The sequence below is a fragment of the Hippocampus guttulatus genome, chromosome 4, assembly GCF_054856545.1.
Source record: "Hippocampus guttulatus isolate MCC_2025c chromosome 4, RoL_Hgut_1.0, whole genome shotgun sequence".
Taxonomy (NCBI): domain Eukaryota; kingdom Metazoa; phylum Chordata; class Actinopteri; order Syngnathiformes; family Syngnathidae; genus Hippocampus; species Hippocampus guttulatus.
Genome location: NC_141264.1, coordinates 25,690,512 through 25,929,817, shown reverse-complemented (window position 1 = coordinate 25,929,817; position 239,306 = coordinate 25,690,512). Strand labels below are relative to the sequence as shown.

Here is a 239,306-nt window from a genome sequence, read left to right as displayed (position 1 = left end):
CGTTGACGTGAACTGACGGCTCGCTGTGTCAACACCTCGCGCGGTGACGGCCTTGAAAAGTTGTGGAACAGGAAGAGACTTGACCCTCCCTCCCGTTGAGAAAAAAAAAAATCCAATTGCGAGAGACAAAATAACATCAGTGAGTCATCGTCGCCTTCAGGCCAAGTTGATTTTTTTACTGTCTCGACTTGCAGGTTCGTCCGCTCGCCGGTGAGTTGAATCAAAACCGGGGTAGGAAATAATTGAGGCTTATTTAATCGTATTGTGCAAAGCAATCGAGACCCGTACAGTTTAGAAACCTTAAATGATGCATTTCAAGGCACACGGTCATTTTCTAAAGTTACGGTGCTACCTCTACTTACGAACGTCTCTTCGCATGAAATGTTCAAGTTATGAAACGCCTCAACAGGAAAATATTTCCTTTTGTTAAGAAATACATTTCAAGATACGAAAGGTAAAAATACGATATGGGCCGCTATCGCCATTCCGAGTTTCCTGAACGCAACGTAGTTACAGCTGCTCTGCCATTGGCTGTTACCGAGCATCTTCCTGGCATCCCATTGGCTAAGAGAAATTTCTACCCTATGCGTCCTCGTCATTCGCCCATGAGGCGTTCCGATAGTTTGACGTCAATGTGAATCACCCAGAAAAAGCGTTCACCGGTCGGATGTTTGCTCGCTATGCTGATGTTTGCCTTGAACGTTTCAGAAGGATTGTTAAAAGCCGACAAAAGCAAACGTTCTTTACGGCAAAAAACACTCCTTAGAGAGAACATGAACTAAAGAGGGCAAAAAAAACGGCGAGGACGCAGTTAAAAGTTGAATGATTTTTATTCTTTATTATTTATTTTTTACATGATGCGCAACTGTCATTTATTGTGCAATAATATGTATTTATTACATATTTTTATGCATTTTTATGCTTTATAAAACATTGATGTCTGAATCTTTGGGGGGCTTGGAACGGATTAGGCCCTTTACATGGGACATGCGATTCTACTTACATTTTCTAGTGAACAAGTTTCTTCCAGAACCAATTAATTTCGTAAGTCGAAGTACTGCGCCACTGTATTGAAGTGCCGAAGCATTTTGGGCAGCAAAACCACTTCTAAGAGAGAACATGAACCAAAGAGGACCAAAAAACGATGAGGACGTAGTTAAACGGTAAATGACCATCATTTTTATTCGTTACTCTCTTCTTTATTTTTATTTTTTTACATAATGCACGACTCTCATTTATGCATCTCATTTGATGCTTTATAAAACATTTATTCGGGGGGGCTCGGAACGGATTAGAGCATTTACATGGAACATGCGATTCTACTTTTCTAGTAAAGAAATTTCTTCCAGAACCAATTAATTTCATAAGTAGAGGTACCACTGTATGTGCGATCGTGGCTTTTTTTTTTCCTCCCAATTTCCTTGCGATGTTGATGGTTTCTGACCTGTCCCTTTCAAGTGGAAGCGTTTCAACTCGCCGCTTCACAACTGAGCACCGCTGCCGGATCCAAACATCCGAGTGCGTTATTGGGCACAGCGAAAGTTGTCGTTTTAAAAAAAAAAAAATTCCTTTCTGTTCTATGAATGCAAATAGAAATGAGGTTAATCCGCAATGCAAATCTCATTCGCATCAGGCTTTTGTCATTTGTCAGTCAAATGAAGCCTCTTTATTTGTTTTTCGGTCTCAATATGAACCTCAACCATCTTCTACGACGTGATTTCATATTCAATTCCGAACGTGGAGGCGGCGATGACCACCCGACACCCGCTTGAGCTGCGGCGCACGACGAATCTCCTTCTCCAACCGCGGGGCTCCTTTCGCTGCGACTCCCAAGATGTGTTTTTTCGACCTGCTGGCTTCCTCATTCATTTTAATGAGACCGCTGCCGCCCCCCTTGGAAGAAAAAAAAGAGCGGCACAGTCAGTCAGAAATGGCCTCTGGCAACAAACGCTTAACAGCTCCATTTGAATGTTGGTTTCGGCTCCCCGTTTTTTTTTTGTTTTTTTGCCGTCCTGCGAAATTCAGCGCTGCCGCGGCAGGATGAAAATAGCAGGTCACGTATCTCACTTACGGAGAGGTTCTGCTTCTTGTGCCTCTCTTTAGTTCAGGCTCACCAATTTGAGTGTTAATTTTTTTTTCTTTCTTTTTTCCGCATCTTCGCTTTGAATCGTGCAGCCACACCAAAGTCGGTTAAAAACAACTGTCATCAATCGATAGCGTTCGAGGTACATCAAATGCCAACTGCAATATTTGTTCTCATCCGCAGCCTGAAAACGAGGCCCAAATCTTTGATGATGAAATGAAAATGGGCGCTTTGTGGCAGGACTCGGGCGAGAGAACGCATACACTTTTGGCTGCTATTTCCAGATGGCGAGCACATGTTCGTTGTCTTTCCAGCTCTGATGGATGTTTTTTTTTTTTTTCCTCTTCTTTTTTTTTTTCTTTTCCAAGAGTAAGGTGAGCTTCACTCGTTTTCCCCTCGCTGTATCTTAGCAGCAGATTCCACGGCCGGCACTCGCGAGCCTAATTCGCTCATCGTATGTTGACGTGGGGACGATTCGAATACGAAACTAAAATTCATTTTATTTGTCTTAAAATACGGCCAACTTTGGAAAGTGCAAGCTGGGACGCAACCAGGGTGCCGGTTGCCCTCCGATTTGTGTCGATTTCAAAGAGTCCAACCGTTACCTGCGATCTGCTGTATGGATCTCAAATCCTGCGTATGTGCAAGTGGGAGTCGCGGCTTGGAATTGAAGCGGATTTACACGGGACGAGAGATGTGAGCCAATCTCTTTTTTTCCGTCAATGGACGCTACAGCTTCTTCTTTGCTTTCAAACTTAGCTTGACGCGTGTACGTTTTCAGCCTGACGTCTGTGATCCCACTGGTCAAAGGACACTTTGATCCTCTCCTCTTTCATCTATAAACTGCAAGAATATGCAGAAAAGTGGTTACGATTGAATGAGCGTCTGTGTCTTATGTGTTGTGGAGGCAACCAAGTGGCCAGTGCTGATTGGACTCGGTGGCGCTCGCTGTTCTTCGGTTGCAAAACGGTCGGGAGACCTCCGGTCATGCTTTGTCAAGCGCCGCCAGCAACGGCAGGAAAAGCCTCAACTCGGCCGGCTCTTTCGACGAAATACTTCCTACTTTCTTTGCCCGTAACACTCCGGGCTATCGGTTTAACCGTTTCCCCGCGGCGACCGGCTAATCCCACGTAAAATGTCATTTTGAGATGCCGGCGGATCGGTCGCCCTCGCCGGCGCCGCTCGTGTGACAATCTTGTGCGGCACACCGGCATGAATTCTTCAAGACATTTCCAATTGGGGAGAAACTGGTTGCGAGGAATTTTTGGAAGTCTCTCTCTCTCTCTGTGGTCGCAATATTTCTGCCTCTCCTAATCCTCGACACAAAGCCCGGATGAGCGTCCTCGTCAGCGCGTGTCAAAATGGCAGGCTTAGGAAGCAGGCCTCGGCTTGCGCGTTGCCTTTTGCTGCCTTCGATGGAAACTTGGCAGACAATTACGGTTTACGTACTGACGGTAACACGGAGGAGGAGGAGGAGGAGCGCCGCTCGGTTCCGCGCGGCGGCTTGTCTCAAACGAAGAAAAATATCCATTCTCGGGTGCTTCCAAACGTCTGACTGTTCGAATTTCAGACGAATGTCGTGCTTCGGAGGTGAGACGTAGCTCACTTTACATTTTCTACTAGGATTGCCGACTTACTCGTGTTGTCCTGAGAAGCCAGGACAAAGACGTACTCCATTGATTCATTTCATTCAACCACTGTTTATAGCCGGCGAAGGCCACCGAGAAGAGATTCTCGTTTGCGATGGCGAGTCGGCAGCAGACGGCGCAAAGGACGATAATGAGCAAATGCAAATCAATAGAAAGCAAAGTGGACGGCGTGATATCGTCACACGGTGCAATGCCTTGCAGCCTAAGTGTATGATTTGTTGCCGAGCGTTCCGGTCGTACGCGGCAGAAAAATGGACGAGAACAAAAGAATCGCGCTGCAGACTTTAGGAACGGCGAAGCTCATAAAACCGCTGAAACGGAGAGTGCGGGTAGTGGTATGCGTGGTGAGCAGAGAGGGGGGGGGGTCTTGACAATTCTTCCTTTGTAGAAATTTCATTCTGTGATAAGTCGATGTGTTTTCCCACAAGTTGTGCTCACACGCGACTGAAAGATTTCTTTGTATGGTTCAAAACATGACCGGTGACGGCGCCCAAAATGCTTTTCGCAATGCTTTGGCACTTCAGTACAGTGGTACTTCGACTTATGAAATGAATTGGTTCTGGAAGAAATTTCTTAAATAGAAAATGTTGTAAGTAGAGACGCGTTTTCCATGTAAATGCCCTAATTCGTTCCAGGCCCATGAAAATTCAGACATAAATGTTTTAGGAAGCATTAAAATCAAAATGGATGGATGGAACAAATACATGTTACAATTTGATTTTTGCACAATTAATGAGAGTTGTGCAAAATGTAAAATAAAAATGATGGTCATTTAACTTTTAACTGCGTCCTCATCGTTTTTTTTTTGCCCGCTTTAGTTCATGTTCTCTCTCAGAAGTGGTTTTTGCCGTAAGAACCGATCCAAGGACGTTTGCTTTTGTTGGGTTTTAGCAATCCGTCAAAAATGTCCAAGGCAAACATCAGCATAGTGAGCGGTCGCCCGACTGGTGAACGCTTTTTCTGGGTGATTCACATTGACGTCAAACTATCGCAACGCCTCATGGCCTGACGAGGACGCTGCGAAGACACACGCGGTAGAGGTCCCTCTTAGCCAATGGGATGCCAGGAAAATGCTGGGTAACAGCCAATGGCAGAGCAGCTGTAACTATGTTGCGTTCGGGAAACTCTTGATTTTTACCTTTCGTATCTTGACATTTCTTTCGTAACAAGAGGCAATATTTTCCCGTTGAGGCGCTTCGTAACTTGGAAATTTCGTATGAAGAGACGTTCGTGAGTTGAGGTACCACCGTACAAATCTGCATTTGCACTGAAATTGCTTTTTTACACTTTCTTTAAGACCTTAAGAGGTGAAGATTTGGTCTCAAAATGGTCAGGGTGGTGGGGGGGGGGGGGCACTCATAACATTTCCAATCCGGTCAGCCGAAAATGAAACATCCACCCCAACATTTCAGCGGCACCTTCTTTATTTCCCTTTGACGTCGGATACGATTTGGCGTGCGACACATTCACAAGCTGCCATTTTCATTCACTCGGCCGCGTTTCTACCGGAGCTCCCAAAGGCAAACTAATTCTGGCAGCACGGTGCCGGATCAGTCCAAGCACCTGTCATCTTACTTCTGCTCATGGCCTCTTCTGTCAAACACTCGCTCACCCCACACGCAGCACCTGCGATCGGCTCCCTCGCTGCCATCACAGCTGTCAAGCTCAGCCGCCGTGTTAATTAAAGCGAGAGACCTCCCAAAAAGCTGTTTATTTCAACAGCTCAGTGTTGTAGTTAAACACGCCGTGGCCAAAAATCGCACGTGCGCGGATCCCGAGTGTCCAACACATTGAGATGTATTCATGGCTTAAAAAAAAAAAAAAAAAAAAAAAAAAAGAACTCGGCGTCCCGTAGTGTACCCATAATGGACCCTTTGAAGTGTTAAACCTTCATTTGTAGCTTGTTAAAAGGTTTCTGGTTACTTGACACGCCTCGCTTTTAGATCCTACGTGACATTCCAACGACGTGTCAAAGCGCCACTTGCGCAGGCGGACCGAGTGAGACACAAATGTGCGGTGTTTGCGCCCGATTGGATTTTTGTCAACTTCACCCTCCCTGGGGGGACTTTAGTTCCCTGAAAGCTGGGATGCGTCTCCTGCAGCACATTGATCCGATCCATCCAGGCACTAGAAGCTTGTTGGGATTTAAAATAAAACAAACAAACTCAGGCACGCCTTTTTTGTGCAGATCGATTTCGGAAATATGATTTGCACAGTTTGTAAAGCCTCCCAGTCACCCCCCCAAATAACGCCAAATGCTTCTTATCCTGCTACTCGGCCCCGGTTTGTCTTTCACGTGATCTGCGTTTCTGCATTTCCATCATTGCGATCATATGCGGGATTTTGCCTGGCTCAAATTGAGGCGGAGGTGGCGCCATCCTGACCGCGCGCCACGACGCGCATGCCTTCTGTAAATTCGAGCGATTCGCTTTCTTTGACGGCAAACGTACTTTAAGTTCAGGGTTCCCAAAAGAAAATGACTGTTATCATGTTCAACACTTTCATTGAAGAGCATACGTTATGTTACGTAGAATCACGTTACATAATTTGATGCATTTTTTATGTTTTAGAAAACATTTATGTCTGAATTTCGGGGCACTTGGAACGGATTAGAGCATTTCCATGGAAAACACGTCTCTACTTACGACAATTTCTAGTTAAGAAATTTCTTCCGGAACATATTTATTTCGTAAGTAGACGTCCCACTGTATTATTTATCAAGAACCTTTTGAGAAAAAAGACTTCAATGTCCGTTGTTCTCGTGAATATCTTCCCCAGATTCAACTCTGCGCGACTTTTTGGGTGTTGCCCAAAAAGTCTAATGGCGTTCGTTGGCTGGTTATCGTCTTGGCTCCAACTTCGCTTTTCATGTTCAAACACAAGGAGCTAAGTCGAGCCTTGACTTTGGATGGAACATCTGATCCCGAGTCAGGCCTCCACCGGATTCGCCGACGGGGTTCTGACACTCTTTCAAATCAAGCAGCAATGAAGCGCTTTTTCCTCTTGAATAGTCTTTGTCCGTCTGACTGAAGGAGTTCCCGCAAAAGAAAGAAAGAAAGAAAACGTCCGGTTCTTGAAATGCCCCCATTGAGGCCCAACGAAAAGATTTTTCCCATGCCCGGTGTTCTCACACTGGTGCTGGCAACCCAAATGAACCTCCTATGGATTCCAAACTTAAGAGAATGGGCTTGGAGGGAGGGCAGCGGCAGGCTGAAGGACCAAAGAGAGGGCAGAAAAAAAAAAGGGGGGGGGGGGTGATTGTGTGCCAAATAGAGCGTTTTATAGAGATGCTGATTTCTCATTCACTGACCCTCTTTAAGGACGGAAACCCAATGGAATGCACATTGAGTGCTACGATTCTCATTCGGGGGGGGGGGGGGGCCTTAATGCATCAGTGTATGAATTGAAAGAGATTTTCCCCCGGGTGGGAACACGGTGACCCGAAGAACTTGATAGCAAAAAAAAATAATAATAATTGCTGCGGCTCTGTGATTGGGGTGTATTGTGGAAGGAACTCTGCTTGTCACCTGCACGGAAAAACAGGTCAAGCCCTCTTGAGGTGTTTACACGAAGCCCTCTTCTTCCTTTTGCAGTGGAGCAAAGAAATAACAACATGAACGGTGCCCCCAAGTGCGGAAATGTGGCGTACAATCGAGATCGTAATCGGGCCCGTTCACTAGAAAGACGGATGCCGTATCGCATATGTTTTCCCTTTCATCCGCTTTTTTTTTTTTTTTTTAATCTGCCATAGATCACAACGAACACACTGTTAGTTTGAGGATTGTCACAACACAACTGATAAACACGCTAAAACCACCAACCGGTTCCATGAAATTGAGATGATGAAGGTTGGGATCGAGCCAATCCAGTGAGGAGTCGTCCCCCACCCCAAAAAAAGAAAAAAAAGACGTCACTCAAAAGTACGGAAGCTGCCAGTGTGGAGTAAAAATATTTGGACTGGCATATACATGTTTGCAGGTCCGTTCAAACCCGATTTAAATAGCTTCGAACGTACGCACATACACCTTCGAATGTACTTGAAGTCTAAATGCTACAAATGGAGCATTTTTCCCCTTTGTGTCCCGGGGCGATCATTATTTAAAAAAAAAGATAAAGGCTTATTTGGGGGTGGCTGAGTTCATCGGACATCTTTCTTTATTTTATTGGGATCGTGCACATTGATCAACACGACAGTGTAAATGCGCCCGACTTAGCATCAATGCTCATTTTCTGCCAAGGCAGGTTTCTTCACATAAACGGTAAACATAAAATAACAACATAATTTAACACAACACATTATATATATGTATACATACATACACACACGATGCGCGATCGTATGCTTTTATCATGGCATTATGGGAAATGAAACGGAAACGGAACCCCCCATATATTCGCTAGCTATATAGGCAAACATTTTTCGTAATTTGATGCTTTTATCATGATGTCTGCCAGGCATTTTTCCGTTTGGAATTATGACTGCAGAAGAAACTCGTCAATTGGGGCCATCTTAAGTCAAGGTACAAAAAAAGCTTGTAACGTAGCTCGAATGTTTTTCTTTCGGGTCTCTGAAAGCAGCCAAAAAACCTACCCCCCCCCCCACCCCTTCCAGTCGCAATCTTTACTTTTCATCTCCCAGATTGGTCGCTACAACAAGCCTCGTCTTTCCCCCCCCCCCCCTCGACTGACTCGTGCAAGTTCTGAAAGAGTCGAGACTGTGCAACACATGTTGAATTGAAGACATTGCATATTCACAGAGAAGGACGCGCCAAAAATAACAAGCGGGTTGAAAGAAAGCGGGTGGCCTTACGGGCGCGTGACATTCGGGTTTAGTCTACGCCAGCCGCAATGGGGAAAATGCGGCGCGCGCCTTTTTACGTCCGGCCAACGCATCGTTGAGGCTCGCCGGAGAGGGCCGCCAGTGACGGCTCACTGGCCGGTGCTCGCGGCGGAAGGGGGTTTCCCGGGTGACGGGGGGCCATCGGTGCCGCTTTGCGTGGGGCGTTCACATTAGCCATGCTCTTTATAGAAAGTTCAATGAGTCGGCAGGCTGGGGGGGGGGGGGGGCTTTGTCGACAGACAAAGGTGAGGCTTTCTCTTCCGCCCCCGTACCCCCAACTCATCTCGCCGAGTCCTTGTGGTCCACTTGGCTCTGCATCATTTAAGACTCGATGTATTTTAGCGGGGCCGTTTTGGTTGTGCTCGCAGATTGTCTTTTAAATTGGATCGCGAGGTGTATTTAAATGGGTCGAGCCAGATTAAAGAACATTCGATCAAGTGCGCAGAATGTCTTTAAAAACTGCGCGGCGCCGGTTTAACTGGCCCCCGCTGAGGTAGGAATCGTATTTTACACTTGGCCAGACGATTTTGTTGCTGGAGCTCAACGCAAGGAGACGCGGGCTTTCCTGACAGCAGCTCACTTCGCCTCAGTCGGCTCGACGAAGCCGATGGCGCGGGAGGCGGCGGCGGCGGCGGCGGCCGTCCGGAGGCGCCGGCCTCAGGTGCCAACGGGTGTTTGGGTTCACTGCCGTGTCGGAATGGGACCCGTTCCAGGTGCGCAGCTGCAGGGTGCGGCTCTGGCGCATGTGCTCCAAGCACTCGCGGCCTTGTGTTGAAACGCTGTAACTGAGACGGCGGAAGAAGCGCGCCGGGCGAAGTATCGTCTTGCGTTGTCAGCATTTAAAACAAGGGCGGGGAACCCGCTGCGCTTAGGGAGCATCCGCGAGAAATATCCAGCTTTCTTGGATTGGCCAATCATATTCACCCGCATTCCCAAAAAAAGCTCGTATGGTCACAAAGGGGTCATGTTCTAATCCACGCTGAGTTCAAACATGGATGATATGGAATTTATTTGCAGTGCTGATATTAGAAAGTCAACCTTCATGCGTGGAGTTTGCATATTCCCCCCGCGCCCGCGTGGGTTTTCTCCGGGTACTCCGGTTTCCTCCCACATTCCAAAAACATGCACGGCGGGTTAATGGAACACTCCAAATTGTCCCGAGGTGTGATTGTGTGCGCGAATGGTTGTTCGTCGATACACGTCCAAACACGCACATTCAAGTACCGAAATTTGTTGCTGTACCAGTACAGATTCTTCAGTACCAGAAATCGGTACTGAAGCGGTTCAAAGGTGAACGGTCGCCATTCCTAGAACCGCTCTTGTCGGACGCTCTCCTCGAACTCGCTGCGGGTCAGTTTGCTTGAGAGCAAGTCTGCCGGTAGACGATCCGGAAGTCTGAATCGGAGGTCGAGTGCGGAAGCGACATTGCGTCTGCGAAATGGAAATGGGGGGAGGCCGTCACAAATTGGACACGTGGATTTTAAATTCTGTCGTAGTCGCTCACAGTCGCTACGCGCTGTGGTCCCGGCGGCCCAATTGGCTGCACGACGGGATGCCCGACGGAGCCGCCTGACCTTTTCGTGTCCTCGCGAGAGTTGACGCCGTGTCATGTATTCTGCAGTTGATTCGCGTTTTTCTTTTTATTTCCATCCCGATGAATTTTAACACCGTGCAAGGGCAGCGTTTCAAGGTGTGTTCTTGCTCCGTTGATATCCTCCCCCCCCCCCCCCCCATCACCACATGTCCTGTTGAGAAACAAAGCTCCGAGGCGCTGTCGGAGTTGAAATAGGCACAGGGAATGTCAATTTCCACTGGGGGGGGGGGGGGGGGGGGATTAGACCAATGTCAAATCTCCGTCGCGGTGTGCTGGGGACAAACTGTAATTTCGCGAATCGTCATAGTAGATATCACAAATGCCAATGCAGTCCTCCCTAGGCTGACATTATTCCGTCGGTCGTGCGAGGTGTGTTCCTCTCCGGACCAAATCAGGTTAAATCAAAGCCAAAAGATGGCAGCATCGAAATACATCAGTTGCCGGCTACCAAGTGACTCCAAGGTTGACGAAACGGCGGCACCGCGCGGCAGCGCACCTCATCATGCTAATAGCAACTCATCTGCGGAGGCGGCGCGAGGGCAGCGGCAAGTATGCGGGGAGGACGTTGCGCGGCGGTCGGGCGCGCTCAACTAAATTGGCCTCCCAAGGCGGCATGTCGTTACGAGGCGATGGCGGCGGCGAGATTCCAATCGTGTTTATCTTGTTCACACACTGCTGGGTTTCTTCCTTGACTTTATTTCCTCTTGCTCATTAGCATATATATATATATATATATATATTTTTTTTTTTTGTCCACCTCGCCCCACGGCGCATCAAATAACTCTCTGCTCGGGCGAGATAAGGCACGTTGGCGGTTGAGAAAAGGGCTGTTCGCCACCTGATCAAGCCACAAGAATACTTTGACACAATGTTTACAGGCGCAAAAAAAAAAAGCAAGCGCCCCGAGGGGCTGCCCGAGCGGCGACGGTCAAACGGCCGGCGACATTCCTCCCCATCCAAAAATATTTTTACCTTTCGTATCTTGAACATTTCTTTCGGCAATATTTTCCTGTCGAGGCGTTTCGTAACTTGAACATTTCCCACCAAGAGACGCCCGTAAGTTGAGGTAGCGCCTTACTTGACCGTAACTATTCCAGTGTCGCCGTCTCCTTTGTGTGAAAAAGAGCAAAGGGGGGGCTTTCCCGGAGGTTCAGCCACCAGCGCACCCCCGTAAAGGCCTTGAGCACCTGTCGAAGGCCAACGCCACCTCTGCATCCAATAAGCAGCCCAAACTTTGATCCTCTCGCATGGCGCGGAGGTCACTTTTCATCCTGCACATCTGTGCCCCCCCCCCCCCCCCCTGAACATTTCCCCAAAGTGATCTTCCTCAGCTGTCGGCACGCCCTCGGGCCAGGGCAGCCGGGCCGTGCGCTCCAGCTGCAGGCTTTGCGATGGCCCCGGGGCCCCACTGAAGGCCACTATTGTCCATTCATGGGGGCTCACTGTGTGAGAGGTCAAATTTGGGGAGAGGCTGCGCTGGGGGGCTGACAGGAAATGAAGTTTGAGTTGCGGCGCGGGCAATCGCCTGTCAGATTTAAGCCTCGACAATGAAGATATGCCATGTGAAGATCTTGAGTAGGTCCCCCCCCCCCCCCCCCCCACCCATCCCAATACTTCAAGGAACCGTCTGAAACCGAACGCAGCGATGACACCATCCTTATAACGTTTCCAAATCCGCCTTAGTTAGCATAAGCTGATCTGGTTTGCCGCGGGAACTTAAGACGCAGTGTGACTGGGAACGCGGAACGCCTCACAGATGTGGAGATAAATCTTCATTTCTCAGCCCGTCGAACGGTTCACTCGGCTTCAGAGGCAGCATTTCAGCCGAAGGCACCTTCCGGGATCCCGTGAAGCTGCGGAACAAATTGGAGAACAAACAGGCTCCCCGGGCCATTCCCATGATCCTTTGGCAGAACTCTCGGACCTCGGAGATGGTTCTGCCTCACTATCAGAAGTTGCCATGCTGACATTTGTCAAATTGTTTTTTTTTTGGTTTTTTTTTTGTATTTAGTAACCTCCAGTTAAATGGCAGTACCACCTGAAAGCCTTTGTTAAGCCGCGGTTAAGATCGTTGCCTGCCACCGGGGTGGGGGGGGGGGGGGCGGGGGGGACCCTGGTTCAAAAACCAACCTTCCCCAACATCCCACAGAATGCGTGTCCTTGAGCAAGACACCGATACCCAAAACTGCTCCCCCGGCGCCGAAGCAGCACCCTGCTCCGGTGTGGCTTTGCGGTCTCCGCTCCTGTGATGGCTGAAGCGCAAAGGTCACATTTCGTGGCGAGGCGCGTGCATGTGACAAAAAAAAAAAAAAAAGATGAGGATGATTCTTTTCTTGAAATGAGCCTGAGGAAGATTCCATGGCAAAATGAGACTTTTGAGCCATTCTTAACTTGTACTCGAATTGAGAAACATGCAGCAACAACATGCGGCTTTCCCGTGTGGAGTTTGCATGTTCTCCCCGGGCCTGCGCGGGTTTTCTCCGGGTACTCCGGTTTCCGCCCACATTCCAAAAACTTGCGTGGCAGGTTAATGGAAGACTCCAAATTGTTGTGATTGTGAGCACAGATGGTCGTTGGTCTCTGTGTGCCCTGCGATTGGCTGGCAACCGGTTCAGGGTGTCCCCCGCCTACTGCCCGGAGACGGCTGGGATAGGCTCCAGCACCCCCCCCCCCCCCTCCCCGCCCCACCCCGTGAGGATAAGCGGATCGGAAAATGAATGGATGGATTCTCCTGATATGGTCAACATCCAATTAAGGTGGATAATTGAGCTCTATCTTTTATTAATTTTTTGTATTTCCCTAAGGAAATCCTCACACGTCATACATTTAATTACTCTCCTTTTCGGCTTCCAAACAAAAGCTTGAATTAAGAAAAACAAAACACTGAAGCTTGAGGGAATTTTTCAAAAGCGCTTACAAAGCTTACCGAGAATAAGAAAGGCGGAAAGCAGCAGTTGCTTTTAAGCGGGAATCCATTCATGATTTTTTTTCTTCTTCTTTTTTTTTTTTTTTTTTTTGACTGGTGTCAGACAAAGTCACTTTCTTTCTGACGAAGACACAGAAGATCGCGTTGGGACAATGCGGCCGCGTTTCTTTGCCACTGATCGTTCTCAGGAAAAGACTCACAATTAAGATTGAGACAATAACGTTCAACGGCAGTCGTGGGGGTGGGGGTGGGCGTAGGAGGGGGGGGTTGACTGCACAGACGCTAGCTATTGAGGGTTTAATTGGCCCCAAAAAAAAGGTTCTGAATGGCAGACAAAGTGACCTTTCTCTCCGCAGTGCAGGCAACTGATAATCAGGTCCAATTAAAGGGGAGTCTTGGACACTAATCCCGCTGCTGTGAGTGAGCGAGCTCGCCAGCTCGCCAGCCAAATGTCACACTGATGTTCGACCATCGTGCCAAGAGCGGCGGCAAACTGCCGTTAGTGCCCGGCTTTTGCTCGGACACGCCCTCATATGGCCAGAAACCGAGAACCACGCGTTTATATCCCCCGACACCCAATCGGGATGCTTCAAGTATTAGCATTACGTAGCAGTGACCCTGTGCCGTGATTGGAACAGGCCATTCAAATCCACGAACGCCATCTTTTGTTAGCGAAACACTATTCCAAGCAGGAACATTCATTTCAAAAATATCGGGCGTGCTGACAAAAGGATTTCCCTTTCATTCCCATCCACGTTAAATGGTGACGGAGCATCATGCTATTTTTTGTTCATTTCACACGTTTGACTCATTCCATCGCAGCCATTTTCACTGGTGCAACCCCCTCAGTCGCAGCGTTTTACTGGATTTTGACTGATCTTGCAAGGCCCGCAGAATATTTGGTTCGAATGCTGTATAAACACGGAGCCTACCAAAATAAAGTATGGACGCTCTTCTTTCAGCAGAAAAAAAACCACTGCCACCTACTGGTCGCTTTTTTACACGATTTACAATGCAAACGGCTTATTCTCATTCACAGATTGCATCAGACCTTCTCCTCTCTATGACGCAAAAAAAAACAAAAAACAAAAGACTTGGACGTACAAGTATGTCCTTGGTAGGCATGGCCTAATTTAAAAAAGACGTACAAGTACGTCTTGTGGAATGAAAGAGTGAATGAAATTCGTCGGTTAAATGTCGCCAATCTAGGTTTGGACTGTTGGGTTACTGTAACGCACTTGACGTTGGAGTCGGCCGATCCTCCATGAAGCGTCTCCAGTTGGTCCGCAATGCTGCCGCTCGCCTCTTGACTGGTACTCGTAAGAGGGGAGCGCACAACTTCTACTCTGGCATCCCTTCACTGGCTCATTTGAGGTGATGGTTCCTTTTCAACTCTTTTAAATGGCCAACAAAAGTCATCGGGCATTCAGCCAGAAGTTGTTCTGCCTCGCAACAGTATTAATGAGATTTTGGAACTGTTATTTGAAGGCAGAATTACGACATATTGGTGATTTCCCAAGACATCTGTTTTTGAGGAAGCTGTAGATTCTCGCTCTCCTTGTCAAAATGACTCCGGGGCTGTTCCGGCGATGGCAACCCGACCCACTGCGCAAGTATCCTTGACGCTTTGCGTTTTCCCCTCTTGAGCACGTTCCAAAAACGGTGTTGTTGGAATCTTTTCATGAATTTACGTGTAGAATTCCAACAATAAAATCGGGGGCAGCCATACCTTGGGGAAAATCCCTTTATTGATTTATGCACTTGTACTTTCTCGCTCTTGAAAAGGATTTCCGATGAACTGAATGCAAGCGCTGAGGTTATCAGATGACGGCGGCGGCGGCGGCCCTGTGAGAATTTCCAGTCAACTGGCTCCTAATGAGAAAGAGCAGCCATGCACAAAAGTTGCAAAGCGTGCCGCTCGGATTCACTGTATCGTTTTCAGCACCTCATTCTTAACCTCTTCGGTCAAACGTCACGCACTGTTGTATTCATAATTTCAAAGGTTTTTTTTTTTTGCGACAGTATTTGGTTTTGTCGAAAAAGCAAGCGGAAATTACGTTGAGATGAAGTATTTCAAGCGGCGCTGCGACCTGTACGAAGGTCAAGGCCTTCTTTCGTTGCGGTCGCACAAAGGCGGCGACCTCAAGTGAAGGAAGCGCTCCCTCGATATTTGTTGACGTTTGTCGGAAGGTGCGAGCAAGGAGAGTTTCTCCAAAAGCCTGCACTTTGCAGGAGGCCGACAGACCGCGGAGTGATGCTTTAGCTTTTTTAGGAGAGACCCCACAGTGCTTGAAGAGAGAGCGGTCGGAGAGGAGCTGCATGCCGAATACGCCACGGCAAATCCAGACGAACAAACCGGGGCGGGGAACAAAAGAGTAATGGCGAGCTGAGGCTTACGAGACAAAATTTAATGGGCGCAAATACGAGGAGATAAGAACCATACCCCCCCCCCCCCCCCGCCCCCCTGTTTATGCAGCTATGCACATTGTTAGGGCTGAATATAAACGCACGAGGTGATAAATTCAGCCATGTTTTGGCATGAAATTCATTGGCTGCGGAAACAAAGGCTGTGAAGATTTAATAATGAAAAGGTCACATCTGGTCATAAAACAAAGCCAATGCAAATGAAGAGCGACAGGAAAAAAGCCCCCCCCTCATTGTTCGTGTCAAGGTTGTTTTAACTCTGGTGTTGACTGATGGATCTTTGTCAGCGTTGTGAAGCGCCAAAGCGTGCCTTTGCTCACAAAATAATGTCAGACCTCCACAGCCTTCGCATTTCAAATTCGAGCTTAGCAAAGAGCGCGCGAGCGACATATGGATTGCTCCCATTTCCAATCTTAGATTCTGTTGCGGGCTGCGCCACTTCAAGCATGTTTGCAATCCATCCACGGAGCCAAATGAAAAGATCGGAGCTGTACTTTGGATCCCTTTTCACAAATTGTTGTCGATTGGATCCGGATCTCTGCGCGTGACACCGTCCGGGCGAGCGTCTTTCTCTCTCGCCGCCGAAACCCGGGACGAAATCAATACAACACGCCAAACAATAGAACGCATTGATTTGAGTCGATTGCCCTCCACCCGAGAATTGCTCATGTTGCCGTCGCAGACGATCGATAGCGAGACCCGAGCGTCTTGAACTGAAAGACGGCGGTCGGAGTCGCGAGGAAACGAAAGCGCATCGAGCGCCGCTCCGCGCTCTGTGACGGCCGCGTTTACTCAAACCGCGCAGCCTGTCAACCTGCTGATGTGACATCATGAGCGTTTGATCTATCCCCGATCCAGGCGGTTGTGATGTGAAAGGAGAATAAATCAAAACAGGCCCGTGAAACCTCACCGAATTTGGTTTTACTATCTCAGCCGCGGTGATCTGGTGGTTAGCAGGTCGACCTCACGGTACAGAGGTACCGGGTTCAATTCCAGCTCCGGCCTCCCTGTGTGGAGTTTGCATGTTCTCCCCGGGCCTGCGTGGCTTTTCTCCGGGTACTCCGGTTTCTTCCCGCATTCCAAAAACATGCACGGCAGGTTGAGTGAACACTCTGAATTGTCCCGAGGTGTGAGTGGGAGCGCTGACGGTTGTTCGTCTCTTTGTGCCGTGCGATTGGCTGGCAACCGGTTCAGGGTGTCCCTCGCCTACTGCCCAAAGACGGCCGGGAGAGGCTCCGGCAACCCCCCCCCCCCCCCCCCCCCGCGACCCTTGTGAGGATAAAGCGGATCGGAAAATGGATGGATGGATATCTCTCATCCGTTTGGTTAACCAAAGTACGTCTCGGCAAGATTTTTGAGCTCAATGGATCGCTAGCGGGCTTCGCAGAGTTCGCCGATTGATGAGCTGCTCGTTTAAAATCAGGTGCGTTGGAGGAGGGAGACGTCTAAAAAGGGATGAGGAAGGCTCGTTGTGTATTTGTAGCCAATGTAGTCATTTTGCTAGTAGGCTAATATAGCTAACGAAGATACATTCAGCGTGCGTTGCTTTCATTGTAAGGCTCAAGCAGGCTTTTGCGGCTCCAGACGTTTTTGTTGTTTTTTGGTCCAATATCGACTCTTTCAACATTTTGGGTTGCCGACCCCCGGGCTAAACATTCCGATCGCTTGCAGGCTGAAACGGAAATGTTTTCCTCGACGGGTCACCGAAAGGCTAATATTTGATTTGGTCCGCGCCCCCGTCGGAAGAGGAAACGGGTCGAGTTTGATTGAAAAACGGACCCGAGCATGCTTTTAAAGAGACTGAGCGAGCGCTCGAATCATCTGACTAATATGTTGACTTTCATAATGCCTCAAGGAGAGCCCCTCGGAAGAAGACGTCTGACAGTTTGAAACGCGCGGGGCGCCGTCTTTCCGTTTGTTCTGAGTTTCCTAATTCTTTCAGATGAATCCAGCTGAACACGGCGCTAATGTGGAAAAGTCTGCTCGGGGACTGCAGTGTAGCAGCCAGCACGCAATTAATTAACCATGTCCTCGGGGTAAAAAAAAAATAAATAAATGACAGCCGCATTTTGGAGCTTCTATTACAGGGTGTTGAGTTGCAGGCCTTGAGGGGACCTGGCAAATGTCTCCAACCTCAAATCAGACACTTGATAAATATTCAATGACGCAGGGGCTTATGGGCGACACCGGGCTCCGTTTCCTCAAACGCGATGGTAGAATGGCGCGAAGAAGCAACCTAAGACGGCAGCTCCGACCAAAGCGCGAGTCTGCATCAAGACCCCCTCGGGATTCTCCCTCTGATCTCCCGGGGCGACAGAACACGCCTCCGCTCACAGCGCAAAAGTGGCCGCATTTGAAATCTCAACTCGGAAGGGTGAACCCGCCAAAGGAAATACGATGAGGCACCCGTCCCGTTTTGGACTCGTCCCCTTTTGGTGTCCTAGCTGCCTCCCTGGCCTGACAGTAAAATGGCAATTTTGCCAGTTTGCAGACACTCAACCCCCCCCCGACCTGATGACAGGATCAACAGACTTACTTGACAACATCTGCTCTCGTCTTTCTCGAAAACTGCTGCGATGAGAAACCTGAATGCAACATACTGTACTCGTAGCCGCTCTGCCATTGGCTATTACCGAACATCATCCCGGCATCCCATTGGCGGGAGATTAGAGGGATTTCTACCGTATGCGTTTACGTGTGTAGATGGACAAATACTGTCGATAGATACGCGTCTATGCGGCGTGCTCGCCATTCGCCCCTCGGGCCGTGAGGCGTTCGGTTTTACGTAAACGTGAATCGCCCAGAAAAAATGTTCACCAGTCGGGCGATCGCGCACGATGCTGATGTTTGCCTTGGACATTTTCAAAGGATTGTTAAAAGCCAACAAAAGCAAACTTTGCTCAGTTCTTTCCAAAATGCCAGGCAAAAAAAAAACCCACTTCTGAGAGGGAACATGAAGTAAAAAAGGGCAAAAAACGATGCAGTTAAAGTTAAATAACCATCATTTTTAGTCTTTTTACATGATGTACAACTCTCATTTATTGTGCAATAATCTAATTGTAGCATGTATTTGTTACATATTTTGATGCATTTTTAATGCTTCATAAAACATCCGTGTCTGAATTTTTGCGGGCCTTGGAACGGATTAGGGCATTTACATGGAAAACGCGTCTCTACTTACAACATTTTCTAGTTAAGAAACTTCTTCCGGAACCAATTAATTTTGTAAGAAGAGGTGCCACTGTATTACGATTTTGACCCTCTCGATTGTCATTGCACATTAGCATTAAAAAAAAGAAAAGCAACATAGCAATATAACAACATAAATCTTCTCAAAACTTTCATGAGCTAAGATCTAACATTGCTGCTTTCATCAAGCAATTACTTGTTTTTTTTGGGGGGGGGGGTGTGGGGGGTTCTCCCAATGTTGAGCACAACACAGCGCTTCCTGGTGAATCGGTGACTTGGCGGCGGCCCGCGTGGATGAAGCTTCCCTTGCCAAAGCTAACATCGTGTTGTTCTTGTTCTGAGCGACTTGAGAGTGAATCAACAGTGTCTCTGCCGATTGGGGCAAGTTAAACATTCCATTTAGCCCCAATCGCCCCGAGGCGCGAGTAACTCCACATCCACACACACTCGACAGAATAACGCCTCGGGTGTGTTGTTGCCTTGCAAAGCCTTTGCTGCTTGAATTCGGAGTCTCCCGTTGTGCAATCCTTCCACTTCTCGACTCCGTCTCCGATGAGATGTGTTTAAACAGAACCGTACGCTATTGCGAGCTTTTCGAATTGGCTGGCCTCTCACTTTTTCTGTCGCGTCACGTCTTTTCATACAGCCCTCGTCCCCGTCGTCGATGGATGTGGTTGACACCCCCCGGCCGGCGGCACCGGTTCTTTTCACGACTTGTCCCGGGCACTCGTTGGGGAAAAGTGGTCCTCCCCCGAGCTTGTCCCGGTTGGTCGAAGCAGATACCTTGCAGGAACGGCCTCGCTTCGCTATTGCCATCGAGCCCATTCTTCAAACGGGGAAGGAAGTTGGAGGCGCGGCGAGAAGCGGCACTAAAACAGGCCAAAAAAAATTTATCACATCAGTCAGGTGAGGTAGCCGACGAGGAAACTGAATCCTCCTAAAATTGCAACCATAAGATTCAAACAAAGAGCCGAGGAGTAACGCACCGCGTCGACGTCCGAACTGCCGCATTGTGACACCGTCCGTGGCCCTCGTCCGCTCGGCTGCCATTTTAATTCCTAGCGGGAGAGTGATGCTTTCGAGCTGCGGCGTTGAATTGTTTTCATGAGTTCAACCTCCTCCTCCGCAAGGGACGTCGCCACTTGATTTCATTTTTTTCAATTGAAGAAGGCAGATAGGAGCCGCGGCACTTGGACTTTTTTAATAAAACAATGTCGTAAGGCCACCGGAACGCATGCGAGCGCAACGCACCCGTTCTTTCTTAACCGGTTGTCGCGGTGAATTTGAGGCCCTGTCACCGAACTATGCCGCCGAGTAGATCATTTCACGCTTAATTGAATGCGCCTCCCACAACCGCGGCGTTCCACTTTCATATGCGCGGAGAGTATTAGCCCCGTAAGCTACGTCGGACGGGGGCCTTGTTCACACGGAACATGAGTCTTATGTGGAAATGCTGCCGATGGGGAAGATTACTTTTGTAACTCTGACGTTCGCTTCGGAAGCGTGTTAAGGCACATTTACGACTGAAAGCGGCATCCGTTCCTCCGCATCGATCGACACTTCCTGCCAGAAAGATGTTGAATGTTTATCACACAGAAATCAAACGACACGTATGAGAAGAGCAACACTCTGAAAAGTTTGGTCGGGTTCCGACGCGAGGGCCCCATCGGCGCCTATTTTATGCCAAACCAAAAGCCGAGCAGAGCGGCACTGTGGTTGGATGCGCCGATTAGCACGCGCTGGCGGCTTTAGCAACGTGAACTTGTGATAATCGGCACATTGACCCACTGTGTTGAAGTGACATGGTAGCAGTGCCTATGATTACCCCCCCCCCCCCCCCCATAACCTTCCAAAATAACCACAAAATGACCAAGTTCATGCAGCCACGAACCATTTTGTAAGATCATGTCACATCCGCGCGTCTTGTCGTGGGCCAGACTCCTTTTTCAAAACGATCTGGCTCACCTGCTGTACGTTCTCCATTTGGCCCCGTTTCCCCCAACATTGAGTCTCGGCCGTCGCCATGGAAACGCAAAGCCATAGGCCGGTTGTCGTCGAGGAAGGCCGGGCGTGCGCTGCCTTATTTCCGTCCCTCACGGAGACTCGATTGTATCTCTTATGTAAATATGGACGTGCCGCGCCCTCCGCAAGCTTACCGTGAAATCTGTTCGGAGGTCGAAAGCGCGTCGCAGTTCTCGAAACCCAAGTTCGGATTTATTCGTCTTCTGACGTACACGCGTGGCGTCGCATTCTTCGTTTCCCCCTTCATATGTCAAACCCCGACGCGGCGTGAGAAAGTACTTCCCCCCCCGTCTGCGATTGTCGAACGCCGCGAAAGTAAACACGGGAAAGCGGGGCGAGTCTCTGCAGCTGTTCCGCACCTTATGCGGAAGGTTCATCCATCATCCCAAATGTAAATCCAGATCGGAGCACGTTTCACGCCTTCCAAATGCTCCCTATCAATCCCGACTCTTCTGCAACTGTCATGAGCAAATAGCCAGTCTGCCCTTGGTTTCAATAAGGACTGCTGAGAAAGCTCCCAAACCGAATTTACTTTGCAAATCTTCCAACGGCGAGTACGTGAATTAGTCTCTCGCTGGTGCTTACGCTTAGCGAGGAGGAAGACGAAGGCTCTTGCCACACGAACAATACTTGCACTGTTTCGGCAGACCGAGGTGGGATCCATTCACTGTCCTGCCGTAAATTTTCGCTCAATAGCCCGTCTTATCTGCAAGCCTTTCCGATGAAGATAAATGGCTGCGTTTCCAAAAAGGTAATTAGCCAAGCCAGAGTCTGTGTTTATATCTTGAATATCGAAGCCTCCACGACGGCGGCGGCAGGCAAACCTGCATTCGGGTTCTCCTTTTCACAATCGATCGTTAGCGTGAATAGCCGGCGCGGACGATGAGAGCGAGTCGTTGCCGGATTGGAAACCAATCGGGCGCGAGCGAGCGACCCCGAAAGCGCGAACGGGCGTTTTTGCAAGTGACACACTGACAGAACGTGTTCGACAGAGTCGTAGCGGGCCTTTGAAAACCGCAGGCGGATTTATTGGCAAGGAGTATCAAAAGGAAGCTTTGGAGATAAATACGCCTGAGCGCTCTCCGACCGATAAGAAATTTCAAAAATGGAGCCGCGTCTCGCAGCTCAGCCTTTCCGGCATTTCATTTGCGCTTTTCCAATCTCCCCCCCCCCCCCCCTTTTTATCCCCATTTTGCTTTCGTTCAAGCGATTAAGATCACCGATTTGAACACGATCACCGTGAGCCACCGGCACGACTTCAATCCTGCAAATCTCTTTGAAAAGATCCTAACAAGGTTTGGAGAAAATTTCCCACTCGTGCTCGGTTTTGTGAATTGGCTAAATTATTCTGATCCACGGCGGGGGGGGGGGGGGGGGGGGGTTGCTTTTGCCCAGCCGAACGAACCTGTCAATTCGAATGACTTCCTAGTCAGAAAGAAAATTGGGCGATACACACGAGAGAGTGACACGCAAGTGAATTTTCACTCCCACGGAAAAAAAAATCCCGTCCCGTCACAGAGTCGCAGCTCAGTGAAAAAAAAAAAAAAACGATCCTGTCCCGTCCTGTTGAAAACGATTCCTAATCCCGTCCTGCTGCCATTTTGGAGGTCAGCTACATTTTTATTTTTTCCTGACTGGAAACTTGAGAATTTGGACTGTCACAGTTGATGACATCATAAGCAGTGTCAGCATTCGGTCCATGACCTCACAAGCCATAAATTTAGCGAGCATCAAGCGAAGAACAGAGTGCATTCCGTGTCTCTTTTTTGTTTTCGGTTTAAAAAAAATAAAATAAATGTTGGCTTGTTCCCCAAATTGCAAACATTGATTGTCCATGATTTAAAATCCCTTCATAATCCAAACAGATTTGAGGATCAACCAGCATGCCGGACTGATTATGTTCCACCTTCGAGGTTCCGCTGTGTTTGAATGAGTTCAACAAATGCAGCCTTTTTTTTTTTTCTTTTTTTAAATAACATTCACAGATGATTCATCAGATACGTTACAACCCCCCCACCCCCTCTCCCACATCTGTTTTTCCACGTCTTACGTTCCTTTTCCATCATGGATGATCCCCCCCCCCCCCCCCCCCCCCCCGCAAAACATCCTGCGGCTTTTTCACCTAAGATGAGATTCATGGCAGGAAATTGATTCCTTTTGGACGTTATTCTCGCGCAGAGTCTGAGGCGGGGCGTCGCTCTCATTTGTCAGGTGTCTACGGCGGCCGGACGCTTCGCGAAGCCTTCTGGCTCGTCGCATCCGGGCCGGCCGCCGAGGAGGAGATAGGCTGCTGAACAAATGCTTGCTGTCACGCGAGAGGCGGCGGCGGCGGCGGCGTTTAATGAGCCTGTCGGCAGAATTGCAGCGGCGCACTTCAAACCGGGGGGGGGGGGCAAAAAGTGGAGCCAAAGCTCTTTTCATTTTTTTTTTCCTCCAAGGAATCTTTGGATCTCCAGTTTGTCTGCTGAATCAATATTCATGACTAGAATATCAGATGGAGAATTTTGGCCTTGCGGTAAACTTCCTTGTTTTTTTTTTTTTTTTAGGATGTCGAGCATTTAGAATATCAAGTCCACAAAAAATGAATACACGTTTTTCGAGCAATACTTTTCCACTTCATATTAAGGATTTTTTGGGGGGGTGGTGTTCGTTTTATCTTGCGTATGCTTCATTCAGGCTTGTACGCTGCGTGTATTTCACGTGATTGCAAGGCCGTCTCCCTGCGGCTGTATCGAGTGTCTTCGGTTCAGGATGCGGCGCAACAATTAATCCTCGGATTGATTCACTTCCTACCGAAGTGCCCCCCCCCCCCCAAACTCCAGATGTAATTCGACCGCTCCTCGCTAAGCCGAGGCCTCCCTTCGCTCACCCGATTTGAAAAAGGATTGCGGCGTCTCTTTGTCCGTGCTTTTCGGGACGTACTTTGAATGGGGCTGCGTGTAGAAATTGCTCGGTGATGCTGAAGAATTCCGCTTGATTGTGCGGAAGTGATTATTGAATCATCTCAGTGAAGAGGAAAAACTCGATCGTTGCTGGTGATGTCACCGGGAAGTATCGGCAGCTCCGATGAAGGCTGAAGCAACAGCCGAAACTGTCGGCTCTCTCGGAGTTTTTCTCTAAGCCAAAAAAACAAAAACACCCGAATTTCACCATAAGTAGACAAGATGATGATCCTTTAATAAGGAAAATACCCGTGACATAATCACATCCTATCTCAACCAACATACAGAGGGACCTGCTTTTGTATGCCCCGATTTTTGTCAAATGAGGTATTTGACCCATTTTTTTGGGAGGCGGGGCATACTTTTGACCTTGTTGCATAAAGACGACAAGAACATTTGGAGCAAAGTATGGAAACGGTGGCCTACCCTCTCAGTCGGCTGGACCCGGTTTCATTTTGGAAAAAATTGCTCTCAGCTGCCACAAAAACTTGAATTCAAAAGGTTCGCGTTTCAGAGTAGCTTGTCGTGATCGAAACATATCCCGAAGGTCTTTGCAGAACTCTCGTGAAGGTGATCGGTTTTAGTTTGCTTTTTGCCGGTCACTTTTGCAGCCTATCTTTCACCTTGCGGCTTGTCTTGGAGACATATTGCCGGCGTCGCGCTGCTCTCTCCTTTGATTGGCAGTCTTGATCCTGATACCGCCGTTGACCTTGGCTGCTGTTTTTCTGCCGCAACCCAAAACGGCTCGGCCTTAGTTGCCTCTTTTGCGCTTTTATAAAAGTTCCCCCCCCACTAACCTACCGCCATAGTTACTTCACCTCGGGTTCCCTTGTGGAGACCCAAGCAAACACGATAATCATCGAGGTGAAAGGGAAGGGGAAAAAAAAAATCACTTGGCTGATATTTCTGCCGGTTTTAAATGTTGCTACAGATCGCATTTATTGATATAGCGCAGAGAGTTGTGCTGGCTAAAGTCAAGCCTCGGCCAATCCTCCATAAAGCTTCTCCAGGTGGTCCAGAATGCTGCCGCTCGCCTCTTGACTGCTACTCGTAAGAGGGAGCACAGAACTTCTACTTTGGCATCCCTTCACTGGCTTCCTATTCAGTTCTTCTTAAGGTCCGATGATTTCTTTTCCAATCTTGAAATGCCCCCCCCCCCTGCGGACCAGACACTATTAGCGGTACCGAGAACTAAACGGAGGCTCGGGAGCCTTTTCCATTGCCGCTCCCTCTCCCATGAGATTTCATACCTTGAGGGATAATGGACATATTTCAAAGCTTCTCGATGCAATCGTTCTTTCCTCAAGGGCATGAAGAAGACCCCCCCCCCCCCCCCCCGAGCTCAATGTTGTCAGCGGGAGCTTTTTCTGGCCACCGAGTCCCGTTGGTCGTAACTCGACTTTGCATTGCGGGCCTTTGAAAGCGAAAGCATTGGATGCTTTGACGCAGTCTAAAGCCCTCGGTTGTGTGGGCGGTGCGTTTGGACCATCCTTGTGAAACATGAGCGGCGCAACAGCGCCCGGCGGCTTCAAAGGCGCCGCACTTGTCGCAAGCGCCTTTACAAGCTCGCCTTCTCGGTGAGAAAGTGCCAAAGGGACAGGCTGGAGGAGGCGCTTTGATCTGGCCGCGACTGTCACTTTGGATGAAAAGAAAAAGAATCAAATTGCCACTCAAGAAGACAACTCGACTTTCATGGCAGCCACCGGAGCAAAGTCTTACCCTGGAGAGTGCGCCGATCCAGCCCAGCTATTTTCTGTCGGCTGTAGTTTTTGGTGTCAACGGCGTTTCCTTCTGTCCCCCGTGAGACTTTGCGCAGCAACTTTTCATCGACTTTTAATTCGAGACACGGCATTTGAATGAGGTCCACTCCAAGACGAGTATCAAAAACGGCGATGTCGACGACGATCTGATTTTGATTTTTGAAATTTCGTTTTTATCCGGGTGTGCCCTGCGATTGACTCGCCAGCAGTCCAGACTCGCTCACCCGTCGTCAACGGCGATAGGCTCCGCCTTCAGTCGCAAGCCTTCGGCCGGAACCATTTCTACCGATGCTTTCCACCTCGTCGGAGGAGGGGGAGGTCGGCATTCTTCTGGTTTGGTTTTGACTGCGATTCTACAGTTCCGCGCGAGCAAAATGATTCGGCCGGAGCAGTCAAGTATAAGAAAGAGCACTTGGGCCAAATGTTTGCAAATGCCAACCTAAGACTTGAAGAAACTGCTCTCTTGCCCTTTTTCACCTCCAACCGTTCCAGTCGAGTGTCTTCCTTGTGGCACGGAGACGTTGGGAGTTCTGCTGTGTCACCCTGCGGAAGCTTCGGGGCAAACAAAATTCAACCACCGGCGCTGTTCTATCTTGTTAGGCACTGAGGCCAAGGGGGGGGAAATCACTGCTGTGGACGGATGTGAGCGGAAACCCAAAAATGTGCGACTCTTCACTATAAGTCATCTTCCTACAAATATTTAAAAGTGTGTCTAATATTTTATTAATGGCGATTTTTAAAAAAAAACGTGTCGGGAGGGGGATATAAGCAGTTTTCAGATATTTTCCAGAGGAGTCGACACCCCCCCCCCCCCTTCCCACTCCGTGGGACAATTTACAACGTGACTGAAATGTGACAAAGTGCGCATTGTCTGACAACTGGATTGGAAATTGGAATCAAAGGCCAACAGAAGTGGGACCAGTTCAATATTTATTCTTCATCATGTTTGACAATAACGCTTGACTACATTTAGAATGTCATACCTAGCGGTGGCTAAAAAGCAAAGCATGGAGACTCTCTGTTGCCATCATGCACAATCGCAGCGAGTGAATGGGGGCTACCGTTGCGGGCGGGGTTCGCCAAATGTAAATAGCAAATATTCGACAGCCGATCAAATAGCGAAAATTACAGCGGCAGCGGCGGACTTGATTTGACCTTCAAACGACCTTCAAAAGTTGCGGCAAGAACGGCGCGTCGAAGCGGATGCTGCACTCCATGTAAGAATGATTCGCAAGGAACTGCGAACATGAGACGCGTTGCTCTCGCCGATCAATAACGTGCCTCTGACAGTGATGGACTGCAATAAACAAGGAGAAATTGGAGAGACAAAATATTCCAGAGCTGGTGATACGGCGCTTGTTTCAAGGTCAGCTGGGATAGGCTCCGGCATGCCCCGCGACCCTCGCGTGAACTGAAGTGGATCAGAAAATGGATGGATGGACGGATGTCTGACATGCTATTTCCTGTTTGGGAGCAATTCTTGACAATATTTGTCATTCGGAATCATTTTCGCTTCAACGTAATTGTGGATGGCCCGGGCAATGTTTGGTCCTTTCGCCGGCTCTCTTCCCGCTCCTGTGCGGTGGCTGGTAAATGATCCAACGAATTAGCAGGCTGGAGGCGCCATTACGGGGGCAAGCCAGGGCCCCGACGGCCACGTTCAGTCTTTTTTTCGCGACCTCCCTGAAAATGACAGCCCTTTGAAAATGGGGATCAAGGCCATTTTGCTTTTAGGTCCTTCCCCGCTCGGGCGCTCCTCCATTAGCCAGGATACTCCGCGCAAAGAACATTGTCGCTGATTTCAACTGCAATTTGGAAAAATTGTCAACCGGTGGCACCTGAAAGTTCAGCCAAAGAAACTTTCAAGGTCTTCGGCATTATGGCGCGCTCATTAGCCAACATCTGACCGCGTGGCTAACTCGAAGAAGGCTAATGACCGCCTGCTGTTTGGTGTGAAGGACGATGTCACGTTAGCTAGCAGACAATGAACGAAGACCACGTGAGCGCAATACGATGCCGGCAATAGGATCGACCATCGATCAATCAAGCGACAGCTGGTAACATTAAAAAAAAAAAAAACAGTTGGGGCACTCATTCAAAAGATGGAAATCTGAGTAGCTTCGACATGCCGTGGACTTAGTCAAACAAAATAACGTTTTCAAGGAGCTACCAGCACATGGGCATTTTCGTCGTCGCCTTCCTCTTTGGATGTTTTTATCTAAAATGTCTTTTTAAGGCCGGATAAATACAACAAAATAATATGATATGACCCGGCATGAAAACTGTGGTGTCGTCTAAACAAAATTACAAACACGAATCATGGCACAAGGACCGTCCTATCTGGCTACAACGCTCTCTGGTCGCGATAGTAACGTTTAAACGTGCCTTCAAAGTAAGATAAAGATGTGCATGAAAACTACGACTCGCCATCGCCGCGTATTACGCAGAGTGGGCTCGGTGCGCGGGAATCCCCCGTTGAGATCGGTCCGTATTTGAAGTAGGACTCCTGATCCTGTCTATTAAATGCCGCCTTCTTTTTCTCTCCTGGCTTTTCCCCTTTCCCAAAGACGTTTGGTTGTTTTTTTTTGTCAGTTTGCTAGCTTCTGGGGTTCATTTTAGCTATCACGTGACCGACAAGCGCGCAAGCACTCGTGATATACCGGAGACGGATAGCACAGAGAATCCGGTAAGGTTTCAAAATAACTCATCTTTCACATTCCCGAAATGAATAAAAACGGAAGTACTGTAAGTTATTTCTTCTTTCTGTGTACCAAATGACCCGCGGACCGGTACCGAGTGATTTTCATTTGTCGTGCCTCCAAGCCACAGGAAAGCGACAACACTGGCTTCAGAAGGAAAATACAAGAACGGTCGCGTAGGAAATCAATACCGAGCATGGTACCGTCACGGCGCAGAATGTTGTTTTAATGTTCAGTCGGGCTTGCTCCTCAAGTCGTTCAAACCGAGCCGCGTACGGAATGAAACGTGCGATTGATTCTCGGAGGGAGGCTCTCCTCGTGCTCGAGATGATGTTTACGACTTGAGCGAAAACGTTTTTCCTTCTCGCCTCCGCGGCCCTGAAAGCCGTGAGCCGTATTCATGGCATGTTGGATTTCAAGTGCGCCTTCGGGTCTTAAATCCAGATGAGAACCAAAAACGAAATCCGTACAAGCATCTGAAAGGGGGGGGGGGGGGGGGGGGAAGCTCGGCGTGACTCCATGAAATCTCTCTGCTTGGCGACAATCGCTCTGATGTGTGTTGACGCCAGGAGCACGAGTTGTTACCAAAGAATCGCAGAGTCAAAGATTGCATCAGAAAGACATGTTGAGGCTTTCTTTCAGCTCGGTGGGCGATCGCGCGTTGTGAACGGTTGACGGGGGCGCTTTTTTTTTTTTTTCAGATTGCGCAAACGGATCCAAATGTGAGTCCCCGCCACACACGGCGAGCTCCTCTGATTTCCCCCACCAAACGCAAACTATTCCAGCTCTGCCGCAGTTTGGCACCCAGTTGGGTGGGGGTGGGGGGGGGTGGAAAAAAAAAGTTGAAAACAGCCACTGTCACGCTTTTTTTTTTTTCTCCAAAATAACGCGTGCTGCTCCGTCATCGCGGAGCGTCTAGCCTGCGAGGAGTCACAAATCTACCGCACACATGTGAAGTGCGCCACATTGCAGTTGTCTTCACCAACGCGGCGGCACATGACCGTGCGCTGAGTCACGGCCTCGTGCCATTTGTTGCGATAATCCAACAGCAATTTTACTCGACGCCAGGGGTCCCCAACCCCCGGGCCGCGGACCGGTGGCGGTCCGCGGAGCGTTTGTTGCCGGGGCCGCACAGAAAGAATAAATAACCGAATCTGAAAGATGTTTTATTTTCAACAATTACCCGATTCCACGTCACATCCATCTACAGCACGGATGTCAAACCCACGGCCCGGGGCTTGCTAAAAGTCGGACCAAAATTTCTAATTCTCATCTGTAATATATAAGAGAGCGAATGTACGTTTTCTTGGTACCACAACCCTCATAACAGTAACTTAAACTATAGTTGAATAAAACATTATTCTTGACTTCTTGATATGGTTTCACAGTCATAACGGCCCTCCAAGTGAAACGGTAACTAAAATGTGGCCCGTACCATCAATGAATTTGACACCCCTGATGCAGGTCAAGGCGCGCTTCTCGGTCGCGCTTCTCGGTACCGCTGAAATGAAACCCGGGAGCGAGCAAAATGAGTAAAAAAAAAAAAAAACAAACGTCTTTGGGAAGGAGAAAAGGGCCATCCACGAGACAGAAAAGGAGCCTACGACTTCCAAGAAAAAGAAAGCTACATTTAATTGAGCCCTATTGAAAATACGGATTGATCTGAACGGGAGATTCCCACGCTGCATAATATGCGGCGATGGTGAGTCGTATTTTTCATGCACTTTGTATCTTATTTTGAAGGCAGGTTTAAACGTTACCATTGCGACCAGAGAGTGTTGAGCCCAGAACGGACGTTCCTTCCTCATGATTCGTGTTTATTATTATGTTTTGAAAATACCATAGCTTTCATACAGGTCATATCATTTTTTAAATTTTTTTTTTTATTATCTGCTAAGCGGGCTAACCCGGAAGAATAAAAGTGCAGATTTTAGAACGGCCTTTTATTGAGGGCAGCCTCCGGCGCACCTTTGGAATAAACGTGCTGGCTTACTAACGAGCATCTTGACATGCCACACGGCGCTGGACAGCAACGAATATCGACAAAGTCAACAAACCCTCCGCACGGCTTGTTTCCTTGGAAACAAGCCCCCACCCCCTTTTTTTTTTTGGTTTTGTCTTGTTTTTTTTTGGTCCAGCCTCATCTTTGAATCTCTTCCCAAGCTGCATTACCGCTCCTGTTGTGGTGCACAGTAAACTGGAGTCTATTAAGAAAAAAAAAAAAAGCCCAGTATGTTTCCTCATTTCCCGTTGCGATCGATCTCGGTGTTTGTTTTGAAGAAGACAAGAAGGCTTCTGAATGTTTCCTCTTTTGCCCCTTTCCAATTACACATAAAACTGGAGCAGTGGCTTTGTTTGGAATCACACGGTCACTTGCAAATCACGTGGCAAATGGAGTCAACACACACCTGCCACCATTCGTGGTGAACCCTAAATTCGCCCGTTCTCCGAGCTTTTCATACCTTTCGCACTCACAAATATCTTTGAAAGTCGTCACAAATACGGGTACCGACTTTCACATGTGGATACCCTGGCCGGGCATGATGAGTAAAAAAAAAAAAAAAAAACCCCTCCAAGAAATCCCATCAGTAAATCATGCACTGCAGACATCGTAAATCAATAAAATGAAAAAGAAACAATGTTTACTTCATTTTCAAACATCTTGGTATAATGGACACCAAATGCTAAAAAAAAAAATAGCGTGTGTTGTCGTGCATATGGAGTAAGTCAATAACCGCATGTCATTATAGAGAGGGGGGAAAAAAAATCAACGTTTGTAGCATTTAGCCTACAAGTGCTACCTTCGAAAGTATTTCAATAACGTTCTTGCAAGTCAGGTGGCAGTTGGGCGCTTTGTTGTCAAGTACCTTAAGATTGACATTGAATTGTATTTGTTACATATTTTGGTTCATTTTTATGCTTTAGGAAACATTAAGGTCTGAATTTTTTTGGGGGGGCGGGGCTTAGAACGAATTAGGGCGTTTATATAGAAAACGTGTCTCTACTTACAAAATTTTCTAGTTAAGAAATTTCTTCTAGAACATATTCAGTTCGTAAGTAGTCTGTGCAAGATTGTGTCGAAGCAAGCAGAGTTGATCCTTTGACGCCGAACGGGACCGGACTTGTGTAGCGGACCCAAGTCTCGGGCCACGTGCTAGCATATCAACGTAAAACTATCAACGAAATCGCCGGTTGCTATTGTTGTTGTTGTTGTTGTACGTGATCGCCAGTGTGCTACAATCTGACTTCATGCCAAACATGCATCGGGTGAACGTTTGCAATTCTGGTGCGCCGCTAACTGCTCGAGCTGTTTATGACGACGTCAGCGCCGTCATAACAAAAGCCAGATGTCTTCTCGGCCTGCATTTGGAACAGCGCAACACCTCTTCAGCGTGTACCCCCCCTTTTTTTAATGCTTCTTCCTGGGGGGGGGGGGGGTGTTGGAATAGAATAACAGCACACCCACTCTTTCAAACGGTAGAGTGTACCAGTCCAATAAATCATTACTTTCTAAATGAAAGTGCGCTCCTGCTTTGACTCCTCAGATTTGGATGTGACCCAAGCAAGAGTTATTTTTTTTTGGGGGGGGGGGCAGGGAGTTTCCCCAGATCAGATCAATGTGTTTGTGCTTCTCTTCAATAGTGCTACACTGGTTGTTGATGTTGAGAACTGCTCATGCGTTCCCTGCGCTTGCTCACGTGACGTTTGCAATCTGCGCCGCTGCCGGCACCGCGACGTTAATTTCCGTCCACAGCGGGCGTCCGTAGAGGACAAAATGGCAGCCCCCCCCCCCCCCCTGAGAAGGATGAAACCCCAAGGATTTTTCCACTTGAAACACAAGTGCTGCGTTTGGATTCGCGCACCGAACGCGTTGTTGCAAAGAAAACCTTGAATTTGACGGTAATCCTCAACGGAGCGAGGCCATAAGCCACTTTGAGAAATTGTTCTCTCTGTCTGCCAAACGGCTGCTTGTTGTGACCCGAGTTGACTTGAGATCCCTGCCACAGACGATCTCAAAAAAAATTTTCCCCATGAGTCAAAGAAAAACAAAATGGCAGAACTGGGGGGAAAAAAAACCCTTCGGTTCTGCGGAATCTCAAGAGACTGCCGGACAACTGAACTTTTTTAAAAGTTGGGCCCCCTTCGCAACATTATGCGCAGTTTCAATGTTGAATGAGGTGATCCTTTTGTGTACCACTAGAGGGAGCATGCACATTATATTCTATTAGAATCTAAAACAGGGATGTCAAACTCATTTTTGTCGCGGGGCCACTTTGAAGTTACGTCTTCCCTCAGAGGGCCGAATTCATGTTTAATCATCACGTAGTATTGTTATTTGTACACAACAAATTGATGGATTACTAGTTTTGAAATCAGTCAATTATATATCAAGTGAGTGTAAACAGGGTCAGAAAATTATCGCAAAATCTCAATGTAATTTATTACACCTGACAATTTGACATTTCGGTACAAATTGAAGAAATGATCACGGAAGTTGACGCGCATGATCTGCTTTCTCCGGCCACATAAAATGACGTTGCGGGCCAGATCTGGCCCCCGGGCCTTGAGTTTGACACCGGTGATCTAAAAGAATACATTTTGTTCCTGGAATAAAGATCCTGCACAACTTTTTAAGAGAAAATGCGCTTGGCGTGTGTACTTTTCGAAAACAATTGGGTACAAAATTTCAAGCTTACGAATTTTCACGGGAAGCCCAAAGTCAACCGGCTCACCCCGATTCGAACGAGGACAAGCGGCGTCGACAAACAGAAGGATGTTGGCGCCGACGCGCACGTCGGAGCCGCTTCAATTCGAGAGTCGCCGTATTCTCGTCGACACGAGCGCAACCGCTGTTAAGTTAGCTGTGTCGAGAGGCATCTGGAACGCAAGACGAGATGAGCGCCCCCGCCCGTGCGGCTCGATGGCCCACCTAATTGTATCAGCGGGGCCGAGGCGCCGTAATTGCAAAGCGGCGTAATGAGCCATTAGAGAACTCGGTGGAGATCGGCGCTCGGCGAAGCACCTTTTGGCTTTGCTCGCCGCTCCGCTCGTAAACACATAATAGCTTAATGGCCGGACCATTTGGGAGCAGCTGGAGGCCAAGCGGCAGAGGCAGCTGTTTTAGTCCCGAGCCCGAACACCCGCGGCCCGAAACGTCAAATTAGCTTAAAAGGCATCTGGGTGAGCGTACGTGCTCACGCATCCCTCATGAAAACCGTCACGAGGTTATTCGAGTTAACGACAACTAAGGAAAACTACGCTTACGTCCACGATGTAAAAATAAAAACGAAAACGCTGAAGAAAAAAAAACCTAAACAAAAAAACAACAACAACAATAATGAACATGCGCTGAAATCTGCGGCACTAATGTTGACACGGGTTGAAGGATGAGCGCGCTGAAAGCTACCTCAGTGTAGCGCCCTCTACTGGCAGCAAGCTTTCCATGGGTCTGTGGTTCCTCAAGCCCCCCCAAAAAAGCCTCTCCTCCCATTACCTCGCCCGCAAGCCCACCAACTGTAATTTTGTGGCTTGGCCAAAGTGTGCAGCTTGCATAGGTCGACCCGCTCGGCTGGTTGTCGGCTCCTCCGCCACCTTCCGTCGTCTTTGTCGGCTTTTTTTCCGTAAGGCAAGAATGTTATTTAGTACTTGACTCGCGGCGCGAAGCGTTTGTGTGTGTTTGCTCACTTGTGGCTTCTGACGATGACAACTTTGTGAGCTTTGATTCGAAGCTGCCCCCCCCCCCCTTCCCCCCACCTTTTTTTTTTTTTTTTTGTCCGAGCGGGTGGCGATAAACGACTGCGCTGGCGCTCAAGTGAAGCAACTAGCCTGGCCGCGGCGCGCGGGTTGAACGGGAACCCGATGTCTTTTTCTTCTGGCCACCTGTGCAAACACGGGCGCTTCGGACAAAAGGGGAGGGGGGGGGTCGCTGTCAGGCTGAAGGGAAGCCGGGCGAGAGACTTGAGTGACTTGTTGGACAATTCGACCTTCCGCTGAAGGCTCAATGCACTCATGAGCCACAACTGGCCTCATGCAGAAATTATTCGGGTTTTTAAGTTAAATTCCTGCAACTCCTTCGTTGCTTTCACTGTAGTTTGGCGTTTATTTTTTTTGAAGTGTTTGTCTCGTTCGCGGGCCGACGCTCGTTATTTTCATTGCGACTTTGACACCTCGACAAAACGGAAACGATCGCGAGGAACCGAGACGTTGCAAAGACGTCGCGTTGGGTGCGAAATTGGATCGTTTCCCGCCGCAAAAGTGTCAGTCAGGAACAGTGATGTCGATACAAAAAAAGTACACCTTAGAATCAGGATGAGAATCATTTTTAAGCTTTCATTACAGTAAATGTTTACATTTCCTCGGCTTTTGTGCATTCAGTTTGTTTTGATTCATTTTTGGAGCAAGATGTTCATCAGTTTTTATTTTTATTATTATAATTTTTTTTTTAGATGCTTCATTTTAATTGTGTTTTTGTTTGCTTTAGTTTTAGTTTTAGTTTTTTTTTTTGGTGTGTGTAATAGGGAGTATTTGTCGAGTGCAAGATTAAGAAAACAAACTTGTGTAATAAAGCAAACCGAACTTGCTTCTTCTGTCGGCATGCGCGGCAGTACCGAAAGAACGACTTTTAAAAAAAACGAACCTCCAACGCAGACCAAAGGATATTTTTGCTGCACATTCGAGTCGGACTTTTAGTTTGATAAAGTTATGATGGTCCAAGACGCTCTCGCAGTATTTTCCTTTTGCGGTGCTGCCTCCCCTCTCGCTGTGAATCACATTTGTTAGACCCCCCCATCCCCCATCCCCCCACCCCCCCTTGAGAATTGGCAACGCGTCTGTTTGAGCAGCGTTAACCACAAACTGCGAGACACCAGAGATATTGTAGATTAAAAAAAATAGATATATTTACCGTCTTCAGCTCCAACAGATAAATGCTGGCGAGACCGCAACAAGGCACAGCGATTAAACAAATCGGTGAGGCACAGGGAGGCAAAAGAAGCGCGAGTGGACGCGCACTCCGGCTGCCTGCCTGCCGGGCCCGCGCTCCGTTTTACAAGGCCTTTGGAAAACAAACAAACAAAAAATTTAATTGCAATGCAAATTCCCGACAGGGGAAGGTGACAAATCAGAAGCAGACGTTGCTCGCGGCTGTGACCAATTTCAAAGAGTGAAAGGAATTTCTCCGCGGATGCCCTCCGGAATGTGCGTCGCCGACCGCCCTTTGTCCTCTGAACAAATTGGGGAAGGACGACTCCTCGGGAGGGAGCCACTAAAGAGTTGCTGCATGTTAATGAGTTTCTCATAGCTTATCTCCAACATCGCGACTCCTCAGGAAATTAAAATAAAATAAAAACGCCCTCATGCTTGAGTTACCAAACCGCTTTTTGATGACTTTGTCATCAATTTTAACCAATTTTGCTCACGCCAGCACCCCTACCGAAAGAAAAACAAATAACAGAAAAAGCCTCCACAAAAGCAAACGACTGTGCGGACAAGACGAGAGTCGCGAGTGATGAGGAGCCACAATTTGCTGACTCGGCGCTAAGCGCTGTCATGGCGGAAATTCATTTGGATGCGACGTCATTTACCTTTGCGTTAGCTATCCATTTTTAACAATGCAGGCTGACTCAAATGTATCTGACCTAACTGTCGGGGAGAGGGCGATAGCGTCCCCTCCCCCCCCCAAAATAACATCCCAACCTTAAATCTTGAGGCGACATAATGCAGTGCCATTCCCACAAATAAATGGGAGAGGTCAGGCATCAAAAAAAAAAATAAATATATATATATATATATATATATATATATATATTTTTTTTTTTAATTAAAGGACAAAAAATGCAGCCAAGCAATGCAGCATTCATTGTGAAGTGAAAAGCAAAACAAAAAAGAAAAAAAAAGTCATAGGGAAAGAAACTGAATCCATAGCATTCACGCTACATTTCAGAAGGAATCAATAACGGTTTTTTTTGTTTTGTTTGGGGTTTTTTTCCCCAAAAGTAAGCCCGCTCGTCCGATATGGCGCCATCAACAGGCACGCATTGCTTCCTTGCAAAACGACATTTCTATGAACGATGCCTGAAGAACAACAACAACAACGTCGAAACAAAAGGCCACAATAATATGTCATGTTGTCTTTCCGTCAGCAAAAAACGGGCTTCCTCCGCAAAAAATGTCCGACAAAGGCAAGGCTCTTATTTCATTTCAAGACTTGTTGTCCCTTCTTGAGGATCACTTTTCAGCGGGCCCGAAGGGCCGAGGTTGCTAAGCAATGGCGGCTCTCTCCCCCTCCCCGCCGACGTGATCCAAAACAACCTCCCGGGCCTGATTTTCACTCGTCAGCTCCACACAGACAGACGCAGCCACCCCACCCCCGCGCACACGCGCGCAGACACAGGTGCCGAAACCCACCCCGAAGGTCCTCTTCCATCCGGGGGGGGGGGGTCTTTGGATCTTATCTCGGAGACGGCTGTTGTCACTCACCGCTTGACGTGCGGCAATAGTTTTGACCCGATGAGGCTGGCGAGTCTCTCGGGAGAAACGAGCGGTGACAACGACGCGGGCGGCGTAATGTCGGCGGCTGTTGATCGATAATAGCGTTGACGGCCGTTTCGGGTTGTCCGCGGCGGCTCAGAAGGACGTTTGCTTGCCTGTCGCAAAGCTTGGGCTCGTCCTCGCAAGAATACGGGCAACGCGATAGGATTGATCAACTGAAGAAAAGATAAGAAAGCCACAGCTGCGGGCTTAAACGGATCTTTGGACTTTAACTCTTGGCCCATATGAAAATACTTGGATTGTGAAAACATTTTCAGCCACGTGGCCCAGCTGAGAGGATGAGGATTACCGAAATTCAGTCCCTTTTTCTTCGGGCTCGTATTTTCAAGAGTTAAAAAATAAAATAAAAAATCAATATATCTCGATATCGGTCCGGTGAGCCAGTGGTTAGCACGTCGAACTCACAGTGCAGAGGTGCCGGGTTCAATTCCAGCTCCGGCCTGTGTGGAGTTTGCATGTTCTCCTCGGGCCTGCGTGGCTTTTCTCCGGGTGCTCCGGTTTCCTCCCACAGTCCAAAAACATGCATTGCATGGCGGGCTGATTGAACATCCAAAAATTGTCGTGAGGTGCGAGTGTGAGCACGAATGGCTGTTTGTCTCTGTGTGCCCTGCGATTGGCTGGCAACCGGTTCAGGGTGTCCCCCGCCTACTGCCCGAAAACGGCTGGGAAAGGCTCCCTCCGCTAAATTTGCGTCGTAGAGTTCTGTTGTAGCGAACGTCGAAGCGCAACACAATGATTTAATATCGCTCGCAAGGGGTTGTTTGCAGACCTTTCTTTCATGTCACCTTTACTTTTTCAAACAGCGTTCTTGTTCTCGTCCATCTTCCAGCTGTCGCCTTTTGAATCCGTCCGAATTTTAAAAATAGCTCTGGAAAAAGAAAAAAAAGAGCTCGGCCTCGCTGACTGACACGGGAGCGCCAGCTGGAGCTCAGAGCCAAAAGTAGACGGCCACGACCGACTGCTTTAAAAAAACGCCTTATGGCAATGTCATCACTTGGAGACACACACACACACACACACGTGCGCACGCACTGAGAATGTGTGCATTGCACCGGGCGCATGCAAAGCAATCCTGTCGGACATTCCCCCACCCCACTGCGTGTGCGCTGCAGCTGTATCCATGGAAGCACAAATCAGGTCACAGCATGAGACCAGGCACGTCATCATCATCATCATCATCACTTCTCACCTACGTTCACCACGGTCGATTGCAATTGAGTTTCATTTTGGAGACGGCCATTTTATTTTATTTTTTTTTCCAAAAGCACGTCAGGGGAGAGATGAAGCCGACCTCGGTTGACTATGGGGGAAAGGCGGCGTACACCCTGGGCTGGTTGCCAGCCAATTGTATATTCCGTGTAGACAAACATGGTATTCGCACTCAAATGGAATATATCCAGTCGTACACGCATGTTTTTGGAATGTGGGAGGAAACCGGAGTACCCGGAGAAAAGACACGCAAGCCCGCATGCAAACTCCACACGGGGAGGCCAGAGCTGGACTTGAACCCGGTACCTCTGTACTGTGAGGTCGATGCGCAAACCACCGGGCCGCCCCCATCCCGATCCAAATATTTTGTTTTTTATTTATTTTTGGTGGGGTAGATTTTTTTTTTTTTGGGATGTATGGGGAGTGGGGGTGTGGGGCGCCCTGTTTCGTGTAAAAACACATTGAATGTTTATCAGCGTTTCTTGAACAATGTCTTCGGTTTTAATAATATTTCATATGTGGATTTTAGCTATTTGTGGGCCAGGCCGGTCCATTTCCTCGGCGAGCAGCGGGAGTCCACTGTACATTATTTTAGCAAGGAAATAAGAATGTTTGGATAGAGTGAAATTGGATCATTTCCAGCGGCAAAATTGTCAGTCGGGGGAGGGAGGGTATATCTTGGGAAGCGGGGTTTTCATCATTTTTAAATTTTCATGACAGTAAATTTATATTTTGTTTTGACTTTTGTTTTTAAATTCTGTTCATTTTGAATTCATTTTTAGAGCTAGTTGATCTTTTTTATCAGTTTAGATTTGAGGGAAAAACGCCTCATTTTAGTTTAGTTTTTATGAGATTTAGTTTTAGTTTTTTGTCAAATGTGGATTATTTGTAGAGTGCAAGATTTAAAATAGAAAGTCATAAACTATTGTGTCTGAAAGTAAACCACAATTCTCAAACCACTGCTTGACCTTCCTCCTTCTGTACGGTAATAAAAAATTCTTTTCAAACGAAAATAAATAGTATTTTCGTTTTTTTTAAATTTGATTTAAAAAAAAAAAGAAAAAAGAAAAGCTTGGGAAAAACTTCACAAGCAAAAAATAAAAAAATAAATGAAAAAATGTCCTCCGCTTGGATTCATTTTTAGCCAAGTTGAGTGCCGTGAAAGGACGACAAACGGCGGCCAAGAAGGCTTCGCCGGCTGCATGTTCCAAAAAAAAAAAAAGAGCCGGCGTGTTCTTTTTGTCAATTTGTCGTGGACATGCTGCCTTGTTTGGTGATTGAGAGTATCTCCGTCGAGTCTTGTCGTTTTTTTTTTTTTTACACTCCAGTACATGCGATTGAGACGGTTCCGCTACTTAGGCTACGTTGGACCGTCGGTGAGCTCATTTATCTCCGATGTTTCTTTTTGTACGACGTTAGCCGTTGCTGGTTTCATGGCGCGGGTGCTTCGCTCATTTGGCCCAAAGTGCCTCCATTTGAACGGAGCGCCGTGAAATGCAGCACAGATACTTTTAGTTTCTGGCAATGTGCTTCTTTTGAACTGAAACAATCCGTGTGATTTAATACGGCGGACAAAGTAAGCAACCTACTTTTGCATTCTGACCCGAGGCCTTCGAAACAGACCTCCGTCGTACTTTTTATTTACTGTCCAAACTGCCTCTTGGTCGTGGCAAGTGTGTGTGTGTGTGTTTTTTTAACTATTTGCTGGGAGGTCGCATGACCTCATCCAACTTCTTAACTCAACGGCCCGACTGATTTGATTGAGTCGGACGATTTTAGGTCTTTTAAAATTGGCCAATTTGATTTTTTTTTTGTGCCGATTGTCTATTTTTGGGCTGTACGTCACTTATCGCTGATGTCGTCTGTAGTCAGGCTCACCTGGGGAAGGTGAAGATTATCCGCATGGAAATGTTTGTTTAAAAAAAAAAAAAAAAATCCCATCTGAGACCGCAAAAAAATAAATCAATTAAACCGGGCGCTGCATCCCAATGGGCTCTGCGTCTGCAATCAAATGACCTTCCTGTTCAGATGCAGAAATGCCAGCCCCCCCCCTCCCCCCCCACAAAAAAACTGTCTTACGGCAATCATTCCAGAATCGAGTGGAAAGCGACGATAGGCGGGGAAATACTTTGGACAGCCATTGAGAGGATGCGGAGAAGGAGAAAATGGAGCCAATCAAATTTTGAAGCGGAAGATCGTGAGCGGGGGCCATCTTGTTTGTGGCGAGCAGGTGGCGGGCTGACATTTGGAGCCGCACGTCCAAGCCATTCTCTTCTCTTTCGCCACGCCCGTCGTCCCGCATTCTTTCCTCCTGCCAACACTTTCCATTGTCCATTTGGCCAGAACGGCAAGTCGGCTCCCCCGCCGCCGTCCCCTCGGCGATGCGCTCGGCGCAAACCGCCGGCGGGGATGGAGAATGTCGGGAAATGGCGACCGAGTTCAGAAGAAAGATTCTTGAGCATATTTCGATTGATTTGGGAAGGAAGAAGACCATTGAGGAAAAAAGTGACGTGATCTTCCGCTTCAACAAAACATTAGCTTGGGGATTTAAAAAAAAAAAAATCGTAGAAAATATAGACAATTTTTGGGGGGGGGGAGAGATTTTTGAGAAAGCGTCGGGAAGAATGGAGGATACTTTTTGTCGATTTTTTTTCTGAAAAATTGGACACAATTATGTCTGCACTCGCCGACAACCTTTTTAAGCAGTTCTAAGATTTTTTTTTCACATATCTTTAAATCTAGCAACTATTTGTGGGAAAGAAAGTCGAAAAATTTCATGGGACACATTTGCAAAAATAAAAGAAAAATTGAGGTATTTGCAAGACAAGCGGAAATATCAAGCATTTGTACCATTTCGAAGTTAAATATAATATATAATATAATATATAATATAAATAATGAACTGATTTACTGATTAATTTGACTATCGATTAGTTGTTGATTGATCGTTGCACTTATAATCGAGGGAAATTTGGGGAAAACATTTTTTGGAAAGCCACTCTTCAGGAAATCGTTTATCAGTTGCAAGTAACTCGGTTTAAAAATAACGGCCGAACAGTTGAAAATGTTACAGATCATTTGAGAAAGCTTTTGAAAACTTACGACAAGACTTTTAAAGATGTTTTTGAAAACATGTTTTTTTTTTGTGCAAATGCACAGAACGTTAAAAAAAAACGTAGGGAACTGTTTAAAAAAAAGGGGGGGGGGTGTCAAACTCATTTTTGTCGCGGGCCACTTAGGAGTTACATCTTCACTCGGAGGGTCGTTAAGACTGTGACACAGAAATAAATGTTTCATCATCACATCGTATTATTTATTGCGCGCACACACACACGCAAAATTGATGGCTCACTAGTGTCGAAATCAGTATTGCTCAAGTGAGTATCAACAGGGTAACAAAATTATTGCAAAATATCCCCGTTATTTATTACGTATGACAATTTGAGATTTCGGTATAGATTGAAACAAGGATCATGCAAGTTGACGCCGATGATTTCCTTTCGCTGGCCAGATAAAATGACGTGGCGGACCAGTTCAGGCCCCCGAGCCTTGATTTTGACGCCAGCGGTTTAACATTCAAAGTAAACGTTTGAGAACATCGACGCAGATGCTCCAGTTTCTCGAAATCCATTTGAAGGCAAGTTTTATTTTCGAGCGGCGAATTTGAACTGTTTGACGAACGGAGGGGAGCACGGCCGGCGGAAGCCGATTGTTTGGGGTTGAAGCCCCGCCCCGTCGACCTCTTGCCGGAATGTCCAACAGGTGCGGCGCAAGGGTTGGAAAGTCACTCGGGGCGCTTCCCCTTGCCTCTCTGGAGAACGCAATTTCTATTCTCTCTCTCGTGGTCGACAGTTTCTTCGTTTTTTTTACAGAGCGCTGATACTTAAGACAAACAAAGAAAAGACTCTTGGATTCTTCTGCTGACACCTCGTGAGTTGGCTGACTGAGCGCTGCTGCAACATCTGGCACGCATTTGACCGGCTGAACTCTGGCTTGGGATTCAAAGCCTTTTGGAGTTTTTTTTAAAAAAAATCAAAACCACTCCAAAGTCTGCGAGACTGAAACGTGCTCGGGCCAGAATCCTCATGTTGCTTACGTGACCTCTGACACAGATTGTAATGCTTTATTATTATTATTTTTTAATCTCCGCGTTAATCGCGGCCACCGACTTGGTCGTCTTTCAAAACTCTCAAGAGCGGTTTGCACGTGTGGCTCGCAGTTGTGAGGTTTGTTTCCTTCAAAATGTACGCAAGGTTGAAAGAAATGTAACGTTCTGCAAAGTTGAAACATTTAGTTTTACACTTCCCACGTGCACTTTCAGAACCTAAATGAAAAGCTATATTGTCCGTCCGTAGGTGTGAGTGGGAATGGTTGCTCGTCTGTGTGCGCCGTGCGATTGGCCGCGGCTCACCCGCGACCCTTCGAAAGACGAGCGCCGGAGGAAGTTCATCTGCCCGGCAGTTGCGATCGTAAATATTGAACCTGCTTAACTTTTACGATTATCGGCCCTGACTGTTTTCTGAGCCGTTTGTGTGGGGTCGGAGGGGGGGGGGGGGGGGGGGGGTGTAACCCTGAACACATCCGACACCGCAGGATCATCACTCCGATTTCATCTTTTCGAGATTTCCAAGATGACTTTGACTGGAAAGGAGTAAAAATGTCCAAATTCTGACAGTATGTGCGTGTCCGGCTTTAGTGGCGACTTCGGTGAAAAGACGACCAATTTATACTTTAAAAAAAAATGAACGCGCAAGCGGCACATAACGCTGCAACGACATCTCATGTACACACACACACACACCTGCGTGTGTAGCAAATGACTTCTCTCATTCCCCGCCACGCCCTGCCTCCAATCTCAGCCACCTGCAAAACAAAAGTGAGCTGGAAATTTCACTACAAATTACCCTGTGTCTGCCAAACCCCCCCCCCTCGGGAGCCGAGGAAATCAAAACCCTGGATCTCCCTGCAACTCCCCCCCCCCCCCCCGCCTCAACAGCCCCAACAGCCCAGGGCCTCGGTCTCACTCACACAGAAAATGTCTTCATTGGCTCTCATGCTAACAGCGACGCGTCGGAATCAAGCATATTGTGTTGCCTCGGCTTTGAAAGCAACAGCAGGGGTGGCAAAAAGCACCCGCGCTGTGTACTGAAGTCAAAGTAAACAACAAATTCAACCGCTGAACTTTAGTGAAAGTACAAGAGGACACATCAAAATGTACTTGAGTACAAGAGTGAAAAGGATTTTTTTTTAACTGTTAATTTTATACAGCGGATATAGAAAATTCACACACCACAGTTCAAATTCCAGATTTTTTGTGTTGTTAAAAAATATATAACTCCATTAATATGACGTTTAAGCAGGATTGAAAAATATGTTTCGATCTTTTTGAAAGGGGTGATAAAAATAAACAGGGAAAAATATACTCGCTAACTTATAACTTGGGATGCACGTTACCATCGCCATTGTCAGACCAATACCAGTACAAGGATTTGCTCTTTGAGTACTCATCAGTACGGCGTACATATACCTCGAGGACTTTGGATATCTAAATTGTCATTGGACGCAGTGACAAAAAACATTGCAAATGAAGACAGATTAATTTTTTTGAATGGATGGCTGTATCTGCAGCTCCCGCTTGATACCTTAAAATAAGGAGGCTATTGGCCCGATAAGATGGGGTACTTGCCCACCCCTACTTATAGCTGAATCAACCGATTGCACACACCGTCCACTATTCCAAGTGTCTGATCAAACCCATATAAAGTTCAGCTGTTCTTGTATGGTTTTCCAACCATTTTTAATGCTTTCTAGCCTAAGCCTGAAGGTCCTGTGCTCGCACTGACAGCTATTTGGAACTGTAAATAAGTGCATTGACACAGGCCCCAGTTTCACTTGAAGGAAAACAGCACAAGCACTTTTTTGTGCTTGGGAGAATTTGTTATAGTCCCAAGTAAGGAGTAGAAAATCCAGAAATCATTAGTAGTGTGTGAAAAATCACTGCTCGAGTAAAATTGCTGGAAAAATGAAGCATCTTGCATAACAGCAACTCACGAAATGAAAATATTTGAAACCCCAACGCTGATATGAATCAGAACCTTTTCCGGGCGCAAACCAGAAAGTACAAATAGAAGTCCTGAAAGAGCAGTTTTCCTCATCTTACGTCGAACGGAGGCTCCGGGTCAACGTGACACCGAGCGTGCATTCCTGCAAAGAAAGCGAGAAAACCGAGACCTGTTTCGCTTCAGGGGGGGGGAAATCAAAGGCAAGCACATCGTTGAGCAGTGAAGAAAGATCGCGGCTGCGCCCGCCGGCTCCTAGGCGGCACACCGCCTCCTGCTGGCGACTCCCAAAAAGGCAGGCAGGGGGCGTCGCATAGCCTAGCTAGCATAAGCTATCGCGTAGCACTGGCTGGATGTGCCACCGAGGTGAGTGTTGAAAGCTGCTTGGGGGGAAAAAAAAAGGATTAGTACAAGTGTACGTTGGGCAGGCGGACGCTTGCCAGCCGCTCGATGGGGAAAACGTCTGCAAGCTGCGCGGCTTCAAACCCGTCGTGAATCTTTTCGCTCCTCCGCCCAGCCAGCGGTGAGGCTGGAGGCCGTTTTCGACCCCCCCATCCCACCCCACCCTCATCCCCTGACCTCCCTCGCATTCAGACAATCTTTCTCCCGTCCAAAATAAGCATGGGGGGTGGGCTTGGGCGATAATATTCCGCTTAATAAATGCATGCAGCCATGACATCTTTCAACAAAATGTCAACAATTCAACCTTTTTCTTTGTTTTACTTCAATTGAATGGACATTGTGTTGCCCTTTCTGATCTGCGTATCGTACACACACAAAAAATTTTTTTTTTTGAAGAGTCTGAAATCAGGTTTTGGACGATTTGAAGTTAAACAATGTCTCCAAACGATTTCTCAATTGTTAAAATAGTTTTTTATTACTTTTATTATTCGTGATTTGTTGATTGTTTAATTTTGCGACCTCTAGTCATGTTCATCTTGCTGCTGCCCCTTCCTTAAATATCGTCAATGTTTTTGAATTGTTTTAAAGACCTTTCAAAATAAGTGCTATAAATGCTATAAAAACATGCCTCGGGAGTATTTCACCAGGGTTGTTTTTTTTGTTTGTTTTTTTTTTGTAATGTTTTTTTTTAAATTGTGGATTTCACTGATTGCGTGGGTGGTCTGGAATGTAACCCCTGTGATTAGAAATATATTTTTCTGCGTCATTGCAGATGCTCCCGGGAGCACGTCCAGCTCACCGTCCCGAGGTTGGGGGTTTGAGTCCGCTCTTTCGGTAAGTGTGACTTTTCCTTTTGTCCATACGACGGGATATATTGGTGAGACCCAAAGCCTGAGTTGCGATGTGATGCCAGAGCTCTGCTGCGACCCGGAGCGAATGAAAATTTGTGGAGGAAGGGGGGGGGGGGGGGTGAAATGGGGAATTCTGAAATCATAGAACAGAAAAATGGCAAAGTAGCACAGTAGCAATCGGGCCAATCTAAATGGAGATGATGTGCTCGCAGTCTCAACTTCACAGCTGATATAACAAGTCGCACTTAGATTTTGGTTTCTTTTTGTGGTTTGCAGTGGTGTGGAAACAGCTGTCCGTCTGATGCAATGCACTTGGATTCGATATCCTCGGAATGGCTCGTAAAGCTGAAGAAATGCAAACAATGCAAATACCGTCTTATTTTTCGGTGACGCTTTGGTGTGCTTTCACTGATAGGGACGAGTATGGCATGGACACGTTGATCGAAAACAACTGACTTCGCTAATTTCATTCCAAAAACGAAATCCCCGCTCAATGTGGACTGCAGCTTTGAAAACACGTCCATTTGCTTATGCTGCCACCTCTTGGTAAAAAATAGACATTGCATTTACGTTTTCATGGAAGGCTCCCCCCATTTTTTTAATTAAAAGTGACGCGTGGAAAAACTCGTGACTTTTTGTCGCGCTATTCGAGACTTCTGTAGAGTTAGACTGTTTTTTTCCCAAGTTCAAAATGTTGTATGAAAATATCGCTCCTTTAAAAAAATAGATACTGTAAATAACTGAGTCTCACAACCTATTTTTCTTAAAGTAAATTAAATGTGTGTGTGTATTCACCGTAGGGAAAACAGATATTTTAATTTGCAAAATGTGGTCTTTCTGAAGCACCGTTGTGTGCGTGTTTTTCGAGCTCGGGTTTTATAAATTTACCACTAGATGCTGCTAAATTCACACACTGTACCTTTCAGGATTAAATGCAAATACTGCAGATTGAATTTTTAAATCCAACTGAACTGTACTTGGGCAGTAGTTGTTTCGCAGACCACTAGAGGAAGGCCCGTGCACCTCTACACCTTGAGAATTATTGGGGTAAAATGCTAATTATTTATTTATTTATATTACACCGGGCGGCCCGCTAGTCCAGTGGTTAGCACGTCGGCTTCGCAGTGCAGAGGTACCGGGTTCGATTCCAGCTCCGGCCTCCCTGTGTGGAGTTTGCATGTTCTCCCCGGGCCTGCGTGGCTTTTCTCCGGGTGCTCCGGTTTCCTCGCACATTCCAAAAACATGCATGGCAGGCTGATTGGACGCTCTAAATTGTCCCTAGGTGTGAGTGTGGGCGTGGATGGTTGTTCGTCTCTGTGTGCCCTGCGATTGGCTGGTAACTGATTCAGGGTGTCCCCCGCCTACTGCCCGGAGACGGCTGGGATAGGCTCCGGCACCCCCCGCGACCCTAGTGAGGATCAAGCGGTTCGGAAAATGGATGGATGGATATTACACTGATCAACACATTTTTACTCTTTCGTTTATTTTAAAATTTTCAACTTTTCTAGATGATTCCAAATCTTTACTCCGTTTTTTTCTCAAGCACATCAGATTTTCATTTTTAATAATATTTAGGAAGTACGTGTGAGTTAGGTTCACTAATAGGTGGACTTTATTTCGGAAATGTCAAAGCCATGAATGACTTTGAGTGCATGGTCAAAGACGGCTTTTATCCGTCAAACTTCAAAAAAAAGAAAACATCGCAAAAACCTGATGTGCGAGGAAAAAAAAGAGTAAGACATTTTTTAAATGAGCGTCAAAATATCTTGAGGGACACATGAGGCCATCTATGATTAAAATGCGCCGTTGAGCAACGTTGCTTCATGTCGACGTCTTGTGAAAAGAATGCTTCGGTGATCGTGCCAATCAAAAGTGAGGGTTATCATCCTTGTGATTGTTTTTCTGCTGTCTCGGTCTTTGATGGGACGAAATTGCGGTTATGAAGACGAATTGTCAGCCCCGATTGTGCAGGCAGCTTGCATAACGCCGTGACTTTTCACTAAAAGAGGAACCCGAGTTAAATCTTCACCGGCTGTCGATGACCCCGCTCTGCTTTTGTGCGGCCTTCCCTAACGACGATGACTCGGTATTTCCAATATCGCTCCGAGTGGTAAATGGGAGCCGGCTTTTCACTTGTGATAGCGCGTATTTCTGGCGAGACTGGCACACTGATAAACCGCCACAAATGTTTATTAGTATTATTTTAAGAGGCCTGGATTGAGTCCAGTGAAAACGTGAGTGCTGCCTGGAAGACTTAGTTTGGGTTTCTTGGTGTTCTTAATATACGCGCAGGCCGGCCGGCCGGCCAAAGTACACTCGAGACGGAGAACGGCTTCTTGGAAGACTTCCCGAAGCTTGTTAGCATTTTTTTTTCCCCGGTTGACCAGACCGGCTTTTAAAAGACTGCCCGGTGGGAGACAGACAAGACTTTGAACGATGGCTTTCTCCTAAAATGGACTCTGAATCAGGCTTGTTGTTCTCAGAGCTGACGATCAAAATGAAAAGCGGGAACATTTTGAGACCCGCAAGAAAAGATGTCCCCCACCCCAAAGACTAAAAACCAGACACTTGGATTAGCAAAGAGAGAGTTTTTTTCTCAAATAATTGCCATATAAAAGGACTGAGAACACCTAAACTCAGCTAAGCTAACCGGTGGTTTGCAAATCCGCCTCGCAGTTCCATTCCTCACACATTTCCACCCATGCTAGGTTAGACTCTAAATTAGGGATGGGCAACTGGCGGCCCACGGGCTGCATGCGCCCATGACCACAATCTAATGGGGGGGGGGGGGGGGGTTCCTTGATTAATTAGAAAGAAAAAAAAATTGTATTTTACAACCACACATACATTTACGTTTATCCATGGAATACGGGGGAGGAAATCTGGAAGAAAAACAAACAAAAGAAAGTATTGTTGTTCTCAGAGCCCCCCCCCCCAGGCCATGAAGTGGCATTTTCTTTCCCTTCCCAGTGTGGGACCACACACACACACACAGCTCAGATTTACACCCAGCGCTGCCACAATATATTGCGCTTAATATTAAAGCAAGTTGCGGCTGGGAATGAAGAGCGTTGCACTTTGCCAGCGTCCAAAAGAGAGAAAAGGAGAAGGTCACAGGTGTTTTATGGTGCGCCTCCCCCGGCGCCGCCACAAAAGCTTGGCCAAGAGTGGGCGGGGCCACACGCTCCCAAACTCGACTCTGCAAATTTTCTACAGGAGTTTATTCTCACTCACCCAAAAGAAATGGAATGTAATAGCCGGTTTGCGGTACAAACAGTGGATTCTGCAATCTGCGCGTCCTGTTTGCACAATAGACTTGCATCTGTTTTGACATGGGCGCCAGATGGGATCTTATGTCACCATTGTTCCAAGTCTACCCGAAAGCTCTGATGCGGTTGTCCGACGCCGTTTATATTTTTGTTGCTCTAAATCTCGTGCTATCCTTCCTGTGCATTTCATTTGTTTTCAAATAAAATTCTGATGGATGCTTATTGAAATCCAGTCCAACAGTCTATTCTTTTCATTTTGTAAGATTTCTCTTTGCTGGACTAGTCGTGGATGCTCCATACTTTTGCCCAATCAGATTCCAGCCTCTGTGTTGCCATGTCAGTGTAATCTGCCCCGAGGCCTTCAGAATCAGCTGGTCCACGTAACACGTAATATGACTGCTGAAGGGACATTTTGTGGAACGCATTTGATTTCAAATTGAATTATACAACCAAGTCAATGGTTTGTTGTTTGTTTGGCTAGTTTACGTCATACTGCCTCCTACAGGTGTAAATGTGTCAATGGTTGTCTTTATAGGGAGACAGATGATATCGAAAGTCAACACACCACTGTTCAAATGCCACATTATGCGATGTAATATCGCAAGCACTTATTTCAGGCTTCTGCCAGAAAGCACAAAAATGTGAGAAAGAGCCTACTAGAACAGCTGAGCTTTATTTGGGATGAACCTAAAATGGTGGCAGTTGCGTGCTGACTCCCATTTAACGCGAGCGCGCATGTGATCGAGCCATTGTGAACTTCAACACAGCCACGTCTAAGTTATAGAAAAAGAGGGTGTGCACACTTCCGCAATGGCATTATATCGGTTTATTTTTAACCTTCCGTGCTGGGATTTTTTTGCCGAACAATTGAGTTGGAGAGCACATAATTGATATTAATGGTAGGAATGTTTTTGAAAGTTGTTTGTTTTCGGAAAAATGGACTTTCAATTGATTGATTGACTTACCCTGCGACTGATGAGTGAACCGTCGTAAAGTCAGCTGGGATACACTTCAGCTCCCTTCTGGGAAACGGATGGATGGATGATTGTGAGCAAAACATAGTCACAAAGTCCTTCCGGCAACAGCTACGATCCAGGTTGATATGTCAACAACTGGTGATGCGTTTTGGAAAAAAGGATCAAGCGAGTTTGCTGGCAGCCAAAGTCGCGGTCGCGGTAGCCGACAGCTGCCGCGACCGAAGCGGACGAGCTGCAAATTTACGGGAGCTCCTCTCTGCCCGCCGGCGGGATCCCATTTAGCTTTTAAATCCGGGAACGTTGGCGTGCGCTCTGTCCATTCAAATCATTTGACATTCCGACACGTTAAGAGAAGACTTTAAAAGCATTGAGAGTATTTGAAAGCCAAATAACGAAATACAAGGTTTCTGAAATTGCCCAAAGATCGTCGAGTGAACTTGGTTGCAAAATATTTCAAAAGATCCGGTAAAAGCTTGGTTTTTACATTCAGGGTTGACTTCACTTCCAGTTGACTCCATTTGCAGCATAACAGCTTTGTGCCGCTTCACCATGTTTGGTAAAAATGAGCAAATGGAATTGATTTCTTTATCTGTTGTTGTTGCTGCTGTCAAATGTCAAAACGAGTCCAATTTGAATCGAATACTGTGTCAGGGTGAAAGGTGCACGGTGGCCCACGAGGCCCCCCCCCCCCCACACCCCACTCCACGGGCCCCTTCTTCATCAAAATACATGTCGGCTTTACAAGATACTTTGAAATGGTTGCTGAACTCTCAATGCAAATGCCTCCGAAAGTGCTTGTATAAGTCTGACATAAAAAAACAAAAAATTAAAAACAGCCTTCATATGCTCCAGCATCACCTTGCAAACGAAGAATAGTTGTTGGTTGTTTTTGGTGTGGATCACAAGTGAGTCTTCGCCGGCGTGTGAAGTCACGCTGTGTTGTGCTGGGAAGTTTCTCTGAGAACGAGCTGACCGATTGGGACCGCTACAACACCCGTGGGATTCAAGCTACCCCCTCCCCCTTCACCCCTCCCCCTTAATCTCCCCACCGTCCGTCTTCCATTGCTGCATGTCTTCTTCTTAGAACAAAACGTTTGGTTTTCGTCAAATCTACTTGGACTGTTTTTTTTTTGGGGGGGGGGGGGGGGGTTGTGCACGGATTTGCAATTTCATATTCAGTGCAGCGTGCAAGAGAGCAATTTGGGTTCAAAACTAGTCTCGTCGTAACCCTGGAGTCTATTTGGGGTGCCCCCTCTTTGCTAATTTTGGAATAACGGACAGCGTGACCTCGGGCGGTGTGTCGGACGGATGGACCCCCCCCCCCCCCCCCCCCCCCCCCCCGCCGGGCCAAGTCTCAACACCTGCCGCTCACTAACGTGACACGTCATCAGGCCACGTTGAGGAAAAGGTGCATTGCAAACGTGCTAACCGATTCACATTTGGGAGAAAATCTCATCCGACATCGTCACTCAATCGAAACGGAGCCTTGTCACCTTTTGTCAAATCAGACTCGTGTGAACGACCTTCTGACTGGACTTTGCTCATTGATTGACAAGCGATAGTAAAAGTTGTTTTGCATACTTCCCGCTCTACAAGTTTATAAACAACTCGCGTCTCTCTGTGGTGTCTTCTTACTGGGGGGGGGGGGGGGGGGGGGGGCGGTACGGGAAAGCCAATGAATCTCAGGAGACGACCGTCTATTTGTTTCCACCAAAACTGCCGTAGCAGCATTTCCAAGCAGAAGTGACACCGCTCAAATTTGCTACATTATCCAGCAAATCTTATGAAACGTCATCGATGGGGTGGCAAAAGTATGGCCCCCGGGCCACGCAAGGCCCGCTCCGTTCTTTGACTTTTTAAAACCGTGATAGACTGTCAGACTGGTAATTGGTCCGCGCCTAGTTGTGAATACACAGTCAGTAAAATGATTTCGATTTTGTTTTCTTTTTAAAAAAAAAAAAAAAGAAAAGAGGAAAACGACCAAAAACAACTACCAGCATCCAAACGCAGTCCGTTTTTGTCATCATTTTCAATTCGAGTCAACCTGAAGCACTCGCTTTCTGCCACCTGGAAGTACTCTGGTGCCTTTTGCTTACAAACCAAAAAAGGTCCAAAAGGCCAAGATTCAAACTCTGAACGTGTGAGCCAAAGTTGCTATCCACTAACCCGCCGCGCTTTGATGAAATATGGAATTGCTAACAAGCGTGCAGCGAGGTTCCCAAGATTTGCGACTTCCTGACTCGGGTCCCCTCCCTCCCCTCGCGTCTCCCCGCCTTCCTCTTGACATTTTGGTTACCGTGGCGACGGAGGTGTCCCCATGCATGCTGGGTACATTGTGCTCCGCTGTGGGGAATGTGGCCTGTGGTGCCGTTTCTCACCTAGCGCCCCAGCAAGCCTGCATCCAAGCTTTTTTCAAGGCCGAAGGAAGCGGGATTACCACAAAAATCCCGAAACATGTTTGCGGTGAACATACTATGTACTTGCCTTCCCTTTTTTTTGGGGGGGGGGTGTGGATTTGCTAACTGTATTTAGCTCGCTGCAGTGTCTAATCCATGCCGATAATGTGCCCTGTGTAAATGTGTCCTTGCGCTGTAATTCAACACCGTGGCCTATGGACACACACGCACACGCACACGCAGCAATGCACGCACATAACATCAAGGGGAGAACATCTCTCACTTGCACTCTTAAACCTTTGGGTGCCCTTGTTTCATAACCGTCACTCCTGTGGTCACTTGATGAAATGCTTCCACGACTGCGACATCAAAAACAAACAGAGAATTAGGGAGGCGCCTCGGTTTACGAGCGACACGACTTCACAGTTTGTTGGCACTCAGCTGATTTCATGTTTCGTCAAAGTCAGCAGCTAGCTATGGTGTGAGTTAACTTAGCAGGCGTTTTGCAGCTAGTGAAGTAATCTGGTTGTTGCCACTCTCAGTTGACGTTTCCTGTCAAATCATACAACATCATACCAAGAGAATCGAATGCACACTTCACCAGAGTCCATTAACTTTGTCTCGTGAAAGTCCTCTAGCTACTGCACAAGTGCAAAATGCTATTGGACTGGCTAACGAAACCGGCATTGATATTGCAGTCATTCTAAACCTTGAAACGAGTTATATTTGAACGCAAACAGGAGTAGCGTGCAAACGGAGCGTACAATACTCACAGTCACAGGCATATATTCTTTATCCTCCGCGACAGATGACTATTATTGCAGCCTCGTGGCGACAGTTTTCATCGTCAAATCAACATTTCCTGTTGGATGTGTGTTTGTGTTGTACCGACCAGGACATATCACAACGGGGCAAGACGATTTCAGATATCAGCATGGTCATGAAACAAATCAACATGACTGAAACATGATAAACTCTGAATTGGCATGCATTGTGTCGAGGCTCGAGTCATTGTGTCCAGATGATTTTTTTTTTTTTAATGCCTTCACACTTGGCTTATTAAAGTTAAAAAAAAAAAAACATTCCACCCCCCTCTGGATAACCCAAATTGATTTATTGCTTTTCACAACTGATCTCGTCCCATCCAAGATTGCAAATGATAAACGCGCTCAAAAAATGTCATGTGATGTCACATGACTTGGCAGCTGCTGCAACCTTGGATGGACTTAAAATAGATGGAGGCCGTATTAATGTGTGTGTGTGAAAGAGAGACAAGATGCAAGATGCTGTCATGCCATCCTTGTGCTACTAGTGATGTTAAAGCCATCGTGTCATTCCCAAAGACCGTGACGGAGCATGAGGTCATCCGTCGAATCTCACCTAAGTGACTGTCCACTGTCCAGCGATTTTCATCATGGGATGGTGTGGGGCAAATGAATTTTTGCTTGTGTCTTTATTGGGCATGGCGGGGCTCGTATGAGCAAATATGTTGCCGTTTGACTGGATGACGGAATTGCAATTCCACATTTAAAATGTATTCTTTTGAAATGTCGAAGTGCCTCGAACGCAGATGCTCCAAGCAGACCGCAAATGCTGATTGACTTGAGTCCAGAGTTCAAAGCAAACATGGCGAAGCAGCATTTCGCTGTTAGGCTGCACGCAAATGGAATAAGCTGCCGACAGAGGTGAAGTCAGCTCCGAGGGTAAATGCTTTTAAATCCGGGTTAAAACGTTTTCCCTTATACATTTGATGGTCTTCTAATACATTTTGAAATCAATTTCACAGTTGGTCTTTTTTGTCGTTTTTGAAACCGAGTAATGGGTGATGCACTCGTATCTGTAAGATCATATTTTGTATGAAATATTTCCTCCTCGATGAGCCGCATTTAAAAGCCGTGGGACCTCTGCTAAAAATGACCAAAAGATTCGACTTTTTTGACAAGTCGTTGGCTTCCCCGACTCCTCGCACCAACGATGGGCTGCGGCCATCGGGAGGAAAAATAAACCAATCAAGTGAAATATAGCTATACTTACATATAAAGTTCAGTAAGCAAGTGTTTATACTTCATTGCATCCCGCCACTGTTATTTTGAGATGGGTGACTGAACCTTACAGAGGCGGAATCATGAGCAGTCAGGATGCCGGGGTGGGCGGGGCATAAGTAGGCCGGACCGGTCCAGTATCAAATATGGAGAGCGGGAGAGGAAGGGGGCGGGCTGACGTGATAAAAGCCAGAGTTGGAGCCGCGGGCTGCAAGATTTCAGCACGGAAGGAAAAACGAGCAGGAGCATCAGAGCCGCCCGAGACTGACTTGCGTTGTTGCTCTTCCGTGCGCTGCGCTTTCAAGACTTTTTCAAAGCGGATTGCCTGCTCGCTTTTTCTGCTTCTGAGGAAAAAGAACCCAGAAGAAAATCTAAAGTTCGCTCTTGTCACCGATGGCTGCCGCGCGTCCCGTGTCGGCGGAGGCGTCCGGTTTCCACGTCCTCCCGGCCCACCTGATGGCCTCGGCCATGGAGGAGTTCCCTCAACAGCTGCCCGTCCCTAAGGGCCCGTCCCGGGGCAAGAGCCGCTCCCGGCGACCCCGCGAGGCCCGCTTCAAAACCCAGCCGGTCACCTTCGCCGAAATCGCCGAGGTGGTGGAGGAAGAGGGCTCGTCGCCTCTGGAAGAGGAGAGGGCGCGACGCTCCTTCTTGCAGTCTCTGGAGAACCTGAGGAGGAGCACGCAGACCCTGCACTGCTCGCCGGGCGCCCGCCGTCAACGCGCCCCGTCGCCCACGCAGGCCAGCATGGACTCCAGCGACTCTGACTCCACCCAGTGAAGGTTTCGGGGAGTCAACAAACCCCCGCGCGGTCCGTCTCCATGGAGTGCGGTTGAAGTGAACCAAACTGCGGCAAAGTCTGCTTTTAAGATCCACTAACATATGGATGCGAGGCGCGTGGCGTGCCAATGCATCGCGCGGCAGGTGGCGCTGTTTTTTATTTGTTATTTTTTAAACATGTTCAAATGTATGCTGTTTAAGTTCCTGGCAACGTGGCGAGAATTTAGTTTACCTTCCATCAGTGTAGCTCATCAGTGCAGGATGTGGGCGCCCTCTTGTGGTTCCCTAAAGAATCACTGAATGAAAGTGCAGCATGTTACAGTGACTTCAATTATTATTATTATTATTTTTTTTTTAAATCCAGCTTTGTTTGTTTAGTTAAGTACAGTTCCGTTGTCTCTAACAATACATTTGGATTTAACCAACACTTTTTGGGTACTAATCAAGTGCCGTAGAGTCATATACAAAGAAACCTAAATAGCATACTTCCAACAAAGACAGTATAAGCTTTGCTTTATGCTTTCAAATATATTCCTTTTCTACTGTAGACTTGCGAGATGGTACATTGAGCTTTTTTTTTTTTTTTTTTTTTAAGGCTCACCGTTGATTTTTTTTTTCTTCTCTACTGTTAGAAGAACAAAAATCAACATCTCGTAGCCATGCCACTAATTTTGTAAATAGCACGACGAAGCGACACTGTGGCCTGGTTCGCCACTGAAGCTTTCTTCTGAGTTCACGCTCCTCACCAAAACGTATGAAGAAAAAGATTCCTTCGTAAAAAGAAAAAAAAAGTATTTATTTTCTTCATTTGCTTATAACCAAATGTGGACTTTTGACTGCGCTTCTGACTTGTAAAGTCGCCTCGACTTTCAGAGAAAACCGCAAACCTTTCCACTGTGCTTTGTATCGAATGTACTTTATATTAAATACCGTGTTTGTCATAAGTATTTTAATAAATATTTTCAAGTATTTTCAGGTATCGGACTTGTTTCTTGAATGATGGGGGGTGGTGACAAGTGTGGGGGACAAAAACCCTCTCGCAATCTATGTTGAGTGAATCACATATTTGTACATCACAAAATTGAGCATTTCATTGTTCTGCCTGTCACTATACGTCGCTGACATACAATAGATAGTGAACAAAAATGATCAAACTGACCTACTGCTTATCCTCTTCACTGTCCACGGTACGCCACGATAAATGAGACATTTGCAACCTGACCCCGACACGAATAAATGGAAAATATGTTTGACCCAGTTTAACGTGTACGACTGCTACAATGATGTCGACTGTTCGATAAATGCGTATGTCTCGTTCCGAAATCGGACGTTTTCTGTCTCACACACGGCGCTTCACCGTGCAACTCCAAATAATTCATGCATAAAACACGGAAACATGCACTTGTTATTGTAGTTGGATGCCTCGAGACAAAATCGAACTGTAGCGAGAGTCATAGTCATTTCTAAGTACGGTTTTACTTCAAATAGCAAATAGCAGCCTCTAAAATGACTTCCCCCCCCCCCCTCTTGTCCTGTATGACCAATTCATCTGCCAGGCAAAATGTGTTAAATCAGCTTTGTTTGTTGATATTTTGCTGACATCGCCTTGTTATTCTTAAAACGTTGTTTTGTTGCGGATGCAATAGAAATCGTTGTAACCAACATAAAAACGCAACACAAACATTTTAGCCATCTAGAGGTAGAAGGGAACAAAGTGAGGTCCGTGACGCAGTTCTGACCGAGGACAGACCAAAAGTTAGTCCACTCGTCTATTTTTTTCTTTTTTTGTGGTACCAGTATGTTTGTTTTTGACCTGTTAGAAATAACAGCTAACTCCCGGCACACACCCGGGGAGGAAGTTGTCAAACAGAGCGGTGAAAGTTCATGTGCCGACAGTACACGCGCGAGGTTGTCGTGATCGTCAACTGCCGCGCGATGCGTCTGTCGACGTCGACCTCGTTGACCGGCGGTGCCTCAGCCAAGACTGCTGACGCACCGGCCGTCATTTCAGGAAGGTGGCGCCAGAAGCGGACCGCTTACAGACAACGCTGCGTTTTGTCGATAAGGTTAGGGGGTTAGATTTAGGGGTTAGGGTTGGGGGGGGGGTCACGCTAGGTTGTGTTACGGGGGACAAGCGAACGCATGGCCTCTTCTCTCCTCGTTCGGATGAAGGATGGAAATTGCGAACCTATTTTGTCATGAGAAGTATATTTGAAATGTGACTTGTTATGATGAAGTCTCAACGTACTTCTGAACCTCTTTTTGAAACTTGCTCCCATGGCCTCATTACAGCACAAAGTAAGCAAAAAAAAAAAAAAAACGGAAGGAAGTGCGTTCCATGCCTTGTTCTGTTAGCCCATGTCATGTTTGTACGAAGGACATTCTGCTCCAGCCAGGAATTTATTTTTGGTCCATCATCATAACAGACGTCACTTGCCTGTTCATTTTCATCCCATTACTGAGTTTGACGCACCATGTAAAGAATAATATCCCCGTGTGCAAGGTTTGCTTTGAAAGGGGATGTGAAATGAGATGCTTAGCGATTCTACTTGCCGAGTGGAGAACAAAAAGGGGACACACTTACTTCCTGATTGCATTTTAATGACGGCTTCATAGTCGTTTGCTTGCCTGATGAGTGACCATTAGGATGCGCATAAAGGCTCGATATCAACCCCATGTAGGCACCTACGCACGATTTTATATGCCGACAAACACCTGGAACACAAATTATAGGTGGTGTTGGTAAAAACGGCTAAATTGCTCACCCAATTTACATGCCTCGCAAATTTAAAACAAATCAGACATACAATATGAATTCCCTACCCACAAAATCAAGACCCTTTAAAGAAGTAATGATGATGATAATAGTAATAATAACAGAGCTATGAATGTGAAAATCAGTATCAACTTATAACAACAATAAAAAACACAGTTTTGACCACAATAACTACATACATTGCTGCATTTACACTTTCTAATAACTACACTAGTCTATGGTATACAGTAAATGTAAAAAACACAAATGAATAGTTACTTACGATGAAAAATAATTCAACAGTTTTTGTCACACTTTCTCGTTCAGTTTAACGCACATTGTGCTGCTCATTGTGGTGTGTGTGCTTTGGCCACCTGGGGGCAGTATAATGGCCAGTTTATACTTTTGCACTTGTTTCCCTGCCTAGATGCAGCAGAGTCGTGTTCTTAGAGGATAAAGAATACAGTCACTCTATATGTGACTTTGAGAACTGTTTTATTGTTGACCAACATAACAAATAAAAATAACAACGAAAATGCTTTTAAAATATAAAAACTAACTGAAAAGACATTTAAAAACAAACTAAAGCTAACTATAGCAAAACCTGCTCAGCAGACTCGGCTCACTGTTCTCAACTCAGCAGGAAAACGTCGCTCTGGGTCATGAATTATTTTCACGTCATGTTTACACCCAGATACAAACATACAGTGACTGCGTGTGTTGTGTTGTTGCTGCCTTGAAAACATCGCTGACCTACATCCTGTTGTCATGTTTTCAGGGAAAAGCCTGGTGAGAATCAGCAAGCTTAGACAAACATTGGACGCACTCGTCCTTCGACCACTCGCTGATGTCTATTCTTTCCTCAGCTTTTCATCCGCCCCTGCTGCTGAAGGGAAAAAAATTATTAGGATGAAAATCGGTGGTTGATCCACGTGCTTGGGATGCTCTGACTCCTTCTCGTGCGGCTTTTTCAAAAATAGGCTGATAAAAGATTTACTTGGTTGCTCAAGTTCACACTTGATGAGTGGTAAGCACTCCCGAGACACAACTCTCTGTTTACAAGCCAATTAAAATTACAATGCGCCATTTTTTGGCACCTTGCGCTGTTGCGTTTTCGTTTTGAGGAAAGTGTGTCATGGTGCATTCGGGGAAGGTGGGAAGTTGGGCTTCTCCGACTTGCGACTAGAAAAAGTGCACTACAACTTCAACAACATTGATTGTGTTGACAGAAAGGAAACCCACAACATATAGGCTATCACGGATTTTTCTTAATAGTATGAATCATTTTGAGCGTAGTCTGTAATGTTACGTCATAGCGTTCAGGATTTAAAAGTTAAAAACGGGTAGATACCATTTGCTAGTGTCATTTGGCCACACAGCGTCACTAAGCGTGACGAAGGGTAGATGCAACCAATTAGATTTTGGAAGCTGGCATCTGGCGAATCGCGACATAGTAACCTCTAAAGTTTGGGCCAATGAGTTTGTTGTTGTTAAGAGATCTGACCAATCACCGTCGAGGAGGCGGTTTCTCGTTCAAGGAGCGCGAACGGTTAAGAATCTCCGAGGACGACAAAATGGCGAACATCGAGTGACTTTGAAAAGTTTTACTTTATGCCAGGAATGTAAACAAAAATCCACTATTATTTCCGAACTTTGTTTGTTTGTAAGGACGATAGAGTTGGAGCATATGAACCCGTAAAAGACGAAAATAAGTATCGTTATGTCAAAGTGAGTCGCGGTCACGAAGATGCTATCCGGCTAGCATGAAATGTCAACATTAGTTTATCTAAAAATGTCTTTAACATGAAATGGCAGACGATGGATGGATTAAGTTGAGCGGGGACGGCTTGCAGGGTACACTTGATGTAATGGCGTGTCGTCGAAGATAATAGCCAGTCACTGCTTGACGGAATGGCTTTACACAACCTAGCTTTTGTCATCGACGTGGATTCCGGAGATCAACAATCAAGCGATCGGCTAGAAGTCAGGAATCGTCAATTGAAATGTGGAATTTTGCACATCTTGCTGCACTTCGGCTACAAGTATGGCTTCGACAAAGTACGCTGGGGTTATAAATTCTTCCAATCCGCGACTGGCCCAGGTGCCAGCCTGATAACGAGGGGCTCGGACTTCAAGGAGCTTCGCCACAAAACATTTGAGGACTTCAGCGTGGAATTCGATGCCAAGTTTGACGGGAGAGAGAAACAATGCGCGTCCCAGCAGCATTGCAGCCAATCTGCCTCTGTGCAAAACGCCCTGAAAGAAATCCTGCTAGACTTCCAATGGGACCGACCAGACCTCACCTCTCCCACCAAACTGTCCCTAAGGCCCAGGAAGACGAGGCGAGCTGCACCTTTACCAGAGGAGGACCTTCTTATAAACCAGGCGAAAAACGTGGTGTTTATTGTGGCAGACTGTCCACGAACTTGGACACAACTGGTGGACTACCTCAGCTTGACGAACCTTGACACGAGTGCGGAGGTGTCGGAGCACATTCTATCCAAAAGTATCCAGGACATGCTGGTTCAGAGGCAGGTTGTCCTGCACTGGGTGGACAGCACATCGCATGGGAATGTAAGTAACCAGCTTAGAGTGCATATAGAATAGGGTGCGCAAACGCTTTCTTCCAACGGCCGTATCCAGAAGAAATAAAGTATATTTGAGCATCAGCTTCCCACAAGATAGACTTAAGTTCACCCGTGACCCTTGTGAGGACATGCATGTATCCTCATTCGATTGTGATTGGCTGCTTGCCAGTTGAAGCCTTAAGGCCGAAGCCGCTTCTTGTGATCCAGTCAACAATGTCATTGTCATTTCTTCTTTACAGGAGGTGCAATGTGGGGACCACTTGGGCTTTGACAAGTTAGCCCAGGCCTTGGCACAAGTACGTGGCAAAGTGCTCCCCGCGGTTGCACTCCTGAACCGCCGCTGGACTGAGAAGACACACTCCAACGTCGGGAATGACAGTTTCCTTTTCCGGTCCAGTCTTGGATATTTGCTGTCTTCCGAAAGGCAGTACCGCCTTGCTTTTCCTGTCACGGAGGGCACTCTGAAACTGGACACAGGTAAATGAGATTTGTGACCCTGACTCTAATTAAGGAATGTTGTCATTGTTTAATGCGGTGGGGATAGAATGCCAATTTATGCAAACCACATTGGCACACAGTAGATTGCAGACCTCTACTTTGGCCAACAACAAGCCCAAACAACATTCCATAATTTGGTACGGCACCAAAATTGTACACTTTAATTGAAAGCCATTCCCTTCATAAATTTAACATGAAAGACGTACTAAATACATTTCACTTGACTAGACCTTGCCTAATATAAGGAAGAAACTGTCAGGATATACTTCCAGAGCTTGTGTGGATGAAAGCGCAGTGGTGTCGCTGCTCTACCAAGACAAGGGGGAGATGAATTGCAGTATCCAAGTTAAAAAAAAAAAAAAAAAAAACACTCTGACAAGATGAGTGATTCCATTCCACGTGTTTCTGCGCCCCCTTTTCAGGTGACGTTGCACACAGCTGTGCTGTCAATCTAGAACCGGTGTCCCGCAGACAGGCACCTCTCGCCGAGGGCGTGGAGGTGTGTCTGAAGGGTGTGCTGCAGGGCTGGGAGGCTTCGTCACTGTCGCACGCCTCCGCAGAGTCATGGCTGCTCCGGTGCTCCAACACCAGCGAGCAAGGTGCTGCTTCCTTCCAGCGCGCACTCGTGGAGTTGTCGACTCGTTCGCTGCACATGGTGAGCGGTCAAATTGCTTGATTTACACAGATTGAACACAATAGAGACTAAATTGTGTGTCCACGCTAACAGGTCGCCCGTGCAAAATCAAGTTTGAGGTGATGGAATAGGTAGCTTTTATGGAGGAGGCAAACCAACATTTTGGTGAATTACAAATTAAAAAGAAAAGCATCTCTCTGATCCAGAATGTGTGAGGATTGGATGTGGCTTCCCATTCTGCCTGACACTGTTTAACAGTTGCTATGGCACAGCTAAACGTTTGCTCTGTTAGTACCGATTGCCACATTTCGAATCTACTAAAATGACTCGCAGGTAAAGAAATGCAAAGGAGTTTTTGCCTTATGGCATGACTCCTTCTTGTGACTGACTGCCACACCTCAAGTAAACAAGGCCACGTTTGAGTTTGACTTTCTATCTCATCGGCCAATCATTTCTGCCCCCCACCCCCAACCCCACCCCCAGTTTGCTGAGGTGTGCCACAGCGGCCAGTCGTCCTCGGCCGTCCTCTCCCCTTGGTCCGACTTTACCGCTCTGCTCACCGTCCCCCGACCCGCCGACACTCGGCACCATCACCTCGGCAACATCGACATCATTTCCAACAGCGGCACCGATGTAATCTCAGCTGACCTTCCGGAAGTTGTCAACAGTGTGCTGGGCATCGTATATGAAATGATGGAGCAAGACGGTGACGGCGCCGATGGTAAGGATCGGACACTTTATTCTCTTGCTGACAGATTTTTGAGCAGCCTGTCGGGCTGAAGTGCGCCACATGCTACATAGAGATTGAATGTATTCAAAACGCGCTGGTGATTTCACGTTTCCCCATTTGTGTTCTCCCTCAGAGCAGCCAGATGTTCCATACGTGGTTCCCGAGTGGGCCCGGCAGGAACTCGGTCATTCCTCACCCAGAGTCGGTTTGTGCGAGACTTGGTTTCCGCATTCAGATCACTCGGGAGTGACTTCCCATCTGATGGAGTCTTTCAGGTCAGGAGAACAAGAGCACAAGTTCACTGCATTCAAAGTTCCGACTCAGCCTAACGTTACAGCGGCTTGAACTTTTTGCTGCATAACTTCCGCTCTTTGTCAGGTTGCTTCATGCAGCGCCTGACCAAAGAGAGGAAGAGGAGCTTCTCTTCCAGACGGAGCTGATCAGTGATCTGGCAGATCTGTATCAGTCATCAAAGGGTACCGAGAGCAAAAAGGGCAAGAAACGTAAGATTCATTCGCGCAATTGATTCGGCTCACATGTACATAAGCATGGCGAAATGTGACTTGTCTTTTTACTTATTTTTTTTTTTCTCTCTTCACAGGAGGCTCACAGCGCACTCCGATGAAGCAGAAGATGAAGAGCATGAGCCGCTCGTTGCAGATGCTCAACGTGGCGCGGCTCAACGCAAAGGCTCAGAAGTGGCGGGCTGACGAAGAGCCGGCCGCGCCGGAGGGAAAAGGGGCAGAGAGACCGGCCAAGAGACGCTCGAGTGACAAGAACAAAGCCGAAGGAGTCGACGTCATCCGTAAGTATCCCCATCAATACGAAACACCGTCACCGTCCAAGTCTCCCGTTCTTTCTCTCGTTTGGACTCGAGCGGTGGCTGGCAAACATTTTACACCAAGTGACACCAAAGAAAAAGCGAGAAAAAGTACTGGGCTCTCCAAGTACTGCCATTATGACCACCATTAAAATACAGACGCGAAATGGGCCGAAACGTTATTTCTAAAAAGTATATCTCACGTTATTCTACATCCCTGTAACATTCAGCAGAGTTTGAACATTAACACCCTGTTCAAATACACCGCACTGTCGGAAAAATAAAATCAGTCCTTATTCATGATATTTGTTTTTGTTTTGTGGCGATAAGCCCCAAGTCATCGACAACTCCTAAAAAGGTTTCGAATTGTCTGTGGATGCGACAAGGTGGCAGCAAAGTACTGCATAGAGTCAATCCACTCACCTAACATAGTTGCTTGGCACCAAGATGTTTAACTGGCCGTTTGGACTGAGCACAGAACGAAAAAGTAAAGACGTTTAAAGTGTAGGTGATCATTTTTAAGGCCTAATAGCCCAGCTCCAGTTGAGGCATTCTTTAGGATCGTGCAAGGCAAAGGCAAAACATTTGGACTATGCAACTCATGTCATGTGTTGAATTCCCTCATCAGTCTTTACCAGTCAAGCCGAGCTGCTGTCCCACGTGCGGTCCGTCTATGAGAAAAGCAATGCGGAGAGAGCCTCATCTGTCCTGGATGCTGCTCAGCAGATCTCGGCTGCTGTAAAAAGTTTCCTCGTGGCAAAATCCCGACTGCGGGTGAGACGTCTTTTTATTGCTCGCACACCGTTTTGACAACGGTTGTGAGCGACGTGTCTCTTTGGTTACTCTCGCCTAATCGATTCTCACGTGCAGGTCAACGCCGTTCCGTTTTGCCAGCAGCACCTTTTGCAGAGCAGCAGATCCATCAGGCAGGCCTACGGCTCCGATGCCGATGCGGAGACCAAAGTGCGAGAGTGAGTTTGTGTGTGGATTTGTCCACTCAAGCAAGTGAACCCAAGTGGCCCTCTGCGGCATTCTAGAAATTGAGAAAAATCCAGGAAAGGTTCATCCTCAAATGGCTGTAATGCATATTGTCCCCACTAGGTGTCAGCTCCAGGCGCTGCTCAGGTTGGAGTTATGCAAACTTTTCTCCCCGGAGGAGGTTGATGGGCTGGATGCTGAACAGATGGCAGAGGAGGTAGACGGAATCCATCACATAAACGTGCAGCTGTGACTTCAAAGATTCACAGCTTGGCCCTTTTTTTCCCCCCCTCCCTCAAATAAAGTCATGGCTACCATATGGAAAATAAGCCAATATTCTTTTCTCGTCGATATCCCTCAATCCATTATTCATACAGAGGCTGTTTGCTCCTCAGGTGGCTGAAATGCTCCGAATTATATCCCTAACAAAAGACCCAGCATGCCTCGCAAGGTTCCTTCAGGATGAAGTCCTCCCAGCGTAAGTGTTTCAAGAATCTCGTGATTGTCTTTTCCTCCACAAACGTCGACAATTCGATCGGACTTGAATGCCCTTTGGCACCAGGGGGCTGCATTATACCGATTTGATTTCATTTTCGCAGAGGACAAAGAATAGATTTGCCCGTAGTCCATATAATCCTGACGAATCGAACAACATATACACATTGACGTACGTACACTCCTATATTCGTTTAAGAAAAAATCGGATGCGTGCTCTTTTATTCTGAATGCGCTGCCGAGATATCGGATCGGGTCTCGGTATCAGCAGTTGCTTAAAACCAAAGACTGGGACTTGAGTATGATCGAGACATCCCTACTTTACGTGCATGACTGCATGTTTTTGTCTTCAAATATCAAACGTTGCTCAAAGGATTGTGACGTCCGCCCGTCGGCTTAACCCGTCGACGCCGTTTTGCGTTGTGGGCGAGCATTAAGCATGAAGTGCTTTGATGAAGTACTTGATGAATGCAATCTTTTTTTTTATTTTTATTGCAGGTTCTTGACAGCCATCCCGAGGCTCCTTGCCGAAATTTATCACAGTCTGGGCACGCAGCTTCCCGAGGCCTTGCTGGCCGTCCTACCGGCGGACTTCTTCAGCGACGAGTCGCTCGCCAAGGACGGCGTTTCTCCGTCGACCTCCTCGCCCCGCCCCTCTGCACATGACTCGCTTTCCAACTGTAGCGATCGCCTGCACGATCTGCGTCATCGCTCTGCTAACAAGAGGAGGTGAGAAGGAGTTTGCCTGGGTCCCCGTGGAGTGTCCTTTTTTTTTTTTCTTTCTTGTTCTTTCCCATGCTAAAATAGCCACAGTGTAAAAACTACCAATAAGGTGTCTGTAGCGGGGAGGCCTTTGACCCATTCAATGCATTTTAGGAATATTTTCCTTCCAACTTCAGTTATCTTTGCCAACAGAACAAATGTTTTACATACCGTAAGATTTGAACCGCTGTGGTATTTATTTACTTTAAGGAGCGGGATGCTGACGCGTCATCGCAGTATGACCGAATCCTCACAGAGTCTACGCCAGATAGAGATGCCAAAAAAGACAACACGGGCTGTAAGACCAACCCAGACGATTACCGTAGTCATCAATGACTGCGAGCTCATTTGTGTTGTAATCAAACCTTCATGTGTCAAATCTACTCCGAGGGGGTTTCTTTTTACTCTGTTTTCACTCGCCTCCCTTTTATTCTGTTTTTTTTTTTATCAGTCCAGATCAAAAGTTTGTACAGCTCCGGAGAAACCAGTCACAGTACCGCAACCCCAAAAGCAACAAAGCCACGGTACAATTTGCCTTCCAATTTGGAGGGACAAGTGTCTTCCTGTCTTAGAATTCTTGGCCATAGTTTGTATTCTAAATAAGGGCAGTTGTTCCATTGCTCAAAGTGCAGCCTGTTTCCGATTTGTCTCAGAGGTTACCAAAGTAAGAAGAAACCTGTTCAGTCCAGAGGCTGTGTCTCTGTCCAAGAAGAGCAAACTTTCCCGCAGCCAGTCTGTCCCCGCGGTGGAAGGCCCGAAGCGCAAGCGATCGCACAAGTCTGAGGGTAAAAATCCTGAGCAAAATGCAACCGATTTTGTGCAATAACCAAATCAATATTATCGTTGCTCCTTCTTCAGAGAGGCACAGACTCATCACCAACAAAGTATGTGAGACGCCCCACCACAAGCAGGTGTCAAATCGGCTCCTTTACCAACAAAAAATGGGGCGGTACGTGTCGTTCAACAGTTGACCGGTTGCCTAGTTAGTCTGTTACATTCATTCTCATTTTCTTTTCGTCGCGTCCATAGAAGCTCCGTCCTGAATGAGGATTGTATTGTGGAAGAGTCGCCGCTCAAACCCGCCGAAGGTACGAATTGAAGCGTTTGTATTTCGTTGCTATTGCGTTGAAATTGACACTTTGACTGTTCCCGGTTTTTGCCAGAGGTCAGAAGGAGCCCGAGGATAAAGGAGTTTGCCAGGAGACACTCCAACACTTTTTATTCGCGTTCCCAACGGCGGTCCCGCAACCTGGAGAGGGCGCTCTCCGCCTCCCGGCTTCCGCTCGGCGAAGGCAGGACCGGTGATGTGAACGTTGAAAAAGTCCGCTCTCCCGTGAGGCTTCTCTTTAGCGCCGCCCAGTCTCCCGCTCGTCCTTCCACTTCGACGGGCTCGACGCGGAGCAGCGGGACTCGGCTGTCTGCGGACTCCAGTGTCTTTGAGGTAAATATCTCCCATTGGCTCGTCCCTCCCAAAAACTCCTTCGACCCGAGGTACCACTCTATAGGCAAAATGCTTTGGCGACACACTCTGAATTCTAACGCTGTACGCCAATGTCTAGAGTCCCAGCAAGACACCGGAAAAGACCCCCAAAAGATGCGGAGGAGCCCATTTTGGCAGCACGACGCCGAGAACACCGGCAAGCCCCAAAACTGTGCCGTCTTCCAGGCCCCGGGCTCTCCCTGCCGCGGAGAGCCCCGTTGGACAACTTGGTATGGCCCTTCGGGGCAGTCCTTTCAGATCTCCCGCCAGAAAGACTTTGGTGGTGGAGACGCCCGCCAAGCAAAGTCCTCTGACGAGCCCACTGAAGGGAATTCTCAGGACTCCTGTCAAGTCTTTGGAAGCTGCCGCTTTTTCCTTCACATTACATTCAGCGTCCGGGACTCCCAAAAAGATGGTCTCTTGGTCTCCGTCGCCACGGAAGAAATGTAGCGCGCCGGACGATGCCGTCGCTGCGAAGACGCCCGAATCGGCTCGCGTCGCGTCCCGTCGTTCACCCGGATTGTTGAAGACTCCGAACCGGTTCAGCGGCCCGCCGAAAAGCCCCGGCGACAAGGCGGGGACTTTCAAGACCCCCGACAAGTCGTGTCAAACCTCGCATACCTTTCCCGGTCAGGTGATGTCGCCAGATACAACAAGTGAAAGGAGACCAGAGGTGGCGCCTTTCCAGTTTTCACCACCTCAAGTACACACCGCCTTACCTGAAGCCACCACGAGACCTCACGCCGGGATGCCCAGCCCGGTTCAACCGACGGCCGCTCGGTCCAGACGAACATCTGCTTCGAGTCCCAAAATGGGTTCCCCCTGGAAGCGAGCTTTGGCAGCTTCAGTGGACCATACGGTTGCGTCTCCGGAAACGTCACTGGCAAACGCAGTTGCTCGAATCACCCATTCGAAGTCAAGATCCCGGAGGGAGGACGGCGTAACTCGCGTGCCGAATAAAGAAGCCGCTTTCATTCTGGAAAGCACCGTGCAATTAACAGAAGAGACAAAGGCCCAAAGTGTTGAATCATCCGCGAATGAGATGAGTTCTCAATCGGATTCGCAGCCGTTGGACTCCTCGCAACTCAACCGCACCACAGACGACGGTCATGACATTGTGGACGCGTCGGTGGTCAAGACGCAGCTTAGCGGAGGCCTCAAGATGAATATTTCCTTTTCCCGCAAGCCTTCAAAATCCACCGAAGACGTTTTGACTGAGGCCGCCTCCACCAAGGACCCAGTTCAGGCCCAAGGTACGCCCGGTTGCAGCTACGGCTTCCGACAGACGCCCGACCGCCAGCGGCGTGAGGCGGACGCACGTTTGGGCTACACCGGTGAATTCCCAAGGTTCTCAACCCCCCGAGGCCCACCCCGGCATCGGCAGCAAAAAGGGACGCCTTCGCCAAAATCCACTTCCTATCAAGTTGAAATGGAAATGCAAACGTCCGGGCTTCCCAAACTCAAATTCAAACGTACGGACTCCGCGAATGGCAACGAAGTTCTCACCGAGAACGCTCCTCGCTTGGGAGCTCCGAGTCCTTTCGTCGCTGTGAGGCCATCTCAGCTGGACAGCCCCTTGGCGTCGGTCCCCAAGCATCGAGATCCCGGTCGCGTCTCGCCGTCCGTCTGTAGCCACGCCACGCCCGCAAAAGGCGGAGTGGTTCAGACCCACATCTGCCAGTCCTACACGCCCACACGCCACCCCGCCGGGACCACGTCGCCCAGGGCCGTTGCGGACATATTCTCCCCGTCGCCTTCCCCGCAGAGCGTGGGGAAATTGACCCCGGACAACCTGAACAGGTGGCCCCGGAGGAAAAGAGCCCGCACGGGTGCCGTCGGAGGCAAAGACCGCTCCCGGAAGGGCGATCTGACAGACGAGGTGGAACTGGGAGTGAGCAGGTTGTCAGACGCGGAGGACCCCGACGACCTCGGCGGTAAAGCGGCGGGCGGAATTTTGGCGTGGAAACAAGCGCGCTCGCCCGTTGGGGACGCCTCTCCTCGACATCCCGAGGACAGCTGGATGGCACCTGAGCCTCACCGAGATGAAGAAGAAATGATGTGGACTACCGCTGGTGGAGACGTCCCGTCCAGTAAGTCGATGATGAACCCTCGCATATTCATTAACGACTCCACACTTTCATTGGCTTGCACCCACTTCACTCAGGCCCCCGCCTTTCAAAGGCATGCACACCCAACCCCCGCTCGATGCCCGAAGACGGCTTGGATAAATAAGCCTGGTGTGTCGGTCAAATTTAAAAACAAGAAATGCAGATTTTGCAAAAACTTGGATGTGCTCGGACAAAAAGTGATGACGATTTTCAAAGTGGCGTCAAAAATACAATTTGGGATACTTAAAGCCACGTGTGATGAAAATTTGCTGTTCACACGAAAGTCTGTAAAATACGGGATTCTGGCAAGGCAGGAGAAGAGTAGTAGTTGGTATGTAAGTTTTCCATTTTGTTTTTCTAGATTTGCAAAGAAACAATTTCCAACTTGTGAAACAAGTTTCTGGTGACGAATCGGTGGCGTTTGCATTTTTCTGAAGAAAACGTGCACACGCGCGCCTTCTTCTGGCAGCCACGGGCAAATACAAACATTTTCGGGGGATTTGGTAGCTCGGTCCCTAGCCTTTGCAAATGCCCGGACTTCACCGTATAGCATCCGTCATGTCCGTGGAATCATCAAACAAGAGAAATGCTAAGCGACTGTTGTTTTGTTTCATCAGTAGCCAGCCCTCCAGGCTCAGTGGTGACGAAGCCGGTAACAGCCGGCGGGATTTTGGCCCTCACTCAGTCTCCCTTGCTCTTCAAGGAAAAGCCGGCTTCCGCGAGCAGGAGAACGCCTCGCTTGAAAGGTAAGAGCCGCTACGTTGTACGCAAAGCGTCAAGCGGCAGTCGTGCGTCTTGACGTGAACACGCTGCTACCTGCGCTTGAGCCGAAAGGAACGTTGGAACTGCGTTGCACAACAATCATCGGCCGATTTTTTTCCGACAGAAAACTGTCGCTTCCGAATGCGCTCCGGTGCCGTACTTAACGGAATAAAAGCAGGCTCGAACGCAAATAGCAAAGGTGTCACTACATCACAATGCGCGACACAAGTCCACAGAATTCGCCGGAAGTTGGTGAAAATGTAAACCCAGAGCTTCACTATTTCCTCCATGAGTACATATGTAACCGGAGATATGGTGAAGTATTGTTGTAAAACAACAGTACGTGAGTCCTATATATACCTGTACTGTGCTTTTGTCTTGGCGGGGCGGGGGGGGCTGACTGTCTCTCGCTTAAACCTGTTAGGGCGATTAGTTGAGGATTTTGAGGGTAGCCACCGCTACACCATCAGCGGCATATCTCCACATTCAGAACCAAAAAGAAAAAGAACAAACTGTAGGTTTTTTTTTTGTTGTTTTTTTGTCATGTCGCGGGCCGCTGAAAAAATGGATGGCAAGGCCACAAGTGGCCCCGAGGTCATAGTTTAGACACCACTGGTATAACCAGTGGGCTAGACTCACCTCTCGTGAAATCTTCTGACAGAACCCGGCACACTGCGAAGTGCGAGCTCGCTGCGCCGTGGAGGCCTGCGCATGCGAATTTTTAAAGTGGCCGACACAAAGGTTGTGCTTGTTGCCATTGTGCTTTTCTCCTCCACTCGACGACTGGACTTGAATCTTGTCTGTGTCGGATGTTGCAGACAAACTCGCAGTCGAGAGGAGGATGGAAGCGGACGAGGACGTCTCGGCCTTCAGCCAGCCCACCCGACGCTCGGGGAGCAGGAAGAGGCTCCTGCGCTGATGCGACCCGCAGGTCAAACTCATCACACACTTCCCCCTTTGTTCATTTGAGGATTTTTTTTTAAGCCAACACTTCAAACGTGCTATGAACAAATGGCCCTTTTCTCCACCGTTTAGTTTTCTTCGGATCCTTTTTATATATTTATGTATGAATGTGTTCATGGACCAATTGGGTTCATTTTTCAAACGTGTCGTTAAAAATCTGGAACGATTTTACTCAACCTCATATTGTCTCAGTGTGTCGTATACTGTACGTGTTTATTTATTGGATGCTACTGTTTTTTTGTTTTTTTTCTCAAATGACAAAACACATTTTAAGTCAAAGGGAATGATTGAAGCTTTTATTGGTCATGTAAATATTCTACAGTCTTGTAAATAAATGCGAGTTTTCACAACCCGTTGGCTGAGAATGTTTGTCTATCGGCTTGTCAAATGCGCATCTCGTTATCTTGTGTCCTATTTTTCACCAGACATTCTGAGCTGACCCATTGATGATTCAGTATATACTCGTTTAATGACAGGTGTAACCAAATACATCACTTGTTTCCCCACCACCACCATGAAGAGCAGTTTCAGTGAAGTTACGCAATACGGCATTTTAAAATCCTAGCCCTAATCACGGACTTTGGTCTGGGTACAGATTCCTTGGATCGTTTGTGTACATTCGACCGTTTTTTTTTTTGTTTTGTTTTGTTTTAACACTTGCTCTGTGTAACCGTCTCTTGCCAGTGCTTTAGTCTCATGTAGTGCTTGCAACTAATCGCGCCCACGTAGACGTGTTCTCTCCCTGCAGAAGAACAAAGTTGAACCTTGATCCCGAGCCCCGATGGCTTGATAAGGAGCTCACGTCCTGAATGGGAAGGAGTGGCCTGGCCTTATTAGCACCCTTGTGACCGGAGCCAGCATAAATCCACGCATTTGATGACTGTGCTGACATGCTTGTCATGAACTCCAAATTGATGGTTTCTTACCAATCGTTACAAGCATAATGGCATCATTGGCAAGATCTTTTTGAAACCGCCGTCACCATGTCAATTTAAAAAAGCCAAGCATGACATTTTTTTAAAAACACGTTTTTTTTTTCTTTTTAGATTCTCAATCACCCAGGACATGGTATTCTACAAAGGTTGAAATGAGACACATTGGACTCTTCATCTTTTTTCCTTCAAAGACAATCATGCTATTAGACATGACATTGGACCCAGTTGTCCATGAATCATTATGTAAGTCATTCATGTAAGGACGTTGCAACACTGCAAATCTGGTAAGCATATTTAAAAGGATTACTATTATTAATAGAGGGCGCTAACGCAAATGAATATCCAGCCGATGCGTTGAATTTGAAGCGTCACGCTTTACTGCAGCATGTGCAGCCGATGCCCTTCACAATTCGCACCACGTACTTCTGTTATCAAGTTCGCGATGATCAGAAAAAAGTTTCCGGTAGCAAGACTCTTCACAATAAAACCGTTTGACCATTCGTCACCGTAAGCCTCTACAAGCGACACGAATCGATTGCTATTGATCAATTGCCGATTGATTGACGCAGAAATCCAAGTATACACGTCGTAGCCATTTTGTAGCCCACGCGATGAAAGGAAAGGCTGTAGAGCTGTCCCTTGAGAAGGTGCATCTTGTTTTGAAAGCCCACATCCGGTCACGCTCTCGCGCCTCCACTAGCTTGACGTAGTGATTTTTTTTTCTCCTCTCCTACTTTTCGCCGTTCCTTCACAGGCTCCATCAGCACCATCGCGCGCTCACATCCACCTGCCCTTTTCGTCCCTTCTCCTCCTAGTCCGTCGGTGTGTTGACGACTCAACTCGAAGTTGATCGATTCCGTCAATTCGAAAGATGGCCAGCAGCTTCTCGAGGGTTCTGTCCTCCAAACGCAACGTGGGGATCCTGTCGGTGGTCGGCGGCTCTCTGACGGCCGGATTTCTACTGCACCGGCAGCACGTCAAAGCAGGAGCACCCGGGCGCAGGCTCTACCCCGCCAGGTAGCTGCATTGACGGGCCTCTTTCGCTTTATTAAATACAAAAAAGAAAAACAACTTAGTAAGTGTTTGTTTGCGTTTTTAAAAAATTCTTTTCCTCCCAATTCGAAGTCAGCTCATGTGTGAATACGTGAAAAGGGCGCTAAAAGGCAGGGTGTGACGTGTCCTATTTCAACTGTAATTAGCATTTCCATTTTAAATAGGGTTTTTAAATACTAAATACAAAAAATGTGTATGAAATGTACATTTTCATTTAACAAACTCTAAATCCTTAATTGACTTCAAATGACTGGAAAAGGCTATTTTTAGCCATCCTAATTAGTCGCGGGCTAACATTAGCATACAGACATGAAAGCCTACTGAGAGTAAAAGACATTTCTGCTGCTTGTTTTATGTGTTGAATTCGTTTGTTGTTGCTTTTTTTTTCTTTTACTGATGAAGAAATGAATTGGACATTTTAATCCTCATTTTTGCCCCGTTTCATGATGTTGCCACTCTTGCTCATGTTTTTGCTTATTAGCTTTCATTAAGCTTCTGTACATCAATCTCTCTCCAATCATAGTTCTTGAACTCAAACTCAAGGCTTAGGGGCCAGATTCGGCCTGCTGCCTCATTTTAAGTGTCACTTGCTAAAATACCAAGATTGCAAATTTTCTTCACTTTTCATGACACTGAGATATGGCAAGCATTTTGCTTCACTACTTTCCCTTTTAAAATAACAAAAAAAAAAAAGATTAGATTTCTTTTTACTGGCTTCTGAGTGCAAAAATAGTTATCCATTAATTTGTTGTATACTGCATATGTGATAATATGAGTCATAAAATACAGTTATATGGGTTCGCAGTCCTAATAGCCCTCAAAGGAAAACCATAGCGACGATGTGGAGCCTGACAAAAATGAGTTTGCCATTCCTGCAGTAGGCTGTAAATTGGCTTAAGTGTTCAAAAAAAAACATTTTTAAGACATTGACACTTTGCATAAATCTAGTAAAATGTTTAAAAAAAGAAATTGCACAAAAATAATGATCTGCTTGGGAATGTTTACTGTGTCATTCATCCGAGTCATTTCATTCTCGTGTCATTGAACTGATCACAACTGGTCAAAATAAAAATTGTACCTCACTCAATGTTTCAAAACAAACGGTTCTTAGCGATGAAATGCAAAGTTTCAGCTAAGACGTTCATGACAACTGAACTGTATCTTTCTATTTATTGCGGTCTAGCTCCCTCAATATAAATGAAATCACTTCCCCTGCGTTATCACCGTGGCCTGACCTTTGGCTGGCACCGTATTGATAAATGTGCGCGCGCCCCGAGGCACGTCTCCATGTGTTACAATGCTGCACGTAGGAAGAGATTAGGCAAGCATTATCTCTCAGCTCAGATATAAAACGCGGCTGCATGAGTACAACTCGCATTCGAGCCTTCCATGGTGTGGTCGTGATGCACAAACCGAAAGGGGAGCGATCACACTTTACATGTGTGTTTCGGATCGTTCATATGCCACCACGTGGGCCAAGGACGCGTGCTACCTGGAGACCAAAGACGTTAGGAAATCAATCGCCCTCAGGCAAATATCGCACGTACTTGACCGGAAGCCCAGTAAGACTGTAAAATATGTCTTAAAATACACTTTGAACGGATCGAGTTGACTTTCTCTTCTCGAATGCAAGTAATAAATCCAATTAGCAAGAAACATGGCGTCGATGCACTTGATTTGCTTTTTTAGTGGGCCCCATAAAATAACGCGGCGGGCCGCATCCGGTCCCCGGGCCTTGAGTTTGACACATGCTGTCGAGGACAAGCTTGATGTGAGGTGAACGGCTGTATCAGCTCTGCCTACCGCCTCGCGGTGGCGGAGAGCCGTAAGCCGCTCATTCAAAGCCGCTTTCACATTTCTCCAGACGATCCTCGCGCTGCCCGAGAAAATACCCGCATCAATAATTGTCATAATGCATGAATCAATGTTGAAACCGCCGTCGCTGTATCAAGAAGGAGGTCTTATTTTCTTTACTGAAGGAGATAAAAAGTTGACCAAGCGCTGGTTGCGGAACGCCGGCCTCTCTCGGAGGAAATACGATCAGTGAGAGCAGGTAACGTAAAATTGTGTTTTTCCGGGAAACAGACAAAAGCTGCCATTCATTTGAAGCGAGGCATTTATCCGTTCAATTGGACGCCATGCCACGTGATCAATTGAGGCACAGGCTCGTATATTTGAGGAAAGCAACTGAAAGTAGGTGATACTGACCTACTTTTTGTGGAGGGAAAGGAAAGGGCACTTTACTGGTGGTGAGGCTTTTATTGGAATTCCGAATCTTGCACCTGCTGATTAATTGGGTGTGCGGGCTTGTGTGAACAATTTGAGGGAATACAGTAATTGAAGCTAGGTGATCTAGGTATGATAATTGACACTGGGGGCACGTGGGGGGGGGGGGGGGCATTTACTGAAGGTGAGGTGTTTATTTGCTAATGTGGATCTTGCACTTGGTTATTAATTGAGGTGCAAAGGCCTCTCGTTGAACAAATGTGTCCAATATGATTTGGTTAATTGCATTTTGTATCCTGTTATTCCCGGAGGCCTCTATTTAACTCATTCACTCCCAAAGACGTTTTTAAACGTCTTTTCAGACTTGGTCCAAAATTGGCTGGTACTGAATGAGTTAAGGAACTACTTAGGGTACCGGTAATTGAAATTTGACGCAAACGTCCAATGTTTCCTGAAGGCTGGTTAATGTGAATCTTGGATCGAGTCATAGCTTGAGGCGCAAAACCCGCTATTTGAGAAAATATGAATACAAATATCCATCCATCCATCCATTTTCCGAACCGCTTAATCCTCGCTAGGGTTGCGGGGGGTGCCGGAGCCTATCCCAACTGTCTTCGGGGAGTGGGCGGGGGACACCCTGAACTGGTTGCCAGCCATAGTCGCAGTATTTCATTTGGGATGAGGCATTTATTTCTTCAAGTGAATGTTGCACCACGTGATGAAATGGGATGCTGGGGGCCCGATTTGAAGAAATACAAGGAAATGCCATTGGAGGTCCCATTTTCCTAAGTTGAAAAAAAAACTGCTGGAGGTTCGGCATTTAAGTTGGTAATGCGCAGATTGTCCCTCCGTTTCGATTTAACCCAAAAGGCCTTCAGTCACAGAAGTGTGCTCACTGAAAATAGATGATAATGTCCCGTATTTCCTCAAAATGACCGGAGCCGACTACGGGAGGTGAGGTGTTTATTTTATTCAAGTCAATCCTGAACCCAGTGACAAACCGAGGCTCGGGCCCCGCCGCCAAAGATAAATCCGCGGCTCCTGTCTTTTGTTTGCGCAGCGCGGAGTATCCCGACCTGCGCAAACACAACAACTGCATGGCCAGCCACCTGACGCCCGCCATCTACGCCAAGCTGTGCGATAAGGCCACGCCCAGCGGCTACACGCTGGACCAGGCCATCCAGACGGGCGTGGACAACCCCGGGCACCCATTCATCAAGACGGTCGGCATGGTGGCCGGAGACGAGGAGTCCTACCAGGTCTGCCCGACGTTGCCGAACGCTTGCCCGCTCTTTGCCCAACATGAGCTCATAAGCTGTGGGCGAAAAGAAACGAGTGGAAATACCTTTGATACTGTACCTCAATCGATTTTTTTTTAGGTCGCCGCGCTGAATTCCTGTTGCGGTGAGACACGGCAAAATGCAAACAATGATCCCTTTCTTCTGACCTGTGAAGGGAACAAACCAATAATTTGTCAAAATCAGTGTATGGGAAAGAAATAATCTATTCAGGTATAAAAAAAATATTTGTGATTTGCAGTCGTAGTGCAATTATTCATGTGGTTTGACGAAGTGGTCGCCCTTCGTCAAGTAGCTCTCATTCTCAAAAAACTTGGTGAGTCAAACGGCTCACACCCTCGTGCGATATTGCTCGATTTGTTGTTGATTTGGTTTGGTCAAGAGAGCTTTTTTTTTTTACACACAAGTTAACTCAATGCGCTTCACAAAATGAAAAGCACATTTACAAACAAAAGAACTAAATATGCATTTTGAAACAAACGTAAAAAAATAATCAAATAAAGAAACAACAATAATCAGTTATTAAAACAATCATCGGGAACAGAACGTTTGCCGTACATTTGACAGCAAAGTAAAATGAACAAAAAAAAAAAAGCAAAATAATCGCTAGAATCATCTCTTCAAAAAAAAAAAAAAAATTCACTGGTGACAGCCGGGCTGAGCATTTGGCATCCAGTGTTAAAGCCCACAGAAATGTTCACGGCAGGCAAAAACAAAATAAAACTCAACAAAACAAAAAATTGTCTGTTGTTTGCAGGTGTTTGCCGACTTGCTGGACCCCGTCATAAAAGAGAGGCACAATGGCTACGATCCCCAAACCATGAAGCACCCCACCGACCTGGACGCCAGCAAGGTGCCGCTCACCCTCCAACATGAGCTCAACATCACATTCTTATTTCTATGCCCGCTTTTAAGGCCTGTCGTTGCAACGACCGTCAATTTTGTTTGTGCGAGTGAAGCCCAGAGTGTGAGAAAAAACAAAAGACCCTCCTGAAGATAATGAAAGCATTTTCACTCATTGTGACAGCACTTCATGCACTACAAAGCAGTACGCAGCACACGTGCACGACACCCAAGCTCTGTCCAATAGGAAAGAAGTAAATGGCGTCAAACGGTGCAAGTAGGTTCAGGTGGTCCGTCTCGACCGAGAGACCCAGCTTTGCATTTTGAGGTGCGGATAGGTTTAGCCTGGGTTGTTAGCGGGGGTTACGGAGAGTCTTTGCCGCACGAAATGAAATTGTCTGTGAAAAGCGTTTATTTTTGGGGGGGCGAGTTTAAAATGACATGAAAGTGTTTTGGGTTCATAGTTTGTCGTCTGTCGGAAGATTTTTGCAAGCGCGTTTCTATTTTCACCCGACTTTCAGCTCCAGTCGGGCCACTTTGACGAGCGCTACGTGCTGTCGTCCCGGGTGAGGACGGGCCGCAGTATCCGGGGGCTGAGCCTGCCGCCCGCCTGCACGCGAGCCGAGCGCAGGGAGGTGGAGCGCGTGGTGGTGGACGCCCTCGCCGGCCTCAAGGGCGATCTGGCCGGGAGGTACTACAGCCTGAGCCAGATGACGGATCAGGAGCAGCAGCAACTCATCGATGTGAGCAACGACCGCAATCGCATCATTGCTTCTTGGAGGCGGTCTTTGGATGCGCGCCGAAATCAATTCATTGGATGACCGAGTCAAAGTGTGGATGCTTGGGGCCTTTGTTTCCGTCAGGACCACTTCCTGTTTGACAAGCCGGTGTCCCCGCTGCTGACGTGTGCGGGAATGGCACGCGACTGGCCTGACGCCCGTGGTATTTGGTGAGTTAAAACCAGGTGTCTACCTCGCGGCTAGCCCGTGGCTACCTTGGCCTGCCGTATCTCTTTCCCCTTACTACAGTGAAAGTCCTCTACAATGAAACCTACATGGGCGAAAATGCCCCCTACTGTGGAAAAAATTTTCGTGCATGAAAGCCATTCCCACTTTTCTGCTCCCCCTACAGCGAAAAATCCCCCTGTTCCGTTATGCGAAATCTTTTTCTCTGCTCTTGCCTCCCAACGAGATTCACCACACCGGAAACAAACCTTACTCAAAAGTCTAATCCGACCTCAGCATGCCACAGTGACCTCTGCTGCTTCGTTCGGAAACGGCAACCACATGTGCAGTAGTCCAGCAAGTATTTGTTATTGTTTCAGATGCAGCACGAACGTTACATTGCTAAAATGGCTACGAAACGGACCTTTGCAGACAAAGGAGTTAAGAAAAGAAAAGCATTCACGCTTGAAGACAGGACAAAAGGAATAGAAATGAAAGATGGAGGAAGCAAAGTAAAAGTGTTTTCATGTTTCTTGTGCAAAGCGTGCCTGTTAAGTGAAATCTTGTTGCACGAACATCTAATGACAATAAAGGCAATCCAATCCAATCCAAAAGAGATTATGCAAGAAATTGATGAAGTGAAAGTGAACGCTGATCGTAAATTTCGCAATTTCTTTCCCGATTTTGTCTTTCTACGCCTGTTATATGAAGTGTCAAATAAGTGTATGCTCATATTTATGCACTAAGTATTGGAATACAAATAAAGAGTACACACATACGTTTTGTGTGTGTGTTTACATCCGAGATAAAATTTGCTACAGTGAAAAGCCCCCTGTTGTGAAAGATTTCTTGCTGCAAACATGATTTCATTGTAGAGGAGTTTCACTGTAATTCATCTGCACTCATTCACCTTTCTCTTTCCTTTTCCAAACCAGCAGGTCATGTCTATGATGGCCATGTACATAAAGGACAGCAGTCAAGCAGTATGCCTTTGTATTTATTTTGTTTTTCTTTTTACTGCTGACTCACAATATACAAGAAGAAAAACATGGACAGCACGACGGCTCACCCGCCTCGTGCCAGGCGTGACCCGGAAGTATTTTTCTCCTGTGCAGGCACAACAACGACAAGACTTTCCTGATTTGGGTCAATGAGGAGGATCACACCAGGGTTATCTCCATGGAGAAGGGGGGCAACATGAAGCGAGTCTTTGACAGGTTCTGCAGAGGCCTCAAGGAGGTTCGACTCAGTCTGGCTTTGCCTGCAATGTGTGTGCATGCGTGGGAGAGCGATTACAATGAGTGTGTCTGTCTTCGCACGGGCTCACCTCAAAAAGCTTTCTCCGCGCAGGTGGAGCATCTGATCCAGGAGCGAGGCTGGGAGTTCATGTGGAACGAGAGCTTGGGTTACATCCTCACCTGCCCCTCCAACCTGGGCACTGGACTGCGGGCGGGGGTCCACGTCAAACTGCCCCTGCTGAGCAAGGTAAGCGCTGCGCTTGAGAGGACGCTTGCCGTGGGGGCTTGTCTCATTTTTTTTATTGCCGGGACCCCCTCCAGGACCCTCGCTTCAGTAAGATCCTGGACAATCTGCGTCTGCAGAAGAGAGGCACGGGCGGCGTGGACACCGCCGCCGTGGGGGGAACCTTTGACATCTCCAACCTGGACCGTCTGGGACAGTCCGAGGTAGAGCGCTCAACTTTTTGGGTGGTGATGAACGGGCGCCATCTTTAGGTTTCTCCAGCGCTCGTCCACAGACGATGTTTGGAACTTTGCCGCGTGGCTCACAGACGCCCGTGTTCCCACTTGACAGGTCCAGTTGGTGCAGACGGTGGTGGACGGCGTCAACTACCTGGTGGAGTGCGAGAAGAGACTGGAGAAAGGCCAGGACATCAAGGTGCCCTCGCCCATCAAGCAGTTCAAGTAGAAGCCCGCTTGCGCCCGCCCCTCCCGACTCACGTCTGACCTCCTGGGACCCCAGACAAGAAATAACAATGTCAGTGTTTCATTTCATTCTCCTTCATAGCCGATATAACCCCAACCGCCTCTGTTATGATATAAGCATCATATTTAATACTCCTGAGTAGGGTTTCAAAGGGGTGGAAAATTCCCGCGGGGAAGTTAAATTGGAGGATTGGAAATATGCGCTAATGTAAGTGTTTGTATTCTTTGTCATTAGAAGACGTGTTGCCTTTTGTCTCTCTTATAATCGACGTGACAAGAAAAACGGTCCTCCTCCGAGTCTTTATCTTCTTCTCAAAACCTGTGCGGATCTTTTATTCCAAGTCACGCAATGCCAACATCTACAGGGATGGGTTCATCACAACATTACAAACCTGAATTTTACAAATATCGAACGGGTTGGATTCCAGCTGACAAATATAAACGGCCAGTAGAAATGTGTAAATTCTTGGTTTATTCCCAGGGAAATTTTCCAACTTGGAATTTTGCAACCCTACTCCCGACACTCTGGAGCCACAGAAAACACCGCGCTGGGCTTCAGTGGTATTCATTTTAATGTAATAAGTGGAAGCCAAAAAGTCCACCGGCAGCTTGCGAAAAGTGAAAGATGGCAGCTGCAAACACTCTCGGATCACTGAATCCGGCGCGGATTTGTTTTGGTTCTGCCACCGTCGCCCACAGCATGCCACCCCGCGCTGACCTCAACTCATGACATGGTGCTCATGCTACTCATCACTCAAGTGGATTTGAATGTCAAAAGCCGGTCACTGTACTGTGAGCCTTTGAAGCGAGATCTTGAGCCGCTCATCGCTGAATGTCACACGCGTGTCTTTTATTAAACAAATCGTCCATTTAGCAGAAAAGACGTCTGCTGCCTTTTGTCTTCCTTCACTTTGAGGAGCGAAGGACTGAAGGAAACGCCAAGGGAAGGTTCAAGAAGCAATCGGCAATCTGGAGCCTCTTTTACAAGGCCGGTCATTTGTAATGCCTTTTTGCCATGTCACTCTGCTTCGAAATAGATTTTAGGGTTTGGGTAAGGTTTTAATTTGGGATTTCAAAAAAGGGTCAGCTCAAATGTTTGTCACGTCCTCTTCATGTTTTACATCCAGTAGCTCCTGAGCTCAGAGAAACAAAATACTCTCTTCTTTACAGGAATATTGAAACCATCAAACTCTGCGTCATTTTTCTTGGCTATTGTTTCCACTTGTGTGACGCACAACATGTTTTTTGTCTGGACGCGGACAACAAAGTGCCCAGTGTTTTGTTTTGTCTTGCTTTTTTTTTTTTTTTTTTTTTTTCTGAAGCGATGTGAAGCGTTGGAGGAGCTTAACGACGAGCATGACATCAACATCTTTCCCCTCCTCCTCGTTCCACATTATGATAGCGGGAGGCAGCTGGTTGCCATGGCAACCGCTTCTGGGGGGGGGGGCTCTCATGGGGGCAGGACAGAAACAAGGGACTGTGTGGTGACAAAGAAGGAAATCACATCCGTAGCACAGAAGAGAGTGAAAGTCACATTGTATGGATTTAAATACCGTACGGTTGTTGTAAACTTTGTCCCGTTTTGACATTTGGAAGCAATTTGAAAACAACCAATTGTCATTATTTCACTCTGAAATATGATGACTTTTCCTAAGGGCTACCCAAAACAAACAAACAAACAAAAAAAAGATCACATGAAAGAAGGCTGAAATCGGACAGCACGTTTCCCCGTCCAAAAAAAAAAGAAAAAGCCGGTTTTCTGATCCATCCAACTCATCCAGAGAGCGCCCCCCTTGCTGGGTTGTTTTGCACTTTCAAGTAAGTACTCTTGTCATTTCGAAACAGCTTCATATAGGAATCGCTTTTACCTCATTTTGCAAATATATTTTACTCAACAGCATGGATTATGAGACATTACTTTTGGAAGGGGGACAAAATTCTTCCAATTGACTATTTTAGGGTTCGTCAAGTGGCGCAATGCTCCATCGTCGGGCATATAAAGCCCCTTGTTTTTCAAATAAAGGGTTAAAAATCCGAATGCAGGTAGAAATGTCGACTATTTCATCAATTTAAACTGCGTGCCTTCAAACTAGGGAGGTGGATAACGGCCTCCGGTGGTTCAGCAAAATGCGTCATGAAATTGCGACAAGACAATCGGTAATAACATTTCTCAATTAGCAATCAGTTTTTTCAAATATTCTGCCTCATAAAAACCTCATACAAATCGGTTGAGAATTGAGCAAGTCACCACTAAATTCATCGTAGATGCATTGACTTTGTTGGGAAGTTCGTCCCTCCTAACACGGCCGACAAACCGGCACGTTTGAAACCGCGCTTTTATCTTTGGTTAAAGGTCTTCCACTAAATCAGTGAACCCTCGTCATGATGACTGGCTAACGAAGTAGTCGTGCTCCGATTGGCCGCCTCTCGACGAAGCGCCGGCATGCTGCACTCTGATTGGTTCGCACGCGGTGAGCGAGACATCCACGCGACCAATAGCGGGCTGCCACAGTGTGATTAAGGAGCGGCGCAGAGGCGCTTCCAGTATCTTCCCCGCCTCCTCCGTCTTTTCTCCTTTCGATCAGCGGCCCGCAGCGAACAACAAGCTCAAGAACCTCGACGTCTTTCTCCCCCCCCATCGCAAGTCTGTTTCGAGGACTTCTTGAAACGACACCGAGTGCGATGCTGACACTAATCTTCCTGGCCGCGCTCGCCGGGCTCTCCAGAGCCAGCGATGTGCTCGAATTCACCGACGACGACTTTGACAGCAGCATTGAGAACCCCGAGCTCATCCTCGTTGAATTTTATGCGCCATGGTGAGATATTGAAACGACTTGGATGATTTTCCCCCAGTGAAAGAGTAAAGCTGCTTGTTAGCGTAAGGACTACGCTAGCTTGTTTTTCGCGTAAATGTCTTAACTGGCTCAGCGTCTAGCGTGCATGGTTCCCAATATTGTGTAGGTGTAAACGCACCTTATTAGTTGAAATAATTTTGTAAGCGTAACGACTACGCTAGCTTGTTTTTCGCGTAAATGTCTTAACTGGCTCAGCGTCTAGCGTGCATGGTTCCCAATATTGTGTAGGTGTAAACGCACCTTATTAGTTGAAATAATTTTTCACAGTTATGTTACTGAGAAATACGTTATTGTTGTCTTAAGATATAGGCTCGTGATGAAATGTTAGCATGCTAGCTAACAATATGTGAAAGTATAACTGCGTCGAAACCATGAATCCCATAGAAACATTTCGTTTATGATCAACTACAAAAACATCCAAGCAGCTGCCTGTTTTGACACGCGAAACGACCGTCATAGGGAATTTTCACGTCATTTTCGCACTTGAAAAGCACCGTTTAGTAGCATGCACAAGGAAGTTGGAGGCGTGCCTTCTCGCAGTGTAACGCTCCGATTGGACGACGAAGTTTGGGTGGCTGCATCTGATTGGTTAATACAAACTATGACGTATGTCCATATAGCGAAACGACTTCGACGCTGTGCAAAGTGAAACAAAATGTGCCTTTACAGAAAAAACGTCGGCAAAGAAGAAAAAAACCCAACTCGCAACACTTTAAAAAAATGCGTTTGACTTTACACAATAAAAAGTATTGCTAAATAATACATGCAGCTACCAACTCGTTGGCTCTACTAATTTCAAGACGAAATTTACATGGACATTTGACTCGGAATCTTTCCGTTGTAAAACAATGCAGTGTGCGAAGTTTTTTTAAGGAATGTTAGACATTACATTCATACACAAATGGTCAAATATGACCGTGCAAGACATTATCAAAGCGAGCTATTGAACGTTGGTACGCAAAAAGGAATAAAAATAACGAGCAGCCGTTGCTCATCTGTAAGCACTTTGAATGAGAGGGTCATCAATAAAGGATATGTTATGGTTTCGGTCAGACAAATATCAAAATGGCAACTATTTGTTGGAGTCTAGTCTGGTTACTGAGAACCGTCACTGTGCCCTTGAGCAAGGCATGACCCCACCTCAACCGAGCACCTCGAAATCTTGATCCGCACTTCTATATGTTAGTGATCTGGCTTTGCGCAGTGCACAACCGCGTGTGACTTTATTTCTCTCGTGTGCATTGTAGCGTCCTGTTAAGATTTATAAACATTACCAGCCGAGCAAACACTTTCCTCCGTCTTATTTACCAAGCGGAGAGCAGATCACACATTTTGCCTGTATTTCTAATGCCTCCTCCGTCCCCTTAAGGTGTGGTCATTGTAAGCGCCTCGCCCCCGAGTACGAGGCAGCGGCCACGCGTCTGAAAGGCATCGTCCCCTTGGCGAAGGTACTCCACGGGACAATTACCAGCTTTCAACTCATATTTGAACTCTCCTTGCCCTCATCCGTTGAACACTGCATTTCCCCCCCACCCCCCTCTTCCAGGTTGACTGCACAGCTCACAGCAAGACTTGCAGCAAATACGGAGTCAACGGCTACCCCACCCTGAAGATCTTCAGGGGCGGAGAAGTCTCCGGACCCTACGATGGCCCCCGATCTGCAGGTACCGTTATAATGTACTTTGATTTAACAGTCGGACTTCTGTGAGTCAATATCGTGGCGTTGAAGAGCTGAGATTTTTTTTTTTTTTTAAAGTGCAGTACAGTTGTGACTTTGAGGATAGGTGAAAAGAAGGAAGAGAAGCAGTAGTTGATCGACGGCCCCCTTTATTGGGACGAACGGCTACTGTTAACCACAATCGGACAACTTTGCGGGATTTATTTATTTTTGTGTCTCCCGCAGATGGGATTGTGACTTTCCTGAAGAAGCAAGCCGGCCCCGCCTCCGTGGAGATCACCGCCGAGGCGGAATTCGAGAAGTTCATCGCAGATAAAGACGCCAGCGTAGTCGGTGAGTCGACGCGAGCAATTTGATGAGAGGAGGGGGGAGGAAACCGCAAAAAAGGAATTCAAACACGTGTGCGGTTTAAGTTGGATGGCGGGGAAGAGAAAATAAGAGGAGCAGCGTGTGCAAGTAGTCCAGCGTAAGGCGCAAGCTCCTCTTGTCAAAAGCAAATGCGTTAATCGGGCTCAAAATCTGAAGCTGCTGTCAAACCGGACGAGAAAATGAAAGTTGGAAGTCATCTCGTCGTTGACGTTTTCCGTCCAGGCTTCTTTGCCGACAAGCAGAGCCCCGCGTACACCGAATTCCAGAATGCCGCCAGCGACCTGAGGGAGAATTACCGCTTCGCCCACACCAGCCTGGAGGCGCTCCTCCAGAGCCAAGGCGTGGACGGAGAGTGAGTGCCACGCTGCCTTCGGTCCACTTTGCAGGTTCATCGCAAGCAAACAGGTCAATTCTTAACGGTCCATTTTTGTTTGCGTTCATTTCTTTGGAATCTCCAGGGGCGTCATTCTGTTCCGCCCGCCCAGACTCGGCAGCAAGTTCGAAGATGCCTCGGTCAAATTCAGCGAGGAGAAATTCACCAAAAACAAGCTCAAGACGTTCATCAAGGACAGTGTGTACGTTTGTGCGGAATAACATGGAAACCATTTTTTCTTTTTTTTTTTCTTGAGCATCCACGTCGGGCGCCGTCGCGCATTATCGATGCCTGTAAACTGATTGGCTCTCACCTGGTCTCTCCTCTGCTCAGCTTTGGAATCTGCCCCCACATGACCGATGACAACAAAGACCAGCTGAGGGGGAAAGACCTGCTGGTGGCCTACTACGACGTGGATTATGACAAAAATCCTAAAGGCTCCAACTACTGGAGGAATAGGTACGGGAAAAAAATATATATTTTACCCGACAATTATCACACCGTGGGCCGTTTCCATTCATTGCAACTGGAGCGCATTTAAGTATACGATCACGGCGTAGTGCCGCAAATGACTTTTAGGAATTTGAATCCCCGGGACTGGTGTGGAAAAAATTGGCTTTTTTTCGGTTCTCGTCCCCACTCGACTTTGATATCAGAGCTGCCTCGACGACACCGCAGAAGCTTGCGAGACTTGAGTTCGCGCTCTCTCGTGTGTCGGCAGGGTGATGAAGGTGGCTAAGAGCTTCTTGGACCAGGGCAAGGAGCTCGGCTTCGCCGTAGCGGGCAGGCAGTCGTTTGGCCACGACTTGGCCGAGTTTGGCTTGGACGGTGCCCAAGGAGAGCTCCCCCTGGTGGCCCTCCGCACTGCCGCCGGAGACAAATACGTCATGACTGAGGAGTTTACGTAAGTCGCACGCGGCAAAATGTCGCCCGGGTTCCGGCTTTCTCGGCCCGCGTTGTGCTTATTTCCCGCCGACGTCTTTTTGTTCCCCCGACCAGTCGTGACGGAAAAGCTCTCGAGCGCTTCCTGCAGGACTACTTTGATGGCAAACTGAAGCGTTACCTCAAGTCGGAGCCCATCCCGGAGAACAACGACGGACCCGTCAAGGTGACCCGTCGCTAAAACGAGCGCGAACGCGTCTTTTAAAATTGCCGCTCACCAAATCGTGGCCCGGTGTGCATTTTCAGATTTTGGTGGCGGAGAACTTTGACGCCATCGTCAACGACGACGGCAAAGACGTGCTCATCGAGTTCTACGCTCCGTGGTGCGGTCACTGCAAGAGCCTGGAGCCCAAATACACGGAGCTCGGAGAGAAGGTGCCGCGCCGCGGAACTCGACTCCCAAATTGGATTCATTCGATTTCGCGGAGGATTCTGAATTGCCCTCCCGGTTTCTCGTTTTAGCTCGCCAGCGATCCCAACGTGGTCATTGCCAAGATGGACGCCACGGCCAACGACGTGCCGTCGCCTTATGAAGTAGCCGGGTGAGTCGAGAGTCGTATTCCGCAACACAAATTGGCTCGTTGCATGACGTAGCGAATGCAGCCCTCAAGCGAAGAGCCCCTCGTTGTAATAATGCTCAAAACTTTCTTCCTTTAGATTCCCGACAATCTACTTTTCACCAGCCGGCAGTAAGATGCAACCAAAGAAATATGAGGCAAGTATTGGCAAACAACTCTACTTTAATTAACACACACAATCATTTTTAGACGTCTTGAACATTTAAGTCGTCATGTGTACATTTTCACTTTTGTTTGGTTTTTTTTCGGTGAAGTCCTGCACATTCATGATTTGGCACATTTTAGCCATTTGTGTATTTTGGGGAACTTGGCTGGAGAAATGTTTTGCTTGATCCCAAGCGACCATTTTGGACTGAGGAAAGGAGCTCGATTTATTCAGGCCTTAGCGTTGTCCAATAGGAAAAGTCAGTGGCGCCCTCATGTGGCGTCGGTCGGCATTCCTACGTCAAATTAGTCCTAGCCGACTGCTTTTGGAATAACGTGACCCCTCTGTCTGCATTTGCTGACTGCTGTAAAGCACTTGCGGTCAACAGCGTGCAGCAAGCACTTACGCAATCCTGAGCCCTTGTTACATAATGATTCCGCGTTCACATGTGGCACTGCAGCAGTTTGAGCGAATGACCAAGGAAGCTCCAAATCAAATGTGCAGATTTGCACGTAGCGGTTCTCGCTACCACCTGAATTATCACCGATGCGCTTACTAAGACGTCATTTTTTTTATTCTTTGTTTGATGCCTAATGTTGTCATCTTGCGGCGCTGCAGGGAGGCCGCGAGGTGAGCGACTTTGTCTCCTACCTGAAGAGGGAGGCGTCCAACCCTTTGGTGATGCAAGAGGAGCCCAAGAAGAAGAAGAAGCAGCACGATGATGAGCTATAAAAAAAAAAAAAATAGTCTCCAGATTGGGAACTTGATGTCCCCGCTGCAACTTAATGCCATTTTTTCTTTCCAAGTGTTCAGGAGGAATCAAGAGAGAAGTAAATTATATTCCACTGTCTTGGTGAACTACAAAATGCTCTGAAGCTAAGTTGATTGGGTCCTCTGACGATACTGTGGAAGATGTAGAGCGGTTTCTTTTAAGCGAAGAGGGTCCCCTTTTTCAAAAAATTTTAAAACGTTTTTTTTTTTGTTTGTTTAAAAAGGAGGAAAAAAAACGTTGTCTACTCTGCACCTACGGCTGACAATGCACTTGGGCCATGCATCATTCCACATCACCTGCCTCTGTTTTTTTGTTGTTGTCACGGGTGGGGTGGGGTTGGGGGGTGTAGCGGCAACAGTGAATGCCTTTTTGCTTGTCTGTTTTTGTACATTAGGAAGGATTGTGAAATAAAAAGGCCCACAAAACCGGAACCGAACTAGTTATTTGAAGCACCAACACTGCCATGGGGAGGTTTGTTTTGAATATGTTAACATAATGAGGTTTACACAGTTGAGCATTGGTTAGCTTACTAAAGAAAATCAAAATGAATCATTACAATTGACATTTGCGTAGAGATGAAATCAATGCATTGATATTCGTAGATTAATGTACTAACCAGGGCTTCCCTAAATTCTGGACATGTGCCAAACTGCATTAAAATTCAATGTTCTTGGGTATGTGCATGCAATTTTTAAAGGTGAATCAAGTTCTGCATGTGTTAAATCAACCAAATATGTACAAAATTATGAAAAGATTTAAAATCGAAAATGTCATGTGCGTATAGGTGGATCCACGGGTGCCAAACCTCGCGCATGAGGGAACGAGTTGAGTATTCCAAAGTTTGTTTTTTTTGGGGGGGGGGGGTCACTACTCGTCACCAATCTGCAATGATTTTTAGGGACTTTTTATCCATCTATCCATTCATTTTCTGAACCGCTTTATCCTCAGCAGGGTCGCGCAGCGTGCTGAAGCCTATCCCAGCCGTCTTCGGGCAGTAGGCGGGGGACACCCTGAACCGGGTTGCCAGCCAATCGCAGGGCACATACAGACGAACAACCATCCGCACTCGCACTCACACCTCGTGTTTTTGGAACGTGGGAGGAAACCTATGCACGCCCGGGGCTGGAATTGAACCCGGTACCTCTGCGGTGTAAGGTCGAGCCGTCCGCCCAAAGAGTGTTTTAAAACGCAGTTTACGCGTCTGCATCTAATTGGCTGGAAAATTAACCAATCGGATCTTAGCGCGTCGCTCCTTCCTTGAGTCGCTTGGTGCGCTTTGAAAAATGGAGTGGTCAAGCCGACGCAGTCCCCACCCCGGATATCTGACGCCTTCCCCGGTCTGCACTCCCCGAGTATAAAGCTACCAGGCCTGCTTGTGTGTCGCTTTCTTGGCCACTCTATTTTGTCTTTGATGGTTAGACGCTGCGAGAGAAGGATGAAGTTAATCTTGGCCGCCACGATCATCGTGGGCTCCGTGTTTTTCCTCGCCTTCCCCAGCGGCTCGTCGGCGGACGACAAGAAGAAGGGCCCCAAAGTAACCGCCAAGGTGAGTTCGAGCCGTCGCACCAAAAACGCCGAGGAGTGTGGAATGCTACATCGGAGCTATTGCTAATGCTAATAAAGCTAATGCTAACCGCTCGTTCAGCCACGTCATATACTCATATGGAACGCGCTAGCTAGCTTGGCTCCGGCGTAGGACACCGTCTGATGTTTGCTATGCTAATGTCACATTAAAAAAAATACCACCGCTGGCTAAACGTCGTGGTTTGTTATGAAGATTGTACTTGTAACACAATTTCTTAGTATGTTATCTATTTTGTTGACGCAGTTTACCTTTAGGATATCGGGCTAGCCGGTGCTAGTGATAGAGCAGTCCCACACCTTTTGTTGTACAGTACTCTGGACGGTCATTTTTTCCAACTGGAAACCTGGAAAAATGTGCAAAACCGATCTTCCCTCCCCCCACTATCAGAATATGGAACCATTTTAGTAATGTTGTGAGGAGACGCTCGGCGTGACGTGCTTGCTGTGGTGATGTGGGCTCACGGGCTATCTCGTGTCCCATTAAGAGGAATTTAAAATGGAAGCTGACCTTGTATGATTTTAAAACATTTTAAAAATGCGTTAATATTTGTCGTCTTACTTTAGACTTATTCACTGCCAGTCATTAAAGAGCCATTTGACTGATCTTTGACACCCCACAGAATATCCAGTGGCAATTTAAGAACAGAACCTGCCAACAAAAAACGTCCAATTATTTTTATGATCGAGTCATCAACAGTAGAAGATGGGTCGATTTGACCAGACACACGGGTTTCTGACCCAAAAGTGGACAAACGAGCATTTTGAGAAAAGGAACATGTCAAGCGAAAGAAACTGTTGCTGCAATTCGATTGATAGTTTTGCTTTTGTGACACCTTGAACTATAAAAGAACAAAACAAGACTGAGAAAAGAGCTTTTGCGCCATGAGCAACACTGACAGACGGCATCGTTTTCATTATTCCCTTTATGAACCGTCACCATTTCGTCACAGGACACAATTTCTTCTACACATTCTGTTGAAGTGTGTGATAGCTAAACACAAAAAGAATTCAACATTGCATCTTTGAAGACCTCCCCCAAAAATGGGCATTAATATTATCGTGCCTATAAACCTCCAAGAATATGCCACTTGAAACATGGTGCGGTCGCACATGGCGAGCGTACAAAAGCATTCACGGGCATCTATTTGCTCCCTGCACATGTGGGATCGCAGACTGTAACTGCAGCCCGGAATGTTGTTGGAGAACGTGGTCCTCGCCCGAAAATAGTCTTTGTGTGAAGGCTTCTCGTAATTAAATACAGTTAACGTCTTTGTGGCCGCAGGTGTACTTTGACATGAAAATCGGAGAGGATGAAGTCGGAAGGGTCGTCATCGGCTTGTTCGGGAAGACTGTCCCCAAGACGGTGAACAACTTTGTGGCCTTGGCAACAGGAGAGGTAAAAAGTGGCACTTTTTCATTAGACACAGGCTGGTTTGTTTGTTTTAGACGGAGGTCAATTATTAGGAGTCAATGAGGCCGACAACCAAGCTTTGGATACGCTGGCTGGGACGATGCTGGAGGCGCAGCGGCGCCAGAGCCCAAATAATCTGTTGTCAGACATTAGATTACCTCTAAGCAAGCGCCGATGAGCCTCAAAATGAATATCTGCACTTATTTACTGCAGAAGAGTAAAAAAAAAATTGAACGTGAAAGAATGACTGAATTAAATGTTCGAAATGCTCAATGCTTCTTTTTTTAATCCAGTACAGTTGTAGAATACATTCTACAACAAAAAAAAATCATTTTTTTTTTTTAATGTACCGGTAGGTCCACTTTTAATTGAAGTTAATCTAATTTAATGGAATCGTTTCAGTATAGTTTATTTCCTTCTATTCAAGCACAGTGCTCTCGCCTCAGCGGTACTTTGTGTGAAATCTTTGGAGCCACCGATTGAGATGAAATGAGAATGTGACCGCGCCATTCCGACAAACTCGGCACCGCTCGGGTCCGTGCGGCACGATGAAGGTTTTGCGTTTTTGCGGTCGGTGACCGGCGTTTTGTCGACGCCCGCAGAAAGGCTTCGGCTACAAGGGCAGCAAATTCCATCGCGTCATCCAAAACTTCATGATCCAGGGAGGAGACTTCACCAAGGGAGACGGAACCGGAGGTAAGACGCCGGCCCCCGCTAGCGCTCACCACAGTGGCGGTTATGGCGCGTGTCAGTCAGCCGTGCGCGTTGTCTTCCACCAAGGCAAGAGCATTTACGGCGACCGCTTCGCCGACGAGAACTTCAAGCTGAAGCACCACGGCCCCGGCTGGCTCAGCATGGCCAACGCCGGCAAAGACACCAACGGCTCGCAGTTCTTCATCACCACCGTGATGACCAGCTGGCTGGACGGCAAGCACGTCGTTTTCGGAAAAGTATTGGAAGGAATGGTGAGCATTTCCGTCATTTTGAAAACATCCGTCGCTCACAATCGGATATTGTCACGGTCGGGTGAAATCAATAAAAGACGCTTGTGGTCGCATCGCCTTCCCAAACTCGTTCGCGAAGGTCTCGAGCCATCGATGCGGCAATAAATAAAACAATGAGCTGACCAAGCAGTCTAATAGGCAGAAATCATTCTGCGCTTTGCTACCTCCGTAACTGACCACTTTCGTCTGCACAGAAGCGTGACATTTTTCACAAAAACGAGCTATTCGTTTAGGAAAGTATTGGATCTCATTTTTCTCTCGACCTGACTGCGACAATATGAACAGTTGAGAGGATGTTTATTTTGACCCCGCAGCTTACAAGGTCTGCGTGGAAAAAGAAACCGAATTTTGTTAAGATGCTTTTATTTATTTATTTATTTTGCAAATCTTTGCATGTGCTTGACCGGATTTTATGTGAACCGTTTTTCCAATGCGTTATTGTTGCTGGTTTTGTTTAGGATGTGGTGCATAAGATCGAGGAAACAAAGACGGACGGTCGCGACAGGCCTCTCAAAGATGTGGTCATCTCCGAGTGCGGCGTGATTGAAGTGCCCGAGCCCTTCGCCATAGCCAAGGAATAAGAACAACAGCGGGGGAGGGGAACCACAGCACAAGGCCTGGAGGGGGTGGGGGGGGGGGGGGGGGTTCATCATGCCAACCACCTGGTGGCCATCCTGGAGGAGGAGATGCTTCTTTTGGCCCTCGAAGCGGTGCTGCCGCTGGTCGTCCGCAAGCGTTGTCGGCACGTCCACGCCATCAAGCATTCCAAGGTGCACTACATCAATGGTCAACTTTTTTTTTTTTTTTAATTGTTTAAAAAAAAAAGGAGTTTCTTGAAATAAAGCTTCCAAGTTTTGTTAAATCCGTGAGAATTTTTTTTGTTTTGACGTTTTAATCCAATTTACATTTTACTTCTAAATGAGGTGGTCAAGTTAGGGGTTTCGAGAGGTGTAATTCCGTCTTTGAACACGTAGGGGGAGCCACTGTCCTATGAAGGGCTTTTGTACGGCCGTCCTCGTTATGAGGCCACCAGGAGGCAGTATTGAGGCGTAATTATTGCAACGTGCTAGCCACTTTGCAGTTTGCTGCATCTGCTCAATTGACAGGAGGCTTTGATTTCTGTCTAATTCTGCCCAGCAACAGCGTTCGGCAGCATTAACGCGCCACATTAGCGGTGGAAATTGTCATTTCGAGTTCACGGAAACATTTTTGTGGTACCTTTTCAGGTTGGGCAACTCAAGTGCTTGTTTGTCCAAATTGGAAGTGTGTGTTTGCGGGGGAGAGGTTTTCATTTTTCAAGAGTTTGCCACACCTTGCCGTCTTTGTCTCTTCTTCCCGACGCTCTCTTCCGGCGTGTTTGAACACAGTCTTGGCAGATGTGTTCCAGCCCGGTCATCGCACGCTGCTTTCGGAACGTTCATTTTTAGTATAGTAGTCCATGCGTTAGATGGGCAGAGGAGCCGAACATGTGCTTCATGTAAACGGGCAAACGAGGTCCAACCAGTGTTGACAGTGAGGTAGAAGTGCGCTGGATTGAACTGACGCTTGTTTCGAATGCCACGACTGTCCAAAAGTGTGTGTGTGTGTGTGTCTTGTATTCCATGACAGAGCACCCTGAAATCATTGCATCCATCAAACGCGATTGACCTCAAGGCCCCCAGCGCCACCTCATTTCATGTGACCCACCAAAACGAAAACCGTTTCTAGTATAGACGGATAACAATCTTTATAAGCATGTATTCTTTATCCTTGGTGATAAACGACAAACATTGCCGCAGCTTAATGATGAGCTGTGACCCGTCTCGGGTTGTGTCCGTGCAAATGAGGTCATCGGTTCCGCTTCGACATCTGCGCCTGCAAACCGTTTTGTAAATCGGGACCAAAACGCTGCTATTGGCCTGAACTCTTGTGATGGCTTTTTGAACCGTTCTGGTGCGCACGCTTTCCCGGCAGCCGTGTTTTGGCCAGATCCAGTCAGGCATCCAGTGAGTCATCAGGACGGGGAAAATAGGGAAAGAATTCCCCGGGACTCTTTCAAGCCTCTCTTGTTTGGACTGCGGCGATTGGGAGGATTGTGCGGCCAAACGGTGTTGTTGTTCACCTAGCGGCTCGCGCAGCGCAGGCCGGGCATATCTGACATAGTTGTGCGCGTGAGGCATTGTCGGGTAGATTAAACGGACATTGCCGGGAATGGCCGCAAACGAGCAACGCCGACGCATGCCGAATCAACCGGTCATTGAAGCTTAGCTAAGCAAACGTTTTTTTTTGTGTGTGGGTGTGTTTTTGCACCACCGCAATGTATGAGAGGTTGTTGACTAAAGTTGGACAGTCCCCTCCAAAGGTTTTGGAATGGCCAGGTCGATTCCTTTGTTTCTCTTTGTAAACTAAAGACCTCGGAGTTTGGGATCGAATGCTGAATTAAAAAAAAAAAAAAAAAAAAAAAGCTTCCATCTTTGTTGGACCCCGCCCACTTTTCAAGTGAACAAAAGTATTGAAACAGACACGATCAAATGAACTTCAAGTGACGTTTCGTATCCGGTGGCGCGAGCCGTTGACTTCCTCAGACTTTTGCGTTCTTTGTTGGAAATGCTTTTTACGGGCCTTTCCGAAGCTGCGGCACGTTGCAGAGCGTGAGGAAGAAAAAGCAATCGCTCGAATCCAAGGCATACCGCATTGCGCGTCGAACATGTACGAGTATGCATCATTGCAGAAGTGCTGCTCATTGTGTGGATAAAAATAGCAAAGGAGGAGGAAGCGGAAATCCACACGAAAAGCAAATGAAAAAGAAAGCAAAGTTGAGAGAAGGGAACATGAACACAAAAAAAAAATGGCTGTGTTTTCAGCAAAAAGGAAGCCATCATAATATTTTCATGTCATTCTTGAACAGTAAGTAAGTAAGCTAAGTGTTCATATTTATACAGTTGTTTCGTAACAATCAACTTTATGTGTAAATATTCTTATTTTTGACATCCCCAAGTGAAAACATCCATTCATTATGGCCGCCGGAGCCGATCCCAGTCGTCTTCGGGTAGTACACCCTGGACTGGTCGCCGGCCAATCGCAGTGCACGCATTGGCCCCCCCAAAAAAAAACCCCATCCGCGCTTATCTTGAAGTCGAAAGCACGTCATCCACCTCTGCAAGGATTTGATGTGCTGTTGTCCTGAAAGCAGCCTCGTGCACTTGTTCAAATACGTGTCTGGAGTTGCAAAAAAGAAAAAAATGTTTGGTCACGTCAACAAAGATAAGCAAAGACAAACAGTTGGAAGGGAAATGGCCTGACAAGAGAATATAAATATACAATACTCGGGGCGAAGCGCCGTGGGAAAGGTCAGCGTGGGAACTGGGCCTCGTTGTTCCGCCAATGACTTTGGGAAAGCGCGTCCGACTCCAAAGGCCCGTGCGGCGGCCGTGCCGCTCGCTCATTGTTCTCCCGCTTCCTCCCGCCCGGCTTTTCGGCCTCCTTCGCCGACCGCTCGCTCACGTTTTTCCCTGGAAGGAGCGTCGGCCCGCGCCAAAGGCGGGGGGGGGGGGGGGTTCCCACGCTCTCGCCGGCCTTCCTGAGCGCCGCTTAGCGCTAGCAACGGCTAATTTCGGCTCGCTCCCGCTGGGCTCGGCCATTGTCTTGCGTGGGAACCGGCGGGGCTTTTCTCACACGCTCGTGTGGAGGTCGAGGTTAGCGGTTTCCATGAGCGAGCTGGAAAAGGCCTACGTAGATCCAAAAATCCCAAACCATCCTAACCCAAGCATGAACGCTCATAGTTTGTTTCGTCACCAATAACCCTAAAATGGGTGCTTTTTGTCGGTGCGAGGAAAAAAAAATCTCCCCCAAAAAGACCGCGGCTGGATTGAAATCCCCTGAGTGTGCTACATACGCGCTAACCACGACCACACCGTGCTGCTGCCATTTTGAAACATTCAAAGCGTCGTCGGTGCCCACAGCTGAACAGTAATAGCTTATACTTGAATAATTAATAATAATAATAATAGATTTTATTTATAAGCGCCTTTCAAGACACCCAAGGACACTTTACAATAACAAAAAACACAAAACAATACGGGTTGAGCAGCGGCAGCCAAAACGCGCCAGCGTTCACTCAACCCGAAAGTCAGAAAGAAACAAGGGAGGGAGAGGGGGAGGAAAAAAAAACCCCACACTCGAACTACCCAATTGAATAACATGACTCTTTATTTTTATTTTTTTGTGTAATCTCATGAATAAATCACCCGCTGTCGTCTCTTCATGGATTCCTTTGAAGCCAACACAGAATTTCATCTCACTATTTGGCAGCTTTACATAATCCGCTCCACTCGTGTTTAACAACAACAACAACAACTCCAATCCCAGGACCAGAACAGGACTTCAACCAAGTCATCTGCGTGTCCGGCACATCATTTTGTTATCCTTTTCACTTAAAATTAATGAAGAAATGACGAGCTGCTTTGGAGAGGCTTGTGCAAACGTATCCATTTTTGTCGCTGTTCTGTCAGAGACACACACACACCAAACACCCGTGCCATGCCCCTTAATAAGAATTTCCAAGTCACATCGGGAAAACAAAGACAATTTAGCGTTAGCATTAGGATAGCCAGTCAAGAAGGCACTCGCATCTGCAGGCGCCACTGCACTCGATTTAAGTATCGTAACCAAACAGTTGACTTTGTGACGTTCCACCACCGTTTTTTTTTTAAAAACACTTTATGCTTACTTTATAAACTATGTACACTTTCGGCAAATTTCGTTTGGTGGTACGGAGTAACGAAGACAGTCAGGGTGAATATCTCAGAGGATGAGAACCAGATAACAATAAACCGAAATCGAGTACAAATTAGGTCACGGGAACAATTTTTCCTACCATTTTTAGTGGCCCGGGCCTCAGTGTTGATTACAGGCAATCTTTGTGTGTGTGTGTGTGGGGGGGGGGTGAATAGAAACTAGGTCTATTATCACACCACTCGATGTCATTCACGTGTGAAATAGGAGAATGCTAAAGCTTGTCATGGGTCACAACATTAGCTACATCTGTGCCATCTCGTGACACAGCCTTCATATTTCTCAGTGTTAGCGGCTGGTGTCTGGTATTCTTTATCCTCTGAAAAAAAACAAAAAATAACCCCCCAAGCCCCCCAAAAAAACCTCATAGTACTGTACGTCATGCCCACGGATATTACGGATTGGACGAATAATTGCCCCCTCGTGGGTGAAGCCAGAGGGCGGCCATCTTATGTTGCCACCGTGATATTGACAACTTCTGTTCTTTTCCTTTTTTAACGGAAACACTGTTATGAGTGAGTGTTTTACGGGATATTGAGGACCTCTCGAAGAGCAGATTTTCCTGTTTGCATCCAATGTCCAGGCGACATTATCTCAGTATTGTGTTGCAGGTTCAAATTTCGCAGCAAATTTTGCCTGGATGGGCTTTGCTTACATTTCATTGAATCTATATTATTTCCTCAATGTATTTCGTCTCATCTTAACTTTGTTGACGCGCCTCCGCGGGGCAATTGCGAGCTGTATTGTCACAATCCGTGGCCCTCGAATATGCACGTTTGCCATCAGCAGCCAGCCTCGTCAGGCGAGCGGCAGCGGCATCACTAACGTGCCAGGATCGAGTAGCCGGCCCTGCTATCTTGTTTCTGATCGGATAATCTGTTTGGCGCAAGCACTCTTTTCCATTCTACCTTACATAACGGTGCCGCTATGTTGGGTTGTTTGGGCCCCTGGACAATTTGCAAAGGACGTCTCAAGCTAAAAGGAGATTCTGTTCTCTTTTGGAGGCAGCGTATCGGTCCCGTGACATAACATTTTAGATGGGGGGGGGGGGGGGGGGACAACAACCTGATGGCCCAAAAGAGGTGCTTTACTCGAAAAGCCTCTTGGTCTAAACGTGTAAGTTGCTCAACAGAAATAGTCGAGGTTCTGTAGGCGCAACACCTTTAGCAGCAGCCGGGAAGCTAATCCTGGCACGTACAGATTTAGGGCGTAAAAGCGCTGCGCATATGTAGGTCGATCCCTCCGGGGCAAAGCAAACTCACAGGAAGAATACACGCGCTATAGCATGTTATCAATGCAAGTATTAGGCTGAGTGTCTGCACACACACACACACACGAGCGGAATTTGAAGCAATGTGACTTGCAGTTGAGGCTAAAAATCGAAGCAAAAGTTTCATTATACAACATTCTCATGTGATGCCTTCAAAACATGTTTGGGAACTAAAACAGGGAGGGGCCCGTTTTGAAGCGAGGCCTTAAAATAGATGTATTTATTTATTTGTTGTTGTATTTCATGGGGCAGGGAAACAGGCGGGGTCTCTCTCGGCCCGTGGACTATAAATTGAAAAGGAAATCGGAGAAAATCATAACACGTGATAAGTAACACGTACAAGGATGTACGTGATCGCAAAGAAAAATCCGACACATGATCGCGTCAAACACCACAGAGAAGAGCGATGCGAACAAACGTCCCAATTTTGAACGATCAAAACAAATATGCCAGTATTTGAAATGAGGCTTCGGAATCATGAAAAATCTCAAGTCCGTTGAAACCACACCCAGGTTGAACCGCCAACTGTCAATCAAATTGCATTTTGTACGAGCTGGAACAAATGGATGCGACTCCATCTCCCAACACATAACTTGATAACATGATAAAGCTGCAAGAATAGACACGATAGCTGGAATGTATCCCCTCCTGGGTCAGCTCCGCCATGCTGTGACAACGAGGCACTCTACAAGCGCCATGTCAGTGCAAAGCCCATGTCCACACACTAGCTGTCAAACCTTTTTTTTTCTGGGATGTGCATGCACTCATGGCTGACAACTTGGCGCTCTAAATTGGCCGCGCCAGCCGACAGATTAAAACGCAGCGTTTTTCTTCCGATGTTTTTTGCAAAACTAAAAACCGATGATTCGTGCATCCTAGACTTTTCTTAAATATTACATTAAAATGCCAACAAATTCAAGCCACGATGAAGACGGTGGCACATTTGAAAAGCAGACGTCTTATCATTCTGAAAATATACAGGTTGTGAAATAAATGCCGACTGAGTCAACCAAAAGTGAGCATGACTATCCTTTGTCAAACGGAAGCGAATCTCGCCGTCTGTGTAGGCTGGAATTGTCCCTCACTTTGAAAAGGGAGTCTTCCCAGATGGAGCTCAGCCGAGGCTAACGATTATTTGGCAAACGTCGACGATTTCGACAACCATCCGAAATGGCAATGGCCAACAAATTGAAAGATGATTGTAAAGGGCTTCATCCTAAATTGATGACAGTTGGCTTCGCCGGCGGCAATATGAATCGCCTATGGCGGGGAACATTTGCTGACTGAATATTTACAGCGATGAAGAAGGAACGCTACAGTTGTTTGCTTGATGTCTCATAAAGTCTTTTTTTTCCCTTCTTCATATGCACGTATTTGTAATTGACACGTTTATACCGTATTACACGTTTAGGATTTTACACCTCAAAATGTTCATATTGTATAATGCATCGTAATTGGTGGCCATTTTGTTGGAAATGGTTACAACGAACGACCGTTATGACGGACAGATTCATTATGTCCCTCCAGGTACGTTGTCACAAGGTTCGACTGTAGTTTATTCGGGTTGACATAATACTGCCAATACATTTTGCCAATAGCATATTGGGACTCCCAAAAATCATTGCTATCAATACAGTGTGTTGTATTGTTTTTTTAATTATTGGTTACCCTTTTAATTGATCATCTGAATAAATAAAGAATAAAACAATCATATTTAATCATACAAAGTAAAAAAAAAAAAGTGGATTTCAGAATCAGAATCAGAATCATCTTTATTGGCCAAGTATGTAGAACACACAAGGAATTTGTCTCCGGTATAACACGCTGCATTAGTATCATCGTAAACAACAAATCATTGAACCATTTTAGAGTAACCAGTAGCAGTATTTGTAGTACAAGAGTGACTACGTCAGTGACTGTTTAAGGAGTTAATGGCTAGAGGGAAGAAGCTGTTTAAGTGTCTACTGGATTTGGTGCGCATGGATCTGTAGCGTCTGCCCGAGGGGAGTAGCTGGAAAAGGTGGTGGGCAGGGTGCGGGGGATCCAGGAGGATTTTCCGTGCCCTTGTCTTGATTCTTGCGGCGCGCAAGTCCTCAAGAGTGGGTAGGGCGGCGCCCACGATTTTTTCCGCCGTCCTAACTGTCCGTTGAAGTCGGATTTTGTCCTTTTTTGTGGCGGCCCCAAACCAAACCGTGATGGAAGAACGCAGGATTGATTCGACGACTGCCGTGTAGAACTGTCGTAGCACCTCCTGTGGCAGGCCGTGCTTCCTCGGCAGCCTCGGGAAGTACATCCTCTGCCGGGCCCTTTTCAGGATGGAGATGGTGTTGACTTCCCACTTCATGTCCTGGGAGACTGTGATTCCCAGGAACTTGAAGGTCTCGACGGTTGACACGGGGCAGTTGGATAGTGTGAGGGGCAACTGTGGAGAAGAATGTTTCCTGAAGTCCACGATCATCTCTACAGTCTTGAGCGTGTTCAGCCCGAGGTTGTGTCGGCTGCACCAGAGCTCCAGCTGCTCCACTTGTTGGCGGTACGCAGACTCGTCGCCGTCTTTGATGAGACCGATGACCGTGGTGTCGTCTGCGAACTTTATGAGTTTGACAGCTGGATCTGTTGAGGTGCGATCGTTTGTGTAGAGAGAGAAGAGCAGTGGAGAGAGGACACATCCCTGTGGGGCTCCAGTGCTGGTGGTGCGTGTTGATGATGTTGTTGCTCCCAGTCTCACCTGTTTTGTCCGTCCCGTCAGGAAGCTGAGGATCCACTGGCAGATCGTAGGGGACACACCGAGGTGGAGAGGTTTGGGGGTGAGGAGTTCCGGGATGATGGTGTTGAACGCAGAGCTGAAATCCACAAACAGAATCCTTGCGTAGGTCCCTGTGCTGTCGAGGTGCTCGAGGATGTAGTGCAGACCTATGTTGACTGCGTCTTCCACAGACCTGTTTGCCCGGTAGGCAAACTGGAGAGGTTCGTGTGCTGGTGAAAAAAGACCGAGCGTAGACTCCCATTGCGCAGCAACTTTTCCCTCGTCTAAGTAAGCCGCTCAGGGTCGCCAAAAACTAACGAAAATGACAAAAACAGGGATAATACTAGGGAGCGTGTGACCGAGGCTGCCATACCTGTCGGCGCCCGATGCATGAAGATTTCGAATTTTGATTTTGAATTTTGGAGCCTTTTGTTTTCATGATCGGGACTCGTGGGCGGAGTCACCCACAATGCACCGCGGAGGCTCCTCCATATAAATGCCGCCACTGTTTTCTCGAGTAGTCTGTTGGCGGCTGCCAAGTAATGTTGTTTCCGTACTTGTCTCGTTCACAACAACCCGAAGCACACGGCAACACATCTTTCGACCTTCGCATTCAACTCACCAGGGGCAGAATTTCTATGCCTCACCTTTTTGCTCCAACGAAAAGACTTATTTTTTCCCTTTAAAACAAGAACCGTAAGAGGCTGTCGTCGAGGCTGTCATGTTGAACGCGGACGAAAGGTAGGAAGTGACTCGTAATCATGTCAGCACTTTTATTTAGTTTTTTTTTGCCAAAGTTTTTCCTTGCCCATTCCGAGAGTTCGTGTCAAGTCCTCCCTGGTCATAGAAAGGCAATTACTAAAAAGACATTTGAAAAAACAAAACAAGACTGACGACATGCGCGCGGTGTATGTTTTTTTTTCTTTAGCCATTTGTCGCTACTTCCTCAGCACGTTGAGCACATGGAATGTTCCATCATGTCCCTTTAAAAATATTGTCCGTCACAGACCCACTTGTATGTTATAATGCTCGACGGTATTTTTGCAGCACATCGACATTTTTGACGATACGATAGTATGATGTTTTGCAGCGATGACATCTGGCCTTGCCAAAACATGGCGAATACGTCATTCCCAATTTTGCAATTCCAATAAACGGAATTGGCCGGAGTATTCACACTGGACTAGAAAGATGCCGTGGAAGTACTGAGGACACACTCGGAGATGTAGTTGTGTCCAAACATATTTATTTATTTTCTGTCATAATACGATGCCCCTTTTGGATGATAACAACAACAAAAAACTCTTCCCACTAAATATTTCCCATGTATTAGCAAGTTTTGACACTGCGAAGAAACTAGCACGAATCGTCCTTGTCGCCGACAACGTAACAAAACATTCTCTGTAAATGAGACCACGCCTGGGGAAAATTTTGCTGCTTCGAATCTGTTACATCATGTTTGCTGTCCAGCAAAATCCTCGCATCTCTTGCAACCATTGTCTGAAAAACAAAGCAATGTATATACTGTATATATATATATTACTCAAACACTGCATTGCTAAAGTTGTTAAAAGTAATTCGTCAAAGTGCAGATGCATGACAAATCTTGTTTTTGTACTCGACTGTATTCAGAGAGCAATTTAAAACAACCACCGCTGTCAATATGCAAATTTGCGGCTGTTGAACCACGAGTACATCTTTTACAATTTTTTTGAAATATTTTGTTTATAAAAGAAATTGCATTTTTTTTCTCCCTCTCATTGAACATAATCAATTTTCAAGCAATGTAGAGTATTTGCTCCCCTGAAGAAATTTGCACCATGTTAATTTGAAATAAATATTAACATTCTTCTGTTTGAATTCTTCCAGTAAGTCACCGTTTCCCGTCATTGTTGGTCTGTTTTAAAGTCGCTCATGTATTTTTAGAACGGACCCATGGGCTACTCATGTTTTTATGGGGGGGGGGGGGCTAACTAATACCTGCTGGCAGCATTTTATGTTTTTATTTTTTTTGGACAATGGACATTAATCAACGGAGCCCCAATTTTTTTTTTTTTTTTTTTTTTAGCTTTGGTCCCTCCCGCCTCTTCCAATGTGCACAACTGTGCAGCATCTTTTGCCCTGCTTAGAAATCCCTTCCAAAAAAGAGCAGCGAGTTTTAGTTGTTTCTTGAAAGCCTTGCCTATTTAAAACAACGGTAAATCCTCAAATCAATAATCGGCCGATGCCTCGTCGTTCTTGCTCTAACCGAGCCGGATTTCTAATATGGTGATATCCATTGTTGGTCTTTGTTTTTTTATTTTTCTTTTTTTGGCAGCCATTTTGGTTTTGGTCTTTCTATCGCGACTGCTAATCTGCCAACCTGCTAGTTTTTTGGGCGCGAGCCCACCGCCGCATCTCAAGTTTGCGCTCGCCAAATGGGCTCACTCGTATCACAAGATGACTTGTGCGCTCCGTTTGCAATCGTCGCTTCACCGTTTGACTTTTGATATCGGCCGTTTCTGGCTTGACGTCTAACTTCCGCCAGATCAATGCCGGTTTTGTTAGCCCGCCTTTGCTACTTTGCGTTCTTTTGTTAGCACGAAGCGAGCAGACTTTCTTGAGACAAAGTTAAGTAGTTTGGGTCAATAGACATTGTGAAAGTCCGTTTGTTTTCGATTTAGCTTTAGCGTCGTGGCCGGTTGGATAGAATAGATAATGGGTTGTATTTTTAGACTTGGCGACGATGCCGTCCCCTCGGGCTATTCAAGTCACGTGTAGCGCGCCAGTATAATTAGACGGTTGAATAAGTGTTAGTTATTAATGAGTGCCGCGCTTTCACTGCGGTGGCATCACGGCGCTGCGCATTTCGGGGACTTCATCTGAAGGTGAATCGCTTTTGGAGTCTGCGTGGTCTCATTCGGACGCGTCGTACCCGAACCGATGTATCCGCTTGAGGCCGCGTTCACGCCGTGTGCCTTTTAGCTCGATGCCAAGTGATGTCGCTCTGCAGGCACTTCAATTCCTGTTTTTAGTTTTTTTAGTTCTTGGTTTTACTGTTTGGTGCTTTCTACCGCCTTTATTACCGATTTGTCTTACTGTTTATTGTGCATGTTAAATTGCTCCATGTACTGCACTTTGTATGCAGCGATGGCTGTTTGAAAGTGCTCTCTAAATACTGTTGTTGTTGTTGTTGTTAATTATGGTCGGCATCTACGCAGATGGCGCCAAACGCATTCGCTTGGCAGCCGTCGTCAAAGCATTTTGACACGCGACTCGATCGGCGGGCCGCGATCGATATCCTTCAAGGGACGCTTTGACGCTCAAGTCGATGCCGTTTGGCGGGGCTCGGCTCGAGGGGTGCGTGATGACTTTCTCGTTGTCATGAGACGGAGTTGTGCGGTGCCGCAAATGTGGCATTTCCTTCCTTCGATCAAGATGGTTGAATACGCATCGCGATATATTTTCAAGCGGGGCGGTGCGGTTGGATTGAGTCCATTTATACCATCCGCACCGATAAATGCCCTGCGTCGGCGAGTGGTGTCGAAACTTATCCGACCCTTTGTCATTTGTTTTTCTTTTCCCTCTTCATTGCACGGAAGAGAATTTTCCGCCAATTAGCGGATATCTGACTTTTGCAGGCCAGAATGACAATTGTCAAGTGCAAATCTGCGGAGATTTATTTCTTTGAATGGAGTTTGGGCCGTTAGCCTCGGGAGAGGGAGAGTTACCCGCATGTTACGAAGCAAAATCGTCTTCCGTTTTTTACGTTTGATGTGACGAGCTCCGATTCATTGCCTAATCTTGATCTTTCACTCGAAAGCCGTGCTGATCCACCACTTACGGGGGGGGGCGGAGGGGGGATCCGTGAGCCAGGATGTCGCGTTGCAAAGCCGCAATTGGCGGACGGGCCGGGCGAGCCCCCTCTTCCGCACTTGCGAGTTGAAAAACAGACATGCCGTAGGATTCTTGCGCTTCATCAAACAGTTTCATGAACGGTTCCATGTGTTGGCACAATCGTCGGTTCTCCTGCCATGTGCTCAGCTTTTTCTTTTTTTTTTAGTTTGTTTCTCATGCGGTTGGTTTCCGCATACCAGCTGAATATCTGAGCGCTGAACTCCCCGCACGGATCGGTGGCACACCCCTGCGATGCGACGCCCGCTTTGCGTTGACTGTCCTGATGTCGTCGAGTCTGCCTTCGGACGAGACTGAAAGCCAGAACCGAGTCAGGTGAACGGCAGAACCTGCGCTTTGGGGGCGGGGGCCAACCCTCTACTTTTTAGCCTGGCCGTCTCGCGCCGCGCCAACTTGTAAAGCTCCACTTCGGGCGCTTTGCATCGGAAGCCTGGCCCCGCCCTCGACGATCTCTGCCGAGCGAAAAAATAAGACCCTGTGGGGTCACGACGGGAGAAATGTCCCCCGGAGACGCCCCCCCCGCTTTTTTTTTTTTTCGCCGCACCTTGCGACCACCTCGGCTTTCATTTGCCTCCTTTGAAACACCGACTTGTTCCCAAGCCGTCCATTGTGCTGCTGTTCGGATGTTTTCCGGTCTTCTCCCGGGGATGTTTTGTTCCCGTGTGTCTCTTGGCTGCCCTCCAAACACCTCCACGTTCATCTCCGTTTGTTTTTTTTTGTGAAAGCAACTCATCTGATTGTCGTCCAAGCGACGCCAGGAAGGGCCGCGTCCCACCGTCGCATTTGCACGCCCGTCGCACTTCCCACCATGGCCAAATGTCTTTTCACAAGAAAGTGCCCGTTGCGTGTTTTGTCTGAGCTTCTTCAAAACATCGCCTATATTCTGTTTTTAGGATGACCTCGTCAGCTATTCATTGGGGGGGGGGGGGGGCGAGGCTGCTTTAAATGTCAACGTGTTGCCTTTCACAACAAGCTGGCACTCACATCAGGCCAAGGGAGTGGAAAAAAACCAACCGAGCAGTGCTTGTTGGCAGGCTTCGTCTTTATCGCTTCCTCCATCTGTGTCCTGCCCGTCTCTCTCCTCCCCAGCACATTCTTATCTGATTAGTTTGTCTGTCGGGCATCGACATCGACGCCGTTTCCATCTCGTCGGAGAGCAAAAATGAAAAGCGTCGTCCTGTTCCCAGTTCCCGAGGACCAGCGGCCTCACCGAAATTTCAAATACAGCCGCGTAGTAGGCCCGAGTGTTCATCCGAAACGAGGTTTGAGGTTTAAATCGACCGAGCAAAGGTTTCCAAGTGAGCACTTTAGCTGGCGCACTCCGCCGAAATTTTCACAGGTGAGTGGTCGAGTCAGCGGGGGGGGGGGGGCAAGGTGGCAGGTAAAAACAAATGCGTGCGCTGCACACGATTTCCGTGTAAATATGATCCGGCAAACAAAGTCGGCGAGGCGGCTGTTTGACCGCCTCGCGTTTCAGGACTTTGCGCACACGGCAGAGTCAGTTGGCCCGAACGCGGCAGCCCAAAGTTTGTCTTTTTATTTATTTTTTTCTGGCTTTATGTTGTCAACAAAATGGGTCTTTTGGACCCTTTTTCATGTTGCACCATCAAATGCCACCAAAGCCCGAGTAGTTGTTGTCCAGGAAATCTGTCGACACGATGCGCCAAGTTTAGCCCGGGTTGCGACGGAGATTCTCGACGCATCCAAACGATCCATCGGCAAGCCCTTTGTTTGGAAGGTGCCACCATCAATTCAGGAATTGACAACTCATCGCTTTCTCAAATTGATCATTCTGTTGAAGCGTCACCGCGCCGTTTGGCCACCTCTCGTAATTTACAATTGTCCACTCTTCACCGCCATCCTTGCCGGCGGATGGATGACGTTTTTATTTTTTTTCGGCGATTGCTTGTACGTTTGTCTCTTTTCCGACGCGTTGCGGAACCAAATGGGTCACGCCGCCATCATCGGCGACTCGTGTTTTTTTTGTTCACTGTCCGTTTGAAATGATGTCTTTTTTTTTTTTTTTTTCAACAAAGTCGACGTAAATGGAAACGTGTTTTCCGATTCATAGATTAATCGACTGTAACGTAAAAACCCTTTCAGGATCAGAGTTGGCGTTGAAGTCATTTCTCGGGGGCGGCATTAATTTGCTCACCCCCCCCCCCCACCCCTTAAAAAAATATACACCCCCCCCCCCCCCCCCGTTTTGGGGTCGTGCTTGGTCCTCCTAAAAAAAAAAGGTTGAATATAACGCTTGGGGTGCAACACATGAAGACAACAACCTCCCCCCCACCCCCACCCCCCACTCTTGCCACTTTGGCCCGCCAGACCGCATTTGCCCTCGAGTCAAAAAAACAACGTTGACATTTTCTTGTCATTATTTTGTGAGTTTGCTTTTCATTCACCCCCCCCCCCACTCCGCCGCCGCCAATGTGCATGCGTGTGTGTGTGTGTGTGGAAAAAAGCCAAGATGTTGACTCACCGGCGTCTCCCGGCGTGTGTCTGTGCAGTTCCTGGTTAGCGGGCTCGCGGCTGCCGGGCTCCCTACCTCCGCCCCCGGGGCCTCAGTGGTGCTCCTGATGCCCCTCACCCACATCTGAAGATCCCGGGTGGGCGAGGGACGGTCAGGGATCACTCTCTCGGCGCGCTGCTACACAAGGTGAGCGGGTTGAATTGAAAAAAGCGCTCGGAGGTTTCATAGAATTGAACGTTGAACGTCCGGGCGCTGCGCTTTCCTCTCCCACATTCCGAAAACATGCCTGACGGATTCACGGAACACTTGAAATTGTCCCTCGGGTGCGAGTGTGAGCGCGGATGGTTGTTGGTCTCTGTGTGCCCTGCGATTGGCTGGCAACCGGTTCAGGGTGTCCCCCGCCTACTTGCCCGAAGACGGCTGGGATGGGCTCCAGCACCCCCCCCCCCCCGCACCTCCCCTTCCCTGCGCGAGAATAAAGCGGTTCAGAAAATGGATGGATGGCATACAACAAAGTGACTTTAGACTTTCTGTTATCTTTTTTTTTTTTGGGGGGGGGGGGTTCAAACGTTCTTTTTTTCTTCATCCGGGGCCAACTTTGTGCCTCAGTTGAGTGATTGTCATTGAATCCTTCAAGCTAAATTTGAGCAATTTTGCTGTTAACGCGCGTGCCTCGTCGTACCGCGTGACTGCGCTCGGGGATTCGCGATAGTGCGATCAGACAGAGGACGGATTCATCGCCCCCCCCGTGGCGCTGATTGGCTTCATCAGATATGAAAGCGAGCCATCAACTTGTAAATCCCCATCAAAAAAAACAAAAAAAAACGGTGCCGTCGGGCCAGAGGATGATCCCGCCGTCAGGGGAAGTTGAATTTGCAAGTTTTTCAAAATAAACCCAAGACGCGTACTGACTCTTCTTCTTCCTGCTGTGCAAATAAAAGCTCAATCAAGACGGACCCAAATAAATGTTCGGAAACAAACCGCTTCTCAAGATTGACTGCAAACGAGTTGACGCGACAAATTAAAGACAACCGAACCGTACTCGGGAAGAGACTTTTGCTTCGCGATTGTCGGGGGGCCGCTTCTGCCGTCAAGCCGCGGCGTTGCGCGGCGTGTGCACGCGCCTCGTTGACGTCGGCGCGCTTGCGCCCGCAGGGCGGCAAGTTGACGGTGATGCAGTCGACGGACGTGAACGGGAACGCCTCGCTGCTGCGCTTCCGCTACCAGCTGAGCGAACGCCGCTCGGCCTTCTGGGACACCAGCGTGTGGGACGACAGCCTCTTCCTGGAGATGCCGACGGGGCCGCTGGCGGAGGGGAGCAAAGAGGGGTGAGCCTCGCTCGGATACTCGCGCTCTCAACTTTTTTTTAGTGACGCGTCGCCTGAAAATCGGGAGGCCCCGCCCCGCCCGAACGCACGCCTCTCGCGTCCCCCGTCACCACGCGATGCCGTCCTTCTCAAGTGCGGTACGCGGGCTTCCCGCAAGCTGAATCGGTTTGAACTGATTTTTTTACCGCGGCTTGAACTTTTTATTCATTCGATACAATGCCCCCCCCCCCCCCCCAGAGGACTGTGGTTTTAACTTCAGTACAGTACATTTACGTTCAATCTTTTGCTTTTGTGATGGAGCCAGCGCGCAATACGTTTGAATTGAATCACTATTGGAGGGCTGTTTTGGATTTTGGGGGGGGGGGGGGGGTGGGGGGGGGGTAATACTTGATCTAAAAAGTTTGAGAGCCACAGATGTCGTGAGCACACGCACACACACAATCAGACCGTCGCCTGCCCCGCTTAGCGCCGCAATATTACGTATAGGGGCGAGCAGCTCCTTATGTAAAAGGAAAGACTGCGTCATCAGCCCCCCCCCCCCCCCCCCCCCTTCCGCATCGTCCACTGACCGCGCCTGTGTGCGTTTCTGTGTGTGACCTCCTCAGGCTTACCGCTCTGCTGGAGTTTGCCGAGGATAAGCTGAAGGTGAACTCTGTCGTCCTTTGGTTCCGCAAAGGCCGAGAGGACCGACGTAAGATTTGCCGTTCCTCCTCCTCCTCCTCCTCTAAGCTTTAAGATAATGACTGTTTGCGCCATCTTTTCTACTCATTGGTAAAATTAGGTTGATGGTTTCTCTTCCACCCCCCCCCCCTGGGGGGGGGGACAATTGGGATGGATTGATTGATTGGGTGAAGCGGGAAAAACTCCTACCGAGCTGACGGTTTCAGCTGTCACTTCAACCTTCACTCCAGTGTCAGCTCGGTAAGAGTTTTTCTCCTCGCCGAAGCAGACCATTGTCGGGGGGGGGGGGGGGGGGGCTTCAACCTAACAATGCCGGTTGTTTCACTGGAGCTACTTTCTGCTGCGATGATGCCGCGATTTTGAATCGGTTCCAATAAGTCTTATCGTGACTAGAAAAGCGACGGCCTGTGGCAGCCCCCCCCCCCCCCCCCCCCCGCCCCGTGCGGACTGACCAACGGGATCGATTTGCTCGCTTTTTCTGCTGGTTTTCAAACCGCAAAAGGCACGAAGGCGGCGCGATCTGCTTGGCAGCGCAGCGAGTGAAGCATTTCGCCATCTGCGTGCGCTTTGTGAATTCCGATGCGGCCTCTCTTGTTGCATTTTTTTTTTGCCGCTTTCAATCCCCTGGCGCCGATCCGACCCGTGCCGGATCTAACCCACTCAAGGTGTTGTTGTTGTTCACCCCCGCCCCGCCCACTAGTGTCCATCATCAAGACCTTCAACTACATCGGCTTTGAGATGGTGAAGCCGGGGGACCCCTCGGTTCCGGCCCGGCCCGACTTGGTCTTCATGCTTTACTCTCTGGACATCGACAGCAGCTCGGACGAGGAGTGAGTCCACATTGCCCCCCCCCCCACCCCCTTTCATCCTCTTGCCTTTGGAATCTAGACTTTTTTTTTTCTCCCTTCCGTCTCTTAAGACTGCGAACCAAGTCGCTTGAAACGATGCTGTTACATGCCAGACTCTTCCTACTTGAAAGAGAACGACTTTTTATGTTGTTTTAGAAGACTTTTTTTTCCTTTTTTTTTTAATGGAAGAACCTTTGTGACGGTCACGGCCAAGGATCCGCCCAGGTCACGATTGGACAAAACGTCACCTCACTGGCAAGCCGCCGACCGCCGTGGTGCATGCGCCGCAAGTTGGCCCATGGGGGGGGGGGGGGGGGGGGAAAGCATCCGGGCTCAACAAACTGTCGGCGCAGCACTCATTTAGCGTCGGTGCGCCGTTCCTGGACGTGCCAATCATTCTCATCCATCGGAAGCCGTTGGCCGCTCGAGTTCCATCAACACGGAAGGATGGCGGGACACCGATGTCAATCTGGTTGATTGGCAGTCAATGGCCAGTCTAATCAATCGGCGTGAGAACAGTTGCAGGTTGGAGGAACTGTCACCGTTTAAATTTTAAAAATGGAATCAAGTAGCTGTTCCGCGCAACTTGGAAGGCGGCACCGTCCTGATTTCAATTCGAAGTCGTTGGCCGGTCAAGTTTGACACCAAAACGGTGTTGCTAACGTAGATTTCGGATCATACTGAAAATGTTCATGTCGCTTTGTGAGCGAGCAGAAGTCATCGGCTCGTCGAGTCCCGTTTCACCGCGGAGCGCTTATCGCTGCCCGTCAAAAGTCACCGGCCGATGGAATTGCGGCCCATCGGTGAAGCCGTGCCTCCTTTCACATGGGCGCACCTTCCCGGCATCTCACTCGTCCTTGGCCGGTCAAGGCGAGTCCTCCTGTGCCTCACGTTTGAGCCTTTTCACTTTTGTTGACGAACGCGGTCCTGTTTCCAACCCCCCCCCCCCCCCCCCCCCCCCGAGGTTGGGTTGCGTGCGCACAAAGACGACTCCCGGGGATGACGATCAAATGCGAGACCATTTAACGTTGCGTTGCACGTACAGCCCTATTTTTTTTTCATATCTGTTTTAGCACTTTGAACTCGATGCCAAAAAGACTTATCTTGGCGTGGGGGGGGGGGGGCTTATCATTTGTTTAGAAACATCATCCAGGTTGAATCAATATTATGCATTTTCTCTGCAAAGTCTATTTTCTACGTATGTATAGTTCTCTCTATATTGGCAGAGTTAAGTTATTGGTTTGATTCCTGGTGGCAGTTGAATTCCGTTGGTCAACAATCCACACTTGTACACTGTGGAGAAACTTGGCTTTTGCGGCGGGGAAAATACTTGTTTAATAAAAAACAAAACTAAAAGTGTTTAAAATGTGTGTGTGTTTTTTTTTTTTTTTAATGGTGTGTTTGGTGTTTTCATCCAAAAAGTCAACGCGCTACAAGTTGAAATGCTGTGGCAGACGTCATAAAAGCAAAAAGACAAGCGGCTCCTTGTCTGGTGCACAATTAAGCAGCACTACGCATGATGGCAAGGATTCATAAAATAATTCAAGATGACCCAGAAAAAGCGGCAATATTCTAATCATGCTAATCTCACTCAAATTAGGATCATCTAATTAGTTTTTTTTTGTCAAAAGTAAAATGGGTGATTTATGCTATCATGAAACTATTGATTTTATAACTGACTGCAGTTCAATGCATTTTGAAGCTTCTTGGGTAAAAGATGTCCCATTTTATTTTTTTCATCTTTTTTTATTTGACTGCTGACTCTTGCGCTAATCCCCAAGCCGCTTCATCTGCGATCAACATTTTCTTCTCGGCACAGAAGGCGAGCTAAGTGTGTCCGGCTAATCCTGTATCGCATCTCTTGGGAGAAGTGTCACAAAATTGGAAAGCGGACCGCCATGATCCGCGGCGGCCCTCAAACTCTTGTCACTCGGTTAATCCCCGCTACTGCGAGGCCCGTCGCTCGCCTCCCTCCTCCTCTTCTCGCGGCCTTAATCTCATTCCGACGTTTATGTAAAAATCAGCTCACGCGGGGACGATGGCGGATGGCCGCGTCCATCCGCGTTTCTCGGAAAAGTGTGCCAAGGAAGGGTAGCCTCGTGCTTGCCAACATGCGGCGTGCGTCGAGCGTTTTTCATACAAAAGCCTCCTTCTTATCGTCTGCTTTTTTTGAACAGCACACTGGGGCACTCGGACACTAAATGAGCTTTTCAGATGACGGCACTGACTTTTGAAAGTACGTACAAAGTGAACTCGAGTAGTAGTATTCTCCTCTGTTGTAGGCCATAGAATGAATTACGTGGTGACAAGTGCTGGAGCGTGTAAGCGGCGACCGCGTTTATCTTCAGTACAGCATTTTTGGTTCATGATTAATTTTCATTCATTGATTTAAGACCGTGGTCCCCTGGCCGCGGACCGGCACCGTGGGCCATTTGGTACCGGGCCGCACAGAAAGACGAACTTACCTCGCTTCCGTTTTATTTATTTCGGAGTCCGAATGATGATTTATTTAGAAAAATTACCGGATCCTCTATTACGTCCGTCTACAGTATGTCACTTGACACGGGTCAAGGTGCGCTTGTCAGTCACGTGATAGGTTACCACTAAAATGAAACCCGGAAGCTAGCAAAATGAGTTTTTAAAAAAAAGGGTATTTGGAAAGGGGAAATGGCCCATCCAGGAGACAGAAGAGGAGCCTACGACTTCCAAGAAAAAGAACTCTACATTTAATAGACCGTATCAGGAGTCCTACTTAAGATACGGAATTATCTCAACGGGAGATTCCCACACAGCAAGCCCACTGTGCTTAAGATGCGGCGATGGTGAGTCGTATTTTTCGTGCACTTTGTATTTGCGATACATTTTATTTTGGAGGCACGTTTAAACATTACAATAGTGACCAGAGAATGTTGCGGCCAGGTAGGACCTTCCTCGTGTCATGATTCGTGTTTATTATGTTTTGAAAATACTGTACCACAGTTTTCATGCACGTCATATCATATTATTTTGTTGTATTGATCCACCACACCTTAAAGGTCGGTCGCTGAAAATATTGTCTGACGTTAAACCGGTCCATGGGACGAAAAAGGTTGGGGACCGCTGATTTGAGATGCAAGAAGTGATTCGGTGAATTCAGGCAAATTGTCATTTGTTCTTAAAATATACAGCGGAGAGCAATAAATTGTGACCGAGTATCAAAGGGGTCTAAGACGACTCCATCCATGTAAACCCAGAAATGAAAGACTCCTTTGAGTGAACCCAAGCGACGCAAATCAAGAAGGCGAGCACGAGTGTGAGCTTTTGGTGACGTCGAAACAGTTCGCCCGCCTGTGTGTCATTCTACCGTCCGCGCAGCATGCGTCAAAGGCCATCTGCTTCACTTCGGAGTCGGCCGTGTTATGCTGATAGCGTTTAATCTCTTCTCCTTGATAATGTTGTAATGCTCATTGCCGGCGGAGAAAATACACTGCAAGCACCGTGCTTATTAAAGTCAAGAAGTCAGACAAATATACCCTTTTAAACCTGCGTGTGAGGGTGTGTCAACTTTTCATCAGAGCCATTTCCACGGTTTTAATTCACCTGACTCGCACTCCCGTTCCCCAAAATTGCCAATTTCTCAAATTCCCAACAATTGACCGAGTTTGCGGCAACGTACGTGCAGCAGCGCCCTCCAGCGGCACCTGCGGCTTCTGCAGCCTCACTTCATACTTTTATTTTTTAATCACGCCTAATTGTTGCCTGTTTTTTGTCAATGTTAAAATCAGGTCAGAGAAAAGTCGTTTTATATCTTTATTTACACATAAGACGATTCACAAAAATAACGTTTACGAAAAGGGAACGTGTAAAATAAAAAAACGAACACCTCCAATATGAATTAAAACTCCGACAGCGGTTAGAAACTTTTTTTTAAACATCAAACTTTGACTATGAAAAAAAGTTTGCGAGTTTATTGAAAGAAAAAAAGTCATTAGAAATTCCAACTCAGCAATACATGAGTTCCATGTTTTTCCCTCATTCTCTTCATACAGTGGTTTGCTCTTGTTCATGTTTCCAGTGCAGCGGTTTGATGCCGGGCCCCGGACTTCCCGTGTGGAGTTTGCATGTTCCCCCGTACCCGCCTGGCTTTTCTCCCATTCCTCCCCACATTCCAAAAAAACCCATGCCTGGTAGGTTAATTGAACACTCTAAAATGTCCTGAGATGGTTTGTTTGTTTGAGTGTGTGGCTTGCCGTTAGCTGGCAACCAGTTCCGGGTGCGCCCCAACCACTGCCCGGAGTCAGCTGCCATTGGCTCCAAGCACGCCCGCGATGGATGGGATTTCCCAAAAACTTTCCAGAAATGTTGAAACCTCCAACTCCAAATGACATTGAGTTAACATTAATATGCAACTATGTTAATTATTTCAGTGTGCAATATTGCTTAAAAAAAATCTCACCAGACATCACGTACGTCCCCATCTCATTTGCAGCAACCTTTTTTTGGTGACCAAATTATTTTGGTATTTAACGAAAACTTTTCAGAAATTTGCAAGTACAAATGACATTCAGGCAAAATAAACACAAAGTTTTTTTTTCTTTTCAAAGTGCTACATTGGTTAAAAATCTCACGAGACTGTCACGGACATCCCCGCCTTCTTCCTCCTCCTGCTCCTCATCCTCTTCGTCGTCGACATCCTGCATCTCCGACAGGCCAGGCGTGTCCCATTGGTCCCTGTATTCCTCGGCGTGCCTCTCGCATATATTATGCAGAGCGCAGCAAGTCAACACCATGGATTTGACCACTCGGATGTCGCTGTCGTTCCTCTTGGTCAGACAGCGCCACCTGCCTTTGAGTCGGGAAAAGGCTGCGCGTACGGTGGCTCTGGCGCGCCGCACGCTCTCGTTGTACGCGCGGCGCTCTGGCGTCAGCGTGCCGTCTTGCCGGAATGCTTTCAGCAGCCACGGCTTCAACGGATAAGCAGAGTCCCCCAGGATGTAAAAGCTGGGGTCGAACCTCCCTTGCTCGGCCATCTCCCACAACGGAGACTCTCTGAGCGCTCGGGCGTGGCGCAGCCCCCCGGCCATGCCCGCGCACGTGCTCCAAAAGAGCCCCTTGCCATCCACCACGCCTTGCAGGATGATGGAATGCCAGCCTCTCGCGTTGATGTAATCCCGGTGGTTCTCCTGAGGCGCTATGATGGGAATGTGGGAGCCCTCGATGGCGCCGACGCAGCGGGGAAGCCCCCAACTCGCCTCGATCTCGGCCGCCGTCCTTGCGAGCGTCTCCGGATCGGGAAAGCGAATGTGGCGCGGCAGCAGCAGCGCGCAGGCGGCCGAGCAGAACTCGCGCAGGCAGCGGCACACCGTGGTCTTGCTGACGCCAAACAGGTGGCTGATGCTTCGGTACTGGCTGTTGGTGGCCAGCTTCCAGAGAGCGATGGCCACTCGCTTCTTGAGCGGGACGCACACGCGGAAGTTGGTGTCGCGCTTCTCCATGGCCGGCCGCAGCTTGGCGCAAATGTCCAGGAAGGTCCCTTCGGACATGCGGAAGTGGCGCACCCACTCTTCGCGCGTAAAGCCCGGGACGATCTGGTCCCACCACACGTTGGAGCGACGCACCGCCCAGATGCTTGGGCGGCGCCGGCGCTTGAGCAGCAAATGAAGCATCTGGAAGTCACACCGCCTTGGCTTTAGTTATCAAAGGGGTACTGGCGTCACAACATTTCAAAACTAAACTAGACCGTTTCACCTGCGGCGTGGGCCAAATGATCTACCAAGATGTTATAAAAGAGATCCAGGTCTAGAATGATTTTTTAGGAGTCGTCTTGAAAGACATTACAATCTGAATTCTACCACTACTACTTATGAATCAACTTGCCTTTTAAAATCTAAACTACAGCCAGCGTTCAGTCTCCTTGGGAACATTTTTTTTTTTTACCTCACCTAACATCACCTTTTCGACTGACACTATTTCTGACATCCACTCGAATTGTCCTCCTCACCCACAGGTGTCGCTGGATTCATTTAGATTTGTTTTCTTTTTCTTGACCAACTTTAGCATTTGGATAAATTACACGGTCTCACCAAACTGGTTCTTTATTTTTGACAAACAGTCGGTTTCGTTATTAACTTCGATTTTGTTAATTGGCATTAAAAAAAAAAGCTTGGACAGAATTTCTGACTGTCAAAAGATCCATTTACAAGTCTCTTATTGCAGGAGTCAGCCATGTTTGTCGTTTGATGGGCGACGTAAGATGCAGACAGTACAGCGTGCCGGATTACTCAAAATTAGTTGTTTATTATTGACAAGCTTTTGAACCCAAACTGTTCTCAATCTAACCATCTGGCGTCGCCGTCTAGGTCTCGGAAACGAGTCGTCCTCCAACAATTCCCAAACTCTCCTCATTTTCTCTGCAGTGTTCCTCCGCGCAGCCTGAAGCCTCCTCTCGAACAAAGCTTGCCTTCTCCTGGTGATAAAGAGCCAGACGCCGAGCAGAAAGAGCACCATCGAGCGGATGTTCTCCATTGTTGTCGACTCGTTTGTTTTGGTGGCTGCCACTTCCGTCGTTGAGATTAATCGTCACAGGCTCTTACAACTGTGTCGCGTGGTTGTGACGCTATTTGTTTACAAAAGCGTCCCTTTCCCGCCAAAACAAACCACACACCGTAAAATGTTATTTAATAAGTATTTTATTCAATACCTATGCTGTTAGTATTGCCACCCAACGTTCGGCGGGAGAATTGCAGGTCAGTTACATTTCTAAAATCAAATTAATCTCAGTCGTGCCACTGAACTCCACATTACCGTGAGTAGAGTATTATACATTGTTTTCGAAGGAGATGTTACGATCGTGTCATTAGTTGCGATTTAAAATTCTGTGACTGAATTGTTTGTGTGACTAAACCAAGCGTGTTGTGTGTAATTCATATTTTGACCACACGGAGGCCACCTTGCCTTGACTATCGGATGTGAGTTGAATGGTCACTCAGGAAGGGCGGAGCAAACGTCTGGTCATTCAGGTACGTTTTATACGTGTTTCTTCTTTTTTTCACGTGGTAGTGTAAAGGAGGGTCTGAAATACCAGCAGTGAATGAGTTAATGAATAACCGTTCACATTTGTTGCATTGCTTATCATGAATATAATTATAACTAACAATTAATTTAATGGGTAAAATCGTTTATCCATCCATTCGTTATCTGTGCCGCTTGTTTTAATAAATAATAAAATGAATACATACTATTTATGCAATTTTAAAAATGCAAAATGAATGCAGCAAATATTACAGGACACTTAATGTAAATGATCAGTGGGCTGCCTGCCATACTTTGCCCAGCACTGCTGTTTTCCACTTCATAAGAGTAACTGTGCTGCATTTATAAGGTGCTTAACACTGAATGGGCAATGTGAGCCACTTGGTTCAATCTGAGTTGTAAACTGAAATTACTTTCACAAGGCCATACACACGCATAACACATTTATATTATCAAGTACAGTAGACGCTAACAATATACTTATTACGCTTATTAAAGTCTTCAAACAATAACGGATGACAGTGTCACTGTGCAATTGCCGTCCAGTTTACCTCTCCGTTGTGCATTTTCATAGAGTGAATATCCATGCCTCCATTTTTGTTGAACGCTTATCTCCTTTGTCTGCCAAAGAGCAACAAGAAACAACCATTCACGCTCACACAGAGTCTATACAAAGTCAATTTAGTGTCTTTGGTGAACACGCTAACATGCATGTTTTGGGAATGTGGAAGGAACGCAAGCATACAAACTCTCCAGAGGAAATGCTGATCTGAGATTCGAACCCCAAACTTGAGAACTGTGAGGAAAGCTGGGCTAACCACACCCTCCTCCACCCTGCCCAAGAGTGAACACTTTTACTTTAAGAGTGAACACTTTTACTTTATTTTAGTTGTATGACACAGTTGCTCGGTTATATGACTAGGATGTTCAAATGTCACTGGCTGACTGATCAGAGCATTTTAGTACATTGTAGATCAATTCAACTGGATTTAACTTTTCAGTGCAATTCGTTGTCTTTTCACTTTGTCTTCAAAATACATGTAGGTACAGTTTTAATTTAACTTTGGTGCAAAACATTTTATTGGACTCATTAAGTCCATTTTTTTCCGAGATGCAAAATGTGAGAGTGGTGTAGAAATAATGTGAAACCTCTATTGTATTTAAATGGCTGTCATTGTGGTGCTGCATGGAGAGTTAAATCTTTTTTTGATGTGCTACTTGGAACCCATTGATGAAAAAAAAAAATCACTTACTGCTTCTACTTCTGTCTTTTTTGTGTGTTTTTTTTGGAAAGATTTTTTCCCCCTTGATCCCATCTCAGTTTTCAGGCCTCCTGGCTGACCTTTCCAAAACTTTCCACTCATGCTTTGACGCCTCCAGCTATACTTTCCCATCTGTGACTTTGTGTGCTGTCATGTCACACATCGATGGGGGATGGGGGGTTGTTGTAGTCCCCCCCACACCCCACCCACCCCTCTCCACACACACAGGGTTCGGTTCCCAACGTTTGTGGGGCGAGAGGGAGGATTTCCTTTTCAACATGTCTGGCTGGTAAATATGTCTGGCTTCAAAAGTGATCCAGTGAAAAACAGGTGGGATGTTTTTAGACCTTGCTACAGGACCGTGTGCAAGCTGCTCCCGCATTTATAGACACCCACACACACAGTGCAAAACGCAACTTTTTGATTTGCTGTAATGACATTTAATGTAATATGTCTGACTCTGTTTTGACAATTTACCTGGCACCTTCCTGATTTTTTGTCATCCCCAAATATATATTCTTGTTTTTTATTGGATATATTTAATGTTAGTTACTTTACACTTGCACCTTAGATTTTTTTTAAACTTATTTTATGATTTGGTTTTATTGAATGAGTTTTTCCATGTTTTGTTTTTATTTGATACGTTTATACTATTTTCGTTTTGTTTTATTGATTTATTTTTTAATCTCATCACACACTTTTTTATGGAACATATATTTTTGCATTTTTTTATGTTTCTGGCGTGAGGCTTCACCTTCAATTTCTTTAAAAATTACATTTTGATGTTGTTTTTAAAATTTTAAAAATATTTCGCATTTACACAGAGAATGTTTGAGGTTTGACATTTCTCTCCGCACCATAGATCATGTTATATGTATGTTATTTTAAATTATTCAATCTATCTAGCGAGCTAGCTGGCTAGCTGTCTCCGTCCATCTATCTATCTAATTTCCCACCTCAGTGTGCGGTCACTTGTTCGTCTGTAATGATTTGTTTTGGTGTTAGGAGGAGGGTGCTCGTCCTCCTCCTCCCTCCTCACTACACGAGCCCCCCCCCCCCGCCACTTCCCGATTACATCCCACGCGTGGACGCGCGGCGCGGCCACGCATAGCTCTGTGGAGGAAGCCCAGAGACGAGCTACGCGACGTGACATGACGTGACGTGACGTGAAGTGACGGCAAGGACTGCGGACAGATTCACGCCGAAGCCCCCAAAAGACACACTGGAGCAGCTTCCCCCCCCTTAATTGGATCCTCCATGATCGGCGCATCGGAGCGGCGGATTGTGGCTGGCGTGTCCGGACGCCCCGCACTGGGCTCCGGTTGACTCGGTGGCGGTTGGCCGCTCTTCCTCGTCGCTTGGGCGGACTGGAGGAGGCGACGGCGCCGGCTCGGTGGTGGTGGTGGTGGAGGAAGAGCAGGTAAGACCCTTCCTTGTCTTCCCCCCCGTGTGGACGTCATGTTGCATGCTGTCACCGTGTCCACACACATATCGTGGAGATTCAAACAAAAAGATGGAACATGTTCCCCCGGGCCCCTTGTCGCAGCCGCCTCGTTTGAATGTCACATCATTTTCTTACATAACGCCTCCGTGTGCATATATATACATGTATGTTTTATTTCTTTCGTTTTTTGCGCTGTGCAATGTGTGTTCATGTGGTCATATTGTCGCAGTCCCTTCTAATGGGGAGGGAAGGAAGGACAGAAGGGAGGGGGAGCGGCGGTGGGCATCCAGTCTCCTATGCAGCTGGACCCCCACACCCTCAAAAATCAAACAAGGTTCTGATGTAAATGTCCCATTTTTTGCCAGTGATGCTGTTGCACTGGTCAGGTGCGAGAGTTCGAGTCAAAAGACACAACAGTTGTTATTGTAAAATTTAACGGCAAATGCAAGTCATTCACTGCTCTCGCAAGCATCGAATTACACCCCGGCGTCTCAAGAACTGTTTGGGGTTCCCAGTGACGAAACCCCCACCCCATAATCTTAACGCTAATTCAACCTACAGTGGTGCCTTGACATATGAGTGACTTGACTTTCATGGTTTTCGAGATATGGGTCATCATTTGGCAGTTTTTTTTTTCTTTGACTTTACACGCAAACTCGAGATGCAATAGTGACAATGACTCAACTCGCTGCAACAAACAGCACTTTGTCAGATAGGCTGCAGTGAAAACTTCTTCCAGCTGTTTATTGCCACTCCTAGTTAAAGTTTAATGTCGAACTAAACAAAATAAAGTGAATGACACATTGTGTATATAAAACAAAGTAAAGGCTTTGCCGTAGAAACGACACTGCTGGTTTAATGCTGACACATAATGGGGAACTGGAATGACGTGCTAACAGATAACGTCCGTGTTGCAACGTTGTGACCTTTTTACGGGGAAGTCAACCCCCCCCCCCAAAAAAAAAATCTTTACAATATGTCTGATGCAGCCCCACTGCATTCAAATTTAGATTTCATTTGTGGAATATGATTTAAGCGGTAAAGTCCACGTTTTTGCCCATCTTAGGGAGCAGCCATTTTGTCACTGACTGTCGACTGAAAATGACATCACAGTTGCTCAGGGCTCAGGTAACGACCAATCATGGCTCAGCTTGGGAAAACAGGTGAGCCGTAATTGGTTTGTTGTTGTTGTTGTTGTGTCCCCCCCCCCCCATTTTGCTTGTGCTCAAATCATATTCCACAAAAGCAAAATTAATAGAACATATTAGTGTCAAGGAAATTTCGGGGTTGACTTCCCCTTTAAGCAGCAGATATGTAGCAACAGCACAAATGGGTGCAAAACAATATGAAAGTACTGACAGGCATATATTTTTTATCTCCTGCATCGAACAACTAATATGAGTGCCGCACAGAGGAGCTGAGACATGCGCAGTATACCAGTTTGTCTGTCCTATGCTGCCCCGGTTAGCTAAAGCGAGTACACCTGAAAGAGCAGCACGATGGCTGTTGATCAATAAATAAAGAAAACGGTTAGTATTATTATTATTTTTTAATGAATTCTAAACGGTTTTTTACCCCGGACTAAAAAAAAAAAAAAAATCACCAATTGAAATTTTTTTTGGTACTTATTCGTTTTTGGCGAGAAAGGATGAATGGCATTTCCATTCCTTTCATTGGGGAGAAATGATTTGAGATGCTGACCGATAACTTGAATGACACTCAAGGCATCCCTGTACAGGCGAAGCCTGTTTATTGACGGTGACGGTCCACCAAATAGACGCATTTAAAGCTATTAAAACAAACTGAAAGCCCGTGCTTGCGCCGCTTTGCTCCAGGTACTGCGGCTCCCTCCCACATTCCAAAAATATAACATGTCAGGCTCAATGAGGTCTCGTGTGTCGTTGCTTGTTGGTCAGCTCGCGTTGGAACCCTGCGGCTAGCTTGTCGACAAGTTGAGACTGGCGATCCCGTCCGGACGAGGCAGAGGCCCCTCGGGTCTGTGGTCCGAGGGGGGCGGAAAGCCCCGCCCTCCTCATCCTCCTCTCAGCTCACAACCGGCCCGGGTCCCTTCGGAATGAAATCCCACCACGACGTCACTTCTTAGCCGCCGTCTGTCCATTTGAATCCACGAAGACCGAGGGGTGCCCAAGTCCGGTCCTCAAGAGCCCTTATACTGCATGTTTTAGATTTGTGCCTCCTCCAGCACAATTTTCTCAAATGATGGGTTCATCGGCAAGCTCTGAGAACCTTGATCAGGATTCTTATCAGTTAAATCAGTTGCGTGTGTAGAAAGAGACTTCTAAAACTGGCTGCATCGGGGATTTCAAGGACCGGACTTGGGCACCCCTTTTTCGCTTGGACGTCACACATTTCCACATTTCTACAAACTGCATTTAAATTTGAATAAATCACTGACGTTATCAAAATGCTTAACGGAGCCGTGAAGTTTTAGGTCATCTGCAAAAAAAAAATGTAATATTGATTCTAAATCATTGATGTAGGTAAGAAAAAGCTTAGGGCCAAACAGGGACCCTTGAGGCACGCCGTCCGGGTCTTGACGTAATCCTTGAATATGCATTTCCGATGATCACCAACTGAATCCACGCATGCAGCCTAATCCAATGTGAATTACTCAAGATGAACGTTGGCGCGTACACATGTTCAGCTCTGACGTCTCCTCGTGTTACATGTTCACAGGAGGGAATTTTGAAGGGGTGGGGGGGTCGGGGGGTTGGAGGGTTGTCTGTGCCGCTTCTGTGTGGGTGACTTTGCAGGCCGGCTGCAGCTGTCAGAATGATGTGCTCATCCCGCCTCTCGCAGGCTTTGCGACTTACATAATAAGCCAAATGAAATGTTAATGTCAGCAAAGATGACGGCGCAACGAGGGATTTCTCAAGAGTGCGGCGGGCGGCAAACTGCGGGCGAGCAGCTGCAAGAAAGGATCGGTTCACGTTTTCGTCTCGAAATGCATCACTGCAAACCACACAAGAATACGACCAAAACACAACATCATGTGCGATTTCTCGGACCTAATTGGAAGCAATTGTTCCTGTCCGTCAAAGGCGTGATTTGGCGCGAAGGCTGTTCGAAAGGGGTTTTGCGTGTGTGGCTGCGAATGAAATCTTCAGCAGTGATCAACCGCTCATCCTGCACGGGTACCCGCTGACGTTGCGAGCAGTGACGGCGCTCCACTTTTTCTTCAATTAGCTGGCTTGTGTGTGGATGTGAAAGTGAAATTGCCAACACTCGGTCTAACCCGCCCCCCCCCCCCCCCCGCTCCCCGTGAACCCCCCTCGTTTGTGTCTCTGAGCTTTTCTCGTTCACTTCAAGACTGATTTCTATTCCGTTTTGCTCACGCGTTCTCAGGAATTGTTTCTCTTTTATCCTCTCGAATCACGTTGTTATGAAGTCACGACGGAGAAAGCTTCAAGTTTCATATCCGCCGTCGAGCCGGAAAGTCGCTCCAGGTTTCTTCGGCGTAAGACGACACCGGGATGAGGTCAAAGCGTCACATACCGTGTCAGCGCTGTGCTGTTATGTATCTCTCACCGGGTGTATTTATAGAGCGGCACACAATGGCAGCGGAGGGGGGCGGGGGTCTGTCATTGACAGAGTGTCTGTCATTGTGCCCCCCCCCCCCAAAAAAAAAGAAATGCAGTCAAGTGTCAGATTCCAGATTGGTCTGTCACTTTCATGTTCTCCAAGTGAGCATTTCCCCAAAAATGTTCGCACTTCCCTTGATTTGCCGTTCCCTCTGTCAGTTTCATTGGAGTCAAATTGTTTTTTTTTTCTGGGCAACACAAAGAATAAAATGCACCCGAATTGGCTTTTTCTGCGCCACTTGCGAACGCTTCTGTCAGCGGTGGAATTGGCTTTTTGCTCCTTTTTTTTTTTTTTTTGTGCGTTGTTATTGAAGCGGGCGGCCCGGTAGTCCAGTGGTTAGCACGTCGGCTTCACAGTGCAGAGGTACCGGGTTCGATTCCAGCTCCGGCCTCCCTGTGTGGAGTTTGCATGTTCTCCCCGGGCCTGCGTGGGTTTTCCCCGGGTGCTCCGGTTTCCTCCCACATTCCAAAAACATGCATGGCAGGCTGATTGGACGCTCTAAATTGTCCCGAGATGTGAGTGTGAGCGTGGATGGTTGTTTGTCTCTGTGTGCCCTGCGATTGGCTGGCAACCGATTCAGGGTGTCCCCCGCCTACTGCCCGTAGACGGCTGGGATAGGCTCCAGCACCCCCCGCGACCCTAGTGAGGATCAAGCGGTTCGGAAAATGGATGGATGGATGGATGGATGTTATTGAAGCAAGACTTATTCGATACCCTGAGATCCGCACGTCTTTTGTGTCGAAGATAAAGCTGAGGGGTGAGTCGCTGCTTGCCTCGTCGGTTATGAAGGAGAGAAATGCCAACGCGTTGGAAGTCGCGCAAGTTCAGGCACCAAACACTTTGAACGGGGCGCGCGCACGTATGGCGTCAGAACGTTGACGGTGCCGCGGTCGGGAGTTGAAAGCGCGTGGCGCCGTTGTGAGAAAAGATGACGGGAATGACCCATGTCCAACCGGAGCCGCAAAGAATATTCGCAAGGCCGTCATCAGCCCTTATTCGATCTTGCCGCAAAGTCGCTGTGCTGTCACGTGTCCCCCCCCCCTCCCAAAAAAAACAAAAAAAAAATAATTTGCTCTTCTTTTTGCTCAGAAACTTGTTTTGTTTGAAACCAACCCATGTTCTACCGTTGATTGTTAAAGAACCTGCGAGAAACAAACATTTCTTATGACGGGCTCGTTTCAAATCACCCCCCCCCCCCCAAAAAAAATGTGTCCATTTTAACTCATTCAGTACCAGCCAATTCTGGACCAAGTCTGAAAAGACGTTTAAAAACGTCTTTGGGAGTGAATGAGTTAACTAAGCGGATTTTGGTGAAACGCGGCGTCCTCGTTGATTGTGGCGGCACAAGAGTAAATTCGCAATTTTGAGACAGGACCGCGCCGTGCTTTGCATTCCCGAGCTGAGGGCGGCGTGTAGCGTGCGCCTGCGGCGTCGCGGCGCCAGAAAACGCCGTCGCGGCCGCCGTTTGCGGCAAAAGGTCTCGAGACAATCGAATGCTTTGTCGCGCCTCGGCGGCGGCAGTCAGATGATCGACTTCTGTGTTGTCTACTGACACTCGCCGCTAAATCGCGGTCATTGTCGAGCGTGCGCACATAATCACGCTTCATTGAGACTCCTTCCATGGAAATACTCCACCCTTTTTTTTGATAGCCTGTAAGGCAGTTAGCACACAACGACTGTTGTTGGCTTTGGAAACCCCCCCCCCCCCCTTCCCCTATAGAAAGTCACATAAAAAAGAAGAATCCCTCGCTGTTATAAAACCTTCAACCGTGCGGGCCACGTTTTAAAAGGGATGCCGCCGATAGATTCCAAGAAGGAAAATATGAAACCGTGTCCATCGCGCCATTGTCGATCGCACTTGATTCTCATTTGTGTCGTCGGTGAGCTGGAGCCGATCGCGGCCGACTTTGGCCAGCCCGTTGGAAAGCCCGAAACTCAATTAGGGGTTTGACGAAGGGAAAAACTCTGACCTGTCACTTCAGCCTTTGCCGGAGCTGCGACGTGTCTTAAAAACAGCCGACCGGGTCGGGAAACCTTCAAATTGAGTCCCGCCGACCCGTTCAAGGCTGCGCTCGTTCAACACCTCGCCGCCATTGAAGACGCATCACAAGGCAGCTGCGACGGCTCCGACGAAGGCTGAAGTGACAGTCGAAACTGTCAGCTTGGTTCGAGTTTTCCTCGTCACCCAAAAAAACCCCCAAAACAAAACAAAAAAGGCCACCCTCTGAAAACCTTCAACCTAATTTACTCTAAACTTTATGGATTATTGGACTGGGGCTAGGCTGTATAGCTAAAAAAAATTAAATCTTACACAAATTAGATTTCTGGTTGTATTAATCAGCCTTAAGTTGTACAGAAAAAGAAAATCACGAATCAAGGAGCTGTGTCGCATTTCTAGACTTGCAGAAATTGAACGGCATGAGTTTCCTTGAGGTTAGCATGTTACGTCTTCTGATTGCATTTCCGGACTCATCGATAAGATAAGAAAACCTTTATTAGTCCCGCAATGGAGAAATTCCCAATTCACAGCAGCAAAGTTATGAAAGGAAGAAGTAGAACAGCAAAATATAGGAGCTGCCGGAAAGGCAGCCACTCTCGCAGCGCCATTTTGAAGTCAAAATAACTAAAATAATACAACACAACACATAGGACACAGACAGTCGTGCAATCTTCACCATTTTTCTGCATACACTTTGATGAAGGAATGCCTGTGCTTTGATGTGACGCGCACAACCACAAATTCTTTTTTTTTTTTTATTTAAACATCCTTCAATCCTTATCCAAAAATGTCTTACCGATGCGCAGAAACATGCTCTAAGCTAAGCTAGCACAATCACTCGTCCCTGAACTGTTACTCCTCCCGCGCCCCCCCCCCCGAAGCTCATCCATCGACGATCCAACGAAGGGCATCGCGCGGCCAACGTTTTGAGCGTGACCAGGCGAGCGCATGGGTTGGCCCTGAGCTCTGCGCCGACGCCGGCGCCGTTTGTCGGGCCGCGCTAGCGGCAGATTGACTGGGGGCTGTGGCGGTCGCCGCCTTTCAGAGGCGGCCTTCGTGGGTTTCAGACGCGGCCGACAGCGAGGCGTCTTGTTTGTCTCGGAGGTTCTGCTCTTAAATGTCTCTGACAGGAAGGAAGACAAATGAGCTAATGTCATTTCATCTCGGTCTTTTTGCGTGAGCGAGGCTTGGACTGAAAGCTTTTTTTTTTTTTTTTTTTTAAACGTCTTTTGCTTTGGGATTGGATTTAGACTAAATTGTGTTGTCAGCGATGTATTGAGTCCACCAGTGGTAAAGTGGTTTACCCGCCTGTCTTTAACTCATTCAGTACCAGCCAATTCTAGACCAAGTCTGAAAAGACGTTTAAAAACGTCTTTGGGAGTGAATGAGTTAATGCAGCCAGCGCGAACTCAATTCCCACTCGGTGACGGCGCAAACGTGAGCGAGCGGTTGTCTCCTGTCTAGTGTGTCGTCCACATTTCGCCTGACGTCAAGTGGAATACGCTCCAGTTGTCGGATGAGCGCCGTAGAAACTGAACGGTACGCACCCAGTCGATGGATGTAACCTGCAGCAAGTTTCAGTCTCGGCAACCCGGTGTGCTGTTTTCTTGATGTAGGGAACGGACTGCCACACACGGCAGGGGAATGGACAGGGAGAGGCGACAGCAACACATTGGAACGCAAACCCGCAGGAGAAATTTCTCCCCAATTCGCTCTCCGAGATTAGCATACTACTCATACACGATCAATAAAAAGGTTGGGCGCGTAGTCTAGCGATACCAAGAACTGGTATCGGATCCCACGCTAGCCTTATTGTAAGATATCGGCTTTTCGGGAAGGCTTTTCGATACCAGCCGCTGATGCTCAGCGATTTAAAGTTGGCCTTGATGGCTTTTTTTTTTTTCTTCTACGAGGTACTTTGTGTGTAAAGTTTCAACACCACTGTGCTAAAATGAAAATATCTTTTATCAATTTAAATCCATATCCTTTTCATATGCGCTGAGTATCTTGGCAAGGCTCAATCAAAGTTTTTAAAATATTAACAACATCCTTCGCTGAGAGCATTTCGCTGAAATCAACGGAAGCCATTCTTGAAACGAACCCCGAAAGCCAAAATGTCACGCGATTGTGAACAGCTGCCTTGGCGGAGGTCCGAACAGCCCGGGAGATTTTCTACCAGATCAAGCGCGTTATTCATCATCATCTTACCCGACGTACGCAATTTGTCCTCGCCTCGCTAATTCAATGCTCTTCTCGGAAGCAGCCGTTAATGAAGGAGCCCCCGGTGAACCGAGACATCTGATTGGCCGGCTAAAATGAAGGGGGAGGGGTTTCGCGGTGGCGTCTGTTGTCATGGCGCGAAAACATCGTGTGAATGCGTGTCTTTGTGTGGTCAAGGTGAGCTAAATGGAGTTAATTAATTCAAATTAATGCCGGGCAAAGGAAACACACGTATCGGTCGTCCATTTTGACAGAGGGCGCACAATTTCCTCCCTGTTGATTGCGTGGCCGTTATTGTCGCGGATCGTAACGACCGTCATCACAATCATGTGAAAGCACAATCGGCCTGCGTTCCATATTTGGACAAGAAGAGGCTCTTGAAAGTGCGGGAGGGTGATGGGGGGGGGGGGCTTGGGGTGGGCTCGGTTCATCTCTGACTGACTGGCAGTTGATTAGAGGAAGTAGAAAGGAGAGCGGCTGCCCCTGCGGAGAAGACACACACGAGACAATAGCGGCCGCTAAATGGATTTGGTGGCTGGAAGAAGGCGGGGAGGGGGGGGGGGTAGTGGGGGCAGGGGGGGGGCAGCATCTGCACTACATGTCTTCCGTGCTACATGTGCTTGGCTCATGAGCCCCCCCCCCCCTTTCCCCTCCCCTCCCCCATTCCGATATCACGCCTTCTTGGCTTCAGTTAAGACTGTAAATTGTTCCAACTTTTGAATGCGAGTGTCTCTTGCCCAAGGTCACCTTTGAACCGAATGAGGTCAAGTGCAAGGCCGGAATAATGATGCCACTGGTATATCTCTGTGAATCGCTTATTTATTTATTTAAGGGGGGGGGGGTGATCCTTGTTTATGATTCACTATTGATGAGAAACTGTCATCTCGCTGGCGGGGGTGGGTGGGTGGGGAGGGGGGGACACATGTACTTTAAGTTGCCCAATTGATCATTTATTGATGAGGCATCACGTGCATTATTCACGGCTGCATGTTCTGAGGGTGTGAACTTGTTTAAAAAAAAAAAAAAAAACATGGCCACATGTCCGTGACTGACATGACACGATGCGATTGTGCGTAGCTTGAATGTGATATGTGTGTGTGTGCGTGTGTGTGTGCGTGTGTGTGTCTAGCCTTGTGAAACCCGCCCCAAGGCTCATCCTCGTGTGAGATGCGCACGACTTAATGGATGCATTCTTGGAACTAAACGGGCTGGACCTAATCCATGTCATTGATACTCTTTCTCTCTGTCTGTCCCTCACACACACACACTAGCGCACGCACAGTCGCACACACCCACACACCCACATGCTCGCATGCCGTCGTGCCATGTTTGATACGTGCAGGTTGTAACAATCCAGCCGCAGAGAGAACCTAGTGTGTGTGTGTGTGTGTGTGTGTGTGTGCGTGAGACATAATTCCCGCCGATGGAATTTGACACCCCCCTGCCCATTTATTCCTCGGGCATCAGAATGACTTCCAAACATTCTCCCGTGTTGTTTTCGGTCTCTCTCAGGCTGGTATCGAATCAGCGCGCGATCGCAATTGGAGGCTGGAAAAGGGCGAGGGAGCCCGGTCTGTTGCCATGACAACCGCCACAGGGACCATGCGATGACGACGATGATGGCGATTGGCCCGGCCGTCTCAAGTCGGGGCGGTGTTTTCAGAAGCGTGGCAGATGGAGAAGTGACGCTTGTTCACCCCCCCGCCTGCTTTTTTGGCGTGATTTGTAAAAACGACGACAAACAGCGATGGGAAAAATCCTTCGATGTTGTTTGACGATGACACTGGTTTGTTCACGACTCTTAAAAACAAGCGCGTCCTTTCTCATGGTTTGGAGGAAGCGATGCGACACCTGCGGCGCCTCTGAAGTAGAAGTGAAAGTGACCACGCGGCCGCTGTTGCCATCCGACTGCAACACACACACAAAAAAAGAGGACCTTGACACTTGGACACAGAGTCCACTTTTGTATCAAAGTCACACCAGTTCATAGAACTTAATCCTTTTTTTTTTTTTAACTGTTACCACGGCTTGCGTGCGGCAGGAAGTGAATGACGATCTCTTACCTGAGATGCAAACATTGTTTGTGTCGTGATTATGTGAAAAGATGATGCAGTGAATGACAGAGGTAAAAAAAAAAAAAAAGCCACTGTGGTTCAACTCCGGCCACGTGATGAGTCAGCGTCACTCACACTTTACTTGGCTATCGTTTTTCTTATTTTACAGTTTGAGATGTCACAAATGCAGAAAATAGAAGCGTTTTTTTTTCTGCTTGACATGTCTTTTTTCTAGCTGATTTTCTCTGCTTTTTAATCAGAAACTTGTTTTTTTTTGGGGCGGGGGGTGTTGAAACTATGCCATGGTCTGCCGCTGGTTGAAAGAATGAAACGATAGAATGAGAGAAAGTCAAGTTCGGCCCGGACAACAGCCCCGGCTAAACACGGGCTTGCGGATTCCTCTGGTCTGTCAGTGAATGACTTGGACGTATCAAACATATTTTCTCGCGTGACTCCTCAAGCCAAGTCGTGTTGTAAAACTATTTCTAATTGAAAGTGCGAGGACGTCGCCGTGGCTGTTGGGGTGAATTCAGCGGTTTCGCTAAGTGTGACCTCCAGCAGGCTGACTTCTGTTCTCGGCATCCGTGAGACAACTATCCTTTGCTAACATGGCATTTATGGCAAATTTGCTCAAAGTTGAGCTATGTTTATTGTTACACAAAAAGATAGCAACCTGAGTACCAAAAACACAATGATAGAAGCGTGACGAATTTATCTCTGAGGCTAATGAGACTTGCTTTCATGCTAACCGTTGGTATGCTAGCACACGGAAAGCTCACAACCTAAGTACGAAAACGACTAAAACAGAAGCTTGACGATTTTATATCCGGGGCTAATGAGTCTTGCTGTCATGCTAACATTGGCATGATAGCGCACAGAAAGCTCGCGAGTACAAAAACGACCAAAACAGAAGCTTGACGATTTTATATACGGGGCTAATGAGTCTTGCTGTCATGCTAACATTGGCATGCTAGCGCACAGAAAGCTCGCGAGTACAAAAACGACCAAAACAGAAGCTTGACGATTTTATATACGGGGCTAATGAGTCTTGCTGTCATGCTAACATTGGCATGCTAGCGCACAGAAAGCTCGCGAGTACAAAAACGACCAAAACAGAAGCTTGACGATTTTATATACGGGGCTAATGAGTCTTGCTGTCATGCTAACATTGGCATGCTAGCGCACAGAAAGCTCGCGAGTACAAAAACGACCAAAACAGAAGCTTGACGATTTTATATCCGGGGCTAATGAGTCTTGCTGTCATGCTAACATTGGCATGCTAGCGCACAGAAAGCTCGCGAGTACAAAAACGACCAAAACAGAAGCTTGACGATTTTATATCCGAGGCTAATGAGTCTTGCTTTCTTGCTAACATTTGCAACATGTGTTAACATGCTTATTTTATTGACAGGTCATTTATCTCAAATTCGTTAATATACTACTTTTCTAAAGACTCGTTTATGGCGTGCACAGACACTGATGTAGCCACCTTCTCGTACAACTTTTAACATTGCATGTACACTCTGCAATTTGAACATCTTGACTGTTTTTTTTTTCGCAGTAAGCTTTGCGGTTAGGGGTTAAAAAAAAAAAACCAATATGATGAGCCGCAGTGTTCCCCAAATTTAATCTCATCTCGTCATCGATTGTTTTAATGCGCTCTTATTGATTCCCGTCCCCACAGAAGGCACGCGGCTGCCAGGCCAACCGGCAGCTGAACCGGTCACCGGAAAATCAATGAAAATGATTGAGCGCTTAGGGCCGCGTTAAGACCCCCCCCCCCCCCCCCCGGTGCCATGTTGCTTGCCGTCTGTACCGGCATCCTCCAGCATCCTTGGCGGCATTTTGAACGCATTTTCATGAGTTGGTGCCTCACTACTGAGACATTTTGACTCAAGATCACAAAATCACTCCTGACCCCAAAGCATTGAACATGCAAGTGCATGGAAATGTGTTGTATTCCTTTTTTTTATACACCAATGATGGAATCAACAGTGCATTGATACAGTATAAATAATACAATTTACACGCGTCAAATATGTCCTAATTTTAAAAGGCGCTGCCCAAAAAATATCAAATGTGTGTTCATCCAAAAACACGGCGAAATGCACGCCTGACAAGATGCTCCCCGACCGCCCCAATTTCGTTCTCCTTTGAAATTGTCGCTCTTGAAGGTGCGCTGCCTCAGATCGATTTCCAGCAAGCGTGCGGCGGTAACCATGGCAACAGATGCTGCCAGATGCTCCCTTAGTGGCCCCTTTTTCAGGGTGAGGGGTGGGGAGGGGGTTTTTGAATCAATAACGGCAATTTAGGGATGATGTCATCCCACAGCGCGACGCCGCAATTCAATTGCCATACGCGGCTCCTTCGGCATGAGTGCGCGTGCGTCCAGTTTATGACCTTTGATGAAATATTTGCTCTAGTGGCGTCTCAACCCAGCAGTGCATGATGCGAAATACTGACGCGCGAGAGTGCTCCTGCGAACGACTCTGCCCTGCATCTCCGCGTGCATGTTTGCGTCTGTGCGGAATCACTTCCCGATGGAATTTAGACACACACACACACACACACACACACACACAGCACTCATGATGAATCGATAGTTCTGTCAGTGTGTCGTCATGCATTCATTGCATTCGATTTGTCATTCAAAGCCTTTTTCTGCCTCATTCCGCCCAAACGCGTGGGGGGGGGGCATTTGTTACAGTGCCAAACTTATTCTTGTTAATTCTGTTTCAATCTAAGCGATCGTGCGACAAAATAGACACGAAAGGCAACATTATACAATTGCAATGAATAGCCATCCATCCATTTTCTGATCCGCTTAATCCTCACAAGAGCCGCGGGCGGTGCTGCAGCCTCTTCCAGCTGTGTTCGGACAGTAGGCGGGGGACACCCTGAACCGGTTGCCAGCCAATCATAGGGCACAAAGAGACGCACAACCATCCGCGCTCACACTCGCACCTCGGGATAACTTAGAGTGTTCAATCAGCCTGCCACGCATGTTTTTGGAATGCGGGAGGAAACCGGAGTACCCGGAGAAAACCCACCCAGGCCCGGGGAGAACATGCAAAGTCCACACAGGAAGAAGGCCGGAGCCGGCATCCAACCTACGACCTCTGTGCTGTGAGGTCCACGCGCTAACCACTCGACCACCAGGCCGCCTGCAATGAATATTGATAATAATTCAGATTTTGCACAGTCACACCTTTCCGTCTACTGTCGGACTGGATGTGAACAAGTGAATGTGGGCTTGTGTCAGTATGCATGTGTATGTGTGTGTCTGTGTGCGTGTGTGTGTGTGTGTGTGTGCGCGCGCGCGCGCGCGCGCGCCAAAGCATAAATCCCGCAATGATACACTTCTTCGAGTTTATAGTACCAGTCTGAGTTTGGGCTCAGGCAGGAAAACACACTTCCTGCGTCAAAACATTTGTAGTGCAGTGCATGTATGTTTATAAGTGTGTGTGCGTGAGTGTGTGTGTGTGTGTGTGTGTGCACGCGTGTGTGTTGAGGAATGCTGAGGTTTGGTGTTTATTGCTGTTACACTAGCGAGAACTGAGTGCAGGCCGGAGAGCAAGAATGAGGGAGGGGGAGCGGAAGAGGAGGAGAAGAGCAATTGAGAGCAAAACTGGTTTGTTTTTCAAATGAACTTCCAGTTTAAAGGCAAAAAGTAAGGAGTCACTTTCGGGTCCCCCCCCCCCCCCCCGTTTCAAGCACTTTTACCCACCCGTCGTACTTTTTAAATTCACTGGCAGCGTTTCCTACATTATTCATCATTCATTTTGTATTTGTGTGCTCGTCGCGTTCCGTCATCGGCCGAAAGCGCACGGGCGACTGTGGCTCTCCTTTTTTACAAAAACGTTTTTTTTGCCGCTTCACTTGCGTGTCGATGTATCTGAAGCCCACCCGCAAATCAAACTTTCGTCGGCAACAAAAATACCCAAATCAATGAAGCGACACCTTGTAACTTGAAAAACTCTTGCAAACGGAAGCCAGTTCAAAAGTGAATCCACCGAAAAGAAAAGATCTCGTCGTATCCGCACCAAAAAAAGCATACAAATCATTCCTAAAAGGAAAAGTGGAAACCTATGACAAATCCACAAAATGAATCCCTTTCACTGTGCGGGCGTGTGCTTTGTGGTCGTCAAGTGGATTTTAGCAAGCATTAGCGTCAATACAGTGGGACTTATGGCTTATGACCCCCCCAGCCCCCCCCCCCAATCCCTTAAAAATGAACCATTACTCAAAGTAGGGCTTTTTGCTTTATCGTCTGGTAATCTGCAATATCCTTGATTTCATAAAAGGCATCTGCACTTTTTCGAGGCCTCGCTTTCCAGAAACCAGGACTGCTTTCCAGAAACCTTCAACCAGGACTACAGTGATCGCATTTATTATTTATTTATTTGTTTATTTATTTTTCAATCAATCATGACCCAGCGTAGCAAAATGAGTCACCGTGACCGCCACTTCACAAGTTTGCTGTGGCATAATCAATAAACGGACTCATCTCAACTTTCCGGTGACATGCCACCAATGTGCTGGGCTCCTCAGAACGTTATTGTTACGCGTGACATCACTAGCACAGATATGACACATCCCTTTTGAGATGCGTGCCCACCACGACGCTAAGCTAGGAGGGGCAAAGTCATCAGTGCCGTGGACAGTAAGAAAACCCAAAGCTCAGTTCGTACAAATGAACTGGGAGTAATCTTTCACTGCTAAAAATATTTTTTTGGAGGGGTGGGGGGGGGGGTGGGGCCCCCCCACCCCAAAATCAGTTGCAAAATGATCTGTTAATTAGTTCTCAATGTCCACACGTTGCCTTTAATGGGGAAATTCGGCCCAGCCAAGATGGCCGCCTCTCAGGCATGGTGCTTATCTTACGAATTCGACACCACAAATGAGTGGCAATTGACCAGTCAGGCCAGTATTTTGGGGTCATGAACTCGAGCTTAGCAACTGTTGTTATGCTAGCGTTCAAAGCGTTCTAATTCCGTAGAATTATTAAGCTAAGTATGACATTTGCAAAAGGGGTTTGCGCAATGAGGCTAAGTGAGCATGTCAATTTGGTGCCCGGCTGGAACATTTTTTTAGATAACTAATTTACAAGGCTGACATTTGAAGTGAATGAAGAGCTTGTTGGTTCCTTGGGTCATCCTGTTCGTCTTCCATTTTGGTTGGACATAAAGCGCGAGTTGTTGCGGCCCTCGCTCGCTCTCACAATCTTGTTTTGGAATCGCGCCCCGTCTCGTCTTGGGTCACAGTCGTCCTCTGTGTTGGCCACGCACACCCGGCTGTTTGTTTCCTCGGTGGCTGGTGGGCCGAGTGTGGAAAATGACGCGTTTTCAGGTTCTGATGTTTGCTTCCATTTCCACCTGGGAAGTATTTCTTCAGCTTTAGCACATTTACCTGAAATGTGAAGCGCGTTTGTTTAGCAGGGCAGCATGCTGGTTCATATTGTGGTGGTTCATTGTGGCGACATTAGCCACCATCCATGTGATCATCAATTAACTCTGTGTGCGTGTGTGTGTGTGTGTGTGTGTGTGAGAGATCCAGAGCAAGCAGTGGCCACGATAATCAAGGAAGTGAGCAGTGAATTAGTTCATTGTTGAGCTCATTACAGTCACTTTTGTGTGGATGGTGGCAGCTGTTCATCTTGGCACTTGGCGGGACTTTGATCACACACATACACACACACACACACACACGCATATATCCATGATGCACAGTGGTTATACGTCACTGGGAGTGGAAATTGAGACTTGGTTAGCATTAGCACTGAGAGACGGGCTACTGTCTGCCGCTCAGGATTAATATCACAGACGCTGAAATGGCTAGCGAGCTGTTGAGCTAATGCGAGCTAACAGGCCAGCCGTTATGTTTTGCAAAATTGCAACTGAACCAACCATTTTATCGACACCAGACAAAAAGTGAAAAAATGGTGCCGTTATTTGGGGACACTGGCGCAGCTAGAGCAGGGCCCGAGGGGGCACTGGCCCCCTTGAAATGTGCCAGATCGAGAACATCTAGTGAATGTTTATTTGCGTTTTCAGAGGAGTTTGAAGGGGGTTGTTAAACAAAAACCAAAAAGACAAACATTCACACGTGTCGTGGGGGGGGGGGGGATAATTAACCCCCCAAAAGTTTGCGGGACTCGGCGTGCCATTTTCAACATGCCTTTGTCTCCTTCAGATTGGAATGTCCTGAGTTCCTGCCAGAGTGCCCGGAGAGAGCGCAGTGCTGATGGGAGCGGCTGCGCCACCATGAGCGTACAAGATGGCAGCTGCAGCTACGCCAGCAGTGCCAACATGGCCGCCGCCAGCGGCAGCATGCGGCGGCGCCTGGAGGACCAGGAGTTCACCCTTCGCGTGTACCCGGGCTCCCTGGCCGAGGGCACCATCTACTGCCCCGTCACGGCCCGCAAGAACACCACGGCGGCCGAGGCCATCGAGTGCCTCATTGAGCGGCTGCGCCTGGACCGCACCAAGTGCTACGTGCTGGCCGAGGTCAAGGAGTTCGGCGGCGAGGAGTGGATCCTCAACCCCGGCGACTGCCCCGTGCAGCGCATGATGCTGTGGCCCAGGAGCGCCCTGGAGAACCGCGGCGGCCTGGGCAGCGGTGACGACTACCGTTTCCTCCTGCGGGAAAAGAACCTGGACGGGTCCATCCACTACGGCGGCAGCCTCCAGATGTGGCTGCGGGTGACCGAGGAGCGCCGCCGCATGGTGGAGCGGGGTTTTCTCCCCCAGCCGGCGGGGAGCGACCCCCCGACGGACCTCTGCGCCTTGCCCGAATTGACGGAGCGCGCCCTTCTGGAGAGCCTGCGGGCGCGTTTCCGCCAGGAGAAGATCTACACGTATATCGGGAGCATCCTCATCGTGGTCAACCCCTTCCAGTTTCTGCCCATCTACAACCCAAAGTACGTCAAACTGTACGACAACCACGCGCTGGGCAAGCTGGAGCCGCACATCTACGCCGTGGCCGACGTGGCCTACCACGCCATGCTGCAGCGGCGCCGCAACCAGTGCATCGTCATTTCGGGCGAGAGCGGCTCGGGGAAGACGCAGAGCACCAACTTTCTCATCCACCACCTGACCGCCCTCAGCCAGAAGGGCTTCGCCAGCGGCGTGGAGCAGATCATCCTGGGAGCCGGGCCCGTGCTGGAGGTAAGACGCAAAAGCTCAAGTTTGATGCCTTTAAGAGACACGCGAGCCGTCGTCTGGATGATTTGGGGGCTTTTTTTGGTCCGCTTTGTGATCCGATGTACGGTGGCGCTTCTTACTTGATCTCAATAGCACTTTGATAGCATTTGAAGAGTCGATCGGAAAAGAGGTCCCCAGCGAGCGATCCAGCCGCCATCAACATGTTACATTCAATTGACTTCAACGTCATTTCGCAAGAAACGTGAGCAAAATGGGACGGCCTCAACTCTTGGGCCCGCACAAATCAGGCTTCAAACTGAAATCTGCTGCCTTAAAATCCCGAACGCAACCTTGGGTAAAAGTAGCCCAAATCTGCTACCCAGCGAGTGGCTTGGAAAAACAACCCAGCATATACTTTGAGTCATTTCTTGAACGGTGCAAACCGTTAAACACACAAACAACAAAATGAACAAACTTGTTTTTTGGTCATGGTTGGGTTGAAAGAAATGACTTGCCCCAGGGGGGGGGGGGGGGGGGGGCTGTTGGAATGCTTGAACGTGGCGAGGAAATGCTTCCAAAGCACATCTTTCTGTTCAGCTGCCATGTCGTTTTAAAATGACATTTGTGAATTGTGTCTTCTCTTCCAAAAAAAAACACAACAACAAAAAAACCAAAAGCAAACAAAAACGGCCACCGGCTTTGATTGAGTCGGGAATTCCCAGCGGTCCGCTGCCGCCGCGCAGCTGCCGCGCTCTCACTTCCCGATCATGCGTTTTAAATTAGACGCGGAGGTGACAAAAGCCCTGATGAAATCCGAAGAGAAGGCGGCAGGTTATTCCTTTTGGCCGAGGAATGCCGCGGCTCGTGAGCAGAGGCATGAAACGTCCCGCGTGCTATATTTAGCACCGATGACATTCATACAAGAGGCTACATGTCATATGACCTAGAAACCCAGTTTGCCCGATCTCTGAATTGATGGAGTGGGGGTGGGGTGGGGGGGGGGGGGTGAAAATCATGAAACGTTGCCTAATCCGGTCCGGATTAACAAATCAGGAATGGATTATGGATCATGAAATTTTATTGGGGAATGTTTGGTGAGGCGAGATTTCGCCTCGAAACAACTTTTGATTTGTGTCATTTGCAGCTGGACACACGTGACCCAGTGAACTCGAGACCACCTCCTTTTTTTTTTTTTTTTTGTGTTTGTTTTCTTAAATTCCTTATGTAGTGGTCCGGGATGCCGCATCCTGTCAGGATGCATGCGGAGGCGCTGTCCACATGCAGCTGCGCGTGTTGCCTCACAGCCCCGCCGCTTGGTCATCTGGAAAACGTGAACGCAGCAGCAGCTGCTTCGCTCTTTCGGCTCTTGCCAGAAAATCCAAATGACGACACCTCTCATCAAGTCGATTCCTTTGACCTTTTTTACCCGGTGATTAATTATGAAAAATGTTGATTAGACGCGAGGGCCGATAGTAGATTCCGATGGTCTGATTGAGGAACGGGACCAAATTACACAGGCACGCTCTCGTTTCCGATTGCATGTTTCATGAGCTGTTGTTTACCAACAATCGAAAAAGCAAGGCCAATTATTATTTTTTTTCCTGGTTCTCCTCCAATCGGCTGCCGAGCCAAATTGCGTGACGCTAGACAGGTCCAGATGACAGCCTGTTTGCGGGGTCGTTGCGCCCCCCCCGCCCCCACCAGATGCTTCCCATCCAGATGTCCTCGGTGCCCCCCCCCCAGGGACGCGACCTGTCTTCTGCGGCTGATGAATGGTTCCAGGTCGTGCCGGGGCCCTCCTCTCTTCGACGTCTTTTTCAAAGACTTTGTTGCCTTGGGTGTGTTTGAGACTCCACAAGGTGTAGGCGGCCCCAAATAGCCCCGGTTGGAAGACGGCTTCCTCACCGTCAACTTGTCAGTCTGGCGCTCGGTGTACTGTTACAGCAGCACGAGAGTTGAACCCGCTCACCCGAGAGAGACAAAAGGAAAAGCATCTCTGCAGCCACCGTCCGTTATGGCACCTCTGCTCCCTTTTTTTTTTTTTTTCCTCTCGTCTTTCAGCTTGTCGAGTTCCCTCAGCTCTTACGATATCGTTGGCGCCGTATCCCTCTGCTCTCGACCGACATGGTTCAGTACGTTCTCAACACTTGTTTTTTGCCACGAAAAGAACAACTTTTTTTTTTTTTTCTCTCGTCAGCCCGTGCGATATGCGTATCGCAAAGACCCGCGATAAATGTATGCTTTTTCTAAAAAAATGGCATCGTATGCGTTTTATCAGACTTGGACCAAACTGAAATGCGCATCGGCAAATGGAGAGCAGTAACTCAACGGCATCGACGACACAAAATAACAAAACATAATCATTAAAACAAAGTAGCGCATGAGTCGTCGCGGACTTGTTCTAAAAATAGCTCACCGGGAAGGGGCCACTGGGATTTTCTAGGAATGCCGCTGACATGATCATTTGAAAATGTTGCTTTCATTTTCGATAAGGTTGGTGACTTCTGAGATAGATTTTTTTTGGGGGGGGGGGCACACCCGTTACAGCTAAAACTGTGAGCGGCTGAACCGTGCAACAGGGTGTCTTTGTGGCTGTTTGGGTCCCTTCAGCTCTTTACCTTTTGACTGCACCATCCTTCTGAATATACGGTTGACTTTGCACTTTCTGGATATTTGGGACTGTAGGCTGTGATAATTCAGCGTTTACATGGACTTGACATTGCTATGTGTTGACTCGCTGTCATGGATGCGCGCCCCTCCGAGTTCCTGTTAGCGCTTCCGCGCCGGTAATCCGTGTCCTCTGGGCAAGCCAGCATTCTTCCATGATCTCCCAAACATCTGTTTGCTGGATTATCGTCCTCACATTCTGTCCTTCTCGGGAGCATTCCTGCTTTCCTGTCTCGGGAAAGCCGAGGACACTTTGCAGTTTGAGCTGCAGACAGCCGGTCGCGGTGGACTCTCGCTGTTGGCCCGTACACAGCCCTGATAGATCCAGTATGTCGCAATGTCCCAAAGTCGCAACCTTTAAAAATTTGCTCTGTGAGAACACATTTACACCAGCTCTGATGCAACGCGCCTTTGTTTTCGTCTCGACGACAAATGAGAACGCGGTTAGACCCCAGCTTTTAAGCTAACGCTAGCACCGGGTATGCTAGCACTTACATGCTACGTACTCAAGCGTCACTATTGAAAGAGGCTTTTGTCATTTTAAAACTAGCGAGATTTCAATACTGTTCACCCCCCCTTCCCAAGACCAAGTTGACATGCACTTGAAAAACAAGCCGACTTTAGCCACAGCTGCTACTTTGGTAGCATGACTTGTTTGTATTGAAGTGTTAATACTATAACCCACGGGTCCCCAACCGCCGGTCCACGGACCGGTCCGGAGGGCATTTGATACCGGGCCGCACAGAAATAACTTGCCTTAATTCCGTTTTAATTATTTCGCAATAGGAAAGTTGTTTTATTTTGAAATATTACCGGATTCTCCGTTACATCCGTCTGTGTCACGCTTGACTAACGTCAAGCCACGCTTCTCCGTCACGTGACCAATTACGCTAAAAACAAAACGCTTGAGCTCGCAAAAGGAGTCCAAAAAAACCTGCTGGAGATCGCAAATGACAGCGGCCTTAAAAGTACTTTCGAGACAACCGGATTAAAGTTCTGGCTGAATACTCTGAGATCGCCACGATAGAACTGTTGATATTTCCTACCTGTGTGAGGTGGGGGTTTTCTGCAGCAACGGCGACTAAAACAAAATTACGAAATCGACTGGACATAAACCACACACTTGAGGTGTCTATTAACCCGAGATGGGACCGTCTGGTTGCAGAAAATCAAGCTCGGGGCTGTGGTGAGTCGTCATTTTCATGCACTTTGAATTTGCGTTGTATCGTATTTTGTAGACATTAAACAATGCGAGAGTGTTGCGGCCGGATTAGACGCTCCTTGTGTTTATCATGATATTTCGAAAACACCACCGTTTTCATGCAGCTCATGCCATATTATTTTGTTGTATTAATCCGCCACACTTTAAATGCCGGTCCCTGAAAATATTTTCTGACATAAACCGGTCCGTGGGGCAAAAAAGGTTGGCGACCCCTGCTATAACCCTAATAGATATCAGTTTTAAATTGTATTTTTTTTAAATGTGCAATTACAAAAAGAGGTAATAAGCTCATCCATCAAGCACAAATGTTGCAAATTCCGCGTTGCTTCTGAATACTCAGCAGTCCCTTTGCTCTGCTTCTGTTCGCTAGACTTATCTGCATTTGTTGGAAAACTGTGTATGGGTATTTGTTTATTTTTCTGAGGTGTGTTTGCCATCATAGTTTCAGCAAAAACCACCTGAAGAAAAAAAAAAGATAAATATATCATTTTATAATTTTTTTTCTCAACATAGATGTTAAACTTGTATTTAACATTCATACAGTTGGCACATAGACTGCTCATTTCTTTCTGCTCAGTAGTCATGTATATTTTTAGATTATTTATTTATTTTTTTCCGGTTCCGTGTTATTGTTGATCTTGTTTCACGGGAATTTTCCCAAGTTTGGGACTTATAAAAGAGTGATTGTGTTCTATTTATAGGTTGTTGTGTGGCCAGACTGAATAGAATTGATTTAGCTTGTCAGAAGATTAGCCAAGATGTTAAACATGGGCTCAATGGACACATGGCGGGAGCCAAAAGAGTCAAGTTGCGCTCAAGGCCAAAATAAAAGATCGATAGAATAAAAGAAGAACTGACGCTGTACTTGAAAACATTGTGGCGGGGATCATTCAATATGCCAAATTATTTTTTCCTTCATGGTTATTTATTTATTTATTTATGTATTTATTATACGCATTCAGTTTTCCTCTTGTCCTCGTTTGAAGTTAAAAGACCCCTCACGCGTTCACCGTTGTTCTTTTTAGCACCGGTAATTCTAAACCTGCCATTGCAAAAAAGGTTCCAAAATACGATGCTTGCTGCAAAACACAGCTGGGAGGCCTGGAATTGGGCTCCGATTTTCTGAGAGTAGAGGAAGGAAAAAAAATAGCTTTCATCTTTGTGCCCCCCCCCCCCCCCGGCCCCAAAGGACTTATAACTTGAATATTTTATGCTACATTCTACGTGTTCCCATTGCACGGGCGTGTACCGTGGTGTAAGGATGGAACAGACTCGAGTGGAAGTGGGCCGATGCTCCAAATGGGCCCGATTCGATCGGAGCGCCTTCATGTGGCGTCGCCGCCATCAGAAGCCGATGCGATTACAAACACCAGCTGCAAAGAGGCCATCTGGGCCCGTTGCGCTAACTCAATCTACCCAAGTGGTCTTCCAGTCGAGCGACGACTGGCGCTTTCGGCAACGCGCTCGTTGGTTCATCTGTTGAACGGCCTGGAATTCGACCCTTTGTAGATTTATTTTAAGCCGGGGCAGAAAACAAACGGGTCATTCTGTTTGTGACATTCTGCATTTTTATTTATTATTTTTTTTTTTTTTTTGCCTCTGGCTAAGTGGCAGCCTCCGCCTCATGACAGCTGCAACAAACATCCGAAGAGGAGCGAATTAAGGAAAGGTTGTAGACAGATTACAAAGATACGGCAGGCACTCCCTCATTTATAGCAGAGGTTACACCCCCACGGCCCTCTGAATAGACAGGGGCGGAGCTACGTGGCGGCCAGGGGAGGCCATAATCACCCTCTGGCCACCCCACGTCTAGGGGAAAATATTTGAGACATGTGACTTTCCTGCCATTTTCACATGTCACGTCAAATTTATTTATATCGCACTTAGTCACAGAAAAGGCTCCAAGTCACATGCCTGCAGTTGACAAATATTAACGACATCCCCTGCTTTTGACCCCCAGCAGGAAAACAGAGAAAAACAACCCCCCGGTTGCTGCAGTTGTATCGAGCTACAAGCGCTAAATAGTGGCAGCCAACTTCACGACAAGCAGCAGCTAGGGAGCGATTCTTCCTAAAAGAGGTTGAGTGCTTGCTTCGAGCTGTTTGCTGCCATTCCCAGTTGAAGTTCAAACAAGTTGCGTATTTACCCAAAACACATCATTTACAAGTCTGCTTGCTCAATGCTAACGCGCAATGCAAGACGCCACAGGCACACTTAAGCCTGTCATGATAAAAAAAGGGGGAAAAAAATCCCCAACAGAAACCGTCGCGATAAATGATCGTACTGTATTGTTTTGTAATTCCCATGAAATGCTGCTTCTGTGAAATGGGTAGATTAGCACACCAAATGTTGATTTCTGGGTGCCCTCGCTATCAGTTCTGCCACTCGAAACGGGCACCCGGTGCCAGTCGGCAGCCTTTTTCAATTCCTGGCGGGCACAGAGAATGTTTTCCAAACTCATTGTGCAAAAGCAAGCTATGAAATGGTGCAAAAAGGAACACCGTTGACGATAGCTGTTAGCCGAACGATGGTTAGCACGAGCGCTACTTGCGCTAGCTTTAGCGCTCCTGTACGCTTGCTGCACCTCACGAAAAAAACACGCGATAACGATTTGCGCCGCGTGCGCGACACACGCGAACCGAACCAGAACCGTCGTACTGAACCGTTTTGTTTTAAGCCGCTTCACGCTTAGCGTGTGTGGATTGGTGGCAGTTCTATTCATCGATTGGCGATGCGATGACCGAAATTCTTCGGTCCAGACGGGCCAAAATTGGAGATGCATGGAAGCTTTTTGACCAGACAGCAGTCTTGCTCAGAGGTCCGCGCTCTGCCGAGAGTCCTGATTGTAATTTTGTTTTTGTAATTATAAACACAATGTAGGAGTGCAGGTGCTTTATGAATACAATGTAAGCGTGGAAGTGTGCGTGTGCGTGTGTGCGTGTGCGTGTGTTGCCTCGGGCCTTTGTGTGCTCGCCAGCTTCATGTTAATCATGCTAAATCCTCCTGCTGGAATAGATAGGCAACTGTTTTGGCTTTCATTTGAAATTCAAAGCTGTTTAATCTTCATATGTGCCGCCCAAAAAAAAAAAAAAAAAAAAACCTAAGCCACCCTGCCCACTATGTTGTGGTGAAACATGAAGTTAATCATTTAATAATTTAATCTCCTGACTAAAGCGTTCTCATTTTTGACTCTTTATTTTAAATAATGGGCATTTCCATCTGAAATGAGTTTTCATATTGCTGGACAGCGCTTGGGTTATCTGAACTACAAATTCGAGCCTGTTGTTCAACGCTTTTGAAGTGGGATCAAAGAGGAGCAATCGTGAACATTTGTTCATGTATTTTTTTTCTTTATTAGACTGCAGCTCATGAAGATTTTATAAGCAGTTTAGTCATTGATTATAGAGGCGCTTTGTAAGCGGCTATCAACTCTTCAAAATGAGGGATTTGCTCACAGGTGGGCAAATAAAACGGCTGCCATGCTCAGATCTCATCTCTTGATTTGTAGCAATGCATTACATTTTTTAGTATTCATGAAGTAGTTCATTACCAATTTCCAAACCGTTTATGACAGTTGCCTTATTGTTAACTCATTCACTCCCAAAGACGTTTTTAAACGTCTTTTCAGACTTGGCCCAGAATTGTCTGGTACTGAATGAGTTAAGAGGTTTATCCCATTCAGTTTATGAGTATGTTGCTGTTGTAATATGTATTCACAATAGTGTTGACATAACATAAAGGGACTTGTTGAGGAGGAGACGCTAAGTTTAACCTGGGTTGTTAGCGGAAGTGACGGCGACTTTGTCATTTTTAAGTAAGATGAGTTTGATACGATTTTAAAAATATTTGGAAAATCCTAGTTTGTATATTTCCTCCAATGAATATAGGTAATTAGAAAAGTTTTTCGTTTTTCTACACTACACGCGGCAGGGCTCAGTCCCTCTACCCCGCGAATAGTGGCGTAGTTCTGATGCATGCTTAAAATTTGACAGCAATAAAAAAAAAAATCTCTTGGAGGAATTCATATTTGAGGAACACACGACAGTGGCCGAAATGATCCCCGAATGGGCGCTTCAACCCAAGAGAAAGTGAAAATTGACTTCAGGAGGCGGGGGGCGCCACTGAGCCGCGCCCACCCGTGAAATTCATCAAAGTGAATCCTGCACGCAGGAGATGAAAGCAAGGCGCTCTGCCTTATTCTCCTCTCCGCCCCCCCAATCCCCCTCACCCCCGAGGGATGGGAGGAAGAGAGTGAGAGGGTGGCGTAATCCTCAAGGGCTGCTGAGGGAGACATGAGGGAGTTATTTTCACCAAGTCAGTGGCCCACTTTTGCTTAGCGCGATGGCAAGGAGGCCGTTAATAGCGACTGAAGTGCTGCTAACGTTGCGTGGGTGGGGGGGGGGGGTCGTGACAGCTCGACTCAGCTGTCACGGTCACCTTGTGAAACAGGGTGGGGGTGGCAAACTTTTTCTTCCTTGGATAGCGAGGGCCACTTGGGCATTCTTCACGTTTCATTTTGAACCAATCCATCAGTGTTGGTGCGCAATTATCGATTGTTTTTAATATACACACACTTACCTCGCCCGACGTCACCACCCCACCCTGATTTATATTCTAAACAGTAATAGATTGCTTGTCAGCATTTTGGCAAGAATTTGGGGTGGGAGGGCGGGGTTAATCCCCCTAACCCCATGCATTCAAATGACCGTTAATTATATGCGGATTTTTGCTCTCAACTTGCTGGCCCAGTTCTTAGTCATCAAAAGTAACTAAGTAACGATACTTCATTACCCGGAGAAAACCCACGCAGGCACGGGGAGAACATGCAAACTCCACATAGGAAGGCCGGAGCCGGGATCGAACCCACGACCTCTGCACTGTGAGGCGGACTTGCAAACCCGTACAAAAACGCAAAATTCTTTTGAATAAACGACTTTGCAAATTTTTATTTGCCAAGGGGCAAAAAAATATTTATTTGTAGTGCAAAAATGGAAAAATGCACAATCCTCAACAAAAGTCAATTCTAGTTAAAAACACAATGTCGGTCTCCCTTCCTACCCTACAGTGTGTGTATGTGGAACACGTCGCCAACCGTGGTGTTATACTTTTCATCCTTCTCACGCTTGCTTATTATTGCATCCATTATTTTCATCACAACCGATTAATGAAGCCTTCTGGGTTGCTTTGCCAGTCTGGGGAGTCAAAGGGACATAAAATAGGAACTAATGGATGTCGTGCCAATGTTCCACGTCGGCTCTCATCTAAAACGAGAGGAACTAGCTCTCGGTGTTTACGAAATGCCTTTGACAAGCGCGCTCTTCATATGGCGCCGTGATTCACCTTCACGCTCCCAACACGGCGCGCATCCACGCGCCGAGACGCGCGGGACCGTCATCCCCACAAGTCCTTCCATTTGGGCCCCCCCCCGTCTTGTGCAGCGAGTTATGAACCCGCCGCCTGACTCTCCGTCCAAACTGCAGCTATTTGCTTTGGACGCAGACAAGTTGGTTTTTGGACACCAGAGATGGTGCAACTGGAAAAAGTGCACTTGTTGGCCAAAATCGCAGCAAGTCCACCGTGTTTGTCATAAATTCTAAAGGGATTTTTAAAAAAAAGTTCCCCCCCCCCCCTTTTTTTTTTTTTGTTGCGCAATTTGGAGTGAATGAATAGGTGTGTTCCGATCAGGGTTTAATGCTGCTGATTCCGGTCCAGATCATCCATGAGTGAGATCGTCTGATTGTGACTCTGCTACTAATCACATGGGCTAGCTGCACGATTTTTAGAGCTGCTCCCGAGCGATTGTATTATTCAGTGATTAGAACGTTGCGGTGCTAAGCAAAGATGGAGGTGGTGGGGCGGGGGGGGGGGGGCGCTACACTGCAGATGTGCTGCTATCGACATTCTCTGTTCGTTCCGGATTGACAGTGTGAGAAGAGCTATTGTGTTTGTGTTGTCTTCTTGGATCATAAGTTTCGATCGAGTTTGCATTCCGACATTTTTCGGCAAAGGAGAAGTTCTTTTATCTGGCTCCCAGTTTCGGCGCACACTTAAGCCTTTGTCGGAGCTTTGATGAAGGCTAAAACCCTTGGATCATGTTTCAAACTCATTTTACAACAATAGATTCTCCATCAACTCTGCTAACGAGCGAGGCTAAACTTGGTTCCTCGCCGACATAAAAATCAGAAACGTCGACGTTTTGTTTGCTTTCGGGCTTTAGTGCCATTTTCTGGTTTCAGAAAGAGCACCCAAAAAAAGAATGTTATGTCCCCCCCCCCCCGACCTGTATTTACTGTACATGTCAACAGGTGGTGACCAAATTCAATATTTTTGCCATTGCGAAACGTCTGCCACGATCACACAGTAACGAGCTAACCACGTCACGCTAATGAATGCTAAATGCTAACAGCACTCTCTTGTGTTAACACGAAAGCTAAGGCAGCACGTGTCGCCTCCCGGCTAGCTCACGGATATTTTAGGTCACTCAAGGATGCGCTCCGGGGTTTGCTATTTACGTGACGCCTGTATCTCGTTTTCTGACACCGGCCCTGCCGATGCAATCGTGTCGGCTTGTGCGAGCTGTCAACTGAGAAATGATCATGCCGTCAAAGCGCAGGAAGCGCGAGAATCCCCCGAGTGGAGGGCGGTTTGTCTCAATGGGGCACTCTAATGACCTCTCAGCCTCTTGACAGCCGTGAAATGCGGTGAGCCGCTCGGAATCACGCGGCACGCTCGTCATGCGAGGTTCGCCTCGTCACGTTGGACTTTTAGACCACAAGTGGAGACTCGGCACTTCCACGGTCAGACTGCGGTTCTCTCTGATGGACAGAAGTGCTGGGAAACACCAAAGGTTTCATCCCTTCGTCTCAAAGCTTTGGCACTTCAAATCAAAAATGACTGACTCTCGGCCTTGTTAGACAAATCTTTCGTGGTGTTTCTGCTCTCTCATTGGGCCAAAACTGCTTTTGGAGGCAAATTCAGAGGAAGGGAAACAGGTTATTGTTCTCACCTTCCGTTCTTCACTGAAGACTTTTCTCAACAATAAAGGACTTGAGAGAACTGCCTTCAAGCCAGGGATTTTTCCTCTATACCAAACTCATCCAAGTGCGCTTTTTTTTTTGGGTGGTGGGCTAGTGTGTTTTGTATCCAAATGAGAGCGGTGCCACAAAAACTTTGGGAACTACGAGTGTAGTACCGTTTAGTACAGGATGTACTAAACGGTACTTTAGTACAGGTTTTTAGCAAGATTTTAGATTTTAACAAGCATCATGAAAGTTGCTATCTTTGATTTGCTTTCGCAGGCCACATAAAATGATGTGGCGGGCCAGATCTGGCCCCCGGGCCTAGAGTCTGACACCTGTGCTTTAGGTGAACGGTCCACTTTCGTCCAGATGTTCAGTGCAGTGTCGTGTATGTCACATATTTGACTTTGCATCGTGATTGGCCAACAATCATATGAAGTAACAACCAGTCAGTTGCCATTTTTAATGGAGTTCCTCAGGGGTGTGTTTTGGGTCTTGTTGTTTTCTCTGTTGATTGAACCCTTCGTGTCCCATGAAGCTGCAAAGAAAAAAAAAATCCCGGTCTTTTTTCGAAATACAGTCACGGTCCCAACACTGGAAGAAGCGAAGATGTTGTTGCCGTGTCTTGACCACATACGGCAATATTTTTTTCTACATGGTGTGTACTGTGTAATTAGAGGACCAATACGCGCCATCGCATGCTGGATGTGCCGCGCACTCTGTAGGCACCCTCCGCCCACACAAATGAATCATCTCTCGCTAAAGCATTCAAGCTTCTGTACGTGTTGATTTCCCGTGGGGATTAGCACTAGACTGCGGGATTTTCCCACACAAGTTTTACGTTTGCCGTCAGACGCTACGCTGCAACGTGCTCGTCAGCAGTTTACCTCAGCAGGATGTTTCGGTCTTGACTTTTGTAATTAGATGAACCGCAGTCTTCGATGAACGCCAGAGCCTTCTTGCTAAACATAAACAAAAACTTGAGCATATGCATTTGTGGCGACAATTTATCGGAGTTTGACGGCCGTGAAGTTTTTCCATCGGTTTTGGTTGCGGCCGCGTCATGTGACGTTTCCGGCCACAAGGTTTCAGGAGGGATTGATTTGATGCCTGAAAACTCAAATTGGACACGGCCCCAAAGGGGAAAACAAACATTTGAATTCTGTTGAGGACCAAAACAGCAGCAGCTAAAGGCACGTTAAGTCTTTCAGACGAATGTATGCAAGATGACTTTAAAGGAGGCCTTTGTTACGGTCCGCTTTGTTCGAGTATCGAGACTGACTTTGACCACTTTCACTTGATGTGAATTGCAACATTGCTACGTATGATTGCAAAAATGATGGTGATGCTCAGAGCGTGCACTCGGGGGGGGGGGGCAGCCCCTAATCAACAAATACGACCCTCCCTCCTTCCTCGGTGGTGAGTGACTGCCGTGTGAGCGTGACCTCCTTCTCCAGTTTGTGTCGCGCTGTGGAATGCAAATGGACTTGTGGCGAAGGAGTTTTGCCCTTGGACTCATGCGAAACAAGTTGTTAAAACGTTTGAATGGGCTCATCGATTCATTGATATTTTGCTAATTGAACCGTTGTAAAATCAATATTTTGTCTGAATTTATATATGCTTGTGTGGAATGTTTTCTTAGTAGTTTATATTTTCATTGCGATCCGCTTTATCCTCACAAGGGTCGCTTGGGGGGGGTGGGGGGGGGGTTAGCCGGAGCCTATCCCAGCCATCTTCAGGCAGTAGGCGGAGGACACCCTGAACCGGTTGCCAGCCAATCGCAGGGCACACAGAGACAAACAACCATCCGCGCTCACACTCATACCTAGGGACACTTTTTGAATGTCCAATCAGCCTGCCATGCATGTTTTTGGAATGTGGGAGGAAACCGGAGTACCCGGAGAAAACCCACGCAGGCCCGGGAAGAACATGCAAAGTCCACACCGGGATCGAACCCACAACCTCTGCACTGTGAGGTTGACGCGCTAACCACTGGACCATTGCGCCGCCTAGTATTTTATATTTAAAATATACTGTAATTATTATGATTATTATTATATATTATTATGTTTTTTAGCCAGGGTTTTGTCCTTGGGTGATTGGAAAGGCATGATAAAAGTATCAGTAGTAAAATTCTTAATTTTTTTCTTATGATATTATCATCGCCTCGCTGGGTTTACAGAATATCTCATGAACTCAGTGGACTCTCTCGGCGTTTTTGTGCCAAATTCACCTCCGATGGTAGTTGTCGGTTTTCCTGTCTGCCCATCCTTGCTGAACGTTCCCTCTCGTCCCCTCTCACCTCATCTGGTCTCACCCTCAACCCCCCCTCCCCACCCCCATTAAGTTGAGTCGTTCCCGAGACAAATAAGATCCAGATGTAGTTCAACACGGTGACAGCAACCATTAATGGGGGGGGGGGGGGGGGGAGAAGGGGAGGGAGATGGGGGGGAGAGAGGAATAGAGAGGGAGGGAGAGGGTGAGGGAGACAGAGAAAGAGGGAGGGGGCGAGAGACTGAGAGAGAGGGAGAGAGTGTGTGTGTGTGTATGTGTGTGTCAGCCGCTGTGAGAAATTGGACATTTGAGCCAAAAGTGACCCTTCGTGTGTTGATTCATATTTTTCTTTTCACATATTTAATCGGTGAACAACTGCAACAGCCACGGAGGCCGACGCCGTGCAGATTGAAGGGCAACACAGCGTGTGACGCGCCATCATCTTCTTTTGCAAAGTGTTGAAAATCACAATTGCCGTGAATGGACGGGATGCCGCGCGGTCGAGATGTTCACCGGGAAGATGTTGACGAAAGGCTCTCAAATGTCAGCGTTTGGCCGGGGAGTGTCTTTTTGCTCCGTTTTGAGACAGACGACATCCATGTTAGGTTCAATCAAGACGAAATTGTCATTAGGTGCCAATGTGCGTGGCGATTTGTTTCTCTCGAGACCAGTCCAGGGTGGCTGGGTGCTGGTTTAGGCTCTTGCTCAGTCTTGGCATGACAGGACATGAAATGAGGAGCGGTTGGCCCGAGAGCCGGTCACCTTTGGTGACAGATGAACAAATGCGTCACGCCACACTGTAAAAGTCACGTGGTTGCCTCTGCCAGTCATAAAAAAATAAAAGAGAGCGAATCACACTTTTTTTAAGCGCGCAGTACACCACAGTATTTTTTATTTGTATTTTTGTTCCACATATTTGCCCCCCCCCCCACACACACACACACATTTCCTTTCCCACGATCCGGCGGAGGTTCTTCCACTCCAAAGCCGTGCAAACCAACCTTTTCACAGACATTTTTACTGAGTTGGAAGCTTACACTCACAAGTTCTTAATAAGTTTGTCCCGGGATTTATTATATCAAGGATTCGACGACAACGCTGTTTTTAATTGGCGGCCAAGCCAGATAAATGGTTTGCGAATGCAGCTCGTAAACACTTGGACAGAAGACAGATAATGGCCCTGGCGTTTAACGACTGCACTGAATGTTCAGCCAGTGAATGAGCTCAATGGCAGGCTGACATTTCAAAAGAAAGGAGTGGTCCTGAATCAACCGGGAAGGAAGCGCAGCCATCATTGAAGGCCCGCCTATTGGGTTCGATTCAGGGGATAACCCAACACTTGATGAATTTGTTCCCCTACTTGCATCCTAACGTCCAAGACGCATTATTTTCATTTGCCAGCATGTTCTTCGAAGCTCTTCAGCGTCACGGTCGTGTAACACAACCCCCCCAGCCCCTTTTTTTTCCGGCCCTGTCTGGTTTTTCTCCAATCGAGGGATCATCCCGTGAGAAGTCTCCTTTAAGTGTTTAAAATGAGCGATGGGCTGTTTTTAAAATGGCGGGCAAAGCTTGCTTGACGGCATGAACGCACCCCATTATGGAACGGTCTTGCCACCATATTTGGGCACGGATACGCCGTCATTGTTGGAAAGAATTGAATGTAATGGTTGTGCAGATCCAGAGAAAGGTACGGATGTCGGATTTTTTTTTCTCCCTCACTTTTAGTCCAAGTGGGGCCGTGACGCATCACGCTAAACACCCGCAATCCAGCTCAGAGCTATACGAGCACAACACACTTCACGCCATTGCCAAAAAGTGAGGACAAAGTCGACCTGGATTCAGAGGTCGCATCAGAACCGTAGTAGTAAAAACCTGATTTTCTGTTAGGGCTCTAAAACTTTCAGTGATCCAGCTTGGACCAAAACAAGCTAACGCAAGCCATTGGTTTAGCTATGTCAAGCTAAGCTAACAGCAGCGTTCACCTCTGTTTCCAAATGTACGTCAAGTTCTATTCTTTCTTTTTGTCCTTTATAGGGAAAAATCAGTGCCGTGAGGGGTGAAAAAAAAAAGCAAATTTTTAACCTCCACACTTTGAGAAAGCTACAAAGTATTTCTTTGCTAACTAGCCAACTCCCATTTGGCTCTTTAACCACAACTCAAAAACGGTTAATTGATTTACACAGGAAAGAGCTTATCTGATAAAAGCTTGAAGGATTTCATTATTTTGACGCCTGAGTTCCCCGTGTAACAGGCGTGATGTTTCGATTAATGGATGCTGAGCTAACAGTTGCTTTCACAGGTTCACATCTCAATAAGTAGGTCATCTAATTTATTTAGATTTTTACAAACTAGCGATCTCGCATTTTTGATTAATTTCCCGGGGAAACGGCTAATAAGACAAACACAATGTGCAAGCTTGTAGATAGACCCGGCATGTTATTATTCCGACGCCTCGGTTCAGCTGTGGGACATGTGCAGTAACTGGGCTAACGGATGCTAAGCTAACATATTCATCCCAGTAAGTAGGTCACCCAATGATTTTGTAAAAGACAGACAATGTGCCGGAGGCGAACCCTATGAAGGTTTTGTTTTGAGCCGCTTTGAGGAAGATCCTGACATGCTACTGTAATTAATACCCAAACCCACGTATGTCACACAATAATTTGAGAAAGGATGAGCCCATATTCATTCACAGCGATCAAAAGAAGCTAACGGAAGCAGCTCCTGACATTTCATCATTTTAAATCTGCACGAAATAGACAAGCTAACTGCGGCCTATTTGGCATGCTTCCACCTGTGTTTCGGAATGTAGGTCACCGAAAGGTTTTTGGTAGCTGATGGGAAAATACTGCTGCTGTACTGGAAGGAAGAACGAAATAACAATATTTTTTTTGGGGGGGGGGGGGGCTAGGGGGGGCTGTATTTCATATGATTTCACCCCCTGCTAACAGGAAGATCCTGACATGATAATTAACCGGCTAGCTCCCTTTGTGCTCTCCACCTAACAAGCTAAATCATGTCTTGGAAATACATGCCTTGTTTCCTGTTAGGCTGAGGGGGGGGGGGGGGGGGAAGACTATTAGCAGGGGAGGAAGAAACAAGTGACTAATATCATATGACTGCGTGGAAAAACCTGGGGGGCCTGAGAAGCATGCGTTAGCATCATGTTATTTTGCAGCCGGTGCCGAACTCCGCATTTGCATGGGCGTGGAACCTTAACATATGTGCAAATCTCTGATTTGACCAAAGCTGGCACAAATGAGCACGTCACTCCACCATAAGGTCCCGCCGGCTATGCAAATAATACTTTAGCTCATTACAATTACACTCGCAAAAACATTCAAATTCCAATCAGGGCTTGTAGCACGTCTGCTTGGTCGATTCCATAACCCGGAAGCCTTGGATTTGCTAAAAGAACTGTACAGGGAGCCAGTGAGCGAGCAGCAGCATTCTGGACCAACTGGAGACGCTTCATGGAGGATCGGCTGACTCCAACGTCAAGTGCATTACACCAATCCCAAATTCGCAATTGATGATAGACAGACAAGATGCACCAAGGGCTAAAAGATGTGGGCTTTGTGGGGTTTTTTTCCCAAAAGTTGATCATTGATCATCATCATCGTCATGTGGCGTGAATGGCGTGCGTCCTTGTTTAGATTCTGGGCCAAATTGTTCGCATTCCGCCTGAGTTTTTGCTAAGAATGTGTTGATTTGCCTTTATTTTTTATTTTTTCTTGCTCTCACCTTACATGACACACAAACACACACACACGCAGAATAATCCCTGTGTGTGTTTTCCTACGCTGTGGTCACAGCAGGAGCTGGCCACAAAGCAGCGTCCCCCCCCCCCCCCCCCCACTAAATCAGACGGACTTTGTGAGGCTGCTCATTAATCTCACCATGCCGTTCATCGAAAGCATCATAGACACACACACACACACACGCACACACAGACTCATTATCTCAGTGCTTTGAGTTGTTTTTCTCAATAACACAACTAAACGTAAGTTAGGCAGTAACCCAAATTCTACAGACAAACTAAACTTTTTTTGTGTGTGTGTGTGGGAGGGAAAAATGCTTTTAAAAAACATCAAGCCTTCTAGGGTCTAAACACAAAGCAATCAAATAAAGAACAGGAAGTACCCGTGGCTGGCCTATTGTTTAGAAACATTCTAAAATGGTCTTGAACATTTTTCACTTTTTTACGCTGTCCCCTTTGTTGTCTCTTCATCACGTGCCCTCCTCCAACTTCAACTTTTTTTCTTTTTTAATCTTCTCCCTCTCTCATCTCACGAAACATCACTCAGCTTTGCACTCTTCTCGCCTCACCTTTCTCTGCCTTCCGGCCCTCTCGCTTCTTCCTCCTTCTGTCATCTTCTACATCCTGTCATCTTCTTCTTTTATCTCGTGCTAAGGGCCCCAACGCCTCCCGAATGAGAACCTTCATGCAACGTCTTGTGGCCCCCAATGATGGATGTGGAGTTCTTCATGTGTGTGTGTGTGTGTGTGTGTTAGCTTCCACGAATACTGACGGTGAGGTGTTAGGAATTTGGCAGTGTGGTGCAGGGTTGACTTGTAAGGGGCCAGCGGGTGGGGGCCCTCTCGCGAGCCCCCTGACCCAGGTCACAACACCGTTCACGTTTAACCATGTGACCAGGTGACATCATCACGAAAAATAAAAACGGTTCTTTCAACAGATTTGGCCTCACTGCTCCGAGAATTGCCAGTCTGGACAACATCACAACAACAATGAAATGCGTTTTTTTTTTTTTTTCATTACAAAAACTCACATCGTTTTATTTGATAGAGGCAATAGGTCAACATATTTTCTGAACTTTGTGTCCCTTTGTCCACGTCGCTGTTGAATATAGTGTTGCGTGTGTGAAAAATACTTGACTTTGCACAATCCCTCTCCAGTATCCATCCTGAGTAACAATTTTGAGCGGAGTTCCTCAGGGAAGCGTTTTAAGTCCTCCTGTTCTGCTCGCTATTTTGCAAACAGACACAATGACAAAATACTGTGATGTTTCGCATCGATGTCTGTTGCGATACAGAATGATTTTGGGCGATTTTGCACATTACATTTGAACTTGACGCTTACTAGGTTCTTTCTATGGGTAAAATCACAAAAAAATGACTGCCAAAATTGCTGAAATCACTTTTGGAAATGACTCCGTTTTATGCAAATGTAGAGTCTTGCTACCATGATGACTGGGGCGGAGCTAGGGGATATGACTTTTCTGACGCACCCAGTGAACATTGTCCCTGCAAAAAGCGAGAACCAAATTACTACCATTTTTTTGGTGGTATTTTTGGCGATCATCCAGAGCAGGAGATGTTCACCCCCTCTACATCCAGACTGAAAATGAATCGCCCGCACCGGCTAATTCCACCGGTTGTTTATTGTCACACCGTGCTGTCTGTCGTCACCGACCTGACGATGGCGCTCTCTCTCTGTCCTCACCTCGCAGGCCTTCGGCAACGCCAAGACGGCCCACAACAACAACTCCAGCCGCTTCGGCAAGTTCATTCAGGTCAACTACCAAGCCAGTGGCACTGTTAGAGGGTAAGCCCCGACTTTGAATCGACTCGCGTATGAGACTCAAAATAACGACATCAAAAAATACAAAAGGAAAAAAAAACAAGTCTGCAATTCTTAAAAATGGATGCGTGTGTGTGTGGTTTCAGGGCCTACGTGGAGAAGTACCTGTTGGAGAAATCTCGTCTGGTCTACCAGGAGCACAACGAAAGGTAAGAGGCTATGACCACACGAGGCCCATCCTGTTTGTGTCGCATGACCGGTGACACGCCCCCTCGGAAGACGCTTTTGACTCGAGCGAAATAACCGCAAGTGGGCCCGATTACCGTCCTGGCGCTGCTTGCGCGCTGCTTGTTGACGTGTTTGTTCAAGTGGCCGGTGACGCGCTTGCTGACCGACGCTGTGTCATGCGTAGGAACTACCACGTTTTTTACTACCTGTTGGCTGGAGCCAGCGAGGATGAGAGGAAGTCGTTCCACCTGCTCCAACCTGAGGAATACCACTACCTCAACCAGGTCAGCACGCATGCGCCTTCCTGACGCACTCTGCCCCTTTGACTTCCACTTTGCTTTCCTTCTTGGTGAATCGCATCATCCGTTTTGCCTTCTCTCTTCCCCCGTCTCCTTTGCCTTCTTTGCTAGCGCCTTCCTTCCTTCCTTCCTTCCTTCCTTCCTTCCCTCCCTCTTGTATCTCTCCTTCCAACCTTCCCTCTTGTCTTCTCTCCTGCCTCCCTTCCTTGACCTTCTTTACTTCCTTCCTTCCTCTTCTCTTTTTCCCTCTTCCCTCTTTCATCTTTGCTTTTTTCTTTTCCCCCTTCCTTACTTTTCCCTTAATCATTCCCTTTTACATCCCCGCAGCAGGGCTTCTTTTCGAAACCGTCACTTTGCTTTTTCCATCAATCTTGTCCATCTGACTTCCCTTTCTTCTTTCCTTCCCCCTTTAACCTTCTTTGCTTTCTTGCTTTCTTCCCCCCTCCCTATTTCTTTTTGTCCCATCCCAATTACCTGCTTTCCTTTGTCCTCGACTTCAACCATTTTTCCCCTCCTCATTCCCACTGTCTCCCTTTTCTGCCTTCTGTACTTCCCCCTCGCTCATTTACCTCTTCTCACTTCATCCTTCTCTTATTCTCTTCTCTCTCTGTCCTCTCTTCCCTCCACATTGATGACATCCCTCCTTCTTTCTTTCCCTCTCTTCAGTCCTTTTTTCTTCCATTCTGCCAGACTTATTTTTTTTCCAGCTCCTCTCTTGTTTTCCGTCTTTCATTCTTCCTGTCCTCCCTCCCTTATTTTTGCTCTTCCTTCTCTTCTCCTTTTTCTGCCCATTATCTAGTCCACCTTCCTTCCTTCCTTCCTTCCTTCCTTCCTTCCTTCTTTCCTTCCTTCCTTCCTTCCTTCCTCCCTCGCGCCCACCCGGCGAGTCCATTCCATTTCACATTGATTTATTTACTTCTTCACGTTTACTCAAGCGGAGCACCTTGCTGCAATCTGTGGCGTTGGTTGCATCAGCGGACTCCTTCGACGCCCTCCCCGGCGCGGCTGTGCGCGCGCGTGCCACATTCCCTCTTAGCTTGCCCGCACACAGGGAGCGCCCCACAAAGACAAACGTCTGTTCGTCATTTTGGGTCTCTACCAAGACAAGCGTCACTTGCCCTCATCCCATGTTACCTTGCGAATCCTCACGCTGCCTTCCGCATCTTCCCAATTGCGTCTCGTTACTATGCGGGGCTGTTTCCATGGTAATAGAATGACTCGCGCAGTTCAGCTCGCGCGCCGAGGCCGCTGGCAGTCGACTATGTTTGTGCGCCCGTGTGTTTGTCGCACACGCGTTCATCCATATTTAGCATTTTCCCCCAGATTTGGTTGCCAGCGTGTTGGTGTACGTCCCTCTCTGTCCATCTGTCTCAAGGTTCCATCTCAAATATGCCTTTTGCTACATTTTCATATACTTTTACTCACCGTTGATTCATTCCCACCATTTTTTAAAAAAAAATCTCATTGTGATAAAACAAAGCCGGTGACATTGTTGGAATTTGATTCCATTCTATTCTATAGTGCAGCATCTGCCATGAACTTATTACCTGGCCGCAAATGTTTTTTTTCTTCCTTTTTTGATGTTACTTATTCCAGAAGGATGAGTTTCATCATTTTTATTTTCGTCACATCTCGCTCGTTGAAGGCTCGCCATTGATTTGTGCCAGTCTGATGTTTTCATTTTGACCCGGCGAGTCGTGTTGTCGTGTGTGCGGTTGAGACCCCGCTAACGCACTGTGCCTCACTTGCAGATGACAAAGAAATCGCACAAACTCCGCTGGGACAATTGCTATGAGAGCGAGCTGGTCAGTATATATCACGGCTGTGTGTACGCGTGCGCACGGAGGTGTGGGTGTGTGTTCCCGGCCCGATCTCAGCCGCTCGCGCCCCGTACGGCGCTGCCGCCCCCCTTTTGATGGGATATCCCAACCCTTACAAACTGTTCATTCGTTTTCACGCGCACTTCACAGAGTATGTTTCGGCTTCGTTTTGAACCAGACCAAGAATATCCAAATTTATCCAGAACGTTTTGTAAGGGTTAATAAAGCGAGAGATATAATCTCAAAGATGTTGTTTGTCACCTCTGATTTGCATGCGCAATAAGGAAACCCCCACGAATCCCTCAAAAGCCATCTTGAAGTGCTGTCCCGACCGGAAACCGCCGTCTTAAAGGGGGTGGAGGGTTCAGGACTTTGTGGATCAACGCTACACACAATATGTTTGATTTTGTCCCCGTTTCTCAATTACATTGGCAGAGCCCTTTCCCTTTCTTTTTGGCGGGTTCCTGTCCTGAACCTTCTTCCTCGCTTGTGTCCATTTGCTGCGCAAGATCTTTCCATTCGCTTCAATAATTTTGCTCTTTGGATCGTGTCACCCCTTCTTGTCACTTCTTTCATTTTAATTCAACGGTGACATTCATTGCTCTTAGCGTAAATGTACACAAAAAGAGCTCATCCCGGAGAGCAAACCTTGCTTGGATGCGTTTGGTTGTGGGCCGCCTCAGTCTGACGCGCGTTTTAACTGTTTTTGTGCTCTCGTTTTGAATGTCCGTGCTGTTAGCTTGAGTGGAATGTGTCGGCGGGGTGCTATGCATTATTATCATTTTTTTATTTGGGCTTTTGTTGTTGTTGTCGGTGCTGTCGTGTGGGCGCGTTCATTTGAGCGCCAGTCATGATTAAGGCGAAGTAAAGTTTCCACCAAGCTGTCCGGCCCAATTTTTGAAGGGGACAGTAAATCCTGAAGTGGTTTGTGTGTGAAGGCAGCATGGCGACACAGAGCGGAAGTGCGGTGTTTCCCAACCTTTAGTCAGCCAAAGCACGCATTTTACATTTAGAAAAAAAGAAAAAGAAAAGCTCACTGCACACCACGAAACAAAATATTGAATTCTTCAGCCCGCCATTACATCTTGGTCATTTGCTTTCAAGGTACGTTGATTTCGGACGGCATGCTGTTGAAATTCAGACGTAGTTAAGATGATCATTGGGGGAATGAATTGACTATTCTGTTGATCCGAATTTTATCTATTTATTTATTTTTTAATGCTGGATAGCGTGTTTCAGAGTTTTAGCTAGCAGGCTAACCATTACACTTGGCTCAATGATTCCAAGACAACCAAGCTATCAATAAAAATAGCCCGATGATGTCACTTTGGTTCCCAGTTTGTTCATAAATTTAGTTAAGAGATGGAGGGCGGGGGAGAAAATGTTTTCCAAAACAATACATATTTATTAATATATCGCTTTCACAACGGCTGCAGCTATAACAAAGCGCTTTACAGAACCGTTAACATGAAATAACCAAATAATATAACGCAACACATAAGTCACGGAGAGTCGAACAATCTTTACCACTTTCCCTGCATACGTTTTGGTATCGATCTCGCCTCGTCTGAGCAGCCGAACCTCAAAACGTTCAGCATCGAATGCTAACGTGTAGCCGCTTAGCACCCGATCAAGGTTGGGAAGCGACGCGCTCGGCAGTCCCATTCAACGTCTGGCAGTCGAATATGGACGTGAGCGTTCTCGGGCCGCCATTCAACCTGCTGCTCTGTTCCTTTTCTTCCCTTGTTATTGAGAATCCGTTTCAACCGAATTAATGTCGGCGCTTGGTGGAAACTGAGCCGATGAAGACGGCGAACCCGACTTTGCAATGTTAGCGGCGTGATGAGGCAAACTCAACCAAGTCTTTGTTTTCCAATCTGTCAAAAATAAACCCGCTGTTTCCTCATCGTGCCTTGACTTGACTGCAGTTTGTTTGTCCAATGATCATGTTGACCAGAGTATTGGCAAACAAACACGAACGTGAATGTATCGCATTGTGTTGTTTGCCACCGCGGTCCGAGTGCAGCCTGCGCTTTGAAAAGTGGCTCGATTGTTCTCCGAGAGGAAACAATGTGGGGAAGAAGGAGTTTTGGGATGTGAAGAGCGGGCTGCTTGTGTTTTCTTGAGCTTGCCCTTGACTCTGCTTTGTGCGCGGTTAAAATATGCTGACTCGCACAACCTGTCCGCGCATATTCGACATGTCACGTATTTTCATCCGAACTGAACCTAAGCTCCGCCAGATGCGCTTTTTGATGGATTTTCTTCAGGGATGGTTCTTCTGTGCTGAGGCAAGAATCAATACTTTTTGCACTGATTTGTTTGAAACATGTTTCAAAAGCCGTCAACCCGTATTAACTCATTCACTGCTGCGGACGTTTAAATCAGTCAACTGGAATCGCGCCACCAAAAGTGCCACTTGCACGTCTATTCGTCAAGTACGTTTTTCAACGGGTGGGCGAGAGAGAGAAATTATTTTGCCGCACAAAAAAGCCCTTTCTCTCTCTTCTTTATGTTGTGTTTAGAGTTTGAGGTGTCTCAAAAGCAACAAATAATTAGCGTCAAAGGCGTTGTGAGTTGCAAAAGAACACAACAAAAGTAAAAGCTCAATCTGAACTTTTTGGGGATGGAAGAAGAAGGGAGTCATATTGTCATATTCCACCACGAAACATTCTTCATTGCCACGCAGGTGCAAAAAATAAATAAATAAATAAATTAAAAAAAAACGAGTTTCGGACTAAATGTCCAAAATTGAAATTCAAAAGAAAATGGATGCAAATGTTAGGTGTGGGTATGTTTATTTCAAGTTGTTGACGCTGCCACCTGGGGATCCAGCAGGCCTTCTTTGTTGATATCATCTTGAAGATATTGTCTAACGTGGCGTGTGGATGAGGGGCGAACAACAAAAAAAAAGAAAAAAAACCCGATCACGTCTTCCTGTCTTCCGGTATGTGTTTGTGATACCAGCAGGACTGCTTCAGCGTGGAGGGCGAGGACTTGAAGCACGACTTTGAGCGTCTGCAGCTGGCGATGGAGATGGTCGGCTTCCTTCCCGCTACGCGCAAACAGTAAGGCCGAGCGAGCGAGAGCGCCTTGACGCGTGCGGTTTTGGAATACTTAGCCGGGAGCCGCAGCGTGATTGTGTGCTGCCGCTGGCTACGGGATGCCAGAGTGAAGTGAATCTGCAGATATTTAGCTTACAAAACATTTTTGTGGCCGCGTATTACCAGCTCAGCACATTGCGGTTGCCGCCATGGCGACTGGATGGAGGATGAGAGCAGTCAATCACGTGTTCGCTCGTTCGTCGTTGGCCTCCGTCGCGTCTCTGCAGCTGTGTAGTATAACCGGACTCGATGTCATAATGCCCGCGTTGCGCAACCAATCTTCTTCGTTGTCTATTGGCGACTAAATGTTGCAATAGACCCTGCGGGGTGCGTGGTACAATCTTTTTAATTTGAGAGCCACCGACCGAACCATCAAAGGACGCGAGGGCCACTTTGACAGTTGCTAACTTTCACTAAACCCGCTAAAACCAATTCGTCAAGGAATTGTTTATTGTTGTTGCGTAGCTGGTATCAAATAGATAGGATTTTCAAAAGAACTGTAAAATGAGCCAGCGAAGGGATGCCAGAGTTGGAGTTCTGCGCTCCCTCTTACGAGCACCAGCGAAGAGGCGAGCAGCGGCATTCTGGACCAACTGGAGACACTTCATGGAGGATTAGCTGACTCCAAAATCAAGTAATCCAGCCGAGATGTGACGAAGGCGTGAATGACTGTAGCAAATTGCTCTCGAGAAAGGAGAGGCTTGACTCGTACCGAGTAGCTGGTTAAGTAACGTCCGATGAATTTATCATTTAAACTGCGGCACAAACATCAAATGGACATACAGTACGTAGTACAGGACAGCACCGACATCGCCAGCGTGACGCGTGAAAGACGGGTGAGTTCATTGATTAATTTTTCCCAACAACAAACAATAAACCAATAATTAGCAAAACAGAGGCTAGCCTGCTAGCTAACGCCAGCTCACCTTTGTTTTGCTAAATTATTCAAACTCAGTGACGGAGGTTTGGTTCCCCGTCTGCGCCTGTGGAAGCGGCTCCTACGTCTTGTGATCTTCCCTGTTCACTTATTTACGACAGTCACTAGATTTAGCGTACTCATCCGTAGCTTCCCAATGAATTACTGTTTCACTACGAGTCTCTTCTCTCTCCCTCCCCCCCCCCCCAACCCCCACCAGGATTTTCTCGCTGTTGTCGGCTATACTCCACCTGGGCAACATCCGTTACAAAAAGAAGACCTACAGGGACGACTCCATCGACATCTGCAACCCCGAGGTCCTTCCCATCGTCTCGGAGCTGCTGGAGGTGAGCGTGTTTTAATTGCTTGCAGCGTCCTTTCTACAGGGCGGTGGTACCGACTCAAAAGATTTGAAGCCTTCTTGGGATACGTCTCAAGGGATTAACGCTGCACGCGTTTGGATTTTTGCGGCACTTTTTTTTTTTTTTCTTCCCCTGAAAAGTGACAATGACTGTGAAGTCTTTTAGTCCAGGTGCAAATACTAAAGCTAATGTTATGTACGTAATGTTCAGGCTAAAGCTAATGTTTTACAGTCTGGCAGGGGTTGGCTGCTTCCCCCCCAAGTTATCCCGTGATGTATGGCCCACCCATGAGGCATAATAACCTCACAAATGTGTGTGACTTAAAAAAAAAAAAAGAAGAAAGAGTGTCCGCCTGTGTGTTTCTCTTCGGGCAAGGCCGGCTTGTGGTGACTGACGGTGGAAGTGAAGAGATGCTTGACAACAGATCGCCTTGCAACTTAGACAAGGTCCTGGCCGTGCGCTTTCTAGTTTCGGACCTCTCGTGCCGCGCGGGGTTGGGCTTCCCACAAGCGACCGCAGAGTGATGCCCTTAAAGTCATACCTGATTTTTTCTTAATCTGCTGAGGCTCCAAAAATGTTTGTCGGTTTCCTACAAGTGCTGTATTTTTGTTGATCTATCTACGCCTTCGGCGGACGGTATCGTGACAGGCAGAGCAATGAAATGCTCCTGCGGCCCGATAAAGCTGTGTGTCTATTTGTTGTTCATACCACTAAGACAAGCCCTACTTTTAAATCCCAAGCCTGGTTTTCAACCCTGATTTGATACTGTAATCATAATTACTGTAATCATAATTATCATAATTGAAAGCCTCATAAGACCTTCCTTGAATTCTTAATTTGAAACCCGAACTTGGGCTTGAAACTGTACTTGACAACTCTCGCCCTCGTGTGAAACCCGGACTGGAAATCCTAATCGTGGAACATTGACGCGACTATTATTTTTGAAAAGCCACACATACCCTGACATATTTTAAAGTGATTACGAACTATGGCGATGCCACTGATTTTGTTGCATTGTATTTTACTTATTTATTTATTTTTTTGGAAATGTTGAGCAAAAGTCAAAGAAGTGCAATTACGAACTTAGAACAAAAGAACATTGGAGCCGGACTTGAATGTAAGCTGCCCTTGGATCCGTTTTGACAAGCGCGTGTTTATTAAGGGATTAGCCCTGTGATCTGCGCTACCAAGCAACTAATGCATTGCAAATATCAACCAATTGCATTGCAGCATCCAGAGTGGTCTTTGCTCCTTGCGCAAGGATTAGCCCGCAGTGTGAAATGAAGTCTGATAATGCCCACACACACACACACACGGTTTGTTGCTACCATCGCTAATCCCAGCGGCTGGAGGAGCCGACATCTGCTTCTCCAACTGCGGCCGTGTCATCCATGCCTGGTCCGTCGCCAAGTTTGGTCTGCGGTTAAGTGGGAGCATGCCAGGAATACTCCAGCCGGAAAGCGGCAAGGAGGTTCCTTGCTTGGTTCGGGATGAGTAACTGTGGGGCTTCGCGATGACCGGCTGAATTAGCAACAAGCCAAGAGAAAAAAAAAAAACAATGACGACGGAAAAGGTTTTGCTCATCTCAAACCTTCATTTTACCCGTTGCAAATACGGTTGAACTCCGCATGCTGGTGGTTCAGAACCCATGGACTCACCTACTCGCAGATTTAAATAAAACATTTTTTTTGTCAATGCAAAAATAACAGTAGATTGTATTGAATTGATTGCCATCTCCTTTACCCCACTGCTCAGGAAATCACTACGTTGAAATCCTAACTAACTCTGGTTTGAAGGCCTAATTTGAAACCTTCACCCCAACTAGAAACCCTAATTTAATATCTTAGTTCTTGTTTGAGATCCTATCATAGGCTTGAAAGCCTACTTGGAAACACCTTGTTGGAACTCCGAACCCTGGCTTGAAACCCTATTTTAAAACCTTAACTCTTGTCACGTAACGCGCAGTCAAGCCCCATCTTGTTTTTGTCACCTCCTGTAGGTGAAAGAGGAGATGTTGCTGGAGGCGCTGACCACCAGGAAGACGGTGACCGTAGGGGAGAGGCTCATCGTGCCCTACAAACTTGCAGAGGTGACACATACACACACAGATCAAAATTCTCTTTTTACTGCTTTAGTCACTTGCAAGACACACACACCAGAGACGGTTCTTAGTCATTTGCAAACTCAAGTCATTCTCTTTCACCCGGGAAGTACTCTGCTAGCTCTCAAACGGAACGCAAACAAACACGAAAACGTTTTTTAAATTTTTAATAATCTTCTTAGGCTCTTTTCTCTTAATGTGTCAGAATAAAATCCTTGTCCCCCTGCCCTACGGGCAGAATTGGTATGATCCCATTGTCAAACGTCATCCACTCCGAACCAGGAATTAGCCTACATAGGGCAATGCTAAGCTAGTAGGGGCAAAGGCGTGACGCGTATTCCATGTGTGTGCACGGCAATCCAGCCCAAAATAATGGATGCTGGCACATTGTGATGCATACGTTTCTGCACAACATTGTAAATTATGACAAGGGAACTAGGAATAATTTTTCACAGGTTATTTAAAAAAAAAAAAAAAAAACTTTTCTGTGTTGATATCACAGTTTTTGGCATTGACAACAAACTAAACCTACGGGCTCCGTATAAACCTCATGGAAATTGTTTGAGAAATGAGCAAATTATAACTGAATTTCGACGTCAACGCGTTGCCTTTGCTGCGAACATTGTCGCTCCCAACATGGCCGCCAGGTAGTCACGTCAGTTACCCAGGCTGCTACGTCACGTCGGCATATCAAGTTTTCATGTCTTGGAACTATCCTGCTAGCTAACGGACAAACAAATGGCACGCTACAATTTTGGTACTGGAATTCGATTTCTCTTCATGACCTTTGAGACACGATGAAATTTATTCCCCCCTGCCCCAGAGTCCGAATTGGTATGATCCGGCTATCTTAATTAGCCTGCTAGCTGACAAACATTTGGTTAAGTGCGACCTATTTTCTCCTCTTGCACTTTGACCCTCCATGAGTGCCATTCTGTAAGTGACAGAAAGTCATCCAGTCTCTCTTGACTGATCTTAAGCGCAATTTGAAGAGACTTGATGGCGTTGGTGTGTCGCGACTTAAGCACAACGCCGCCTCGCACCCGATGACAACCTGTTGTTTTGTGACAAAGCGCGTCAAGCGTTGATTGTACTCGTGCGCTTCCTCACGCTTGTCGGGGGGGGGGGAGTTTTTCATTGTGGCCCGACCCGCACGCGCAAACTCTTCTACTACCCCCCCCCCCCCCCCCCCCCCGCAACTTCCCGTTTCCTGTCGTGCCAAGCGGGCGTCTTTGTGGACTCGCCCCGCCCACTCGGATGTGATGTCCGGCCCACTTTTTGGTCGCAAGAGTTCATCTAAAAGTAGGCGGTTACTGTGCGGAATTTAATTTGGCGCGAGCAGCCGCGGGGCTTTTTTTTTTTTTTTTTTTTTTTCCTCTGAGGAAGGAAGTACTCCACACAAACACAGATACACAGTTTGCTTAGCCGACCACCACCCACATGCACATCTGATCTGTGCACCAACAATAGTCGCTCACAAGCTGACCCGTCTGCCCCCCGCCCCCACCCCTCTCCCTCCATTCTTACAGTCATGTGGTCTTGTCTGAGGAATGTGAAGCCTCCACTGGAATACGCAGTCCTGACAAAGCGCTATCACTGTAACTTTCCCTCAGCTCAGGAGTCGGCAACCCAAAATGTTGAAAGAGCCATATTGGACCAAAATAAACCAAAAACAAATATGTCTCGAGCCGCAAAAAAAATTAAAAAGCCTTATAATGAAGGCACCACATGCTGTATGTATCTATATGAGCTATATTAGCCTGCTATCAACACAACTAAGTGGCTACAAATACACAACGAGCATTCATGATTAAATGTTTTTCTCCCCTTGCAGTTCACATCCTGTACAGGAGAGGGTGCCCAAACTTTTTGGACGGAAGATCTACTTTTTGAACAACCAACTTCCCGCGATCGACCCGTTACCGCACACGCGCGCATACGTACACACTTACACACGCATGCCTTCATGAGCGACAGCCAGAACGGCCGCTAAGATGAACGAGGCACTGGACGCACTTTCGCAGCATGCTAACTATCGTAGCTCACGTGTACCGTTTAAAAATGCTTCTCTTGGTTGCCCAGATTCCTATTCTTAGCAAGTACCCTCGATTAATTAACTAATTTATTTATTTTTACAACGGCCCCCTGATTGACACCCCGCCCTGTTAATAGAAACACGTGTCGCAGGTTATGACGCAAATATTGGTTGAGGAAATGTTGACATTTAATATTTATTCGACACATTTTTACAGCATCGGAAAACGTTAATAATGTTGGTGTCATGTTTGTCCTCTGACAGAAACCATATCAAAACAGAAAAATATACTGTATATACTTCTCTCCCATCTTTTTCCATTTTCAAATATTTTTCAAAAAGCTCTAGGGAGCCACCGGAGGGCGCTAAAGAGCCGCATGTGGCTCGAGCGCCGCGTGTTGCCGACCCCTGCTTCAGCTGACTGAAAAGGCAGACCGGTTGCTTTCTTTGAAAGCCGGACAATTAATCAAACTTACATCGACGTCGCTATGTATTAGAATTGAAAATGCACGTTTAAATTTGCAATGGCCAAAATTTGGGGATATATAGATGTGCTTGTTGTGCCGGGGTTATCTCATGGAGATGCATTCCCTCAACAAAAAGAATTTAGCAAGGAAGTGAAGAATAACCTTCGGCGTTTGCATCACAACTGAGTTCCCTTGAAACCGCCCTGATGATGTTTGTGTTTGAATTATTCACAGCCTTCTTGCATAACTTGTCTGTAGCATCACAGCCTGAGCGGCTAAAAATACCACAAAGAATCAATAATGCAAACATTGCCGCTTGTTTCCCCCCCCCCCCCCCCTTTGTCTAAATGCATTTTTTTTTCCTCTCGGTTGGGCAGGCTTCGGCCCCAGTGAGTCACACGCAGTCCGGCGTCCCCGCGAAGCACCGTGACAAATATTTGCTTTTGTTTGTTTTTCATTCTGTGTGAATTTGCGTTTGAAAAACAATAGTGAGCTGTTGTTGGGAAGGCAAAATAAACCAATAAGGCTGCAAACGGCTCACTTGGTGAGATCACCACAACAAAAAGTGGGGTGCGTGTGTCCATGGCGAGACTGCCCACGCTCAAATTGGTTCAGATGAAATCATTGCTCGTTATTTTTAGCTTTCAGAGTCATTTCACTTTTAACCAGACATTCTCTCACTTTCCTGCGCAGTCTGTATCGTGGCTGGCTGGGCTTGTCTCAATCTTTATAATTATGATGATGATTATTTTTGTGAAAATTATTATTGTCACATCACTGTGATTTTCACCCAGCACAGTTAAATGGAAAACAAGCATAATTCAATAAGTATGTTATGTTGCAATCTGGTGTTTTTTTTTTTTGTTTGTTTGTTTTTTTGGTGTTGACTTGAAGGCTGTGAATATTACATCGATGAAATGGAATGTCATACTCATAACGCTGATGCCAACTGCAAAGCCCAACCCGGAACCGCAACGTCTCCTCATTTGGAATAATTCTTCAAAAAAGAGGCAAGGGTGTGCTGCGGTGTTGGGGAGGGCATCTGACCTGGGGGAACTTTTTTTTGGGGGTGGGGGGGGTGTACTAAAAAATGGTTGTGGTTGTACTATACAATGGATGATGACATTGCGCTCATGACTTAAGTCGCTCACCGATGTTTACTTTGCGTGTAGGCGGGCACGGTGAGGGACTCCATGGCCAAGTCGTTGTACAGCGCTCTCTTTGACTGGATCGTGTTCCGGACCAATCACGCTCTGCTCAACAACAAGGACCTGGAGGACAATTCAAAGGTGAAACCTGTCGATCCGCCGCGGGAGATCTGAGAGTCTAGGACGCCCCCCCCCCCCCCCCCCCCGCATGTGCATCTGTGCGTGCGTGTGTCTGAAACATTTGGGCAGATGGCGTTGAATTCCCTATCAGCTCACGTTACCGCCACCCCTCCCCTCCAGTCCCGTGCCTGCGTGCTCATGTGTGTGTTGTTTTCCCTCGGCACTGACGTCATGTTGATCACGTCAACGTGGGTCGATGCCGTTGCGCTTGGTATCAAGCTTCTTGTTCCTCCCTCCCAATAAGACAAATCATGACATACACTGTGAGCTGCGAAGGAGAAATAAAGGCTTAATAAAGGAGCCTACCGTATTTTGACGGTCCGTTCGCTCACAAAAGCCCCCCCCCCCCCCCCTCCCGCCCGCCTCTGAGCGGCTGCCTTCTTCGGAGGAATCAAGAACTGGATCTTAATGGATTTTAAAAGGCAATTAAGAATCTGATCTAAAATGGCTAAAAATCCTCAAATAGAAACCTTTGCCAACTCGGGTGTGGGAGTTGGAGGGATGCCACTTAAATAGTGTGACATCACAGCAGCGCGGGTCGCCAACTCATCCGTTCAAAACCAAGAAAAATGTGAACCTCCATTTAAAAAAATAAAATAAAAATTCCCCTCCAACTTTCCTATTTGTTTCATCAGCCCTAATAGCATTAAAAAAATATCGTTAGTTTTTTGGGTTTTGAGTTGCTTTCACTTATTTTTGGTTTTTAAGTTTGACCCGCAGAGTAAATGAAACATTGCGCAATCCGGATTTTACCATGCATTGTAACTCATAGAAATCTTTCAGAAAACATTTCCACCTGCTGCTAAACCTAACCCTTCATTCAAAAATATGACCAAATATTTGACTGCTTTAACTGATTATATTATGACGAAACCGGATGCCGATTCTGAATCAACGCAAAACAAAAAAAGTCGTCTAGAAATTCATTGTATCAAATGTATCGCTTCAATGTATGAACCGGTGCGACTCGTGACGAGGACTGCGCTTGGCCTTCCTGCAGATCTTTTCCATTGGCGTGTTGGACATCTTTGGATTTGAGGACTATGAAAACAACAGCTTTGAGCAATTCTGCATCAACTTCGCTAATGAGCGGCTGCAGCACTACTTCAACCAGCACATCTTCAAACTGGAGCAGGTACGCTCTTGCTGCATCGTTTTTTGTTTTTTTTTAATGCCATTTCCCAGATTTTCGGGGATCATTTTTTGGGTCCCAATTCAATGCGGAAGAACCACTTTGTCACACTTCAACATCTTGGAGAAAGTCTTTGCAAAACAGCGGAACCGGTTGTACCAAATGTCTATTTTCTTTTTCTTTTTATTCCCTGCGGGTGACCGTTTTGCCCCCGTAGTGTATTCCCAGCCAGCTGCGTTATGAACTGTCAGCTAAACCGAGTCGTGATCTGTTGTGGCATCGCAGCAGCGGGCGGGTCGTCGTCCGCAGGCTAAAAAAGAAGAAGACTTTCGAAATATCTGCCCGTCTTGGAGAAGACGAGATCACAGGCTTCCGCTGTCCGGGCCATTCAAACTTGGAGTGCCAGTGAAGGATGTGACAAGCTGACTCTCTGCCGTTTTGTTGCCTTAATAATAGGGGAGCATTGCAGTCAAACCCCCCCCCCCCCCCCCCCCCCCCACCATATCGAGTATGTTTGAGCCGTCGCCAATACCGACCGCTGATGCTTGATAATTGGCAATATGTCTGTCGATTGGGATAAAAATGTGTTTTGTTTTGTCAAATATTGTTCAAAAACACTAGATTATCTTAACCATGGCACGCTCCACTCAAATATCAGACTTTTTAAGAGTAACAACTTGTCATTACAAAGAAAGAAAATAAGGCCCCCCCCCCCCAAAAAAAGCACTTCAACTGTGATAGTATAGCGTGATAACTCACGTCTAAAAGTTTAGCTTGCTAATTGCAGTATCCAGTTAGCATGTTGCAGTTAGCAAGCTAAGAAGTGTGACTAGTGAAAATAACTTTGGCGGTTAAAGTGTTAAAGTCCAGCGTAAAGTGCCATCTAACTATGCACGTGGGTGCAGTTATCTTTCTTTTGGTAATCTCATCGATGGGTGCAGGTGGAAAGGGGTGTTTGTGCCGTTATGGGAGTGAACCCCGCTGACTTGATTCCCAGCCAGTTGAAGCAGCTCCTCTCATTTCCAGCGCGGGTCAGGCATATGTATATGGCGGAAGCATAACGGACTCGCTTGCCGGAGTCCATGCGGGAGATCAACGCGTGTCAAGTATGTTCATAAGAAGCTGCAAGATCTCCACTTGCGGATGATGTACAGTTGCCCGCTTTAAAGTGGGGCCCCTTCCACCCCGCATCGTGCGCCTGTGTGTGAAAACCCCACATGTCCGCGCAGCTTCAAATTTATCGACCTGCGTCTGGATCAAATCCACCAAAATTGCACGACACCAAGTTGGGGGGCGGGGGGTGTGGGGGCACCCCAACTTAGACCTGCTTCCACCTAGTCTAAAGTCAGGTCTACTTTCTCTCACCACTTCTTCAGGTGTGCCCAGGGCTTGTAATATAAAATCTCCTAGGCCCACCGGAATTCCTAGCAAGGCGCTAAATTCCCAGACATGGTAAACTCAACTTGCCCTGGCACGAAAATGAAGATGCACCAGTTTTTACATCGAGGGCGCATGCGTCTGTTGAACAAAAATAGTCACCGCAAAATCAGCACAGTGTAGTTCTAGGTCTCTTCATATTTTCGATGATTATCTTTCAACATGTATAAAGTCTTGGACAACAAATCTGTGAATTCACTACATAGACTCAGGAAGACCACCGGGAGGCTTTGCTGTCATGTTGCGATGTTGTTCTTGCAGGAGGAGTACCGAGCCGAGGGCATTAGCTGGCACACCATCGACTACATCGACAACAGCAGCTGCATCAACCTCATCAGCAAAAAACCCACCGCGCTCTTCCACCTGTTGGACGAGGAGTGCAAGTACGCCACCTGCTGGACGCCGCTGAATGTTTTGTGGAGAATTGGGAAGCTACTTTGTCCTCATTTGTCTGCTGTTGTTGATGTGATTTATTTTTTTTTGGTGGGGGGGCTCTGCAGCTTCCCTCAAGCTTCCAATCAGACCTTGCTGGACAAGTTCAAGCGTCAGCATGAGGGAAACAGCTACATTGAGTTCCCCGCCGTCATGGAGCCCGCTTTCATCATCAGACACTACGCCGGGAAAGTCAAGTACGGAGTGAAGGTGAGCTCGTTTATGTTCTTGAAATCGGCCAAATCTGGCTGCGTCGTGTGCTTCGCCCCCCAAATGGCCATTTTTTCTTTTTATACCTTACGACAGTGGTCCCCAACCACCGGTCCGCGGCCCATTTGGTGCGGAGCGTCGGCCACCCCGTCGATTACCTTCCGAAGGGCGATATAAATCGGGCTGGGTGATTGCATGATAGCTCCTAGTAGATTTACTCTGGTCACAGGTGGCGCAAATGTGCGCCACTGCATCCACTCGGAGCGCAGCTTTTCCTTCTCACGTTGGTTTGCAAGTTGAAGTCTACAGAATGCGCCAGTCAACGAAAGAAGGCCACAGAAAGGAACAGCAACAATGTGCAGCTTCAACGCCCAGCCGTGACTCGGCGGAATCTCGCTAAGATGAAGCTAATTTGATAAGCGAGCGAGGAGGTGCAAAGCTTGAAATTTGCGCACCCTGCCCGCGTAAGCATGAGCAGTTGAGCACACCCCCCCCCCCCCCCACACACACCAAAAAATAAATAACTACATTAGCAGTTTATCAGCTCGTAACTAGTGTGCCATCTTTTGAGCACTCATTTTTGCAAGTAGCGGTGACGTTGACGCTGTATGTAGGATCGAAACTTAAAAATGATTGTTTACATTTTAAGGGGGATTCATTATTCCTGGTGGGGCGTCTGTTTTTAGTCGTTTGAAATTGAAACTGAAATCGGAAAAAAACCTGATAAAAATGTTGATTCGCTCAATAATTATCAATAACTTAAGAGTTTTGGGGGAGGAAAAAAAAACGATTGTGGTAGGATTTTGGTGTCATCTTCTTTTCTCGACCAATACACAAAACAGAATCAGTGAAACGAGGCGGGTAACACACACCAAAAAAAAAAAAAAATCCAACTTTTAGAGGCGGCATGAAAGGAGCTTTTGTCACTGCGGCTTGTGTTGATCCAACACCGCTCACGTATAATTGGCCGACGTCACAGATGAACCATCTTTTCTCTCCTTTCGTCCAAGCCTTTTATGATCTTCTTGTCGTGCTGTCGACCTACTTTTTTTTTTTTTCCTTCCTCCCCCTCCCTCCCCCTTGCTAAATCTAATTCTCCCTCTCGCCTTCCAGCTGCGCTCTGATAAGAAGCACATGTGCTGGAAGCGCTCAAAGTGTTTTGGGATAATACGAATCCGAAGCAGTCGGTTCTCCTCGGCAGCGGCGAGGCGTCCGCCGTGTGCTGCGAGATACTTCGGGCTCGCCGGTGACGTGGAGGGAAGGTCAATTCAAGCGCGGGTGTCCAAGTGCGGTCCCGGGCCGTACCCGCCGCATTACGCGGCGCGCCGCTGTCTTTTTCATAATCCACCTCCAGTGATGGGCCGTGCATTTGTCATCATAGCGTCGCAATCACGTCGCAAACTCACGACTGTCGGAAGCGTCGGTGCAATGAAAAATGATACTTAACGATTTCTTGGTGTGTGGACAGGACTTCCGAGAGAAGAACACGGACCACATGCGTCCCGACGTGGTGGCCTTGCTGAAGAGCAGCAAGAACGCCTTCATCTGCAGTCTGATGGGCATCGACCCCGTGGCCACGTTCCGCTGGGCCGTGTTGCGCGCCTACTTCAGGGCCCTGGTGGCTTTCAGGGAGGCCGGACGCCGACACACTCACAAGAAGACAGGTCAGACGGCTGCGGTCACCACGACATTGCTAACCGCCGTGACAGCTGATCAGTTCATCGACGACGGTGTCGATGATCGGTTCATCGCTTCGGCGCATCGCCTAAATGTATATTGTTGAACAGACGCTCCGAATTTCAGCCTCTCAATGGTAAATATTTTCAGATTTCTGTCGTCTTTCGTGAAATCAGACAGCAAGAGTTATGTACTGCCTCTTGTGAGTACCAGTCAGGAGGCGAGCGGCAGCATTGTGGACCAACTGGTGATTCTTCACGGAGGATTGGCGGACTTTTCCAATTCTCGTGTGTTGGGAAATGGCAGGATGCGATCGAGTGACGATGCAGTTGGCTCCCGTTGCGATGTGATGAGATGCGATACAGTTGATTGCCGTTTTGATACGATACGCTACCGTTCGCTCGGATTACTGTGTACGATATAATGATGCAATGTAACGTAATACGTCCGGACTCTCGTTATATGATTCAATCCGATGACAAACTTAGCATTCTTGTTTTCGACACGTCTCTCGAATTCCACTATAATCCGAGATGGTAACGATAGGGGGAGATTTGTTGCGAGCCTTGAACGAGCCTGTACAAAATTAGGTCACCGACAACGCAGAGATGATTTGAGACACAAATTGCTTTCACGTTGGACGAATTTCTTCTTCTTCTTGCCAGGTCATGATTCCCCCCTGCCTTGTGCCACTGTCAAAACTGTCGACAGCTTCAGTTTCCTTCATCACCCGGTTCACCAGAGGAGCCTTGAGATCCTTCAAAGGTGCAAAGATGAGAAATACAGTAAGTAGGGCCACGATGGCGTCCGTTCAATCGTACGGAGGATTTTTTTTTTAGCCAGCGTGCGCCTCCAACTTGGTAACATTAAGGAACAAAATGTGCCGTGTTACAATCGTGGAACGTCGATTCCTGCCGCAAATTGTCCGCGCCGATACGATTTAAGAGAGGAAATTAGTCCAACCCAAATTCAATTATTTCTTTACTGCTCGTATGTGAAACTGGCCTGCTTTTCGAGCCTTACAAATTCCTGTAAGCACCCGTCTCTAATGTCGTTTTTGGAAGCTGGCGCCTTGTTAAAAGGCTTTACGATAAGCGGCAAATTTCCGAGGTGAGTTCAAGTGAAAACGCTCCAAAATCGATTCCAGGTGGAGGCCGTCACCTGCGGTCGCTAACGCGTCCAGTGAGAAGCTTTCATGATAGCGGCACAGCATAAGCTGTCTGGATTTGATGTCTGCATTTGTTTGAAGTGAAACATGTCAAATGTGTCCCCCCGCGCCCCCCCCCCATGAAAATTTGTCACCAGATTGATTTCAAAATACTTCTAAATTCAAATCACATATTTGAATTTTTTATCGATTATTTCTATAGGGTATTTCATATTTTGACGAGGGTTTTATTTAAGATTTTTTTAAACTTTATTTTTGTAGTCATTTTAAATTAGCGAACTATACAATCGTGTTTTTTAAAATAAATTATTGAGACTATTTTTTCAATAATATGAATTAGAGTTGATTAGTGATAGTCTTTATATGAAATCCATTTTGCTCACATATTTCCTTTATTAAATCGTTTTCAATTTTTTAAAAAAAATGCTCCGATGTAGTCAGGGATTCCGCTCCAAAAATTCGGTTCTATGGGGGGAAATTAATTTTGGTACGGTATGTATAGAAAGTACATCATGGTTGTCGGGGGGGGGGGGGGGGGGGGTTCCAGTCGTTTTATTAATGATGAAATGACATAAATTCATAAATTGTTCCTTTTTTTGGTTTCTCAATGATTTGATCATTTGTTCATCGGTGGTGTTCTTGTCCTCGCTTTGCGTCCCGCGCAGGCATCAGCAGGAAGAATCCTCGCTCTCCGCTGTCACACCTTCAAGGCGCCAACGCCCCGAACGAGAAAGCCAGCTGGTGAGTCCTCAAAGTCATCCATCGCTCTTCTTCCAGCTCGCGACGTTCTTCGCAGCCGACATTTTTTGCTTCCACCAACACATCTGCCCCCAAAAAAAAAAATATGGAAGCCCGTCTTGTTATTTCAGGGATGGTTTCGGCGTCGGCTGCAACGGTCGCCGCCCGAGCTCGGGGCGGCTGTCGTCGGCGGGGAGCCCGACGGCCCTGGGAGAGGACGGCATCTTCGTCAACTCGTCCAACAGCAAGCTTCTGGAACGAGCTCAGGGAATCTTACTGTGAGAACCCGAGCCTGCGTGTTGTCGAGTGTTTTCATTGACCCCCCCCCCCCCCTTTTTTTTTTCTTTATTAGGCCTAAGTGGTTGTAGAAAGTTGTAGTGGTGATTGTTTGGGCGAAAGTGAGATTTACGCTTCATTTACATATCAAACAAAAAAAAGAATACCAACAACCAAATGCATTTTCTTTAACTTCATTTTTGGTTGTTGAAGTTGCTGACCCTGCAATGAATTTCTGCTCATAAAATGATCATTTCTCTCGTTCTTTAGAAGAAACAAAAACTGCAAAATCAAGCCCAGCCTCCCCAAGGTGGGACACATCTTTTAATTATTAAACTTGACTTCTTCTATACTTAAGTTGCACTAAGGTGTGTGTGTGTGTGTGTTTTAATATCATAGCACTTGTTAGACGTCAAGTCTCTGCGCCACCTGAGCAGCGTGACGCTCCACGACCGCATCACCAAGTCACTGCTTCACTTGCACAAGAAGAAGAAACCGCCCAGCATCAGTGCACAGTTCCAGGTCAGTGGTTGATCTTTGGTGCCCCCAGCTGGACATTTTTTGGAAATTACACCTGAAATCAACCAGGCTAAAAGCAGGCCGAATAGCAGCCGGGAAAGGTCTTTTTTTTTTTTTCTTTTTTTTTTTTTTCACAGAAATTTCTCCAGCATTGAAGGAGATTGTTTCTCCTATGAAAATTCTAACAATCCGTACACATGCCTGACGAATCCAATTGTCAGAGTTGTTTGTCTTTTCCTGTTTTTCTTCAAAAAAATAAAAAATAAAAAAACTGAACAAGAATACTACAAAATAAATGGTCACCTATTCCAAAATATAAAAAAAAAAAAAGTGTCTTAACATGATATGTTTTACTGAACTGGATTGATTGGACAAGACAAGAATGTGTTGCGTGTTGCAGGCTTCCCTCAGTAAACTGATGGAGACTCTCAACCAATCAGAGCCATACTTTGTCAAGTGCATCCGCTCCAATGCTGAGAAGGTAAAAAAAAAAAATCTAGAATTGCACTGAAGTCATTTCCTTGACTTTTTTATTCAATCGAAACCAAAACATTGTTTTGTTTTTTTTTTTCTCTTTGTCAGCTACCCTTACGTTTTAATGACAGCTTGGTGCTCAGACAGCTGCGATACACAGGAATGCTGGAGACCGTCCGGATACGACAATCGGGCTACAACATCAAGTACACCTTCCAGGTAATGCTCATCCAGGCGTTGCGACCTTGGTTGCTAACTGGCGGTATGATAACCATGAGCAAAAATATCGCGGCATCACGATATGAAAATGTTAGTACAATAAAAACATTTCTCCATTGTACACAATCCATTTGAATTTTAACCCCGGAGAAGCCACGGGGTCAAATTGGGCCCCTATAAATTCTGCCACTCAAATGCTGCCCTTAAATGCCAAAGGGTCAGATTTGGCCCTAATCCTAAATTAGGATTAAAGCATTGAATATTTGAAAAAACATATATTTTGGCGTTCAGTGAACATATAGCAGTCATTTCATGTATAAGTCATCATTTTCCAGAGAAGAAAAAATTTATTGGGTTCTCCAGGGTTAAACAAAACAAAGCCTATTTAGCACATTAAGAAATGTGTACCATGGCACGTTTAAATGATTAAACGACCCCCCCCACCCCCAAAATAGGTTGACAAGCTTCTTCCGTTTTACTTTGTCTCGGCAAGTCAAAGTGTAATTGGCAAACTTTTTTTAGAAAAGACCCGTGGGGTACACTTGTTGTCCTTGGGGCTAACTGCTCCTCTTCCGCCGTGTGTAACTGCTCACCCTTCCCCTCGCTGCTTGCCGAGGAAGAGAATAAGCTTGGGATGGTGGTGGGGGAATCAAACTTTCATCTTAGAGGACATCATCGTCGTCTTCTCTGCACTCAAATCGTCACGATCATGGTTTGAAGAAAGAAAAAAAAAATAAAACCATTTGACGGCGATCTTCTTTGCAGGATTTTGTTGGTCACTTTCACGTGCTGCTGCCTCGAGGCACAAGCGCAACCAAGTCGGGCATCAGGGAGTTCTTCAGGCAGATCCATCTGATGCCGGCTGGCTACCAAGTGGGCAACACCACGGTACCTACCCCCTTGTGTCCTCCCGTCACGTTTGCTCACGACTGCGAGTGAGCGCAAACATCCCGCCGCCCTTTAGGTGTTCCTGCGGGAGGCGGAGCGCCAGCGTCTTCAGACGCTCCTCCACCAGGAAGTTCTACGGCGCATCGTCATGCTGCAGCGCCGCTTCCGGGCGGTCCTGGAAAGGAAGACCTTTGTCAGGATGAGGCTGGCCGCGCGTATCATCCAGGTGGGCGTTTGTAACCGACTGCGAGTTTTTCCTGTCAAATCAGTGTCACGGTACACAAATGATCATTTCGTTTCACTCCGGCGGCGGCTCGCCCGAAAAACGGAGGCCTTTTGCCTCATTTTCTGCTCTTTTTCTGCAGCGATGGTGGCGACGCTGCCTCCTCAGAGAATCCGCCGTGTATCTGAGGCTGGAGGAGCAAGCGGTCTTGTGCCTTCAGTCAGCGTGGAGGCGCTGCAGGCAGCGCCGAACCTTCCTGCGCTGGCGCCGCTCGGCGGTGGCCATCCAGAGGAGCTGGAGGATCCACTGGCGTCGAAGGACCGCGGCGGCCATCGCGGTCCAGGCGGCCTGGAGGGGATTCGTCGAGAGGAGACGATACTGTGAGACCTACGGGACTGCGATGCTGCTGCAAGCGCTGGGGCGCGGCTACCTGGCCCGCTGCAGGTACACAAAATAGGACGAGGGCGGGATTGGATCCGAAGGGGCCCGATTTAGTCAAATCCCAAATCGCCGTACGTGGAGGGTGGTGGGTTTGCGCGTGGTCTACCATACTGACATTTTTGTACTGCTTTGGTAATCCATCTTTTTCAAATCTTTAGGTTCCAAGAACTGAAGCAGCAGCGCCAACCGCCAGCGCCCGTCATTCAAGGACCCAATGACGACTTCGCACCGTCGCGACGGGATGCTGCGCGCGGCCTCTCTGGAGGATCAGCGGACGACTCTGCACCCGCCGAGAAAGACTCGGAACAAAGTCGGAGTGCGGACGAGGCGAGCCACAAGACTCGATCCAAGAGAGAGAGCAGGCGAATGCGAGAACTGGAGCAGGCGCAGTTCAGCTTGGAGCTTCTCAAGGTTCGAACGGGTCATTTGGACACGCCGCCTCAAGGAGAGGCGGCACCGGACGGCAGCGCCTTCCCCCCGGAGGACCATCGCGGACCTTCACCTCTCGGCTCTCTCGACAGCTTTGAGATGTTCACTGTCGAGGACATGGAGACCGAAGGTTCCGGAGGTTTTCGATCCCAATCGTCTGCGCCTCGGGAATGTTTCGTTTCAGACCGGCGAGCTCAAGAGATTCCAGCGAGAGATTCAAACCACCACCAAACGCCCAAGATGGAGTCCCCCCTCAGGACTGAGGGTCCCCGGGCAACATTTTACATCGCTTCTGACCAAAGTCCAATTCGAGTTCCAAACTGTGAAAGTCCCGACAAATCTTACAAGGACAGAAGGGAGTCCACCTCTCGAAAGCCTGTTGTGGTCTTGATCAGTATGCAAAAGGAGAGTCCTCTGGAAGAGGGGCCGCTGGTACCGCACAGTCCAGAAAGAACGCCTCCCGCTTCGCGACGGACACCCGTATCAGGTTTGGAGGTCGGATCTCCGATTGAATCACTCGATGAAAGGACTACACCGTCCACCTTTGATGAAGGGAATTCCTCCGCGGTGCCGTCTTCAACCGCTCACGAAGCAAGTCCAAAAGCGTCTGGCCTTTGCTCCTCCCAAGCGGACATCGAGATCACCCCGGAGCCCAAAGCCGGCGTTTCTCCCGTTCCCCCGGGTCAGCAGAAGAAGAAAACGGCCCCGCCCGGGAAGGGGGTGCCGAGTCCGCTCCTTGACACGAAGCCGCCCAAAGCCCAGAAGAAGAGCTCGGCCCAGACTGTGATTGTCAACATGACGGAGAAGCCCTCCAACGCTGTCTTCTCGCCACCCAGACGCAAGCTTCCATTCTCCAAGTAAGTCCAAAAAACACACCAGGAGCAGATTAGCTCCCGCCGTCTTCCGAAAGCTAGCTACCGTTTGGCAAAAGTATTTGCTCACCCGCTTTTGACGCGCATACAGTATGTCCTTGAAATGAAGCAGGAAGCCAGGGTAGGGAGCCCACGGATGGAGTTCTACCATCACTCCTACGAGCTCCATGTTCTCCTAGATGCATTTGGATTACGGGGGGGGGGGGGGGGGCGCATTTTTATCATTGTGTCAGATTATGTCACAGTCGTCAAACGCTTTTTTTTTTGTTTGTTTGTTTGTTTGTTTTATTTCTTTTTTTTGCCCCTCGGAACTACCTGGCATATTTTGTTTACAAATTTGAAAATAAAGGTCTTCATCATGTCGTACGTATTTGACTGACAATATTCCTCTGCAGGTCCGACAAGGATTTGGTGAACCAGGGAAGGTCTTTGTCCATGTTCAGAGATGATTCCAGAAGCAGAGAGGTAGAGTTACACTTCAATACACACAAAAACCCGCTGCAGCCGGCTCGACTCGATACTTGTGCCAACAAAGGCTGACTTTTAAGACTGACCTGATCGCTTCATTACTGTTGCAGTGAAATTATTTTGACTGACAGACATTTTATAAAGACACCGGGGTAGTATTTTAAAACTGCATAATATGTCTCCCTGCAAGTGAAGTTCCAACAAAAAAAGGATTCCAGTATTGTGAAAATGCGGGAGTTGCGCTTTTGATGTTCCTGTGGTTGCCCGGCAGCAGGTGGGCCGCCCGGGCCCCAAAAAGAAACCGCGCATGTCCCGGACGCGCTCCGACTTCCTCACGCGCTGTAACTCGGAGGGAGCCACGCGGTCGGACAACGACGACGACGAATACTACGTCCCCGCCCACTCTCGCACGCTGCCCCCCTCCCTGTGCCCCCCGCGCGCCCGCCCCGAGGCCGACTGTCACAGTGACTCCGAGATGGTAAATCACGTGGCCTACGGGGGACCCCCCCCCCCCCCCCCGCCCCTCCGTTTTCTCGCCACCTCCGTCGACTTCTCGGGGGGGAGGAGCCTTCTCACTTCACCCGCTCTCTCTGTAACCACCAAAGTGTGTGTGTGAAAGGATTCCAACGTTTCTCTCTGCTTGGAAAAGGGAGCGTCGCCACGGCGAGGACGTTTGTGAGCTGCTGCACGGCCTCCGCCGATCAACCCCCCTTGAAAAGAGAAAATGTGCCGATGCATGCTCGAACGGTTCCAAAGTTTCAACTAATGACGCTTGAGCCGGAGCATCGCTTCCTGTGCTCCATCTCTTCCTTGTTACTAATCAACAGTCAATAGAGCATGAAAAGAGAATCTCGATCACCGGCCCCAAAAAGTTAAGGGGCAGTTAGGCGAAATTTCAGGATGAACCGAAAATGCACTCTAACCGCTAGCGGGGGGGGGGGGGGGGGGGACAAGATGACCGACAGCCAAATGAATCGCCCAATGCTTGACTTCCCTGCCTTTCTGTGACTCTTCCAGTCTCTCTCCCTATCTCTCGCGCAAACCCGCCGATGACACTTTGTGACACTCTGAGCTCAGCGGCCTCTTCGCTCTGTTTTTATCGAGCGGAGAATAGCAGCGCCGTTAGACGTTAGCCACTCGACTACGACGCCGCAACCGCGTGGAACGACAACTGCGAGAAGCTTTGGCCCCGCCCCCATCGACCCCACCCGACCCCGATCCACTGCGGTGCCGAATATGTTCCAGAGGAGACAAGAGTTGAATTCTAAAGTGTAAAGAAGGTGATATAAAGTTCACCTGTCAAGGTTATAGTGCATTTTAGCTCCATCTTGAAAATTCGCCTGAGAGTTTCCTTCCTTTTTGTGAGGCGGGCGTACGTCGTCGTAGGATGCGTCGTAGGGACAAACATTACGGCTTTCTCGTCGCTGACATCTGAAGCGTCCGCCGAGGACCCCCCCCCGTCGGAACCCTCCCGCGTCGTTCTGCGTTCTCGCCCTCATCCTATGTCATCCGCCGCAGGATTCCCACAAAGATCCCAAGAAGATCCATAAGACCATGTCATCGGGGGATCTGGGCAAAGTCGAGGTGCTGAGGAAAACCTCCAGTCAGGATGGAAGGTAAGCTGACGCCTGGGTGAAGGGGAACCATCGTGCACATTCAGCCGCCGCACAGTACGCAGACATCTGAAATGTCACTCACTGCTGAAATGTACCGTTATTATGATTATTCTTTGTTGTTTTTAAATCAGAATGAGAGGAAAGATGCGATTCTGGAGTAAAAGCAAACAGGGCGGGAAAAAAGTGTCCAGGGAGAAGCTGGCCGGCAGGAGTGAAAGTGCCGCTGAGACGCCCGGTAAGAGATGTCCTGCGGACGACGGCGCAGACTGCCGAGGTTATTACACTCGATGAAAACCAAAAAAAACATTTTTGGTGAACAAAATCAAATTAAAATGATCAAAACAAAACGGAAAGCCGACTGAAACCACCCGCTTGCCGCGGAGCATTCGACAACCTCGATTTTCCTTCTGCGTTGTGTCCATCAGAGCGCGCGTCACCTCCTCGCAGTCCGGATGCGGAGGCCTCATCGCCGCGCGGGAGGCGGGACAGCAAGGAGAACAAGGAGCCGTCTCCCAAGATGAAGCGGCGGCGCAGCCTCAAGATCAGCAGCGTGGCCCTGGAACCCGCCCAGTGGCAGAACGACGCCTTGCACATCCTCAGCTCGGCTCACGACTATCGCACCATGAACGACTTCCTCCTGAAGAAGGTCCCGGCTGAAAGAAATGCGTGCGGAACGCGTGGATGTTTGCGCTTGTACCGCCGTTCTCATATTTTCGTGACCTCATCTCGTGATGTCAGAAGATCAGAATGTTAGAGATGCCGCAGTAGAGTTGTGCCGTCCACGACGCAGACCGTGACCTCGTCGCCAAAGTGTTTTTGACGGTTTTGACCCTTTCAGATTGCCGACCTGGAGAGCGAAAACGGCAAGAAGGACACCATGGTGGATGTGGTCTTCAAGAAAGCCCTGAAGGAGTTCCGCATCAACATCTTCAACTCGTACTCTTCCGCCCTGGCTGTGAGTCCCTGACTGATTCTGCTCATTTTGTTCAGCCGGAGGTTCGCAAACGTGAAAAAAAAAAAAATACCCCGCAAGTACCTGCCTCATGACGAGCATTCAAGTGGAGTTGTGTAATAAGCACAAGTTTTTTTGGCCCCCCCCCCCTCCCCCCGAAATATTATTGTAAGGCCCTGTGACTTTATGCAGTATCAAAATGAACACTGCTCTGAAAATTAGGAAAGTAAAAAAATCGGAAATGAGTCAATTAAAATGCTCTGCGCGTGAGTTCCATTTAATTTGCGACGAAATAAATGCTTCAAAATGAATCGTTTAAATGGAAGGTGTCCAAACTGCGGCGCGGGGGGCCAATCGCGGCCCTCCATCCATCTTCAGCGGCCCAGGACTTCTTTTCGGGGTTCTGAATGTGGCGATGTAATTCGGCAGCTGTTAAATGCAGAGCTGGATCTACTCTGTGAGATCGAGGGCTTTTGTGCCACCCCAAAATCTTTTTGCCTTCACATGAAAGCCGATGAAATGAACGAGACCGTGCAAAGAATACAGAATTGCTTTCCTGATTGACTTTCGCGCGTTTCAAAAAGTTGAACGAAGAAGTTTGGACACGCCTGGTTTAAACGCAAATGTATTTGTACTTCAAAGTGAAATACAACTGAACTCTACCAAACAAAAATTTTTGTGGGGTCAAGTACACCAAAACACTCTTTCATACTGTAGCCACCCCCCCCCCCCCCCAAAAAAAAAACCCCACAAAGAAATGTAAAAACGTGACATCCCCTGAGGAAGTCTCCCATGTCACCGGGCAGATGGACGACGGGAAGAGTATCCGTTACAAGGACCTGTACGCCCTGTTCGAGCACATCCTGGAGAAGAGCATGCGGCTGGAGCAGCGCGACTGGAACGAGTCGCCGGTCAAGGTGTGGGTGAACACCTTCAAGGTCTTCCTGGACGAGTTTATGACTGAGTACAAGCCCATGCAGGGGACCATCGGCAGGGTAAGAACAAACCTCAACAACGTCGATGTCATTTGCGGACCAAAGGGACCGAGCCCTGACCCATAAAAAAAAACATTTCTAATTGCCTCACACCGCATTGTCGGTGTTACGTGAATTAAGCAGCTTTCAGCTGACAATTTGGGCCAAGGTACGTGATTGTTTTTGCTGCGGTAACCATCATTTCAGCTCCCCAAATAACTGGCGCGTCATCCAGCCGCTTTTCCAGGTTTTATTTCCGTATTTGTAAGAAGTGAGAAAAAGTCGCGTGTCTTTTCTTTGCAGGCTGCCAAACGAGAGCGCAAGAAGTCGCGCAAAAAGGAAACCGACATTGTGAGTTCCAAATAGAAAGCCGGATTTTTGTTTTCCGAATGTATGCGCGCTTGACGTGGCCTTTTGCTGCCCCCCCCACCCACACCTCCCTTTCCGGGCTGCAGGTTGAGGAGCACAACGGCCACATCTTCAAATCCACGCAGTACAGCATCCCCACCTACTGCGAGTACTGCTCCTCGCTCATCTGGATGATGGACCGAGCCTGCGTCTGCAAACGTGAGCGCCGGCCCACTCAAAGAATTAAGACGCATTTTTGAAAGGGGCTCAAATTTCTTCTTTCGGAAGACAATGAAACTTTATTTTCGTCAACTACGATGTGATGAAATTTAAGATTGATATTTTTTTCATCGCAATACAAGACATTCACCTTTTTTTCCTTTTTTTTTTTTGCGCCATTAACAAGTTTTGCATCAAGACGTATTTCGACGGACCGACAGAAACAAACAACAGCAAATGCTTCAAAATCAAACGCTTATGCTGAGTGTAGTTGTTGTAAAAAAAAAAAAAAAAAGACGACGGGTCGGTCAAGCCCTGATTCACATCTACACCGAGACAAAATGGCACATTATTTCCAAAAGGAAGCGCTTATTTCAAAACAAAAAACAAAAATATTACCAAAAGCAAAACATGGTTTTCATTGTTTCCTAGCTACAATCCTTATGTCACAATGCAAATTTCCATTTGTTTCTGCGCTTACCGTTAATTTTGTCCACATTGCTCTCACTGGTGCACAGCAAAACATCCTGAGTTGAACCCTCACAAAAAATTGCTGAAGTCTCACGTGACTTATGAGAAAAGGCCTAAAAGCCCGCCCTTCCTCATGTTCTCGCCAACTCGCTTACCTGACACCAAAAACTGAATTAAAACTTGCTGCCGTCTTCAATCGGGTTAGCGCTGTCGAGCACTTTGGCTTCGCCTCCAAACCAATCGGACGAGGTTTTCCAGCCGCAGATTGGCCGGAACTCTTGTGTTCTGTGTTGCAGTCTGCCGCTACGCCTGCCACAGGAAGTGCTGCTCCAAGATGGCCACCAAGTGCAGTAAAAAGGTAAGCGCCGATCTTTCCTAAAGCGTCTTGAAACCGTCCTTGTCGTCGTCGTCGTTTTTTTTTCCCTAAGGGGACTTTTGTATGTGTCGCCAAGTACGATCCGGAGCTGTCGCCTCGTCAGTTTGCCGTCGAGCTCTCGAGGCTGACCAGCGAGGAGCGCAACGTGCCCCAACTGGTGGAGAAGCTCATCAACTACATCGAGATGCACGGCCTCTACACCGAGGGCATTTACAGGAAGTCGGGCTCCACAAATAAAATCAAGGAACTGCGCCAGGGGCTGGACACCGGTGAGATTGAAAGCGATGACATTCGTCGGGGAAATATTCTCCCTCGGGCAAATGCCAATTGCTTCACGAAGCACATTTGAAGCTTTGTTTTCCCCATCGCTACTCCCGGGCATATGTTCTTTTCACTCGTGAGGACAAAGGAAGCGCACGTTGCACTTAAATGACGGGAAGCGAGCCCACTCGTCCGTTGTTCCATTCCAGACGTGAGCAGCGTGAACTTGGACGATTACAACATCCACGTCATCGCCAGCGTGCTCAAGCAGTGGCTGCGCGACCTGCCCAGCCCCCTCATGACGTTTGAGCTCTACGAGGAGTTTCTTCGAGCCATGGGTAAGTTCGTCACTTGATAACCCCGTCTTACTTTTCTGTCCATGTCAAGCGGTTGTTGTTTACAAAATGAAAAGGTCAGCAATCGTCCGACAACATGCACGCTGTTTTTTTTTTTCTGGTCAGGTCAATCCGACAAGCGGGAGGTGATCCGAGGAGTGTACTCTGTCATCGACCAGCTGAGTCGCACGCACCTGAGCACGCTGGAACGCCTCATTTTCCATCTGGTCAGGTCAGCACTGACCAAACGTGACGTAAATTAAATTAGTCATGGATGGAAAAAAAATTAATTGTTGAATACGTTTGTGATATTTACTGACGATTGTATTTTCCCAATCAAATGATGATTGCGCATTTTAAATGAATCATTTTGATATTCATTATTGAGTCAGCCGCCTTCATGTAGAATTTTTGCCCATACGAAAGAAATAGTCCTTGAATTTCATCAATACCAAATCAATCTAATTTGACATGAAATATTTCAATCAGTACTGAAGTACATGTTTAGTAATCCGCACGCGTGATGTGTTTGGGTTTCAGGATTGCACTGCAGGAGGACACCAACAGGATGTCGGCCAACGCGCTGGCCATCGTCTTCGCCCCCTGCGTCCTGCGCTGCCCCGACACCATCGACCCTCTGCAGAGCGTCCAGGACATCAGCAAGACCACGGCGTACGTCCGCTCGTCTTCTTCCAAATTTTACGTTTGTTTGTACATTCCCGCATGTCTTCTCTGCGTTTTTCTCTTTCTCTTTCTAACTCGTCTTGCAACTTATTTTTAGTCTTTGGCTTTTGACTTGATTTTTACTTTGACTGGTTTTCATGCCTCTTGTTTTTAATTGACTGTTTGTTGTTGTATGAATTCTTTTTTTTTTTTTTTTTTTTTGCTCCACGTCCAGCACTTTGTATGCAGCGGTGCTTGTTTTAAAGCGCTCGAGAAATACACTTGAGTTGAGACTTGACTATTTTTATTTGCCCATCTGTTATGTTACGTCAATTTCTGCTATCGTGTTAATGAGGCTACTATGCTAGCTAATACTGATCAGCCTTGTGTTGAATAGTTAAACTATTTTTTTACAGTTGCTTGTGTAACATGGGCCCGGGATCGTGTACGCGCTAGATGTGTGGTGTTTGGTGCTTTGTCATCATCCGTTTTAAGTGTTTTGCTGCCATCTTGTGGTGTCTATATGCAATTAAAGTTGTTATGAGGACGTTTGAAAACATGAACAGTTCATTCTCCATCTCAAGCCAAGGTATTTTGTTTTTGTCAAATAACATTGCGGTTCCTGGTCCGCAGGTGCGTGGAGCTGATCATCACTGAGCAGATGAGCAAGTATAAAGCGCGCCTGAAGGACATCAACAGTCTGGAGTTCGCCGAGAGCAAAGCCAAGAGCCGACTGACCCACGTCAGGAGGTCCATGGTGAGCGCGTCGCGCGGGACCGGCCGCTGGTCGGCGCGCTCCGTGATGCGGATGGCGTGTTTGCAACTCATTCCCCTCACGTGATTGTTCATGGAAACACCTTTTGCACCTTGCGTGCAATGTCAAATGAAAACATATTGACAAGAAGGTGAGGAGTATACTCACTTTCGTGAGACACTTTCACTTATGAGTGAACTCCCTTTTGCTACCAGTGGCCAGACTGCAAAAAAAAAAAAAATCAAATACAATATAAAATACAATCCACCCTTAGCGCCGCCCCTGGTCGTCATGGTAATGAAAGGTGTTCTCACATTTGCCCACCTGGCAGTAGAGGGGGCGGGGTGAGCAGTGGTTTATGTCGCATGAGACCGACGGTTCAACTGTATAAACTGGATGACGAGCTGCATTTGAAAAATGGTAGGGGGGCTGCAGCTGTAGTCGTCAAGTCTCCCTAACCCCAATTTGTCCCCCCCCCCTCCTCCCGACCCCAATCCCTCCTTCCAGAAACCTGTACTAATCGCTGTTAGGTTTATGAGCATAGCCCGCACTGCCACCCCGGTATGTATGCCCCTTTGTCCACATGCCTACCACCCCTCATCAATACCGCCATTGTCTGTCCCGTCCCGTCCTCGCACTTGTCCCGTCTGCCTGATCGTAAGCCCAAAAATATAACAAATGGATACACACCACAAAGTACAGCAGTGAACCTCTTCACCACGACGTCACTTCTACTTCCAGGTGGCAAAAACTCGGCTAAGAAAAATCTCTTGACACAAAAGCAAACAAAAAGGTCACCAGAAGCGTACCGTGGTGCCTTCAATTATTTATTGCTTTGACATGAGATCAAAATGTTGAGATGCGAGCGCTGTACTGTGCCAGTCAACTATACTCACTTCATGGCAAGCTGCGGTTTGGCAGGTAGCGACCGATTCTTTAAAACAAGTCTTCATCTTATTTATTGCCACTCCTGAAGAGTAGCATTTGTGTTGCACTGGTGTAATTATTTAAGCAACAAATATTTCAATAGAAAAGTTGGAGCCATACACGTAGACAATACTCAGAGGCATATATTCTTTGTCCTCTGAAATAAACCCTCAATAATATTACTTTGGCTAACTGAGCACCTGGAACACCATTGATGTACTGTATGTCTGTCTGTCTGTCTATATTATACTGCCCCCAAGTGGTTAGTCACTCTGAAATCAGGGCCTGTTATGATGAGCGCAAAGCTTATCATTTTATTGAATGGCAACACCTTATTTGTACCTTCGGCTATCGAGTGGAAGAACATTTAAATTGCACCACAAACCAAAAAAAGATTGACCAAATAACGGCTTGTAACTCGAAAACTAAAAAAAAACTACTTTGGGACACTCGGTGGTACAATTTCTTCCCCCCGTAACGTATCTGAACTTTTTTGTTCGTACTGCTTTTCATTCCAGACGTTAGCAATAGCAGCTGGCACCGCTGACAGTGTTGCGTTTGGGTTGTGTGTGTTTGATGAATATCATTTTATAGCCACACTGACACATTTTCTGTTTCTGCTAACTGGCGAACACGCAGCCTCACTGCGCCAGACTGCAGGTAACACGTTTCTGTGTGCTTGTGTGTGTGTGTGTGTGTCTTACTAGCATCCCTCCCACTTTGTTAGCGGTGTTGTTGTGATTAGCACATCTGTACGTTGTGGACATCCAAAGTATATTTTTAGAAAGTCTCCAGTGTGCCTCTCTTATCCGCCGTATTAAGAAGCGCAGGTTTTTTTTTTTTGTCTGTGTGCAAACTTACAGGGCAAAAGTCGCGTTCGGCAAGGCAGTGCGCACGCGCCGTCGCCGCCGCTCAGCCCCAGGCCGGGCCCCCCGGTGGTGGACGGTGGGAGCGCGGGAGCGGCCGACGAGGAGATGGCCGAGGCTCCGGTGAGCGAGCAGCAGCAGCTCGCCATGCAGCAAGAGGAGCGCATCCTCACCGAGCAGATTGAGAGTCTGCAGAGAGAAAAGTACGACACGTCGCAACATTTGATTCGGGTTGATGTCAAAACACCGCTACGAGGTTTTCTTATGCTTGTAGTTGGTTGGTTGGTTGGTTACCGGTAGTTAGCAACAACTCCAAAAGCTCTTATGTTAACTCCAGTTAATTCCTTAGTTAGTTAGTTGACAGCGTTACTTCCACACACACACACACACACAACGCAGCTGGACGTTAGCTTGTTTAGCTTTTAGCTTGCTAGCTAGTATTAATTGGCTAGCGTGCAAGTGAGTTATATATTTAGTTATTCCTGAACAGAATGACAGAAAAACTCCATGACAGAAAAACTCCACCAACTACTTTTTATAGACGTTTTGTCAGTTAGCACGTGAGTGCGTCTGTTGAAGTATAGGTAGACAAAAACTAACGTTGTGTCTTATTGATGGGAATTTTTGCAGGGAGGAACTAACATACGAGATGTTGATCTTGGAACCGCGAGCGTCCGACGATGAGACTCCTGAATCGGAAGCGTCCATCGGCACGGCGGACAGCTCAGAGAACATCACCATGGAAACGGAGGGCGCCAACACGGAGCTGCCCGGTAAGGGCCCCAAACCAAAACCATTGAACTTGGTTCGAAACCCAAACTAAGTGTATGTTAGTAACCAACAGAGGAGAAACGGGGATTAGATGAGCCACATGTTCTTGCTCACATGGAGAAAAACAAGCTGTGATATGAATTATGAGAAATGCGGAAAAGCGAAAGCACGACGCATACCGATCCCGCATATCAAAAAGTTGTGTCATCCACAGAGTCGGGCGCTTGTGGCTCCAGAAAATGGGAGCCGAAGAGCAGGCGACAGATGCGCCGCCATCCCGATTCGGTGGACTCTGCCGACTCGGCCTCCGCCTGCTCCGATCGGCCGCCGTCCGCCTCGCCGTCCCCTCATTACCGCTTCCGCTCGTCGTCGTCGGGACCCCTGCTGGCCTCCTACAGCCCGGGAGGGGCGGTGGCCGCGGCGGGCGAGATGAGCCGCCCAAGTCTCAGGCTCCGCCTGAGCCGCAGCTCGCCGCGGGAGCCGTCGGGAGGACACCGCAGGGAGCCCGAGTTCGGCTCGGCGCCGCAGCAGCTGGTTCTGTACGGCAGCAACGAGTTCATGGTGTGACGCCGGCGGGACGCAAGGCGGCCCGACTACGCGGGGCCTTGATTCAAAGTTTTGATAAAGACAAAGGTCGGCTGCGGCTGCGGCTGGTCACGGGGGGTCGTGCGCCCCGGCCCCGGCAGAGCAGGTGAGTACTGAGCCAGAGCGCGGAAGAAGACTGAACTTTGGTGGGCCGTCTTTCTTCTTCAGCTTGTAGCCAGAACGACTGAATCGCTCGGCTACGCTAAACTATGCTAAACTAAGCTAAGCTAAATCCGCTTGTCACGTTTACACACCAGCCGAGATGCTGCATGCTCATCCGTTTGACTTCCTGTAAAGAAAGAGCGGAACGACACGTCACAGCTGACCCTTCACACGCGGCAGATGGTCGGGCTGAACAATTTTGGGGAAAAAAAAAATCATCTCATCATTTTTTCCACTCAGTATTTGCGATTTCATGTTTCATGATTTTTATGAAGGTTCTCTTCCCATTTCTTTTTGAATAAACACGGGCAATAAATCGTGTACTACGATAAACAAAATTGGATGCCAAATGTCTTATCGGTGGGGCTTATGTAAAAGTAAAGGCATGAATTAGGTTGAAAAACTGCTCCAGTGGGAGTTGTGAACTTACTCAACACTTTGGCTTGCAGTCTTTTCAGCGTGTCTCGACATGATATCATCAAATATATGAAATATACATAAAATTACAAAAGAAAGCCTACCAACCCCCCGAAATAATGTTTTTGTTTAGTTTTTTTTGCATACCACTACATTGCACGGTCAGTCTGAACTCAAAATTCAATTCGTTGTTCAGCCCTCGTGTCAAGAAGAAGGCTCAAATTATCCATTTCCTCAAGCGGGCGAGTGACATAGAAAGGTCGTTTCCCCAGGAGAATTTTTGAGCTTTTGCCACCCGCAAGGCCCCCATGGTGAAAAGTCCGCTTATGAATAATGTGGTTAGCACGTCCGCCTCCCGTTTAAGAGGTTCGACTCAGGCTCCGCCCTTTACCGATGACGCGCATGCCCGTCGGCTTGATTGCCGACTCCAAATCATCCGCGAGTGTCAATGTGAGCGCGAATGCCGGTTGGCCCTGCGATTGGCCGGCGACCACTCCGGGGCGGGGCGTACCTCCGCCGGGACAGACGCCGACTGGCGTTGGTGGAGGATTGGATGATTTTGAGCATACGAAGAACATGTACATAGAGAGCAGGTGAAACGCATTCATTCCAGTGCCACGCTCGTAAACGTCAGTGTTAGGACGTCGCCACTTGAATTTCTCTCCTTTGTTTGAATTCTTGCTGTTCTAACGTGTGCTGTCATTGCTATTTGATTGATATGCTAAGTTTCTGTTGGGCAACACTTAACAGGCTTTATGTTGATTTTATTCGGGGGGGGAACTAGGGAAGAGGACGTATCGGCTCACACATACACGCACATAGTCTACAGGTCTGTCCATCAAAGTATTTGGACCATGACGTCTTCAAGATTTGAGTGAAGTCAAGACTTTGAGCTTTAAGTGAAGAGCTTTCACTCGAAATTTTGGCATTGCAGTATGAGGTGCATTTGATGTGTAGTCTCCCATTTCCAGCCGCTCAAAAGTATTTGGACAATGAAGTAACTAATTTGCAGCCTCTGCCATGTCTGAAGCCTCATGTGGTATGCTTTGGATCATGAGCCGTTCCTCCTTTTTTTTTTCTGCCTTAACAAATGACCCGACTTTTTTGGGTCCTGATTTGTTTTGACTTGCAAGTGAAAACTTGAGTTAATAAGCGCTGAATGGTGGCAGTAAACTCAACTCACGTCCCCTCAAGCCGAAGTTTGGAGCATCCCCCCCAAAAAAGAGACCTCGAGTCATTTATTAGCATCCCCCATTGAAGTTTAGTGTCAAACTAAACGCCAAACAAAAGCAAATTACACATGTATTTAACTCATTCACTACCAGCCAATTCTGGACCAAGTCTGAAAAGACGTACAGTATAAAAACGTCTTTGGGAGTGAATGAGTAAATAAAAACCACATTTTGCCGAACGTCCGCTAGCTTAGTGCAGATACACAATGCAAAACACCATTGAAAAGCTAACAAATAGTGTCGATAGCATCTGCGGATTTTTGAACACAGTGCTGCAACACAGGTAGACAGACAATATTGCAACACTAATATTGAAAATAAAGCTCTACTTCATGATTCCATTGAAATCTATCGCAAATAAAAGTTAAAATGAAATTGTAACCAAGTCCATGTTTTAAAACAATGTTTTTTTAAAGATTAAAGGCAAACATATTGAACTTAAAAGTTAAATCCAACTGGACTTGACTTTGTGATTCTTTCACACACCACTAGAGGGAGGCCATGTATCGCCGCGATGCTCATGATGTCATTTGGCCGTCATCGGCATAAAATGGCCGTCCTTCCTAAATAAGTAAATGTTTTTTTGGGGGGGGGGCGGGGGTGTTGGTTTAGGTTTTTTTAAAGATAGCTCTTCATTAAAAGCTGACAGCTTGATTGTCTTATTTCACATGCATAAAGGCAATTGTCCATATACTTCTAACTTCACTTCCCCTTCTTATTTTAGCTCAACAACAGCGCTTCCGTCCGCGGACCCTCGTAGCATTTAATGCGCAGAAACCAAAACACAGTAGCATTCAAATATTTCTCGGTATCGTTGAGTGAAGGCTTCTAACGGCCTGATCGGGTAGCTGTCTATCACCACAATTAGAACTGCAAGATGTGTCTCTCTGTGCAACACAATCAGTGTTAAGCAGCTTTCGTCCTCCTCACTTGACTTGACACACACACACAAAAAAAAAGAAGCTGAATGGACAAAAAAAAAAAAGACTTTTCTATATTATTTGTTCATGTCATATTGCATCATGTGTGTGGAGGTAAAAAAAAAAAAGTGAATGTAAGTGTCACTGGAAGGCATGCTGTGCTTTCTCGGGTCCTTTTTGCTCCTCTTTTTATAAACGACGTATGTATGTACTGTATGTATATTTTATTTATGTCCACGCATTCTACTGGTTGATTGCTTTCAAAGGATTTGTTATGAAGGATATATTATCCTGTGTGTACGATCAAGTGCTTACAAGGCCAGGAAAGAAAAAAAAAAAAGCGTCTGCGCCACTCGGGACATAGTTAATACACATGGTGCAATTTTGTGTTACTTTTTCTTTTTACCTGTTATTATTTTAATGATACAAACATGTCAGTGGTTGTAAGGAAAAATAAAACGGAAAGACAAGACAGACCGTGGCTCGAGCTCACACGTCGACTGACTGCCTACTGATTTGAAAGCCGCGCGCTCCCCCGATATACGAAATCCCGATCCCGTTCGGGATTCCCAGGAGTGTGTCGTGCGAGCGTACATTCGCGCAGCCAAACCGCTCCGAATGTGGCCGAGGAGAGCCGGCGAGACCGTCTTCGTATGTCACTTTATGCACCCAGGTCGGAAAATAAAAGCACTCTGAGACCCAAATTGACTCCGGTTGAGTAATATCAGAACACAACGCAGAGGTACGTTGTTTTCAATGTACAGTTCCGGCTCAGGCCTTCCTGTGCGAAGTTTCCATGTTTTCTCCGTGCCTGCGTGGGTTTTCTCCGGGTACTCCGGTTTCCCGGATTCCAAAAACATGCATGGCAGGTTTATGGAACAATCTAAATTGTCCCGAGGTGTGAGTGTGGATGGTTGTTCGCCTTTTGTGTTCCCTGCAATTGGTTGGCAACCGGTTCAGAGTGCCCCCCGCCTACTGCCCGTAGACCGGTTGGGATAGGTTCCGGCACAACCCTTGCGAGGATAAGCAGATCAGAAAATTGTTGACTAAAAAGTGTCATTAATACAGTCATACCTCGGTTTTCGACCATAATCCGTTGCAGACGGCTGTTCAAAAAGTGATTTGTTCGAAGTCGGAAACTATTTTATTAGCCCATGATTAGGTAGGGGCTTATACACTATGCAGAAATAGCAAAACAGTCAGATTTGCGTAAATCATAACAAACACGCCTGATCACAATGAACGTTACACAAGGAAGCATCAAGCCAAGAGGAGTCGAGTGGCGTATTCGGGTTTGCTCAGTTTGGTCGAAAACCGGTTAGCCGTTGTAATCCGAGGAGTGAAAATCTCAAATTTTCTGTTCGAAATCCAATTTGCTCGATAACAGAGACGTTCGAAAAGCGAGGTTTGACTCTAATACATAATTATTAAAAATCGTAAACGACAAACAATGTTAACTTCTAATTGAAATTCTACATTTTCAATGTAGAAACATAATTAGAAAATAATTGAGCACACAATATGGCATGTGCAGTGTATCCGTGATTCTCAGTGCGGCACGAATACCGCAAGTGATATGCATAAATTGTATTTTTAAAAAGTTCGTTTCGTAGCACTCCCAAAAAAAAAAGTAAGTATATAATAATGTAATAATAAAGACATTGAAAATAATGTTCAAGTAAATTCTATCGTTGATATATTGCAGCAAACGTGTATTTTTAATGGAATTGAGCAGTTAATCTGTTTGGCATCTGACAAGATATTGACAAAAGTGCTCAAACGACGGCACCATATTGTATAAAATATTATCGAACAAAGTCAGGGTGACTTTTAGGGGGAACACCCAATTAACGTCTTAAGCCGCCGCACTTGAAGGCGCGAGTGTGCCAAATGAAGTGTCTTGTTGCTCGCTTACGTGGGGACCGGCGGACTCGATTTTTCAACCGGACACCTGTAACGGATTGATACATGAAGTTGATGGAATATAACGGAAGGGACGGAACAGCGCACAGTCGGGCCACCAGCTTCCCGCTGTAGCTGGAGGCAGAGCTACGAGGAAGTCGCCTCGGTAAGTAGTCCGGTATCTCGCTGAGGCTCATCATTCATTTCTAATTTGATCAGAACATATCGCTTTGTTTTTCTTTTTCCATTGTGTTTGGTGTGTTTAATTAGTTAGGCGATTCATTCTTAGCCTACATTGCTTTTTGTATTGGGATTTAATTTACGTTTTGTCGAGATTTTACACGTCGAGTGTAAAAAAAATCTCCACAGTCATGCCCGAGCCCGAAAGCGCTGCTGTCCAGCCAGCCTCCGCTGGTCACGTGAGCCGCGTCGCGGCCGCCATTATTGTTCCTTGCGCAGGCATTTCTGCTCCCATGTTTCAGAATCCCATTGAAAGAAAAGCCACGATCCGCCCAAGTGTCGATTGTTCGCGAAGCGACAGCGATTTGGAGCGGCCACAATCAGTTGCGACCGCCGCCACACGCCGCGACGGTATAGCGGAAAAAGTTAAAAAAGTTGGCGACGGCCACCATCTTCAAGGTGAGTTCATTTTCTCCGGGTTTTTTTTTTCAACGCTTGACCGTGCTTTTGAAATGTGTTGCACTTTCCTATGAATGGCATGCTAATTAAGTACTGTTATTACTGTCCTTAAATGTGTTTGTGGCATTTTTTATTTTTTTAGATGCATGATTTTGCCATGGTTTTCTTTGATTTGGAGACAACTGGATTGGGTACGTGACTGAATCAAGTGTTCATTTGTTTCCTGTTTTTCTTATGAATTATTCTCATTTCTTTACCCTTCAGTTGGCACAAGCATTTACAAACTGTAGGCAGATGCGAAGCTGTCTGCTGTCTTTCCCCCTGCCGTTTTTTTTTTCTCCGCCATCCCGAAGATGGCCAATTGGCACAATTGCCCGCGGGCCACATGCAAAAGGCGACCAGCCTTGACTAACCCCTTGTTTGATTTTTTATTTTTTTTTTTTAAAGGAGTGGTCGAAGATGATTGTTGAAATATTTTTTAAAAATACATCCGTTTTATTTTTTTTCAACCCAAACAATTCTAAAACGGTTATAAACATTCAATATACATTTTCCACCCAAATATTAATGGAAATGTTGAAAGCATTCTGGGGGAAAAAAATACTCAACAAAATTCTACTTGTGCCAAACATGCATGGAGTGTCGTTTTAAGTTGTAATGTCACCCATTCAGCACGAGATGCCTTTCTGCTGTCCTGCCCTATGTGACAACGTGAGGAATCAATTTTTTGCAGATTTGGAATGACATGCAGGACAAACATAGTATCTCACTCATATTACAAGTTGGAGTGATTTGAGAAAAACGTGTAGTGGAAATTTTATATTCAACAGTGTCAACGTGTGTTTTATAATTAACTGCTGTCACACATCCATCTATCCATCCCTAAGAGTGGATGCAAGTGCCTTGTGTGCCGTATGGTGGGTTTTCCTGTCCTTCGCACTTGCAAAACATGATGAGCAGCGGACGGCTGTTAAGAGAGGAGCACTCTTCTCTTACCAATGACAATCGAGTATTGTTGAACGTAACCGTATTAGTAACATGTTTAGGTTTCATTTTACTCCTCAATCCCTCCCTAGAAGAAAAAAAGGCTATCAGAGGGGGCCGCGCCCCACGGCTCCATGACAGATCTATGAATGGTGCAGGGATGGCAGTTTTCCGCGGGTACGCGGAAATCCGCCGTTTTATTTCTTAAATTGATCATTTTTGTGAATCGTCTAAATCCGTTGAGAAAATTTTAGGGGGCGGGTGGGGGGGGGGGGTCAGGTACCTTATCGTCGAGTTTTCATGAGCTCTCCCGATCAGTCTTTCCATCTTCCGATTGTAAACAGATTGGGCGTGTATGATGTCTTACTTGTTGTGATTGGTCGCCCCGTCCAGGCCACGCCCCTTTCCGCTTTTTTCATCACTAGCCATCGCCATCCCTGACGGTGTTTCTCCGCCGACTGTCTCTGAAATAAATGTCATCGTTGAGCAAAGACGTCTGTTGTCTTTGGTTTTCCTGGACAAGACAAATGCACAAAAAAAGAGTTCTTGCACTCATTGCTGGTTTGCTGTTCTTCAGTTTTGTGTTGTCCCTGAGTGGTCTTTTTTTTGGGGGGGGGGAATGAAAGAGGGCCTTTTGGGGGTGGGGGAAAAAAAAATCACAGTATGTGGCTATTAAGTTGACTCTCCTTTGCTCGCAGACACTCGAAGGTGTCACATTATCCAGCTGGGGGCCGTTTGCGGTAACCAGATCTTCAACGCCTACATTCTCCCCCAACGCCCCATCACTCAGGGGGCCTACGAGGTCAACGGCTTCGAGGTGGCGGACGACATTCTCTACCGCCACGGGAAGGCCAAGCCCACCGTGTCACTCAACCGAGCTCTGACAAACTTCTTCAGATTCCTGAGATCCTTGGACCGGCCCGTGTGCCTAGCGGCCCACAGCTCGTTTCACGTCCGCATCCTGACGAGGCTGCTGTGGAGATTCCACCACTTTTGGAAGTTCCACAGGGTCGTGCGCTTTGATCTGGACACCCTAAAGGTCAGCAAGAAGATCAACCCCGATGGCAGTCATAAATTGAAGAACTTAGTGGGCAAGGACTATGACGCTAACAATGGGCTGGAGGACGCCAAGGTGTTGCAGGGCCTTTGGAAGAGGTGGGCCTTAAATGACCATGACATTCAGAATTTCTTGAACGAGTGGTAGTGCGGCAAACTTTGCGCTCGCTCACCAAAGGCAAGTGCAAGTATTTCCACGTCGGTTGTCTCGTGCGCTGGATTTGTTCTTTGAGTTTGTTGTTTTGCTTTCACGAGCGTAGCCATGTTGAGACACTAACACTCGTAACAGTAAAGAGATGTTCGTCTCTTTATAAACACGCTTGCCAAACCCCGGTGGAACGAATAAAAGACACCGTGGACAAGACGGTTGTCGTGAAAAAATATATTTGGACAAAAAAGGGAAACGCACAGATTGGCAGAAAAACGTGTCCGTCCGACTTCGGGCGTCGTCTCGGCTAGTTTAGCTTAGCTGTCGTCGTGCGTGACGTCGTTGCGTCGGCGCCGATCGGTTGAAATCAAAAGACGCGCTTGCGTACACGTTCGCGCCGAAGCGCGCGCGGCAGGGGGAGCGGCGGACTGTCTACTGCCGAGGCTCGCTGAGCTCGAGTGGCGTCGCCACAACAGTAAGGCCCTCGCCTCGCATTCTCATTGGCCTCGCCATTTCTCGGAGATTTCGAAATTTCGTCGAGAACGGAAACCACAAAGGGTGCACGTGTGCGCACAAAAGGAAGATTAGTCATTGAATGTCCTCTCTGTTGTGGGATCTGTTCCAACACTTGAAAGCGAGAATGGAATATGCCATCCAAGGTATTAAATGCTTAGTGTGATTACAATCACCTTTAGTGACCCCCTTGACCCCCACCACTTTTAGGACCCTTCGAGAGTAAATGTTTAACATCAAAAGAGCAACTGTTATCTCAAGTATCTGTGTTGATTGCATCACATCAAAGCTCAGACCAAGGAGGGGGGGTGGGGGGGGGGCGCGGTGGTCTGGTCTCACCTCACCACCCCCAACTTTTTCCAGCCACACCGGGGTCAGATGACGTGTTCATGAAGACGTCACTGCCCGCTACTCTCATCATCATATTGTCTCGAGATATACCGATGACTGGATTTTTCCGGCGCTTTTCTGACGAAATCTGAAACTCTCAGAAGCCCGAATCGGATTCGTATTACGTTGTGATCAATTGCAGAAAAGATGGTGTGGTGTTGGGTCTTTCTCGCACCTTTTCAAGAAAGGAACGCCAAGGAGGGGCCAGAAGGAAATGGGACTTCTACCCTCCACAATGGTTTGTTGAAATCAACAACAAACAATCCAAATACTGTCATGGGGCTTGCGGGCGGTAGCTCAAGGAATGGTGACATGAAATTTGTCATCATTCATAGCTTTGGATCATCAACATTCGGAAATCCTCCGGGCACACCTGGAGTGAGTTGGCTGCCAAATATTGCGCACGCTCCACTTTTCTTGTTTTCTTTCTAGCTAAATTGTCGTGTACTTTCTTTCATTTTCCCTCTTTGACTCACTCACGCCCCCCCACACACACGCACACACCCCATCTCTCTCCATCTCAAAAATGCAAAATGTTTTATAGGCTCCCTGTAGTAGCACACAAATTCCTATTCAAACCTCATGTTAAATACACTCGTGAATTTATTGCGCGAGAGCTGCTGGTTGCTTGTTTTTAAAACACCATTTCGCTTGACAAATACTGTTTATGTAAATTTACTGACTTGACTTTTTGGGTCGTGCTTGGTGTAAAAGGTTTGAGAACCACTATTATGGATTTTAAAAAACTAAACACTATTTCCTCTAACTAATGCTGACCCGAGCAGTAGGTGGCACTCACAATCACACTTAGGAACAATGTCGAGTGTTCCGTTCGCCTGCCATGCATGTTTTTGGAATCTGGGAGGAAACCAGAGTACCCGGAGAAAACCCACACAGGCACGGGGAGAACATGTAAACTCCACACGGGAAGGCCAGAATCTCTCACCTCCGCACCGTGAGGCGGACGTGTTAACCGGATTAACGTAATGGAAATAAGAATGGATTTGAATGTAATTGAGCAGTTGATGAAATCTACTTAGCTTTCAGTTTTAGCATTTTAAATATGCAATTAGTTATAAGTGAATCATGTATAGTATAATATAAGATAGCCGAACATATTTTGACGTGCAAAATCCCAAAGTATGCCGTCGCTTGCATTGAAATGCAGCTGCGCCACAGGAGCGGCGGATTTCCCGACGTGCACCGCGCGAAAAAAAAGCGAAACTAAAGGAAAAGCGGAGAAAAGTCGCTGGTTGCGAGGAAAACAACCTCGCGAGCGAGCGCCGATGCGTGGGCCAGCCAGAGCGAGAGGGGAGGGAAAGGAAAGGGAAACGTAAGGCCAGTGAGTTCCCGTTCCTCGGAAATGAAAGTTGACTTAGCTTGACGCGAGGAGGCTATAAAACCCGCAACTCTGACAATTGCTTGGCAGTCGACGCGAGACGCTTCTTCACGGTGAGTAGCTTTTTTTTTAACGCTGTTTTTCTTTCCGTTGAGGTGTTGTTGTTGTTGTTGCTGTTGCTGTCTTGAGCTGGGTTGGTGATTTATTTTTCTCTTCCACAGATGTCTTACACGGTGGTTTTCTTCGATCTCGAAACAACTGGACTGGGTATGAGACATTATGGCATCATAAAAAAAACATTTGATGACATTGCTATCAGCGTCGCACCTACGTTTAAAGTTATACGTCTTTATTTTTTATGCAATTTTATTATATTTTGTGGCTGTGGTATATTTTATGGCTGTTTAAAAACATATTTGTCTGTAAGTACCACAAAAGGTTGTCGGGTAAGCTCTCCAAGTATTAACATTAAATTGCGCTTACGTCATAGTAGAATCGGGAAGTTTTTATCAAACAGGAGAGAAGTTTCACCCCTAAAAAAATATCGAATATCGTTGTAACTCACTGTAACTTTGTACCCGGCCTATATATAACATCACGCTTGCATAAACGAAAAAAAGATTACATTATAAATAAAAATCGGTTTCCAATATTCAAAAAAAAACATCAAGTTTTAATACAAATATTGTGTACTGAAAAGTTAAAACACTGAACTGTAATTAAAATGCGCTTTACTTAAAAAGTACTCTCGTGAATCTAGTTTTATTCTAATATTTGATTGTATTTCATGTTTTAAATGTATTTATTCCATTTTGTTTGGTATTGAATTTATCCATCCGTCATCTGAAAGCTCTCATTGATTGTAGTTTGTGTTTTAAATATTGTAAATGTAATTTGTACTTAATTCAGTGGTTCTTTTGTGCGCTACTAGACAGGGATTTAACGATATCCAAACGTCATAATACGATACTATCGTGATCTAAACCTCAGGATAATCACGATATTGTGGGGAGGTCGGCGATATAAAAAAAAAAAAAGCTCACAATATTCGAGAAACACTCACAAGTTTTTTTAAAAAAAGAAAAAAAGCTCATGATGTTGAAAAAAAAAGCACAACATGGCTTTTTTGTACATAATGACAGCAATGACAAAGAAATGGGCTTAGACAGTGTTCCTATTGACTCAGCGGCGCAAAGCGTCATGGTCTATGTAGTTGCTGTGTTTGGCTGAAGCGGCCAAAAGGTCGCGGTTTTTGACGGAGAGGTAGTAACATGAGGAAACGCTTTTTTCCATCGTATGGCTTATATTTGCTTACTCCTTTAAACTTGAGGCACCTGTGTTGGAACGGGGCGTGGTTGACCTAAAATAATGATAATAAGAATAATTCTTATTACTCATGCCTATTTATGTTTTCACTTCTTTTTTTTTTAGGGCTAATGGCAAGTGCAGGGAAATGTCCGTTTTTTTTTTTGTTACATTATTCATGGCTATTTTTGGTTTCTTTCTATTTTTTAATTGAGGTTAAGCCCAAGTTATGATAAATGTAGTCTTTTTTTAAGGTTTATATTTTGAATGTTACCGATTCCTCAAACTGAAGCTCATACGCTGGCATGCGCACTTGCTGTTGTGACAAATTTACCCCATTCTAGTTTGTGAGCACAAAAAGGTTTGAATGATGTATTTAGTTATTTTCACGTAAAATGGCTCATGACAGTTAGCAAGAAGCGCTGGCATGTGTGTTCCACTTCCTGTCAGGAGTCAAAAAGTCTGTTGAGCAATGCGGGCCCTCAATCCAAGTGGGAGCCAGCGGCTTCACAGCTCAAATTTCTGCCCAATCACCCGACAGTCGTGTGTGGGCCAATGAGAAGACTGCCCGAATATCGGTTAGCCAATGAGGTTACACTTGCATGTGAACCAGTCACCGTCCAGCCAGACTGAGGCACTGTCCTATATGAGCGCAGTAAATTTGAGGTGATAAAATCAAGATAACGGCCTAAATTGGAGTCCAGCAAATTACATTTGATTTTAAAGCAATTCTGATGACGTTTTACAGAGAATTTTTATTTAAAAAAAAAAAAAATAGTCCTTCAAGATTCAATGCAGCTTTATCGAGCTGAAAAGTTACTTTGGTAGGTTTGTTTTGTTTTGCCGACAACAAGAGGGAGCCCACGTACCACTAGTCGGTATGTGTTTACACTGCTTTAAATATGACATTTATACTACATTTGCAAAACCACAGAAACAGTTGGACTCCTTTAACACTTATCATATCTGCGAATGAGATTACAGTCCCCAAAAGTAACCAATATAATTGACATTTAAGTTCTATCTTTTGCCTTTGTCCAAAGTGGCGGCCGCATCTTGTGTTTGAGGCAGATGCGCAATCTGTTGTTGAGACTTGCGATTTGGCCCAAACAACCTTGCCGTGTCGCTCTCTGGAGCATTTTATGTCATTGTTCAGGTCAAAAGTGTTTTCCAACCTTGATGAAGCCAAAGCGCATCTTCGACACAATCAGAAAAAATCTCATTACACACCCCTGAAGAAAAATGTCACAAAGATGATATTGAAATAATGATGAGTTTAGTCATCGATGAGGCTAACCTACGCTACGTGTTTTGTGACTGTTTTTTTTTTTTTTTTCAATTGAAACATTTGTGTTTTTATACACCAGCTAACGTCAGAAGCTTCACGTTTTGTTTTGTTTTTTTGCCAACAATTAAGACAGTTTCGTCATAAGTGAAGCTATCATGCGTGCTTGTTGTACACATTAAACCTTTGTGCTGCAGTCGATGTAAAAAATTTTAGATGACGCAAGATACAATTTTACAAAAATTGTAAAACGATTATTCCTGAATATTTATTTTACTTTCAACCACTCGACAATGTTCAGTGGCATCAGCGCTATACATACATATATAGTTCTTATTTTCTTCTTTGTATTTTTGCCCTCTATGGACAATAAAAGATGTACTGTACTATGACCAAAACTTAAAATATATCTATATATATAAAACATGAATCGGAATATTTCATATCACACAATTTTTACGCTTTGTCTTTGATTTAAAGATGACAACACGCAAAAATCTACAAAAATTGCAGAAATTGTCACACAATAGAGCACAGGTGTCAAGACAGTTTAGTCCTTCATGATGGTACGGTAGCGTCTTATGTTTTTGGAAACAATGAAGGTGAAGACAGCCTTCATTGAAGCTAACATGTTTTTGTGGCTTGCGCATGGAAGAACTTTTAAGTCCCAAGTGAAGCTAACGGAAAACCTTTTGTTGTTGTTGGGTAACATTCGAGAAGAATTTGTCTTTTTTTCCAAACATTGCAGACTGTTCGGTCTCAATTGAAGCCGACATTAGCTTTGAGTGAAGCTAACGGATAGCTAAAGTCCGAAGTGAAGCTAACATATAAGTGAAGCTAACGGATAGCTAAAGTCCGAAGTGAAGCTAACATATAAGTGAAGCTAACGGATGTTTTTGACCACAATGAAGACCGGTCTAGTCCTAAACGAAGACGACTTACATGTTCCTCGACACATTGAAGACGTTTTTACTGTACGTGAAGCTAAATTGTCTGTTTTTGTCGAGCATAGACAGTTTAGTCTTCAGTGAAATGCCATGTTTTTGGTGACGTTGAAGACAGTTTTTGTTGTAAGTGAAGTGTACAGACATGTTTTTGTCAACATTGAAGACACGTTAGTTCGATGTAAAGCTAACATGTTTTTGTAAACACTGAAGACGGCTTGGCTTTCAATGAAGCTAACATGTTGTTTTTGTTTTTGACAATTTTGCCCCGCAACAAATCTAACATCCATCTTTTTTTGTAACCTAAACACGTTTTTGCGCACGTCGAAGACGGTCTAGCTAACCTATGTTTCCGAACTCTCACTTGCCCGTAGACACTCGAAACTGCGACATCGTCCAGATCGCAGCCGTCTGCGGCATGGCAGACTTCAATGCCTACACCGTCCCCCGCTGTGAAATCACCAGAGAAGCCAACAGAGTCACGGGCTTCTCTGTGGCGAACGGCGTTCTGTTCCGCCACGGGGTGGCCATGCCCACCATGCCGCTCCACCAGGCTCTGAGCTCCTTCATCGACTTCCTCTCCTCTTTACCGGAGCCCGTGTACCTGGCCGCTCACAACGCCAACCGCTTTGATGCCCCCGTCCTTGACAGGGTGCTGAGCGAGTTCTCCCTCCTGCAGCGCTTTCAGAGGGTCGTGTCCAACTACCTGGACACCTTTCTGCTCAGCAAGAGGATGTTCACCAATTTCTACAGCTACTCCTTGAAGTACATGGTGGAGTACTTCCTGGAGAAGACCTTTGATGCCCACAACGCTCTGGAGGACGCCAGGATGCTGCAGGAGCTCTTTCAGAAATGGAGACCGGGCAGGAACGCCGTGGGCAAGTGTTTGGTCTAGCGCACGTGTCAAACCAAAAGGCCCGGAGGCCAGATGGGGCCCGGCACGTCATTTTGTGGGGGGGCGCTCCCAAAGGCAAATCGTGTCGCGTATTTTGCCAAGTGGCGTTGTTCTATTCAATTTAGCGGAAAATCTTTACCAACATTTGCCTTTTTCCATCTAGAATGAGCACTTTTTTTTCCCCCCTCCAAATCCATTCTTAACATCGGTTGAACTATAAGGCAGTACTCATTTTGCTTGCCGCTATTTATCATGACTTGTAAATTCAGAGTCTCTTGATGGATGGAAAATGTACTCCATGACCCAAGTCAAAGCAGTGACTGATTTAAAAGTATTTGTAATCACATTGAATGCGTATGTGTCAACGTGTGATGAGGGGATGATCCATTGAAATGATTTTCGGAGTCGGAACGGCTCACTTATCGGGAAACAATAAGTACAACGTTGCCTGCCATGAAAATGAGTTTGAGCCTTTGGAATGATTGCGTCATGGCCCAGTGGTTTATTTCCAGGCTTCTGCTGACCAAATAGAGCACAGGCGTCAAACTCAAAAGCCTGCGGACCAAATCCGACCCTCCGTGTCATTTGATACGGCCTGCAAAAGCTTATCACTTTTTTTTTTTGTCCTAAGATAATGATAATTAAATGCTGGGGCAATCGTGAACCGTCAGTGTTCCAACTTGAAACATAATTCCATTTGGGACAAGAATGATTGCCCGACAGTGCGGCTCTGGCTAGCATCCCTTCACGGCTAGCGATGTCGTGTTTGCAATCCGGCGCGGGTGTGGCACTTGTCTCAAAAGAAAAGACTCACGCTGTTGAAAAAAAATCCAATGAACCCCCTTCTATGTTCACACAAAACATAAGCACTAATTTTGCCGACTGCAACTGTAAAACCAAACCATGTATCCACCTGTTGAATTTTGTGATATCGTGACACCCGGAGCCGTTTATGAGGTTTTACCGTTATAATCGCGCCCCGCCATCCATTCCTGAGGGCAACCACAGCCACGATGTTGCCAACGCACCTTGAGCGTCGTCGAGGTGAAAGAGAGTACTTTATGGGATGCATTCATGTGAAGGAATGAGAACTTGTATTTGGTAGTACTAAAAAGATTTCTATTTTGGAAAATTTAGCACAAACAATGATGGCCTTGAAAGTCATTTTCGACTAATTTGTGAGAGTATTTTGTTTAAAAAGAAATGTTACATGCACTTTCATTGAACATGAAGTCCTTTTGTACCTCTGTATGGTTTTTATTAGCTGAGGATGTGCACAGCCCAGATTTCACCTTTGTATAATTTTTTACTGCACTATTCATAATATATTTTATGAAACATTTATGCGAATGAAATGAGATGCTTTGTGTTTTCATTTGAAATCGACTTTTCCAAATACCCTTTTTATTCTCATTAAAAGCCTTTTTATCCGATGACGAGCGTCTGTGTTGTGTGTGACGTAGATCGAAACAAGGAATGCTACTTACCGTGATCCATCCATTGATACGCTAAGTATGTTCGCAACATTCATTCCATGTGGTCACTTCTATTTTGTTCTCATGCTCACACATTTTTACACCTGACAATGTCATCTTTTCTTTTTATTTTCCCAACTTATTTTGATCCGCGATAATGCCTTTCTAAACACCTTTTTTTCTTGACATTCAGTTTTTTTAAACAACAGAGCAATATGGGTTTTTTTTAAATTAAAAACATTCCATGAAAACAAAAATAAAGTTGTGTTTTTAGGAGCTGGAATGGTTTACTGGCATTCAAACTCAACTGGGAAAATTAAAATGTAGGAGCAGGTTTTGTTATGAGGTACAACTTTACAGGTGAGAATTCGAATCTGGAGCCTGAATTTCATTTATTTGCCACGTGGGGGCGGCCAAGCGTTGTTTTGTAGCCATCAGCAGAGAAAAGAAGAAGTCTTCTTCGTTTGAAGTATTTTAAATGATTGAGCGGTGCTTTTCTTGGGGGCACGATAATGGCATGTAAAAGTTATACTCTTGCCGTCCTGATGATATAGACCAAATACTTATCAAGTGTCTATTCTGTTTGGTATGACTATTCAAGTTGAAGCTTTTAAACGTTCGATGTTTCGACGGAACGTTTAAAAAACGATGCAGACGTCGGGGGCAGATGGCTCCTCTCAGCAGCCGATTGTTTTCTTCGACTTGGAGACCACTGGACTCGGTAAGAAAGAGTTTTTGTGAGCTGGGAACCAATACGCCAAAACAAAAATACTCTGTTAAAAGTAGAAATACAGATTCTATGTATTTAATCCTGATCCTTGAATCTTCCCCGGTACTGACGTGCGTGTGTGTAAAAACAAAACAAAACTTTTTTTCTTTTCTTTTTGAATTTAACTTTTTCTCTAAAAAACGTAAAACCTCTCGAGAATTTAAGGAGGTCCCGTGTAATTTTCAATGGACAGCATTTGATGAGAGTTATAAAGTCATTTTTCCAAAACGTTCACGAAAGTTGGAAAAAAAAGTGATTTTCATTGAACAGTACTTTAAATTGTGATGACTTTTAGTTTTTTTGGGGGGGGGGGTTGTTGAAAAAAATCACAAATCATTGATTAAACAGACAAAATAATTGGCAGAATAATCGATAGGGTAAATGTTAGTTGCAGACATAATATCAATACAAAATATACCTGCGAGGTGCAGGTATATTTTGTCCACTTCTAATCCTCTCCTTCGACATCGTCGTATTTGTGACTGAGTGTGCGTGGCTTAAAAAGGCGGGGCCAAGGTCCCGCTGTAGTTTAGTTTGGCTGGTCAACATTGGAAGTTATGCGAGTGTCGCCATCGTCGGGTCCGACGTGCGATCTGGTTCAGCTGGCGGCGGTGAGCGGGGACCGCTCCCTCAACCTCTACACGGTCCCTCGTTGTCGAATGGAACCGGGCGCCGCCAGGGTGACGGGCCTGAGGGTGCGCCGACACAAGCTCTACCTGCACCGCCGCGCTGTCCCCACCAGCCCCCTGCAGGAGGTGCTGCTGTGCTTTGTCACCTTCCTGCGAGCGTTCGGACGCCCCCTGCTGGCAGGCCACAACATCCGCCGCTTTGACTGCCGCGTGCTGGCCCGAGCCCTGGACGAGACAGGCCTGCGGACACAGTTCGAGGCGTCCGTCGCCGGCTGCGTGGACACGCTGCCCGTGGCCCGGGAGGTGCTGAAGGATTGCGGCATGCGCAGCTTCAAGCAGGAGTACCTGGTGAAGGAGCTGATGGGCGTGGACTACAAGGCACACGACGCATTGGAAGACGTGCGCTCTTTGCAGACGCTTTACTACGTGCTGCAGCCTAAGCCGGAGGTGGTGGCGCGCTACACGTTCGGACTGAGTGACCTGCAAGTGGTCGCCAAGGAGGAATTGACCGGAGCTCCCAAAGGCAAGCGTCTGCTGCCGGGACAGCGCCTCCTTTGGCAGCACCTGGAACAACCAGAGAAGGAACACTAATGGCAAAGAGGCGTAGCATCACAGAACGTAGCAGACATTGTCGACCAAATGTCAGCTTCCGAATTGACCTCATATGAAGATGAACGCTAACGGTATTGTTTTTCTACTGTGAAATGAACCTAATAAAAAATTTTAAAAGTTGAAAAACATGTCCAATTTTGTGTGAAGGCGACACCCACATTACGGCACGGAAGAGGGACACGAATGAAAGGATCTATGGAAACAAAAGGCCAAGCCACAATCAATTACCATGTCAATCGTTTGCGTTTGTGGAGGTACTTGTTGGTTGTATTGCTGTCATTTATATATATATATACAGTATATATAATATGGGGGGGGGGGGTCATGTGGCAATACAAATTCAGCTAAATGCCTTTGTGAAATAATAATCCTAGTGGAATGTGGTCAGCATGTCTGTCTCGTAGGTCTGAGGTTTTCAATATATGGAATTATAAGGGAAATCGAATGAAGCACAGATTTAAGAGTTACAAAACCAATATTTATACATTAATATCATGTTGACTTTTTGGCCGAGCGGACATGCTTTTCTTGCTGCTGGACGCTGTAAATTTCCCCAGTGTGGGACTAATAAAGGATATCTTATCTTTCCTTTATGGAAAGAATAGATTGCTGTTCCATCTCAATTCCACAAGGTGGTGCAAAATCCCCAATACGGACGCCAATGATTGACGTGTCAGACCAGAACCTATACACAAGACAAACCCTAAAAGGTGACGCCACGTTGTAAGATTTTTTGTTTGTTTGTTTGTTTGTTTTTAACGACCCCAGCAATGTAACCATGTAGGGCCTCCCATAATGCACATTCCAAAAACCACCACCGATTGCGTGCAACCTGCCCGTCCGTCCTCCGTCCGCGACTTGGGTACCCTTCCGTCATCGTCCCTCCGTCTTTATTCATATAATAATTTCCCCACCCCTACCCCGCGCTTCCATCCCAGTCCGCCCCCCTCCCGACACATTAATCTGGTTCGGAACAATAAAAGGGACGACGTCCTTGCTTAGTCTGTCTTTAAAAAAAAAAAAAATCTCGTCCTCCGTCTCCAAGAGCAGAACGGCCATATAGATATAAATTTCTTTCAACCTGACCCTCGATGTAATAATTAGCACCATCGACTTTTTCATTTCAACCACTTCCACGTGATCACAGTTAAATTTAGATTTTTGTGACTAACATTAACTTAGTATGTCTATTATCAACAGAAAACAAATGGAAAATAAAATGTCTTTTTTTTTTTAAACCATTAGTGGTGGGGTTCCAAAATTAAAAAAAAACACACACACACAACAAAACATGATAAACAGACAGTCCAGTGACAACACAAAGCTTTTATTGAACCATTTTGACATTGACAATTTGTTTGCCATTCCCATGCTACAGCAAGGCCCCCGCTCCAAAATTCTCACAACCACGGAGGGATTAACATCTACAACAGCAACAACGCTCTCAAAACAAAAACTCAACTCTCCTTTGTGCGTGCAAAGTGCAAACTGGAATGGTGACTCAATGAAAAGCGAAGATACAATGGAAGACGCTCCGGCAGTAACTTGAAGTTCCGCGACCCCTTTGCTCATCAAACAATGCGAGAGAAACATTTCGGCGGACGCGGTCGGCACCTGTGAAATGATACGCCAATCATCAAAAGCGACGCCAGCCGTGAAATACAAACTTTGAGATCATTGGAACAAAGTGCATTCCTTGGCCGTTGGTCACAGGAAGTAGAACGGAATGATCGGAATGGCTAAAACTTCAAGAACAGATCAAGTCCCGTCTCACGTTTGCAGGTTTCGACGAGGACAAAATATACAAAACGTTCAAAACGATATTCGAAAACTTGGCGCAGCATTTGTTCTGACACGTCATCAACTTTTGCTCTTGTTGCTCATGCATTGTTGGATTTGTTCTACAACAGCAAATATATCCTGCCTTCATTTTTTCCCTTTTTTTTTTTTTGTTTATACAGTAGAACCCCCGAAGAGGAAGCATGTGATGATAACCATAGAACTGGGACATTGACCAGACAACCTTGACCAATACAGAACGTTATTTCTGTGAAAAGGTGAGCATTGTTTTTATTTACACTCGGATCACGATTTAAAATGTTAAAACGAGGTCTGCGGCTAGCCAATATTTTTAGAATCGATGATGCCGCGGATCAATCGGATTAAAAAAATCTTTTCGCATGACTTAACAGAAGGTGCACTAGAAGCGCGGGTGCCATTGAGGTCGGCCAGCTTCACATTCCACACTGCGGTATCTGTGACTTTGAGTGCGTGCGGCTTTGGAGGGAGGGGCGTGGCCTGCTGAGTGATGTGGTTGCTCGGCAGTTTGTGTTCCACTTTGGAGGTTCCACTGTACAAGACGATTTTGAACAGGAAGTATTCAGGTCGCGAGCAGTCGTCACTTGTCATCCAAACATCCACGTATGAGACATGCGCCAAGCATCTCATCAACTCTCCGTGGACAAACAAGCTTATATGAGCCAACTGGAACCGTGCACAAACGAATAGTTGAGCGTCCACGGTTCGGAGGTTTGCGCGTTTTGTCGCCCAGTAAATATCGCCGCATTCTGCATGCGGGCGTTTCCGCACGAAGCCATTCTGCATTTCTCATCGGTTAACATGTTTTTGCACGATTGGAATATTTTGAGCATGTTCCGCAGTTTGCAATCTTTTCACGCTGTTGTTTAAATATCAGTCCGCATTTTGCACTCGCAGGCTTGCACCATTTTCTGCGCCGGTGGTCATTTTCACCTTTGACGCTGGTGTGAAAAATGTGCGCCTTTCATCTGTAGCTTCTTGTTTTAGGCAAATGCACATAATTGTCAACATCATAATTACGACTCGTGTAATGCCAACATCTTAGGGCATAATTTGGCCACCATTGTGAATGATTGTTTTTGTGGTTCAACCTCTTTCAGCGTTATGTCGCATTCGTTACGTTTCCCATTTTGGCATCACTTTAAGTCTTACATTGCACTCGAAAGCCACGTGTGCGTTCCGCACCAATGTCAACGTTGCCGCATTTCTCCCAACGGAAGTAACGCCGACCCAATCAGTACTGTTGCGATCCTGTTCCGGCATTGCGCCTTGGTCTGTAGGGTACAGTAGTTTACACTCAGGAGGACGCCCCCACCCCCCCCCCCCCCCCATGTGTCCCTTCACCGTGAACATGAAGCAAACATCCACCAAGAATCAAAAGTTTCCACATCCAAAGATACGAATCAACCCTGTTTGACGTGAAGTGAAAAGGTCGAGGTCCCCAAGTCACCCAAATGTGCTTTTCACCATATTCTGGGGGACGCCCGGTGAGAATAACGCCTCCTTCATCAAGCATCTTCTCACTTTCGGCAGCTACCCGCTGATCTCCCTCAACCCAGAGTCCGACTCAAAGTAGATTCCAATACTGTATTTCCTACGTCCCACCTCCCCAGATTTAAATCGCTTAAACCAAGGGTGTCCAAGGGATGCCAGGGGCCATTTTTGGACTTGCCAAAACGCCTTCCTCAAGTAATTCGTCGTGTTTATACGATGAGTGGAAATAATGAGGCGAGCTGCATTTGAAACGAGAGGCGGCAATGCTTTGGCGCAGAAAGAACCGGTGAGCCGAGGAAAGTCTGGGCAGCGAAGATGATTCATTTGCGCGTATTCCAACCTGTACTTTTGGTCAGCTCATCAGAGAGTCGCAGTGAGCGCGGACACGACCTACCCTTGATGACAGCGGAAGACATTTTCTTTTGAACACGTTATACAGTAGAGAATGATTTTGGGGTGGTGTTGATGTTTCGGGTGCAATGATAAGTGACAGCAATAGAAGGGCAACGGTGCGGTGCTTGGTAACTCAGGCCAGATGCGCGATTTCGGCATCACCAGCCCTCGCATGCATTTTTTTTTTTTTAAAGAGCATTGCAGGCCGAGTCAAATGAGATTTTTAGTAGATCTGCTGAAAAATAGGCAGCAGGCTACAAAAAGCCCCCCCCCCCCCCCCCAGACTGTAGTTTGGACACCCCTGGCGTAAGCGTTAGCGTTAAGGTTGAAGTGATCGAACCATTGTGCAAGTGGTTCTTTTCCATGTGTTTCTTTCTTCTAAGCACCCGACAAAAGATTTGCATTAAGGACGCTACCGTCCGAGTCTCAAAATTACAACAATCGTCATCTCCCACGCACCCACGCCTACGTACGCACGAGTCCCACTACAGGAGGCAGCAGGCCCGAAACATGGTCACACCCGACGGGGAGGTGACGTGCATCAACACGCTCTCGTTGGCCGACACAAACAAAACCGTGCCCCGCCTCAGGCTGATGTCTGACAGCGCGGCGGCCGAGGTGGCGCTGGCGTCGCCTTCGACGACCAGCAGGATGCTGGCGCTGTCGACGGGCGCCAGCGTGTACTGCTTCATGGAAACTGGCACCTGGAGAAAGGGACAAACGTGTTGTGTGAGGCAGTGCTTCTTCAACTTTTACATCATGTACTACTACCCCCCCCCCCCCCCCCAAAAATACAAAAAATTGAATTGTAGTAGCATGACGTACCACAAGAGGGCGCCCACTGCACTAAGATTCACTCGTTAGTCAAATAGCATAGTTGCCCACAACATATTTACTAAGCGTTTTTGGATATTGATTTTTTTTCCCCCTAAAAGTATGTTTTAAAAATGGCTACTCTGCCTCTCCTTCATTTGCTGTTGAATAAATAAATACAATTCCGATTCAGAGTGCCGACGACAAGGCACGGCACGTAGATTGCCGTTTCTTGTCAGAATGTTATTCTGAAAATTCTCTCACATGTATCCTCATGACGGTGAAGTCCGGCACAGGGGGGTCGTAGACGGTGACGCAAGGATCCGAGGCGTCCTGAACTGGCGGGAAAATCTTGGCGGCGGAAGGGCTCGGGCTGTAGTTGAGCATCTCGCAAAGCGTGTTGACGTCGATGTATTTTGGGGTCAGGCCGGCTCTTACCGTGTTGTCGGAGCACGCCATGCACTCGATACAATCTGACAGCAAAAAAAAAAAAAAAAAAAATTGACTAAAACCTCGTCAAGCCGAAGACTAATTCAAACTTGTGAAAAAGCCAAAGTACTTCAGTCAGCTCGTTGCTTAACTTGGACACTTTGAAATGATAACTTTGCATGGAAATGTCACCAGAAAGTTGGACGACTGACCTCCGTGCAGGTAAGCGTGAGGTTCATTCGCTCCAAGGAACATGGCCTGGTTGGGATCCAAGAGCACGTGGTTGAGGAAGTAGATGGAGAAACAGCCGATGTCGCCGGGGTACTGCGAATGGAGGCGGAGCAGCAGCTCGCCGTTACTGCTCGCTGTATCCTTGCCTGCCGCGCCTACAAAAACCCATCAACTCATTCAATAATCATGCTCACGAGAAATTTGGTCAAATGAGTTCTCCTTGTCAATTTCCTTTCGAAAATGGTTATTCCACTGGGTTTGGGAAACTTTATATTGTGGTGATCAAATTCCAGACCCACCAAAAACAGGTGACCCACCTGCCTTCAACACATTCAAAATGCACTTTCTTGATGAGATTGTAAATGCATATGAGCAAACAAAATTGTAAACATAATGTAAAGGATGCAAAGGAAATACATAATAATGGAAGAACTAAAATTTTTTTTTAAAAAACTGAAAAATTTGCTGTTCGCAGGGTCGCAAGGGGTGAGCCAATAACATTGCGGGGAATTTTGCAGGGTTTTATTTTGATTTTTTTAATCCACAAATAAAATATTTGGGTTGATTTTCAAATTTTAAAAAACTCAATTATATAAAAAAAAATTGTACAGTATCTTTACTTTTAAAATTGCTGTAAAAAAAATTGCGTTTGAATAAGAACCTAAGCGCAAATGAAATGAGCCAAAACGTGGACATTTGCGATCCCGGCGACGCGGTCCGCTCACCTTCTTCAGTGACTCTCTTGACCAGCATGTTGAGTTGATCCACAAACACTTTCTTCTCACAGTTCATCATCCTGGTGAAGCACTTCTTCAGTGCCCGCCTGGCACGGCCCGCGTCGCCCGCACTGCCCCGCAGCTCCTGAGCCGCTTCGTTGCCCACCAGAGCGCGGAACTCCGGTACGGCTAATCGGGTGAGCCGACGAGTTGTGTTTAGTTTGGGCCTTTCGGCAATGAACCCCGCCTGTTAGAAACCCTTCTCACATCCTGTCAGACTCACATTGGAGGAATCCGAGGATCTCCTCCGCTGGCCTGAAGCCGCAGAGGCCCTGGAAGTGTGTGAGCGCGATGGCCATCTCTGGCTTGTGGTTGTCGTCCGGGTAGTGCTCCGGAAACTGAGCGTGGAGACGAGCGGCTAACTCCTAAATAAATCCGAAGAAAATAGTCAGTCGGCGGACCCCCTTCGAAGCCAGGAACTCCCGAGGATCGTTGCGGGTGGCTGGCGCTTAGCCAACCCACCGATTTTAGGCAGGTTGTATCCTAGTGCCGTAATGTGCTAAGTTAAATATGTGACGCTCACTTCTTCGGCCCTTCTTCTGTTCTATGTTGCCGCGGTGTGCCACGGTTTCCTGTCTTATGTGTTGCGTTGTATTATTTTCTCATTTTATGCTGTTCTTTTGATGGCGGCAAGGGCACCCGCGGCGGCTCCTCTCTCTGCTCTGGTTGAGAGGAATGAAATTTCATCTGTGCTGTATGTTGCACATTTGACAATAAAGTTGACTTGAGCTTGAACTTAAAATACGCGTTGGAGAGCGGCAATTGCTTTCAACGCTACTGGGTTGAGGCAGCACGGTGTCGGTGGGCGATGAGCACTCCTGCCTGACAGCTCAGTTCAAATCTCATGTCCGGTCTTCCTCGCGTGGAGTTTGCATTTTGTCTTTGCGCTTCTGTGGGTTTTCTCTAAACAATGCACGCTAACCCTGTCTCGGAAGACGGAACGCTCCCGTGTGGACTTCCTCGCCGCTGTGTAAATGCCAGCTTGTGCGCGTGTGTACGTCTTACCCTGTTGGGGTGAGCCTGTATGGACAAGGCGGTGTTGACGGAGAGGACTTTGAAGAGGAAGGGCAGCTGGCCCTGAAAGGTGTCCTTGACCTTGGAGCCCAAGCACGCTGGGAAGTGGGCGATCCACTGACCCAGGGTGGTCTGCGCGATCCGATTGTCTTTGATCTGGGCGTCGCCCTTCGGGTGGGCGCCCATCCACAGCTGGAGGAGGCAGAAATGAGCATCGCGCTCAGGTTACGCTGACTCGGGCACTTTGGAAGCGCCTTGTTTGAGGTTTGTGCAGGCAGAAGTCAGAAAGGTGTTTCACTTTCCATTACAAATGTGTACACATAACTTAGAAAATATATACAGTACTGGACTGTATATATTTTTCTATGGCTTTTGACCATTTTTCACTGTCTCCCCTCCAAAATATTTTTTCCCGTAACTACATATACTGTATGCAGTTATACACCACCGCAGAAGGCTACCGGTGATGGAAAGAGTAAAGGCATGTGACGTGGCTGAACCCGACTAATGGACCACTGAAGGGAGAAAAAAAATGGATGGAGCGATTCGCCGCACATCTAACAACGCACTGCGACAGTAAACTGTGACTCCTTTGTCAAAAAAGGTATTTTCCTGCTTCTATGTTTAGCTTCTGTCTCACATTAAAAGATACTTTGGAGTTCATCGTTTCGATGCACGCTGATCTTAAGTTCAAGTGTGGCATCATGGCCCTCTGAAACCGACCGCAATTCAGCGTATCGTCACGCAACTGTCGCCCATAAAGTGTGAAAATATCAATGCCTTGGTAAACGGAATTGATGACCTTCGTCACAATCCGCGCAGGGCTGCCGGGGTGCTAAATAAAGAGCGGCAGTCAACACGGTGTAAGTCACGGCCATGTTGTTTTGGCTGCTTGTGGGTGGCGACGGACAACATTATGTTCCACGTACCTCGGCGTAAGGTTTGCCATCCTGGATGACGGCTAACGCATCCCCGCCGAGCACCAGTTTGGCCACTTCGCTATCCAGGCCCACCTTTCCCCACGCATAGTTCTGCACTGCACATGTCAGTGGAAACACTAAAACAGAGGCAAGGGGGGGGAAGCAAATGTTGTTTGGAACACAACTTGATTCAAAGATATGCTGTAAATGCAAATTCAGGATTTCGGGGCCACAACAATCCAGCAAAACTGCCAGAATTTTTTAAAAAATGGCCGCTTTGTGGTGTGATACACTGAAAAAAAAGTTCAAATTGTACATTCGGTTGCACGTGATTAAGTGGTGAACTGATATAATGTTCTACTCTTTTCCTCAGAAATATTCAAATGATACGTGTTAATTCAGCACGTTTTAATAATGTGCAACCGATCTACATGTCTGAATTAAGTCCAAATGATTTCCCCCCCCCCCCCCCCCCCCCCCCCCCCAGCATCGAAAACGGTGTATACATTTGCTTCTCAGACGAGCCAACCAACATGTTTTGTTTTTCATTTTCTGGATGAAATTTGAATTCGATTGCCATTTAAACGTCTGTGAAATAACTAAATGTGGTATTTTTTGGGGGGGGGGGGGCAAACCTTTCGTCATTCCGCTGTTGCATTGTTTTCACGTAACGCATTGTGAGCCGCTAACACCACCGTCATACTGTCGCAATAGTGTGACTTCCCCAACAATGGCCTCTCGGAGCGCCATATCAGCCAGAAGAATGAAAAATGGTGGCGAAAAAACAAAGTCGCACTCAGTTCCCGCCATAGCCTACTTATTGTTTGTCATATGATAGTCACTCTTAATTGTGTTGCTGTGATGATGACTTTTCCTACTGCATTGGTGATCGATTTTGGGCGTTCTGACTTACGTACATATTCACGGACGCGACTGCGTCGTAAAGCGAGTTACCTATCTAAATATTAGCACGCTAGCATCGAGAGTCGATTTGGCTGCAATGTTGTCGGAAGTAAATTTTTGATTAAAAAATGGCACTTATGATGTGCGGGAAGGCATTGGTGCGACGGAGATGCGCTTGTTGACAAGGGAAAAATACGCAACTAAGCAGATTTGAGCACAATGCGGCGTTCTCCTCAAACGGAACACACACGCGAAGGTATCACGGTGACTGCGTTCGTTGACCTCTCTGGTGTATGTGGAACGCAAACAAAAAAAGTATCTGGTTTCGACATGATGATGGAACAGAGAGGCTAGTTAGCAAACAAACTACCCGGTCAAGCTACATTAGGTTCTGTTAAAAAAAAACGAGCACTTTTTGCTCGATACGATCCAGTTAGCTTGAGAGATTTAAAAAACATCGTGCGGGAGTGGAATGGTTGAACCGAGTTGCGGAGGGGATGTGGAGCTTACCTCTTACTTCCTCCATGACCGCGACTCCGCGAGTTGTTACTCGGCCTGTGACGTCACGCACTTTTCCAAAGCCTTTCGGTGTCGAAGCTTCCGATGGTTCACGTCGCGCTGAACGTACCGATTCCGAATATTTTACCGTACCGAGCACATTAGCCAAATTTGTTCTCGACTAAGAGAATTGTTAGAGTAACACGAGGAAGTAAAATGTTGTGCTCGAAATAATTACTTGATTAAGAGTCAGCACACTAAAAATGATACCTGTTGAATTTAGTCAATGTTATAATGTCAAGTCGCTGCACAAAACAAAATAAAAACTGGACCTAGATATATTTTAAATGGACATATAGTCTACTTGAAAATGTGTTTTGTGCAGCTACTTGACATAAATTAATGCAAATTCGGCCATAAACAAGTCCAAACTGGAGCTCGAGGAGGCTGCAATATGGCAATTTTCAGGAAGGTTTGAACATGTTTACTTTTGCTGTACATATTTCTGAATGTAATGAAATGTTTCAAAAGCTATCACAAATTTTCTTGAATTACACATGAGTTACATATGTATTTCTGTCCACACCCTTCATTTGCGTGTGTTTGTGATTTTCATTGTCTTCCCTTGTCATGAATTTTCATCCATTTTGCTTTATTATAATAACCCAGTCCTCGTGCGTGTTAATAATCTCTTTTAAATATGTTATTTGCATCAGACTGGCATGACAAGCTTGTTCTCCTCCTTTTGTCGTACAGTAATGTACATGCTATTAAGTCATAAGAAAAATCATCATCCATCTTTCCAGCTACAGTACGTTCTATACCGATTATCCCCATCAGGGTAACGGGTCAGATGGACCCAATCCCAGCTTGATTTTGATATTTTTGTCTACTGTGTGGTGAATTGACTCAATTTTATTCTGTCAAGTGGTTGCACGAAATAAAATCATGCTGCTCCAGATACATTTTGCAGATGATTTTATTTCGTGTCACCACTTGACGAAGTGAAGTTGAGTAAGGTCATCATTTATTTTCAGTGTATTTGACGTTCATCCTGTGATTAAAAACATAATAAATTAAGTTTCTCAAAACGCTTTAACTGAATATTTACGTACACCTACTCGACTAATTATTTGGGGATCTACTTTCTTGTTTGACTTGATTCATATTCACATTCTAAAGTGCCCCTGAGTACAATTTTACTGTATTCGTGTTCGCGCCCTCCGTATTTGTATATATGATGTGACGTCACCACCCAGCTGCGAGAGAGCGCATGCGCGCTAATTTCGACTCGAGGAAGTGTGTTACAGAGGCAACTTCGGTGGCGGTGACGGCTTCGTTGTTTCTTCCCCCTCACAGAGTCTTGAGTCATCGAGAGTCTTGAAGGAAATGTCGGCGTTTGATGACAACCCCTTCGCCGAGTCGGCTGGCGTCAACCCTTTTAATGTAAGCGCTTTAATTTGAGCTCAAACGGTGCTCAACGGACGAGCTCGTCGTCTGCGAGTTCATTTTGTAGCCACTAGCCAGCACGTCAGGAAACTTGTTGGGTGGATCTTGGTGGGAGGGTCGGAGCATGATCTCTCTTTTCCCATTGGGCGAATCTTCAGAATTGACAGGCCGTGAACCAATCAGCGCGCTTTAATTGGAAAGCGGGGTGGGATATCACTTGGCTCAAATGTAGGAAGTTAACGTGTAACCAACAAGGAATGTGTCTAAACTTTTTAACTGCGTTATAGTAGTTACCGCTTCGAATTGAAAAGCTTTTCTGGCAATTTGTCTTCGTCTTAAACGACTTCGGGTTGTTTTCGTTGGGAAATCAGGCCACAGGTGGCCACCTCAGGAGTGCTCATTTAATATTGACCACAGTCCTGTTCCTGGAGGAGATGAGCCAATTAAGCCATAAACTTATTAACTTTTCCGCTTGAGCCACACAACAACAGCAAGGACCTTACTCAGAGAATTTTACTGTTCAGGCGTGAACAGAGTCTAGCATTATGGCGGTCACATGATGTCCTTATGTCAGTGCATCAGGTATGGGGACAGCAAAAGTGTTGGATGAAAAGACACGTTTTGATGGATCAGTGTTTTTTATTTTACATTAGGGGGAAAAAAATCTCACGGCACATTAAATGTCACAATAAGAGTAACCACAGTCATTAGAGAAGGAGGAAGAGCGTTTTAATGATTCTGCCTGTCAATTTCTGTCACTGGCATAGATAGATAAAACATTTTCGGGGGCGGGGGGCAATTAAGTGAAATTGAGTAATTTCCTGCAGCACACCTACTGATCAATTACAGCTCACTGTTTGGGAATCATCGATTCACGTGAACCACAATCTTGCATGACAATTTAGCCACACTGCAATGTGTCACACGCGTGAACAAACGGCAAGAGTGCGGTTCGCGACTGTTTGATTGCTAGGTGGGGGAGATGAAGCTAAATAAATAAGATGTCAGCAGCTGGTACATAGCGCGCGCCCTCCCCCTGGCCCCCACTCGCACAGACTGGGCTCTCATTCATTTGAATAAATAGATTTTAGCTTTAATCCACACAAACATATTGACCCATACAAGTCAACATTTATGGAGGAAAAAAGTGTACCTCCTTTGCCGCTGATGTGTTGTGCGGTGTCTTATCTCACTTCCTGTTTCGCAGAGGTTATGTTTTGAGTTTTCTTGAGTCTTCCTCCCCAAGTCTTTGCAGCGTCATCAAAAGACACAATCTGAGCTCTATCTGTCTGAGGGTTGTTTTTCCATTCACTAATAAATTTGTCATGATAAATAGCCTTTGTTCATCCTTTCAGAGCTAGGAAATCATGTAAAACAGTTTCAGAGTCAAACTGTTTATTGACTGTGCAGACAATGTTCAAAGTAACATTGTAACATTTCTTTAAAGGAGAAGGCAATTTTCTTTCCACTACTATGTTCTGCGCGCCTCCACTAGTCCAAACCCAGCATTTAGATTAATATTGCGTTCGTGGAATGTGAGCCGAGCAGCAAAATCCACCCAGTTTTAGCCAGCTCGGGTGTCGGCCATTTTGCCACTCTCTGTCACCTGGAAATGACATTACAGTTGCTCGGAGTTCACCTGTTTTCTGAAGCTGAGTGCCGATTAGTTGTTTCTCCAAGTTAGTTGTTTTCCATTAGTTCTCTTTTGGTCTCGCTTGTACGCAAAACAAGCCCTTCCATTTGCATGTAATCAAAATATCAAAGTCTGAGTTTACATGTGTATGTTACGCCCACATTTGCAATGATGGTCCTGTTCATTTCCTGACTCATCCTAGTTGCCTTTTTCTTAAAAGTGAACCCAAACCCCAATTTCCCATCCCTAATTGCTAACCCCTAAACAGAACCAGATCCTAATCCTCTTTCCAAGACGAATGATTCTCAGTGTGGCCTGTTTACCACTCCTGGGCTCCCTCTAGTGGTATGCAAAAGAATCGCCGCCTAAATCCATTTTAGTTAGATGTCACTTTTTAATTCAATCTATTATTCTGCGTTTCAAGACAGCTCTAACGTTTACTATGTTACAAACTGCACTTAGCTCTGACCAATCTCTGTCCCGTGAGTTTATTTCATCAAAGCGAAAGAGTGCAAGCAGACTGCAACCTCCTTGACAGGAAGGAGTCAATTGTTGAGTCTGGCTGGGAATGTTTACAGGTGCGTCCGGCGCTGATAAGTACGTTTCAAGTCCACTTCATGCTTTGATGAAATGACCAATCCGCCATGCTGGTTGTTTTCCTACTTTCGGACTAAAGTATCACGTTAGCTTGAAATTGTAGTACAACCACAAGTGACATGGCCACTTTTTCGGGGAGACTTTCTCCAACGCGGCCCCGGCAATTGTTATCCGAGTTGATCCCAAAGGTGGCTGACAGGCTTTGTCCACAGCAGGTGTATCCAAGCCTGCCTTTTTACACCCTGCTTTGTGCACTTAATCCATGGAGAAGGACCTCCTCACACTGTTGGAAGCATACAAATGGTTGCAATGGCTTGCTTGGGTAATTAATTTTCATCTTTTGTCAAGATAATGTGAGCGGCGCATGCCTTGATTTTGTTCCAGGACCCGGCCGTCACACAGGTGACAAACTCCAGCGTAGAGTCTGTTGACCAGTACAACCCTTTCCCTGCCACAGTAAGACCTTTTACGGCTTCATTCACTTCCATCTCCGCACCCTCCTGACATCTTTGTTTGTATCCTCTTGTCTCTTTTTGTTCATCTGTGGAAATGATTTTTTTTTCTTTTTCTTTTTCTTTTTTTTTTTCCCCCTCTGGGAGAACCTTGCTAGTCAGACCACTCCAGCCTCCAGCACCCCCTACCAACCTGCAGTACTGCAGCCGTCCTCAGAGCCCACACCGCAGGTGAGTCACACAATATGCGCAAGCACATATGAATTTTCATCAAGTACAGCGGAGTCATCTGCTCATCGCGGAGACCGGCAGTCGTCTCTGCTCCTTTGCGCTGCCTCCCCAAGTCGCATCGCGTTACCCGATCATGTGCAAAGTGGACCACACTGCGGCTCGGGTTACACAATATGATGAGAGTCATTGTTTTACAACTAAATGGTTAAAATATTAACAGAGTCTTTTTTTCTATTGGCCACAACGGCGTTCAAAATACAGCGTGTTAAATGAAGTTGAATTGAAGTGAGTTTAAAAGCAGCAGTCTATATTGAATGCAGCATATACCAAAAAAAAAAATGTAAGCTGCATAAAAATACAAAATTCAATAAAAATGTCTTCGAGGCAAAGAGAGAGAGAGATCATAAAACATCTTCATACTTCAGAAATATGTAAAAAGGGTCAACAAGACTTAAATGAAAAGGGTGCGCATGTCTTCACATGAAATAAATGCGTGATGGATTGTAAAAGAATTGAAAGGTGATTCAATCAAAACTCCTAACAGTGTAAAACCAACCACTTAATTCATCGCTTAAGTCACCTCAAGAAAGAATATTGATTTGATTTTAACCTGTCGCGGAGCCATTGAGCTTCACTGGTCGTTCGTTCTTGTATCCCGTATTGGCGCTAACTGCTAAGCAAATGTGGACTTGTGCCAAATGAGAGATTTGGCTGCCAAAAGATCAAAGATGCATGCAAAAAGTCAGGAGGTCTCACTCTTGCTTGGAATGCACCTTCAATCTGTGTAACGTTAGCTCGTGACTTTAAATGAGCTCAAAGGGAGAATTTCCCAAAAGCTTTTTCTTGTCTCCACCTCTTCCCTCCTCCTCCTCAGGCGACCGCCACTGCAGCGCAGGCCAACCTTCTGAGGCAGCAGGAGGAGCTGGAGAGGAAAGCTGCCGAGCTGGACCGCAGAGAGCAGGAGCTCCAGAGCCGAAACTCCACAGGTTAATCGCGGCACGGCGAACACGGATCTCCAAAAGAAAACGTTTGACTTGGGTGTTTTAGTTGTTCCGGGACCAATCTCAGAACTTGCTTTACTCGTATGTCGAATCCATTTTCTCCATTGAAATGAACTGAAAAGCCTTTAATCGGGGGGAAAAAAAGGATCAATGGGAGTTGTATTCAAAAATAATCCATCATCAAAGAATGAAATTGGATTTGAAAAGTGTGTTTACAGCACATGCTGTAGTATTTACCTGTTAGCATCGTGAGCCTTTAAGGGGCGTGGCTTAGAGAGATATATTTCTTCACTCAGCAGTGGCGGCTCTGAAGCTTGCTTGTAACTCAAAAACAAAATCAGCCATGTAACTGGAAAAACTTGGAAGTTGGAGCACTCATAAGTCAAGGTCACACTGTCTGGTCATCAATGTTATCCTGTTTATAGAATCTTAGTAACATTGAATATTGTCTACTAAGCAAAAATATGCGGTGACCTGCGAAAATAAAATGGTATGTGTTGTCTTTTGCTCCCGCGTGGGGATGCACGCGGGAGCTCTGTCGCTAGCCAAACGCAGCAGCAACCACCGTGGCGTGTAAACGGTCGGGAGTGAGATTCCTGCGCAGTATTCAAGTTCATCTTGCCTTACGCGAAGATCATAATGTCGCATCTTGCGAGTTTGGCGTATAACGTGCTGCCTCTCTTGTTCCCCCTGATACCTCCAGGTAAAGAAAACAACTGGCCTCCGCTGCCCAAGAGCTTCCCGATCAAGCCGTGTTTCTATCAGGACTTTTCCGAGGAGATCCCCACTGAGTACCAGAGGGTGTGCAAGATGATGTACTACCTCTGGATGTGTGAGTGCACTTGAGAGAGAGAGAGAGAGAGAGATGGCGTGTGTACATGGTTCAAGCTTTCGTTTGGCCAACGTTTAACAGGCCGATTAATCGCCTAGTGGAAGCGATCATCGTCCATTTTTGGAAATTTTGTGTGCTCTTTTGAAAACGTTCCGAGTGTCCCCGTGTCAAGTTTTCATGCAAGTGCCACTCGGAAGCCCGTATGAGGGATGCCTTTGCTGTCACTGACCCCAGCTCGTCCCGCTCCTCCTCTTGCAGTCAACTGCGTGACGCTCTTCCTGAACATGCTGGCGTGTCTCGCCTACTTCACCACGTCGTCTACCTACGGGGTGGACTTTGGCCTCTCCATCCTCTGGCTCATCCTCTTTGCGCCCTGTTCCTTCCTCTGCTGGTACCGGCCCGTCTACAAAGCCTTCAAGTGAGCATATTGAGGATGTTTTTACCTTCTTAAATAAGAGCCATCCTTAAGTTTAGAAACTTCCTGGGGGTTTTTTTGTGTTAATTCCCTGACTTTGAACATTCCCGGATTTTCGCAGCCCTCCGCGAATGTGGTGTCCTTTTATTATTGCTTTTAGTTGAAAAAACTTTTTTTTTCTCTCTCTCTCTTTTAATACGTTCAAAATCACTTTCAACTTTTGTGTCAAATTTTGTTTTCTGGCATCCTGAAGGACCGACAGCTCCTTCAGCTTTTTCTTCTTCTTCTTCGTCTTCTTCTGCCAAGTGGTCATCTTCATCATCCAGGCAGTGGGCATCCCCCGGTGGGGCAACAGGTGGGTTGGCGTTACATTTCACATTATTTATTCATTTCACTTTGAAACAATATCTGATTAAAATTTCAAAACCAGAACAATATATCAAGAACAGCAACAACAACAAAAAACAAGCTTGCATCAAAATTTCCCGATGCTATTCTAAGAAGACTCTTTTTAAGTGGAGGAAAAACATTTAGTGGGAAACTGAAGTTATCGCATTGGAACTGGAGTGAAATGTTAACGCACACAAGACTACCCCCCCCCCTCCACATACACACAAAAGAGCCCCAAAATTCATTGGTATGATGTAGTTGGTGTTCTGCAGGACAACAAATCTTCTCCAGCCCTCACCGCTTCTTCTCGTAACACCCCCGCCTTTCATTTTTCTTTTTCTGACCTCTAACAAGATGACAATTGGAACCCCCCTGCCAAAAACGTTTATTGTATTTTTGGTTTTCCCTCCATCAAGCAATTACTTTCTGTTGCTCTTTTTGTGTTGTTCCACTTTGGAGGTTTCACTGGTCAAACTTTTTATTATATTTTTGTTAACCAACTGTTCTTTACGTGTTTGAAGCAAAACCGACGTGTTTGTCTATAACGTAATCGATGTGTTTGTCGGCGCGCAGCGGTTGGATCGCCGCCTTCTCCGTCATCAAGTTCTCCAAAGCGGTGTGCGCCATCATGTTCATTGTGGCCATCCTCTTCACCATCTGCGCCGTCATGTCCATCATTCTCCTCAAGATGGTAAGAAGCCTCAGTGCACCCTATTTTTTTGTTGTTGCAACACATGGATCTGGATTTTTTTTTTTTTTTTTTAGATCGTGCTTTTTTTTTTTTTTTCTAATTTGATGCTTCTATGCCATACTTTCTCGTTTGCACCCCCTAGAGGATGTGATTACTCTTGTATGGTAACCCATTGTTGAGTCCGCACAGCATCCAAATAGCAATTGTATATCTTTTTTCTTATTTAACTTGGATTGTTTATTAGTTTTCTATTTAATTTTTAAAAATCACTACTTCGTATTTTATGTTATTACTTGAAGGCCGGAGCTTAAGACGTCCAAACATCAAGCTTTCCGCACGACTGAAAATAGAGTACATTCATGAGGGGGAAAAAAAATGTCACGGTAACCCAAGAAAAGTGTCATCGAAAGTATAGACAGCGATGTGATGATCTTACTTCCAATTTATTTACAAATTGACTTCCTTGGTGGGAAATATGGGCCCGTTCAAGAAAAACATGAAGCTGATAGAACTCTCGGCAAGTCGGTCTTGAGTGACTCTGCATGGCAACAGGAAGACTTGACGGGTTCAACGTGCCTTCTGCCATCTGGTGGAAGACTCAAGACGAGCATATCGAATCTCTTCTTTGCGCAGGTCCACGGCATGTACCGCCGCACCGGGGCCAGCTTCCACAAGGCCCAGCAGGAGTTCTCGCAGGGAATCTTCACCAACAAAACCTTCCAAAGCGCCGCTGCCAGCGCGGCATCATCCGCCGCGCAGGGATCTTTCCAGGCTAACAACTAGCTAGCGATAGGCTAACCGTTCAGGTCAAGGTCTCCATCTTATCTGGTTGGGGTTGAAGCGGGCAGGTTTGTGTCCAAGCTTATAATGTGTGGACCTTGAGCAAGGTGAGGCTGCACTCATACTAACACCCACCATCGCGCTGCCAGATGACATCATCTGGAGGGGGGGCGGGAACCACAGCGGGTGCATTGTGGGTGGAGCGTGAGAGACGGCGACTGGTGTCTTCATTTCACTTCGTCTTGGCTTTGTATATTTTGTGTGCACTTTTTGGCAACGCTCGGCAGTGTAAATTGTGCTTGGCGTTTTTCTCAGCGTCCATTGTGACATTTTTTTTCTTCTTTGTGGGTCATTGTTTGGCAATTCAACATTTAGTTCTTGTTGAATCCTAGCAAACGTGCTTTCGATTGCTGCACGTGTACCTATCCAGGGAGAAAGTAAGATTCCGGAGCCAAACTATTCAAACAGCACGTTTCCTCAAGTAGTGTCTGTCCTCTTAGTTGCCTTGTGCATCATTCACAGGGGGGCTGCCTCACTCACTCACTCTCTAAATCAAATGTAAATATAAAAACTAATAACTGGAACCATGCCGGGGAAAGAAAGATAAATAAAATGTTGACTTTATTCTTGAAATTATGACTTTTCTCTATCAGAAATGATTATTTTTTGAGGGGGTACTTCTATCTTCATACAGTCCAATTTCTTTTGTTTTCAGACCTAACATGAAGTTTACAAAAATGTGCATATTGTCGCTGCTGCTGCTGAGCTTTGGGAGGGAGAAGGAAAGAGAATTAAAAAAAAAAACCTTTGTGTAGTTGTGATCGAGGACTTGTTGCTGTCCAATGACAGTCCATTTTTGCAATATTATAATTGGCACACTCGACAGATGTAGAGCTCATTTGAACCCCGTTGCTAACCAAAGCAGCAGCACCTACCAAAGCATGCAAAAAACTGTGGGGACGTTTTTTTTTTGTTTGTTTTTTAAGCGTCATGCAAAATAATTGACCAATAAAAATATTCCGGAAATGTTGCTGTAAAATATTTCATAACGTAGCCTATTTATTTCACCGCTATATTAAATAATTAAGGTGAGCGGCCTCTGGTCCATTTAGAAACGCTTGCTGTTATCCGAACCGGCTGCTAAGGAGACAAACATACCTCATGTATGTGGAGAACGTCATTCATAAGTTGCATGAAAAAACACTTTTGAATGAATCCAAATTTAAAACCTGCTCTCAGTCCAACAGGAAATGAAGATGTCATCTACACACAGATTTCAAAAAATGAAACGGTTGATTGTAGGATGTGGGATGTATCGCCGCTGTCATCGCCGGAGAATCACAATGATCTTTTTGCAGCAGATGAATTACTAGCATTGAGCATTTGATCCAGCAACCAGATGGTTATGTCTGCTTTTTTTTTTTTTGTCTCTTGTGTTTGCAGAAGTCAGTGCCTTTCGCTATGAATATATTTAATGTAGCAGCTAATAATAAAATGTTTGGCTTTCAATCCCTGTATTTATGAACTGTATTTCTTACCATATTCGACACTAATACATTCAAATGGAGCGAACAGGCCTGCTTCTTTTGAGTCAACAAGTACTCATGTCACACATTTCAAAGATTCACTTACAGCAATAATACGAAACTGCAGTTGTTATTGTCACTAATGCCCATTCTGTGCAGAGTACACTTAAAAGTGTCATCGTTTCTATTTTGTTGTTGTTTTTTTAAGAGTTCGTCCAACAGATGGCAGCATCCATTGATGTGACTGCCACTCTTGGCTATGAATGAAACTTGATTTCAAAACCAAAGAAATTGGCTGCGAGTTCAAGTTATTCAAACGACTCGTATGTGAATGTGTCCCAAGAGTGCTGGCAATTTTGCTGACTCATCTAACGGTGGTAGGCGCTTGGACGTACAATACTGGGCGAGTACACGATACGGACCGCGCGCTTCGTCGGTCTGGAAGATTGCCTTGTGGTTTCATGCTGCCTCCCACAGGTCAGTCTTAGGTACTACAGCAGACATTTGCTTTGGCCGAGAAGACCGCTGACGGATGTGTGCGGTGCGGTTGATCACTTCGCCGCACACGAAAAGAGCGGTTAGCAGCGGCAGACTTGATTGTTTTCTTGCGGCGTGGTGCGGCTCGCACTCTAAAAACTGCTTCATGTTAAAACCTGTTGTTTTGAGGCTTTGAAATCGGAAATACTGATCAGGTTCGACATTTCCAACTGTCATTTTAGACTAGTTAGTTACCAAGCAGATTGTCGAGGAAAAGTCGCCCCTTCTCTCTCCCCATCTCACTGTCCCACCCTCACTCAGTCCTTCCCTCTCCCTCTCTCCCTCCTTTTCACTCTTTTCTCCTATTCTGTTCCACTCTTTTCACTAGGTCTCTCTCTCCCTCCCTCTCTATTCCCCACATCGAATCTCCCCCTTCCCTCCCTTTTCTCACCCTCTGCCTTCCCTTCATTTTCTCTTTCCTTCTCCCACCCCACTCACTCCTTCCTTGTTCCTCGCTCCTCATCCTTCTCTCTCCCCCCGTATCTCTCTCTCTCTCTCTTTCCACCGCCCCCCTACCTCCTCCCTCACCCCTCATCGCTTACTCAGCATCCTCTCACACCCGCTCTCCACCACCTCCACCGCGTTCGCCATCACCCGCCCGCACACGGCCGGTTGTCATGGCGATGACGGAGTCATCCCCGAGGCGTGTTGCCATGGCGATGCCGGTGCGGGGTGCTCTCCCGGCGGTGGAGGAGGACGAGGGGCGATCGTCGTGCGTGCGGCCGCCCGCCTTCGAGGAGCTCCTCCGGTACCGCGCTGGTGGAGGAGGGAGACGGCGACGCGGGCCGCCGTTCAACCGGGCCGGTCACTACGCACTGGTCGTGATCGGCGACATCGGCACCGAGCAGCAACTCGACGCCGCCCGAGCGCACATCGAGGCCGGTGAGTGCGCAGCTCTGCTGCATGTCCCGCGTGAGAAGTGTTCAACTTGTGCCAATGTTTGGACGTCATAACCAACCAACTGTAAATATTGGCGCAGCATTACGCCATTGGGCCCACGCAGTCTCAAATGAGCCATTGGATTTATTGAGAACGCTCACCAAAATTAAACATACCCCCCACCCCCCGAACAATACAACAATTATAGTTGGTTCATTCTAGGATTGGTGGACCAATAGAGCGCAACATTTTTGAGTTTAGCCACCAATGCTCGAGTTTGTCATAGCACATTTTTTTTGGTGGTTTGGCACCTGAAAAGCATCTGGCATCAAAAAATATTGCTCAATAAATCCTTTCCAATAGGTACATTTGCATTGGAAGACTAATGACAGGAACTGTGTTGCAAAGCAATGTTAGTTTTTCCCCCCCCCCCAGAAGCGTAGGACAGGCCAGCTGTGGTAGCTAGCTCTGTTATGTTAACTGGTCGAGAGCAAAGTTATTGTCTTCTTTTATATATATATATATATATATATGGGCGGCCCGGTAGTCCAGTGGTTAGCGCGTCGGCTTCACAGTGCAGAGGTACCGGGTTCGATTCCAGCTCCGGCCTCCCTGTGTGGAGTTTGCATGTTCTCCCCGGGCCTGCGTGGGTTTTCTCCGGGTGCTCCGGTTTCCTCCCACATTCCAAAAACATGCATGGCAGGCTGATTGAACACTCTAAATTGTCCCTAGGTGTGAGTGTGAGCGTGGATGGTTGTTTGTCTCTGTGTGCCCTGCGATTGGCTGGCAACTGATTCAGGGTGTCCCCCGCCTACTGCCCAGAGACAGCTGGGATAGGCTCCAGCACCCCCCGCGACCCTAGTGAGGATCAAGCGGTTCGGAAAATGGATGGATGGATATATATATATATATATGAATATCATATGAACATTAGAGTTGTATTTGTATAAGTGACACACTACATTACATGCTAAAACTGTAACAAAAATTGAGGACTTACCTCAGGCTTATTTTAATCAGCTTTGCTGGTGTCATTTCTGCTGAGTCATGTAACTCCCTTTTTTTCCTCTTCCTCTAGATGGCTAAAATTGTTTGCCGCGTGTGTTGAGACTCAGAGCGACAACGTCAGAGCAGAATTAGGTTACTACTATTTGAAATATGTCTGTGATAAAAACAATAATAATTTAGAAAGAGAGTGGATGTTGGACAAATGACACTGCAAGCTAGGCAGCGGTTAGCGTCGTCGTCTTGCCGTGGCTACAGCCAACAGAAATCCTTTTGGTTCTCATGAAAGCGTTTGTTGCTAGCTCGCCGCTTGGCCTGATTCATTCTGCCATGCTACAGTACGTCCGTCATACACGGGCACAATATGGACCCAACTGAGTTGAAATGGAAAATTCGGACTCGTCGTTGGTTTTTAACGGCCAGTTCGATTCTTTCGAGTCAGTACGGATTCATGCACAGCCCTCGTAATTTCGTGTCATGGAAACGTGTTAAAGTGATCCATTTTGTGCGAGAGACTACCATCTTTGTATGATGGGGAGGATCAAGGTTAGCCGGTATCGTTTTGCGCGGTTACAGCGAGTCATGACAGGCGATCGCTGGGCGCATCTTGACGAGTTAGTGACCCGAATGGAGGAAGCTAGCGGATGGGGACGACATGTACTGTAGGCTCCACGTAGGGAAGGCCTGAGCCTTGATTCGAACCGCCAACCTCAGGAGCGTGTGACGTACTGTACGTGCTCACCACTCGTCTGCAGTACCTTCATATTCTTATTGCGAATGGTGTTCATTTTCTCCCTGCTCATGCGATCAGGCTATTGCAGAACTCGAGCCAAGAGTGAGCCAGCATTTGTCGGAACAGACTGTGCTCTCCGTGAGGAAAGATTTTAAGGTCATACCACAAAAAAAAGCTCCAGTGCGATTTATCTTGGTGGAGCGAAACAAAATCTCACTTCCTGTTCTTTCCCAGGGAATTCAAAAGTGTATTAAAATGAGGCGGTGAAAAGATTGGAACTTGCTGTTCATCATATTATGGATGCCTCAGGGATTGAAAGCTTCTTCCTGCCTCTTCCGTCACAGGAATCCGATCGTGGGATGTGGACCTCGTCCGATGCGACCTTGAGCAGCAGCTGCAGCTCTTCATAACGCGCCACTCTGCCCATTTTTCCTGCGATGTCAAAGGTCAGTGCAGAGTGGTGGTTTGTTTATAAGATGAGCACTTGACCCTGTTTTGGTGGTCCGTCCTCATCATTGCCCCCCCCCCCCCGTCCTTATTTATACAATAATCATCCTCTGCCGTCCTCATCTTTTTAAAGCGCTTCCACAGCAAAGAACACAGCCAGCTTTCTTAACTGGCTGGATTGATCGCGAGTGGAATGGGTGTCCGTAGGCACTTTGTGTTCTCTGACTGCACAATAGGTGGCAGTGTTGCTCTAAAAACACCGTTGAGATAAACTAGCCTGTTAAGAAAATACATCTCTCCGTATAATGCAGTGAATGTTTTGCAGATACGAAATCATGAAAATTTGGTTTGTAGTTTTTTATTTAATCAAAGGAGTATGGAGGATATTAAATTGTTATACCCTCACAAAAAAGAAAGAAGCAAAAGGCCATACGAAAAAAATTAGCAACATTTGTTTGCACCATAACAGCTAAACGCTGCTCCGCCATCTTGGCTTTAAACCCTGGGCGCCGCACATGGGCTGAGTCGACATCCGCTGCGTGAATAAGGACGGTGGAGCCTGCCTCTATTGACGAGCAAACACGCACGCGGACGATCAATAGCACTTCAATGGAGCGCGGTGGTCAGAAATAGATGAGAAAAGGGAATCGCGTTGCCCAAAGATTTCCACCATGGGAAAGTCGGCGTTGGGCCTACGCGCTGCGGCCAAGAACGGAGACGGGAAGGTTCATTAGCGTGCTTTCAACTTGTTCAAAGGCGCCATTGATCCAAGTCATTACGTTTGCTCAAGAAAGTTGACTGGGGGGGGGGGGGGTGACCTTCAGTCAACAAAATGTTCCAGGATCGTCCGTGCTCAGAGTTGCGCTCGTCGTCAGTGCAGGAATTTGTTTATGTGTTGTGTTTGGATGCATACAATGTACATTGCTTAACTTCTTCCAACATGTAGTCTGGTTTTCATGAGCAAATCAGTTTTTTTTGACCGATGAATGTAACCTCCCCCTCCCCGCACTTTTTTTTTTCTTTAAGAGCCATCCAAAAGAAAAAAAATGTAATGTTGGTAATTTGACTCCTCTGTTGTTAGCATAAAAGCTGCCAAAGTTCACCAAGCAGACAATCCGCCAAAAAGTTTTGCCTGTCAAAAGTTAACAAGGAGCTCTTTTGTCTTCAAGCGCATCTCCCAGAACTTCCTCAAATTTTTCCCTTATCGGGAGTGAAAGAGAAAAATGTGCTTTCATCCTCTCCTGTTTTGTTCTCCTCACTGATACGTTTCCCTCGTACGTCATTCAGACTTTATCACCGTGGGCTTAAAAGAGTATTTTTACTGCAAAAATCCGAACAATTGGCGGTTTTAGCCTCTTAGCTCACGTCGCATATCTTTGCTTTTGCTAATGCCGGTTTAGCACCATTCTTCTCCGCCTCTGACCTTTGAGATTTAATCGCTTTCGTAAGGTTCGACCGTACAAGCCGATTGGACGGACGCTCGACGGGGATGAAAGGCGTGACGTTTCAATGAGCAATTTGGCGTTGGCTTGTCATGTCTTCTCTGAGTGGACCCGCAAAAAAAGTTTCAAGAACAAGTGCCAGAAAAGCAAAATTTGGCTCCGAAGCCGACAATTTAGGATACCGAGTGTGACGTGGGCTCCCTCTAGTGGTAAGCGAAGAATCGATGAATCAAATGTTCAAACTGTGTCTCGTGTTAGCAGTGGCATCAATTTTTTTATTTGTTATTTTTAAACCCAGTGCAGTACATTTATTGGGTACAGTTCAGTTGTATTTAACTTAACTACAAACCATTGTATGTAATTATTTGAATGAGTTTTAAAGTCGGGCAGCGAGAGGGCTTGCCGAACGTTTATTCCAAAGAGATGGACCGGCAACGGAAAAGGCTTGTTGCTCATTATGATGGTAATTGGAAAGCAACGTGTGTTTTGAGGTGTCACGAGTTTGAGCGAGAGGGGAATTTTCCTCATTGCGATTGGCCGGCGGACGTTTGATGACTCATCCTGCTCGGAGTCGAAGCAGCGCCAGTCTTGAGCCTTCCGCTCTTGACACATTCCCCCTAATGGCATTGGCAGAATGCGGCATCACGCAAACAATTCTTGGACGCCGTGTAGCATAGTCGCCATTCCGCAAAGGTTCAAACAACCCATCTGGTAGGGTCGCTAATCATAACGGTTGAGCAAAACTCAGGGGTTTTTTTCGGGGGTCTCCTCATGAAAATTGATGATTTCAGAGGTACGAGGATTCCGCCGTGACGCCAAATAAGATGCTGTGCACCTCCAGTGTGTGGGTAGCAAGGTAGCAGGATTTTTAGGAGGTATGAGTTGAGGTTGTGGGTGCGCTTAAATCTTGTCGTGCTTGCTGTTAAGCTGCGCTGGTGCCACGCTGTCATTAAGTCATACAATTGCAAGCCCCCCCCCCCCGCCCCCCCGACGTGGGGATAATGTTACTCGGCTCGATAACTGAGCTTTTTCCCAATATCCCTCAGCCTGCGCGATGGCCACTCAAAAGGAAATCAGAGTTCCGACTCGCATGATACGGGGGTTCTTTTTTTTTCAGTTTTAGTCCCAGCACAACGCAACGTCAATAACTAAGCAGCTTCACATAAGCTGCAGGTTGAAGATTGACGGAAACCGTCGACCCCACTACAATTCATGAGTCCCCCCCCACGCGCTAAATACTGAAGCCAGCTTAGTAAAACTGTTACTTCGTCTGCTTTTCAATCTTGAAATGTCGTGGTGACGGTCGGTAGGCGCTTGTTATTGAAGTCACGATGATATTATGGCTGATCAGGCAGTAAAGCAAGACAGGCCCGCTTCCATTTTGCTGCGTAACAGTTCCTTGTACTGACCTCCAGCGCCAAGTGACACAGCGGGTCGGCTTGTTTGGTTCACCTTGTCGCAGCATAAATTCAAAGAGGTGTGTGTGCGTGCGTGTGTGTGTGTGCGTGCGCGCGTCTGATAGGAAAAAAAAGGCCGGGGAGGTTTCACCATTCCCTCGGGATTTACTCAAGCGCTCAATCAGGCCAAGATTCCCTTTCTTGTTTGGCCACTTTGACCTTGTGAACAAAGTGCCATCACTCTTGCGTGTTTCCTCCCCTATCTTTCAACACACACACTGACATAGATGGAGAGCACTTGCTGCAGGAGGAGTGTCAGCTGCTGCTATCGCTTCCCGCTGAGGCGGCCCTGCCTTGAATCTCTGCGGAAGTGCCTTTTCTGCTGAGTTGGCTCCTTTGAATTGCGCTTCGTTGCCCGGGCTCGTGCGTTCCAGTAAAACACTCAAGTGGCCGGAGGCAGCGAGTCAGGTTAAGAGTTTACATTTGCAACCACAGTTGCCTATGACTTGTTTATTGTGACGTTGAATGGCCACACACCGTTTGTGGTGTTGTCGTCTCGTAGAATCCATTACGCACAGCGCAGGCTAGTTTTTTTGGGGGTTTTTTGCATAAATTGTGCGCAGGCTGCTCGGTAGATGTGTATGCGGGGGTGGGTAGGAAGTATAAGAGTAGGTAGGAAGGTAGGTGTGAGAGCAAGGGACTGGAGGTATTAGGTCGGTAGGTCATCATCCGGAAAAGCCTGCTAGACCAGCTGAACTTTTTGGGGGTGATTGCGAGCCAATTCAAATGGTGGCAGGTGTGTGCTGAATTCCTTTGAACACGAGTCTCGGTGTGATTGGTCCATTTTCAGCATCTATCACAGCCTTTCTCAACTGGCGGACCGCGATCCACGACCGGACCGCCGACCTCCTCTGTCCGGACCCTCTGCAAATTGTATGAAGTAAAAAATTTATAAAGTGACTTTTACGTTATACATTTTATATTTTTGGACTATAATCTGCGCATTACCGCGATCGCTTGTTAAAATTATGCGTTGTATTCTTTCACTAACAGATGTATTGCAGAGGACCGCAGCAGCGCGACTGTGTGTGTATAATGTTTGACTAACTGGAGACCCTGACTGAGCAGGGCATGTCGGCGATAACGATGCACTGATTGGCTCCTCTGAATTTAAGGTGTGCCCATACATAAGCGTCAGCACGCGTCTATCCCAATACACACGCATTCAAAATGGATGATTGTGTCAGGAAACAGACGCATGCGCGACGCCACAGTGTGCTCACAGCTTCAGCCCAGGAGAGCCGCACACAGACAATTAGACAAGACGAATCGCGGGAGGTTTCGATTGTGTGCGGTTTTGCTCCGTCTACCCGGGGATCTTTGCAGCTGTTTAACAGCAGAACACCGCAACATGGTAAATGAACATCACAATGGCGTCCTCAAATAATAATTGCATGCTTCAGACATTGCGTTCACCTTTAGTGGAAGAACAGCACTGCACATTCCCGTGCTCCCTTGTGTCAGTATTTAAAATGTTTCTTAACTCCTCTTCTGATATATTTTTCAGTGACTTCAGAGGGGATGTGAAAAGGGGAATTGTACAAATGAGAAGGATATTTTTGTTTTCATGTTTAGTATTTATTTTGGTAAAATGAGTGTTTTGTTTTTGTTAAATTAAGGGAAAAAAAGACAACTACTGTTTAACAAAGTTAAAGTAAAAATGTCTTATTTCCCTAAAAGGGCTATTTCTATTATTAAACAGGCACAACTTAACAAAATAAAAGAGTTCCTGTGCCTCAACACAATACCTCTCATTATTTGCTGTGTACTGGCAAAGTGAATAATTGTTATTTTCACGCACCCCATTATTGGTTGGTTGTGAGGAGTTTTGATTTGTATAAGCTTGGCTTGACCATACTAAATGGGCATATAGCCCTGCTCCCCATGACCGCCGTGCATGGGACCGGACACCTTGGTCTTATTAAAAAAAAAAAAAAAAAGGACCTACAGCATTTCTAGTTGAGGACAAGATGTTTTTAGCCCCCCCCCCAAAAAAAACGACCATGTATAGTAAAGAGTTTTAACCAGAAAAAAATAACCATGTATCGTAAGGCGTTTTTAGCCCAAAAAAATGACCATGTATAGTAAGGCGTTTTTGGTCCGAAAAGAACGACATAGTAAAGTAAGGCGATTTTGGCCCGAAAAAATTGACGATGTATAGTAAGGCGTTTTTGACCGAAAAAAACAACATAGTATAGTAAGGCGTTTTTGGACGAAATTTTTAGCCGAAAAAAATGACCATGTATAATAAGGCCTTTTTGGACAAAAAAACGACATAGTATAGTAAGGCGTTTTTGGCACGAAAAAAAACGACATCACATAGTAAGGCGTTTTTGGCCCGAAAAAAACGACCATGTATAGTAAGGAGTTTTTAGCTGGAAAAAAAAACAACGTAATGGTTAGCCGAAAGAAACGACCATGATTAATAGAAAACACAACTCCACTGTTTTATGTGGTACTTTGGCTCAGTGGTAGAGTGATGGAGTGCCACACCAGAGGTTGAGTGTTTGATCCCTGGTTGTTGCAACAATGTCTACACTTTAACCACCATATACAACTTATTTGAGGAAAAACACAAAACAACCTAAAGGTTCATTGCGGTGAATTAGCTCAGTGGTAGAAAGCTGAAGTCCCAAATCCAGCGGTCGGGTGTTCGATTCCCAGGGTTTGCAACAAGGTCACGCCTTTCTTTAACCACCATTTGCAGCTTTATTGAAGAAAACACAAAACAAACTAGAACTTATGCGGTGTGTGTGGCTCAGGGGTAGAGAAACAATGTCCCAAACTAGCGGTTGGGTGTTCAATCCCCAGAGGTTGCCCCAAAAAACGACCATGTATAGTAAGGCGTTTTTGGCATGAAAAAAACGTCATAGTATAGTAAGGCGTTTTTGGCCCGGAAAAAACGACATCATATAGTAAGGCGTTTTTAGCCCGAAAAAAACGACATCGACATCGTATAGTAAGGCGTTTTTGCCCCCAAAAAAACGACATAGTATAGTAAGGCCTTTTTAGCCCGAAAAAAAAGACATAGTATAGTAAGGCGTTTTTGGCCCGAAAAAAACGACAGTATAGTAAGGCGTTTTTGCCCCGAAAAAAACGACATAGTATAGTAAGGCGTTTTTGGCCCGAAAAAAAACGACATAGTATAGTAAGGCGTTTTTAGCCGAAAAAAACGACATCGTATAGTAAGGCGTTTTTGGCCCGAAAAAAACGACATAGTATAGTAAGGCGTTTTTGGCACGAAAACAACGACATAGTATAGTAAGGCGTTTTTAGCCGAAAAAAACGACATCGTATAGTAAGGCGTTTTTGGCCCGAAAAAAACGACATAGTATAGTAAGGCGTTTTTGCCCCCAAAAAAACGACATAGTATAGTAAGGCGTTTTTGGCCCGAAAAAAATGACATAGTATAGTAAGGCGTTTTTGCCCCCAAAAAACGACAGTATAGTAAGGCGTTTTTAGCCAAAAAAAAACGACCATGTATAGTAAGGCGTTTTTAGCCGAAAAAAACGACATAGTATAGTAAGGCGTTTTTGGCCCGAAAAAAAACAACATAGCCCGAAAAAAACGACATAGTATAGTAAGGCGTTTTCAGCCCGAAAAAAAAGACATAGTATAGTAAGGTGTTTTTGGCCCGAAAAAAAAACGACATAGTATAGTAAGGCGTTTTTGCCCCGAAAAAAACGACATAGTATAGTAAGGCGTTTTTGCCCCCAAAAAAACGACATAGTATAGTCAGGTGTTTTTAGCCCGAAAAAAACGACATAGTATAGTAAGGCCTTTTTGCCCCGAAAAAACAACATAGTATAGTAAGGTGTTTTTGGCCCGAAAAAAACGACATAGCATCATAAGGCGTTTTTAGCCCGAAAAAAAAGACATAGTATAGTAAGGCGCTTTTGGCCCGAAAAAAACGACATAGTATAGCAAGGCGTTTTTGGCCCGAAAAAAACGACATAGCATCATCATAAGGCGTTTTTAGCCCGAAAAAAAAGACATAGTATAGTAAGGCGTTTTTGGCCCGAAAAAAACGACATAGTATAGTAAGGCGTTTTTGGCCCGAAAAAAACGACATCATATAGTAAGGCGTTTTTGGCACGAAAACAACGACATAGTATAGTAAGGCGTTTTCAGCCGAAGAAAACCACATAGTATAGTAAGGCGTTTTTGGCACGAAAAAAAAGACATCGTATAGTAAGGCGTTTTTGGCCCGAAAAAAAACGACAGTATAGTAAGGCGTTTTTGCCCCCCAAAAAACGACATAGTATAGTAAGGCGTTTTTAGCCCGAAAAAAACGACATAGTATAGTGAGGCCTTTTTGCCCCGAAAAAAACGACATAGTATAGTAAGGCGTTTTTGGCCCGAAAAAAACGACATAGTATAGTAAGGCGTTTTTAGCCCGAAAAAAAAACGACGAAAAAAACGACATAGTATAGTAAGGCGTTTTTGGCCTGGAAAAAACGACAGAGTAAGGCGTTTTTGGCACGAAAAAAACGACATAGTATAGTAAGGCGTTTTTGGCACGAAAACAATGACATAGTAGTAAGGCGTTTTTAGCCCGAAAAAAAAAAAGACGAAAAAAACGACATAGTATAGTAAGGCGTTTTTGGCCCGGAAAAAACGACATCATATAGTAAGGCGTTTTTAGCCCAAAAAAACCGACCATGTATATAGTAAGGCGTTTTTAGCCGAAAAAAACGACATCGTATAGTAAGGCGTTTTTGGCCCGAAAAAAACGACATAGTATAGTAAGGCGTTTTTGCCCCCAAAAAAACGACATAGTATAGTAAGGCGTTTTTAGCCCGAAAAAAACGACATAGTATAGTAAGGCCTTTTTGCCCCGAAAAAAATGACATCGTATAGTAAGGCGTTTTTGGCCCGAAAAAAACGACATAGTATAGTAAGGCGTTTTTAGCCCGAAAAAAAAGACATAGTATAGTAAGGCGTTTTTGGCCCGAAAAAAACGACAGTATAGTAAGGCGTTTTTAGCCAAAAAAACCCACCATGTATAGTAAGGCGTTTTCAGCCCGAAAAAAACGACATAGTATAGTAAGGCGTTTTTGCTCCGAAAAAAACGACATAATATAGTTAGGCGTTTTTGGCCCGAAAAAAATGACATAGTATAGTAAGGCGTTTTGGGGGCGACGAAAAAAACGACAGTATAAGGCGTTTTTGGCCCGAAAAAAAAACGACGAAAAAAACGACATAGTATAGTAAGGCGTTTTTGGCCCGAAAAAAATGACATAGTATAGTAAGGCGTTTTTGGCCCGAAAAAAACGACATAGTATAGTAAGGCGTTTTTGGCCCGAAAAAAACGACATCATATAGTAAGGCGTTTTTGGCCCGAAAAAAACGACATAGTATAGTTAGGCGTTTTTGGCACGAAAAAAACGACATAGTATAGTAAGGCGTTTTTAGCCGAAAAAAACCGACATAGTATAGTAAGGCGTTTTTGCCCCGAAAAAAACGACATAGTATAAAGTAAGGCGTTTTTGCCCCGAAAAAAATGACATAGTATAGGTAAGGTGTTTTTAGCCCGAAAAAAAACACATAGTATAGTAAGCCGTTTTTGGCGGCCCGAAAAAAACCACATAGTATAGTAAGGTGTTTTTGGCCCGAAAAAAACGACATAGTATATATAGTAAGGCCTTTTTGCCCCGAAAAAAACGACATAGTATATATAGTAAGGCCTTTTTTGCCCCGAAAAAAACGACATAGTATAGTAAGGTGTTTTTGCCCCGAAAAAAACGATACAGTATAGTAAGGCGTTTTTGGCCCGGAAAAAACGACAGAGTATAGTAAGGCGTTTTTGGCACGAAAAAAACGACATAGTATAGTAAGGCGTTTTTGGCACGAAAAAAACGACATAGTATAGTAAGGCGTTTTTGGCACGAAAAAAAAACGACATAGTATAGTAAGGCGTTTTTGGCTCGAAAAAAACAACATAGTACAGTAAGGCGTTTTTAACCGAAAAAAACCACCATGTATAGTAAGGCATTTTTAGCCGAAAAAAATGACCATGTATAGTAAGGCGTTTTTAACTGAAAAAAAACGACCATGTATAGTAAGGCGTTTTTGGACGAAATTTTTAGCCGAAAAAAATGACCATGTTTAGTAAGGCGTTTTTAGTCGAAAAAAATGACGATGTATAATAAGGCCTTTTTGGACAAAAAAACGACCATGTATAGTAAGGCATTTTTGGACGAAATTTTTAGCCGAAAAAAACGACCATGTATAGTAAGGCGTTTTTGGACGAAATTTTTAGCCGAAAAAAATGACCATGTTTAGTAAGGCGTTTTTAGTCGAAAAAAATGACGATGTATAATAAGGCCTTTTTGGACAAAAAAACGACCATGTATAGTAAGGCATTTTTGGACGAAATTTTTAGCCGAAAAAAACGACCATGTATAGTAAGGCATTTTTGGACGAAATTTTTAGACAAAAAAAACGACCATGTATAGTGAGGCGTTTTTGGACGAAAAAAACGTCCACGTATAGTAAGGCCCATTTTGTCGAAAAAAATGACGATGTATAATTAGGCCTTTTTGGACAAAAAAAACGACCATGTATAGTAAGGCGTTTTTAGCCGAAAAAAATGACCATGTATAGTAAGGCGTTTTTAACTGAAAAAAAAAACGACCACGTATAGTAAGGCCTTTTTGGACCAAAAAACGACCATGTATACTAAGGTGTTTTTAGCCGAAAAAAACGACCATGTATAGTAAGGCGTTTTTATATACATATACATGGTTGTTTTTTTTTCGGCGAAAAATGCCTTACTATACATGGTCATTTTTTTCGGCTAAAAATTTCATCCAAAAATGCCTTACTATACATGGTCGTTTTTTTCGGCGAAAAATGCCTTACTATA

The 239,306-nt window shown here is 46.7% G+C and overlaps 13 protein-coding genes across 26 annotated transcripts; 11 read left to right on the top strand and 2 right to left on the bottom strand.

Moving 5' to 3' along the window:
- Positions 1–44,244: 44,244 nt before the first annotated feature.
- Positions 44,245–55,631, top strand: c4h11orf96 (chromosome 4 C11orf96 homolog). 2 transcript variants are annotated; one of them, XR_015100755.1, is made up of 3 exons: positions 44,245–44,312; positions 45,121–45,182; positions 45,476–50,539. XR_015100755.1 is itself a non-coding variant. In XM_086109689.1 (3 exons), the coding sequence occupies exon 3, from the start codon at positions 54,277–54,279 to the stop codon at positions 54,658–54,660; it is 384 nt and encodes a 127-aa protein (XP_085965815.1). In that variant the 5' UTR covers positions 44,256–44,312; positions 45,121–45,182; positions 54,233–54,276; the 3' UTR covers positions 54,661–55,631. The 2 variants fall into 2 exon arrangements, 1 of the variants encoding a protein (XP_085965815.1); XM_086109689.1 differs by lacking the exon at positions 45,476–50,539 and adding an exon at positions 54,233–55,631 and having other exon boundaries at positions 44,256–44,312.
- A 1,162-nt stretch (positions 55,632–56,793) lies between these two features.
- Positions 56,794–70,584, top strand: ticrr (TopBP1-interacting, checkpoint, and replication regulator). The gene is made up of 21 exons (XM_086109774.1): positions 56,794–59,989; positions 60,243–60,480; positions 60,924–61,156; positions 61,619–61,856; positions 61,999–62,140; positions 62,244–62,368; positions 62,467–62,670; positions 63,314–63,459; positions 63,556–63,656; positions 63,787–63,880; positions 64,059–64,141; positions 64,657–64,887; positions 65,131–65,218; positions 65,372–65,444; positions 65,574–65,705; positions 65,779–65,869; positions 65,950–66,008; positions 66,084–66,361; positions 66,480–68,490; positions 69,126–69,254; positions 70,089–70,584. The coding sequence occupies exons 1-21, from the start codon at positions 59,327–59,329 to the stop codon at positions 70,187–70,189; spliced, it is 5,460 nt and encodes a 1,819-aa protein (XP_085965900.1). The 5' UTR covers positions 56,794–59,326; the 3' UTR covers positions 70,190–70,584.
- Positions 70,585–71,888: 1,304 nt separating this feature from the next.
- LOC147206928 (creatine kinase U-type, mitochondrial-like) lies at positions 71,889–80,358 on the top strand. The gene is made up of 9 exons (XM_086109777.1): positions 71,889–72,185; positions 75,508–75,706; positions 76,503–76,598; positions 77,110–77,331; positions 77,452–77,537; positions 78,648–78,771; positions 78,883–79,017; positions 79,092–79,217; positions 79,345–80,358. The coding sequence occupies exons 1-9, from the start codon at positions 72,040–72,042 to the stop codon at positions 79,456–79,458; spliced, it is 1,248 nt and encodes a 415-aa protein (XP_085965903.1). The 5' UTR covers positions 71,889–72,039; the 3' UTR covers positions 79,459–80,358.
- A 1,667-nt stretch (positions 80,359–82,025) lies between these two features.
- On the top strand, positions 82,026–87,618 carry pdia3 (protein disulfide isomerase family A, member 3). Of its 2 annotated transcripts, none has more exons than XM_086109775.1 (13): positions 82,026–82,291; positions 83,700–83,778; positions 83,877–83,994; positions 84,234–84,341; positions 84,600–84,729; positions 84,836–84,952; positions 85,084–85,209; positions 85,472–85,654; positions 85,750–85,858; positions 85,939–86,067; positions 86,155–86,234; positions 86,350–86,411; positions 87,038–87,618. In XM_086109775.1, exons 1-13 carry the CDS (start codon positions 82,158–82,160, stop codon positions 87,145–87,147), a joined length of 1,485 nt encoding a protein of 494 aa, XP_085965901.1. In that variant the 5' UTR covers positions 82,026–82,157; the 3' UTR covers positions 87,148–87,618. The 2 variants fall into 2 exon arrangements, with proteins under 2 accessions (XP_085965901.1, XP_085965902.1); XM_086109776.1 differs by having other exon boundaries at positions 82,028–82,291; positions 86,350–86,407; positions 87,034–87,618.
- An 831-nt stretch (positions 87,619–88,449) lies between these two features.
- Positions 88,450–92,048, top strand: ppib (peptidylprolyl isomerase B (cyclophilin B)). Its single transcript, XM_086109778.1, has 5 exons — positions 88,450–88,733; positions 90,054–90,167; positions 90,785–90,878; positions 90,963–91,147; positions 91,645–92,048. Exons 1-5 carry the CDS (start codon positions 88,599–88,601, stop codon positions 91,765–91,767), a joined length of 651 nt encoding a protein of 216 aa, XP_085965904.1. The 5' UTR covers positions 88,450–88,598; the 3' UTR covers positions 91,768–92,048.
- Positions 92,049–100,500: 8,452 nt separating this feature from the next.
- oaz2a (ornithine decarboxylase antizyme 2a) lies at positions 100,501–110,549 on the top strand. Of its 3 annotated transcripts, XM_086109510.1 has the most exons (7): positions 100,501–100,716; positions 104,018–104,184; positions 106,380–106,528; positions 107,498–107,670; positions 108,276–108,361; positions 109,052–109,181; positions 109,271–110,549. In XM_086109510.1, exons 4-7 carry the CDS (start codon positions 107,516–107,518, stop codon positions 109,353–109,355), a joined length of 456 nt encoding a protein of 151 aa, XP_085965636.1. In that variant the 5' UTR covers positions 100,501–100,716; positions 104,018–104,184; positions 106,380–106,528; positions 107,498–107,515; the 3' UTR covers positions 109,356–110,549. The 3 variants fall into 3 exon arrangements, with proteins under 3 accessions (XP_085965636.1, XP_085965635.1, XP_085965637.1); XM_086109509.1 differs by lacking the exon at positions 104,018–104,184; XM_086109511.1 differs by lacking the exon at positions 104,018–104,184 and having other exon boundaries at positions 109,052–110,549.
- A 2,425-nt stretch (positions 110,550–112,974) lies between these two features.
- On the bottom strand, positions 112,975–115,820 carry LOC147206924 (uncharacterized). The gene is made up of 2 exons (XM_086110223.1): positions 115,518–115,820; positions 112,975–114,844 (listed from the first exon to the last, which is right to left on the bottom strand). Exons 1-2 carry the CDS (start codon positions 115,701–115,703, stop codon positions 113,777–113,779), a joined length of 1,254 nt encoding a protein of 417 aa, XP_085966349.1. The 5' UTR covers positions 115,704–115,820; the 3' UTR covers positions 112,975–113,776.
- Positions 115,821–118,564: 2,744 nt separating this feature from the next.
- On the top strand, positions 118,565–192,471 carry LOC147206923 (unconventional myosin-IXAb-like). Of its 10 annotated transcripts, none has more exons than XM_086108375.1 (44): positions 118,565–118,892; positions 134,985–135,958; positions 154,588–154,682; positions 154,805–154,867; positions 155,071–155,170; positions 156,937–156,990; positions 159,973–160,070; positions 161,243–161,369; positions 163,384–163,473; positions 167,160–167,276; positions 168,316–168,450; positions 170,146–170,267; positions 170,385–170,526; positions 171,995–172,190; positions 172,869–172,988; positions 174,037–174,112; positions 174,241–174,387; positions 174,656–174,695; positions 174,785–174,907; positions 175,305–175,385; positions 175,487–175,597; positions 176,363–176,485; positions 176,562–176,711; positions 176,851–177,152; positions 177,308–178,435; positions 178,846–178,915; positions 179,190–179,396; positions 180,437–180,534; positions 180,666–180,808; positions 180,960–181,180; positions 181,373–181,489; positions 182,293–182,481; positions 182,764–182,811; positions 182,916–183,027; positions 183,795–183,856; positions 183,951–184,143; positions 184,345–184,473; positions 184,597–184,702; positions 185,011–185,142; positions 185,767–185,890; positions 186,395–186,448; positions 187,678–187,883; positions 188,311–188,453; positions 188,666–192,471. In XM_086108375.1, the coding sequence occupies exons 2-44, from the start codon at positions 135,056–135,058 to the stop codon at positions 189,016–189,018; spliced, it is 7,350 nt and encodes a 2,449-aa protein (XP_085964501.1). In that variant the 5' UTR covers positions 118,565–118,892; positions 134,985–135,055; the 3' UTR covers positions 189,019–192,471. The 10 variants fall into 10 exon arrangements, with proteins under 10 accessions (XP_085964501.1, XP_085964502.1, XP_085964503.1 ...); XM_086108376.1 differs by having other exon boundaries at positions 159,970–160,070; positions 179,193–179,396; XM_086108377.1 differs by having other exon boundaries at positions 159,970–160,070; positions 180,666–180,769.
- Positions 192,472–193,724: 1,253 nt separating this feature from the next.
- Positions 193,725–197,257, top strand: LOC147206922 (uncharacterized). Its single transcript, XM_086109176.1, has 3 exons — positions 193,725–194,308; positions 194,451–194,499; positions 195,991–197,257. The coding sequence occupies exons 2-3, from the start codon at positions 194,451–194,453 to the stop codon at positions 196,494–196,496; spliced, it is 555 nt and encodes a 184-aa protein (XP_085965302.1). The 5' UTR covers positions 193,725–194,308; the 3' UTR covers positions 196,497–197,257.
- Positions 197,258–198,606: 1,349 nt separating this feature from the next.
- LOC147206921 (uncharacterized) lies at positions 198,607–204,600 on the top strand. The gene is made up of 3 exons (XM_086109174.1): positions 198,607–198,851; positions 198,960–199,005; positions 202,647–204,600. Exons 2-3 carry the CDS (start codon positions 198,960–198,962, stop codon positions 203,165–203,167), a joined length of 567 nt encoding a protein of 188 aa, XP_085965300.1. The 5' UTR covers positions 198,607–198,851; the 3' UTR covers positions 203,168–204,600.
- Positions 204,601–205,128: 528 nt separating this feature from the next.
- Positions 205,129–206,744, top strand: plex9.2 (PML-like exon 9.2). The gene has a single exon (XM_086109493.1). It carries the CDS (start codon positions 205,969–205,971, stop codon positions 206,629–206,631), a length of 663 nt encoding a protein of 220 aa, XP_085965619.1. The 5' UTR covers positions 205,129–205,968; the 3' UTR covers positions 206,632–206,744.
- A 3,887-nt stretch (positions 206,745–210,631) lies between these two features.
- mpi (mannose phosphate isomerase) lies at positions 210,632–216,091 on the bottom strand. The gene is made up of 8 exons (XM_086109492.1): positions 215,954–216,091; positions 214,550–214,677; positions 213,612–213,812; positions 212,830–212,971; positions 212,556–212,735; positions 211,812–211,985; positions 211,435–211,643; positions 210,632–211,061 (listed from the first exon to the last, which is right to left on the bottom strand). Exons 1-8 carry the CDS (start codon positions 215,967–215,969, stop codon positions 210,843–210,845), a joined length of 1,269 nt encoding a protein of 422 aa, XP_085965618.1. The 5' UTR covers positions 215,970–216,091; the 3' UTR covers positions 210,632–210,842.
- Positions 216,092–217,232: 1,141 nt separating this feature from the next.
- scamp2 (secretory carrier membrane protein 2) lies at positions 217,233–225,921 on the top strand. The gene is made up of 9 exons (XM_086109477.1): positions 217,233–217,387; positions 220,005–220,076; positions 220,220–220,303; positions 221,178–221,289; positions 222,008–222,136; positions 222,395–222,554; positions 222,805–222,906; positions 223,515–223,632; positions 224,266–225,921. The coding sequence occupies exons 1-9, from the start codon at positions 217,331–217,333 to the stop codon at positions 224,413–224,415; spliced, it is 984 nt and encodes a 327-aa protein (XP_085965603.1). The 5' UTR covers positions 217,233–217,330; the 3' UTR covers positions 224,416–225,921.
- The last annotated feature ends 13,385 nt before the right edge of the window (positions 225,922–239,306 follow it).

Excerpts from the sequence above, each read along its gene's own strand:
- c4h11orf96 (XM_086109689.1), top strand. The coding sequence starts at position 54,277 with ATGGCTGCCGCGCGTCCCGTGTCGGCGGAGGCGTCCGGTTTCCACGTC.
- ticrr (XM_086109774.1), top strand. The coding sequence starts at position 59,327 with ATGGCTTTACACAACCTAGCTTTTGTCATCGACGTGGATTCCGGAGAT. Across the intron at positions 61,857-61,998 it reads AGACGGTGACGGCGCCGATG|AGCAGCCAGATGTTCCATAC; the intron begins GTAAGGATCGGA and ends GTTCTCCCTCAG. Across the intron at positions 66,362-66,479 it reads CGGACTCCAGTGTCTTTGAG|AGTCCCAGCAAGACACCGGA; the intron begins GTAAATATCTCC and ends GCCAATGTCTAG.
- LOC147206928 (XM_086109777.1), top strand. The coding sequence starts at position 72,040 with ATGGCCAGCAGCTTCTCGAGGGTTCTGTCCTCCAAACGCAACGTGGGG. Across the intron at positions 76,599-77,109 it reads CCGACCTGGACGCCAGCAAG|CTCCAGTCGGGCCACTTTGA; the intron begins GTGCCGCTCACC and ends CCCGACTTTCAG. Across the intron at positions 79,218-79,344 it reads ACCGTCTGGGACAGTCCGAG|GTCCAGTTGGTGCAGACGGT; the intron begins GTAGAGCGCTCA and ends CCCACTTGACAG.
- pdia3 (XM_086109775.1), top strand. The coding sequence starts at position 82,158 with ATGCTGACACTAATCTTCCTGGCCGCGCTCGCCGGGCTCTCCAGAGCC. Across the intron at positions 82,292-83,699 it reads GTTGAATTTTATGCGCCATG|GTGTGGTCATTGTAAGCGCC; the intron begins GTGAGATATTGA and ends CGTCCCCTTAAG. Across the intron at positions 85,655-85,749 it reads GTCATGACTGAGGAGTTTAC|TCGTGACGGAAAAGCTCTCG; the intron begins GTAAGTCGCACG and ends TCCCCCGACCAG.
- ppib (XM_086109778.1), top strand. The coding sequence starts at position 88,599 with ATGGTTAGACGCTGCGAGAGAAGGATGAAGTTAATCTTGGCCGCCACG. Across the intron at positions 88,734-90,053 it reads GCCCCAAAGTAACCGCCAAG|GTGTACTTTGACATGAAAAT; the intron begins GTGAGTTCGAGC and ends TTGTGGCCGCAG. Across the intron at positions 91,148-91,644 it reads GAAAAGTATTGGAAGGAATG|GATGTGGTGCATAAGATCGA; the intron begins GTGAGCATTTCC and ends GGTTTTGTTTAG.
- oaz2a (XM_086109509.1), top strand. The coding sequence starts at position 107,516 with ATGCAGTCGACGGACGTGAACGGGAACGCCTCGCTGCTGCGCTTCCGC. Across the intron at positions 107,671-108,275 it reads GCGGAGGGGAGCAAAGAGGG|GCTTACCGCTCTGCTGGAGT; the intron begins GTGAGCCTCGCT and ends TGACCTCCTCAG. Across the intron at positions 108,362-109,051 it reads CAAAGGCCGAGAGGACCGAC|TGTCCATCATCAAGACCTTC; the intron begins GTAAGATTTGCC and ends CCCGCCCACTAG.
- LOC147206924 (XM_086110223.1), bottom strand. The coding sequence starts at position 115,703 with ATGGAGAACATCCGCTCGATGGTGCTCTTTCTGCTCGGCGTCTGGCTC. Across the intron at positions 114,845-115,517 it reads CTAGACGGCGACGCCAGATG|ATGCTTCATTTGCTGCTCAA; the intron begins GTTAGATTGAGA and ends TGTGACTTCCAG.
- LOC147206923 (XM_086108373.1), top strand. The coding sequence starts at position 135,056 with ATGAGCGTACAAGATGGCAGCTGCAGCTACGCCAGCAGTGCCAACATG. Across the intron at positions 174,696-174,784 it reads TCAAGCCCAGCCTCCCCAAG|CACTTGTTAGACGTCAAGTC; the intron begins GTGGGACACATC and ends TTAATATCATAG. Across the intron at positions 174,908-175,304 it reads GCATCAGTGCACAGTTCCAG|GCTTCCCTCAGTAAACTGAT; the intron begins GTCAGTGGTTGA and ends TGCGTGTTGCAG.
- LOC147206922 (XM_086109176.1), top strand. The coding sequence starts at position 194,451 with ATGCATGATTTTGCCATGGTTTTCTTTGATTTGGAGACAACTGGATTG. Across the intron at positions 194,500-195,990 it reads TTTGGAGACAACTGGATTGG|ACACTCGAAGGTGTCACATT; the intron begins GTACGTGACTGA and ends CTTTGCTCGCAG.
- LOC147206921 (XM_086109174.1), top strand. The coding sequence starts at position 198,960 with ATGTCTTACACGGTGGTTTTCTTCGATCTCGAAACAACTGGACTGG. Across the intron at positions 199,006-202,646 it reads TCTCGAAACAACTGGACTGG|ACACTCGAAACTGCGACATC; the intron begins GTATGAGACATT and ends ACTTGCCCGTAG.
- plex9.2 (XM_086109493.1), top strand. The coding sequence starts at position 205,969 with ATGCGAGTGTCGCCATCGTCGGGTCCGACGTGCGATCTGGTTCAGCTG.
- mpi (XM_086109492.1), bottom strand. Across the intron at positions 212,736-212,829 it reads GATCCTCGGATTCCTCCAAT|CCGTACCGGAGTTCCGCGCT; the intron begins GTGAGTCTGACA and ends TCACCCGATTAG. Across the intron at positions 211,062-211,434 it reads TCACCGTCATGAGGATACAT|GTGCCAGTTTCCATGAAGCA; the intron begins GTGAGAGAATTT and ends CCCTTTCTCCAG.
- scamp2 (XM_086109477.1), top strand. The coding sequence starts at position 217,331 with ATGTCGGCGTTTGATGACAACCCCTTCGCCGAGTCGGCTGGCGTCAAC. Across the intron at positions 222,137-222,394 it reads GATGTACTACCTCTGGATGT|TCAACTGCGTGACGCTCTTC; the intron begins GTGAGTGCACTT and ends CTCCTCTTGCAG. Across the intron at positions 223,633-224,265 it reads CCATCATTCTCCTCAAGATG|GTCCACGGCATGTACCGCCG; the intron begins GTAAGAAGCCTC and ends TTCTTTGCGCAG.